The following is a 271998-nucleotide window of genomic DNA, read 5'->3' as shown; positions in this document are numbered from 1 at the left end:
ACATTGTACACACTTCAAATGTGCCTTACAGCATATGTCATGAATACGAATACATTACGGCTGGCATTATCCTTAAGCTTTGCTTATTCGTCTCTCGCCTAAAACGTTCCCTCTTTCCTCTTTTTGCATGTTTTTTCCCAGAGAATTGAAGCACGCTGCACGTGACTGGAACGGGGCATGTTAAAGGACGCCAACCAGGAGTTGATTAAACATCGCCAATCGACGAAGCTCTCCATGACCGACTTCGCTCGTCAGGCGGCGCCTGTACAGCTGCCTATGCCGCTCGAATTGCCGCTTCCCATGTCAGTGCCGCTGCCGCTTTTAGCCAAGACTCCGACCAGCGATCACGCCCCCATGCACTCTACGCCCCCGACGACCCCGCTTACGCCACCGCCCCTGCCCTTGAACATGAGTCAATCGGCATCAGCGGTGACAGAAGCGGCTACTCCATCAGATCACAGTCTGCCTACCACACCACCCACAGCAGGAGCACCAGCTGCAGCGTCGGATCACTACAGCCTGCGCTGGAACAACCACCAGAACCACATCCTGCGGGCATTCGATGCACTGCTGCAGACCAAAACGCTGGTGGACGTGACCCTGGTCTGCGCGGAGACTTCGATCCGTGCTCACAAAATGGTGCTCTCCGCCTGCTCGCCCTTTTTCCAGCGCGTCTTTGCGGAGACTCCCTGCAAGCACCCCGTAATCGTGCTCAAGGATTTCCGGGGCTGGGTAGTGCAGGCCATCGTAGACTTTATGTACCGCGGAGAGATCAGCGTGCCCCAGCAGCGACTCCAGACCCTCATCCAGGCCGGTGAGTCGCTTCAAGTCCGAGGCTTGGTGGAGAGCTCTGTCCCAGAACACACACCCACACCGGCCGCCTCTCCCGATGAATTCGGCATGTTGGACACATCTATGCTGTCCTCCAGCTTTGAGGACGAGTGTCCGACGATGGTCAGACCCACTGCGGGTGGAAAGCTTATGATGCCGTCCGCCCGACTCTTCGGCAACGCTTCAAACGCCATGGCTGCGCTAGGTCTGCGGCGGAAACGGGAGCAGGATTGCGACCGCGACATGGAGAGCGATCAGGAGCTGGGAGGCAGCTCACCTATGCCACGACGTAAGCAAGCACGACCGCGGCGCCGCTCCGGCGATGTGCCGCACGACTTCACCCTGAACAAGACCGATGCAGAATCCTTGCAAACTGTGATCAAGCACGAGCTTCTGGAGCGAGCGGAAAGAGATCAGGACGAGGCTCATGATCGAGATCACGCCCAAGGTGAAGCTGAAAAAAATAATTCGTCGCCAGCAGAAACGATGGCCGAACAGGCTAAGGAGCAGCAGTCCATGAAACAAGAAGGACCCGATCAGCCACGCGGCCACAACGAGAATCACCACCAGCTCGACCTTGACGATGATGACGACGACGATCAGGATCACGAAGAGGAAGAGGAGCAAGACATTGAAGAGCTTATTCACACGACCAACGAGCTGAGGCGTAAGGCTGCAGCAGCTGCTGCTAATGCGGCCGCCATGTCCCCCAACCCTTCTCCCAGCCTCAGTGACGGACCCGAAGACCTCTGCACCACAAAGAAAGCCAAGGAGGGAGTTTCTGGCGCCCCTAGCTCGTCAGACTGTGAGTCCAATAACAACAACAGCAGCAAGCTGCAGGACAACAACCAGCGCATAATGCTGTCTCTGAAGGACATCCGCCAACTAAACGCTAATCCGAACCCCACGGCCATCCACACGCCTACGAGCTGTTCGGGGGGCAACAACGGACTGCTTAGTTTTCCACCGCCGGGTCTTCGGCCACCTGGACTCCCAGACAGCCCGCCCTGCCACATGGAAGCGCTGGAGGCACAAATGCACGCAGCTGCGGCTGCTGCCGTGGCGGCTGCTGGATCTGGGGAGCACCCCTTCCATAATATGGAGCACCAGATGGAGATGTCCCTGGCGGCTGCAGCGGCCGCTGCTGCGATGCATCAGCGTGAGCCACGGGATCCCCGTGATGGGCGCGACCACAACGCATTTGCGAGCAATTTGCTGGGGCCAATGGGGATGCCCCCGTTCGGAGGACATAACGGAGGCCATCCGGGCAACAGTGGTCCAGGAAACGGATGTCCTGGACAGGCTGCGCACGAAAGACTCGAGGAGAGTATGAATCGACTGAGCAAGGAGCTTGGCAAGGAGTTTGGAAAGGACTTTGGGAAGGAGTTCGGAAAGGAGTTTGGCCCGGCATCGCCGATGAGTCTGCAAGGTCCCTTCAGTGCGCCGGATGGACCTCCGCATCCGCCATCACCACTGCCCTTTCCTGGCATGTCCTCTGCGATGACGCTGACTCCGCCACATAGTGAGTAATCCGTTTGAATCAAATTTTGTTTATCGTTAGCCAATTGGGTCCAGAGGTCACTGGGCTATCTGCCTGGATAAGAGAATATGCCCAGCGGAAGCTTTAATAACAGAAACCCACTTCAATGTGGTCACGTGCAAAAGGCTTCCCTCCCCAATAAACTCTAACGAAGATTCCCTTTGACTTGTCTGCCCTTTTTGCCACTCTGAAATGCAACATGTGGTCTTAGCGCGACATCAAAGTGTCGTCAAGTGACGAGTATCCTTGGAGAAGTGCTCTTGCATTGCCACGCAAGACTGTTCCAAAAGCCCCTAAGCACATTATGGCTCCTCAGGCTCCTTTTGCCGCTAATATGACCTGTTAAGAACTCCATACTGAGCATGACACTGTTGAAACGGTGCAATGCTTTAAGCGTTTCTGAATGAAGCATACCTATCACTCCGCTGTTTCATTTTTTTCGTAATTAAGTCATAAAAAGTTTCCGCTGTTGACAGCTCGAAAGAAATATGGAAAGGCAATCGTATAAGCTCCTAATAATTTGACAGTTTGGCGGCTCCCAGTCCGTTTTCTACTGACAACAACGTCTGGGGAGCTAGAGGGAAAGAGGGGAAATGGGAATGCCTTTGCGGTTAAGTCCCAGGAGGAACTGCAGCCGAAGTCAATTCAATTGCGTTTTATATGATTTTTACATTCATGTCACTCGGAGTCAGGCGAAGCAAACACAAGTTGAGGTGCAAAGGTTAAAAATAAGGGCGGGTTGGGTTAGCCTCCGCCGTTGCGTGCAGAAAGCGCAAGAAATTTATGTTGTGTTTCTCCAACATGTGATTCGGAGCGATTCGGAGCGGGTTGAGTTTAAACTGTCAGCAAACGTTTAGCCAAATGACTTTTAAGTTGCTTGGCTGCCGAGCAGAGGACAGCACTTCTGCACATCGGAATATTCGCTGTCTGCTTTATGCCCTTTCTGGTAATGTGTTGTGTTTAAAGTATGCCAAAGCGCGCACAACTTAAACCTTTTGGCAAACAACTTTGGCAGCGTCGCCGGCATAAATAAAAATACGTGGCGACGTCTCGTGGTTGGGCTTTCCTTACCTTGGTCTAGTCCTTCCACACGACTTTTGCATATAAGTCGCGCGATATTCATATTAATAATATCCGTTTGGGGAGGCCCATGCCAAGCCGGGCCAGAACCCAAGGACCAGGACCTTCGCCTGGGAAGAAAGGGGGCGACTGAATGCAGGCGAGACGCGAGCACACAGGATATAAAATAAATTAAGGCACAAAAATATGAAAAATTGTACGAAAACGCCAAGTGGAAGTCAGGCAGGAAGCGCAATACCTTTTAATGCGACAAAAATTTCAGCCAACATATCAGAAAAACGAATAAGAGAACGAGTACGAGTTCGGGTGAGTACAGCGCACCAAAGGCGCGTCGTATTCGAGCAAATCGCTAACTACTGCATAAACAGGCTGCAGGCAATGAGAAAACCGGCGAAGGATACGCTAAGCCACAGAACTCCAGTGTCTATCTACTAGACCAGTAGTCGCCTACATAACACCCTGTAGTATGAATAAGTTTTATTTGAGCTGCTATAATTTAAATCTCAACACAAGACAAACACATCGAATTGAGTGCCAAAGGGTATTAAATTTGTTTTTAATTTATAATTTGTTATCTGTTTTTGGTACTATTGCTATTTGTTTTGCGTATGTTTCCAAGTTTCCAACATGGCCAAAATGTATTTCCGAGTATATATATTAACATTCCATACATATATCTCGTCCGCCAGACAGTCGTGCAAGGGATTTACCACCGTTTGCCTTTCGTATGAAGAATGTGATTTATTTTTTTAAGCCTGAACATATTTGGCGTGAAAATCATTGAACTAATAGCTTGTGACATGTGGGATGGGCTGTGAAGTCTATCTGCTTGAGATCATTCTGGATTTCAAAAGGAAATCCACTAATTTTGCACGCCGTCAAAAAAGTTTGAAGTAAAAACCCATATTACGTATACGCCGCGTGTTGTAATGTCTACTTCAGAAAACAGAGTCAGACAATGTGCGCTCGTTATTTGTGTCATTATGCTGCAGATACAACACATCCTCAGAAACAGAAACAGAAACGGATACGTCCCCTTATTCATATGCTTTAGCATTGTTTTCGCTCCCTTCTGTCTGTATGTTGGCTCGTCTGTTATGTGGCGCTTGTTTGCATCCTGAAATCCGCGGCGCGACTTATAAAATCAGTCAGCACAATGTCAATATTATGCGTTACCTCCCAGCTAGGTGAAGAGTCTTTGCGGAATCATTTCTTAGTTCTTCTCATCCTCATCCTTCGTCTTGGCTCATCAGCTTACCAATTGTTTCACTCATGTGGAGAAGTGCACTCCAAGCGTAAAATATTAATAGAATAACGATGTGCCATTGTCTACTATCAGTAGGTACCGTTTGTCGGAGTGTGTTTGCGTCCATTGTCTTGGCGGCTAATCAGCTTCAGTGAGCTGGAAAATGTGTCGCTTATGCTTAAATTACCCAATGCAGTGACTGTTGTATAAGAGTGCAGTTTGCTATATATACAGTTATTATTTTTGTTACAGTGAAAAAATCAATATTTACTGATGATGTTTTTGCCCGCAGTGTTTGGCCTCGACTCCCCACTCGGACTCTTTCCGCCCGGAATCGATCCTGGCAAGCTGTATAACCCGCTAATGGAAATGAGCGATCCAAGGGACATGCCTGGCGGGCCGCCTCCGTTTCTTAAAAAGAAAAGTAAGTACACGTATCCCATAAAATGACTGAACAGAACAAACTTTCGCCAAGCCGAGCCGAGCAAACAACTAATTAACCCGAAAAACAACGCGAACCCCTTCGAACTTCAACGGCCAACACCTCCCTACCGATCGGAAAGTTTGAAATCATTTCGGCATGATTGGCGTCGATCACGTTGAGGCAGTCGAGCTTGTAGGCCGATCTGTTCCGTGTCTGGCTGCAATACTTCACACCTGACTGATTGATCTCGCGCTGGGGTAGCAGAGTTCATGCCCAGTCTTCTACCTTTGTACCTCTTGCATTTGATCTGCTGCACTTTTGATCACGTAGTTGCGCTGTAGGTACAAAGAAAACACTTCGGTTAGGTATCGATCGAGGGTAATTGAAGAGCAAATAGAAAGGGTCATAAGCAGTTTTGTGAACGGCAGAGCTAAAGCTTAGTTGATTATATCATCCCAGTTTTGCTACGAAGGCAAATAACTTTGGATTTTGTTTTGAACACTTGCGCACTTCCTTTCGAAAAACTACGCCTTGTAAGACTGCTACAAGTGCACATTAAGCCACATTCTATGCCTCCCATGCCTCGGACCGTTCCAGATGCGATCACTGATCACTCGTGCGATCATGTGAGGCGGCAAATTTGTTTCTGCGGTTTTCCTGTGCGCCGATGCAGTCGTTGAATCGTTCGAGAAATGGTTTGTTTGTTTCTTTTTCCTTTTCTTGAATGGGGCAATATGTGCACCTATGCAAAACGTGAAACGCAAGCGTCGCTTTTTCTGATTGACAAATGGAAGAGGTGAGGAAGAAAATTCGATATACAGCCCCATGTTTCTATCACTTTTTACTCAGCTCACCTGCGAATGGTGCTTCGAAACCTCAAACGATGTAATACGTTTTTTCGTTCGCTATAAATGTGTTTGTGAGCCAGGAAATCATAATTATTTTCATAAATGTAGTTCTGAAATCAATTATGGCCAAGCTGCCAGCTGATTGACAAATAAGACGTGAAGGAATAGATAAGTTAGGCATGTAGAAGAAATTTTTAAGCTGCATACATATATGTTTTTGCTTTGACAGTGACTTTGACAGCTAACCGCTGTGGATGGGTTAAGTGCATGGTTATGACAATATACATTTGTATCGTACGCTTGTACGAAGGTGGTTTTCTTCTCAGGCCCAAAAAGATAAGTAAAGTAACTATAAATCAGAAAAACGCCAAAATGTAATTGCTTAATTTTCTGCTCTTCAAGAACCTATTAATTGAACCCATCAAGTGAAGGAATAACAATGGCAGAGTCGTGATCATATGTTAGGCACGTCAGGTTGAAGAACATCCAGAGCAGATTTGTTAAGTGTTATCTAATCTGAATCTTGAGGCGTGCTGAATGACGTCGATTTACAAACTCAATTTCAACAATGTAAGCCGGCAAATAAAACGCAAATTTGGCGTATAGCACGATATTCTTTATTGCAAGTCTGCAAAACCTGTTTCTCGACTGATACCAATCGGGAGCCGCGCAGCTATACACTCACAACTTCGATGCGATCCACTCGTGGTCTTTGGCCCGCAATCGTGTGGGTGTGATTTAATGATTTGTTCACATTCATTTGTTCATTCGTCGATTGTTTTGAGCCAGTCTGTGAAACGTGATTTCCGATTTGTACCAAATTTAAATTTCGTTTATGTGAAATCCCGGCTAACTAACATTTCGGTCTAGTGGAACTTCATTAGGCCGGCTTCATAAACTTGCTAGTTGCAGTTCGCTTTTCGGTATTTTCGATTTCACCGGAATCAAAGGGTCATACCTGGCTTGAGGCCCATCGGCTGCAGACGAGCCAGGCAAATATTCATCCTCCGGATGGGAAATGTATATGATCAAGCCGAAGCCACCAGTGAATTAGGGTATTGAATGAATTACATATTTACTTGCCCACATGGTCGTCCCAGAAAGAAAGAAACCTGTGCATTTGTTGGACTTTTTGCCCGTGCGAGACGATATCTATGGATCTAAATTGAGTTTTAGCGGCGCATGTGACGCCACAGTCTCTGCTTACTTTTAATTTGCATACAGAGAGAGCCGACCAAAGCCGGCAGGTCAGAATGGGAACCTCCACAGCGTTCTTGTTTCTTTGGATGTGCCGAATGATAGCTCGCCTCAAGTATAGGTGCCACACAAAGACATGTATCAAGGTGTGTAGGCTCAACGCAAGCTGCATTGCTCTGTAGACCCCAGACAATGGGTAACTTTTCAGAAAACTTGTCTAGGCAGTATATGAGGGCAGAGATTGAAACATTAGCAGATATAAGCCAAGCGATAGGTTGGGCTTGTGGCGCCCGTGTGGTGCCTTTTCTTATCCCCGTCCTATGACGCCAGGCTGTGAAAAGCATTTACTTTATCCAAATGATCCTTCTTTGCAGTGCCACGACCAAAGGGACAGCACTCAGCCCCTCGCGGCGGACCTCCGCGCTCGTGGACTAACACAGAACTGACGGAGGCACTTCAGCACGTTTGGAACAAAAAGATGACCACGTCGCAGGCTTCGCGGATTTTCGGTATCCCCTACAATTCCCTACTCATGTACGTCCGGGGAAAGTACGGAAAGAGCTTAAAGCTGGAGCAGCTGCGTAAGGACTGCATCAGTGGGCCACCGATAGAAATGCTGCAAATGGGCATCGGCGGAGGCAGCGGTGGTTCCACTAAGAATGAGAAGAGCAAGGAGCGCAAGGAGAAGGACAAGGACAAGAACTCCATGAGCAACAACGGTTCGGGTGGTTCCTCCAATGCCCAAGGCGGAGGACCGACCTCCGGCAACGGGTCAATGCAGCATCCCGGTGAACTGGGACCTATGGGACAGTTAGACCTGGATCTGGGACTTCCCCTGGGTCCCCCGGGAGGGCCCCGTAGTAACAGTTCAGAGCCCGATCTACTGAGTGCCCCAAATGCCCTGTTCAACCCCTTCAACCCACAGGGTTTCTACCCGGATTTCTCGGGCGGCTTTCCCGGCCTCCCTCTGAGCATGTTAAACCTTTTGCCACCGGCAGAGCGCCACCATGCAGCTGCCGCTATGCACCATCTCGGCGTGAGCATGGATGAGGACTGCAAGTCTGTGGGGTCGAAGCAGTCCTCCTCCGTGGACGATGACTACCCAGGTCCTGGAATGCCGCTCTCGCTGGAGCACCGGCGGGAGATAAGCGCGACGGGCCCACCACTCACGCCATCTAACGGCGGGGCCGGGCAAGATTGAAACTTGTGGCGGGATTGGGCAGCCGGGGCTGCCAACGCCAATCCAATGTACTTCCCTGCTTTCGAGCTGGACCAGGAAAAAATCCCGACCCCGCCGTCCCTGCCTTCGCGACCCGCCCTTTACCAAATGGCCTGCCGTGAGCTCAGCTTTAAGCCAGACCGGTTCATGGCAAGAAGAAAGCTGAAACGCTTCCGGGCCAAGCGCCAACTCCAAGCGCAGATTGACACTCCAACAGCAGCCGTTCCTGCGCCTTGTCCAGTCAGCAACGCGCTGCCCCCGCTAAGGACTTGAAAGTGAACCCGAATGCAATACGTTACTATTAGCTGATGATTTCTTTTAGTTAAGTAGCCCCAAAGGAGTATGTTTAATGAGGATTACGTGTTTTTTTCTTTAAGCAAAGAAATTGTGTATAATTTGCTGGTGCTTTTAGTTCCTATTCCCAATCATTTATTTATACTTTGCAAATAATTTGAATTAAGTAATCAAATATGACAAAGCTTACAAAGCATTTGAGGCAATACGTGAAACAACATTTTTAACACCCTGTATTTATATATAATTTTAGTGTGGAAAGGATTATAATCAAAATGAAAGAAAACTGTAGGAGACGAACAAGTGTATATATGAGAAGATCCAAGCTAACAAAAACATTATCTCTGCCAGTTTGGAAGCAAATTGCGGGCAACCCCAATACAATTAGAAGTATCGACGGATACATAGCCGATGACTGTACCAAATTTTTGATGTTATTTAACAAAACAAATTGGAAAAATTTGTAGTATTATTAAGTGTTCTTGTAGGCAATTCGTATTTGTATAGAAAAGGACTAAGGATTCTACCAATATTCCTCATTCATAGTTGTGCACATTCCCCTTACCAAACATGCAAGTTCGTAGTTATTCGTAGAAGCCGCTTTGTAAATCTCAGCCAACCTAATGGAATCCTGCAGATTTATCCGTTTTGTAATCTCATTTGTATAGAAAGCGACAACCAACCTATAAAGAGGCATAAAAGAGACACGTTCCCGCATAGTGTTAATACTTTTTAAGCTCAAAATATTTTAATATTAAATATTTCAACAGAAACGTATATAAGTAAAATAATATTAAAACATATACATTACAATAAATAGTACAAGTTATTAAACAAAATGTTTTCCTCTTAAGAACTGTTTTAAATGGAACACTAACCCAATATTTAGCATTAGCCAAACAAGTGGTTACATATTCTTGTTTTGCTTACATTGGGGGTCTGTACGATAGCTCTGGAAATTGTGAGAAATCATTTTTGTTCGATTTATGCATTTACAGTTTCCAATTGGTCCGAGAGCCTTCTGCTTGACTCAATACAAGACATTTGATATTACAGAATACTTTCCGTGATTCCGTGATTCTGTGACTTTCATATTTAAAGAAAAAAACTATTGACATAGTAATTTACATGAGATATTTTACATGTGTGTAAAATACATATCATTCACCACCAGGTGGTGCAGTGCTCTTATTGAACGCAAACAAAAGATGGAGCTCTAAAGTTTATCTTGCGTCAATAGTTAATGCATTTAAAATTAATCAATAAATAGAGCTTACTATAGCTAGCCGGCGCGCCCACTGAGCATTGGCTGCCTAACGTCTATCCTATATTTTCGGAGCAGTGTGTGACCTAGATTTAATTTGTAAATGGTATTTATTTAGAATTCCTTACTAACCGTGAGGTGCTAAAACATATTTTTCTTTCACCCGCTGATCAATCCGACTGCTCGGTGCAAACTTTATCTTTATCGCGCTGATTCTTCGGCTAATGCATCACCAATCGCGGCATTGCCGTACTTTCGTTCGTTGAACTTGCGAGGCAGTCGAAACAGATTATTCCCCTTTGAACCCTGTCGCTAAAGCAAATGCTTATTAATAATATTAATAGTATATACCTTAAGATGCCTTTTGGGCGCAGCTTTAGTGTGTATTCTCAAGCCTAAATCACATATTTATTTTATGTAAGTGTCGCAAGGCGGCGTTTCGAAATCGCTTGACAGTCTGTGCACATTTTAAAGATACCACAAGCCTTATCGGCAATGAATACGATTACCTACACGTGCAGGGAACCGTTTGTTTTGATTTCCACATGAAGTCACCGAAATTTAATTTTTGATCATCCCAGTAATTAGTTACTAAAATCCTTTGTCGTCGAAATGGTCACATTGACGAATCAGGCAAGGCGCCATGTGACAAGCCGCTCATCGCCACAACACAACACAAGAAATAACATGCTAAGCCTTAGTGAAGAAGGTGTTCAAAAGGAAAAAAGCAGTCAAATGCCTGGTGATTTCGAAAAACCTGGGTATAAACAGGTATCACAGTTCCCGGGTGCATCCAATATTTCAAGGAACTGCTCTAGAAGTCCTACAGGTCTGTATAAATATTTCACAAAGGATGTAAAGAGTGTAAACTTTTCTTTATATACACTAGACTTTATATACAGCGTAGATAAATAAAAGCGTAATAGGATATAAAGAAATGTAGTTTATTTTTAGAAAAATATATTCGAATATTTGGTTTGAAGTCGGTGTGAATTACGATGTATCAAATAATATTAAAATTTAATTGTAGGGCTTTTGAGTAATGATTTGCAAAAACAAATTTATTGTGTTATTTTCATTTAGCTTCTTCTTTCTTGTTCCTCTCTGGTAATAGCAGAGCCACGAACCATAACAAGTTTGTATTTGTCAATTCGTTTCAGCTTCGAACTCGAATCAAATTTTAGTTTCAATTTCGAATGATTCAAAATTCTCTTTTTCTCTTTGTACATCTTAGAGAGCGGCACCAGCCAAACAGTTCCGTGTCCACTGTGTTCCACCGAGGTGAAGGTGAAACGGCCGAGATCTGAGTATGCCTGTCGAATCGAATTGGAATGGAATTGTCACTGTTTTTGTTTTAACAGCAGGCAGCGTTTCAATTTTTTCACAGCGCTGAATCAGTCTTTTTCCGTGCTTGCATCGAATCGGATATCCGACTGCTACATTGGCGCTCCAGGTGGCGCGTATCTGCGGATCTGTACTAATTGCATTTTTGACTCGTTAGTCAGTTGTTTAGTGAATAAATAATTGTGCCGGAACTAGCTCAGCTGCAGCCTGAGCAGAGATATCTAAAGAAAACTGCGCTTCAGCCAGTGTCTTGGAGATACAGGGGCAGTCTATTAAAAGAATACACATGCATACACATACCTGAATACATATGTATATTTCAATCGCGTCCGCGTAACAAAAACAAAATAGATAAAGTAGCTTCAACCAAAATTATTACGAAAATGCGCCAAGAAAATTAAAAAGTGCAGATATATTTCAACCGTGCTATAGAGAAGAAGGTATCTGCTGTTTATTTATGTTATTCGTGTGTGAGGGGGTAGAAACAGCTGTTGAGGCAACAAAAGCGTCAACCAGTTCGGATACTTCGAGTGTTGAATACTTTTCGTCAGCAGAGGCAAGAGACAACAATACTGAGCTCTTCTATAAAAAGTTTTTCGCTTCCACAATTTATATTCAGGTGAGTTTATTTACATATTAAACAGAATAGCTCAATTTTCGGCGATGACGGGAAAAGTTGTTTTTCTTTGTAAGAGTATACTGCTTGAAAAGAGTTGTGCAACACACGTTCAAAATTTTCGCAAAGGTCAATGCCTGCCAACTTGAACAAATGATAAATAAAACTTGTATTTATTTAAAAATGATCACAGAGGAACTGATAATTTATGCAACAGGTTACCTATCGTAAGATTTCCTACTTCCTTAAGTTTAATTTCGATTGGACTGCAGTTTAAACTTTTCTTATCGCAAAATCGCAGGTCTAGTTTTCGAACCTTTGTCCACACATAATACCCATCAAATGAATCGGATGCTGCATTTTTATACAGCATGGATACTGAGTGAACAAAGAACCTGGGAAAAATCAATAGGACGAACGCCCAGCGGTCTCAGAGCATGCTTTCCCTCTCCGCAGGAACCAACTCGAGCCACTCCTTTGCGTTCAGATGTTCAGATTGCTTCTAATTCAGAAGCGCGATTGGATCCAAAAACCGATTGCCTGCTCTGAAAGGATGCTGACATGTTGACTGGCTTGGGACTGAATTATAGCGGTTGACTACTCCTTCGTACTGCTTATATGCCGTCCTGCAGGAGTCATTGTCAGATGTTTCCAACCTTTAGGTGCGAACGAAAACAAGTCTACGCGCTTTCAGTTAGAAGAGCAGCGCATGCGCGTTCTTTTTCAATCCGCTGTTTCAACCAAAACTCAAGCTCCCATTTACCCGATAATTGTTGTTGTTACTCATATTGTTTTTTTTGTCTCCGGTCTATTGTTAATGCATTTCCAGCTACAAACTTTTTCGCTTGTGTGTATATCCGGAGGGATACCACTGGGAGGCAGTTGAAACGCGAGTGGAAAACGAGTTTCTCATCGCAAAGAACTGCGATTGCAATAAGTGCACAAGATGGTCGAAATGGCTGGGGCATGGACACTTTCGTTTGAAATGGCAATTCGGGTTACTGGTCTACAACCGCTGAATACATAAAGAGGATAGACCAGACCTGACGTCTCCAAAAGCCTCCTTAATTGGGTCACTTCGAAATAATGCCATTGACCAACATCTGGAGTGGATGTTTTCATCATAGAGGAAACGAGACATACTCAAGGGTGGAAGACTTTGTTGAGCAAGGGCTTGCATAGCGAAAGTAGATACGTACATATGTACATAAAGCGAGATAAAGCAAAAAGGCAGTGCTTCCGGCTTGCATGTCAGATACCACCTTATCAGTCGCCATCTCAGCAGCGCTGATATGGACCAATAGTAAAAACAATTGCGTTGTAATTATAGAAGTCGTTCTCCCAATTAGCCAACGCCAATACGCCGGACTCATTTCAGTGTCGTAGATATCGTTGTTTGCATACAAAGTTCTTCTTCCACCAACACCCTCTTCACAAGTGTTTGGTTTGCAAGGCGATGCACTCCCATGGAAATTATATGAATATCTAAAGATTTTCTTTATTCACTGAACGAACCCCTTCCACGCGACGTATACCTGCGATTTTTAACGCTTTGTTGTGAGTTGGCGACACATGCCCCGGTGCATGCTGATCCGCTTTCAACATTTCTTTCTCTTAACTCAATCCAGATATGTTGGAAAATTGGCTTGTCATTAGTATTTTATTTGATTCATCGAAAACTCATAAAAATACAGTTCACTTATTGTAGCGCACTGACACACATTTGTAGGTGTAAAGTTTGGATGCATAATATTTCAAGTAGCTTACGACAATTTCCTGGTGGGCTATCTTGTTGTCTTATTATTTTTGTTTCAACTACGCACTTCGAGACGTCATGGACATTGTCGTGGAAAGGCATTCAGGCACGCTCCAAACAGTGCAAAAATATATGTTTACTAAATATAAAACCGGCTGAGGACGGATGAGGCACTCGCTCTTTGGAACCAGTAGTAGCCGGTGGCGATTTTAACTGCTGCAGACAACAACATAGTCACGTTCTTGTTATTTATGATCAAAAATACAGCTTGCGATAAATAAGTTAAGCTGTGACCGGTGCATTCCAGTTAGTTTTAAACGAGCCCTAAGTGTTGATGGCATTAACTAATTGAGTTTTCCCACATTTCGTCCTTTGGTGGCGAGTATACTTTTCCATAATCATTGATGTATGTACATACATAAATATATTGTTTTATGGCCACTGTTAAATCGCGTTTATGAAAACACTTATATTGCTTAAGAATTATATCACGCCGATATTATTCCAAGCCAATATTAATCAAGGCTTGCACCACATAGTTTAAGATGACGTTTAAATAAATTGAAAGCACAAATCGGTACAATCGCGAAGACTCGTGGAGATCTACAAGAAAGATATAATCCGGATAAGAAGAGAAAGTTAAGCATTGGAAAATGTAGCTCACTTAGACATAATTAACTTGCCAACTACATACGTAAGTATGTATGCAAATATCAGATTGGTGATTTAATAATCTTTGCAGTTTTTAAGCTGTATTATAAGGTTGTCTCCCTCTTGAACTTAAACACTTTCTCTTTCATTAGAGCCATGCGGCTTTGTTTGTGTAAGCAAGTTAGCTCTGCTCTAGCAGCACATTGAGCATATACAAAAGCGTTAAAAATACTCATCTGCTTATATAATTTCTATGACAACTGCAGGAAAGTCAGATGGCTACTAGTTCAGATCCAGATGTACCAGATCTGTCAGGCTCCGGCCTGAAAACGGTCAATGTGAATGAATGTGGCAAGTGTATGAATGACCAGTTTTACGTCACCTTACTTATCAGACAAATTAGAAACGCGTGCTAGAAAGCTCTTGGCAGCGGGCAATTAATTAAATATCAAGTGCCGTTAGCCGGCGAGAGGCACTTCCTAACCGTGTGTCCAAAGACCTTTGTCTAACGAAGTCTGTCGTTGTTGAGGCCAGTGACTCGAACTGAAGTCAGTTATCCCCGCATTTACACAGCTGCGGCCAGTTTAGACTTGCTCAATTTACTGAAATCTAACGTGTGTGGAATATAATCGTTTTTTTGTCTCTTTGAGTTCTTATTACTTTCACGCTTTCGGAGATTCAGAACAATAACAAATTCAAGTGTCCAGTGATCATCAATTGGTTTCGCTGGTCAACAACGCTGTCTTTAAACTGTCTGCACTGAATACGTGAAAAACCCCAATTGGTCGTTTATGAAAATACTAGCAGGTGTTGATCTTTAAAATCTTTAAATTATTAAAATGCATGGCTGTGCTGTGACAACTCGAACAGAATCATATGTTTAATCACATTGCAGACATGGCCGAGATATATTTTTTTCTGCTTCGTAATAAGCTACATTTCTGAGCAGTTCAAAGTTGTATGTTTAATCTGATTGCACTTTAAATTTAATGATTTCATGGTTTTTAATTTTCCCATCACTACACCCAGTTCATAAAATCTCCCCACCGTTGACTCAAGCAACTCCAAGCATGACTCACTTACCCCAGTCCCCAACATAGACTCCAGGAGGGCGTTCTCTCGAAGCCCCCATTCCCAATCACGGCGCTGCAGGAGATGCATTTGCATGCAAAGACAAACTATAGTATTTTCTCGTGGGCCGCTGTCTTTGGCGCTGTCTGTCGGTGCGGATCCTGACTTCCCAGGGCGACGTTAATTAGGGCGACAAATGCCTGGGCGGACCGGTAATGCAGTCCCCGCCTTTGTATGCGTGCCTTGGTAGTCCGTGACAACTGCGTCCTTAAGTGGTGGGCAAAACATTTTCTCTGACCCTAGTTCAGCACGTTGTTTTCCCCCTGCAGAGTGCACCTATACACATTTGTTTTTTTTGTCGCACTTCTGATTAATACAACGACACATTTTTTAAGAAAGTCCTGAAATCATCTGTACTATTTATTTATATATTTTATTGATTTCAATAGACTGCCCACAATTTTTACTGAGAAGCAATGGCAGTCGAATGGCTAGAGGCAGAACCAGGAAGCTGAGTAGATCGATAGTTGGACCTACTCACCTTGCTTATTAATTGCGGGCAAGACTTCTATTTGCATCCGAGAACGGGCATAGCCAAGCTGAATAAAAATATTATTCCGCCTTGTCTGACATAATGAAATGTGAATTGATTAAAATGTTTGAGACAGAAATAGCGAAGCCAAGCACAGAATGGTGCGAGCCCAGAGGAAAAGGAATAACATTGCGAGGAGGAGACAGCGATAAGACGTGTGCGTGGAATTAGATATGGCTAAAAATGTCATCCAATAAAAACCAATTCTTCCCACTAATTGGATAAAACTGCGACTTGTTTGATACTAGACGAGATGGCACAGTGGACGAATAATGTCCAAATGTGGCTTCATACTGGCGATGAATAAATACCTCCCCGTCCTAAACAAATCAATATTGTTTAGCAATCTCGGCACGCAAATCGCAAATCGCAAGCCGCCAGCACGTTGCCATGGCCAAATTGGGTGCGGGTGGGGAGGGTTTGCCCTGAAGGGAACCGCTCACTAATTACCAAGTGCTAAATGCTAAATATTCTGACGCGTGTTCCTGTGGTCTTATGACGGTGATAGGGTGGGTGGATACCCAGTGGATTGTGGTGGAAATCACGTGTTTGCAACAAGTGCTGAGCCTTTTCCCGCACTTGACAATTTTAAAGATCAATGTTCGAAAATGAAGATATTCGTAGCACGTGACTCTCTCCATTCTAAATCAGGATTTGGTCTTCAAGACTACGCTTTTGCGATGTTTCGTGTCTTGATCTTGCTGGAAAGAAAACGGGTAGACACTTGCATACTCAAAGTTAAGCCTACTATTATGAAATGGGAAACGATTTAATATTTATTTTCGATCAGAGCGCCAAACAACCAAAGTTGGCTAAACAATTACGCTCAAACAGTGCCAGCAGAGAAATAGCGGAAATCACGTTTTTACACTGCTGACGTACGAGTGGCTAATGAATGGAATGAATGGATGGACGCATGGAAAAAGCCGATCCAAGCCTGCTTCCGACCGCCGACCGCCGACAGCGAAGGGGTTCATGGGGTGTGGCGGGCCGGTAGTGGCTTCCCCTTTTGTGGGTGGACAGCACGTGGAAGGTGTGCAAAGATTTACGACGCCGTTGCCGTTGCCGGCGCTGGCTTACACATGTTCCTTCACCCTCTCTGACTGGCGCACTTAGGGATACGACAAACACTAGAAGAATAACAACTCGGCAGTGCATCGCAGCGGTATTTGTACCCTCCGCCAGCGACCCGCTCCAAAAACGTGACTGGGGGAACACGGTTCCAAGTGCCGGGTGTTAATATTTTTATGACCGTGTCTTGTGGTCTACCTGCACTCTGACTCTCTGACTACCAGCGCTGCTAGCACTGCCAGAAGCATTTTACTAGAAGTTAATTTTCGAGAGATTTGATTTTTTTAGGCTCGGCAGTTAAGTTCTTGATGCGGCAGTCAAGTGCATTATAAATATATACAAGGCTGTACCTCATTATGGTGCCCGTTTCGCCGAGTCCTTTTTGGCCGCAACTCAAGGATACAAAACACCTGAGAACGCTGAGAACGTAAACAAACTGCATCAGTCAGCTGAAGTCCCCAACTAAAAATAGCGCTCATTCCCAAAGCATTTCATTAGTTAATCCAAGCTCATTTTCTTAGTGCCCTTGATCCAAATATCTGGCCCCAAAATGACTTTGCCGTTAAAACTCCTATGCCAATCGCTTGCCCCAAAACTAATACTATTTGGGATCATTTAGGATTGCTCTTCGTACAATCGCATTGACAACGACAATAATGATAACTAGAAATTGGCACAAAGGTATTAGAGCTCTGATGAATGGCTGCGAGATAATTTGCAGCGAGAGTGACATTAAAATGCACTGGCCAAATCAAAACGAGCATTGCAAAACTGGGCACTGGGCCAACAGTCCCAAAGCGGGGACTGCTCTTTACCAGGGCAGAACCAATGTGAACCAAAGTGAACATCTTACCTTTAAAACTGTATAAAAAATGATGTGAATATTCAGCTTTTGTGAGTCTGCAAGTATTACATTCATACTTGTACTGTACGCAATGGATTAATTAGTGACAAATCAGTGCATGGGTCATTTTTCATATTTTTGCAGTTTAATGCAGTCGAGGAAGCAAGGTTTCAAGCAAAAAAATGTAAATACATACCAACTAGATACTCTTGTGTATTTGTACACGAGAAACAAACAAGATAATATGCCTAAGTTATTATGTTTCGAGGCACGTTTTTGCCACTCACGTTTTGCTATGAACAGGTACCACAAATATTTAGTATTCATATCGGCAGTTCTTTTATTCGTTTATGAAAATAAACCTGTTTTACTATTTATATAAAATTAGTTTGTCGAAAGGCTGGTTGAATTATGTTTTACCAGTAGTCTTTAAAAAGCTAATGAAAATAAATGTCCAATCGAAGCCAAAACATTCTACCTAGCAAACAAACCACCTGTGAATCATTCTAAATAGAGGTAGTAGACAATAATTGTCTTGCAATTACAAGTTCCATTTTGCGTTGGCAAACTGCCAAAGTTTATAAAAAATAATCAAACGGAAGTGCAATAACCGCATCATGCACCACCAATTGTATTATTGTAAAAAGCCCAGATATATTTTTAGCCTTCAATAATAAAGTTTTTTCCTAAAAAGCTTCACGTTTTATGAACTACTAAGCATTTTGAGAGCACAAAAAAAACTTGCTGTTGTCCCTATGAACAAAATATTAAAAATAAAAAATCCTATTGTATATATATGTACATATATACAGACTGGTTGTGGAAAATACAATATCTTTATATTTTTGATATTCCTTTATTTAAGATTCGCCAAGAAAGAATACAACGACCAGCGTTTATATTCGTACGTTTCTTGCCCCCAAAACGACAACACGTAAACACAAATATAATATTTAATATTCTTTTTAAAATATAATGCCTGGTATTAACATGAGTATTGATTCAATACAACAAATTGCCTGCAATTTCATTCACTTTTCATTATTGGCAGCAACGCTTTTTGGACCCGTTTTTTTTTTGGGTATTCAGGGGTACATTAGTTTGGCTGACTATCTAAACGAACGAACCCTTTTTTTGAAAATCCAAGAAACTTTAAAGCCAATTTTCGGACTTGTCATTCGGATTTGTGAAAAGCGATTAAAAATATGGTCCAATCAATAAGGAAAATTTTGTTCTGAGCTTAACAAGTTATAACATTGAACATTTGGACCACTATTTGATTTCATTTGACAATAAAATCGTTTTTTTTTTGCAGAACATAAGTCAAATAGACTTGACTTGACTTTAATTAGACAAATAACTGAAATGACTGTGCATACCTCATTATGCGCGTAGCTGTTAAAGTATTAATAAAGGACCTCATAAATACGGTTAGTATAATATATAATATGTAATATATAAAATTTTATATATAATACAAATTTTGTTTAACTCAATTCGATTTCTCGTTTCAGTTGCCGTACCACAACGCTAAGAGGCAAATGCGACATTCTGATTAAAATAGAAAACAGCTGATACACTCCTGCGTCATGTATTTACGGAAAACGCTCCCACTCGCCTGCCTTGTTTTGCTGTTCGGAGGACTCCCGCCTTTCACTTCCCCTGCAACGACCACTACCTTAGTGGCGGCCATGTCCATCGCTAATCAGGACTTGGAGCGCTACTTTAGACCAGGCAACGGCACGCACAGCTTCTCCGGCATGGAAGATCGTATTGCTGTGGACGTCTATAACTATGCCTTCCTTAACTGGTCGTATGTAGAGCACGGCAACATGCTGTGCAACATGGAATTCGCCCAGGAACAGGCCCGTTACGGGGAGGGCAAGGTGTTGAACGTAACGGGGCGTTTGGTCCACATCAGCGCCACGGACAACTTTAGTGACGATTACGCGTGTACACCATACATACGTGGAACCCTGGGAGCACCCACACCAGATAAGGGGGAGACCTGGATCGCTTTGGTCCGACGGGGACGCTGCACCTTTGAGGAAAAAGTTAAACATGTATACCAGCAAAATGCTGCTGGTGTTATTATCTACAACGACAAGCAAGTAATGCAGCTGGAGAAGATGCAGATCAAGGGCAAAACAAGTGAGTTTCAGCCGTAGTATTCAATCTTTCAGCCTGCTTATCAAAGTAAACTTTTTTCCCAGGAAACATAGCCGCAGTGATAACTTATCAGAACATTGGCCAAGACCTGGCCATGACTCTTGATAAGGGCTATAACGTAACTATTTCGATCATCGAAGGACGTCGAGGAGTTCGCACCGTTAGCAGCTTAAATAGGTAAGTCCTATCCTATTACCTTCAAAGAAAAAAAGAATTCAAAACAAAATAATAATAATTCCTCCGGATCATGGAGACGCCGGGGTTTGAACCCGGGACTTCTCACATGCGAAGCGAGCGCTCTACCACTGAGCTACGTCCCCATAGAACCTCAACAATATCAGTTTAATCCTTCAAACAGGTTACTAATATAATTTTGATTTAAATGTCACAATCACTCGGTAATTTCGGTAGCCTAAATTGCAAAATAGTTGGCTTACAGAGGTCATGTTTTATGCAACCAACTTTTAAAACCAAGTTCCAAAAAAAATTAAATAGAGATTGACATATCTGCTGGAGACGCCGGGGTTTGAACCCGGGACTTCTCACATGCGAAGCGAGCGCTCTACCACTGAGCTACGTCCCCTTGCGGCTTTGTTCTGACCAATTGTCAACTGGAATCAGAACCACTTTCACTTCCGCGCGAAAACTGCTTAATATAAAGTCGGCAAAGCAGTACTTTCAAATTGATTGTCAAATCTTGCAAAATGTTCTAAAATTTAACATAATGTGAATGTCAAACTCTAGTGTAGCTCATACGTTAAACACTATTGATATTCAGATTCTGATTATATGTGATCTTTAAAATAATGAAACTCACATTAAAAATCATTTTTAGGTCTGCCTCTTAATAACATCACAGTTCCTAACTAAATTCACCTAAAATTTGACCGTGTTTCAACGACATTTTATTTAACATATTTAAAGCAGTCTGTAAGTCAAAGTAGAATACTTTATGACAAAATCCAAATAAAACACCAATAAAACATTGCGGTTCGGTCTTAGTCATGAATAATTTGTTAAAATTATCTATATCTAAATTTTGCATTGTGAAAAAAAAAAACATTAATCTTTATAACAGATGGAGACGCCGGGGTTTGAACCCGGGACTTCTCACATGCGAAGCGAGCGCTCTACCACTGAGCTACGTCCCCTTGTTCACGACCTCTGTCTAATGTACCAGTAGTGACAGACCAATGGAAAACTGCTTTACCACAATAACGTCGGTAATGCAGATCCTTTATTGTCAAATTTTAAATACTCTTTTGGATATTATTGGTAGCAATATGTTAATCGGAAAATTAATATAAAAACCAAATTCTGTTTAAAGGTCTTAATGTATGTAAAATAGTCAAAAATCGTCATTCGAAAAGTGAGTCCGTGAATCTTAATACATGTTTCGGAAATTCGTAAATATTTCTGTTTTAGGCTTCAGTCTTAGTTTGGGTATATTCTCGTCAACTTAAAGTTAGTGAACTTAAGCTAAATACTTGACTGTTTTTCCGTTTATATTTCAGAACATCAGTGCTGTTTGTGTCGATTTCATTTATTGTTTTGATGATTATATCTCTGGTTTGGCTCATCTTCTACTATATCCAGAGGTTCCGTTACATGCAGGCAAAGGACCAACAATCGGTAAGCATTGTCTTGATAAGCAAATACATAAATTAATCCATCCTTTGGCCGATGTAGCGCAATCTTTGCTCTGTTACCAAGAAGGCTATCATGAAGATTCCAACGAAAACCGGAAAAATCAGCGATGAAAAGGACTTGGATAGCGACTGCTGTGCTATATGCATCGAGGCCTATAAGCCCACGGACACCATACGGATATTGCCGTGCAAGTAAGAATCCGGTTCTTCAAGCTTCCAACAGAAATACCATTTTACTTCTTAATTTAAGGCACGAGTTCCATAAAAACTGCATAGATCCGTGGCTCATAGAGCATCGAACCTGTCCCATGTGCAAGCTCGACGTCCTGAAGTTCTATGGATATGTGGTGGGTGACCAAATCTATCAAACCCCCAGCCCGCAGCATACAGCGCAAATCGCCTCCATAGAGGAGGTGCCCGTCATAATGGTGGCCGTGCCGCAGGGGCCGCAGCCCCTGCAGCAGCTCCAGGCCAGCAACATGAGTAGTTTCGCTCCTAGTCACTATCTCCCGCGTAGTCGTAGTCCTAGCAGTAGTGTCCAGCAGCAGCTACCGCCACTTGCGTATCAACCCCACCCGCAGCAGGCGGCAGCGGAGCGCGGCAGACGCAACTCCGCTCCCGCCACAATGCCGCACGCAATCACTGCCAGTCATCAGGTGACCGACGTCTAAAATATCGCCAACCACCCACGAATAAGGCTTAGGTACAAAGTTCAGCTTACTCTGTACATACAAACGCGTGTATTCAATAGTCAGCTATAGTTAGCTATAGCCAGCTAAACCACCAGACCAATTTTCATATTCCTTTAGTGAGGTCCTTGCATCGGAATTTGTATAGTAAAATTGACGCAAACCCGCCCATGGAGTCCAGGGTTCTTTTCAGCCCTAATCGAATTTTTATTATTTTAACATGTAAGACTCTGTACGCAGTCAATATGAATTTCGGTACAGATTAGGTTCATAGATTTTGCAAATGTGTAGCCTATATTTTGTAATGCCCACTAATGGACGTAGTGTAACGGATCAAGCCATTGACTGGTTTTAACATGATTACTAAGATTAACGTATTCCTCGTTTTACTTAATTAAAAGTGCTGATACCGATTAAGGTAGCGAGAAAGCTTATGGATATATTCACTCATGTGTAAATAAACTCATTTAAGAGCAGTGTACTTAAAAAAGCTGATACGAAGACTTCCATTTTAGTTATTTACAAAAACCCCACGCACACTTACATGTATTTAAGCAACAATATAAAATACCGCTAGAAGTTCAACTTGAAAACGGAATCATGAATACACTTAAATCGCATACGGTTTAAGCATATGTTTAAGTTCTATTTAAGACTTACAATTGTCGATAAAAGTAGGCAATGGAAATTACTTGCGAGTATGTACTACAATAACTATGCCTACTTCAAATTCAATACCAATACAATTATAAACAATGACTATATCTGATAGCTGTAGAAAAAGTAATGGTAAATGCAATAAATATGGCAAAGTGAGCGACTGTGTTGCTAGTCACACATAGCAGGCTACACAAATCGCACTCAGCGCACATTATGAACTAATGACTACTGTAATATTAAAGGTGCCAAAGTATTTGCTTTTAGTTATTCAAATTAAATAAAGAAAGAAAAAACTTTATTTACTTTAATTATGATTGCTAACTGCGTTTGTTTGCATTTATTTATTTAATAGTTTTTATAGCTTAAAAATAAGTTATTAATAATGGTTTTAAAACCTTTTTTAGATGTGCTTTATAAATTTTGAGTTTAGAAGGATTCCCCGAGTAGTTTCAGTTATAGATTCATGTTTTTTTGAATTTGTTATTTGCTTTACCACCAACTTTGAAACAAGACCATGCTGATTGGCAAATGTATCCGAAAGGTAATCATACATTATCTGTGCTAGACACCTTCAACATATTATGGACTCAAACATTTTAAAGAACAACCCCAATAAACATATTGAATTTTGAGAATTTACCTAAATGAGCCGCTTTTTGAATATAGAACCGCTCTCTATTTCTCAGAGCCGAACCAAAACTAGATGGTTTTTGTCTTACAGTTTTTAGGCAGCGAGGAAAGTATTCTGGAATACCAGCCTGATCCCCCGCAGGGTCTGGCAGTGGTGGAGACACGGGACGAGTCTGCGGAGCCTGTGGCTGGATCAGCGCCAACTAGGCCTAGTGCTTTGGCGGACCTCATTCGAAGCCGCGACTTTGTTGTAGACTTTCCGCGAGTGTTTGTCCTCGACAGCGGAAGTGTTGTGGGAGCCCGCGAAATGCTGTTCCCGACTCGGTTACCCGAACGATCTCAGAGCTCCCTATCGCTTAGACAAGCCCGGGATTGGATGAGCCTGATGAGCAACAAGCTCGAGGAGCAGCAGGGACTGCGCCGCATGCGCAAGGATGAAATGCAGCAGGTAATCAAGTGAAATATGATTTAATTACCACCGAGATCCGTACTCAAATACTATTTCCTTAAAGCAACTTCTTACTGCGCGGGAGTCGGCACGCCACCGGCGATCGCGCTCAGCGGATGGGCGCTACTCAACTGGCTGCTTTGGGGGTCGCCAACGCCAGCCCTCTGTGCCTGTATCTAGCCAAGGTCAGCCGCAGCTCCATAGCGAGGTCGCCCAGCTGCAGCGCTCCAACTCCTCGCAGGCTTTGCAGCAGTTGACAGACGCCGCCCACGCCCAATCGCGGCAGCGACAGCGCGAAAGCTTCGACTTCGCCAGGACTCGGCGACGATTCATGAGGCGCGAGAGCGATGAAATATCCTTGCGCTCACTTCCTAGGCGAGGAGGAGCCCCTGCGTCCCGTCGGCAGTTGCATCGGGAGAGAGAGTCAGAGGACAGCGGACACACTGACCAAATAACCATTCAGGTAAATGGGGAAGGTGTGGACCTTAACGAGTGATTAAACTGCAAACGCTTATTTGATGAACAAATTGTATTAAATGTAATTTACCTATTTAGTAACTTTTAAAATATTATTAGAACATGTTTATTTGACGGTGCATATATGTATGGACTGTCATACCTCGTTGCACTTCTAATAAAATAGATAATTAAAAAGGATGCAAGCTTTGTTATTTTCGGTTGCATTCCATTTTGGAGAAAGTAGAACAAACTTTATCGGCTGCACATTTTACACTACGGTTGCCTAAACGCATGGGAAATAATATTTGGCACATTTTTGCATAAAAAAATATATATATATTATTATATTATATATTTAAAATAAAGCAGGTTCTCTGAAGTTCTTTTAATCATCGATTGGCGAACTCTGCGCAAATTCCATTGAGAATTTGCGCGTTTGCCTTAGGTGTAGTTTAGAAATGCAGAAAATGGTCTGATCCCAGCCAACTGATATGTTGTTGAAGCTCGGGTGACCAGGGCAGACAGCCAGGCAGCCAGGCAGCCAACTGAGAATGGATCCAAATTTTGATCCCACCGAAGGCGAGGAGCAAAAGCAAGAGAAATAGAGTACAAGTTATGAGGAAGCCGATCGGTTGAAGTTGCCGCGGCCAGAGACAGCTAATAAGAATTCATCATGTGCCGCACCAGTAAGCAGCAGGGGCAGCATTCTGCCAAGGGAGGCAGGGCCAGGCGTTGGCTGCACGCGCCGTAATTGCAACGCAACAGGAGGGCCGCTAAAGCCTGGACCAGGAGCAGATGCAGGGCGACCAGGCTTAGAGCCACTCGATGTTTATAAACCCAAAGTCTGTAATCACGTTTGGGCTTGCATCAGTGGCTTGCCTGGCTTTCCTGCCCCACTGTTGCAGCTTTATCACCTGACGGGGCTTCGCTTCTCGGACTTCGCTCATCTCCATAGTCATACTCGCCTGGTTTTAAGATCGCGATCGATGACAGCACGTACGGGCCTGGCTCACTCTTCCGAGATTGGAGGCACGGCCGCGTTGTGTTTTTTCTGAGCTTTGGGCAAGAGGGCGTGTTCGTGGTGGGCGTTACTAAGCATTCATGATAAAATTATTATATTGTTGTAGGGCGGCCGAATAACAGAGAGGGTAGGAGAAAAAGTATAACGGACAGCGATTTTTTTCCCAGTAAGTATTTACGCAGCGTACCCATACACGATGTCTAGGAGGGAGACTGAGAGTAATTCCAATTATGAAACCCGAGAAAACGTCACATCTAAATATTTAGTTAAAGAAAAAGAACTGTGGTCGCTAGTGAAAAATGCTGCCGATTATTAGTCGAATTTAAGGAAGCTTGTGGCTATCAGTTACCGAGAAAAAAACACTTATAGCCCAGTATAATTTTTATGGTCTGGCTGCAGGTCACTAATAATAGGCGCACGACAAAAACAATGCACCGTGCTAATGTGGCAAGTAGGTGGTGATGCCATTGAGGCGAAACCAATCGCCCAGGCGGCAGCTGTGGCTTCGTTATCCTCCTTCATCTCGTTTATGGCTTAAACTTAGGCCAGTCCACAATGCGATCACCAGGCCCGTCGCTGATCTGCTGTAAATGAGTAACACAATAAATCGAAATCATCATAGCAGCTACAGCTATTGACGATCCTCCGTATGGTCCGGGAATCCTGCCATATTTCGCTGTCCCAATCGGAACTAATTGGGGAAACAATAAAACCGTTCTCATGTACCCTCCTACGATGTGTGAAGTTAAATCCAATCACAGAACCAACGCCGTTTCAGGATTAAGTAAGTCCCCGGGCTGCGGAAAAAGAGAGTTCTTTTGCACAATGTTATTGCCAATACTTTATTTTTCGTAATGTTTTCCACCATTCATTGACCACCACGTGACAAAAAGATCACCTCTGCGATGTTTCGAGAAAATGGAGAGTTTTCCGGACTGCCTTCCATGCTTGCCCATCATCCCTGACTTTCCCTGTGGCGCACGACACCCGATTTAAAAATGGCAGAATGAGTGGATCATACTGCTATAAAGATTTGTTATTCCAAAATCAAACGTTACTAATCAATTACTAAAACCCCATTTAATAAATTTATACTTATTTGTCCGAGATGTATTCTATCGATTGCAGTCGGAATTTAGCTAAATAGCTTTTTTTCGTTGTATCATTAGAGAAGTTTTTTCATTGGAAAACCTAATCTCGTATCTGGTTTGCTATGGACTTAGCTTGAGGCCTCCTAGATTCCTACCGTTGCACAACTGCTTCCTTTTGCGGGGGATCAGCCAAGACCCACGGACCACTCTCCGGACTTGGACAGCTGCCTGTGCTAGCCTAAGGAAGGCTTCAAGCCGGTACTTGGCTCAGGAATATGTTATTTTGTAAGACTTGTTGGTGCGAGTGATTCATAGGACGGAGATCACTTGGGGCGGCCTTTCTCAGAGCCGTTTTGTGTGTGTTGAGATTGAGATGGCGATCATGTCGATTGGTTGCTGATATAAATACAAACTGGCAAGCATTGCGCTGATTTGTCGGCTTAACTACAAAGACGAGACTAACGGCAATTCAGCTAAGTCTTTTCGATTCTTCGCAGACTTGTAAACGATCATTGCGATCTTGATCGTGCACATCAGGTCGCTAAGCGATCAAACTTATGCGCTTTTTTGTGCTCTTGTATTCCCTTCAATATGTATAAGAGTCACAGTAAATGTTTCCCACATTCTGCGAATTTTCGACAGCTTACCAGTTCATTCACAACTCCACAAATGGTCCAAGCTGATCACAAAGTTAATCCATAAATTGTCGCAAAATCAAAATCCACCAAAATATTTTCAAGACCTTCCTAGGCCCTTCCTGCCGAGCACTCTAAAATTCCTCGAAGTCAGGGCAAGTATATCCGCATATCCGAATATCCGATTATATAGATCAGCGCGATCAACGGACAAAAACATGCTGGCGAGAAACGACCAGAAAACGGCATGTTGTCAAACGTTGAGTTGGCTCATCCGAGGCCAAGATTATGTTGGAACTTTTGCACCTGAATCCGATGAGACCGCAGAGATGAAGAGAAAAGAATGCGGAGCGAGTCAAGGAAACGAGACCTGTGCCGCAGGCAACGTGGGCGTGGCTGCATTTTGATTGAAATCAAACACAAAAGCAGATTACAATTTATTTATTTGGCCAAGCGTGTGAGAAAAGAAGAGGGTAAGGAGCGACGGAAAGCCTTAGGAAATGTTGAGTTCGTGAGTTGCGCGTGTGCAGCGGATTATCCTTGTACACTTGTTACACATCCTCGTAGGAGACCGCAGAATCGGCAAAGTCGGCGACAAAAGCAACAGAATTTAAAGGGGACCAAGTTCAAGAGCCGGAGGAGGGTGAGCAGATGAACTCATCAGACAAATTCAGACGGCCAAAAAGCCGACGGGACGGAGACCGACACTGATCCCGTTCGTCTGCCTTGAACCCGAATGAATGCGGATTAGTTGCCCGAGAGGGTGCTAAGACGAGTAAACGCCTACATGGCCAGAAGTCATGTTGGCCCAGAAAGGAAAGGATTTACCTTTGCACTGACACAATTTCTTGCGCCTGCGGAGTCAGAAAACCTGCCAAGATCAAGATCTCCCTTTTATCCTTGCACCCAAAAGGCACTTGGCACGGTTTGAAAATATTTATTAGTTTTTATTGGATTTTCAGCTTAGGCTTATTTCCATGCGCAATCTTGGATGCGAATCTGCCAAAGAAAAGGCAGAGAAAAGGATGGCCACCCCAACGACTTTTTCATGTCACCTACTTGGCGAAACAAATTCTACTTGGTCATGGGGAATTATTTTGCACTGTTTCATTACAAGTTTTCCTTTGGTCAAATGATCAATGACGAGCCACCCAATCCGGAAGGGATTGTGTAGGTATCCGCTTATGGTGAAATTGATTATTTAAAACATCCCACTCCTTTCTTTGCGTATTGCCCTTACTCAATGATCCACAGATAAACTGCAATGCAGTAGCTTTCCGCAGGGAAGAAGTAGTCCCACCTCCATGACTTTTTGCAGGGATAGTTGCAATTCATAATGGCTGCCGCGCAGGAAGAACTAAGTATGGAATGTTCAACCCTCAACATTCAGCTCAAGCGCGAGCTCGGACACACCAAGCGTTTATAACCGCCAAAAGCAAACATCCACCGAGCATTTCGAAATAAGCGTGAAAATAATCCATACTTTCGCTAAGCAAGCTGCAGCCCGCTCCCGTCACCTCGTCCTGTTCCGACACTTGGACGCACGGCCTGCATGGAACTTCCCTAGGCTGTGCCGCTTTTCATGGCCAGGATCAGCGCATGGCAGCTGCTAGGGGGAGAATGGCAGCAAAAAAAGTGTCAAAAAATGTTTCATTTTAGATTTGTTGAAAAATAATGCTCCCGTCTTTGTCCTTTTCCCGTGATTTCTGCACGCTTCACGCCAATTTGCGCGCCTATCAGCCAGCAGTTGGCAGCGATGGTGGTGCTGCTTGCCACACATCCTACATTCTACGCATCCCCTGCCCCGCTCGATAGCGTTTTCTACATCCTTTCACATACTGATTTCATTCGCCCTTCCTGCCCAGGGAATCACTTTCAATGGCGCGAAGTATAATTCATTTGAATGATTGGGTTGTTTGTATAGACTGCATATGCGGGGAGAAGAAGAGGTTGCGCTCTGCCATCCGTGGAAATTTCTTTTCCCACACATTCACAGAGTTTTCTATATTCCGCTGTTGCTGGCTTGCCTTGGGGTAATTTCCATATTCTATCCTAAATCAGTGAGTGAGTCGTCTCTTATTAACCAAATTTTGGCGAATAAATGGGCTGTTGCCAGACCTTAACCTTGGCTTAAGTTACGGATTGAGCTTTGCAGTTCCAGGCACCTTTACAAATAGTGGAAATTACCAACAATTGAAATAATAAGAAACGCTTGTCTCGCTTTTCTACCAATAGAAAAGCAGGCGAGGAAAACTGTAAGCGAATCAACTCGAAAGTGTTCGAGTCGGACTCGCCGAGGTCACAATACGGCTACAATTACAATTACAAATCCCAGTTGGCGCGTCGGCAAAAGATCAAAGCAAGCACAGAGCTCTGCAAGTCAGAAAATAACAGAAAATAACTTTGCCAGCGCTCACATTAACAATGGCAATAAAGATAAAAATAATAAAATATAAGCCAAGGAAAAACGGTGTACAGAAATGGCACTTACACACACCGGCCACAAGAGGTATCGCATAACATTTCCATCTTAGTCCCCAGCTCCCAAGCCAATCCGCGACCCCATCGCCAACTTTCCCAAGCTATGCCAGTATGCAAATATATCAGAGTCGGCTGGCTAGTTACCAGATGAATGCTGCAGCCGAAAGTTCCGTGAGTTCCGTGAGTCATCCGCCCTGGTGGCCCTGGTGGTTCTCGAGCAGGTACGACACCAAAGTTACGGTTTGATCACAAGTTGAGCGTAAAATATGCTAAAGATCATCGGGTGTCAGTGACTGTGTGTGCCGGCAAATCAGCGTAAAATGATCAAAGAATCTTCGCGCGCTATGCCAAGTCTGCCTTGTGGCCTCACTACCCTGCTTCACCCTGCTCCACAATGCTCCACAATGCTCCACACTGCTCCACCCGATCCCCCCATCTGCTGGGTCAGGACTTAGTCGTCTTCTGCAATTGAACACGGCACGTATACTAACTACGTGCGCGCATTTTGTAAAATAACATTCAATTTGTGCAACCTGATCAAGCCATTGCAGCAGGACCAGATTACTGATCGCCCTTCGACAACCATCCAAAAGCCTTCCCTAATAAATAATCAATATACCCCATTGTAATCACATTTCTGCGATCCACATTTTCACTGACGTTTGAGCATATTTTTACGCTTGCTTAAATCGGCCGACTGCCGACCTCAAAGAAGATAGCCGCCGGCTCCACCGTTCCCATCCCGCTGCGACCTTTGTTCAAACTGCCACCATCGGAGATGGAAATTACACGTTGCAAGCCCCTCTGATGATTTCTGCAATTGCTGTCCAACATCGGCGGCAATAACAACAATTTGCTCGCATAGCCGCTGCAGACAGCCTGGCTGCTGCTGCCGCTGCTGCTGCTGCTGCTTCATCGCTGGTGCAATTGGCCCGACTCGGTCGGTAAGGCATCGGTATCGAAATCAACTCGCAGCTGCGTTGCCATTACTCAGGCGATCTGCGAGGCTCCTCCCGGTCTGGGGGGTTCCTTATTGAATTATAATGTTATTTAGTTGCGGCTGCCGCTGCCGCTGCGGCTTCTCCATCGACGTCATCGATGGTCGATTGCAGACTTAATGGAAGCGACTGTCGCCCCGGGCTCACAAAGTGCGATGCGGTTGCTTTTAGAGGCATATGAAGACATTGAAAAGTCATATAATTAGAAAGCTAATACGAACTCTCAAAAAGGAGGTAACAAGGTCTTCAATCCTGACGCTGGCCATGATTAACCTGTCATCCATGGATGATTTTTCATATAGACAAAGTCGCACCTACTGCTGAGTCAAGAATGCTGCGGGTTGATTAAAAGCTCGCATGCGCAACTTAAACACGGCTTATCAAATTTTCAACGCGAATCGATCAAAAATTCATGCGTAATTGCCCGGCTGCATGAGGGACCAGGAAACCCTTCCAGGGTGGACTAACCGCATCCAAATGTGGTTTGAAGCCCTTTATGCCGCAGGGCGCGCAGAATCCACACAGACACGCTCTAAATTTGCGTTACGTAACGGAATTTAAAGCGTTTCTTATCAGATTGGTTTTAATGTTTTATCAACGCTTGCTGCTTACCGCTCCCATGAACATGGGCATGAATGGCTGGTGTTGCTCCTCACCTGGGCCATTTAATACGTTAATAATTTTTAATGAATGTACGATAAACAATTTTTGGCGTGTGGTTCGGATCGGATCACGCGAATGAGTGTGTGAAAAATTACCGAAAAATTTCCAAACGTCCACACTTGGGAAATGTATATTAAATCGTCAAGAGACGGTTGTTTTGCTGTATACTGAAGCATTTAACGGTTGCATTTTGGATTATTTATAGCTTTTTGGAAACCGCAGACTTGAGGTGTTCAATAATGATGTAGTAATGAGATATGGCACACAACTTGTATGATAACCGAGCCAAACTCAGTCCGTACAACAAGATTCGCGAAGCTGAAACGGGATCATCAATCATTGGAGCGGATTCAGCTACCGGAGGTACGCCTTCACTCAACTTGGCCACACAGGAAGTCTGAAAGCAAGAGCTCTTGTATATCGAGAACGCATAAATCATAGGCCTTTTTTGTGTCGGGAGCACCTTTCAACAGACTTGTCAATTGTGCCGCTGCGGAACTTGTATCTTAGCCCTCGGCGGCCACACAAATTAAATTTGTATAAAAATAGCCAAGTTGGTGGGCCAGAATCCAGGCCAGAATAGGAGACGGCAGGACAAACGACGACGCAGGCTACTGTATGGCTTGGGATCGACAAAGTGGAAACGGGGAGGAAAGACGTCCAGAGGATGCGATGTGCGATCAATTATGATTGTCACAGTTGACACACATTATCGCCCTTGTAAGGGCCCGAACCTGTTGTCGTCGCAGGACCCTCCAGCTCCTCGCACTGATGTCCGAGCCGATGTCCGACTATAGGAGCTAATTGATGTTTTCATTTGGGCACTCTGACCGCCAGGGAACGTTTTCATTCTAGGTGGTAAGTGCGACGCCCGCTGAGCACACATAATTGGGAGCAGCGGGAAGGTCCTGAAGAAAGACACCGACCGCCGAGGTCCGTCCTACCACCCAGGAACCCGATCGGCCGTAACTAGTGCATGGGGAGAAGCCTGATATAAGTATGAGTCCTGCCCTCCCTCGCTGTCATATTGTCAATGGCTTTGTTCACTTCTGTGTGCACTTGGCTGTCTTTTCGGGTCCTATCATCTTCGGGCAGGCCCACATTTGGCGGCATCTTAAAGTCCCGGGCTCGGTGACGTTGGTGGTCGCCCGATTCTAGTGCTCATACTTTGCGCATCTACCTTGTCAATTGCCCTATTTTGCTGCGATGTGTGTGGTTTTCCCAAGCCATTCACCGATCCATAATTATTTTTGTATTATCAAATCCGCAGTACGTGTTTGCCGTTTTTGTCTCTAATTGTTTAATTGTCAGATCATGAGTCTGTTTTTTGTCTGAATATGGCAGGAGACGCCCTTACCCAGATCCCGGCCTCCATCCAAGCAACAAGGGATTTAGGGCGATCGTCATGTTAGTACATTGTCACTTTGTCATTTTAGAGAAACGTTTCTGAACTATTTTGAAGGATTACTCGGATGGGCTTGTGAACCTGTTAGGTTGCCAAAGGAACACGACAAAAACTGGTCATGTGTGTGGTCCAGGAATGTCATTAGTTTAATGGATTGTGAGCGCCTTGAGTATATTGTGCGAATTTATATGATTTGAAATAACTTCAATGTCAACGAGTAATTCAGAATTTGTTTGCTCTGCCGTGCAGCTACATTTAAAGTAAAAGCTCCGTTTAAAAATTATAAAATGTATTGCATGCACTTCTAATAATAATATTAGAAACGGAAACACTCCAAACTAAAGTATTTCGGATCTAGAAAGCTATCGTGATATATAAAGCTTTCCTACTTGTATGCATTTATATTTTTTCTGGGTATACAGAAAAGCAATGCTCCCATGCTCTTCATTATTTTAATTATATAGGTTTATTTAAGTTCTCAGAAAAAAAACTAATTGTTGGATTTTATTTAAATGTTTGCTTTTATTATTTTGATCATCGCTCCTTAACCTAAAACTACCAGAAAAATATGTGTTAAAATACTAATTTAAATATTTTTAAACAGTCTTAGGGTGATTACATGTAGGCCTATAGCAACATTAAAGAACGCTTAAAGTTTTAAAACGATTACAAAGAAAACATATCTTCCTAAAATCCAAAGTATGGGTAGGCTGGTGCAGTGGTCATCATTGAGCTCTTCTGATCGACCTGATGATGGTAGCCGCTGATGTGGTTGCTTGCGGCAGCAGCGGGAGGGAAAAAGGAACCCGCAAAGTTGTAGCTGTCCCACGAGGAGGGGTGGTGGGAGCCCGAAGCGGCGGCCGATGCAAACTGGGATCTCAGCTGCTCCGCAGATGTTGTAGGAGTCGGCGGCATGGAATAGGCGGCCGATGGGTAGGTAGCATTGCTCGATCCTACGCCGTACGTGGGGGCCATGAACTCGCTTCCAGTTGCTGGCTGCTGCGCTTGCGTCTGCACGGGACTGTGGGCGGCGGAGCTGGTGCCCGAGGTGCTGCTGGCGGGGGACATGGATGCCACCGATCCACCATAGGCAGCATGGTTTTCATAGCCTCCTGATGATGGCCAGTTCTGTGAGCCGTACAGACTCATGCCCATGCTGGGAGCTGGGGCGGCACTGGTGGTGGGAGTGGCGCCGTAGGAAGTGGATGTGGGGGCAAAGCTAGGCACCTGCTGGGTGTTCAGCTGCTTGCGCAGACGAGCACGGCGATTGGAGAACCACACTTGGACACGGGCCTCGGTCAATCCTGTGCTCTGGGCCAACTCCTCTCGGGTGTAGACATCGGGGTACTGGGTACGGGCAAAGATGCGCTCCAGGGCGTCGATCTGGTCGTTGGAGAATGTGGTCCGGGAACGCCTTTGCTTCCTCTTCAACTGCACACTGGGCTCGGCATCGTCCTCGCTCTCATCCTCGCTTCCCGCAGAAACAGCGCCTCCGCCGAGGATGCCGTCGATGCTGTGGGAGGTCCCCGATCCCGAGGATCCTCGCAGAAGGCGCGAAATGGAGCTCACCGATGGAGCGTTTTGCTTGTCACAGACTCCAGCTTCGATCAATTTGGCGCGGATCTCCCAGCTAAAGATACCGGGCTGTGTCTGTTTAAGCTCCTCGATCCTGGACTCGATGTCGGGCGTGGCTACACGGGGCTTGCTGCCACCGATTACTCCGGGCCGAATAGAGCCAGTCTCCTGGAAGCGGTTCAGAATCTTTGAGACGCAGCCATGGGAGACGCGCAGCTGGCGGGAGATGACGCAGGGACGAACTCCAGCGGCGGCCATCTCCACGATTTGGCGACGGATGTGGTTGGGTAACGGACGGCCGTTGATGAAGACGCCGCCCAGTTGGTTGACGCGACCTTGTCCTGGAATAGATAAAGAAACGGGCAATGAGTACACTTGCAAGTCAGCATTTGTTCGTAAGTCCGTCCGTGGAGGTCTGATCCCATTACAATATCTTAAGTACGTTAGTTGTGTGGTCTTGTTTTCGGGACGATCTTTCAATTAACTTTTTTCCTTGCTCCATTGAGCGGAAGCAAGTAATCTAGTTAGACGGCATTGAACACTTCAGTGAAATGCTTACGAACTGAACAGCACTAAGCAGGATAAGCCGGAGGATCAATTCGCACGATCTTTTGTTGCAGGTTGGTACAAACGATTCGATAGCCATTTGTAGACATAACAAAACGCAAATTGGCCATTTGCGTAGGCCTTTTTGAGAGAATAGTAAGCCTCTTGCAGACGAATGGTAGGCGGGGTGGGTCGGGGAAAAAATACCAATCTCGCCAGGGGACGAGGCTGCGAACATAGCTGCATCCCAGGCCGGCTCTTGCAATCAAATCAAACTAATAATCCATAAGCGCAGCAGATGCCCAGCTGTGCCGGCTAATACACCAGTGTGTGTATATGAAAAGGCGGCCCCAAAACAGCCGCAAAGAGAAATGAAATCCCGGTCCGTGTGCAGGGTCTGTTGTTTGGGGCGCTGACGTTACTCAGCTACGTGATACACAAGACCCCGAGCTCCAACACAGACACTGAGTCGATTCAAGATCAAAGCCCAGCAACACGAAGCCGCCGTGGAATGGGTCGAGACATGAGCTGGCAAGACGGTCGCGCCAAAAAGTCTGCAAAGTCCGCACCTTAAGCTGGGGTTGGATGCGGCTGGCTTTGCTCTGGGTCTGATATGGGTATGGGTATGGGTCTGAGTCTGGGTCTGGGTCTGCGTATGGCCATTGGGTCTGGCCTGTCCGGGCTAGTTGCCGATCACAATCAATAAGTCAAAAAGCTGATCATGCTGCCGAACGGGTAATGATCCCTCGTTTGAAAACAGCGGGCGAAAGCGCTGCCCCAAATGATGAGCCAGCACTTTTCTGAGTCCGAATCTGGCGTTTTGTACCAGTAATTGTGGTAATTGGTAATGGTCGTTGTGATCTGCTATCTATCTGTCGGTGCTTACCTTGGAAGGGATATCCAGCAAAGTAGGGTGTCATGTTGAGAGCCGAAACAGCCATTTCCTTGCGGTAATCCGTTGCAGAGTTTTCCGGAGTTTTGTCAACACTTTTACTTCTACGTTTCAGATTAATCTTCACTAGGCCCGACAGTTAGGAATGCTCGGAGTTAGGTTGTTCTCGGAGTGTGTATCTGCTGCGAGTATCTGTTGCGAGTGCGCAGTGAATGATGATGCTGCTCGGTTGCTTGACAGCTCGAAACTGATTTTGGAACGGTCAGCCGCAAGACTAAAACGAATCCGTGAGATTCTCAGAGCCAAGAAAACGAGTTTTGGTCGGCGAGGAAACAGTGCGGGCGAGGGTGGAATTGCAGGCCGACAGCCGACAGCCGGCAGCCGGGAGAGGCAAGAGCCAAGAGGCAAGAGCGAGAGGCTGCGATCGGCACCGGAGGTTAGAGCGGGCCAGCTGCTCGGCCTGGCCGCGTGAGCAAGAGCAGTGCCGTCAAACCAGAAACGAGAGAGAGACTCTATAGCATGGCTGCAATTTCCTTAGCTCCGCCCCCAGAAAACAGAATTGAATTCGGTTTAGGTTTAGGTTTAGTATCCCTCCCTGACGGATCTGGGTTTTGGAAAATTCCGAGTGGGCTCAGTCGGTACTCCATTATGATTGTTTATTTTATATGCGCTTGATTTGGAGTTATGCCGCGGGACGGGAATCTAGGGCTTGAGGTGGGTGGTGTGCCCAGTTGGCAAGCTGATTGCGCATATCGTAATCAAATTGTAAACACGATTTCCGACGCCGCCGCAAATAAACTGTTTTTCTGAAACCGTATATTTGTGCGACGCAAAAATAGATTTCCATTATGATACCCGTAGAAAAGCCTTGAATGAATGTGCAAAAAAAAGATGCAAAAGGTTTCTAAGCCCTCTCTTTCTCGTTTCGCCGTCAAAACAGACGGTCTATGAAACGCATTTATGCATTTCCTTCTGGCTGAAAGACGCCCTCGCCAAACCAATGGCCTTGGCTAAATGGGGAAAGGCGTGGGGCTGAGGTACACGTGTCTGGCAGAGTCTGCTGCAGGACTTAACTATTCAAAGAAGTGAGAGCAACTGATTAAACAGTTGCCTTCCATTGGAATTCCAATTTAAAGGCAGGCATATTGAGACCATAATGGTTTAACTCGGAGACACGCTTCATTAAAAGCTCATTCCGAATTTCTATTAGTGATTCAATTACTGCCTCTACTTAACAGGCACTGTTTGCCAAAGCTAATTGGAAGAGCCCCATCTGCAAAACAACTCTCAAAATTAATTCGTGAGAAAAGAGAATGGGAACGGACTTTAATACATGTACATATGTGTGGCCTAGTGGGAATCTGGCTAAAACATTTTCGCACAGGTAAAAAGGAAGAGGAAATGTAAACTCCATTTCCGAGTGCATGACTTTCGGTTAATTTTTGAGGCTGCTTAGCTATGAGCTGGCGGCCGAAATCAAAGGCATTTTGGCCATGTTGCGTATACGCCGCGTGTGCGAGCATTGAAATTATGCGGCATCATATCCAAGGTAAGACTGTGGAACAATGCAGACGAAGTTGTGGCCACTGTTGTTGGGGCAGGCAACTGTCGAGATACTCGTCCAGCGGCCAATTACGTATCTGTATAGGTATCTGTGAGATACTTTCGGCGTGGGTGCGACGCTGGATATGTGCCATTTGGCAATAATTGTGGGTCCATTGTTTGGCTGGCCGCTACGCTCTGTGTGGCTTCGCCGCAAGGCAATCGCTCAAATCATTTGACAACTGAAACTGCTACTGTGCGATTGGCAAAGTCTTCGATGCCGACACTGCCTCAGATGCAGATTCCGATATGGATGGTGTGTCAGTGGGAATGATGAATCTGAATCTATTGAGCATTCAAATGGCAAGTGTTCGGCCTCTGTTTTATCTCCATCGACTGTGTGTCTGTACCTCAGCACCAGCTCTCCCTTATCCAATTTCGGATTGACCTGGACCAACTTTTTTCTATAAAAACACTATCTGTTAAACTCGAGCAGACCCGACGCCAAATAGCTAAATTCTTTCCGCTCCTCGACTGCGGCATTTTTGTGGGAATTTTTTAATATTTATTCTAAGCCAGCCGCAGACGGAAGGCTCGAAGGCCATGTATTTGCCTGGCTGTCGAAATGTACATTGTGGGTATTAGCACAAGTTGGAAAATTCATTTGCGAGTCGACAGCCGAACTGCTGACTGCAGGCGAAGGAATTGGCTTGACTGATGGCTTTAAAATGCTGAGGAATTCAATTTCATTTCTCAAAAGGAGGTCCGTGACAGGCAATTCCAAGGGGGCTTTCCCGTTTAGATAGAAGTAACTTAAAAGAAAGGTTTTTGGGAGGAACAATTTTTCATAAACCTCTTTTATTAGTGTATAATGAAGAGCTCTTCGAAATACTGGGCTAATGATTTTCCAAGCGCTCCCAATAAATACCGCTGAAAAATAACCACTAACGCCCATATGTCAGATTAACTGAAAGTCGCCTTAGGCAACAACAACAGCTGGGGCAGCAACAAAAAGCGCGAAGCGGTGGAACAAATAAACTAAATTAAAACCCAGCCGCATCTGTTTACACAGCAAATGTTACCGCAAAGGGGCGGCTTGGCGCACAAGGCCTCCAACTGACTCCAAGCTGAAATCCCGGAACGGCCTGAGCCGGGAGATGATTAATTAAGGGGGCTACTTGGAATGGGAGGATCGGACGAACGGCTCGGACAGTTGGCCGGCGAGGTGAGAAGAGTAATATGTACAAATATATCACTCCTTCGGAACGGTTAAAAACGAATTAATAATCTGTGATCGCAGACCTCCCCAAAAACACGAGGAGTGCCAGTTGGCGGACTCGAGAAGATAATCGACTAATTGCGGAGTTGGCCACAAGGATGCGGCAGCCAATCAGAAGTGTTGTGCGGGCGGGCACTCGCACCTCCGGGATGACGCGGCAAAGGATGTCTCGGACCCAGGATCCAAGGACCGCTTGACTTCGGTTGGCTGCACAAAGAATGCCATTATGTGCATGATCTGTGGTTTCCCTTTCAGTCCGCGCAGCTCCGTTTGCGGCGCTTTGTCGGCGAAAGTGTGAACAGTGAACTGAGTAGGGGAGTGGAGTGAGCTAAGTTAGGGGAGGACACCCAAAACGCTGGCCTGGACCACCACCATCAATGTGTGAATTCTAACAGCCCGCGTCGGCGTTTCATCGTAAATAATGCGTTTGAGACTCGGTCACAGTCGCTGAAATGTACGGATTCTTTGAAACCCAAGAGCGAATGCACACTTTACGTCGGAAATGATGATAGAGATGAAGATTGAATCCACCTTAATTGCCACGGCAAAGCGCCTGCGGCTATCGCATTCCTGTTAATTTCGGTCCGATCCTTGATTATCACTCCGTTCGTACTCTAATAAGGATTCTTTCACGCAACTTCTTTGCGTAGATTTGATCTTGTATGGCGTTAAGCCATAAAATTCGTTTAACACCTGTACAGCCGCGAGAGGTGTGTTGTCAATGATTACATATAACACCCCACTATACTACCCCGTAAGAGGGTTTCGACGAATCTGTGATACACCAAAAATCGGTCGTCATGATCTACCAATTCTTGCGGAGAGGGAGGGCGACTTTGACCTATTGGCTTTTCGGAACAAATGCGTTTTAGATTCACTTCAATTCCAGGTCTTCTCAGCCGTAGCTGCGAGTCCGCGTGGAAAATAATTCATTTTTTATCACTCCACGATTCTAACTAATTTGACATTGAAATATTAGCATGCCTCTAGCCAGATACCACACGAAAGAAACCCCCGAAGATTGTACACCAAATAATCACTAAACGCAATCAATCCTTTGACGATGACGCAGATGACGAGCTGAGCCATACTTATGAGCTGCATCCACAAAACATAAATAATCAAGAAAGGCAGGAATTTCTCTTTTCCATGCACACTGCTTTCCCGCCTTGATTTATATACCATAGAAAATATAAATGCATTCGAAATGCATTTTAGTTATGCACTGAGCCAGCCACCAATTTTCGATTTTAACGTCTTCAGTTCTATGTGAGAATTAAATATAGATAATTCTCCACAGGCTTGCAGAGCCACTGAAAACGACTATTCGTGCTTATTGTTCTACCTTTAATTAAAAACGCATTTTTCCGTTTGGATTTCGTTTGGAGTCTTCAGTTCCAGTTGCATCCCAAAATCAATTTGATACAATTTCAATTTTTGTTGATTTTCCCCAAAGTGACAATTGGCCTGCGTGATTTTCAATTATTTGCAGCTGAATCGATTCGACAGTCCGACAGTCGGCACATGTCAAAGGGGATAGCTGCTCCCAAGTCTCCGCGACCATAATTGTGGCATCAAGTTCGGTTCCCGTTAAGACGAGTGTAATGCCCCGTGCCGAGCTTTCCAGCTGGAATTGCAGCGGCTTGGTGCGGAAGTTTTCTATTCGGCGAGTGTGGAGAATCGAGCTGCATGTTATCTTCCGTTGATTTAATTAGATTTCGATTTGTTGCGCCATTTTCGCATTTAATTGATGTTAAGTTCCTGGAATCCAAGGTTTTTATTGGGCAGGTTTTGAAGATGCCGCCGAGCAGATAAGCCAACGGTTATATTGTTCGGAATAACTTTTTAAAATCGTGATAACTATTCTTTTTATCTAAGAAAAGCATTTCTGAGAGAGCCCCTTTTTATACCCGTTACTCGTAGAGTAAAAGGGTATACTAGATTCGTTGAAAAGTATGTAACAGGCAGAAGGAAGCGTTTCCGACCATATAAAGTATATATATTCTTGATCAGGATCAGTAGCCGAGTCGTGCTGGCCATGTCCGTCTGTCCGTCCGTCTGTCTGTCCGTCTGTCCGTCTGTCCGTCTGTCCGTCTGTCCGTCTGTCTGTCCGTCCGTATGAACGTCGAGATCTCAGGAACTACAAAAGCTAGAAAGTTGAGATTAAGCATACAGACTCCAGGGACTTAGACGCAGCGCAAGTTTGTTGATTCATGTTGCCACGCCCACTCTAACGCCCACAAACCGCCTAAAACTGCCACGCTCACACTTTTGAAAAAGGTTTTGATATTTTTTCATTTTTGTATTAGTCTTGTAAATTTCTATCGATTTGCCAAAAAACTTTTTGCCACGCCCACTATAACGCCCACAAACCGCCAAAAACTGCCACGCCCACACTTTTGAAAAATGTTTTGATATTTTTTCATTTTTGTATTAGTCTTGTAAATTTTTATCGATTTCCCAAAAAACTTTTTGCCACGCCCACTCTAACGCCCACAAGCCTTTTACTTATACTAAAACGTAATTGGCAAAAGACAAATGTATTTATTTTCGGTAAAGCTATACTACTATTTATTTATAAAATCTGGAAATAATTTACTGCCTTTAGTGGGCGCCCAAATCAATTTGCAATAAGCGTCATTGGGTCGATTAACACATTAGGTATCTTCATCTTCATCTTCATGATCATTATCATCGCTTATGGTAATTTTCCTGCTCATATACAACCCACAAATTCTTCGTGCCTCCATGTAACATTTAAAAGACTAATTTTATTAGCATAATTTGGCAACACCTTTTCTGGCTGTTACGGCTACGCCTAAACCCCTATGGACAGATGCGTATCTTCCGGATTGCCGGTAGACACTCGCATCGCTGTTTGTGCGTTTAGGCCAGAAAGCGCTGCTAAAGCGATTGGCGACGCCAGCGCAGGATATAGGCAGCCAGAAGTCGACTAAGTTGGCGTGTCAAATCGATCATTGGCACAGTTTGACAAGTCTATTTGGCTGGACAAGTCCGTGAGCCAGGAAACAAAACTACGACCGGACAAAGCCGTGTCGCAGCGACCACCGGCAGTTTCGGTCTGGCCAAGTCCAGACGCAGAGTCGCCCGGTGGACAGGGACGGAGCGTAACACTTACGATTTGTAATGGCCCCTAATCATGCGACAAAAAGTGGCAGATCGCCGTGTACGGCCAGGACCTACCGCCGTTAACAGGTAGTCGCGTTGGCTGGTGCAGCATCACTGCCAGTGGGCAGTGGACAGTTGGCAGTTGGCAGTTTGCGGTTCGGGTGTTAATGGTTTGTTAGTACGCGCAGGTGTCCTTGCTCGCAATCGTCCTTGAGTGGCATAGTCACAGGTTCGCCCACGCAGCTCCCCCTCAGACACACCGCAATTATAACGCCTGTGGTCGTTGCGTTTGCGGTAATTTAGTTATCTTCCAGGACTTCATGCGATTTTCGCCGGAAATTGACGGTCGGCGGTCGAAGCCACAGATCTTTGATTTAGCATGCACTGTTTAAAAACACATTCGGCAGCCTATAAGTCAGCTTTAGTGCCAATGCCAAGCGATAAACACCCAGACAATACTATACTCTCGGCCCATAAATCCACGAAAACCTGCCCAGTCCTGCTCCATCGATTGGCAGTTGCATGTTTAGCAAATTACTCAACAGCTGGTGCGGGGACTCCGTCGGGGTCAGCGAGCCATTAAATAAATTATAACGAACTGCTCGCCGAAGAACGCCCTCTGCCTTCGGACGCTAAGCGGAATGGACATTGCCGCAAACAAATTGCTCCCTGCCAAGAGCTCGCCCGCCATGTGGGAGACGACACGCAGTCTGCAGTTTCCGCGGCGCGGTGGGATTGGGGCAGTGCCAGAAGGTGCGAGTCAGGATCGCGGAGAGGAGGATTCATGTGTCAGCAGTTTGCTCAAAGCCAATGCCGCTGGTGGCTTTCTTTTCGGGCGCGATTTTAATTTATGTATTTGATGCAAAAGGGGGCAGAGTGCACCGGAAGAAATTGAGGCGGGGCAATCAAAAATACATTTGCCAATAGATTGGGTGCTCTTGCTATTCTAGCTTTAGTGTGGGAAAACATTTTCAAATGCAAATGCTATGAATCCGTGAGTGTTGCACTTTGAATTTTGCGTGAGCAGTTAACGAACATACACAAAAGAGGCGAAATGAGTTACGGATTTGCAATCGCTTAAGTTGAGTGCCAATCTGAGCCGGCCCCAAAGCTCAGTCATATAAACAAATGAACATATGTAAAATCCATGCTCGACAGCGACCACGACAACTTGGGCTGACGCTGATGCTGATGCTGATGTTTTTTACGACTTGACACAGAGTTTCCGAGGACAGACGAGGATGGGGATGAGCATGGGTCTGCCAAGTCTGCCAACTCCGCCAACTCTGCCAGGTCTCCAGTGACTGGACAAAGTGGCCGACAAAAGTCGGTCTGAGATCCGTGCGCTTCAAGCTTCGAGTTCGGCGGGCTGCTGACTAAAATGGCTTTGAAGCGCACATTTGCCAAAGTGATCGTAAAAATGCCAGGCCAAATACCTTGAGCACGTCAAGCGCGGCAATTAAAATTGAACTTTTATGTTACAATGACATATAGCCCAGTCGCAGGCCCGAGTTGGCCCACGTCGGAGCGCCCTAGCGCTCAAATGTGATGCTGATGGGCGGCGGCGAGGAGTGGAGCGCGGCTGGGGGATGGAGTGGAAAGGCCATGCGTGTGAACGGGGCAAGATCAAAGCTCATGCCGCTGCCACGCACTTGCAACTGGGAAAAGGACGCAGCTAGAGTGCGAGCGAGTGCGAGCGAGTGGAAGCGAGTGGAATATCTTTTTTGGCTTTCAGCTGTTGCTGGACAATGCAAATGCCAAGGCTGGGTCCCATGCAGTTTGGTTTCACAATTTAATTGCAAATAAATTGAGTTTTTGGTACTTCATTTAAGCGAAACACGCTAAACCTTCCTTGACCGTCGGATCCATCAAAGTCGGCTGGGGATGTCTTTCTTGCACTGCTTAAAGTTGGCTTTAAGAGGCTTCCTGCGACCGCAAGACTTTTGAAACGAATTGTTTGCATGAAATTAAAATGGATTCCTATCCCACTCGACGAAAGTGTCTTTTCAGGACTCCTCGCAATCCTCACCAATCGTTCCTGGAACTTTAGTGTTCGCACTCACCCATTTCGGCCCTGCCGTACAATGGGGTTCCGCTAACTGATCCATCAAAACTCCGTTAGAAAACTGTCAACAGATGCACAGGAACTCTGAAATTGGGCACACAGTTAAAAAAGGCAGCCAGTAGCCGGTGGCCAAACGGAAGGCACAACAAACAGACTGGCGATCCCACAAATATTGAACAATCGCATATGACGGATCGCCCATCCATCTGGACCAGGTCAAGGAGGAGGACAAGTGAAAATGAGGTACAAGCACGCATGCACAAACAAATTGAACTCCTGTATGCTAAGTTGGCAAGGCAAACAAACCTCGTCGTTGGTCCCGCCGGACTCTGCCCAGGACTCTGCCTAGGACTTTGCCTAGGACTAGGACTCGGCAGACACAGCGGCAGTTCAAGGACGACGAAGGTGTCACAACAACGGGGTGCCGCAGTGGACGGTAGCACAGCAAGTGGCGAGGAGTAGGCTGGGACATTTAGTACCCGATTGGGACTCGGTAGTCCTGGGCCCCAGCAATCGCCAGATGCTACTGGACCATTCTAGGAAGTCGCCACCTATTCATACGACAGCATAATAATGTGAAGAACTCGTAAGCGTCCCCCTGTTTTCTTACGAGATTCGAAAGAGGTTTACAATCTCGTGAGTTTGAATGAATTTGACTGTACTCACACTAGCCCTTTACAGCCTCCTATAATGGATCTGTAGGACAAGTTTTATGCATGCACTACTGGCGACAAAATTTACAGCCTCCAGTAAATCACGGCTGTGAAGTGTGGCCCACATGTGCTCTGCTCTGATTCAGGGAAAACGGACCTTAGAATTTCGCTCTCAGTTTACGGCATTCATAAAAGCCCGTCAGTAGTGTGGCATGCAGCAGACGTATTCAGGGATGTGATACAATTTTATAACTCGCTTATAGAACGTTAATTGAGGGCTTTGTTGACGAAATATTAACTGGAAAGTGTCCCAAAAAGTGTGAAATGTAGTTATTCTTCAGCACTTGAATTTTTTCCAAAAAAGTCGTTTTATGAGCACATCCCTTGGAAACTAGTTCATATATTATTTGAATTGTTGATTCATATATTGGATTTAGCACTTTTCAGTTTTTGATTCGGAATTTGATGCACGAAAATCCAATCTGTAAATTAGAAAACCCAAATGACTGAACCAGATGTTTACTGGTGATACTCTTACGAGTATCAAGAGTTTTAATGCAGTCGCTGCCACGCATGAGGAACTCCGATAATTGAAAACCCTCAATACGCATATTAGGTAATTTGTCATGTTTATCATGGCCAAGTACTTGTGGTTTCGCTCCGAGCACGGAAACGGGCGGAGACGCAATCAAATTATGCCTTGGCCGAGGACGTCCTGTTTGGCTCATTTGCATTGCCAGTTCTATTGCCGATGCTGATGAGGCATACCAGTGCACTCAAGTGGATGGCAATGCGGCTCCTTGCACAACGCTTCATTAGCATCGATTTTTATGCTCATTATCGCAGGGACTCCAGGTCGGCTTAGCAGATTGATCCTGCTTTGGAGAGCCCTTGCATATTTCTTCAGCCTGCCAGCTCATTCTGCTCAATTCGGCTTTGGGCCGCAGCTTCTTGTAATATTGTTCCAGATCAGAAATTTGCATGTGGCCGACTGGCACAATTGTACTCCAATACGAACCGAACACAGGACGAAGAGCGGCCATTTTATGGCTGGGTTCCTCCCCTGTCCCTTTCTCGCCCTGAAGCCAGATGCAGGCGGCATGTGCGTATCCTTAATATGCGTAAACTTCACGCTTAATTCTTTATATTATGATGATGTCCTTTCGCTGTTTTCGCTTTTGTTCGTTGGTTTTTCAATTTTTCAAAACTGCAGACCGTTCAGACTGTACCAGGTGTGACTTTCCCTGCTGTTAATGGCTGTTGATTGATTTTTGTGTTTGTATATTGGTAATTGACTTTCCTGATGCGGGGTAGAACAGTCAGGATGTGTTTACCAGGCAGCCTTCCTTCTAGGCAGTTGCTTGTTCACCGTATCTAAGCTTTGTTATCCTGCAATGATGAATGCATCATAACCAGCTAATGATGGTAAAGCTAATCCGCAAGAGGTCATCATTACATTACATTCCTTCCATTAATCAAAAGCAGAATCCTATGCCAGCCCTGGAGAAATAAGCTAAACCCCCTCAGACCTCGGCTCGCTTCACCACCGGCTGAATGTCACCAGGAGAGGATAAGCCAGGGAGCTACAGGAAACCCGGACCCCATAAACATGGCTGTCAGAGAACTAGCCTAACTAGCCAGAAGCTAAAGGAGGGCGCAGACTGCAAAATGGGATAAGCATACATATAGTGGAAGCACACGACATGCAACTGTGGGTGCTGGAAATGACAAAACCGGAACAATTGATACTGGGATGTGGTGCTGGACTGGAGTTTGTGCTTGGGCTTGGGTCTGGTCTTGGGTCTGGGCTTGGTCGTGGTCCTCGGCATGTGTCCTGTGCTGCCGGCAGCCTTCACGGTTTAATTGGCTGCCAGCGATGAAATAAAAGTCATACAATTCCCACAAAATGCCCGGGACAGCTGCATTCACACAGTGATCAGGCAGGCGAGTGTCGTCGGGGGGGTTGATGTGCGGATGGATTATGGATGCGTTGCAATATCAAACGTCGGGCGAGCTGAGCCCAGCCAGATCCGCCCTGAACCAGCTCAGCCAATCACGTCTTCCGAGGCGTGGCATTTGGCATTTCCTCGATTAAAGCGCGGTCCGCTCACTGCCGACTCTCTCTCCGCCCGGCAGCGAGGCTTTGATCGGTGCCATATTGTGCCTGGTCGTGGCGCTCGAGCAGCATCAACCACCGAAAGGGCGGGCGCGAAAGCTGCTCTCGCTCTCCCTCCTGCCAGCATCTCCATCTGCGTCTCCATCTGGCGCTGGCCGTCGTGGTGGTGGTGTTGGTGGTGGTTCGCCGCGAAAACCAGTTTGTGGAGCGATCTCATTGTGCGCCCGTCTGCGGAGTAGTCGTCGTCATCGCCCGGACCGGCCGGCCCTCGTTAATTTATGCTCGCGCTTCTCTTTAGTTGCTTTGCAAGTCTCGTGCCGTTTGATCGCTGAGGCGCGCGTAATTCCAAGAAAAATCCCGCTTCTCACCACCGCGCTGAGAGTTGCAAAGTACCGTCGGAATCGGGAGTCGGAAAGTCGGGAGTCGCCCGGCGTAGTGATGAAGTGGATCCTTTGGGCCAACTTCTAAGTGATTTCCCGCAAGGAACGACAGCCTACTGATTCTAGCCCTTTTCAATTATAAGTGTGCAATGGTATCGACTCCGATGCACTAACCTACCGAGAATACAAAGTTTTTAGCAGTTTTTCTGCGGTGCAGCGACGCTTAGATTCTAAGTTGCTATAAGTTCTGTGCACTCGGACCATGGATATGTCCAGCGCCAACTCGTTGCGGCCCCTTTTCGCGGGGTATCCCTTTCAAGGTAAGATCATATATACTGTGTATTTCGACGGACTTACCCCTTGAAATCGCGCAAGACCTAAAACTATTTCATTTAAAGAAATTAAAAATAAGCATTTGAAGGCTTGCATACCAAGTTCGTTTCACCAGTGCTCATGTCAATTGATCTAACTTGCCCACAGGACAAGGCCGGGTAAATCAGCTTGGGGGCGTCTTTATCAATGGACGTCCGCTGCCCAATCACATTCGACTGAAGATCGTGGAAATGGCGGCCAGTGGAGTGCGGCCCTGTGTAATATCGCGCCAGCTCCGCGTCTCTCACGGCTGCGTATCGAAGATCCTGAACCGATACCAGGAGACGGGCTCTATCAGACCCGGCGTCATAGGTGGATCTAAGCCCAAGGTGACCTCGCCCGAGATCGAAACGCGGATCGATGAGCTGCGAAAGGAAAACCCCAGCATATTCAGCTGGGAAATCCGCGAGAAGCTGATAAAGGTGAGTACCGAGCTGCACCTGCAAGGCTGCAGGAAGCAATAAAATGTGCCAAAACAAAGGATGCGAGGATTTGCTGGACCTACCGGTAGCCCTAACCGCATGCCATTATGCTAAGACAGAGGAGGGTCCAAATACGCACCGAATGCGAATCAGTTTACTTCCGTTTTCCGAAAAGTCACGTGGCAGATTCGTACCGCCCGCTGGCTTTGTTATGGCACGTTGCCAATGACACCTACTGGCCTTTTGCATATGCCGGCTGGCTAGCTGCACAGATGGCCCAAACTGCCCAAGGACCCAGTTTGAACTTGGCCGCTCATTGACAATTTTGTTGTACAACGGCGACGACAAATTTTCGCTTGCCACCCAAACCGTTAAGAAATCAATTTAACCATAAAGACACTGCTGCTGTCCTCTTCCTTGTCGGCATCGTTTGTCTTTTATCCTTGAGGCGAAAGGTGCTATTAAAGAACATACATATTTATATGTTTTTCGCCGTCGGGACTTTGCTTCCAACTTCCTGTTTTGTGGCGTGGAAGAATCGGTATACACCAAAACAACGAAATGGCTTTCATATAAGTTCGATCAATCCACTAGATTAACTTAATTCATGTTCATGCTTTTGGCAAACGACATCTTTCTCGCCATATATTCCCTGTTTTAATATGCCGCCTCACAAACCTTGTCACCTTTGCCAATACTGCGATATTATTAAGCTTCAGATTTGCGTTAAGGCTAAAAGATGAGCACACATACCCACACCTTTTACCTTTTGTATGGGAGCCAAAGCGAAGTCCAAAGGGGAAATTGTGTTTCAGCTCATTACTGAACCTACGCCAATACGGCTCATTCACCGAGACCAACAGTATGGCCAAAGCTTTCGGCACACTGCCTACCAGCGGACCAGCTCCTCCGATTCACGCCTGCATGGATGGATGGATAGTCCTCTGACGGCTGTCTTGAAGTTGATTTTCCCTTTCGGCAAAACTTTTCGACGCGGAGGGAGTGGATGGAGTGTGGGGAATGTGGGGGCTTAGGATTAATACAAGCGCTAGTGCATTCATGCGCCAGCCTCTTTTGGCGGCATCGTCCCGCTCTTTATTTGAAACCGCAATTAGCCACACTTTATGTGGCGATAGGACTCGGGCGAGTATCGATACGATCGGACTCTGGATCAGAGTCGGCATCACTTCATTCCAAGTCCATGAGATGCGCACTGTGTAATATGCACAGAAAACAATTTACGTCTATTTCGATTCGTAAAAATATATTGAAAGTACAACGTTTTTTAAGCTTAATACCTCCTTGTGTTTTTGATAGGAAGAGTGTTAATTAAATCATATTTAATGAAAACAGCATTAAACATATGCAATCCACTGCTGGCTTTGCACGATCTCAAGATAAGAACAACCGCTTGATCGCGATTGAGATTGTTTCCTGTGTTACAGACCTTTATAGTTTGTGCTCGCTTTGCGTGGCAGTAGGCGTGCAACTGCCTCCAGGTGAGCTTCACGCTTAATTAGAATACGCTTTGGGCATCTCTTGTGCCGTGATTTCATACCTGACCGCGATTGCCCCTCCCTTTGCCTACCAGATACGACGCGCTTAGTGGCGACTTATCCATCGACGATCGGGATGTCAGATTTCAATATTGTTATTGCACTTAGAACTTGGTTCTTAACTTCGCTCTTAACTCCAGGTCCTGTTTTTATTCCTTGTGGTTTCGTTTCTCGATGAAAAGTTTAGTCACCAAATTCCAAGATTCCTGATTCCAAGAAATTTAATTATTTAAAAACAGCGCGCACCAGTCATTCAAACTAATAACTATCAGGAACCCAAACAAAATATAGTCAACGAGCGCAACACAGATCGGTCAAGTATAAAGCGCAGTCAAGTGTCAATCCAACTGTCATCTAATTAATTAAATTTCAATTGAAATTGTAAGCCACAACCCAGGCGGATGCAAAATATGTGTCTCACAGTCGGGGGCTCGACCGAGATCGAGATCGGGATTGGGATTGGGATCCAGTTGTCAGTTGCGTCGAGATAAGCCGTCACACATTCCAGCCGAACAACTGGTAGACCCCAGCCAGAGTTTGAGACCCAACGCGAGCAACGCAACAAAGTCCAGTTGAAAATCAAAACACATTTCTGTTGTTGTTTCCGTGACACATTCAATAGAAATAGGAGCCAGTAGCCAGAAGACCAAGACCAGTTAGCCAGACGGACGGCGGCAGCACTCCCAGCACTCCACTCGTGCACTCCAGACTGGACAAAATGTCAGTTTCGGTCTCCGAGCCTGGCGTCATATCTTGTCTGGTCTTGTCTATGAGGTGCCAGTTATGCCACCTTTGTTAGCCGGGGAATTAACCGCAGCTTAGAGCTGAACCGACGGACATAGGCCTCCGCTCCGCGATAATTTCGTTACTGGAAAAATAATATTATTAATCATGAAAATGTTTGCGGCACATGCCACTCCACTTGAGCCACGGCTGACACTTGGACACCGGACAGACGAGCTCGAGTCCTCCGCCGGTGACGCTGGGTCACTGAACGTCCACCTATGGCTGAGTCTGGCCGCCCGACACGACGGTACCTCGCACTGGGGCGCTTCGTGTGCAGCGATGGGAGAGAACCTAGAGTTGATGTTATAAATGTTAATGAAAACTGACACTTTTAAGTTCATTACTAGGGGAAACAACTAGTTTTTGGATGTTTGTTTGCTTTCAAGGATGCTAGGATGTTACTGCCCTAAAAGTCAAAACCGAAAACTTAACTTTGCTTACATAGATTGGATAAACTCTAGCAAGATTCGATTCTTTACAATCCCTGCACTTGCCTCGTCTACTAAGAAAGCACGCGACGCAATCGTAGGGCGAGCAGACAGACAAAGATCAATTGATATGCATGGTCCAACTCCCGGTTGACATTCCCCTAATTGGATTACCATCCAAAGATCGTGGAGAGGGAGTGACAGCTACATGAAAATGGTCCAAACACAAGGCAGCCCGTCGACAGAGCTTTTGAAGTGTCTGGTTCCAAAATGAATCGCCCATGGGAGATGGGAAATTCTTTAGGTGGCCAACAGTAGCGGCCTACTTTTTTATCAGTCCTTATCCTAAGTGGAATTGGATAATTTATGATCCCCGAATCCGGTGTCCCATACTCATTAGACCTAACACTAGGAAACAACCGAATAATCGAATAACTTTCTATTTTCCGATAATGCAGGAGGGCTTTGCGGATCCACCGTCAACATCGTCGATCAGCCGCTTATTGCGGGGAAACGATCGCGGCAGCGAAGATGGTCGGAAGGACTATACCATAAATGGAATTCTTGGAGGTAAGAGAAGCCAGATTAGTACGATAGACGATTAAGGCGATAGACAATCCTACGAGTTGGGAACGGGGACAGGCATCTTGCTGTGAAAATCACCGATCATTTATTTGATAATTTCGGAAAATCATCATCAAATCATTTGTAGCTCAAATCAAGAAACTGGTGGCGGCACCTTGGCTTTGATCGTCTTAGAACTAGCGACTTAAACTTAAATAAAAGCCGCTCGGAGTGGGAAAGAAAAGACTACAATGGATCTGGCTGGCCATACGATAACGATCTCGATCACTTTTTGGCCATACACAACAGAAATAGGTGTAGATGATGACACCTTAGAATCAGAAGTACACAAGTTCCGAGATTCGATCGCCGCAACCCGGTCCCAGCTAATAACCCTGCTTTTCACTGCCTTCGGAGAGATCTCTCAGCTCCCCCTGCCTCCTTCCCGTGATCGGAGCCAATAATCAGGCTATAAATGCATAGTCATTCGATAAACGACCGGCTGGGTCAAAGAGGTGGTCGCTCAGCCAGGGAGCTTGGTAGCCGAGTTGCTTATGCGGTTGGGAAATTGGGCAAGAAAGATCTTTTAACCGAGTGCCGAACTACTACCAAAGTACTCCCCTTTTCTCATTTGTTGATCTGGAAGACATCCTTTTTCGTACCTCGAACTGTCACAACAGCAACAGGCGTGTCTTAGGCTCACAATAGCCTAGAGGGGAACCCCTAAGACCTTGTCCTTCTGAATGCCGGCGAGCTGACAATGACTCTGCTTTGCATTCGATCAAAAAATATGGTACAGGTGTTTAGGTAAGATGGCCTTGGAGAAAAGTCGTGTACCATGTAGTTTGTTTTCTATTTGCGAGAGAGTTTGTGAAAATTATCCACAGGAGAAATTTCGAAGAGAAATGAGAAAGAGATAAGATAAATGCTAAATTGTGCCCTCTAATTTGATACTTACCGAGCAGCACCTGTATGTCAGTGCTATTTAAATGTGGCCGGAATCATCCAATGTAAAAAATTACTAAGCACAATCTACACAACCCTGCCACAAGGGTTATCATTATGTTGTCGAAGCGTATAATAAGCACACGCCCTCCCATCATCATTGATTCCCCAACCCCAACCGATCCCCGGCCCCAAGTCCATCTCCGTCCCAGTGCCGCGTACCTTTATTATAGGCGCGCAGGGAGAAGTAGCCAGCTCACAATCACATCCCCAATCGAAAGGACTGGGCAGAGACACATCCAGAGTGCAACTGGCCAGATCTTTGGGATCTGGGATCTGGCATCTGGGACCTGGGATAACGAAGTCGGTGCCGTTGCCTGTAATCAACGCCTTCTTCACCGGCGACTGAATGTTTCCTGGCCCTCACCTGCAGACTCGAGAAATAAAATTATGCATTATTAAATATGTTTCTTCATCTTTTGTTTCGCGTATAATTTCCTTTGATTTGGTTTTTGAACAATTTATACAAGTGACTCTGGCCCACGTCCCTCCTCGCAGTCTCTTTCCCAGACCCCAGACCCCAGTCCCCATCCGGAGTCTCGAGCTTCCCCGGCCACAAAGCCGTAGTGTCGCTGACAGTGTTCACCGGCGCGGCGGCCCGCTTTGATCTCGCAAATACCGAAAAATCGATGGAAATATATAAAATACCCAATAATAGCTGAATTAAGCAAAATAAAAAAAGAGAAATTGTGTAGGCTGCTGAAATAAGTTAGGTGACAATGTGCTGCTATAATTTTTGATGAAAATGTGTGTGTACATTTGCGAGCAAAGTAAATGCGTCGACTACAATCGTTATTAAGGCCATTGATAGCAGTCGAGAGATGTCGGTGGAAATCCGCAGCTAAAAATCAATTTAAATCGTAATATTTCCAAAGAAAAAGTGATGAGACGGGGCACTCACACTCAGTTTAGGTAATTAAAATGCGGCTTTCCTGCAGAAGAAGCAACCAATGGAAGTTCCTCGGAATCCGTGCCTCTGCGCTTCTCAATATTCTCCAGCTTGATAAACACGCCCCGTTGAAAACACAACAAACACGCCGCCAAACGCTGGAACGCCTCCGCTTATCAGCCTGACAATAGCCAAGCTGATTCGGAGCCCAAAACCTGACTGATAAATACGCGTGCGATTTGTTTTATTTAGTGCGATCAGAGGCAAACCGACCCACTCAAAGAAAGAAAGTGAGGCAAAACAATGAGCCCAAATGGCAAAACACCGACAAGGAGTCAACGGCGAAAGAAGAAAAGCCGAGCAGAACACTTGTGGCAATTAGTGGCCGCACAATGGCATCAAGAGACACCGTCGTGGGAATGAACAGCGATATTTACCAAATACTCCCCCAACCCCAGGATCCGGACCAGACAATGAGGCTACCACGCAAGGGCTGATCCTGGCCGAGTCCAAACACAAACAGGTTCAATTATTTGCAAAAAAAGAAGGAATACAAAATGGCAACTGGCAACGGGCAAAGGACGAAGACAAACGGACGCCGCCGAAGGATCCTGTTATGGGAGTTCACACCTCCTCTAATGATTCGCAACGGGATGTCAGTGGGAGCAGCGCACAGAAGAGGAGCATCCTGCAGTGTCACATGACAAATGACTGCTCGGCGAGGGAGGCGACTCAGCCCAGTAACTCGGCAGTGATTGCGCAAAAATGCCCTATCCTTGCCCCGGCATGTACATGTGCATGGGCATGTGCATGTGCGGTCTCTAACCCGCAGCACCGACGTCGTGCTCGGAGCTGACCCTATCTCACACATATGGCCCGAAGATCCAGTGGTTGGCTCATTTGTTCGACTCGAAAACCCATTAAAATCGTTCATGCCCGAAAAAAGTGTCAACGTAACAAAAGCAGCGCTTTGACTTCAAATGCACCGATCTCGAGCGGCTTCTTTAATGCCCACCAGGGTGTCCTGGAGCGTTCTGTTTGATCTCATTGTGGCCCGGATCCTCTCGGTCCCACTCTCGTATGTTTTCCGCCGCCTCGATGCACTGCTGCGCCCCCGAGCCCCGAGCCCCGTCGTTCGTGTTGATGAGTTACAAAATATTTTATTAACGTATTATCACACTTTAACCGGCTTCTCCGTCCCGCTCCCTCTGCAGCTCCCTGCGTTCTTCGCTCCTTCTCTTTCGCTCTTGCCTGTGGGATTTTGTTTTGATCAACTGTTTGTATGCATTGTTATTTAAATTAGTTTCATTTAACTCTGGTCCGATGCTGAACTTCTTCGATTTCCATGATTGCGTTTCCCTTGCCATCGGATTATGCTCATAACGAAGTTCGGGATCAGTCCCATGTGGTAGTCCGACTTTGTAAATTAGTTTAAATGGCCCTCAGTGGGTAGTCATTTGAATTCAAACATAGTATTTAATAGATTGTAAAATCTATCGTTCCGTTGACTGTGAGGGCGTTACTTAAATAATTTTCTTTTTTGGTTAAAAGAAGTATTTAGCAGCGATGCCAGTGAAACGAGTGTAACTTGAATATGGAAGTTAAGTCGTTCACTTAGTTCTTAAAAACCTTTTGCTTGGTTTGAACGGTTGGACTGGCTTCATATGTTTATTTTTAATGAGATATTTCATAAAAAACCTATGTATATCTGGTCAATAAAGTTGGGTTGCGCCACATTCCATCCTTTGTGCGCGACTCAGCGCCTGTTAAACTCAGCGCACATAAGCTTCCTTACTTTTAAAGCTCCTGTAATCCTTTTGCTGACATGAGTCTTAAGACACAAATCTTAAGACTTAAGAAATAACATTCGCCGGAATCGGGCCCAACAGAAATGAGCTGAGTTGAGCCGGGTGGGTTACCCCTTCGGCCAAACCTTGGCCAACCCAAGTCAATGTCGCGTGGTCCGAGGCCTTTGAGTCCAGATTCCGTGGCTCGGCGACAGAGAACGCTCGTCTGACTCCAACTGACATCTGACAGCCGACGTGGGGCACCCCTCCTCCCTCAGCGGACTTTTCAATTGCAGGTCATATAGCATAACGCTTTGCCATGCATTAGATGCACCAATTTAAATCAGGGGTCAGTGTCAGGGTGCTTGATTGATGACAGTGCAGGGGTTTCACTCTCCTCCGCATGTCTATCCGAAAAAGAGAAAAGGAACTGAGCAGATTGATCTTTGCCTGAACTGCGGCAAAGGTGAGGTGATTGGGCTCCAAAAATAAATACGCACAGAAAAGAGTAGGGAAATGACCGCTAGCCAGTTGAACTATTCCACAGAAGGCCTGGTTCCTGAAGTGCGTGTACTACCTGCTGTTTGAAAACACAGCCTAAACGTCGTCAAAAATGATGGAATACCTGCTCGGATTACGAAACCACAGCAATTTATCAAAGCCCAGTGCCCCAAACGGTTTTCCGCGGCGACCAGTCACCGGTCACCAGTCCCCGAAAAGAAAGCCCAAAAGTCAAAGAGCTCCAGCTCCAGCTCCACAGTAGCCAAAGTGGTGTCCGGCCTTTGTCGGTGTTGGTGCCAAAATAAAAGGCTTTGTCTTCCACGGAGCTGGATTGTTTTCCCCCGGATCGCCGGTGCTGGCGGGTTTCTTTGCATACGGGCGCTTTTGATGGGCAAGTAGCAACAAATTAATAAAATGTTTAACATTTAAAAACTAATTGATTTTTCTGCCTTCCACCTTTCTCGGCGCTCTTTCCCTTAGCCGCTTTGCTTTGTCTTCATGCCCTGGTATCCACAAACGGCTTCTGCATCTCCAGAAGCCCGACCCCTTATTTCGTATAATTAAGTTTTATTGTTTCGTGCGTTGAAAGATTAATAGTCCGACTTCTGTATTTTATCATTCATATCCATTCGTTTAAATTTAATACGCATGTGAACTTTTCGATTTCTTTATTGGACCTCAGTCCGAACTAAACAGTGGGCGTTCCGCGCGCCAACATTTTCAGGGGTTTTGCCCAAGAGGATTTTGGGTGTGGCCAGTTCGTCGACAAAGCTTATAAGCGTGCCGAAAGATTATTTCACAGTTTGGGCTTCAACACGGAGTTTTCGCCAATCCGATTTTGACTATTGCCATACAAGACTCGGGCAGATAAGAGATACTCGATTGTTGCTGATAGATCTAGTGATCTGATATAAACATTAAAGAGAGGTGCAGAACAGGTGAATAGAACAGGAAGTGGTTTTATTGGTGGTTAATTTTTTAATTTCACTTGACAGGCCGGAAAAGATTAGCGCCCCATTGGTAGCAGCCACACAGGAACTCTTGAATGCATTCAGGACAATGAACGTTTCCGCTTCACCGCCGGGAAACAAAGTCAGGGTTTTGTGGTTTCGATTTTGAAAAACGAGCTTGTGATCTTGTTGAATAATTCCAGCAAAGGATGCCTCTTTTCCGCTTTGATCCTAGACCGATGGGGCTGCGACCGAGCCCCGCCTCGAAAACGCAGTTTATTGTGTAATGAGCTCTCAAAATAATATGGCACGGTTGTGAGACCGCTCTGCCACACGCCGCGCTTCAAGCCCGATTGCCGATGACGGCGGCTTTCCCCATTTGCCTTTCGTAAACAGATGCCGAACTTAATTGGCGCACTCCTCCATGGCCGCTGATAACTTGCCGATCATCTTCTTGTGTAATGTGATATATTGTGTCACTTGTCAATGCTGTGACTTTTACGAGCTGCCTGCGGCAACGCCCCCACCCTGCGCTCCCAACCCGCTGGATCTAAAGAGCCCGTCTTGCCGCATTGCCACATTGCCGCATTGCCGCGGTGCTGCCTTCTGTGGGATCGTCGGTGGCTTTGACAGATTTGTTGCGCTCCCTGACGTCTCAATTAATATGCAATGGCGCGCAGTGAACGTCGACTCCCATTCACATGGAGATGGACCACGGGACAATCTGGGGGTTACACGATCGCCAGCGATCCACGTCGGTGGCCCTATTCATTGAATCTGGAGATCAAACCGCCGAATATGATTTAGTTTCGAGGGAACCAATGGGCGTGGAGAATTGTATGGCTTCCTACGAGGCGTTAATAATTTTAGTTGCCTTTTAATAAATACCCGAACCCCTTTCCCATCGTTTCAGGCCGAGACTCCGACATAAGTGACACGGAATCGGAGCCTGGGATTCCGCTGAAACGCAAGCAGCGACGCTCCCGCACCACCTTCACCGCCGAGCAGCTGGAGGCTCTCGAGCGAGCCTTTTCCCGCACCCAATACCCGGACGTCTACACCCGGGAGGAGCTGGCCCAGACCACTGCCCTCACCGAGGCCCGCATCCAGGTGTGGTTCTCCAACCGCAGGGCACGCCTGCGCAAGCATTCTGGCGGCTCGAGTTCCGGGCTCTCGCCCATGAACAGTGGAAGCTCTAATGTGGGCGTGGGAGTTGGGCTCAGTGGGGCGACGGCGCCCCTTGGCTACGGCCCCCTGGGAGTTGGCTCGATGGCGGGCTACAGTCCGGCGCCAGGAACCACGGCAACTGGAGCTGGGATGAACGACGGAGTTCACCACGCCGCACACGCACCCAGCTCCCACCACAGCGCAGCAACGGCTGCTGCAGCGGCACACCATCACACACAGATGGGTGGCTACGACTTGGTGCAAAGTGCGGCGCAACACGGATTTCCCGGAGGCTTCGCTCAGCCGGGACACTTTGGCAGCCAGAACTATTACCATCAAGGTGGGTTGACTTAGGCACATACACCACATTCCACAGTTGCATATAGAAGATCTCTTTTGGGAGCCCACTAACCACTGCTCATCTCATGAACCTCCATTTCCTGTCCCCCTTTGCAGACTACTCCAAGCTGACCATTGACGACTTCTCCAAGCTCACCGCCGACAGCGTCTCAAAGATCTCGCCCTCACTGCACCTCAGCGACAACTACTCCAAGCTGGAGGCTCCCTCGAACTGGTCGCAGGCCGCCTACCACGCCGCCGCCAACTACAATGCCCACGTAGCCCAGCACCAGCTCAACGACTATGCCGCTGCAGCGGCTCACGGGAACCCGGCCACTGCCTACAGCCACCCCTTGCCGGCGCAGGGTCAGGCCAAGTACTGGTCGTGATCTGATGAATCTGCGACGTCGCGATCCGACGGAGAAGCATTCGATTTTCGCGTTAGTTTTATGCATTTCAATTATCAGCAGAGGCACATGTAGATGTTAGGCAACTATTTATACCCCAACGTGAGTACGGGAAACATCGGCTTGGCTACAACTTAGGATTACTTCGCTTACTGCATGTGCATTACTTTATAGGCTTTTATAGGCGCATTAAGGCTGGCAACGTTTCCATACGAGCACTATGAACATGCAACTAAGCTAACAATGTATATTTATTTACCTAAGTATTGAGATATTGTTAAATCTAGTACTTCGGTGCACCCGACAATTCAACCAATAAAGTGGTAATTTTAGGCGTTGCGGAGGCGTTGTAAATTTTAGTAATTAGTAAAATAAAAATATATTATTTCAACTCCTAAACTACGCTCAAAATATGTGTTTCTAATTTGCAATAACGCCGCCATTCAACAGTACTAACCTTTGGATCGAAACATTCATATGATTCCGTTTTAAAAACGCAACCATTTAATTCAAAAACCCCGACGTTTATACGCTCGAATGGAAAGATCCTCATCCAATTATATAATTATAGGTGAGAACTGAAAGAGGTTATTAAAACACAGGTACATATTGTATTATGGGAACAAACAGGTAATATTTGTGTATATATTTCCATTAATTTAATATGATATATTGAATTTGTATACAGACACTTTTCATCGCCAGTTAGTGGCCACAAGTTGTCAGCTCAATTTTATGCTTAGAGCTTCACCACAAGCCGGAGCTTGGATTGGTTTCGTTCGTACTCGTATATAATCGAAGTAAATACTTGGTAATAATTGAATTGATTAACCTTTCACTTTTTAGATACTTTGGTTTGAGAATTCATAATAGTTTAAATTAGTTATTGACAACATCAGACTTTTTATTACACACAGAGACTTAGATATCTTGCTTTATTCCTTTTTTCAAAGTATTTTACCAATGATTTGAAAAAGTTAAATTCAATCCAAATGACTCGTAAGGAAGTACTTAATACCCCGCAATATTTTATTGTCAATATTCTTTATTGTCTGGAATACATTTAAGTATAATATATTTATGTATATATAAATCGATATTTTCTTTAGTTCTCATCAAGTTTTATTGTCTTTGACGCAGTTTGTTAACGCTTTCATGTATCAGTGATCGTTGGTGGCAATTCTTAGTTTTTGACTAGTGGAAACAGTTATTGTCATTTACACATAAAAGACGTCAGGGAAAACAATCTGAACTGGTATCAGTATGTTAGCAATATAGGATAAAGTTACTTGAGCGAGCTCTAGTTCTTGCAAGGTACAACACTAGCACTAATTTAAAACTTCCTTCAAGAATTCCTTTTAAATTATAAAGACGATATGACTTGCTTTGATATTTATCGTGTTTTCGCTTTGCACTGATATCAGTTACTTCAGTTTCATAAAGATATTTATAAATTGAGAGTTATAGCAATAGCAATACAGATCCTACAATTTGGAGCACCCCCGACTACAGCTCTCGGTTTTACCCGCCAGCCTTAGTAGTCGCAGAGTTCGCAGGTGTTGTGTGTGACATTACCAATAGATTTGGTGATTTGGGGAGTTACACTAAATACATTCACTGTATAGTTAAATATTCCGACTACTGTATACGAGTATACTAGGAAATCTGTATCGCGTTATTTGCATAAAGAGTATATTGTCGATATTTAGTATTCGTAATTTTCCGAGTTGCGTCGAAATTCTCGTCGATGCAGTGCTGTGATACGCGGCGGAGTGCCCCAGGAGTGGAAGGGCGGATAGACTGGAGCCCCTGAGCGCAGGAGCGGACGCGGAGGACGTCCCGATGGCAGCGAGTTGCTGGACAGGCTGGGCAGGCGCGCTGAGGAGGGCTCGGGATCCACGTAGTACTTGGACAGACGACCGCGTACGCCGGCACTGCTCCAGTTGATCATCGGTTGGTTAGGAATGAAACACTGCTTACAAACGGCTGCGGTGGGTTGACGCAGTCGCTCGTGTTGGGGGAAGTACCCGGCCTGTTGGGGCAAGGAAACCGCTCGAATTACTACTTTTCCAAAGGCAGGCTTTCTAAAGGGGTCTACGATAATTAAGAATACAGAACAGTCTTGCACTCAATGCTCTAGGTCCACGATGCAGTCCACTTATCAAACTCCCGCGCAGCTACGCTACAGAATAAGTTGTAAATAAACGAACTTAGCAAAACAAACCAAAGATACAAAATCCATCATGCCAATGCGCTTAAACATGCCAATGCAAACTGATTGTTAGAACACCACTGAATCAATAAAAATGTAACAATTTATTTAATGGAATTGGTATAATAGTGTCTGCCATTTTACGTATGCTCGATGATTATAAATTTTTGGTTTTGTAGTATTTATCTACACAAATGTTTAAAACATCCGTAAGTGCGTAGAAAACTAGCCCAGCGTTCGTTGCATACTTTTCGACTGAAACGTAAACTCGACCACGATGTGAGTTTACGTGTGTCGTGTTAGGCGCTCTGGGATAGCGCACAAGTTAAAATCCTGTTTCAAGTGCTTGACCTTTAGTTTAATATCCTCAGACTACTTAAATGTTTGCAATATAGCCTGTGAAAAATCTGCCTGTTCGGGAAGCCAAACGAACGCAAACAAAGTGCCGGAAATTGGCCGCTTGTTGTAAAGTCCTGTGCAAAAGGAATTGCGAAATGTATTCGGAAATCGAATTTCCGAACCCCGTTCAAATGGGAAATACTACATTGAGTATGCCGACGGAAATACGCTTTATTGTTGTACGGGCATTTGGAGGTCTTGAAAAAAAGTGAAAAGTGCGAAGTGACTCAAGGGAATCGCAGAAGGTTTTCTGGCTGGAATAACACAAAGCATTCAAGAAATCACAACAGTAAGTTTAGCATCAACGACTGCTAACATGCTACTTGTGAAACGTGACAACCAAATCTCTACCGCTTTAAAGGGGCAGGCACAGCTAAGAATGGAGAAGGGTCTCCGGAGCCAAATATTACAACTCGAACCAAACAATAATCACAATTTCCACAACAGAAAAGGAAACAAGGAAACAAGGAGAACAAATCAAATAAAATTAAGCAGCACACATCGAACCATCGCCATTTACTCATACAAATTGCCTGGCGTCACGTCCCGAGCGACTGAAACGCCCCCCGGCCCCGCCAAAACCAGCTCCGCCCCCGGGGCTGCGCAGGTAGCGGTAGCTGGGCAGGAATCCGGAGCGGTAAACGGCGCCTATGTGACGCTTCTGCGGCGATGGCAACTCCTCCCCATTCGCATCCGCATCCGCATCGGACTCCATATCCGCCTCCGCCTCGTCTGCGGGTGCTGCAGCAGTGGCATCGTTGCCATGCTCGATGCCGAACAACTCGGGATCCTTGGATGTGTCTTTTTGGGATAATAATATAAACATATGTACAAAAAAGTGCCAGAAGACGGTGCCGCATGGCTGCTAGCTAATGTGCAGGTGCTGGTAAATGTTAGGTGTGCAAAAAGAGTCCGGTTCCGGAAGGATTACCTGCATACTTCACGCGCTCCTAGGAACCGGTTGAGTACTCACCTAGGAATCGCTTCTCGGCCCGGCGGTAGTCGTTCCAGTCGAGGTCGGCGTAACCGGCGTAGCTGGGGTACCACCAGTAGCTCTGCATGGGATCGGCGTAGTCGGGGGCGGCCGCGGGCAGCAGCATCTCCTCGTCCTCGCGCTTCTGCTGCACTCCGTGGACCGGCGAGGACTTCAGGGCTCCCAGGTTGCGTTTCTCGGCACCAGCGCGCTGGAGGTGTCCCTGCTGCGAGTTGTACCGTGCGACGGCGGCCACATTGCGTTTCGGATCTCGGTGGGTGGAGGGAGCACTCTGCAGACGGGCCATAGTGGCGATGTTTCGCTTGCCGTTGGGAATGGGCAGCTGGAAGTCGCGGGCCAGGGTGCCCACGTTGCGCTTGCCATAGGTCATCAATCCGCCGGCCCTGGCCAGTGAGCCGATGTAGCGCTTCTGCTCACTCGGCTCTCCGGAGTCCGCGTCGGCGTAATCCTCGCCAGGCTCCGCCGTGGGCAGTTGTCCGTTTTTAGCCAGGGTGGCCAAGCTTCTCTTCGGGGCGTTTAGGAGGCCTTGGGCAGCCAGAGCAGCCACCGAGCGCTTGTCCTCCTCCAGATAATCGGTGTAGTCACCCAAAGGCTGTTCCTCGCCCACGGCCAGCTGTCTTTCCCGAAGTAAGTTCTTCAGTTGATTGCGCAATGCAGAGGCCTGGTAAAAGGGAATTTACGGAATGGAATAGCGGAAACCAATTTAAATTCAAAGCCTGGGCAGATGTTGCCTCCGACGGCTCACATAAATCCTTTAACGTCAAGGATAAATACGCGATGCAGCAGGTGACTTACGTGAAGCTGGTACTCGGGACTGGGGTTCATCAGTTGATTTATAAGGGACTCCATTTCGCAGGGCGACACATTGGCGACATCATCAGTGGCACTCACAATAATGGAGTGTGGCTGAATGGCCTGGAAAAGTGGGGGAAATAATTTAAATTGGATATCGGTCTTGCATTCTGTTTGATCCCACGCATCTCAATTATCGAAGAAAGCGCCATTGCCTATTCCTTCGTTGCCGCAATTAATTAGACTAAACCGAAGGACACAAGTTTATTTTTTGGGAATTTGAGGTCATACATGGTCGAAAAGCTTGTCAAGAACGGCGCATGGCTTTGGACCACGTGGTCGACTAATTTCAATTATTGTTGCCTACTTATGAGAGTCCATTGCTAGAGGAAGGGCCACCCGAAAACAGTATCGTCGGCCTGTCGCATCGACTAATCGGCCTTTCACGTTAAATGAGTAAAACAGCAGAAGACAGCCTGTGCAGCCATCTAACAAGAGTATCTAAGCTGAGTTCATAATATTTTCCTGAACGTACACAAAGTCAAGTGAGGACAGGTCGGAGCAGTTTGTTCGCCAAATGGTTGCTCGACTGAAAGAATAATCCCGAGCTGGCTGCTTGTTCTTGTTATCTCGGAGGGATGAGGATGTGAGCTCCTTGCGAGCACCAACGTGTGTGGACGTCTTCCGTTCCGACCAAGTGGCGGGGGTGGGCCAATACACAGGGTTTCCGCTTTTAATAATGGGCCAGCTGGAGTATGTGTGGCGGAAGGAAGGACGCACAGGATGTGTTGCAGGACGTGCTGGCTGGCGGCGCCTCTGTCCGTTAATCTCATGCGGGAATTGACAGCCTCTGAAAGTGGCAGCACCCAAGTACATATGTGCCAGCGGCCTTCCTTTCTGTCTTATTAGCTCTTGAGATAATAACCTAAAGGTGTTTGTTAAGACAACTGGATTCGTTTGGAGTTTACTCTTACTAGCCATACTTGCTGGCAAATATTATTGTTAGTTCTTTTGCTGATATTAAATTCGGTGGGCCATAAATCTGCAATACTGTATTCATTTGGTATATATTTCGGTAAAAACAAACCAATTTGTTAAGCCGGTGGAGCGTAGAATCAAGTAAACAAAAGCCCATAAAACATAATGGAAACCACGTATTCATGTTTTACAATTTTTCTGAAATATTCGTTAAAAAACTAAGCAACACGAAACTGTGCAATGGCGACTCGAAGAATTCCTTCGCATGAAAGAGCTTTTGTCACCAGCATTTCCTAAACAAACAAGTAAAAACACTAATGTAGGGCGGTTGCGCTGCGTGAGCTGTTATATACGAGGAATCCATTTATGGCAGGCCTGTGTTGCGTAACAATTTAGGGGGTTATTTCCTTATCTCGCAAACTTTTGCAGGAAGAGATGTAAAGTATTCGTGCTTTATGAGCTATTAAATATGAGTACTGCCCAGTTTAAGCCTGTACATCAGTCCTCCTCTTAAGCAGGCGGATAAAAGTAATTCGCTTACCATTGTTTGCTTAAATTGAATTCGTACCTAATTTCTGAGTCTGACAACAATACATCCTTTCAATTGTAAAATGCTGTAATATTGCTGGAGCCGCAATTAATGGAAATCCAATTAAAGTTGAAGCTCAACTGGACGGAAAAAATCAATGAGCACTAAAAGCGAACCTAATTAAAACATTCGCATAGCCAATCAAGTGGACGGGCAACAGGACATGTCCAATAAAAGAGGACGATGCCAATCGATTGGCTCGGATTGCTTGCCTAATTGGGCGTGAGATTATGCACAACTGCAATGGCCAAGAGCGCCATAAGCAGTGCGTGCCAGCAATCCGGGCAATGTTTTTCCTGCCCTACTGCCCTCCAGCTCCACAACATTCTCTGATTCGCATTTTTCCTCCACAACGTCCACTGACTTAATTCCTTTTTCTGTGATGCCTGTTGAGGCGCTTATGTCGCCTAAGCCCAGCCGCAAGCAAATTTTATTATCGCAGACGCTCTCCATGGTTTTCCATCCATTTCGGGGGCGTAATTTGTTGCCGTTTTTTTTACCTAAATAAATACTGTGCGCAATATTAAAACTTAAGTGCTGTGACCTTGCCGGGAATCCAGAGTGTCGGAAGCCCTGGAACGAGGAGTCAGCCACGCGCGGGAGGAATTTGTGAAGGTATGTGAGTAGGGAAAGGTACTGCATTCCGCATTTTATGTGCTGAAATTGTTTTAAGCGTTTCGAGAAGCAAGAAAGGGTAATATTGAAAATATTGCGTTCTCCGGAAGGAAAATATTACGAACGATATTTACTATGCTCATCACAAATTGTATTCATCATATCTTTTCCCAGCTAGTAGCTTGTCCTTTTTTTCGTTACCACAAACAGAAATTTTATTGGCCATGTAGGCCAACTGACGTCCGTTCAGTTTCATTTGTTTCCATTGTGTTGAAATGCCTCAATTAACAATAATGGTCCTTGCAATGAAACCCACATGTAACCTTTTCCAAATCACTTTGTGGACGAGCTTAAGAGTACATATCATGGGGAGTGGTTGCGATGGCATGTGGTAATTACTGACCACGAACCAAATAGACAAAGGCAATAAATCAAGGTTTCGGTATCAACCCCAAAGTATTATTCTTCGAGTTAGATAGACAGCCAACGATGTATACAAGTCGTTTGCTTTTCTTAAAATTATATATAATATAATCATAGGATAACGCCACAAAAAAGGATACTTGTATGGTACTGGCTTAGATGGCAGGCCAAAAAAAAACCTTATTTTACCAGGATAGCAAAAAATACTTGGCAATCGCCCATCTTACCAGCTCCAGCTTCCAAGTGAGCCCAAGTCAATATTTTTGTAAGTACTCATCCGAAATAACGCAAAAGTACGAAAACGTTGCATATTTATTTGCTTGTTCGGTGCGTATACGCGATATCCTGCAGCCCGAAAGCCATGGAAAAGATGAATATTTATTTTATTGAATACACAACAGAGTCGTTATTGATTTTCTCGTTTGGTAATTCGCGGCCGCAAATGACAATGACGAGTCATATCATAAATCGCACATATCTAGTCTGATGCCAGATAAAGGCATCTCGCGTTTCTGTCATTTCAATATTGGCGTCATATATTTCACGTCAACAGTTTGCATCGTCATGCATTAAAGAGCCGATTCATTGTCTCTAATACAGCGATGCAGCTTCGAGATCATAAGCAAGTTTACAATGAACCATGTTGTACAATAGTTGTCATTGACGTTGCAGTTTCCTCTGACGTTGCTCGATTCGCTGACGTACCAGATATATCCTCACATACTTGTAGATGGCAGGGAAATTGTTAGTATCTGAGGAACATGTTACCTTCATCTTAAATTAAGAGTTCAGCTCCTGAGCGTCGAAGCCTTAATGGACATGTGGCTTAGTTCGTTATTATCGAAACAAACATTTTCAGTGCTGAGATTGTCGACAAGAAAGTTTTATTTATGTTTGATAAAAGCTAACAGAAAGAACGATGCTCAGCATGAAAGTTTCTTCTTTCCTATTTCTGGGAAAACAATTTGATTAACTAACTAAAGCTTGCTGTGCTGCAGTTAGTTATTATGAAAAGCTCTCATGGGAATGCCAAGTTCCGCGGAAATGAAAAATGAAGAAATGTCCCCATACACATGTCAGTGAGGGACAATAGGAATGCCAGCCATTTCGCAAGAGATGGTTGAGTGCACCAAACGGAAAAGTGGAAATGCAAAATGAATAACTGCACTGTGAACGTGTTGTACTGGTCCTGACCAGAAGGATGCACATGCAACCGCAGTGGCAACTGTTGCAGAAGTAAAACAGTCCGCGAAAAAGTAATGCCTAAATGGGGCGTGGCTGTACCAATATAAATTACTGCCAAGTGCCAAGTGGTCGGGGTCCTTGAAAAATGTAAATAATTTGCTCGGTTTTTAGACACTGGACCTGAGAAGCTGTAGACGCGTTTGCGTCTTCTGACAGCATAACTAATGGAAAGCGGATACTTTACTTTCTGCCATGGTTAATTGTAACCATATTACACTGTGGGTTGGAAATGCAGGAAGAAGAAGTATGTCAGCAATTTAATTAGGTTTTAGAAATATGGACGTTTTCTAAGGATTAAACCGCGTTTTCAATTTCCGTTCCTCGAGAAAATACGCAGGCCACAAACCAATTTCGCCAAAATTCGCGCCCCACTGCACACGTCAACATATAAAAGATAAATGTAGTCGAAGGCAGCAGCACGGTCCATGAAACAGACAGACCGAAAGATGTTGATAGCGCAACTTTTTTAAAATTGAAAATATAATCCCCAGGACTTACGGCATTGAGCAGCATGGAGAGCAACAGCATTAGCCGCCTGCTGCTGTGCGCAGATTGGAGCACCGCCTGCATCGTGGATGTCGTCCTGGGGGCGGCACAACTGCAAAGTCCCTGTTAAGTGAGTTTCGCTCGCTTGCAACGCGACAAAAGGATCGACCGCACTCGCACTGCCTCACAAATTGAACTGCCTCCTGCAGCACCCACTTTCAAACCGATTCAAACCGTAACGGAAACACGGACGCGAGGCTCTGCTGTGTTCGCCAGCTGCCGTTCCAGTACCAGTAACGTTAGCCACGAAGTCGTCTGCTCGACTGCTTTCTCTTGGCCAGGACCCTCGACTTTTTATACCCGAGCGGCACCCCGGATAAGCTCTCTCGCGGGAGCGAAACCGGAGCGCTGTCAACTGTTGCTCTTCCAAAGCCTCTCTGTTGCGTGTGCAGTGTCCTGTTTCGTGGGCCGCTTATGTAGGTAATGACGTCATGGCGGCTGCAGGACACGAGCTCTGTTACTTGTTGGCAAGCTCTGTGTATTCAGGCCAACCGGCAGCACAGTGGCTGCGATGAAGCTTTTCGATGTCAGCTGCATATGTCTTATAAACTATACCACTACTCGCAGGTAACATAATTAAATCATTTTATAATGAAATGGTTGCGAACTAAATATAAATGAAATTCAAGCTAAGTCCAAGAAAAAATGAAAAAATATGTTGAAAAACCCCAAGAACATTTAAGCATAACTACTATATTTCGGATTTTGCTTCAATATGAATTACTCGAGTGAACCTTCTAATCATTCTTCTTTCCACTCTGCCAGTTGATTCCACTGTGCCCTTGGCGCTTAGGGACCAATCTAAGAGTTTTTGGTTTCTCTTAATTTGAACTTGAGCCATTGGCCATATGTCGGCGCTCCCAGCGGAGCCATTGTCCATCGCAGAACTTAACACTTCAGTATAAAAACATTAAAACAAGCATATGCTTCAGTTATTCTTTATTGGAAATTGAAGTCAATGACAATAGTTAAAATACACTTAGGCTTCGTTGAAATATTTTTCTAACTTTTGTATTTGCAATTACTGAGTATGTATATATTTAATCTGATTATCGCATAGCAATGGGCTGGAAATACATTATCAATCACATTTACTGTTTGGTTATTCAGAATAATAATTTTAAATTATGTTCAACATTGATTATATTCGTTTCAATAATCTCCTTGTCACCTTGTCATCGTTTGGATAAAACAAATTAAAAATATTACAATTCAATGGAGTACAAAAGAACTCCCGAATAGAAGTGCGTCGCAGTGGTGACCTGTCTGTAAGAGTCCCGAAAATATAAAACAGCCAAATAGCTGGAAAGTAATGCCAACAGACAGATTGCTTCCCCTCGCCCGCTGAAGCTAAATTTATGCAATTTTCGAATAGAATCTTATGAAGCGTAAAACGCTGGAACATAACCACCACGCACACGGCACAGCCAGATCCGCGGTTATGCCCAGATCCCTCAGTGCAGCAGAAGCAATGCACAAAGTGCAGGGGCGGTCACATCCATTTGCCTACGTCAGTAGAGTCAAACGCTGTGGGGGTTTCCCCGCGTCACGCCCAAAAGCAGGATATACTCGCACAGCGGATGGTGGATGGTGAATGGTCGGTGGTGGATGGAGCGGCGGATGTAGCAGATTGCACGTCGATACAGACGGCTGGCAGAAAAACCTGTCAGCGCACTGCAACATAGGTTGGAGAGGTTGGAGCCTGCGGTACTGGCGGCGTTTGTTTCAACCAATCCATGCATATCAAATTTGGTCAGCAGACCAGAGCAACAGTCGAGGATGAGTTGGTTAACTTGCTGGCATCCCTAGTTCTGGGCTCAAGCGGACTGAGCTCCCCCACATTTCTGTTGGTATATCATTAAATAATCGCACAATGATTTTGGCTATATTGCAAAGAGCCCAAAGAGGTAGAAAGATAGCCTACTGAGTTGAACTACCCTTCAGTGGTACCGACGCCCCCTAAGCAATAATGATACAGTTCAATTGCCCTGCCATCCGGATCAAAACCCGTTTGATAGCCATCATGTGGTGGTCACGCTTTAAAAATATCACTCGCATAACAATACTTGGGATTCTAATGCGAAACCGCTTGTTGCCAGCTTGCTATCAAACTGCTTTTGGGAACTAGTCTCCAGCAGCGCAGAACGAGCGAAAGAAGCTGGGAATATATAACACCATCAGAGCAGCTAACACAACGTGCTTTGCATTGTACCTGAAAGCCAAGCAGACTGCATAGCAATTCAATATGCGAATAGGTTATTTAAACCTATTGGTTTGAGTAGAGTACTGTCTCATTTTAGTTAATTAATTCCCACTTGCGCACGCTTATTTTCCAGGTGGCAACTAATATTTCAATGTCAGTAAAATTACGCTGAAAAGGTAGGCGCAGGTGTGGCTCAAAGAGCGAATTCGGATGTATTGATGATGATAGAAGTATTGTGCGCTGAATATTTCATGAGCTTAATGAGACTTTAATAAAGTATTGTCTCGAAACCCGATTGAGCTACTCGTTTGATTGTAAAGATATATAAATTGGTCGTTAGAAAGTTTAGGACTAAAGTGTAACAAACTTATCCTTAACTGTATTGAGTTGACAGCATTCAATCAGCGTAGTAAAATTTTTGTTTGTGAATAATTGATTTTGAAAGCAAAAATTAAAATTTAATTTTGGTGTATAAGGAAACCAATTTTGTTTCGATTTTCATTTACAAGCCTTTTATTTATTTTATACGAAATTAGAGATTCACTGTTTCTTTTATGAAGTTTTAATTGAAATCAAATCGATTCTGATAGAGATTAGCCTTAAATAAACGCAAATCATATTTAAAATCAAGGTGTTCAAATAAAAAGTTTCTATTTTACATATTTGGAGTGGTTGACTTAAAAAATAGCATACATACTCGTTCTTATGTTATACATAGGTTTACATATTAGACATACATGTATACGTACATCATTTTAGAGAGCGCGATTTATAATATCATCCCTAAACAAATGTCAATTCTAGTTTAGCATTTTCTCTACTTGCTATTAATGCTGCTTACTAACTACAAAAATGAGAAGCGATTTAAATCATTGCAAATAATAAAACTTGTAAAATATTTCTACATAAAAATATGGATATATTTATTTTTATTCATACTTTTGATTTATTTCCGCTTGTAAGGGGTCTGTTTAGGAATGTATTACGTTTATTTTCGTGATCATTTAAATTCTTTTCGCTTGCATGCGTGTTATAGAAGAAGCCTTGGGACAAGTATAAAAAATATCGACTTTTGCTTTCCGTTTTCACACCAAATTTCACACCAATTCTCCCGCTTCTTGGGGTTTATATATGCCTACAATGTCTATCTGCTTATTTCATCTCTCTGACGCTCTCAAAGACGGGTACAACAGGTACAACAACAACAATTAAACGCTATACTAAGTCCAGAGCTCAATTCCATCTACAGACTCAAAAAAAGTGTTAAAAGTAGCGTCAATGAAGTCGACCCCGCAATAAATGTTGACCCCGCTGCGTTGACTCCGAATCCTGCCAGTGCCACATCCTTGCCCGGGTTGGAGGACATGTTCTCTGGAGCCTCGTGCGAATTTAATTCGTTGCTGGACGGTGAGTCGTGCAAGGTCTTCTCCAGCGTATCGGGACCTGAATGCTGCACACCATTGTCCTTCATATGGACCAGCGGGGGCTCGTTGATGGGCGTCGGCTCCTTGGTGCTAGTTGTGGTGGCATGTGTCGTGGTCGATGTGGACGTGGTCGTTGTGGTGGTCGTTGTGGGCACCAGAGTACCGTTCTCAATCCAGTAGACGGGGCTAAACTCCAGCTTTACCTCCTTCAAGTAGCTCTTACGCACCTGTAGTTTGAATTACATTAGAACTTGAGTTTGCCAAGAGCTCAAAGCACTTACCTCTGCGCTGATCTTCCGGGAAACGCTTTCTTCGCTTCCGTAATAGAAAGCAAAGAGCTTGCCACTGTACGGCGCCTCCAGGGTCACATAGTTACCACGTAGCGTAACATTAATTGCTGTGCCGGGCCAGAGTTTCGTGTGGACTGCCTTGTTTTCCGATCGCTTCTCGGTGTGCTTTAAGGCCCAATTGATTTCAGCCGGGATGGCTTCATCTTTTTCGAATATTTTTGTGGGCAGCCCTCGAGCAACACCCTCATGGGATCCCCAATACTGATTATAGTTGAAGGTATAGCTTAGAATGGTCTCCACAGTGCTATATTTATCTTCCAGATTTTCCAGCCTCCTAGTAACTACAAAAAGAGTTGATGTTTTTAAAATGCCAACCAATTATATTTGATTAGACTTACCCAGTTCAGTCATGTTCTCTTGAATATCAGTGCGCAAGCGATCCAGTTTGATGTCCCTGAGCTCGTACCGGAAAGGCTCTGTCTCGACTAAAACCTCGCCATCGTCGTAGTACTTCTCACGTTCGGCTTCAATGACCCTGATTTTTCCAAGACCCACCGGCTCCAAGTGGCCCAGATTGAAGTCTGCGCCCCAGTGGGTGACAACGCCGTCCTTATTCGGTTGACTTGGGGCCCGATGGCGCCCAATGTAAGAGTCATCTCCAATGCGTATGGCACCCACGGGAACACCAGCATCGAACTTACGCCAATGACGCCAGCCAACCTTCCCCAGGTGACCCTTGTTCATCAGGACATCGAAGTTGTCGTACTTTCCGTGCTTATAGTGGGCCGCAAGGCAGACGTGTCTCTGAAGGATTTTCTCGGTGTGGCCGGACACTTGGATGCCATCGATTGGCACACGGCATACGTACATGGGGTAATGCTCATCCTCAGTAACGTACTTTCCGCCCTCAACGGCGAACTGCAGCTGTGTGGCATCCTTGGGTTCATAGCTCTCCCATACTAGGGTGCTCGAGGTAACCAATTGACCCAAGACCGATGATGCGTTTTTGTGGGTGAACACTGAGTGCTCCGCAGCCTTTGCTGGAGCTAGAACTTGAATTAGGACCAGGAAGCAGCCTAGGCCGATAAAACAACTAGTTGATGCCATTCTGCCAATTGTACTTCGTTGTGATTGGACTCTGACTTTTGTCATTCCAGTTTGTGCCCAGAAGAGGTGGGATCTAGAAATAAAAGCAAGGAAATATAATTAAAAATTAATCTTTAATCCGCAAATAGTACTTTGTATTTTCTCTATCAAAACTACAAACTATGTAAATGGTTGTTGGCAGCCAGACATGACGGAAGTTCACATGGTCGCCTTGTCCGAAGAGCAAACATTTGATCAAAGTTTAAAGGGAAATATGCACTGATGTTATTTGTCTAGTGGAGGAATCTGCGCCAAACAACTCCACCGCTGCTCCCATTAGCGGCATCAATGTCGCCGAACCCAGCACCGAGCTGTCAATTTGGGGCAGAAGAAGGGGTAACATGCTACACGTCTGCATGGTGTCCCAATGGAGAGGATTCCCAATAAATTTGTCGCTTGTTGGCCCAACTTTCGTGCGGACACACGGCGTATACGTAACTTTATAATTGAATTTATGGGCGAAGAGCAGCGCAGGACGAGACGTTTGCTGCAGCGGAAGTGACTGGTCGCCATGTTTGTTCATTAGCAAGCATTGTGTTCAGGACACGGACACTCTACTGGTCATGTGGGTAGGAGTGCAATACACATTTACGGCAGCAAGAGTACAGTTTGTCTTCGTCTAGTGCCCCATTGTAATGTGCTGTCCTTGTTTTCAACCGAGGTGGCTCTTATAAACGAACTCAGAGCATTTGCCCCTAGGTGTCCGGCTTTCAGCTGCTCACCCATGCTGACCCTTCCCTGCCAAACCGTAACGTAAGCGTCTGCAGCGGATATGAGATGATAAGGTTACATGCAACATCATTTGTTGCCTTGACAAATGATGTGTTATTGTGATATGTTTCAGAAGCCAAACTCGACGAGGGGCTGACATTGCGCTCGCCGGGGCCAAGTAACTTTCGAGTGCCGGGAGTCTAAGTGGGCTGGGTCAAAATTTAAATAATACATGAGCAGCCACAGATGGGAATAGCTTGCTCTCGGCTTTGTGCTCAGCGGCGCGGCTTCATTGCTCAGACAACTTGTGAGTAGAGGCGCAAGAGCTTACATTGACAACACAGCACCATCCTGATAGGAGGAAATGCTCAGCTTCCGTTCCTTCCGGCTGCACCTATGCTCCCAGTGCTGCCAGTGCTCCCAGTGAGTAACCAGTTTAGGCAGTGAACGATTCTGCTGTGACGCACCACTTGCCACTTGGGGCACTTGCGGAACACTGGCATTCCTTCGGCCATCGCCGGAAGCAACTGTCATAAAAACGTCGCGGGTTGCGACCGGAGGCAGCAAGCAGCAACTTATGGATATTCACATTTCGAGGCATATTGACCTCTGGTCACCGACCGCATTGTTGGCCCGTTTTTGCGCATGCAATTAAAATGCTAAAAATAGCCGAGGCGAAGACCGGGCAAATTGGCGAAGGCATCGCAGAAAATTATTTATTAAGGTCCAGCATAGTTGCACAATGCCGAAGCCCCCCGCCAGCCGACACCCTGCATTAATTCAATTGAGCGCTCTGGCAGTGCGGAAATCGGGCGGCGGAATCTGATCTGCCCATGGCCCATGGAGGAGGAGTCGGGAGTCCGGAGTCCGGAACACACAAGCCAGGGAAAGTTCACGTGGCCGTATATTAAATCACATGGCTTGCAACATTCTCTTAGGCTTGCGAGTTGCCAGTTTCCTCTGCAGGTTAGCTTATTAAGATTTACGAGCAACAGGGTCCGGTGAAAGGTCTGCGGGTTCTGCAGCAGCGTAGGGAAAGGGGAAGGGGCAGCGGGTAGGGGCAGGGGCATGGGTAGCCTGCGGCAGTTTAATTGGATTTTATTGAACTTTGACTCTGACCCTCGCGTGGTTGAGAAAGTTGCAACAAGTTGGTGCGGTTGCTCGTGCCTGTGCAACACGACACTGGGTTGCACCCAATTGATGCAGCTAGTTGTTTTGAATTATAGTCGCTGTTCTTGCCGCAGCCGCACCAACCACTCCCATCCCCATCGCCATTCGCATTCTGATTCCCATTACTATATGAGGGCCCGACCCGCGCTTCAATCAACTCAATTGGGCATTGTGCATTATGACTTTGACATTACAATGATCCGGCGTCCGGGCGTTTCAACACTTGATTTCTCACTTCGTCGGTTAGTTGGCTAGCGCTTAAAGAGCAGGGGTTCAGTGCTCTTGGCATCGCCTTGAAATATTTGCAAACAAAAATAATTAGAAAACCATTAAAGCCAGTAATGGCCAACAAACTCTTCCCGACACCATCCGAACGTGATGTTGCCTCCAAACTAGCATGGGAATGTAGCTATAAATAAGTGGACTGAAAGCAAGCAGATTTTCAGATTTGGAAGTACTTGCCATGAAAGCTTGGGGTTTGGGGATGGGGCTGGAAAAATGAGTACGCAATAAATCACAGCTTTCAATGGGGTACCTTAATTAATAGAATTAGCGAGCAATTGTTTTCAGTTCATCGGTCAACTTCTTCGGGGATTGGGAAAAATGTGGAATGAAATGGCCTGACCGAACAGTAAGTCAGTCTAGTGGAATTTAGTTTCCAATTATGGTAATTGCTCACAAAATCAATTAAAAGCATTTCCTTCATATTGATTAAGCAATTACTTATAAGTCAGTGATAGTTAGCAATGCTTATAACACTCACAGCTTATACAGCTATCCATCCAATGCCCTCACTTTTTACTTTTCAATTAAACGCCGATTGAATAACTGCCTTGCTCCGGTTTGAAAGTACTCAACGATTGCATGAAATGCTTATCCGCAATCCTAGCCGAAGCTATTTCCCAATAACTGGTGTTCAATTTTTCAGGTGACTTAATTGACGGTTCAGTTCAGTTTGCGTGCCGCTTTCGAGTCTTTCCTCAAATGCATTGATGCGATTGCAACTTTTAAAAACCCATATGCAATCTGAACGATCTGAACGGGTCAGGTATCAGTTCAAGTACTATCTATATAATTGCCTGTTCGTTATAGTAATTTGCTGGCTATCTGGCAACAGGTGACACCATACCCTTAGCCTCCCACGCTTTCGAGAGTCCGTGCCTACGCCGCTTCCCCTCCCGCTGCTCCTGGCTTTCAAGCCATTTCAGCCATTTCCAGGCAGCCAAGCAAAGCAGTTAACCAGCGAAGCACGACCAAAACGCGGTAACAGACCCAGCGGCTGGTTTGGCCGGTCGGTCTTTTTCAAGTCCGAAAAGAAACCAACGCGAAAAACAGAGGGAAATTACAATTCTGCTGCTTCTAGCTGCAAGCGCAGCATTACAAAAACAGTTGTTAACTTAATTAAAGTGCCCAGCTCAAAAGCAATGAGGTAAACGGAAAAACACGTGCCTTAAAAGCCTGATCATAAGGCCTAGATTCTTACGAACAACGCATTTGCTGGTTGGCGACTACAATAGCGGCTTACGAGGATCTGATTTAAAATCGCTAATGTATTCATTTCAAATGCCCAAAGGCCATGGGTCCTGCACTTAGATCACAAGCTGAGCCCAAACGCTTCGTTACATGTCAAGTATATATATTTATATGAATACATACAAATAAATTTTAAAGCTCCGACATCCCGGATTCATTCCACTGACCCCATCCCGTGCCCATGCCGGGCACCTCCGGTGTTTGCCCAGCTGCGACCGAGCTCTCGAATGGCGCAGGTCTGGCCCAAAGTTTTCACACCCCGCTCCCAGCACTTGCAACCTGGCAGACCCATTTGCATGTTGCATCAATTAGGGCGTCTGGAGCAGTTCGCTCAGGTTGGCCGGCTACCGGCGGCCCATGATGAGTGGGCCCATGAAATTGAATGCAGTCTGCACGGGGCACGAGGCACGAGGCACGTGACAATGGACAACGTGTGTGCCCCATCTCATCGGGTTCCCTGCGTCGCTTAAAGTGTACATTGTTTGCCAAGCGATTCCACTACACTCAATTAATTTAATGGATCAATCGATCGCCGTGTTTGATGGGGCCCAAGCTAACAGTTAAGTTAACAGTTTAAAAGTCGAGGGGGAAAATCCACAAATTGCCACCTGGCTAGCCGCCGTTCGGGGAGACTGATTGTGGTGCGGACCACCCTGATTGCCTCACTATTTTCATTACCTTTGAAGTGATGGAAAACTCGATTTAACCCGAATTTGAGAGCTAGTTCGTTACTTCATATTAAACTAGTTTATGCTGCCTCGTTTCAAATTACCAAAGGTATTTAGTATTCAATGCAAATTTCGAGCTCATAAATTTCCATTTAAAATTAAACCCGTTCTCATACAAAAGTATATACAAACAGAAACGCATATTAAATAGATTTTATTAAATAAGCATTTCGGAATGTTAGAGTGAAGTGGAAAATCTTTAATTAAAGCCCTATTAAGCAAACAAACGAGCGGCTAATTAATTAATTTGTAATGCCTTATGAAATTCTCATTAATTTTACTTTCAGTGCCACTCAAGGAAATTAAGCGCACCAAATGTTGTGCATCAAAATATAATGGGAACCGAATAAAAACCAACCGTTTTGGTCACTTTGGATCATTGAAGGTTTTCTTTGCATGTGTTGCAGTGTTCCTCAAACATTTCCCAACGATACGTGGAAGACCGTGGCCGAACATCTGACAATACTTCGCTATAATTGCTTTTTAATTATGCACGAAAAGTAAGGGCACTAGACAAAAGCACTCAAAGCTCTTGAAGACACACTAATTGAATTCAATAATGTAATACGCCATTTTCCCTTGCAGGCTCTAGTTCCGACAGAAGACATTTCGCCACGCTGATGGTGTACTTTTGACTCCGTAGTTGGTTTTTGAACCATTTTTCCCCTCGATGGGAATCCCATTGACCTCTCGCAGATTGCGTTGCTCCGCAATCGGTCATGGGCCGTTGGAGAGGGAGCCATATGTGCTTCGAGCGCTCTTGGACTACGTCATCATCGGAGCACTGTACGGGCAAAAACAAAGCAAAACCGGCTCCAGTGTAGCGTTCTACAGCCAGCGAGCCACGTGCTGCTCCCAAACTGATGCCGCCAAAAACGTAAGAAAAACAAAAAGGTAAGCTTGAACTGGTTTTCGGACTGGACTTCGATTTTACGAAGCCAGAAGAGAGGAATCAATCTAAAGCTATGCCTATTCTTGAACCATTCGTTCTGAAGTAAGTAAAACTCTGGAATCCAACGTATACAAATTGGATTTAACGCCAAGGCCACATGGGGAGTTCTTCAACAAATCTGATCTAGCCATTGCGCAATATGTGCAGATACACATTTCTTGATTCAAGTCGAAAGCTATTTTAAATTCCCCCATACGAATTGCGTGAGCGAGGTTTATCTGTTGTTCAATTTCAGATGGCAAACACGTCATGGCAGCTTTGCTCAGACCTTGGGCACTGCGGCGCTTTTGTTGGGTTCATCTATTAACAGCTATATAAGAGCCATTTACTTGCAGATTAGATATGTAATTAAATATTGAAATGGGGCTATATAGGGAATAAATAATGCACGTGATGTAGATCTGACTCGGAACGATTAAATACAAATTTCACTGCACAGCTACCGAATGATGATTTTCTGATCCGATGAAATTCCCTGCCTCCCTTTGTCTTGAAACTGCGCTTGGATCTTTGAAAACGTTTTTCTCAAAAGCAACCACATAAGCTTCTCCAGATGCCTGGATACCAAAACAACAACACTCCGTGGTGGTCGAGGGAAGTGGTAAAGAAGCTCCAGGTGGGAGGCCCGCCGTCCCAGCTCTCTCATTAGACGTGGTAAGTCTTGTAAGTCATAACTGCGGTTGTGGCAAGCACACCATCTAACTGTACTTCCATGGGATCAGTGGAGCAGAGAAACGCAGCATGCCGCGTCGGCACGCCGCGACTCATTGCCAGGGCTCCATTAGCACCTCACTGACAGGCGGAGAGGCTCGGGTTACGCACATCGCAGAGGACAGGGAAACGCAGCTGCACTTGGATGCAATGCATAAGTGAATGCCTGATGCGGCCTAGATGCCACGTCGCGTGCTGCACTCATTACATTCATATACATTCATATCTCAGCGCTAGAACTTGGCCATCGATCCCGGGCCGGCCTTCGTGGCTTGTGAGCACCATCTTCGAGTGTTTATTGAGCGCTTGGCAGTAAGTTTTGACAGTCCATCAATTACAGTCGAACATTGCTCATACGCCCAGTGGTGACGTGACGCCTTCAATTTGATGGACACAAGGATTGACACATGGATTGACAAAACCCTAGTCTTCCCAATGTCCCTCGTCTTTTGAGCCGCGCTTTTCAGCCTTCAAAGAATTTGTAGTGAACTTAGTTGGTAGTTTCCATATTTGTCACTTGCAAGGGTCGCCGCAAACTCATTTTGACCCAAACGCTCATTTGTTATTTGATCCTTTTACCCAACCTCCAACAGGCTTCCCCGTTTCAGACGGTAATTAACTGGCAATTTGAACTTTGACCCTTCCGACCATCGTTATTGTTTACTCTGGAAATGAGTCCTTTCCTCCCTGCTTTAGTACCAGTATTCTTTTGTTTCAGTTCTGTGTGTGTCAACATCTTACCCGACCGCCTAATATATTCAATTTGTGCGCTACTCTGTTCGACTAATTTGAAGGGGGGCTCTGCCCCAAATACCCCGCAATTTGTTATGACAAAAGAATGTTTCCATTTGCAGCAAATTTAAGCTCGTGCGATACTCGGTGTCACTTTCAATTTCTAGCAATTTATAGCAGTTCGCGTTCGCAGTTAGTCTAATGTGTGTCTCTGTTTTCTGTTCTGTTCTGGTTTGGTTACTGCGCTTCCGTCGATGAGGTCAGCAGTTACTAATCCATGTTATGCATAAAGTTGGCCTGTGTAAGAACTCACTCCCAAACGGGTTTCTCTGAAATTACTATCAAATGGAATGCAGAGTATAAACAATTTGTAATACCATTTTGTTCAACAATGAAAGCACGACAATGTAGAGCACGCTTAGCACAAACATGAACGCAATGGAAGTCTGGAAAGCAGTGTCATGCCGACTTCGGCCATGAATGCACTGCAGGTGATGCTCCTGTTCAGGAGGCACTGCAGTGGAATCCTTCGACCGCACCCGTTCTAATTGGCGAATTCCAATTATCATTCCGCTCCCAGTTGCTTCCTGCAGCGGCGGAATTTCAGCGCGGGTAATTATATAATTCAGTTCGGGTGAAGTCACTGCATTTCTAATTAAGGTTTGCCAGCCATCAGCGCCGATGATCTGCGAGATGCGAGATACGAGATACGAGCCGGGGTAGCGGGAGCAAAAAATGTGTGTCAGACACTTGACATTAAACATTAAATGAAATGAAATTGCCGACGCTCCATGTTTGGCATCTATTGCTGATGACATCGTTTGACAACGTTCCATGGATGCGAGCGAGCACCTAATGACCTGTAACTGCTCCTCCACTGAAAAGCCGTGCTTCTGCACTGCGTGGGTGAAGTGGGTCGTTGTTGTTCTTGCGGTCGAAGTCGTGCGTCGGAGGGTGTACTGTACGGTGATACGGGGCGTTAAACGCGATAAGCGGTGTTCCCCATGCTCGCACTGACAACCTTCTCCACAAAGTGAAGAATCCACGCACTCTGGTTGCTTCCAGTAGGTCAGAGCCGAGGAAAATGGAAAGCACTTAACCCATTGTCTTTATTGAGACGTAGAGCCGCACTCACGTAATCAAATGCAAGGCGAACGACAGTGTTGGGATTCTCCTTTTTAGAGAACCAGCAAACACTGTATCCACTAATTCGAATTATTTTTGCACGAAAAATAAATAAGTGCAAATGGCAATAAATGAAAGCAATAAAGCTTGTAGCGACGGATGAGCTCAAACACGCGCACGAGTAAACAAACCCCGAGAGGCAGACGCACTAAAAATACAAATTTTACCCAACAATATACTACAAAAAAATAAACAAAAAACTGGAACTAAGTGGTGAGGAGAAAGAAGTGAGAGGCAGGCTCGCCAATTCTCAGACAAGGTAAATAAAGCAAACGACCCCCGGAGCCACGAAAACCCAGGCTGATCTCACAGCTCGGATAAGTGTCCCACAGAAAGAGGAAAGCGTTTGTCTACGGTGTAAGGCTTGAAGTCGTCATCCCACACCGAAAAAAATGTAATGATTCTAATATGTAACTTGTTTGGTAACCAGAAAAATGCAAATTATTTACACATATTTTAAGAGCACTGCTGCAGCTCCTCCGAACTGAAACTGCATTTTGAAAATATCGTTACCTTTTGGACATAATTTTTTCTCTGCCTGTTCTGGCAGTAGTAACCGTCGACGGAGACGTCGCCACTGCTTGTAGTTCAAGGTGCACTGGTGAGTTGTTGAGAGGCCGACGGGCATGCGGGTGCAGTGGAGACTCGCTGGCACAGACGACGCTCAGGGGCCAGCAGCAGGGTTTGTGCTCCCGAGGGCGCACTGCTTACCAATTTCCACTGCCCGCCAAGTACAGGCACCAAGTCATTCTGTATGTGCACTGTAAATTGACAATGATTGCCCACAATTTGCTCGACACAAAACGCCACAGAAACGAGCAAGAAAGGCTGGGAAAGCCAGTTGGACGGAGATGCAAATACATAACTACAGATACAGATATCCCGCTGCAGATAGAGATGCAAGTGCTGGAATCGCAGCTACTTTATGGGCATGTCTCCATCTGCGACTTGTTCCCAGCTTGCCGGGCAGCCGTCTCATAACTCTGGCCACTTAAGTTGTGGCGCAGCCTCGGCCGGTGGGGGATCGCAAATCATCTGGAGCGGCGGTAGGGCAGCTTCTCAGCGAATTTGTAAGCAGCTCCAATGCTTTCTAATTAAGATTGATGGTAATGAAGTCGTTTTAGGCCTGTCGTCGTCCTGTCTAATGGACCGCTCCTGTTATGTAAGCTGCAGACCGACAACGCACATTTCACTTGGACCCACCAATCCTATTTGGAGCCGCAGATATAGATCCCTAGATGGATTGAACAACGCACAAATAGTGCGAGTAATTGGCTTTACTGAAGCCCAGCTGAGTTTACACTTTTCATTGAAAATAACATTTCTAATTTTACGAGTTCTACTGATCTAATCTTACAATCCCTACCACTTTCCCGTCGACTTTGTGGAATACGTATTCTAACCAGTTTATGCACTGAGGAGGCCAAAGCTGCTTGCACATGGTAATCCATCACTTGAGCCGACACTATCGACGCTAAATCTCACGAGCCTGATGCGATTAAGTATCTGGGCACAACAAACTGATAGTTATGAACTCCAAGTGCCAGGGAGGGCGAGAGGGGGGAAATGGGGTACCGTTAGCCACGACTTGAGCCAGGCTAATTGCAAAGTCTGCCAGTGTGGCATATGTGTGGTAAAAGTAAACCAGTTTGCCGCGTTCAGCTGGCTACCCGCTTAAAGTCAACAAGCGTAATCTTCACTGCACGTGGGGCAGAGCGGCCACTGAGGAGGCCGATTCCGAAAATCCGCTAGAACAAAGAGGCCGCCAGAGGAAATGGAGGCTTATGTGCGGGAAGTACAATTGTGCGCAGTTAGGAGGATGTGGTCACGGAATAGAAGCCCTCAGCTTAAAGCGAACTCGGCTACATTTCACCTGGCCATATCTCTCCTTTCGCTAATCGATATAGGAACGTGCTGTTTTACACCAGCTGATTTGCGTCCCGTCTCATACACTAATGAATGAATATGGCCATCAGGCTGCAGGATCGTAAAATAAATTTGCTAATTAATTATGAAACCGCGGGCATTTTATGGCCAGGCCATTAAATTCCGTTGTTTTGCAGGCTAGCGTGGAAAGCCACGAGTCCGCTAGCCGTCAACTGTGTGCCATCAGGCAGGCCATTCCAGGTGTGAAAAATTCATAACTTTTGAGGTCAGCCCGTTCCCGCGTCCCACTGATCACTGTGTATCCCCACCACAGGCGGACGCACCTTAATGTCCACACAGACCCCTCAATAAGGTCTTTGAAGAAATGTTTTCCAATTAGGCGACCCAACCTCGAGTGCCGCTAATTTGTCTTAGACTGGCTGTAATTACAGATGTGAGATACGCCCGCGCAGATGCAGATTCTTATCTCGATTGTTTGGCGCCATACTTTTTGCTTGAACTGGTCGGGGGAGGCCAGAGGAAGTACAATATTACGGTGCACTCGACGTTCAGAGCGGACAAACAGACAAACGGCATTTTAATTGGGGCTGACATTTGTGTGTGTGAATATCCAGCTTCTGCTGAAATTTTGAACGACCCATGCAAATGTCAACAGCAGACGCTTAGAAATGTGGCACACCACACACAATACGAATTCCCCACTCTGAAGTGGTTGACCATTCAGGCTGAGCTGTGCGGAATTTCGGGGGCAAGGCACGATTTGGGGACGACGTAGAGGCCAGTTGAGGACTCGAGAATCCCATAGTGGGAGCTCGGAATTCCACATTCTGATTTCAACCACAGCCCAACCACGAACTCAATCAGCTCGTATAAAGTGCCTTCCATAAATCAATAACCCACAATTGCAGTGACCCAGTCCATTAGCCAGAATCAAACAGCCCACTACAATAGGGCTAACTGGCAGCCCGGACAACCAGCAGGAAAAAACTTGGCAGGACCCTTCTGAAGCTGGCTAGTTTTCGGTGGCCAGCCATATGGAAAATTCGAATGGTCAGCGCAACTCCATTCCAGGAAGGGAAGCCAGGAAAGCAGCGGACTTTTACGGTGGCAATTTTGCCGGAAGTATACAACCTGTCTTTAATTTGCAGCGAAAGCCTGGTCGGCAGCAAGTACACCATGTCAAGTGCCAGGACAGGAGCCCAAACATGAGACATTTGCTGACATGACATGGCGCCAACACAAGCCAGCCGGGACACTCCACTCAAACTGCGTAGTGCCAGGCATTGGAGCCCGTCTATTGATTTTCCATTGTTGGATGGACATTTTCGTCCTTGTTGTGCCGTCACTGGCATTTGTTGTCAAGCACTTATCGCTAATACCCAGCAAAGGTTTTTAGCAATGCGTGCACTTAGGATATTCTGGAGGAGCTTCACTTTGACCTCGTGTCAGCAGCTGCCGCAGCTGGAATCGAATCGTGTGGCTCACCTTGGTCGAGGCTCCAACTGAAAGTCTTCTGTAGTTGGGCGAAATTGCAATTCAGCAGGGATGGCGGGGAGGCTCACGATATCGTATGAAGGAGAAAGGGCCCGTCGAAATCTCTGCCTCAGGCGCACAATGTTGGATTTGACTGCAAACAGCTGTGCCCGCAGTTTTTCGGGCGTGATGGAGTCTGCTGCGCGCTTTTGTGTATCTTAAATTTAGCGTTAACTTGCAGGTTCCCGGCTGCTTTTTACTTTGCGCCTTCCTGGCAGGATTCACCCTCGAAGGAAAGGGAAAACTTCCGCATCCGAAATACGTCTTTTCACAGCGCCCCCACACAAAGCGGCTTCGTCGCCGATGCTGGAAGTAATAGCGACGGAGGGAGACAGGCTGAAGGGGCCATGAAGTGGTGGGCACAAGGACTTCACTCCTGTGGTCTGGGATTTCTAACAAAGGTTCGTCAAAGGTTGATTGGAAACTTAAGGAATAGGAATAGGGCATCACCCTGCGTTGCACCACAACCATCCGAAAGAGTTAGATTATACGAAAGCAAAGTTATTTGCGCTTTAAACCAACCCGTTAGCCCTCCAGAGTAACAACAAACAAACGGTTTCAAAGGCACGCAGTCCACTTTAGAGGAGGACTTGAGTCCAGAAGGTGTGAGGGTGTCGAGTACGCTAACGGCCAGAATGCAAGTCATGTGACTTTTCCCCGGTCCGATGCGAGTCTGAGGGGTGACAAGTATGTGGGCAGGAAGCCAAGGAGCGGGTCAGGAACCAAGCCGCCCTCGAAACGCGGCCAATAAGTCCAACGACAATGTGGGCAATTTTGAAATTTATCACAACAAAGAGCCAAAGGGTCCTGGCGAAGGGCTTGCACTGCGAACGAGTCCTTTACGGGGTGGTTTTCACATTATCAACGCCGCAGGATGCACGCAGGATAAGCGTGGAGAATGCCCCGGTTCGGTGTTGAGAAATACCGGCCCAAATAACCATTTGTGTGGGGAAATTAATTTTTACTTTATGTGTCTCGCTTTGTTTGCTTTGTTTGTTTACAGAAAGTGAAATAATTGGCGGTGGGCGCCGCTCGACGGCCGTTTTAAGACCATATCCAGGATCTGGAACGGAGCACGTGCGGTTTACGAATTTCGCAGAAAGTGGTGCTTGCGGCACTTTATTGTAACCGGAAAATGCATAGAACTCTAACGCCAATATTGGCACTCGTTTTCCAGCCGTTAATCACGCTATATAGCCCAGTGCCGGAAATGCAGATGAAATTCCCATGGAGCAGCCGAATCGGGGTGGCTACAACGCTAGCGCAAAAGAAAGAAGCCTCCAGTTTTGCATAGGGAAATAGCGTACTCAATATTTCAGCCACCACTGTGGCCCAAAGAACTCTGCTCAATCCGAGGGTCTATCTCACTCAAAGTTTGACTCACGAGCACCAAACAGAACAACAAATGCGGAATAGAGACAGAAATAGCGAAATAATAAAATAACAAAATAAGCGAATGCCACTTCCAACCCCCCGGCTGCCAGTCTGCAGCATGTACTGCCCGAAAAATAGAAGCCACGATTTGCGAGTGGCAACAAGGCAACAAGGGCAGGGGCTCTGGCTCTGGGAACGTGTAATGCTGTAAGCAGGGCCAGACGCCGCGCAGAACTGAGCCAAACCACCCCTCGGGGGTGCCGGTGCCAGCAAGGATGGGCTCGGCGGCAGAGGACAATGCCACAAGAAGAAGCAGCTGCTTCTGAGCTGTTAGTTGCTCGCAGGCTTCTATCGCCTTTCCATTTTTCCTTTTCCTTTTGCGTGAGTGTCTCTGCGCGTCATCGTCGTCCTCGTGCCCTTTCTTGGACTGAATCCTGAATCTCCTCCACAGCGCCGCGCTCACGCTCATCGTGTTTCCGTGCACTCGACAGGCCGTAGGAGAAGCTTGAGCCAGAATACGAAATCCCACAGAACGTGATTCATTCACGGAACTCTCCCATGGCGGCTCAGAAGTCAAGTCCTGCAGACTGCGACCCGCTCTAGTTTGTCTGGTAGCCTCAAACCCCGAGTGGCGTTCAGGTGATTCACCCAGACACCAAATCATCGTGATGAGTGAACCCAACAAATTAAACTCAGTTTTTGTTAATCTAGAAAAAAGGATGCTGCAGATGCAATGCCAAACGATTCGGATTCTATTTAGCAATAATGTGCTACCTTCAAGTAAATTCAATCATAATCCAGTACCCATCAATTTAATCCAATCAAGATCACGTTGGAGAATAAACGCCATACAAGGAGGCGACTCAACCACTTTACATACATAGCTAAAAATGAGCATAGAAAATCAATCAACGAGAAACTGAGTCATGACCGCGGGAGCCGATGGATGAGAGCAGAATTCGATTCAAGGTTCCCATATAAATCTTCGATATGATGACATCACACGCCGCCACGGAGTCAAGAATTTGTGTGCAAATATTTCAATTAAGTTTAATGTATTGTGGGCTCCGCGGTTCAAGACGAGCACTTAAATATTCCAGAAGTGTACAAAATAAATTGAAAATGTGTCAATCTTTTGCAGGAGTAAAAATTAAATAGGATCCAATGCGCTGAACCCTCACTTCATAGTAAGCCTTGCCAAGACAACCCCAACAAACTAGAAACTCATCAGCACCACTAACATTGCCTTCTGTGGACGGAGTGCATGACCTCTCATGTCTGACGTCCATCAAAGAGAATTGATTTTCATTTTTGGGAGTGCTTGGAGGTCTTCCCACCATCAGGCCTAAATGCACCATTCCGTCAAACAAACACAGAGAATCGAGAAGTCAACCTACCGCAATCCGAAACCCAACTGAGCAACGTCGGTCCTTTTGTCTTTATGCATATATCTATGCGAACTTGGAGGCCTATATGGGCCATCGCGTGCTCGACGCGAGTTAATTGGGCGGCGAATAAAATTTCATAATCAACAACTGCTGGCAATGGGAAATTTACGACGTTCCCCCGAGTTGCTGCTCTCCTTTTTGGGCCATTAACTGCTGAAGAACGAATGACTCATCGTGTCCCCACGAATCCTGCGACCTTCAACAGGATCCGAGAGAGACCTCAATGCGGCCAACGGCTTCGCAGCGAATTAACTGCCAACTTTTGTTCATATCCTGAATCCTGATATCAAGCCAAGGTTTCGTTATCCCTTCGCTGCTTTCGCTGCCTTCGCAGACAATTGCTGTCGCCCCGCGTCCTTCCCCCTTTGACTGCTCCTCGAGCATTTATTTGTTTTCGTGCCGGTGTCCTTTGCCTCCAGCTCAGCTGTGTGCGTGCGGCGTCAAATAAGTTTCCACCCAGGGGCAGGAGGTCGGAGAGGAGGCGTCAACCGAGCGAACGACAACTTGGCGCCATTTCAATGCCGCCAAGCTTCAATGGGGCCCCACTTGGGGCTATGGGGGCTATGAAATGTCAGATATTCAGGGGACGGACGCGGAGTATTTAATATCCAATCATGTTACCAGGCAACGTAAATATTTTCAGCTGTTGAAAGTGTTCCTGAACGAGCAGCACATGTCCCCAAATAGACATTAAATTCTGTCACTAAGATCGCAGTAACGAGGTGTGATTAAAGCAAGAAGTAAGTACACAAGAGCACCATATATTAGCACAAAAGTGTTGATTGGAGATGATATCACACGACATTAGCAGTCAGCAAGAACGGCAACAATTGAGTGCCATCAAAATCGTTTTAAAAATATGTAAATTTGCGAAAACAAGCAAATGCCGAGAATAAGAAATGCCAAGCAGAAACATCAAAATGTGTAAATAAAACAAGTTTTGATGGTTTGGTGGGCTGAGGAGTCGAGGGCTCTGCGAGTGGACCTCGCGACTGAGCAAATCGAATACGATTAAAGAACGCATATACTCGCTGGGAAGCTTATCAGAGATCTGCTTTTCGATCCTGGCCAGGCGAATTTGGAACTGACTTAAGGGCCTTCAAGTCTGGGACCAATGAAACTCCCTTTCGAACAGGACAAGCACAGTCGGCTTGCAGGGTTTTCAACTCGATTAACATCGAAAATCGATTCTGGCCCTCGGGGGGAGCCCGGAAGCACTTACAGCTCTGCCGGGTCGTAAATGCGATGTGCCACGGTCCCCATTTGCTCAACGACCCCTTACGTATGTATGCTTATTAGGTCGAACGTGCTCTGTCACGGGACTCCGGGCCGGGCCAGGAAAGCTGTCTGCGGCAGGGTTTCCGGACGGACCCCAACCGATTCCAGCCCAGCCATCAAGCCATCCGCCACTTGAGCAGTAAAGGCCTTTGATTATGTTGTATCGGGATCCTCTGGGAGCGGGCATACCTTGTTGTCTGCCGCTTGTCTGGTCTTTCATTATTTACAGCCTCCCAAAAATGCGGAATAGCAGAACCGGCAGAACCTTTGAAGATTTGGCCAGTTTAATTTATTTGGGCTTGTTTTTCTTGTTCACGACTCTCTCAGGGCGCACACATTAAAAATTCATTATCAGCACAAAGCTGGAAAGTCTCGGGTTTGCTAGCATAATTTAGGGAAGATAGGCTGGCTCACCTTACCACGAAAATTCAGTGGAAAACCAGAAAACCAAAACTGCACGTGCAATTATCATCGCTGTCTAACCCAGTTGCTTCAAGGAGAAACGATGGCTTACCTGAATCGATAGTTCCTGGCTGCACGTTAGTTTGCCATCCAATGAATCCTATTCGGAGGCACTCACTTAGGATCCTGGAAACGAGAAACCATAGACAAAGCGTGAGAGTCTAGCGAAACTAGCAACTACACTCGCACTCGCGACAACAACAATCGATTCTGTTCGCTTGCAGTTAATTCTTCGGTGAATGCAAATTGAATTCGCTATTGCGCTCTAATTTCGACACATACACACGCATACGCACGCTAGCACACTCGCCACACACACACGCACACGAACACAGGGAAACTGGTCAGCAGGCGAATGACGTCATTGCCAAGGATGCTGCGCGCATCTCAGGAACGCTGCCAGAAGTCGCACTTTATTTCAAGAACTTCGTTCTGCTTCGTACTTGCATTCACTGTATAGTCCGCTTCCCCAGAATTGAAAGTTCGCCAGGAGCCCGCCAGATATTTTATGAGAGTCAATTAAATTGCGACTGGCGCCAAGCACTCGCTTTTGCCTGGGATACTCGGAATTGAACTTACTGATTCAAGCGCGGACCTTCACCGTTCCTCGAAAAATTCGAAAATAACTGTAAGTCTCCGCACATCCGCGCATATGCCCAACGGTTTATCGAAGTTTGGTTTTACCAAGAACTGATTCGAAGAGAGGACAGCACGCCAGACCCGGCAAAACACCAAAAAGGAAAAGGCGCTACGGTATTTCGTTAATGCAGTGCGGTCCACTAAATGAAGAATGATGTCAGATGGCAACGCTTGCAAACGTCTACGTCTACTGACTTGTCAAAAGTAGAAAAAACATGGCTTGCAACCATTCTACGTGTATCAGATTTTGGAAAGTGAATTCTACCCTTTGCTACACCGAAAATGCAAATAACATACTTTGGATTTGAATTTACTAATGATTTGGAGCTACTATTCCGATTTCTGCACAATTTAGAAGTAGCCATCCTAGTTTTTATACCGGCTATACTCGATTACAATGCGATATCAAGCATGGTTTGAAACCGCGACGATTTCGATTTTAACAGACATCATTTCAGACAGAGGGTAAATCTGATTCGAAAACACAAATTATTGAATAAATGGGATGAAAATGTTTCAGATACAATACTTTAGACCATATCGGAATGCGCTTCATCTGTAGAACCTCTATCTTTGGATGTGTGACTTCACAACTCGATAAGCACAAAGCGCTGCTGCGGCCGCGTGATGAACTAAATGGAATCGATGCATCGATAGTGCGAAGGGAATCGGAAGGCATCGATTACCATCGAACTCGAAAAGTACTCGGTCGGCAAAACGGCAAGCGGCGAAAAACAGTGAAAAAAATAAGGGGAAAGCGAAAAGACGTGCTCAGGAACTGCGGTCGAAGTCTTTGTGAGTGTGAGTGGGTGCAGCTGTCGCCAAACAAATAAAAAGCGCCTGGCTTGCGCGGAATACGGTTCCCAAAAAAATCCGAAATGTGCAAAGGCATCCAGCGGATGCAACGGCCTCGTCACCGGCGTCGGGACGCCGCCTGCTGAAACTGCAGGGCCGAATTCGGCCGAATTTGCACAAACGCTGTGCTGACGCGGGGAAATGGGAGCATAAAAACCGAAACTTGTGTGCGAAATATGCGAATTCGCGAAAACTTGGCTCCCAGTGCGATCTCTGTGTGCGTGTGTGTGAGCCGTGCAGTGTGTCGGTGTTGCAGAACGGACAAAGTGGGAAGCAAGGCGAGAGAAGACGAAGAGGAAGAAAAAGAGCCGCTTGTACCTGCTCCGAAAACTGAAGCAACCGAAATTGGAGGAGCCTCCGGCGAAAAGGTGCTCCGAAAGTGTTTGGCTGCAGTTTTCGGAGATGCAAACTGGTTAATTGCTACGTAACGCTATTTTTCCGCTAAATCACCTTTACCACCCCTCCCTCTTCTACGTTCAGCGGCGACGTTGGCTTAAGAAAATGAAAATGTGTGGCCATATTTTTTCCTCTCCGTCTGCGTCCGTCTTTCTTTCGCCTTCGCGCTCTCCCTTTTGAAACTCTCGCCGCGCGCTGTTCTCGCCGCCTCCGTTTTGTGCCGCACTTCCGAGATAAAGAACGCAAACGCGAGATAAATGCGAAATATTGTATCTGAGGAGCGAGGCAACATACTCATTGTTCTCATCGATTTGTTTTGTCCGACAGAAAAGTGCGTTGCATCCGAAAAGCGAATATCCAGTATCCAGTATCTAGCAGCCAATATCCATTATCCGAAAGCCGCTGATTACCGACAGACAAGGAATTATTAAGTGACTTAAACAGGGAGACCGCCAGATCGCCGCCAAAATGTCGGAGGAAGTAGATCGCAACGATCCGGAGCTCAAGTACCTCTCGGTGGAGCGCAACCAGTACAACGATCCGGCCACGCAGGCCGAGTGGACACAGAAGCGTCTGGTGTGGGTGCCACACGAGAACCAGGTGAGTCTGCTAGCCTGTAGTGCCTACCTGTAGAGCCTGTTCCTGCGCTGGAACCTACCTCTGCCACGGGATTTCCACCCCGGCTGACTCAGTGAGGGAGCCACGCCCGAGTCGCCGAACTACCTGAGTAATCCCTATTGATAGCCTAAAAGCAACAGGAACTGCCACAGCTGAGATAAACATATAGTACTGTTTATTTCGTGAAGTCACACTTGAATTAGGTATAATCACCTTAAAAGTATTGAGTTCATTACCAATTATGTTGTTGTGTAATAATGACAACAGTTGTTAGAAAAATTACCTAAATATAAAACATGGCCAAAATGTCAAAAAATGAATGGTTGTAGCCGAACATACTCTGTTCGACACATCGTGATATTATTTTAGCCACAGCTGTACGTGCTCTAATCAATTTGCGCAGTGTTTGTCCCCGGCTTTGGGCTCCTTATCAACCAACACCTTTCCGAGCCATCCGGCTCACTCATTGATTGGTCATGAATCACGCTCCGCCGATCCGTTTATTTTTAATTTTTAACAGGGCCAACTTCTTTGAATTTTCATTACATTCGCACCGCGGTGATAAACTTGGGTAAACATCCGTCGGCGTCGACGCTGAATCACTCATTTCTCCTGCGCTGATGCTGAATTGATCTCACCGCAGTAGTGTGCCAGATTTAACGGTTTACTTGGCCAAATCCGCGACCATTTGCTACCAATTTGCATGCAGACGCTCTCCTCCGACTCAGTGACTCACCCTCGAGGGAGAGTGGAAGCAGGAATGGCCCCAGTTCGCAGTTCCCACTAAGAGCGGGCCAAAACAAGTTTTCAACGTGGCCAGGTATTCGTGGTGTCGATTTGCTTGTGTGGGGCTCCCGACCCTCAACCACACATTTGGCCAGGCCAGCGAAGAAACGAGCTGAGATTGTGCCAACGAATCGCTGCCCTCGGAGTTTGTGCGCCCACTCTTGGCCTATAAATTCGAGCCCAGAACTTTGTTCGTTTGCGATCCAGTCTTATGATAACAAGCTGATTGTTTTGCTAATTTCGGTGTGGCTTGTTCTTCCCTTCTTCTGTTTGAAGCAATTTCTTTCAGGTGTCATTCAACTGCATTCCAACGACTTAATTTCCAGACCATAAACAACGTAAACAGATAAAATTAGCAGCCGCTCTTGTCTCCCCCGGCGGCCCGTAACTGCTGTATTTGCCAGAGATAATTCCGGACATAGAATGGTAGCACTTTTGGGTGACTTCGTATAATAAAAGAGGCACCGAAAACAAAAGCCAACAACTTCACATTTTTGTGTAATTACGCGATCACTTAAACAGACATTTACTTTACAATGGAATCTCAAAGAAGACAACGGCAGAGATAAAACCCAGAAATAAAACGAAAATAACGAAACGCTCGATTGTCATGAGTGGTCCGTCGGACGGTGGGACGGACTGTCTAAAGGCTAAAAAGTCTTTGCGGCTGACGAACGGCACATGAGACGGGCGGGAATAGTTAAGAAATTTGCATATAGCGCAACTGTTGCTCCGCTGGAATGTCCACAGATACAGATACATTTGCAGATACAGCTACAGCTACGTCTTAACGGGAACGGACCCGGCCAAAAGGGTATTCGCCAATTGTGTCAACACTCCGTTCGTTTCGCTCAGCAAGTGTTCCAGCTTTGCGAAATGTAGGGGAATTCGCTGAATAATGGCGGCGTCAGTCCACGTACGTGATATCCAAATTCAGTAATTTACTGCTGGATCCGGACACACAAGGAGCCCTTTTGTTCGTGGTTGGATTTCGTTTCATGTTGTTTGCTGACCAGCGAAGTGGCTTGTGTTTCGTCACTATGATTCATCGTAGGAAGGGCACAGAGAGGAGGTTTATTGGTAGGGACTAGGTAAATAATATGTTTTTCGGGTATTGTAAAGAAAGTATTGCATTATTTGCGATCTTGAGACCATTGAGCTTTGTTATATTGCAATGCTGTTGGCTTCTTTGTTTTCAAACGATCCTGACAATTTGTAAATTTGTTTTCCATCCAACGATGAAATTGAAAAGTCAATAATTGGGAATCGAGTGAGCATTCGTAAACATGGTGGCCAAGTGTTTACACTTCCTCCCTCATTTCTCTCTTCTCCAGCGCTAATGCTCTTCTTATCCGCTGACGTTGTTCGGGCATTCCTGCTTGCCCCACTCCCGCGACCAATCTGGAAACTTTTTATATTGTTAGCCAAATTGAAGTCGGCTTAACCTTCGTCATGCCCAGAGAATCGATTCGATTGTAACGAACGGCGATCATTAGGGGGTCTCTGCTCACCCACACATGCTGCCTTTGATACTTCCAAGCGTGTCTGTGTCTGTGCGCTGTGTGCTGCTCGTATTTATAACCAACGAAACCACTTTGGACTTTGTTTGCGGCCACTCCCACTCCGCTTCCCCGCCCCCGCCCTGTGCCTCGGTTGAGGCCGCGATGGGTTCTGGCGGAGATGCCCGCGCCGCCGCGCGAGTGTGTGTGTTTTCTTTTCGGTTACGGCAATGACAAACGTAGCCAGCTTTCGACTCTCGACCGTCCGGTTTACGGTCAACGAACCTGCGCCTCGTATCTCGTATCACGTATGTGTAATATACGCTTCTTACCCCCTCCATCTCCACTTCTATCCCCACACATGCATATGCGTTGATCGATTAAGCGAAGGAATAAAATAAAAGAGTAACAAATTGTAAGGGGCCCATCCATCGGTCGTTCTGTTTGCTCGCATCTAGATCGTGCTGGAAAGGAGGGGGCACCGGGGACTCCTATTCATTTTCTGTTCATATTTACATATTCGGTATAGTGTAAACAAAAGAAGTTGGCGAAAATCATACGCTCCCAGAGAGTAAATAATGGCCACAGATATATCTTGCACAATCCCCAGTATTCTCGTGCGTGCTGTCCGGCGGATACCTTGGCAAGTTCAAGGTTGTGGTTGGGCACCCAAAATAGTCAAAACCGAATCGGGGGCTTCCCTCTAGACTGCCCTCCTGCGCAACTTCCTTTCTTCGATGACCGCCTTCCTGATCATCACCATCACCATCGCCATCGCCGGCGCTCGCTTTGTTTCTAGGTGTTGTTTATACATTTTCTTTGGTTTCGCTCCACCGATTGCCTGGAATGCCCGAGATGCCGTTGAGCGAGAATCCGAGACTGATGACCTCATATGGCCCAGCCTCTCGCTGCTGCCTCGCTGAGTAGCTTTGGCCAATTTCCCTGGCCCGATAACTCCAATTCACCTCTTGCAGGCCATTCCGATACCGTGAGTCACGCACCAACTGGCTCAGCGGCTACAGCATTTTCCGATTCAGCGAACTTTTGGCTTCTTCTGCCACTGTCGCAAGCCGTGTGTATGGTTTGTCCAAACTGTCAAACGTTTTATGCACAAATGTTTTGCAGGCTGACAGCGGCTGCCCACAAAGCAGACAGACGCCTGGGAAATTAATTTAGAGACAGCAAAAGTACTCGAAATGTGGGCCTATGTGCAGACGACTTTACCTAATGACTAATCTGTAAACTTTTCGCTGCGCGAAAATGATTCGCCTTAGGGCCCAGTTGAGTATTCGAACGAACTCGTTACATGCTCTGAATGGTTTCATATCCGCCGCATCCGCCCGGGAATAACGACTTTCTTATGGCTGTTTATCAACAGTACCGGAAAAGCGCAAAGATAACTCAGGGCGAGGCAAGAGCACCACGACTCGCTATCCGAAACTGATCGCTGGGGCGTGTGCGTATTTAACTTAATGGACCCGCACCGGGCTGGGATGCGTTGCAGATGCTCCTGCCGTTGTTGGTATTAATGCATTTCTGGTTTGCAGCGGCGGCACTCCACTCCACCCTTTAATGACTGAGTTACGGGCTGCCCCTGATTTGATTAATGCCACTGCGCCGCGTGCAACATGCTCCCCTTTGTTGTTGTTTCACTTGACTACTAATTGAAGCTGTTATTCTGTTGGTGCAGCAGTTGGTGCTACCAAGATGTTTTCGTTCGATTCAATTTCACATTCGTAGAAGCAGACGATTCGGAGAAGACTCGGAAGTAAACCCCATTTGGTACCCTGACTTAGTTATGGCCACTGCGCTCCGCTCCGTTCCGAACGGTTCAACATCAAAACTGTGAAGCGATCCCGAAATCCGAATCCGCGCCTTGAACTTGCTAAGCACCCGGGTCGGAGGGAAGGGGCCAGACAGGCGGACAGACAGTTGCATCTGCCTCCCGTTGTTCTGGGTCGGTTCTGGTTCCGTCTGCCTGGGCCACTTGATTGGGTGCAGCTCGTTCCTATGCATCTCACTTGGCAGCGAGAGAGCGGAGGCTGAGTGGTTTTTCTTCTGGCGCTTGACTCATGCGGCGTCATTGCACTTGTTGTGTTTATCGCCTTCCCGCTGAGATGAAGAACAGAAACATACGCGCGCCCTGTTTTCGCATAACACACCCATACCAACCACACCGTAGGAAACAGAGATTGCAACCGTGAATAACTCTTTCTATTTTCTTTTACAGGGCTTCGTGGCCGCCAGTATTAAGCGGGAGCATGGCGACGAGGTCGAAGTGGAGTTGGCCGAAACCGGCAAGCGGGTGATGATCCTACGCGACGACATACAGAAGATGAATCCGCCAAAGTTCGACAAAGTCGAGGACATGGCCGAGCTGACGTGCCTGAACGAAGCCTCCGTTTTGCACAACATCAAGGACAGATACTACTCTGGCCTGATCTATGTGAGTACCCCGAGTTATAGTTCAGATTCCCTATCTTATATGTTTGTGTTGGCTGCCCCAAGTTTCCGCCGCGCCAAGTGCCAGCTGCCGGCTGCCGGCAATGTGACGATGATGATGACACTAAGTAAACAGCCCTCCCTTTCATACAATTGAATTCGCTTAACTGGAAACTTTGAAAGGCAAAACTTTATAGAGGCGTCTTGCCTCATCGCGTTTCTATTTATTTAAAAGCATCACAAATATTTGACACTCCAAAGCCCAATCACTCAATCCTTTGCTGCACTCGTCACATGCCGAATGATTTATAAACATTAACTCACTCTTGTTCGTCCTCTGTTCACCCAATCCCCGCAAAGCATATCCGCTGTTAATTGGCATGCCAAAAGCGCTTCGGTCTGAGTAGAAAGCCAGCAAAAAGTTCATTTTCGATTCGATGAGAAACGAATTTCAAGTGGCGCATTCAAATTCGACTCCATAAATTCCAGCTGCTTTGCTTTGCGACTGTTCCTCTTATGTCTCCCCTAATAAAAATCATTTAATTAGCTTCTGCAACGGCGGGCAGCAATTGATATAGATTTATCTGTTCACAGACCTTAAATAAATAACATCCATAATTTGCTGGTTAAATATATAAGGCTGAAGTTGACTGAAGTTGGTTTTCCCTCCATGACAAATAAACGATTTGCGTATGCTATCAGTCGCGAAACTAAGTTAGCTTTCGTCACCAAGCAACGTTTAGCAACATGTTGCAAGGGAATGTTGCCCAACTACTTGGCTTCAGTTCTGGTTGTACGTTGGTCTATGTCTCTTAGCCTTGATTCGCCGCCATGAGGCAGGTTCGTTGCGACTTCTTTCATTGTTATAGCAAATTATGTGCCGCTGTTTAAATATTTTATGTACTGCGCCTGCTACTTATCGCAGTCTTTCTCCCTCTCGCCTTGCAAGTTTTCATTTAATGGCCAAATGGTTGTTGCTGCCGGTTTTTGATGTGGGCGCGAACTACTTTAAATTTGTTTATATTGTTGTTGGCCAGCCATGCTTCAGCGCACTTGCCATTGTCGTTTTTGTTGCTAAACTCGAGCGCCGCTTTACCGTTTACACAACCACGCCACGCACTCATCTTGCGTCCCTTTCCCGCTCTTTACCGCTCTTGCCACGGCCTGTCCCACTTAATTCGCTTGCCAATTGTTGCTAGCTTGTTGCACGAGCAATGGGGAAGTCAGAGGGCGAGGCGGTGGCAGTGGCAGCCGGGGCTGCACTTAACGGCATAATTATTATAATTTGTTGACATTTAATTCGATTTTTAAATTTCATTTAAATTAATTCGCCTGGCAGCTGCCGGCTGACGGTAGCTCGTAGTCTAATTAATATGCGTCGGCAAGAAGAATGTATCTCGCACGGCCACACACACGCACACCCATGGCGACTTGCTCGCATATGCTAATCAAATTGTCAACACCTCAGCAACACCTCAGAAAATCGAAATACGGCACAAGTATAGACATTTTGATATGGCCGGAAAGTGTAATCTATTGACTGACCGCAGGCAGTGCAGACTTGCATATTTTATTCTTCTTTGTAATAGAAATTAAAGTTTAAATATTGGTTTCCCAATAGAATATAAATGGACGCCACAAGTTATAAATTTGTTGATGCATAGTCCATTAGGAAAAGATCTTGTTTTTGAAAAATGTCTAGTCTTGCAATTTTGCCAAACATCTCTTTCTGCTGCGCCTGATTACACATGAAATTGGGTTTGAAATATTCCACAAAACATTTGCTGCTGTCGCTGTTGTTGTTGCAATTAATTGATTTACGTCCACCGGGTGACTGGGTGCAATTGCTCACAGGCACTTTTAATATTACCCAATGTATTCCGCTTGCTTTTTGCTCGGCCGCGTTGGCAGCCGAAAGAATCGCAGCAGCAATGACAACGCAGCAGCGTCAAGGAGATGATGACGTGGGCATCGGCGTCTTGGCTGTTATGGCCGTCTCAATTCCCAGTCGGTCCTGACTATCTGTGAGAGGCGCTAATTGAAATGGCCAGCAGAATTAAACAGAATGGCTTATTAATGTGTAGTAGGCTGCTCCTTCTACCCTCTTCCGTTACTCTTAGTCATACATACCTAATTATACATAGCCAATCTAGTCATAAGCTTATACACTCATACACCCATCCTTAACATACCAATATTATCGAGAAACTTATCGACTAATCGACTCGCCACTCTGCAGAGAGCACGGCAGTCAGTCGCTGTTGAACCAAGCTAAAGGACAGATCAAAATAAAAGAGTCACGTGAAATTGTATTAGAATATTAACTTCTGTAAACGGCGGCTAAAATCTCAGAAGTGGGATTAATAATCCAAAATGGACGATAAAATCATCCTGAACGACTTTTCGCTGACAACCCTAAAAGATTGGCTACGTATTCTGGGCCAAAATACGGAGGGCACAAAAACCGAATTAATCGCGAGGCTGCAAGACATCCCAACGGCAGTTCGGGGCGATTGTCCACCGGAGCACCCCCAGAAAAACGCTCCACCAGGAAACGACATTTTTTCTTCACTGGATTTCCAGAATTGTGAAATTAACACCGATCACGTAAGTGTGAATGCAATGAACAGAAAAGAATCAACCGAAACTGGCAGTGAGAGGGAGACAAACATGTTCGAGCTACAGCAACTACGCGCAGAGCTAGCAGAAGCGAAGGCAATGCTTAACGGAACACGATCGAGCTCGCAGTTCCAAGAACAACAACAACCAGAGCAAAGCAAGGCTACAGTTAGTTCCGTTATCCAGACGGCGCAGTTTACGCAGGCTGGCACCACAAAAGAGAACACAACATTTCACTCGCCGCAGCGATCCAACGAGAGAGCGGAGAGCCAGCGTTTTCCAGTTGATGCTCTCGCTCTCGCCAAAGAGACGATAACCGATTACGATGGGAAAACTTGCGCGCGTGCCTGGATAACAGTGGTCAAAAATATCGCACGCACTTTCAACATCGATGACAACCATTTACGCATCTTACTCATCACTAAACTTAAAGGAAACGCGCAAGTCTGGTTACATGCACACCCTGCTCGATTGATCGAACCAATTGACAATTTGCTTGATCAACTGTCATTGACTTTTGGCGAGCAATCATCCAAGGCTGAGATCCGGCGAAAATTCGAGAGTCGCAAGTGGAAAACCGAGGAGAATTTCTGCAGTTATTACGACGAGAAGATGGCTCTCTCAAACGGGATAAACATCGACGACGACGAACTACTGGATCAGATGATAGAGGGCATACCGCTGCAAAATTTCCGTACCCAAGCACGGATTCAATGCTTCTCTACTCCGTCGGAGATGCTACGCGCATTTTCGAACATCCGTTTGCCAGCTCGGAGGGAGCCACCTGTACAGCCAACCGACTACAAAGATGCCATACGATGCGCAAACTGTAATTCAAGAGGACACAAAGCTGACATCTGCAAGAAGCCCAAACGTGAACCAGGTTCGTGCTACTCCTGTGGACAACTTGGACACCTGGTGGCACAATGTCCCACAAGGAAGAGCGTTTCAACTAATAATTATGTAAGATGGTTTAAAATTAATTTTTTTGAAAATGCTTATAAGCCTATAATTTCAGAATGCCTCATAGACTCTGGCAGTCCTATATCTATCATTAAAAAGTCACTTATTAACGAGACAATGAAGTTAGCCCTAGTTAATACTTGCTATTTTGGTTTAAACAACTGTATTCTCAAAACACATGGACAAACCACATGTTATGTATTGAAAGGATCAATAAAAATATATTTTCGTTTAATCATTGTTTGCGACCAGTCTATGAGGTATAATGTTATTCTCGGCAGAGATTTTTTAACTGCATGCAATTTAAATTTAGACCCCTACACCTTGGGAATGATTGCGTTGAGAAAACCCATGGAAATAAACAAAAGATCAATGTTTACTGAAAATGAAATTGTTAGTTCACAATCGTTAGAAAATGAAATTGTTAGTTCACAATCGTTAGAAAATGAAATTGTTAGTCCAAAATCGTCTAAAAATGCAATTATTAGTCCGAAATCGTTAGAAAATAAAATCGTTAATCAACAGCATAAAGAAACTGGTCCAATATCGTTAAGAGATGAAATAGATAATCAACAAAAGAATGTCAGTAAATCAAAATTATCAGAAGATGAAATTGTTAACACTTCAAAAGAAATCGTTAGTTTTAAATTGCCAAAAGATAAAAACGTTTACGAACAATTAAATCACAACTTTGATAAGGAAGTACTAAGAATATGTCATGTAACTGAAAGTGAGTTAGAATACAAAATAGGAGAAAATGTTAGCAATAGGTTACAACTAGAATTCGATAGGTTGTTTAGAAATTTTTATATAAATGCAAAAAGGCCAAATGAACCGACAGTTAGAAGTGAAATACAATTGTGTTTGAAAAACCCGAAACCGTTTAGCTGTTCTCCTAGGAGGCTTTCATACACAGAAAAAGACAAGTTACAAAAACTATTAGACGAATATTTGGAAAACGGATTTATACGACCAAGCGACTCGGAATATGCATCGCCTATTGTTTTAGTGAAAAAGAAAACTGGAGACTTACGTATGTGCGTCGACTTTAGAAAACTTAATAAAATGACAATGAAAGACAACTATCCTCTACCTCTTATAGATGACTTGTTAGATAGAATGAATGAGAAAACTGTTTTCACCAAACTCGATCTTAAAAACGGTTTTTTCCACGTGCATGTTAAAAAAGAATCAATAAAATACACCTCTTTCGTTACACCATTAGGCCAATACGAGTGGCTGCGAATGCCATTTGGCCTCAAAAACGCCCCGTCTGTGTTCCAAAGATTTGTTAACAAAATTTTTGCTGATATGATTAGAGAAAACAAAGTAGTAATATATATGGACGACATTCTATTGGCAACCGAAAATATAAACGAACACTTAGAAACGTTGAAAGAAATTTTTAAAAGATTAGTTGAAAATAAACTTGAATTAAGAATAGACAAATGTGAGTTTATGCAATCGAGTATAAAATATCTTGGGTTCATAATAAATAAAGACGGCATAATGCCCAATGACAAAGGAATCGAGGCAATAAAAAATTTCCCAATACCTAACAATGTTCATACAGTACAAAGTTTTTTGGGATTATGCTCATATTTTCGACGGTTCATAAAAGATTTTTCTAGACTAGCTAAACCATTGCATGACATTCTAAAAAAAGATAAACCGTTCAAATTTGGTAGTGAAGAAATGTCTTGTTTTAATATGTTAAAAGATAAATTAATACAATCACCGGTCTTAGCTATATACAACCACAAACACGAAACAGAATTGCATTGTGATGCAAGTTCTTCTGGATTCGGTGCTGTACTTATGCAAAAGAAGGAGGACCAGAAATGGCACCCAGTTTCATTCTTTTCAAAACGGACAACAGATATTGAATCAAAATACCACAGTTTCGAGTTAGAAACTTTAGCCATTGTTTATTCGTTACGTAGATTTAGAGTTTATCTTCATTGGAGGACATTTAAAATAGTCACCGACTGCAACTCATTAATTTTGACCCTAAGCAAAAAAGAGCTAAACCCTAGGATAGCCAGGTGGGCTTTAGAATTCCAAGGTTATGATTTTGAAATTGTGCATAGGGCAGGTAGCCGCATGCAACATGTTGACGCACTGAGTAGGTGTACAAATATTATGGTAATACAAACAAACAGTTTCGAAGATAATCTAGTTATATGTCAAGGGAAAGATACAAAATTAAAAGAAATCAGGCAATTGTTAGAAAACACAGAAAATAAATTGTATGAGATGAGAAATGGTATAGTTTACAAAAAGACAAATGAAAATAGATTGCTGTTCTACGTTCCGATAGAAATGGAAGAACAAGTGTTATACAAATATCACAACGAACTTGGACACGTAGGAAGAGACAAAATGATAGAAGCTATAATGAAGAACTATTGGTTTCCAAATTTAAAACAGAAGTGTAGCACACATATCAGCAACTGTTTAAAATGTATTTCATTCAGTCCCAAAACAGGAAAAACAGAAGGATTTCTACACAACATACCTAAGGGAAACAAACCTTTTGAAATAATCCATATTGACCATTATGGTCCAGTAGACTTGGCTAGACCGAAGAAACATATTCTAGTGATAGTAGATGCATTCACAAAGTTTGTCAGACTATACGCAACAAAAACTACGAACACAAAAGAAGTCATACAATCGTTAAACGACTACTTCAGAGCATACAGTAGGCCTAAGTGTATCATATCAGATAGAGGAGCATGTTTCACGTCTGGCGATTTTGACTCATTTTTGAAAGAATGCAATGTTAAACACATAAAAATTGCAACAGGATCACCACAGGCCAACGGTCAAGTTGAACGTATAAACCGAAGTCTTGGTCCAATGATTAGCAAGTTAATTGAACCTGATCAAGGTCTACACTGGGACTTAGTCTTAGAAAAGGTCGAATATACCCTGAACAATACACAACACCGCAGCATTAAACAGTATCCTAGCATAATGTTATTTGGGTTACAACAAAAAGGACAAATTATGGATGAGTTAAAAGAAAAAATTGAGGAAATTGGAGAAACGATTGAAGAAAGAGATTTAGAAAGTATTAGAAATAAAGGCGAGGCAAGTCAGAAAATAGCACAAGCATACAATAAAGAATATGTTGACAAAAAACGAAAACGATCAGGAGTGTTCACAAAAGGCGACTACGTCATGGTTAAAAATTTTGACTCAACAACAGGCATAGCTAAGAAGTTAATTCCAAAGCATAAAGGACCCTATGTCATAAGCAAAGTTCTCAAAAATGATCGCTTCCTTCTGGAAGATGTTGATGGATTTCAAATTTCTCGCAATCCTTACCGGGGTGTATGGAGCATACAGAATATAAAACACTGGCAAAGAAAAATTAAGAGTCTACAAAATAGAAAGTATAATTTAAGAAACTCTGTACGAAATCGAATGTATAATTTAAGAAGCAATTGTAAAACAAAGAAAACAAACAAGAAGAAAAGAAAACCAAAAAAATGTTTAAGACCGTTCAAAAGTATCTCCACTGAGAAGAATAAAATAAGAAACAGGACCCTTAGCTTTAAGAAACGTTAATTGTTATAAAATCCTACGATCGGGAGATCTAGTTGTCAGGACGGCCGAGTTGTAGTAGGCTGCTCCTTCTACCCTCTTCCGTTACTCTTAGTCATACATACCTAATTATACATAGCCAATCTAGTCATAAGCTTATACACTCATACACCCATCCTTAACATACCAATATTATCGAGAAACTTATCGACTAATCGACTCGCCACTCTGCAGAGAGCACGGCAGTCAGTCGCTGTTGAACCAAGCTAAAGGACAGATCAAAATAAAAGAGTCACGTGAAATTGTATTAGAATATTAACTTCTGTAAACGGCGGCTAAAAATGTAGGGTTGCTGTGACACTTGGCTCCTTGCTCGGATTTAAATAGCGACTGCAAATGAGGCACCACATGAGGCGTGCTCTTTGTGGCAAATAAAATATGATTCCCGCATATCAGCCAAGCAATTAGTTCGCACATATTGGCACAAATTGCAGACCCCCAGGAGCGGGTGGACTGGCAAGCAGGGGGGCAGGCTGACACCTCTGACGGTCGAGCACATAATTAACAAAAAAGGCGCTGCCGCTCGTTGGCTCATGCCTCGGTTTGCTCTGCTCTGCTTGCAACACGTCTTTTGACCGCACGCGGCCTCAAAGCTGTTACCAAAAGTGGCTTCACTAAACGACTAACATATTTGGTGGCTAACTTGAGTGGGTTCCGATGCCCATTAATGCTTAACTTCTTTCAGCTGCTCTTCAGGCTCTCATTGTTCGAATTCTTCGTATTTAAAATCCTTTCACGTTAGTCCTCCTCCCAGCACTCCCATATGCAAATAAGTATCGCAGTATTTTGAATGCCTGGCCGCCGTTTGCTGAATGTTTCATGACCATATGAGGCGTTATATCAGGGCAGGTTAAGTGATTAATGACATTTAGGGGGACGGCAGAAATATGCACCAGGACAATGACTCAAGCCGACATAGCCGATGTGCTCCAAAGACGAGTGCAGCAAAAATCGTCACGAGTCACTGCCACTTCTAAACGGTTGCCAAAAACAGAAACAGAAACAACAGAAACTGAGAAAACAATTTCTTATGCCATTTTTGGATGCCTGACACACGCACACACACACACACACACACACGAGGAAGGTAGCTGATTGGCAAGACGTGATTTTGATTGTTAATTGCGGGCCCCAAAAGTGATTCAGTGTCCCACCGCCCTCCGCATCACCCTCACCTGGGCAAAGTGTTGAAGGCATTTTCTCTACTATGATTTTTGCCTGCGGTACTTTCCATTTCGATCTGTGTAGGCTGCCCCACACTTCTCCACCTCCTCCGATTCCCCCCTTGCGCGCTGCCGTGAAGCTCGCGGCACTCGCATCTAATGTTTGGCTAGATATGTATTTAAATGGTACAACAAATAGCAAAGCCGCATACTTAGTGCCCACGCCGCGGTCTCGGTCCCAATCACAGCCGCAGTTATGTAGGCTGCCGCTCGATAGATACCACCAACGGACTCGGATTCGGATACAGATAGAGCGGCAGATACAGATACATGCGTTTGCTGCTTATGGTGCTGGCCAACTTTAAAGCACATGTCTTGTTGTCTTGGACAGCCATGCGAGCGTGTTAGAGTTTGGGCTACAATAACTAGGCCACTGAAAATCAGTTGCCGGTTACCAAAGCTGCCGTTAGCCCAAGCATCACTTTAATTAACTACAATGGACAGCACTTGTAGCTGGATAATGATCAACCTTAAGAATGGAAACACATGGAAGTAAGATTTTATCTAACTAGGTTTCAAAAAGTGTCAAACATTCATCATCAAACACCCTTCATTGATTATAAGTCTAAACGATTAGTATACCTAAAGCCAACATGAACTAACACTAAAACATTTCCCAATTTCAGACATATTCCGGTCTTTTCTGCGTTGTGGTCAACCCGTACAAGAAACTACCGATCTACACCGAAAAGATAATGGAACGGTATAAGGGCATAAAACGACACGAAGTGCCTCCGCATGTGTTTGCAATCACGGATAGTGCCTATAGAAACATGTTGGGTGGTAAGTATCTCGACCCTGCACTCACTCACTTTCCCTTTTCGATCCAGCTGCCCATTCATATGGTAGGCGGAATGCCAGCATTATCAACAGCCCTTCTTTTCTTTCTCTGGTGCGCGATTCCTGGTCGCTATCGAAGTTCCATTCTCCGAATAAGCAAGCGAAAATGTTTTTCAGACTGATTAGATAAGACGTGGAAAAGTAAACAAGGGGGGGCATTTCCATGAATTACGTTGAAGAGGGGTCCATACATGACACACTTTGCAGAAATAACTCCGAAAAGGTGCATTAGCCTTCGAGTTCATACGAATATTGTGAATCATCTGCAAATGAGCTGCTCTTCCCCGAACGACTGACTGTCGTCTAATCTGAAACTGGTTTCCTTTTTCGGCTTGCATTTTCAAATGGGATTTTTTCAAGTTTCCTTTTCACTTCTGTGCCGTTTAGTTCGGGCTTCACTGAGTTTCGATGGTTTGCATGTCCGTTCCAAGCGTAACGTCGCGCCGGGAGATGACTCACAGCAGAGACTCCAGCTCGAGGCCATATCTATAGGTTCCTCTGCATGTGTGTGTGTTCCCCTGCTTGAGATTGGTTAACTAATATTGCGTATACGTGTCATTACCATATTTGGATCTAAAACTGAGCGGAGCGGAGCCGGGCCGCTTGGACAGCAGGCAACTTTGTTTGCCCCATCATCAGCTATGTTTTTGTTGCTGCCGTGAAAATGTTTAAACAAATCGACACCTCACTCTGGCTCACCATATTTCACGCTTATTAATTTTCGGCTTATGCACATTTGCCCGATTGTATATTCGCGGTATCCATTTTTTCGTGGAGTTCGCTCTTGCTGCCACTGGGGAGTGGCATTTGCTTTGATTTATTTCGCTGGCCTTTAATAAACTCAGCCCAACCCCATCGCCTCCGACCCCAACTCCATTGCCCTGAAACACGCACCGCATTGCTGCATTCAACTCGAAGCTGATCTGGGCACAGTGGAGCTGGACAATCGTCGCAAACCTTTATCTTTTTGCAATTCTTGGGCTGTTCCCCCGACTCGAGGCAATCGCAATTCTTGCAACTCCGAAAGCTTCAATTTTCATGGCATTCCATTTCATATTTCCGACGAGTCCCGTCATGATAAAATGAACACGCCTTGACTTTGACTACATAGCTGCATGTCTACATGCACATATATACGAGTATATAGTAGCTAAAACCAGAGGGAAAGGTCCGTTACTGGGCAGATGTTTTACCTGTCCGTATTTTTTCAGTTGTTTAAATGAGGAATTTATTTTGGGCGTGAAGTCGCCATACGATTCAAAATAAAATGTTTTTACAGCTTTCGGATAGGTGGAAAAAGCCAATGTATGATCGATCGTAGCTTCGAGCCATAAAATGCATTGCCTACCAATGACACATATTTCGCAATCCCCTAAATTGCTGCGTAGTAATCTTTAAGACGCTAAATTTGTCTTCTGGGTATTACATTTATTAATGACTCAAAAACTATTGAAAAAGTCCCATAAAATGAAGTGTGGAGATATAAAGTTGGGACCATTTATGGTCAGATATAGAATGTAGTATGTGTGTACGTATGAATATGCGACTGGCTCTACCCATAATAATAAATAAGTACGGGGTCGTGATATGGAAGCTGTTTGGTTGTTTGGTTGTTTGGAGCTCCATGCCTCCAATGCCTCAAAATCTATGGCACCAGCGTAGATACATCTGACTCGCAGTCTCTCCGCCTGAATTTGTGGTTAGCTCAATGCTGGATCGAATGACGAGGCTGCCATGTGCCATGTGGCGGGGTGATCCCGGGGTGCAGTGCGAATCTAGTTCGCTGTATTCTAGATGGGATCATTGGCGCCATATCAATAGCTACAAGCAACAGCCATTTACTGCTTATGTCTGTTGTCTTTTGTATCTTTCAGATATGCAGGCTGAAATCAACTGTTTTTGTTCTTCATTTCAATTTGATCATGCATATACGAGTATGAGTTGGGTTGAGCGTTGGTGCTTGAGCGAAAATCGTTTGATTTCATTTGATGTATGTCTCATTTTTCAGCCGTCAACCATTCTGTGTTTTACTTTCTGTGCCTTTGGCTTGTTTTTTGCCCGCCTGAATTTGGGTCAACAGAAAATTCAAGCTGAGCTGGGCTTTTAACATTTTAATTACATTTTTGGCTGGTCAGCCGCATTACTCCGCATATGAAGTGTGCCACTTGCTCACCTACTCACAATTTTCCCCCCATTTTTTCTGCAGATCGCGAAGACCAATCGATTTTGTGTACTGGCGAATCGGGTGCTGGCAAAACGGAGAACACCAAGAAGGTCATCCAATTTCTTGCCTATGTGGCAGCTTCCAAGCCCAAGGGCTCTGGTGCGGTAAGTACAGAAGAGCAGAAGCGAAATGAGTTCCGAGAACCGAAGCAAATGCAAAGTTGTATACACCAGTGGGGTGGTGATATCTGCCCGAGAAATACAGTCCCATATGGGTTTTTTGACTGGAAATGCTTATTAAACTCGCATTAATTGCACGCAAGCCCGACAATTGTTATTGTTTGGTATTGTAATTAATGAGACAAACAACGTTAGCGACACATACATATGTATATGTTTGTCGTCGGCAGAGTGACTTTAATCCGCCTTCGAAACTATGACTTAGTCGTGGGTGAATATCTTATTTAAATTACCATTATCAGTCAACTTTTAGATTTATTTAGCTTACAACAGTAATTAGATCCGCTGACATTCCTATTTATATATGGGATGTAAAATCGATCACCAAGCTATTCCTCAATAACAGCCCTCAAGAATTAGAATCAAACTTCAGTCGAATTCAGAGTTTCAACTGGGGCTCCTAAACTGATGCTCCCCATATGGTGGATGGCCGAGGGTAACGCTTTAATATGTGGATGGCTGATGACTTGGCAGCTGGCTTATGTGCTTTTTGTGGTCCCGGGGAGCCGGAGCACACTTTATTAATCAAGAGGCATAGTTGCTGACAAATTTGGTCGTTTACAGCAATAAAATAAACACCATAAAAAAGATGTGAGAATTGAAATGGAAAGGCAATTGATAAATAAATTAAAATTAAATCGCGAAAATTGCGGCATTCGATAAATTTCTGGGGCCGCAATTGCTGCTCTGTACAATTTTGCTACTCTTGGGATTGCCATATCCACGACTGTGGGGAAAAGCAAACAGTTTTTGTGTTTTTCGGACTTGCACAATCCTTTCGAGTGCAAACAAGCTGTTCTTGAGCTCCAAACACACTTTTTATTATGTTTTATGTGTTTGCTGCCATATATGAGCCTGATGCTAAGGCTGCGGCCGAATCGAGATTACTTTGCTGCTGTGGACGTGATAAGCTGCAAATATACTTAAAAAGCTTCATAATACATTAAACCAATCTAGAAGTATTTTTTTTACACCTTTTGTTTCATACCTTGTTTTGAGAAACATTTTTCTATCTGGCAGTATCTCTGATTCCAACTTCCATAAATAGAAGCTGACGATAAATAACACATCACTGACTGCAGTGAATCATCGCAAGTTACTGTAGAACTGAATTGAACCCAAGCAATTTTCGTTAGTTTGATTAGAAATTGTGTGTTTTAGTGGTGCTCTTTATCAGGCCAAGATAAGAGGAGCGATAAGAAGAACCGAAAACAAACATTGATATAACTTTGCATTTGTTTAAAAAATGATATCGTTTTTGTCTTTCATGAAGTTTAGTTTTATCGAATATTTTTGCTTGATGCTGAGGATAAGGCGAACTTTAAATTGATTTACTTCTGATATAATTATTATTTATAATTGATCTTATTTATTTTCATGTCCTACACACAAACACTCCACTATGCCACACAACACACCTATAAATACACGCACACTCACCCTGTACATTGGACTTTGGTTGTTGTCTTCACTCTCAACTCTGCTCAATATGCTATAAATATGTTTATAAATTTGTAAATACAATTTGTATAAAATGCTGCCAAATATCGCAATCAATCCAAATATCCAACAACCAAATCAAACCTCAACACCTCCAACCAATTGACACCAACTCCGACAGGTGCCGCATCCCGCCGTGCTCATTGTAAGTATTCGAGGACTGACAATCCTGAAACGTTATCCCACTTTGTGTTTCAAAATTAACTCGAATTATTTAACTCCATAACTGTTTAATTTAACTTATTCATCACCCTGTGTCTATTTCCGATCCCAACATCCTTGGTTTCCAAACGTTATTTTGCTTTCGTAATCCTTAAAATGTGGCCGAAATATTATTATTAACCCTCTCCGAATGAACTCTCCCAACTCTGTTTTGGTTCCCTTGTTGCCGTCCCATCCAAGCCAACACTCATCTACTCAATCTCATCTCTCTGCTCTGCTCTGATCTGATCTGCTCTGCTCTGCTCTGCTCCCTCATTGTACTACATTGCCAACGAAATTTTAGAGTAGTCATCAAGAGACATTTGCGGTAAAGTATGCTTGACGTCCAAAATTCCCTTTAATTATAATTTTGTAGTAGATTACGTGCCGTACGCTGTATATATCGATTTATTTGTACCTGTTTATTTCGGTATCTAAATATGATTTCAAGATCAAAGCGCGTAAACGACGCAAGTCGTCAGGAAATCCCTGAATATCCCCCATACCCCATAATCCCATTCCTACCTAATTGCAGAACTTCTCGGTCAACACAAACAAGTACATAAGGGTCAAGATTATGGCCCAAAGTCAGAATCAGTCGATCGAGGTAGTCAATGGAATGAAGATGGTGGAAGTTAATTCCGACTGTCCAGAGGTAAACCGGGTGATGCCATGGCGCCGGCATTGATCGTGAGAAGCTGTAGGAGATCGTCCAGTGTTTATTGTCCTTCGTTAAGCTTGGCTTTGCCTCCTTCCTGCATGTTGTAGTAGACTAACCATATCTAGTGTTGTAGATACTTTCTGTTGCTTGTGATGTTACTGTACTTGTGTTAAGACGGCTTTTGTACATATATGTGGCTAACCCCTAACCCTGAGTACCGTCAAACGTATAAACCTAATATAAATATCATCTTGTTTATCTCTAAACAGGGCGAGCTGGAGCAACAGCTGCTGCAGGCAAATCCCATTCTGGAGGCCTTTGGCAACGCCAAGACCGTCAAAAACGACAACTCTTCGCGTTTTGTAAGTTGTATCTTCCTTCGTTGTACGAACAGAATGACAATGTCCGTTTGCAGGGTAAATTCATTCGGATCAATTTCGATGCCTCGGGATTCATCTCGGGAGCCAACATCGAAACATATCTGCTGGAGAAGTCGCGTGCCATTCGTCAAGCAAAGGACGAACGAACATTCCATATATTCTACCAGTTGCTGGCGGGGGCCACGCCGGAGCAGCGCGAGAAGTTCATACTGGATGACGTCAAGTCGTATGCATTCCTTTCCAATGGCAGCCTGCCTGTGCCCGGCGTGGACGACTACGCCGAGTTTCAGGCAACGGTCAAGTCCATGAACATCATGGGCATGACATCAGAGGATTTCAACTCGATCTTCCGCATCGTGAGCGCCGTCCTACTGTTCGGCAGCATGAAATTCCGTCAGGAGCGCAACAACGACCAGGCCACTCTACCGGACAACACGGTTGCCCAGAAGATTGCCCATCTGCTCGGACTTAGTGTGACAGACATGACCCGGGCTTTCCTGACGCCGCGCATTAAAGTGGGTCGTGACTTTGTTACGAAGGCCCAGACAAAGGAGCAGGTGGAGTTTGCCGTGGAGGCGATCGCTAAGGCGTGTTACGAGCGCATGTTCAAGTGGCTTGTGAACCGCATTAACCGTTCTCTAGACCGCACCAAGCGCCAAGGAGCCTCCTTCATTGGCATTCTCGACATGGCGGGCTTCGAAATCTTTGAGCTCAACTCCTTTGAGCAGCTGTGTATTAACTACACCAACGAGAAACTGCAGCAGCTCTTTAACCACACCATGTTCATCCTGGAGCAGGAAGAGTACCAGCGTGAGGGTATTGAGTGGAAGTTCATCGACTTCGGGTTGGACCTGCAGCCTACCATCGACCTGATCGATAAGCCCGGCGGCATCATGGCACTGCTGGATGAAGAGTGCTGGTTCCCCAAAGCCACTGACAAGACGTTTGTCGATAAACTCGTGTCGGCCCATTCTATGCACCCGAAGTTCATGAAGACCGACTTCCGAGGAGTCGCAGACTTCGCAATCGTGCATTACGCCGGGCGCGTTGACTACTCGGCGGCCAAGTGGCTGATGAAGAACATGGACCCATTGAACGAGAACATCGTGTCGCTGCTGCAGGGCTCCCAGGATCCGTTTGTGGTGAACATCTGGAAGGATGCTGAGATCGTTGGCATGGCACAGCAGGCCCTGACTGATACTCAGTTCGGGGCCCGCACCCGCAAGGGCATGTTCCGCACCGTGTCCCATCTGTACAAGGAGCAGCTGGCTAAGTTGATGGACACTCTGCGCAACACGAACCCGAACTTTGTGCGCTGTATCATACCGAACCACGAGAAGCGCGCCGGCAAGATCGATGCTCCCTTGGTGCTAGACCAGTTGCGGTGCAACGGTGTGCTCGAGGGCATTCGTATCTGCCGTCAGGGCTTCCCAAATCGCATTCCCTTCCAGGAGTTCCGCCAACGCTACGAACTCCTTACGCCCAACGTGATTCCCAAAGGATTCATGGACGGCAAGAAGGCCTGCGAGAAGATGATTCAGGCGCTGGAGCTGGACTCGAACTTGTATCGAGTGGGCCAGTCGAAGATCTTCTTCCGCGCTGGTGTCCTCGCTCACCTGGAGGAGGAGCGTGATTTCAAGATCTCCGACCTAATCGTTAACTTCCAGGCCTTCTGTCGTGGCTTCCTTGCGCGTCGCAACTACCAGAAGCGCTTGCAGCAACTTAACGCTATTCGCATCATCCAGCGGAATTGTGCCGCCTACCTTAAGCTTCGGAACTGGCAGTGGTGGCGTCTGTATACAAAGGTCAAGCCCCTGTTGGAGGTTACCAAGCAGGAGGAGAAGCTTGTCCAGAAGGAGGATGAGCTGAAGCAGGTACGCGAAAAGCTTGACACACTGGCCAAGAACACGCAGGAGTACGAGCGCAAGTACCAGCAGGCTTTGGTTGAGAAGACCACTCTAGCTGAGCAGCTTCAAGCCGAGATCGAGCTTTGCGCCGAGGCCGAGGAGTCGCGTTCTCGACTAATGGCGCGCAAACAAGAACTGGAGGACATGATGCAAGAGCTTGAGACGCGCATCGAGGAAGAGGAGGAACGAGTCCTAGCGCTGGGAGGCGAAAAAAAGAAGCTTGAGCTTAATATTCAAGATCTGGAAGAGCAACTTGAAGAAGAAGAGGCCGCCCGCCAAAAACTGCAATTGGAGAAAGTACAGCTCGACGCTAAAATTAAAAAGCACGAGGAAGACCTTGCCTTGACTGACGACCAGAACCAGAAGCTTCTAAAGGAGAAGAAGCTATTGGAAGAGCGTGCTAACGATCTGTCCCAGACACTGGCTGAGGAGGAGGAAAAGGCTAAACACCTGGCCAAGCTGAAAGCCAAGCACGAAGCCACAATCACTGAGCTCGAGGAACGTTTGCACAAGGATCAGCAGCAGCGACAGGAGTCTGATCGGTCCAAGCGGAAGATCGAGACCGAAGTTGCTGATCTTAAGGAACAGCTCAACGAACGTCGCGTCCAAGTAGAGGAAATGCAGGCTCAACTGGCCAAGCGCGAGGAAGAGCTTACCCAGACTCTGTTGCGCATCGACGAGGAATCGGCCACGAAGGCCACCGCACAGAAGGCTCAGCGCGAGCTGGAGTCGCAGCTGGCCGAGATCCAAGAGGATCTAGAGGCCGAAAAGGCGGCCCGTGCAAAGGCGGAAAAGGTTAGACGCGACCTTAGCGAGGAACTAGAGGCGCTTAAGAATGAGTTGCTGGACTCTCTGGACACCACAGCCGGTAAGACTAAGCATTTTTATTTTAATAACGTTTTCTCATAAATCCGCATCTTTGGAACTAAATAACCTATTTATTTATTTTCCTGTTGAACAAACAGCTCAGCAAGAGTTGCGATCTAAACGCGAGCAGGAGTTGGCTACGCTGAAAAAGTCGCTCGAAGAAGAGACAGTAAACCACGAAGGGGTTTTGGCCGACATGCGACACAAACACTCGCAGGAGCTCAACGGCATCAACGACCAGCTTGAGAACCTGCGCAAAGCCAAAACAGTCCTTGAAAAGGCCAAGGGCACCTTGGAGGCGGAGAACGCTGACTTGGCCACTGAACTGCGCAGCGTAAACAGCTCCCGGCAAGAGAACGACCGCCGGCGCAAGCAGGCAGAGTCGCAGATTGCTGAGTTGCAGGTAAATGATCAAGAAAAAAATAGGCGGCTCATCGCACATGCTATTTCCATTACAAACAACTAATATGTTTTCCTATGTTTTGCACAGGTAAAACTGGCTGAGATTGAACGCGCCCGCTCGGAACTGCAGGAGAAGTGCACAAAACTGCAGCAGGAAGCTGAGAACATAACCAACCAGCTGGAGGAAGCCGAACTAAAGGCCTCGGCCGCCGTCAAGTCTGCAAGCAACATGGAATCACAGCTTACTGAAGCTCAGCAGCTGTTGGAGGAGGAAACGCGCCAAAAGCTGGGTCTCAGCTCCAAGCTGCGTCAGATCGAGTCGGAGAAGGAGGCTCTACAAGAACAGCTGGAGGAGGATGATGAAGCCAAGCGTAATTACGAACGTAAACTGGCTGAAGTCACCGCCCAAATGCAAGAAATTAAAAAGAAGGCCGAGGAAGATGCGGATCTGGCGAAGGAGCTGGAAGAGGGAAAGAAGCGACTCAATAAGGATATCGAAGCATTGGAACGGCAGGTTAAGGAACTAATTGCCCAGAACGATCGCCTCGACAAGAGCAAAAAAAAGATTCAGTCGGAGCTTGAAGATGCCACCATTGAGCTGGAAGCGCAACGTACGAAGGTGAGTTTGTGAATGACTTTAATAAAATAGTTGTAATACAACAAATACTTGTCCTTGGTCAGGTGCTCGAATTGGAGAAGAAGCAGAAGAACTTCGACAAGATTCTTGCCGAGGAGAAAGCCATATCAGAACAGATCGCCCAAGAGCGTGACACTGCAGAACGAGAAGCCCGCGAAAAAGAGACCAAGGTGCTGTCGGTTTCCCGCGAGCTAGACGAAGCTTTTGACAAAATTGAAGACCTTGAGAACAAGCGAAAGACCCTGCAAAATGAACTCGATGACTTGGCCAACACACAGGGCACTGCCGATAAAAACGTCCACGAACTGGAGAAGGCGAAGCGGGCGCTAGAGTCTCAGCTGGCTGAACTGAAAGCACAAAATGAGGAACTTGAGGACGACCTACAGCTGACCGAAGACGCAAAATTGCGTCTGGAGGTGAACATGCAGGCCCTACGTTCCCAGTTCGAACGCGACCTGCTGGCTAAGGAGGAGGGCGCCGAGGAGAAACGACGCGGACTTGTCAAGCAACTGCGGGATCTTGAGACCGAACTGGACGAGGAGCGTAAACAGCGCACGGCTGCTGTGGCGTCAAAGAAGAAACTGGAGGGCGACCTGAAAGAGATCGAAACCACCATGGAGATGCATAACAAGGTGAAGGAGGATGCGTTGAAGCACGCGAAGAAGCTGCAAGCACAAGTCAAGGACGCGCTGCGCGACGCCGAGGAGGCAAAGGCCGCCAAGGAGGAGCTACAGGCGCTGAGCAAGGAGGCCGAGCGCAAGGTCAAGGCCCTGGAGGCAGAAGTATTACAGCTGACTGAGGATCTGGCCAGCTCAGAGCGGGCGCGACGTGCTGCCGAAACGGAGCGCGACGAATTGGCCGAAGAAATTGCCAATAATGCCAACAAGGGCTCCTTAATGATCGACGAGAAGCGCCGATTGGAGGCCCGCATAGCCACTCTTGAGGAGGAGTTGGAGGAGGAACAGTCGAACTCAGAGGTGCTGCTGGATCGCAGTCGCAAGGCGCAGCTGCAAATTGAGCAGCTGACAACTGAGTTGGCGAACGAAAAGTCCAATTCTCAGAAGAACGAAAACGGGCGCGCTCTGCTCGAACGCCAGAACAAGGAGCTGAAGGCTAAGCTTGCCGAAATCGAGACAGCACAGCGGACTAAAGTAAAGGCGACAATCGCCACGCTTGAGGCCAAGATCGCCAACCTCGAAGAGCAGCTGGAGAACGAGGGCAAGGAGAGGCTGTTGCAGCAAAAGGCCAATCGCAAGATGGATAAGAAGATTAAGGAGCTTACGATGAACATCGAGGATGAGCGGAGACATGTCGACCAGCACAAGGAGCAAATGGATAAGGTGAGTAATAGAGTGGTTTATTTATACGAAGTCTTACTTAACGAGTACTTGATTTTACAGCTGAATAGCCGCATTAAACTGCTCAAGCGCAACTTGGACGAGACCGAAGAGGAATTGCAGAAGGAGAAGACGCAGAAGCGCAAGTACCAGCGTGAGTGCGAGGACATGATTGAATCGCAGGAAGCCATGAATCGTGAGATTAACTCACTCAAAACGAAACTACGGTAAGTCTTGCACTGTGCCGACTTATTTCTTCTATGATCAAGACTGGGGTTCCGTAGGTGTCTCTTGGAGATGCATTTTTGATTATTGTTTGAAATTTATCTTTGGTTCAAGCTCCATACAAGTGGCCGAGACTGAAAAGGCCAAGGCATATTCGCCGAAAAAGGATGCCGCACTCATTATGAATTGTGAGGGTCTGCATTAGGTTTCGTTTCGCTTCGATTCGCTTCGTTTCCTTCTCGTAGGCTGTAAGTGCTGCTGTTCGCCCTGATCCTTAGAACCAGTGAATGTCAACCGAACCCAGCAACCAAAACATCGTCTTCTCTTTGCATGTTAGGAACAGAACTCACGACAAGACCAAACATACAAATTTATGCAGTACTCCAAACTTCCTCAAAAAGAGTTCTTAGTCGTGAACCCTCCAACGTACCCCTGTTTTGACTTGTGTATCTGTTGCCCCTGCACTGCACGTTCACACAAAAGCGCACAAACCATCCTGATCAGAAATACTAATCATATATCATGCTCTATCCCTTCCTAGACGCACCGGCGGCATGGGTCTCAGCTCCAGCCGGCTCACGGGTACACCTTCATCAAAGCGCGCAGGAGGAGGCGGCGGCGGCGACGACTCATCGGTGCAGGATGAATCATTAGATGGAGAGGATTCTGGCAATTGACGCGTTAATTATTAGATGAAGAAAAAGTTGAAGCGCAGGAAGAAGGTGATGAGGAAGAGCAAAATAAACGATTATATTTAATGTTTCTTTTATATAATTTCTCTGTTATTTTTTATATAAACTATTATACATACTTAAATTAAAACGTAAACAAAGAAAACCAACATTTTTATAACGACAACACTTAAACAAAATGAAAATGTTGTAAAACACAAACACTCAAGAATTTTCGCATCCCTCGAATGGCTGCGTGTTTAAGCAGTCAATGAAATCAAATAAAATAATACAACACAAAACTCAACCAAGAAACGTATTAACTCTCAGCTCCAGAAACCCGCAAACACCAATAAAGAGAGACTAAATCAACAGAAAACTGATTTCTACATTTTTTCTACCGTAATATAAACCCATAGAATTACTCAATGCAATGTAATTTATGCATTTAACAACTAAAACGGTTTTCAAACAGAACAACAGACCATAACAGAAAATCAAATGTTGAACACGCAACTAATATACGAATTTCGTTTTTGTTTAGAACTTAACAATAAAATATTTGCTACATAAACATGTTCTTTCCTTGGGCAAATAATTGTATTGCAATGTGGTCAGCTTAATTTATTCTACGGTACGCATATAAATATAAAATGTTATAGGTAATGAACAGTTTATTGAACGATTCTACATATATATACATCAGATTCACTAATGACTAAAGGTAACTGGCGACTCTATGTTTACAAACTATTCTATAATTAGTGCAAGCAAATTCGAAAATCTCATTTAAGTTTAAAAACTTTCCCCACTCCCGCCCCTTAATAATGGCACTTTTACGTTCCTCGATGGTTAATGCCCTCTTGGACGGGCAGTGGAACAGGCATGTCCATGTGGTGCACAACGATGATGTTCTCACCGCCGTTAAGCGCCTCCAGCTCAGCGGATGTCTTGCTCTCCTGGAGCTGCTCCTCCCGCCTGCTGTTCAGGTAGTAGACGCCGGCCACGATCAGGCTGAACGATGTCACCGATATGAGCAGGGTGCCGTACTTAAGAGTTTGCTGAATGGCATTCAGACCAAAGGTGCTCAAGTACAGCGTGTGGAGCACCTCCTCGGAGAAGTCTCCCGACGTGATCTCGATCCAGATAAGAGGAAGGATGGTAGTGTTCTTCAGCCGAGCGCCCTGATCTAAAACAAACCGGTACATATAGTATTAGTCAGAAGAAGAGGTTGTCTGGTATTTGGCGCTTACTTCTTAGTATCGGCGTCTTGTCCAGCATAATGTTTATCTGCACACGGGACGCGCCGCTAATCGGGAAACCGAATCGAGGATGGATGTCGGCATAGGTTTGATGCAGTTCTGCGTCTGGTTCGATACCTTCAAAGTCTTTGTACAGCACCGGATCGCCAGTGAAGAAGTGCGGGAACGAGGGAAAAATGGGCGCATCCCCGTAGCACTTGGTGGCGTTGATTACTCCGCTGGGCAAGCACAGTTCTGTGTTCTGACAATAGCACTGGTTCGCTGGATTTTTGGAGGGATGACTAAATACGTCCATTGGCGTCTTGTAGCGCAGAACATCGATGTCGTTGTAGATGGTTACCTCTTTTTCGAAGTGAAGCGGCACCTTGCGGCACAGGACCTGGAGGAATACATTGACGGTGCTGCGATCCTGCAGCAAGTGCGGTGAGAACATGGAGGGCTCGGAGCCGTCGATGCGATTGCACTCCTCGCCCTCCCAATAGTCCAGCTGGGGCATGCCGTTAAACTGGGTAATGATGCTGAACTTGGTGATGTCGTCCTCGCCTGTGTTAAGCTGGACCGAATCCACGCTGGTCCCATTGCGCTAGTGGAAAACATATTTTGATACGCCGACCAATAACAAATTTCTCACTTTACTTACGCTCATCAGAAGACCAAATCGTCGCCGACCTCTGCCCAGGGACTTCAACTTTATGATTTTGTCCTCATAGCCCCAGAGGTATTCGGAGACTGTGAGTTCCTTGAATAGAGGCTCCTCGAATTGTTTGATCCATAAGGATGCACCTAATCGCTCAAAAGGGTTCATGCGCTTAACTGGCCCGGCGGCAGAGATAAGCGGCACGTTTGGCACCCTGACCACGTAGTCTTCCCTAATAGACGACTTTTCGGGGAGAAACTTATAAGACTTGCGGTCCTGAAAAGCATATTGGTTAACCATGTAGTTTGCATAGTTTCGAATAGTCCACTTAGCAGTTTACTTTATTTGGAGACTTACCCTGAAGCTAACAGTGAAGTTTTTGTTAAAGGACACTTCATCCTTAACAGTGTGCTCCTGGTAGGTGAGAGGTCCTACATCCACGACCTTTATTTTGTCGGCTCGCCCTGCTAAGTAGTCATCGATGTTGGGGTAGTCAAAAATGTGAGCCTTTAGCAAAGTGTCGTACTTAGGATCGGGTTTGAGCCAACTTTTAGCGGTATCCGAGTTCTCGGCGAGGATCAGATTCTGAAAATCAGTTCAAATTAGGAACACCACGATACAAAGGACGGAACAGGCTCACCTCCAGCATGGTGTTGTTGTAGTATTCGGTGAACCACATTACGAAGAATCCGGTCACGCTGATTACAAAGAGCAAAAACATTACGCCCAGCACTGAAAGAGTGAACCAGATTAATCAAGCGTGCCGGGCTTGTCGAGAGTGCTCTACTCACTTATCAGGGTTCCAATATCCTTGGATGTTGGCTCGCGGTTTTGAGCCTGATTGCGCAGACCCAAGGCTTCCATTATCATGTGTAGCACAGAAGGTTTCTCGGCCCCGTTCGTCATGCCGTAGCCCCCGAAGTTTCCCGTGCCGACCCCACTCCGCGTGGAGTTCAGAGTGAGGGATTTTGTAATGGATGGTGCCGCTGTGCGATCAGACTCCTGCCGAGAGGAGGGCATAGACGTCTCTGGTTCTTTGGCGTGCGACATTGCTCTGTGATATTTCCTCGGTGTAAGCTGAAATGGTGGTAATCGTAAATGTCGTTATGTGATAATATGTTGGTGTCCCCAGTTTAAAAAGCAAATAAAATAAAAAAACACTTCCCTAGGCTCTTGTAATAAAAATCCCAGTGACTTGTAACTTAGTTGCAGTTCAAAATCTTGTTCATTCATATTAAATGTATATAGAGTGTTATCTTCATAAATGCGGAACACGTGGCTCAACCAAGGGAGCTGTTTGGCAAAACTATTATCAAGCTGGGCTATGTACTTAGGAGCACGGGGTTCATTGAACACATAAGATCACTATCGACTCCTGAGCACCTCTTTTTTAATAGCCACAATTAACACCAAATAGAAAGTACCTAGTATAGCCTAATTGTTGTATATTTCCTTGTAAGTTGTGCAAATTTCAAACCATTATTGACGCGCCGGACAGATACTTAACCATGCGCTTACAGATGTTTCCACGAACTAATCGGGGTTTCGATTCCGAGAGCCTTGGTTGCTCCGGAGCTTGTGGAACTGCCCGTGCTGAATTCAAAGTTCAACCGTATGTGCTCTAGTCTTATCAGCAGCTCCTGCGTACATAAGCTGGGCACATACTTACTAGGCATTAATTCATTATTAAATGAAAGCAACACGTATCAGTATCAGTATGGGCACTATATGTATAGAATTGAGATTTAGTTCGATTCGCCAACTCTGAAATCGGGTCAACGGCATCCGATAAGGCGTTGAAATTTTCCAATAATTTGCTCGATCTTGAACTCGAATGTGAACGCGATTGAAATAATTGTTTGCCCACTCGGGTGTAAAACGAATTAATTGATAGGAAGTAACTGTTTTCAAGTAAGATAGGACCAATCTGAAGTATGATTTGTTTTCGATTTCTGGAGACTTCGAGATCAACAAAGAGCTATCGTAGTGCTGTGGCCAAAATAAATCTATCTATCCTGACAATTTAGAGTCCTAGGTGTTCTACTACGATATCTTAGGGTCTGATCTATGGATGGTAAGAACCTACTGAGCATTGCACTGCAACTTACTTGTCAACCTTTCGAAATCGCAACTGGTTCCTCCGCTCTCCTCAGTTGCGGAAAAGAGGCATTGGCTGATAACGTGATGCGTGGGCGTAGAAAGGGGGTGGGTGGGTGTCACTGAGCGGGAGAGCGCCTGCAGAGAGCGGGGTCTCGATCAGCGTGCACTTGAATGAGCTTTGGGGCACCAGCTGATTTTCGGTGGGCAGCACAAACGTGCGCGCTACGTTGGAAGCGGAACCGCTCTCCCGTAGACGAACTGCACCCACACGCTTATCTTTATTTGCCGCTCTTACCCTCTCTCTCTCTCGGACTTTCTCTCTCTATCTTTCTCGTTGTTTACTCGCTGCTCAGGGCTCTGCACTTTCGAAGTCTGCCAAACATTTGGCGTCTTAATTAACAATTTCGTCGTGTTTACGCTGGCTGAGCACAGTCGTGTTTATTGGGTTTTTTCGGGTCTCGTACCGCTCCCCTACTGATAGATGCTCCTGCTGGATGCACCACCTATGAGATGTATCTATGCGACAGACTTGTTTTGTATCTGGTATCCGTATCTGTATCTGTATTTGTATCTGTGCTGCTGTATCTGTGCCTCTCTGTTCCTTCGTTCTTTTGTTGCCGCGCGCGTTCTTTGTTCGCCCGCTTCTTTGTTTTGTCGCCGTCTCTTTTGTGGGCTCGATCGCACTGGCTGCCACTGACACTGTTGTTGTTGTCGCTACAGCTGCAGCTGGAGCTGGAGCTGAAGCCTAGAGTTGGAGCTAGAGCAATATCAGGTTTTCCGACCGAACTGCAGTTTTCCTGCCCAGCTGTATGTGCACGAATCTAGCGCGGATTAATTTCCGCCGCCACTTCCAGCCAAAAGCAGCAATTAAAGACGGACGGACTGCCTTGCGGAATTTGATTATCTGCGCACGGACGGAGTTCGAGTTTGGCCCACTGCCACCAGTTGATCCACTTGCCAATTGTTGCTCGGCTGCGATTAGCTACATACTCGGGCCGGCCCACGCACTATCTGGCCGAGAACCCTATGGAACCGATTAGATTTGGCCCGTTTCGCGGGATTAGAGAGCGATCTGCGCTGGGATTAGAGAGCGGGCCTGGAACTGGGACTGGTTCTCCGCTGGACTGGACTGTGCGTACTGCCGACCAAACAAGTTATTACTACGACGTCGGAATCGGGCGGAATCAGTTCGAGCTGGGCAACTGAACTGAGCAATGCCAGCAGCGCAGTCGCTCCTCTTTCCTCATTCTTTGCCGTCGCAGTTGCCGTCGCTGCCTAGGTCGACGCCGCTGCCGCTGCCGCCGCACTGATAAGCGCGCATGCGGTCAGCTATGATTGCAGATTACCGCTGGACGGAGCTGCCGCCGACTGCGCTGTCGAGAAATCAAGAAATCGGGATCCCTTGTTTACTACGTAGCAGCTTTGTGCGTACCCGCGAGACAAAGTGCAGAGCCAATCGTCAAAACAAAGCAGCCACTTGGGGCAATATAGAAGATGTAGCAACCATCCAGCTGCTCGTTCCGCTCCAGCTTCGTCTGCGCATCACTACTACGGAGTTAGACTCGGTCCGTGGGGGAGGGGGTTCGGAACAGGCTTCGTAGATTTGCCTTAAAATGTATATGTTTTGATTTGATATTGTTTTGAATTTTTCTGAAAGCATGCAGATGCAAATGTGTACAAAGTCCCATATCTACGTCTATTTTTAGGTGTGCGCTGTCGCCAAAACAACTTAATTATCACTCAAGTACTTTGGGTTCCCTTCACCCATGGCCCTGCATTCGGTTTACCCAAGTAATTAACGGCGGGGAATGCACTGTGAGAGCTCCGATAAATACACAGATGCTTAATAGGCTTTCATGTCTTGTTTTCGTTCGCAATTCTGAGCTGAAGACTTATTTAAACTGGCTTATCACGCCCCTTCTTGTAATACTGAGCAGGCAGAAAGGCCGGAAGATCGCAAATACCCCCGCCGGAGCCGTGTTATTGAACCCCAAGTGTGCGAGTATAATAGCTTAGCATTATCAGTTCGAGTAATCCGCCGTTTCAAAACGTCCCTTTCCCGAAATGCCTGCTTATGGCTCACATCATCGGGTTTCGCATCAGCACAGTTGATAGCCCCTCTGAACTTTTTGTTTTCCTCGGATCGGTTGACGCGCACGGGTCTTCAATCTCTCGATCTGCCGTGCTTGCTAGTGGCTAGCAATGGCAATTGGGCAGACCTGCCTGAAATATTTGCCTGCACACTCTACACAGAGCAGTTTATTGCGCGGTGGTCAAGTTCGGCTGATAGCTCAAGCTATGTGCTATGTGAGTGACTTAAACTTGTTTTAGGGCCTCGCTTGGGCCACCCTCAACAGATGTTTGCTCGTGCTGGCTATTATCGGCTAGTGCCCACTTCCTTGCGATCGCTTACAGGCATCTTATCACCCGGGGAGCTGGCTTATCAACCCGGTTGCCGGGCAGTAAAGTGCCAAACAGTTCCCGAACACAATCGAATATCAGTACATCAGCACACTGAATAGTGAATCCAAACAGTTGAGGAAGTGCTCCAAACCTTTCCAGTGCCCCTTAATGGAACTCTGATCGTTGGCCATGCAGTTGGCCGACATTCTGCATAGTAAGTTAGCCATGGAATCATTACAGATCACAGATGATCGACTTTGACACCACATTCGGGGCTGGGTGGGGGCAATTGATGACACGCCACCGAAGCTGAATTTACATATGTGTCCGTCGTCGTTGTTGTCGCGGTGTTTTTGTTATTATTTATTGCATCATTTCCAGCAACAAATGCGCCACTTTGTACGACAGTTCACATAAACAGAAAGGTCGCATGCAACCCGGTTAGCCTTATTGGCATGCAAAGTCACTGCGGAGTCAAGCTTCGGATACGGGTCTCCATTAAGGTGATTATGTGTGGTTGGACTTGGCGTGGAATGTCACAAGCATTGGGGCGATATCGTCTTGGCCTACCTTCTATGTACGTAGTACTGAGAAACGATTGCCCAAGAGGTTAGACTCATATTGGAACATGTTATATCATATAAAACACAAAAAGATTAGCTACCGCCAAGCAACTGAAAGTACACTACATTTTGAGCGCGGGTTTTAGAGTTTTCTATTTCTGCGTTGTATTTTCCGTATATTAATGACGAGGAAAACTTATTCTATTAGCATTTTATAATCTGCATGGGGAAACTGCCCACTTGCAAGTTTTATAAAGCAGATCCCAGTTAATGGGATTTGTTAAAAGTTAAAGAAACATTTCGCAAATAAATCGAAGTTTGCCCCTGATTCACCACCAGGTGGAATTTCTCCAGCTGTTTACCCAGAACTCCCCATCTGAAAAGAAAACTTGGGCAATTTAATGAATCGCACAAGCGTCATTGATTTCCCCTTGCTGATTGGTTATGTAAATGCAGCAAGTTTCTGCCGCCAGTTTTTTCCACAGCTGAATCGCGCTTATCCCAGACTTCGTTTTGCCGAGCACGGGTCTTTGGCGAGATTTTCTGATTCTGGGCAGGCAGCAAAGAAAGATTTCGCAATGCAGGCAAAAAGCTCCATCGGCAATAACAATAATTTGCGATCGCTAGAGCTGTCAACTTTGCATAGATTCTTTGAATGCAACCTGTCGTCGCTGGTGGTGGATGTGGTTGTTGTGCTGAGTTTGGCAACCGCCCGTTGCAAGTGACTCACTTGCCACAACAACCACAACTGCAACCGCGAGAGGAACACCGACGACAGATATCATAATTCCGCGAGTGGACGAGTGTTGGTGTGGCAATCAGTGATATTTTCGGAGCTAGCAGCATAAAACGAAACGCGCAACGCAACAAAACGAAAGACTTCAATGCAAGGCAAGGCAACAAACTCGTTTTATCAGCCTGGTCCAAACATTGGCAACCACCACATGGACCGCCTCGCCTCGCCTCGGCATCGGGCGATGTCGATGCCTATTCCGATGCCGATGCCGATCCGCTCAAGCTTTGATCGCATGCGTTGTTGCACTAGCAAAACCCAAAAGCTCCCGCTTGCTCACTCTCGCTTTTGATTTGCTACCTACCTGCCGGTGGGCTGGGGGTTTCGCCTACCTGTTTATCAGGTTTTCCAGTTGTGCTTTGTCGCAACGCGAAGCCGAGCTTTCGCCGCCTGAACATCTTACGATCTTACGTTGGGGGGCCACTTAAAGACGGCGACTTCAGTTACTCGACGGCACTGCGAGCGTTCGAGTCGTTTACGATTTTTACCGGCGGTTGGTGCTTTACGTTCCCTGCTCACCGATCAACGATTACCTTCCACGTTATAGCCCGGGCCCAAGAATCTTGGCTTGCACATCGGACCGCCGCAAGTCCGTGTTACCGTCAAAAACAGTGTGAGTGAGTGAGTTGGCATGGCCATTTGGAAATGCCTGTGGTTTCCAGCCCGTCCAGCACGTCCAGCCCGAAACAAACCTGCCGCACCAGATACGAGACACCAGTGGCAGTAGAAGAGTGTTGGGGCAGCAGTGCGAGTCGCATTCCTAGGAATTGCCTGACTGCACCCAGAGTTCGATTGTTGTTTCTGCCCCGATCGGTGGCAGACCCTTGGTCCCCATTCCCCGTTCCGTGGTCCGAGTCCGAATCCGCATCCCAGTCACCAGTTTGGACTCCAATCAGAGCGCTGGTTAAGCAAGACCTTGCCCAGTCAGCCAAAATGAAACCACTTCGACAGCGAGTTCGCTTAGCAGCGCTACAAAAGCGGAAAATCATTGAATTATGCTTGGGGGCTATGATTTTTTCAGCGTTTCTGTTTTTATTTCTGCTTCGGTTTCTGTGCTGCCTCCGCGGCTAAACGCTGTCTGCGGCCCTGCCAAAAGCGCATTTGATGTACGTGCATAGTTTTATGATTACTTGTGTGGAAAAAGTGAAATTTCGCTCTGCACTTCACTCGAGCTGCCACGAAGCAGCGACTCACAGCAACTCACAGCGACTCACAGCGAAATCAAATAAAAAGCAAAGCCAAACACACATTTACAAGACGCGAGATCCGAAATTAAGCATGCGCAGGCAAGAAAACCTAAGATAAATACTTGTAAATAAATAAACAGGGGCCAGCCAGCTTTTGACCACATAACGAAGACGATTATGTGAAGGTTGCAGCAGCAGCAGCAAAAAGCTTCGGGCCATCTCCATCTTCGTCATCAGGTCTGTTTGCCCTGCCACCCTGCCGCCCAGCCGCCCTGCCGCTCTGCCCCGTTGATCATTTAATTGAGGTGACAATTGGCTGGCTTTGTCTTAGCCTGCTGTTGACACATTTCACTGAGAAAGCCACCGCAAGCCTCGCTTTGCACCTCGAGGTCCCCTTCCTCTCCCACAGCGGAACTGACCTACTGAAAGTCCAAGACGAGCCACTTCAGTCCGCGTCCGCACATGTCTGTCACGCCATTGACGACGACATCAACATGGTTTAAGGCCCAATGTAAAACCCATTTCGTTGCGTATTATCAAATGCAGCACGGCACGACAAAACGGCAGGTGAATTGTCAGCCGCTGGCTTACTTTTTTGGCCGGTCAGTGTCACAGTGTCCATAATCAGCGGGATCGTGAAAAGAGGAGTCCGAAGTCTCAAATACTCTATAAAGCTGTGCTAGGTCATTTACTGGAGCTTTGACTGCAAAAGTCTAGATGGGTAGCAAAAACCATTTTAAATGATAGCCAAAATCTGAATAAATCTCCCTAAAGAGCCCTTATAGAGGCTGGAAATAGTACAGAGATTCAAAATCAGCTTCACTAACTTGAAGTAAGATGTAATCAAAGTAACTTTTTACATCGTGGTTGACAGTGACTGGTCTGAATGTAATACCCTCTGCAAGGGTAGCGTCTCGCAAATTGGGTCAGGGTAATTGCCTCCACTAAACAGCTACTACCGCTTGTATTTCTTTGTGCAACACTTAAACGCAGTGAAATTATGAGACGATTCAGCTCGATCTCTGCGCCACCAAGCTGATCAGAGCCGAGGAGCGGATGGCTTTGCCGCGATACCGCGGAAAGCGGTATTCCGCTGAGCTCATACAAAACGTGTGTTTAGAAAGTAAGTTTCTATTGAAGTTGGTGATTCTGGCCAGGCAGCCAGGCAGCCAGCAGCCAGCAGCTGCTAATTGAACAGCCACCGCAAGTGAAATCAAAAATAAAACAAGCTATTACATCAGAAATCGCAGTCGTTTGGAATGCCGACTGCCGAAAAGCGCTTTTGTTATGGCAAGGTGTTGTTGCGTCTATGGTTTCCCGTTCCACAGATTTGCATACTTCGCGGCGAGCTTGAGCTGATAAGAGTTGCTCAAGTTCTGGGTAAACACTTGGCTCCGCTGACTCACGCGGTCTGTGTAAACATTTGGCCCCAACTGGGCCTGATTCCGAGCAGTGGGTTGCAGTCACTTTTCGGATCAAAGCAGCCCAGTGGGGCGTGAACGCAGAACCCAATTAGCAGGCAAAGAGCCAAACAGCTGAAGGTACGGTACGGGTAGCCAAATCCCAAATCCGAAATCCGAAATTGAAATCACTGATTAATGGCCTGACTGGCCAGTGTCGCCGAAAATTCATTTGAGGTGAAATAATTATTGGTTAATTAGTATTCAATGGGCATCGGTATCGGCATCGGCATGGGCATCGGCATGGGCATCGGCATGGGCATCGGCATGGGCATCGTCAGCGGCGATGCCAACAATGGTGGATCCAATAGCCAGCTGAATACAACAGCTCACATATTTAAGCCCAGCTCGAGTTCGGCGGCGAGGGCAGAGCCAGAAGCGGGGAAGTGCGACCTTGTGGTGCTCGGAAAGCGCAGTAAACTCGGCAAATAATAAAACTTCGTGGCTGTGTGGCTGTGTGCGTTGATAGGCTAGAGCGAACTCAAAGTGCAAAGTTTAACGCTTTTAGCTAAAACAGCGGAGAAATCGTAAAATCACTAGCCGTTCTCGCGAGCATCCAAGAATCAGAGGCCCAGCTATCGGCGACTGGAGGAGTGTACGTGCCACATAGCTCCATCTGGACTTGGTGTATCCCATATTATCGCACCGATAAGCGGCCGTTTGTATGCACTCCGGAGGAACTGAGTCGGACGTCAGGGGACCACGCGATCAGGACGCCATTAAAGTGTTTCTACTGTCTATTGTTTCTATTGCCGTGCGAGGCCTGCAAATGGCCCGCTGGCTATTAGCCGAAATCCATTTGGCTTCATGTCGCTTCATTTGCATTGCTTTTTCGGCTTCGCGTATGAATATGAATAATGGCACACGGCGCTATGGCTGGAATTGTCGATAATAAAATGTCTCGGCTTACGAACGAAAGACACAAGTATCTCATAAGTTTCGCGCTTGCGCAGCCCTGGCCTCGGTCAAGGTAGCTCGCAGGTTAACCTCAGCGGAGGCCGAGCCTGTTGGCCCATTAAAAAGCGCTTAATGGCCAAGGTCCCCGTCCCTGTCAGGAAGGGCGCACTCGACTGCTGGAACAAAGTTCGCTGACTCGAAGGTTCTGGAGTCAGTGCGCCGTCGGGTTGGACTGGCAGATTGGTTTCTCAGCTTTTGTGCTGCGATACATACGATTTCGGGCCAAAGCCCGCATATTGACAAAGCGATGTCAAAACAGCACAAGGCTAGCACGCCCCAAAACGTGTCTGGGGTCTTTGGGCCTCGGGTTCTCTTTGACATACGGCAGGTGAAAATGGAAAGATTGGGCAAGACGACCAGAATGATTGGAATCTGAGAGTCAAGATCGCGAAGCGATGGCCTAGGCCCAATGTCATTCAGAACAGAGTGCAGTGTTCGAGATGCGGTATTGAATGATTACTTTCCTGTTTGTCCGGCTGCCACTGGCAATTATAGATTAACGAGCTGAGACTACAATTTAACCGGTATTACGGCTAGTGTGTCCGTGTATCTCTAGGTCTCCGTGAAACAACGCGATATGCTTTATATATAATTTTATTTTGCATTTTAGTTAACGACTGCAAGGCGGCTTGCTCTTTACCCTCCAGCACCCCAAGCCCCAAAACCGACCTGTCAACATGAACGGCCCGAAACACAAGTTTTGCACAAAACTCTCCAGCACCTATCTGCGAAAGTGGTGTAAGTATTCCATAGCGATGTTTAGATAAGACCGGAGGTTAGTTCCAAATCGCCCACATCATTACCGGCAGCATTCCCATGCAAGAAATTACCATATAAATTTCCAGATGGTTATCGCAATAAACCAATCAAACAACTTATCCACAGCGCATTGAGAGTGGATTCACAGGTACTCAGCTGGCGATGGAATCGGTGTTATAACTCCACGTGCCACATTCTTGTTTTGAACCAAAGTATAGTTCCCATTTGCTCGACTGGTTAGACTGGTATCTGAGCGGAAGTACTTCTATTTATTACAGTGTATATAGGTGGGAGATGAGCTGGATGCCAGACGAGTTCCTATTTACTCGAGCATTACCTTTTCCACAATTGAATTGTCTTATTTCCGAAGTTCTCCTGGCAGGCGTAATCGAAATCCGGTTATAGTTTTAACTAGACTTTCCAGTTCTGCTGTATACTTACTCAATCAATACTAATTGGCCGTATTTATAGATAATGGGAGATTGTAGGACTGGGAGTTAAGGTCGAAGGGTCAGTGATTCATTCGGCGATATATAAATATTAATGTCCCATCCCAAACACTGCAATCGAGAGTTTTCACTCGTGCGCCAACTCAAATATGAGTTCCGATCAAAGGCAATACACTTTTCACGTTTACCCACCCAATACCAAATGACTCACCCCACTTATCCAGTAATTTATGCAATCGGTGAACAATTGCTAAACAATTCGCATCGGTTTTTCAGGGATTACGATTGTCGTCGCTGCGGCGCTGATAATTGGCGGCATTGTGGTGGCCTGTGAATTCACCGTGCTGATCGATGCGGTCGTGGACCGAATGGTGGCCCTGCGTCCCGGCGCCAAGACCTTCGGTTGGTGGGCCAAGCCGCCAGTGGAGCCCAGAATCAGTCTGTACATCTACAACGTAACCAATGCGGACGACTTCCTCAGCAACGGCTCCAAGGCCATTGTCGATGAGGTGGGACCCTACGTTTACAGGTAAAAGATCATGATTTAATCATTAAAAGGCATCTGGCTCAATCCATTACCTCATCTGCAGCGAGACCTGGGAGAAGGTGAACATCGTAGAGAATGACAATGGCACGCTGAGCTACAATCTCCGCAAGATCTACTCGTTCCGCGAAGATCTGTCGGTGGGGCCCGAAGACGACGTGGTTATTGTGCCCAACATTCCCATGCTGAGTGCCACCTCGCAGAGCAAGCACGCGGCCCGGTAAGTACTCCGTACTGAGCTCCACTTAAAAGTGTTTCCCCATTTTTAACCGTGAACTTCTTGGTTCAGATTCCTGCGTCTGGCCATGGCCAGTATCATGGACATACTGAAGATCAAGCCATTCGTTCAGGTGTCCGTGGGCCAGTTGCTCTGGGGCTACGAGGACCCACTGCTCAAGCTGGCGAAGGATGTCGTGCCCAAGGAGCAAAAGCTGCCCTACGAGGAGTTCGGCCTGCTGTACGGCAAGAACGGCACCTCATCCGACCGGGTGACTGTGAACACAGGTGTCGACGACATTAGGAACTACGGCGTCATTGACAACTTCAACGGTCGCACCCATCTACCCCACTGGACCACGGACGCATGCAACACTTTGGCCGGAACCGACGGCTCCATCTTCCCGCCACACATTGAACAGGATCGCATCCTGCATGTTTATGACAAAGATCTGTGCCGCCTCCTGCCCTTGGTGTTTGAGAAGGAAGTGATGACGTCAAACGAGGTGCCCGGATACCGGTTCACCCCACCAGAGTGGGTCTTCGCCGACGTGGACAGCCACCCGGACAACATGTGCTTCTGCCCCGCAGGCAAGCCGTCATGCTCCCCCAACGGACTCTTCAACGTCTCGCTGTGTCAATACGGTGAGCATGAACCCGGTACACAATTCCCGGCCAAATTCAAAAGTAAAGCTCTCTGCAGATTCTCCCATCATGCTGAGTTTCCCGCATTTCTACTTGGCCGACGAAAGCCTGAGGACACAAGTGGAAGGTATTTCGCCACCTATGAAAGAGAAGCATCAGTTCTTCTTCGACGTTCAGCCTGTAAGACCCAACAAATACCATCTATCCCCCAGCCGTATACTTACAACTTTTTTTCACAGAAAATGGGAACTACGCTGAGAGTTCGCGCCCGTATCCAGATCAATTTGGCCGTAAGCCAGGTGTTCGATATCAAGCAGGTAGCCAACTTCCCGGACATCATCTTTCCCATCCTTTGGTTCGAGGAGGGCATCGACAATCTCCCCGACGAGGTCACCGACCTGATGCGCTTTGCGGAGCAGGTGCCCCCCAAGATCCGCGTGGCACTTATCATCGGTCTATGCGCGCTAGGTGTGATTCTACTACTGCTGTCGACCTTCTGCCTGATCCGCAACTCGCACCGGCAGAGCACCCTGCATCTGGAGGGGTCCAACTATCTGGCCACCGCCCAGGTGGACATGAACAAGAAGCAGAACAAGGATAACCAACCCGCCAGATACTAGGCGCTCTAGTCGGTGTCTGGTCGCAGTACGAGAGTCTTTGGGTGACTTCGTTTAGTATAAGCCGTAGCTAGTAACAGGGACCTGCCCGTCCCAATCCCACTTCCACTCCCCTTCCGACCTCCCTATGTCAACCCCAATCCCAATCCGAATCCCGTCCCCGCAGAGGAATGTGCGTCTATGTAGTTAAAAGAAATGGAGCTGGGAAGACTTGTATGTATTTGTATGTGTATCTGTATCTATTGTATTGTATGTAGGTTATCTTCGTAAGTAAGCGTTATGAAAATTTTGATGTGTAGTCTAACGAAACAGTCGTGATCGCTTAAGGGCTCAAAGCTTCGACTTAGACAATATTTGTTATACCAAAACAGAAACCGATCCCCACTTGCTTTCTTAAACCCTGTTGAAATGAAATTTAATGTCCAATCAAGTCACAGAACTCGAAACGTTTCTCAAATAAAACAAAGTTCCGTCCTCGAATACAAATGTGCTTTATTAGACCAAATGTTGGACCTGCACACGCTCCGCATATGAAATTTATATTCTATAAATACATAACATTGTCGATCTAATGTACGATTTATATTCATTAATGTGTACAATAAATAACGATATTATTTTAATTAGAGATCCTCTTCGATCCATGTATGTGTGAATGTTTCACAAGCTTTGCCTTTTATAATGAGCAGTTATACAGTGCTAATCGAAATTCACAATGAATGCAAAATTGAATTTCCAACTGTGGGAAACAAATTAAATAATATTCATAAGCACATTATTTAAAGGAATGTTTCTGCGTATTATAAATGGGTAATTAAATTATATTATATAAGGTAAGGAACCATTTCTTCATTAGCATTGTGTGCATATCGTTTGTTGGAGTCTGATCAAGAATTGATCTGACAAATGTAAGTAATATATATAGTTTTTTGAAAATTTATTTTTATTAATAGTTGAACTACAATTTAAGATGACTTAACGCTCGTCAAGTTATTTTAATCCCAAATTCAGCAATCTGGACGTTTCTGCTCTATCCCAAAAGTATGCAATCCCAAGAAATGTCCAGACCACGCACCCATTTTTTCACATTTTTGTTAGTTCGAGTAACGGGTATCAGATAGTCGGGGAACTCGACTATAGCGTTCTCTCTTGTTTTTCTAATATAGCCGTTTTCAAAATTGTATTTGTACGTTTCAGGGAATGTTAAAATCCAAAGAATATGTTTAAAAATCAACCCCATTAAAATGTTGGAGCAATGAAAATCTCCTTTTCTTTCCCTTCTTAATCAATCACATCTTCATTAGTTTAATTATTACCCCAAGGCTAATTTATACCTTTTATAACGCGTCACATCAAACGATTAATTTTTACGACATGAAATTAGGGAACCCATTGACCGGTATATTGAATGAAAAGTACTTTTACTTTTATTTTCACATCGAACCTCGTAGACGGACATACGGACCAGACCGGATTCTGAAGCATAGCCTCTGCGTTGTCTATGAATACGAGATTCCGAGCCCGGGGAAGATCAGACAGACCAGCCAGAGCCAGACGTTAATGGCGAGTCATTTGTTTCGTTGCACGTTTGGCTGCCCGCGGCACCGATAAGAGCAGATTGATCTGTCTGTGCCTGATAAGCTCGCCTTTGCCAAAACCCCGGGGCAGACTCGCCTGTTCAATGGCAGGTCATCCACACCTGGTCCCGATCAAGGTCAGTGCTATCCCGGTGGGGTCCACCCGGCGAGAGGGGGCATCTCTGGAGGCAGTGCAGCAGTTCCCAACCCTCGAGGACAATCTGCGTAATGGCCATTTTCTATGCTCGGATCAGAGGTCCGCCGTTATCACAGCTATTCCCAGTGTTGGCAGCATCTGCTGCCGCAGCTTTGGTGATAACCTTTCTGCTATTTGATTTTATAAACTTTGTTTTCATTCCATTTCGATTCAAATGAAACAAGAGGAGCCAATGGGAGGCGGAGGCTGGTGATAAGTGATTGCACGGCCGTTGCCGAAAGCATTTAGAATTCGACTCAAACGGATCGCGTGTTTTCCCCCGATCGGACGCGAATCACTCCCGTCTCTGGTTTCGGTCAAAGCCGTCCTTAGAAAACAATGAAGCCAGTTCAGTGGGTGAAAATAGTGCTGTGCCTGATCCTTGCGGGCCTCAATGTATTCCTCTTCGTGGTGTCTTGTGGAGTGGACTACCGCATCTTGGTGGCTAGGGAACATATACGCTTCCGCCAGGAGATGCCCACCATGGACAGTTGGATAAACTCGCCGTTCGGGAAGCTGAAGAGCTACGTCTTCAACGTGACCAACGCCGAGGAGTTCCGCAGCGGTCGTGATAATAAGCTTAAGGTGGAGGAGATTGGCCCCATCGTGTACAAGATCGTGGGGTTCAACGACATCTTAGATCGCAACGAGACAAACGTCAGGTATCGCAAGCACCGATACCGCGTAGTGGAATTCCTCCCGGAGGACAGTGTGGCACCCGACGTCCTCAACTGGACCATTACGTCCACGAACAACGTTATCCTGGGCGCAGCGACGAAGATCAAGCATACGGCGCCACTTGCAGCCTTTGGTTTTGATGCCGCTCTCATGATGGAGGATATATTTGTTACAGACAGCGTCTACTACTTCCTGTGGGAGTTCACGCGTCCCCTGCTGCAAACGCTGTCCAGAATCTCCAACATAAGATCCAACGTTGCTGTTCTCTACAACGTACGTTCCTTGCATATCCTTAAGACTCCGTGTAAGTTTTTCGCTAATATTTTCCCGCAGGCCCTCAAAGAGAAGGAAGAGGTTTACACGGTCAACATTGGCCCGAAGCGCGGCATTGAGAACTTCTTTCGCATCGAGACGCTCAACGACGAGGTTATCATCCGGGAACAGCTTCGGCACACCAGTCGGTACGACTCCAACTCTTGCCCCTTTAACGTGTCCGGAGCGCTGGACAACTCCCTCTTTCCGCCCTTTGTCCAGCCGGATACGCCGCTGGACATAGTGGCTATCGAGTCCTGCCGGGTCCTCCCGCTGACGTACCAGCGCCAGGAGCGCTACAACGGCCTTGACACCTTCCACTACACGCTGCTTAAACCTTACCAGAAGCCTCCCGGATGCCTGGACAGGAGCTACGGGATCAAGCTTCCTGACGGAATGTTTGACGTATCCCAGTGTGTGATAAGTACGCTTCTACGGCCATAACAGCACCGCAGGTTTTCTAAGCAAGTAAATCCAACACTGTCTTATCCCCAAAAGATGACGCCCCCTCTGCGTTTTCGATGCCACACTTTTACGGAAGCAGCTACAACTGGAGCCAGCACTACGAAGGATACACACCCAACGCCGAGGATCACGAGCCATACATTTTGCTGGAGCCGGTCACCGGTATTCCGGTTACGGAGAAATACCGCTTCCAGTCCAACATTCCTATTCCGGATCTCAGGAGCTTTAGCTCACGCCTAAAACGGTTTAGCAACATGATGATTCCCAGTTTTTGGTATGAGTTCGTAAGTAACTTTCCCGCTGCATGAGGTGTGCATATGATCACTCACTATGATCTAATCCCTCTCAGGAAATGGGAGAGCTGCCCGGCTTCGTGACCGCCCTCATGTGGATCAACGTCAACATTGTGCCACACATGCAGCCGTATTGCATGGCCCTTTTCCTGGTGCTGGCCTTGTGGAGTGTCCTAAAGGCAATTCGAGTGGCCTGCGGCGACCTAAGCTATGCGGGTCTCTTCCGGAAGTTATGTGGCGACATGGGTGCGGTCACCGCGCTAGAGACCAAATTCCAGGCCACTAACGATTCCCCCGACGTGGCTGTCAAATAGTGATCTACTTTCTAGACTGGACCCGTGTATATATGTATGCAAGACTTAGATTTAGGGTAGAGGTGTCGCTGCTGATGAACTATCAGTAGTCCGCCGTTACGTAATATACGATTTAGTGGAAAATTGAATGTGCCTCATTTCACCTTATCTGTCAGCCGGCCAGCCGGCCAGCCAACCAGACGGCCAGGTCCAAGCGCTCCTCTGCCGCCTCCGCCGCCGTCACCAACCAGGCAGTTTGAGGTCGCGGCTCTGTTTGATTCGCCCCGCCCCTTGTGCCGTGCGGCATGACACTGAAAACTTGGGCACGTACCGAAGATTTATTTTGCGTTTTATTCAATCTGTGCATTTACTTTTTATTGTTATTGTTAGTATTTCTTCAGCCTCTACGCCGCGTCTGAGCCGTTGTTGTGGATTTTGCGGTTTGTTTACTTTTGTTTGCCTTGCTTACTTCTCCTTCTCCTTCCTGAACCTGAACTTTTGCACATGTCTCATGATCTTCCCTGCCTTCGGTGCTGATGCCCTGTCCAATCTCAAGGTAAGATACCCTTGGCCCCCCTGCCCCTTTGCACCATGGACCTGTTGGACCCGTTAACCCCCGCCGGAGCACCGCGTCCGGGAGTTTTTTTCCTTTCGTTCGAGCACTCGCGATTTGCATAAATCGATGCGAAGCCCCAGCGCAGCGCTCGGGGCTAAGGATGCCCCACTTTAAATGTTAATCATTGAAGCCGCGAACAAGCAGAAAGTTGTTTGAATAATTGGCACGAGAGTTATGTCACAGGTGAAGAGTCAACGCTGGTGATTTATTGACCTCCATGCCTAGACGGAGCGGAGCTGATCCACCGAGCCAGCCAATCAGTAGAATCGTCTGCGTCAGAGTCGTAAAATGCTCATAATTATACGAGGGTATGAAGTGAATTTTGGCTTTATGGCCAATTATTGTTTGCCCCACCATGCTAGTAATTTCAAGTTGAGCCGCGCTCCATTAGCGAGATCAGTTCCAAGTGCGGACCACCGCCCGTAAACCCCCAGCAAGATGTCCGAATTGTCCACCTGGACAGGGGTAAATCCCGATTTCTGAGGCAGACCAGTTGGACTCGAACGGGCCAACAACATGCGCCAAAACAAAACCCAATAACACTCGCCCCGACCGATGAGCTTTCGAAATCTGGTTCAGTCTAGACTGGTGCGTGCGATTCATGACGCCAAAGATAATTAAAAGGGAAATGGAAATGGAAATGCATAAAAGTGATTACAACACAGCGACAACAACTCTAGCACTACCAAATGCGCTCGTTAAGTCGGGAAAGAGTTGGAAACCCAACTCCAAGCTGATCCGAGCCGATTAAACAGCTGCGAGTCTCGGAGCAACTAAAACCGACTGGCAAAATCAACATGTAAATTTCAATTTTCACGTACGTCGATGCTTTTCCTACGAATTTCGTACGTGAACGGGTAAACAAACGACCGGGGTGTGAGAGATGAATCTGTGATAAAACTCCCATTCCATTCCACCCTTTGAACCGCTGGCCAAAGCCTCGGACCACTTGCCGAAATTCGGCTGAAAAAACCTTAAGTCACTCATCGAAAATCCGGTTCAGTTTGCCAGCTTTGGGTCTACACTGTGCCGCGACTTTGGCCAAACCCGCCGCCTGCTCCCCGCCTGCTAAAGCTTCGACCGCCAGAGAGCCGACCATTGCGCTCAGTGTACGAGCCGTTAAAGCGCCTGGTATAAAAGCGAGGCCAGCAGGCTAACTGCTCGCAATCCAAGTCGCGCCTTCGAACGCACCACAACTGCACCTGGATCACCGAAAGCCACCGGAAGAGAAGTGAGTAAGCCATTGTTTAAGCCGTGCTTTGTTTGACCGGGTTAGGCCGAGCACCCGAGGAAATGAGGAAAACTGCGCCACCACCAAAACCACAAACACCACCACCACCGATTGCGTAAAAGCTGCTCAGGTGGCCACGGGTTAACAAGGACTGGATATGGGGCGCAAAGAAGTCGAAAGCAGCTAACACGACGTGGTGTTGGTGAAATTGTGAAATCTGTTTAACAAATATTATAACCAATCGACCGCCAATTAGTATGCATATGTGATATATATGCCAAGGGTCATAAATAATACATGAGCTGGTGGGCAGACCACTGATAGCTGCGGATGATTCTGTCGACATGCGTTGAAAACACATTAACGCCAAAACTGACTGACTGACGCCTTCTAATTATCTGCTTACCCGGCAAACAAACTGTCATTTTAGGAAGGGCTTTTCATAGTTTACCTTTGTTTATTTCAATTTCTCGTCCGCCTTTCCAGACAATCCTTCAAGATGAAAGCCTCGCTGGCACTCGTGTTTTGTGTGTTTGCCGGTCTTGCGGCCGCCGATTCTCAGCAGCAGTACACCAGCAGGTTTGACAACGTCAACGTGGACGATGTACTCGGCAACAACCGGGTGTTGAATAATTACCTCAAGTGCCTGATGGATAAGGGTCCTTGCACACCGGAAGGCCGTGAGCTAAAGCGCCTGCTACCCGACGCTCTGGTGTCCGACTGCTCGAAGTGCACCGATGTCCAGCGCAAAAACTCAGAGAAGGTAATCAACTTCCTTCGCGTCAACAGAGCCGGCGAGTGGAAGCTGCTCCTGAACAAGTACGATCCCAAAGGCATCTACAGAGCAAAGCACGGGGCACACTAAGCTCTTTGCTTGACCAGCATCTGCAGCTAAATGCACTCATTTCACATGAACCTTATTTAAATCAGAGATCCACAGTAAAGATTTTAGTTTTTTATACCTAAATGCGGCAAACAAAACTTTTATTCCAACGAAGGCGGTGGCTAATGCCAATATTGGCTATGAGTCGGTGAACAGTTTGGATGATGGTAGTCATGAGCATATGTTATTTGGTCTCGTTGATGAGGTCGATGGCCCTAAACTGGTTGGCCACATTTACGGTCCAGTCCGATTGCTGCCCGGCGGTGAATTCTTTCACAAAGCGGTAGTTGCAGATGAACACCTTGTCCTGGTACTCGGGAAGGGTTCTGCAAAAATTGAGAGTGAGAATGGGCCGAAAGCTAGGTCAGTGACAGTCCAAACTTACCCCATGTTCCAGGGTATTTCCTCGCCACGTTCCCGCATCTCGGATAGACCACGCATTACATGAAACACCATGGTGATCTCTACGAAACGCTTTTGCAGCTTGTCGTTGGCATCGTCGAACATAATACCGACTTGGTAGGGGAAGCTGAGATATATGTCGCTCTCCTTGATTTCCAGCTGCCTCCGCTGCGTCATTGACAGTTTCTGGATTACCGGCCTAAGCTCCGCGATCGCCTCGGGCGAGACAAGAGTGTCCAGCGAGTCTAGGTCGCCGCCCATCAGTTTTGAGGACACTACCTAACAGGGATGAGAAGTCAGTACGGATTATGCTACACGGACCATGACGCACCTGCAGGGCTTGCTTGGCGCCGTATATGAACTCCTTGAGTTGGAACTCGCTGTCGAAGTAGGGTCGAATTATGAACTGGATGGTGATCCAATTCTTTAACGTGTTCAGCGCAGAGGGCCACACGATCTCTGGGAAGTCCATTAGGCGAGGCAGGCGGTTGAGGCTCTCCCTGGCATTCTGCTCCTTCTTGTCTTGCTCCTGCGGCAGCGAGGCGAAAGACCGACTGGCCGGCTGAGTTGCCGTCGAGAGGGGAGTGGTGATGGAGCCAGCCTCCTGTCCCCTGGAGGCTGCCAATGTGGGTCTGGGCTGCAAACGCGTCAGGGATAGCCGGGCCATGCCCAGGCTGCGTCTAAGCGTGTGCTGCATTGCAAAAATTGCACTTTAAACAGGTGCAACTGGGCTTAAAAGTTGTTTTTGTTTTGTTTTCGCCAGTTTAGTGTGACCGCAGATGGATCATTGAAATATACCAAGCCTTGTTACTTAATTGCTCTTACTAACTTCGAATAATATAAATATGGTCTGATTTTGCACATACAAAGTACTGGAAACCGCTCAAAGTAGTTATTTGTTATTCAATAATTTGTTAAAGAAGCCTTGCCACCCCGTTGGAACTAGTTGATTTCCGAAGCGTTGCCAGACCCCCGATTCCGCTATCGATGTATCGATAGCACCCTCCAGAAAATGGTGCTGACTTCCGGCTGTCAAATTTTTCTTTCTTTCCCAGCCACGACGAGGTCGACAGCATGAGGTAGATTTGAGTTCGTAAATATGAGCGAAAAGTGGCGCTCGCGGTGCCAAATGTTTGCAAACTGTGCCGGGCGAACGCGTGCTGTCCACTGCGGCTGCCGGGCGGACAAGTGCAATTCTGTTTTCCGGCAGTTGTGAAATAACCAAACGTGCGCCGCTCACACACACAAGCAAGCAGACAGGCGCATCCCAGCACGCTACTTTCGAAATGATGGACTAACAAGTACCCCTCCTTTGCAGTTCTCTAAAGCTCCAGAAGAGGCTCGCAGCCTCCGTGCTGCGATGCGGCAAGAAGAAGGTCTGGTTGGATCCCAATGAAATCAACGAGATCGCCAACACAAACTCGCGTGAGTAGAAATGGTACAACATGGAGTGAGAGCCCAGCTAACTGTGTATTTATCCCATTCCAGGTCAGAACATCCGCAAGCTCATCAAGGATGGTCTGATCATCAAGAAGCCCGTCGTGGTCCACTCCCGCTACCGTGTGCGCAAGAACACCGAGGCCCGCCGCAAGGGTCGTCACTGCGGATTCGGAAAGCGCAAGGGTACTGCAAACGCCCGTATGCCCACCAAGCTGGTGTGGATGCAGCGCCAGCGCGTTCTGCGCCGCCTGTTGAAGAAGTACCGCGACAGCAAGAAGATTGACAGGCACCTGTACCACGACCTGTACATGAAGTGCAAGGGTAACGTGTTCAAGAACAAGCGCGTCCTGATGGAGTACATCCACAAGAAGAAGGCTGAGAAGCAGCGCAGCAAGATGCTGGCTGACCAGGCCGAGGCTCGCCGACAGAAGGTGCGCGAGGCCCGCAAGCGCCGCGAGGAGCGTATCGCCACCAAGAAGCAGGAGCTCATTGCTTTGCACGCCAAGGAGGACGAGATCGCTGCCAAGGCCGCCACCGCGGGTCACTAAGCAGTCCGGCCTCGCTAGTCGAGGTACCCCATATTGATAGTACTGTTTATCATCTGAATAAAACACCTTTGGTTTGGCCGAAATGATTTTGTACAAACGTGAAACGCTCATTCTTCTTAATGGCTGTCCTCTGTGGCCAGTCGTAAGGGAATTTGGTTAAGTGTGTCTTGTTAGTACTTATATTATCTCACTGCCTGCATGATTATAAATGCCCTGTTCAAAACCTTTGTTGCATTTTTTTGTGAGTTCAGATTAAAGACGGTGATAAATCAAATTAAAAATATCCATTTCTCTCGTTTTCATATCCGCAATACCCAGCCACTATCCACGCATGAATATTTCTTCAAATGATCGACCAACTTATGCGGTGTCAAGTCTGAAATCTTTCACCATAGCGGATAGAAAATAATTGGCTGTATTTAGTACAAGAATTTCGTCTCCTTTAAAATATAGATTTTTGGCTGTTAATGATGGTAATGTGTTCAGTTATCGAGATCAGTACTTCAAGCTTTAAGCTGGCACAGAATTGGCTGATATCGAATATTTAATAAGTTCGCCTACACCCTAAGTAAATAATGAAAATTGTTTTCAGTATCTAATCGATTATATAATCGATTCCGATCCAGCGGATCCGACTAGTGAGTCGTTGAAGCTTTCGCGATTACTCTGACTTAGTCTGCCGTTACGCTCTAAACGTATTAACCACTTCATCACAAAACTTCTTAAAATAAAATAATATATTTAAATAAAATATTTAAGGAAAACAAAATTGTTTAGGCGAACCATGGCAGGTAAAGGTAAAGACTTTTTGAGCAAAACCTTAAATGAATGCAAAAGTAAGTATATTGTCATCCCGGAGCACGAGAGACAAAGATATGGTAATCACTTCGAGTCACTGAAATCAAAAATCTTTGGAATATTGAGAGAGGAGAATGCACAACTGGACAGCCTCATCGTTGAGTACAGTTTGGAAGGTATGATTGGGTATGCTCCTGGTGGTCCTCGCCACCTCAGGTCCACGGGACCTTGGGTTACAGAAAATATTCCACACCACACATCCCCATCCCCTTTCCTACACAGTGAGTCAGTGCACGTTATCAGTGCAATTGAGACGTAAAGATAATATTTTCGCTCACTGTTTGCACCGCGCCGCGTATGCGTTTCCCTCGCGTTTCTCCCGCGTTTCCCTCGCGTTTTCGTCGCGTTCCCCGTTCCGCGCTCGTCGTGCCGCGTCGCGTTTTTCGGTCGTTACTCACCGCGAAGTTTTCATTCCACAGGGAGTACGGGAGATAAATTAAAGGTGGCGAAGCCTAACGAGTTCGATTTGGTATTTAAGTTGCAAGTTCCGTACTACGAAGACATCGTCGTGACGCGTGATCCGCAAATTCCGGGCAACGTATTTCTCGATATGACGCGCGTGCTGGAACTTCTTAGGAACGATCCCCGCGAGGATTTCCAGAGCATTGGGAAACTTCTTCAGGTTCAACTCGTGGATGCGCAAAACTTTCTCGTCGTGGACAAACTCCGTTCGTGGCTTCAGAGCTTGTTCAGCCAAGCACTCAACCGGTTAGCAGATCGCGTAGAGCTGGTTGACGGCGTCGTCTCCCAGCTGAAGTATAGGACCTGTGGGCCGGCCCACACTATCGTCGTGAATGGGGAGTATGAGTACTCGGTCGACTTCGTACCCGCCATCCGTTTGGCGGCCAAACAGAACGTGTTGCTCAGGGATCAGCTTGTGTACTTTGAACGCGCCAAAATATCCTACTGGGAAGCGATTCCCAAACCTCAGAAAATCCAAACTCAGACCAGCAGCATCTCCTTTCGCTCCTCCTTTTACGCCGCAGAGAAGGCAATGCTGCGGGGTAAGCACGAGAATTGCCTGGATGCAATCAGGTTTATGAAAAAATTTCGTGATGTGAAGACCAACTTAGGCAACTTTAAGAGCTACTACATTAAAACTTTGTTTCTTTGGAAGATTAGGCATGAACCAGAGTCGTACTGGAACGAGCCGATCTCAATCATTTTGCCCGATGTAAGCATGAAGTGCCTTCAGCATGTCGACGCATGTCTTCATAAACTCAATCTAATACCTACAGATGTTCGACGAGCTGGAGGACCTCTTGATGCGGGGAGTTCTTCCCTTTTTCTGGGACCCCGAGCTGAACATGCTCGACGTGTTGACCCCGCCCCAAATTTCGGAAATGCTCCGGGCCCTCCGAAGGATTCGAAGAGCGCTAAGAGGCGACGGCATCCGCCGGAAGCCCATTTCTAGGCTTATCGTTCTACGGGGATTTAGTGAGTTCTTCTAGTAGTTGTGGCTCCACCTGTCTTTATAGCCTGTTTGTTTCTTAGGTCACAAAGAGGAAAGAAACCTGAAGTGCAGCCATAAGCGGAAACAAAATGATGTCAAGCGGCTAAATAGGACAAAATCATGTCTTTATAGCCGGTTCGTTTCTTAGGTCACAAAGAGGAGAGAAATCGGAAGTGCAGCTCTAAGCGGAAACGAAAGCGGCTGAGTTAGGACAATTGCACGAAGGAAGACCACGTAAATTTCCCTTCGGGGGATTTCCCCCATAAATGTTCTTGAGGGAAGGAGATCTCGACAAAGCTACCTAGAGCTATCAGAGCAAGTTCGAAATTTGTCAGAGGATGCAGAAAAATCTATGTGTGTATATTTATAATTTGATTGATTTTCGTTGTTTCAATTTCGTTTTTTAACCAAAATCTTGAAATAAACTTATTTTTGTCATTTCTGTTAAATTTCTTAAAAAAACAGTTTTTTGGTTAAAGGAAAACCAATATTAATAAAAACGTACTATACAAAGTTCAATATTTCGCCGCTTATCATAACTCATTTTCGGACAAAACAATCAAAGTAATTTTAAACATTTTTGAATCACTTAACAGCGTTACCCCGTGCTGCCACACTTAACATGACAGCTGATGGCACATCGGCTGCCCCGAGCTGAGTAATCGATAGTTCTATCGAAGCGTCTGCAGCCCTGGCTCGGCCCGTACTATAAAAGCAACTGGCAACGCTCCCCTCTCCGTAATTTTTTTTCAAAATTCTGCTCGCTGGCTGCTCGTGTCGAAACTGAAACTGAAATTAAATTAAACTCGGTGCGCGTGCAGACTGCTTAGAATTCCCATATTTAATTGGTTCGGACGAGATCGACGGCCAAAGCCAAACCAAAGTCGGGGTATAATCGAGCTCGGTGCGTACATGCAAATTTTTGGCATAAAACAGCCGCGACTTCTTGAAGGCAGCGCACTAGACACAGCAGTTCCGCCGGGGCAGCAGCTACTCCTATTCCGAATCCAAGCCAACCCAACCCAATCCAATTCAATCCAATCCAGGCAACCGAGCTGAAGCCAGCCCAGTCACCTGTGCCGATTTCGTAATCCCAGTCAGGAATACTCCGATTCCAAACGCGAGTGAAAGTGCGCGAGTGTTGGTGCGGCCAAAGAAAATTTCTCGAACTACATATTTGCACCAGCAGTAGTACATAGTCATCAGGAACACACAGAAGTCATCATGAGTGGATACACAGACCTCACCAAGCTGGAGACAAGTCGGTAAGTCGGAATCCGAGTCCGCTAGTTAAAGCGTTTAAGTTCAATTTGCCCAAGTGATGCTAAATTGATCCCCCCATTCCCAACCGTTCGCGTTCCCGTTCCCGATCCGCCCAAGCCCGCACCGCCCTCTCCTCCGTTTCATCCGAGTCCGAACCCGAATCCGAATCGCTCTCTTCCGTCGATTTACTCGCCTCTCAAATTGAATCCAAACCGCACCCCGCGTGCGTTTTCTCTTTCGTTTGCACTGCCACCGCCACCGTCACTGCCACCGCCGAACGAAAAACGAGATACAAGAAATTTATCGTACGATTTCTCGTTGGGCAGAGGGGGACGGTCGGCCATTCAAACACGAAAGAAAAATACAACGAAAAAACCAAGCCAGCGCTAATATGACACAATCGGCTATATATTGTACACCTATACAGAAGTATGTTGGTGTTTTCAGCCGTTTGTTTGCCCAAATGCTTCGAGTGAGCCAGCAGCGGAGGGAAATCACAGCTCACAGCTTTCGGATAAGCGATAAGATGCCTTATCTGTAGTTCACCTCCGGCCCACTGACACCAGTCCGCCATAGGCAGCTATCTGCCTATGCCCATTACTCATCGCAGCTAGTGCAGCCAGTGCTGTCCGCCTCCTTGGGCCGCTTAAATCGCAGAAAATTCTCTGATTCACCTCGTTCCGCTGGCAGTGTGTCACTTTTTGAGGCAGGTGTCGCCTTGAGCGCCAACTTACGACCGCCAATGCGCGTTGCCCGATGGCCGAGTCAATCCGGCCAACCCAGCCAAACCCGGCCACCGAGTAGGTAGAATATCTAATTTGCGGGCGTATCAAAAATCGATTATGCTGGAGGTCGACGCGCAGCCAAAGCCAAAGTAAACCAAATATTGGTCAACTCGGTTCAAAGATGTTTATGTGCGTATATGTATGTTTATGTGCGTCTGTATGTGCCGTTGCCCAACATTGCAAATACGAGAAATACCACTGAACACAGTCGGTCGCTCGCATGAGGGGGGTGGGGAGGGCAGAGCATCGCTGGCGATTCGATTCATTCATCTTGCTCAGCTGATGGAGGCGACTCTGCTGGCCACTGTACAGTTTCTGGGCAACATCACGCCACTCGGCAGCAAAGAGAAAACAGCCCGCACCGAAGAGAGAGCGCGAAGAGCAGCGTTTGATTCGCTTGCCACATGAAGCCAGCTCGGCATCGGCATCGGTAACAGCCACCCACCAAACCGCCTAACCGCCACCCCTTCACCGCCCTCAGCTGCCGCTGAGCGAAAAGTCGCCTGATTTCGGCGTTGTATGCGGTACCCACTCTCTGCCGCCGCCTACCCCACCGCTTACCCCGCCCTTCTGGGCGCGCATGTCGCGTGACGCTGGTTGGGCTTAGCCAAATTCCCACACCGGGCAAGGAGTAGCGCACCCAGCAGGTGTGCCCCTGCCGATTGGCTGCCAGCATGTGGCGTGTTCCCAGACCGGCCTTGTGGGCTCTCGGGATCTGTTTGGAGGAGTCTCTAGGAAGGGAAAGGTCAATAGCGCCCTCCAAAAATGCAATGATAAGTTCAACTTAGAGCTGGTTCTGATTATGATAACTACCTATGCAAAGCGAGGGTCGTGGTCGGGCAGAGAAAATAACTATAATTGTAAGTAAATGGAGGCGATTACTCAGGTTGCACGAGATTGCAATCAATTATGGTCGAGTGTCCAAGCGAATGGCGTTGATAAGATGGTAATTGTTTTCGCATTCCTATGCGGATTCCATGATTGGAATCCGCTGCAATTAGCTTAATTAGTCACTGGACTGAGTGGCTGGGAATCTTCCGTCGGCGTCCACGACATTTGGCCGTGCCAGTGGAAAGAACCTTGACTCCCGCCGCCAGCCTCTTCTAGATCTAGATCTCATTCTGGTTCTAGACCACTGTGAAACAATGTCGGTCAGCAGAGCTCGGAGCACGCAGTACTCGCGTGGCCACCCCCACCCCCACCACCACCCCACCCCGGCCATCGATATCTAGATTTTCTAAGTTTCTTTGCCCTGGCAGCGGGCGGGCGCGGGCCGGGGGCAGAACTGTAGGGTAGAGGTCTTTAAATGGCGCAGTCACTGAAACTAAATTTATCAGTGCGCTCGGCGCTCGCTCTGTCAACTAGCTGCGATCACGCGGCCCCGCACTGGCTCCCACATGCCGTTCCGCCCCGGGCTATCTGGCCGCATTAAATGAGAGGTGCGGGAGATACGCAACTTCAGCTCCGTCTGGGAACCGTCTGGCGACGATAAGCCAAGCCGCCTATAGACTTTGGCCTCTCCAGCTTCAGCCGCTCCTCCAGATATCAGCAACTAACTTCCATTCCCATTCCCGGCGGGTTAATGAAGGGGGCTCTGGCGAGTTTATGAGGCTTGACCTGGCGATGTTACGCGATCTTGTCGTGAAATTAAAGTTAATGAGACCAGCTAGGATTGTATAACCATTATTTTGAAGCTAGTGAGCAAAGTCGGGCTTTGCCCTCCGCACCCGACACCCCATCTGGCCCTCGCCAGCACGTGGACGCGTTAAATTGGCTTGGGGAACCAAAATAGAAATCTTTCTGTCCGTCCGTCAGTCTGGGCTTTGTTTTAAGAGCCACACGAGCACTGTCAGGTATAGAGCAGCAACTGGTTTTATATTTTATACAAATTGAATTTGCGACAACGCCAGCGAATCGCTGATTTGCATAGAAACCAATTCAAATATATCATACGCCACGTTGGCCGGCGGGGAGGCGCACCCATCTCCAGCCGAAAGCATCAAAGAAAGATGGTTTCGAGTGGCGGAAGTGTGATCGCGGCAGACTTAACGACGCTGTAGAACGGCCACCGCTTGGTCCAGTCTGGCGTGATGTGGCATGGTCACCAATCACGCAGACTATTGTCCAATCCAAACTGGTTCCCCTGCACACGCTCTACTGGTTTACTGTGCGCTGGCCCAAGCTCATCTTTCGATTGTTCTGTTTTTTCAGAAACTGCCTGCGCCGCATCGCCCGCCACGATGAGCAGCAGTTCTCCAAAGACAGCATTGTCAATGTGATGGAGAAGTTTGTAAAGACTGTCAACATTATGGACGACACCATACTGGTGCCATGCAGGCTCATGGATCGACAGGTTGGTACCACATTACCCAAGAATCCCAGCCCCCCGTTTGACCAGCCATCTGGATCGTAACCATCAACTTATGGCTCCCACTTTACATGATTTATCCCCAGATCGGCGACAGCACTGACATCATCCCAGCCACCGGCAAGGACTCGACCGCCAACCAGCTGACACAGAGCTCCAGTGCCCACGGCAAGCGGGGAGCGGCGCAATCGAAAAATGTCCAAGACTTTCTCAGCGCCTCCGAGTTGTTCAATCTGTACAACATGCTGAACTCGCTGAAAAAAGATCTGCTCTGGACCGCCAACCAGGAGGACGACGAGCAGCAGCACCCCCAACAGCAGCAGCTCAACGCCAGTTCCAGTTCCACTTCGAGCTGCAATCCCAGCGAGAGCAAGACTGAGTCCAACAGCGGCAGTTCAAGCACAACCGCTTCCGGCAGTGTCAAGGGTCATGTGCGCCGTACCTCTACCGCCTCGATGATGTCCACCAACTCGGTGAGCAACATGAGCGACTCCGACTCGGACATATCGCAGGAAAACGACTCGGGGCTGGAGTCCGATGGCAACAAGAGCGACAACGCCCAAAGCAGCGACGGCAGCGACATCGTGGACGTCGCCAAATCGAAGCAGGGCTCGGGAGACAAGGCCACGGAGCTGGCCAAGCGCTGCCGGAGGCATCTAAACGGTCTGTACCAGTGCCTAGAACAAATGACAGAGGCGGCCAACTACCTGACCGCCAGATACCAAAGTGATATTGGTCCCGTCTAGGACCGCCAACTCAACGCCTTCTCGACCCTCCTTTACCTACGCCTCCTACACCTACACCTACACTATCACTTCCTTTCGAGCTGGTCGGGGTTAACTTCATACCATAGTCGCGGGCGGGTCTTTACACTCATTAGTATCAAGTGTGAGGTCTTTTTTAACTTTAACTATAACTGTATCAAAATATCTATATCTATGTATATGATTATGTATATGTATCTTGAGGGGGTGCTAAGCAAGACATATGAGAATCGTATGTGTGCATGAGGATTGTATAAATGTATAACTGAGGATGATAAATAACTGGTAGATATAGTAGTGGATAAAGCAGCGCCTAAAGCAACAAATCAACAAACGTTCTATTGTAAAAATTGTAACCTCTTCGTTGTATCTCTCTTATGGGTTTTAAGGGGAACCAAAGTCAAAATCACAGTACCCGTCGGGGCTCCCCTGCGCCCAAGTCAAAAAGTTCTCCATGGCGCAGCGGAGGCACCGACCCGAATGTCCCTCTTCTTTACAATTGATTTTCGTATATATATATTGGATAGATCGCTATGGGAACTGCAACACAACACTAAAGCAAACAATGTTCAACAAGTACAAGAAATCTAATTTCTAACTAAATTACGAATACGAACGTAAGTGAAGTGGGAGCTTTGCTAGTGGAGACTGGACTTCACTGCACTTCACTTTTAGCCTGTATGCAAATTTATATATTCCACAATTGTTATTGTAATTGTTTAAGCCAACTATTTGTGCCGTTATGTTTCGTTTGATTTCCTCCTCGCAGCCGACCAGTGACATCCAGTGGTCACAGTGCGAGTGCGTGGGGTCGTCCCAGATCCCATCGAAAGTCACCTGGAGATCCGACTGCATGTCCCTGGTTCGGCAACGAGGACCGCAGAGCAAACTGTAAATTACTAACGTTAATAGCGCTTGTGCGAGAGCTAAAAGAGAATTATTTATACACAATAAATAAATTTTACTTAGAAAATATATTCAGCTGGCTCTTTTACTGTGTTCGTCTGGTCAGCCCCCCCGTGTCCCGCTTTTTGGGGCTTGGCAACGATAAAGAAAGTGCCAACGGAGCTAAATTTCAGTTCTGGCTCGTGCGATGGGTACAAAGGCCGCTTGGATCGGTGGAGTCGGACGGTTGAAAGGTGGCATTGGCTGTTGTAAATGCGCTATTTAGATTACAGTGGATACCCCGTAAACGAGCCCCGTTTTGGTGCAAAGTGCATGCTAGAGCACTTTTATTGGCACTCTTCAAATCAAAATAACAATATTTTAACTCACTTTACTTAACGTCAGCTTCATTGCTTTTAAACGTTATCTTATAAGATGTTATTAAAATTTTTATCGAAATTTGTTCTAAAAGTAAATTTCTCTTAACGGAAATTCCCTTTTATCTTATCCTAACGAAGACAAAGAGTCGATATTACTTGTATTTATAGCCACAACAAAGCCAACGTGACCACTGGTCATCTAGATGTGCCTCTGCAAATATAAGCTTTTCAATCCGAATCGGAAACTTGCCAATCTAATCGCACTTCCAGGTTATTTAATGAAAGCAAACGCGTGCCACATCTCGAGAGTCACTGGTATTATTCCTCTGGTGACTTTGATTAGGCGTAACTCGGGGAAAGGGAAAACCTTTCCTCGAACCACTTTCAGGCGAAGCCTATGAGGCAACCTTATCGCCGCATAGATAAAGTGCTTAAGGCGAAGCATTCGTTCAATAACAAAGTCCCTCCCCGCCCGGCCGATGCGTAGCCTGTGGCCGTGAAAAACTAGCGATCATGCGACTGACTCATGGGTGTATCTGCTTCCCGCTCGAGTGCAGGGCGGGGAAGGACCGGGCAACTGGTGGCACTCGAGTTCTTGGATCGAGAGCTAAAACAGCAGTTCCAATGCGAAAAACATGCGGCGCAAGGTAATGATGGGCGGAATCCATCTCAATCTGAGTTCGGTCACTATTCTGATAAGTATGTATAGGTATGTATCTGGGCCAAGTTAATTGTGCTTTCTGCCGCGGCCACTTGTCGGCTAGTTAGTGTTTATTTCTGTTTCCATTTTGGCTGTGCTCTTGGACGTGGCCTTATCATGGTGGTGTCTAGAATTGCTACCAGTCTAACGGAGAAGCCATGAACTTGTTTCGTGCTTATCGGCAGACTCCACTTGAGCGGTTTCCAGGGTTTCTTCCTCCTGGCCCACTGAATTGGGTGGTGTCGAATCCGGCTGTGAGTCGGGGGATTTCTTCTTCTGCGAGGTTCTACGAGTACGTCTCCTCTCAGGCAATCAATTAGCGCCCTGCTAAGGCTTCCGCATCGCCGGACGGTGGCGTGGAGGGGGGTGGCCACTGGCCAAGCGTTTGCTAACTGCGCCAGTCTCAGCTCGGGTTTCTTTCGAAACTTTGTTTTGGCCTGGTTGATTGCCTTAGATTTCGGCTGCTGTGAGCCAAAACTTGTTTACGGTTCTAGTTGCCTTCGGCTTCCGCTTGTTGTTGGCCATTCGCTCGCCTTAACCCCGGACGACGGAGATAGACGGAAGTAGCCAAGATCGGCGAAGATCGATGCTGCGGCTATGCTGCCTTGTTGCCTCTCCGTTTATTGACCCCGTCCGGTGCGAAAGCATCTGAACCTTGAGCCGGGCAAGGGAACCGCCTTCAGCCCCTCGCTTCAAGGAATTAGCATAACTCGGCGGCGACAAAAGAAAGTCGGAGTCGGCGTGAGTCAGCAGTTTGGACCGTTGGTAATGGTTAAGCATTTTGGTACTGCCCAAGGTCGGAGTCCAAGTGTCCAAGGCTGGGGCTGGTGTTCTGCAGCATTGAGGTGCAGCCATCACCGCAGCTGAGAAGCCAAGTCGGAATCAAATTTTATCACGTGCCGCGGCTGAGATCCGAAAATAACTCGGCATGCAAATCGAAACGAGAAATTAATTAATAACGGCACTCCGACCAGCTCCATCGCGGATTAGCATGAAAGGTCCGAGCGCATCGAGAAACACTTCCGTTTGACCCCAGATCGACGTACGCAGGCGGAAGCTGAGAGATCTTGGCTCGCGCCTTAACAATTGTGTCCAACTTTGACTGGGTTAGCAGTGGATGGATAGCAAATCGCCGCTAGGGCCGCCTCCCCAGTGACCGGTTGCTTCCTGCTTCCATTCGCGGATGCTGGTCTCGTTATGGCCGCGGAGCGATGGATATGGTTGGGGTTCTGCCGCCGAATCGGGCCCGAGAACAGAATTCCGCATTATGCTGTCAGCAGTACGTCACATTGCTGAACAAGCGAGCCCCTCCTCTCCTCTCCGCACGCCCAACGCCCCTGCCCATCTGCTAGCCGCAACAGATGAATAGCCAAGCGCAAACAACGATTACGATCTTGCGGGGGCTGGAGGGGCCCGGGCCGCGTTGGCAGCCAGCACTGCGAAGTCGGTTCATGGCTGTAGTCTCTGGTACAAAGTCCAAAAACTCGAAATTCGACTCACAAACACACACACGTCCAGAGCCGAGCTGGTCGAGCTCACATCGCAGACATTACAGAGCGCGCTAAATCACGCTAAAGATATTCATTCACGAACATTCTGCGGATCTGTGGAGCAAGTTTCCCAATCCGCGTTACCCTATCCCCAACCACAACCCCAACCCGAACCCCAAAACCCGATTCCAGCCCCCAGGGGGGATGCACCGACCCTTTCAAAGTCCAGCGACAGCGTGATCTCCGGCGGGATGGGAAATGGGAGCGAGCGCTAATTGAGCACCCTCGAAATTAATTAGCTTGACCCACTCCACACATTAAAGGGGAACTCACATTCGCATAAAGGTGGGCCAAGTTCGGAAATCCAAAGAGCCGTCGTGACGTCAGTCAGAGTCGCGGGCACCTGAAGCCAAGAAGCCAGGAACAGGTTCAATTGGAATGGGGGCTCTGCACAGATGGATGTTAATAATTTCGCAATTCTCCTGAGATCTGAGACCAGCAATTGAATGATTTTCAAATGGGAAGGAATAAATTTAAGGCGGATCATGATGTTACCTATAGTTTAGCTGCCAGCGTTAACAAATGAGAAGAGTACTATGTGAGGATGACATACGAGGTAGACATACGATGCCGCTGAGGTGGGTGCCATTTTTGGCAGGTAACTGCGACCTGTTTGTGTAGACGCAATCAGTCAGAGATCAGATCGAGTTGGAAGCCCCCGTTTCCTTGATGTCAAGAATCAGAACCGGACTTTCCGCTACGCAGCGGGCTGAGCCGACTTTAGCATAGTGCCGCATGACTGGGCTGTTTTCCTTTGTCATCTGTGTTTTGGGTACCCCTCACATCCACTGCCTGGCCGAAAACCAACCCCCATCTCACATCGAGGTGCAATTGGCTTAGAATTGCGCACATTTGCCTCAGATTGCGAAACTTCGAAGATGTGGCTGACGCAACATTGAGAACTGGACAACAACACCATGGGGAAGATCACTCATACGCCCTGTGCAGCAGTGTGGGTAATTACACGCTTACAAGAGGAGGCACGGGCAAAAGCTCGGACTTGAGTCACACGCACACCAGCACGGGCGAGTCATTGGACTAGTTTCATAACTGCCAAAACAACAACGTGCCCCTCTACCCACCTACCCACCTGCCCGCCGGCCCGCCCCACCTTTTTGGAGCTGCAGTTCGGCTTGGACCGACTCGGATTCGGTTTCTGTTTCGGACTTAGTATCGGGCTCGGCCCGGGCTCAGGTGAATCTGAATGCCACACACCTGGGCATGACCTTCATGGCTAAAAACAGCGGTTGCGGCGACGCCACTTCGCTGTCCCCCGACTCAGCGACTGCGACTGCGATAGCGGCAGAGCCCGCGACTGCGCCGGCGCACCGGGCCGACGCTAAAGTAACATTTTACGGCCAAAACCCAAAGCGTCGACAACAACAAGAATCTCAATAATAATAACAATAATCGACAAAGACGTTAAAAAGCAGCAACAACGCACAACACTCAACACGACGGCAAACAGAAACCACAACAACATAGCCCCCTCCTTGGAGCCCAAAGCTTTCGGCGCGCTCGAGATCGAAAGCTACATTGCAGGCACAGATCTCATCTGGTTTGGAGTCGGCCATGGCAATACCCTAACCGGAAATCGTCGAGCTGCGGTACTTAATAAATGGGTATTCAGCTGTGAGACTTACATTGATTGTACTACTACTTATTTCACTTTTAAACTAATTAATTAAATACATCTAGGTATTTGCGAACAATTCATTTGTTGTCGACTTTGCACTATGTTCAGCACTCTTTGGTTAAGCACCTGACATACCCTCAGTAAAATTAGTGAATCCGCTCGTAGACCGGCCCCTGCCTTTCAGATTGCATTCCTCCCCCTGGTCAGCGCTCAGCTTGTGGAAGGCGAACCAGTTTGGCCATTTAGGGCGCATCTCCAACGGAGCCAGAGCCAGAGCAGGTCGCGCCTCCTCCTTCACTGGGCCACCACGCATTTAATGGCAACTCTTCCGAGCCATGTTTTTGCCCACTTAATGCTGATTTGATGTTTCAAGCGTGGCCTGCTCAATTGGTATTCCACCGGGCAGGCAGGCCAGTGTTCCTCGCCCAGCCCGCTCCCTGTCTCCGCCTCCATTTGCATAATTAGCAGCGGCCAGTCCATGATCTGTCTGCTAATTTTCCATTGCCGATGCTCTTCTGGGGATCTTTAGAACAGTGCGAGTTTATTTTTATCGCCAGACATAATAATGAACGAGATGACAAGAAACGGGGATCGGATCGACGTCTCTGGAAATTCCACGATGACTGGCATCTTGTTCACGTTCGAACGTGGAAGAGCAATTAAGATATGAGGCTGTTCAAAATATTGGTCCTTTATTGACGTTCAAAGTACATGGGTTCAATAATTACACGTGTCGCTTGATAGGATAATCGGTATTTAGCAGAAACGAATATCACTCATACCACACGTGGTACTGGGTCTCGACGGATGTAAGTCCCCGTCTTCGAGGTGAATCTGCTGCAGTCTTTCCTAAGTTGCGGTTTGTAAATCGTCTTATCAAAAGCTCGTTGGATTGTCTTAAGGTCGCTTTAATCGGAAAACCAATTGAATATTTGGAATCTAGGGTGCATAAATTACCATGACAGCTGCAGGTCCAAACCGTCACTGTGGGCTGGGTGGAACTACGCATTAGCTGCCCATTTAAAGTTCAAAACAGCGAGTTCGATGTCTTGATGTCGCTGGGTGCGTCTTTCGTTTTGCGGCCTAGCGTTCGATGTTCAAGTGTCGCGTCGCGGGTGAAACTAATTAAGTAAATTTAACACAGCATACCGAACCACTACCCCACCTGCCCAGAGGCACTCTAAATACTAGATGCAGGCACTAAAAAAAAATTGCAATTTTAATTTGGATGAGCATCAAGCTCGCAAAGCTACAAAGACGTACGTACTACTAGAAAGTACAAACAAAACAGCTAAGATTTACGTAATTAATTTATACTTACAATTCTGTGGATCCCCTTTGATTTGGATTGGGATCTGATTTAATTTTGGTCTGGGGGTTTTCATTAAGTTTATTATCACGTTACAGTATGACTTAGATTATGTACTCCTCGTGTGGGTTCTACAGCGTCTATATGCATATTAATTGGGTACACAACACCATACATAATTACATGAGTCGATTAATCCAAATTACAACCAAATTTTCCCAATTGGAATACATTATAATTGTTGCCAATACAAACAAATTTGAATTCATGGTAAAACCAACTGCGATTTCCGTTACTTTATGCAATGTCTGGCATAAAAACATAATCGTCTTTATCTACTTAACTAAGGAAACAAAACAGTAAAACATTGCCTTTTCTTTTCATTATTCTACAAACAATTTGGCTAAACAATTTTCATTTGGATGGATCGTAATGTGGGTTACTTAAAGGTCTACTTTCGAATACTTTAGTAATAAAGTTAATTAGGTGAAATGTTCTGTCAAGTCTAGCAATAAGATGAGCTCTATAAGTGTTTGCGGGATTGATGTGGGTCTTGCATTGCAAGGTAAGGATATTTTCCACATTAACACACACACACACTCGCTCTATAAAGAACTAAGGAATATTATCTGTTATTAACTTATGTAGTGTAGTATAGTTACTAATATCAACGTATTCAAGCTATGATTGGATAGTATGAGTTGGTAGGATAGTATAATTGGACATGCCATGGAAATAGTGTTCTGAACACACTTTCAGCTTGGGCACATAGATCGTTTAAAAAAGGAAATTTTAATCGGATATTAAAAAAACAAAATTTATGTAAATAAACAAACGATTAATGTCAACAGAATATCATTTAGTTTAAAAATCGTTTGATATGCTTTAACTAAAATCTATGGTGTCTAAAGAACACTTTAAAACTGAAAATATTACTTAGAAAACTTCTGGGTTATGATTACGGTTATAATGTAAAAACTCCATCAAAAACAATTTGCTACATGCTACATTTTTTGTAATACGATTCTGCACCAGTTCATATGTTCTATTACGGCCCTTGAGTATTATAGTATTTTTGTAAATATTCGTCTTCTCTTATAAGTAAAAGTTATTGCGCTCAGTTTCAGTGTCTAGTCTGATGGACTAGTTTGGACTGTTAGCCTATATCTTAGCCAACTAGTTACTGTCTATATGATGTGTTATGAATAAGTATGATGATGATATTAGTCCTATTAGTTAGTTGACTCAGTTCTATTCGCCATTAAGACCACTCAGTTGATGGCTTTGATGTTCCAAGCTGCGCTTTAAATCGACAATGGTATTCAGTATGAGCTGCTGCTTGGGATTACTACCGCCTATTGCATGGCCCTTGGCCTCGTCAACGGTCACGTCTTGCATAGAGCTCTTGGCCGACACGGAGGCCATCAGTTTAATTTGCGAACGCTCATTCGACTTGCACCGTCCGTTTGAATCTGTGTATCATTTGATTAAATATTTCACTAACAAACAAGCCGAGTTACTTACCCAATTCCAAGTCGAAGTTCTTCTTTATACGCTCGAACGATGAGCTTCCCTTGTATACCTTGCGCTTTAACGGCTCGCTGTGTGGGCAATAAAAGTTGTTATTAATATTTAATTCGGCATGCAATGGGTTTTCCATCTTCGTATTCGATTCATCTTTGTTATCCATAGTATTCAATTGGGGCTGAGGCAAGTAGTTGTGATTGCCAATATCCTCTACAGCTATGCACTCCATCTCAGAATCGCTGCCGTGGAAGCTGATCACCGTTGTCGTGGTCGTGGAAGTCACCATCATCGTACGTCGCTTGCTCTTTGGACTTTCCTGAAGACTCCTTCCATTAAGCTGAAGTTGTGGCGAAAGTGGAGCAGAGGGCGGGTTGCCTTTTATCTTGCGTGGCGGCAACTCTGGTGGAGCATTTTGATTCATAAAGTTGGTCAGATGCGTTTTGCGAGGACTGCAACGAGCAAGCTTGGGACTGTTTGGTGGCGAAGAAGCAGACGATGTTTCAAACTTGAGCATTTCTATGCGCTTATTAATGGCTGCTGCTAACTCATGCTCAAGCGGAGGAGAGTTCGGAACCGGAGCCTGTTTTTTGGAGTCCACTTCACTGTTTTTAAGCATCTCCACGCGCTTGTTGGCCAAGGGATTCAAACGCCTCGGACTGGCGACCGGTGTGTCTCTGGGAATGCTAATTGTGATACATAATTAATAATAAACAAAATACTTTAACTTTAACGTTATTTACCTCTGTAAGCTGTTCTTCATCGATTCCAGCAAGGATTCCGCTTCCATAATAAGTTGTTTATACTTCATATCAGCCTCCAAGTCTGCCTTAAGAAGTGCTTTTTCGCTTTCTGCAATAGTGAGTGTAGAATTTTTATTGATACTGCCAAAAATCAGCGAGTTGGAGCGGTTTGACAGGGGAGACGTCTTGTATATTCTGTGGAAAAAATTCTTGAAAACACTATATCATAATTAAAGTCTTGTCTTATACCTCTCTCTTGGACCCAGTAGATTGCGGCGCAAGCAGACGGGCGTGCCTCCCACACTTCGGGTCCCTCGTGGCTCGCGAAGAGGCGACGATGGGGTCTTCTCGCGATTTTCACAACTCTTCTTACGGGTTTTAAGGAACCGCTTGCGTCGTCGCTGTTGGGAGCTTTCCCCTGTCTCCTGACCGCTCTTGCGTCGGGAGCGGACTGATGCCTTGCGAGTCATCATCGGACTGATGGGGTTATTGGTATAGTAGTGACAGTTGCCCAGATTTCGTGACAGATCCTTGCGGTCCAGTTCCACCTCTTGCATGGATGAAGTGTCTATAAAGTCAATTTCCAACAACTCGTCAGTGTCACACTCATCCCCCGCATCTTGTCCAGTGTCTAGCTCCGAGGCACAGCAGTCAGTAAGATCTGAATCACTGCTAGAAGTCGAATTAAATATATAAAGGCAACTTAAGTTGACTTGGCGAGCAATGAACGACTGCAACTCACCTTAATATATCAGTTTCCTTTTCGTAAATGTAACTCTCGTCAAACTTCCCAATCATTTCGTTAAGGGTGGCCTCGTCATCACTAAGAACGAAGGATGTGGTCGTAGCTCCAGTTCCGCCACCAGCTACTACGGGTGCTGAAGTTGTTGTAGTCTCGGCGTGCTCCAAGTGACGCCGCTTTATGGTATGTGGGGCATGCATATTTTCCACTTCAGTCGAAGTCGAAGAGCCCTCGGACTCGTAAGCGACTCCGGCTCCAGGTGCAACACCGGCCCCACCCCCAACACTGTCCACACCAGCCTGTTTGGCTGCCTGGCTAGGAGTAGCTCTGCACTTGGGGGTTGCTGTGTAAGGGACTGGCTTTCCTGTTTTGTTTGGTATTGTTTTGGCCGCCGGAACTTCCAGTTCATTGCTTGACTTAATGCCCGACGAGGTCGTGGAGGTAGTACTGGTGGCATCCAGATCCAAACGTGTGGGGCCTGTGGAGGTGGGCAAGTGCTCTCCCGTGTTGTACCAGGGATTTGTTCTTATGCGACAGCGCTGTCTCGGAGAGGGAGCTGCAAAAAGTGGGAGAAAGAAGCAAATGAGAGATGGTACTTCAGGCAAGTAGGGACTTTAAATGGGTTAATTGCTCAGTTTGCCGGTAGGCGGACTAACAGCACTGACACTCACACTCAAAGAGCTTTGACTGCCGCCGTAGAGCTAGCGGACTGGGCGACGACTCCAGGCCATGATTGGCACTTGCGAAGTTGCTCTTGGGCAACGGATCCATAGGCGACATCTCCTCAATGCGGTTTAGGCCGAACTTGTAACGCTGGGCCTCGACGGCTAGCGAGTTGACGCTCTTGGGGAAGTAGTGGGTTCCAGAGCGCATGTTAATGTAGTACTCAGGTGGATTGTAGTTGCTGGCGGCGCATGGCGAAGTGCCATCTGTGGAGTAGCCCGTGGAATAAGCGCTTTCTGGCGACGGCAAGCTGTGGGGCCGGGGTCCCGGCATAAAATTACTGCGCTGAATTCCTCGTGGAGTTCGCATACGCGAGCCGCTAAGAGGAGCGGGTGGAATTGGCGGTGTAGCTGTCAAGGTGTCCAGTGAATCGCCAATCTGAGCCGGTGCTAGCTTGGAGGGAAGCAGGCGACCGTAACGAACATGGTTGTTGCTTTGCCTTGGCTCTTCCTCGTAGATTAGATGCATGGCGCTTAAGTTTTCTGACTGCGGGCGCTGTTGTTCCGCAATGGGGGGTGGTGGCCGAAGTAGCAAAGCGCCAACTTCCTCATACTCCACCTCCTCCTCAGGTGGAATGTGGTATTCCCCATTTAAGGACTGCTCTTTAAAAGTGGCTTGTTTGCCAGAAGAGGGCTCCTTGGATCCCGTTGACCAGGACAACGACGATATGGAGGATGAAGAGCAGTTTACCCTGGTAGGCGATTTCTCTGCACAGGAGGTGTCCTTGCTATTGGGCACGCTTAAATGGTGTGATGGCTGCTGGAGCGGTAGATGCGGCTGATAGCAGTGCGGAGCGTAAAGTAGGTTGTCCGACTTGGGAGAGGCTATGACGTAGGAGTCTTCGTCAGGGGATTGCCAGCCATATCGACGACTGGGCGGCTACGGTAATATGATCGACGTAAGCGTTTTGCATACTCCTAACAAGGAAGCTACTTACGTGACACTGGATGGGAGAGACCTCGCGCCTCCGCACCGGACTGGCGATGCTGTGGCTTCCGCTACTGGTCAGGACCGGGCTAGTTAGGTTGCTGCCCTGTGGGGGTAAGGTGCCCGCCTTCTTCCCCAAGCAGGAACTGCCTGCTTCCGCGGTCCCTTGCTTGTGTTTACTGCCCTTCTTTCGGGGACGCACAATATGCGTCTCCATCCAGGAGCGCAGCTTGGATCCAAACATAGTGGTATTCTAGTCTTAGCCGATGTGGACGGACGGTAATTCCTGAAAGGGAAGGTCATTAAGCTAGCTGGCTGCAATTCAGCTGCAACAATGAAGAGGAGTGGACTCCTGGGACCACTTTGCGCTGATAAGGAAATCCATTTACTACCGCACAAAAGCCGAACAGCTTTTCAGTAGGGACACATTTTCTATAGTTTAGGTGGGAGGCTGTGCTGGAATTTTATGCGAAATTACCTTACTTGCAAATGCGGCAGACAACGTTGGCCTCATATCCTTTGCGCCTCCTTTTATTGTGGCGCCCACACACACACTCGCACACAGAGATGAAAGGGCAACGGTAAATCTACACCAGCACACACACGGACTTCGTCGGCTTCCTGTACTTGTGTTTGTTTGTTTTTTGTTGACGGTTATTTTTTGCCGTTATCCGTTACGTCGGGCCGAGTACCGACGCACCCAATGTTGTTGGGGGTTGCTCGTAAGCCGAGAAGCTTCAAGGACTTCACTCCCGCACTCACCCGATTGCGTATGTGTGTATGTGTGGGCCTGTCTGTGTGTTACAGCTCTCGGTTGTAAATCCCACGTAACTGTAAATTTTATGTCAAGCTATTTTCCTTTTCGTCTGCAGACTCAAATGCTTAACGACATTTTGGCACTTTGCTTGTATTGTTATGGGTGATTGGCAATAGTCAATCTTCGATACCAGTCAGTTTTTGTATGTATTTCATGCAAATTATGTAAAAATGTATCGGAAACTAAGGCGAAAAAAGCACAGTTCCTTCCTGGAAAAAACTACAATTCCTGATGTGTTAAACTGCCGCTTTTCACAGGAACCTTTCGGACTTTAACTTTTTCCCGTGGCTGTGTATGGGTATGCGATGTGTGAGCTTCGGTGGTAGTGAGAAAAGCATGCGGCAGAATTTAGTGAACTAAGGATGCGCGGACACGAAAAGAAACATCCGTCGCCGTCGAAAGTAGAAAAGCTAATGTCGGAATGCGCAGTTACGTATGATTGCAAGGAGGTGCCACTTGCAGTAACGTCGCTTAGCTGGATAAATGTAATTACAAGACTTCCTTAGAATGGGCTTCTACTGTTTTCCTAACGTGTTTTCCAACTATTACAATAGATTCAACGCTTTCAGCCCAAAAGCAAGCTATTTTGCTAGAAATTTAAGTTTTGCCTTGGCGCTTTGCAGCACTGACAACGCATATGTGAGCACCAGCTGACTTCCGCCCATCTGGCAACTCTGTCAAAATTATTTGTTGTGCTGAGAAACATGCGTTGCTATTACGAGGAGCTCGAGCTCCAAAGAGACGCCAGCGATGGAGACATCAAGAGTGCGTACCGTAAGATGGCCCTGCGCTGGCACCCAGACAAGAACCCCGACCGTCTGGCGGAGGCGAAGGAGCGCTTTCAGCTGATCCAGCAAGCGTATGAAGTTCTCTCCGATCCTCAAGAGCGGTCTTGGTACGACAACCATCGCGAGCAGATCTTGCGCGGCAAGAACTCTGACTACGCGGAGAACTCCCTGGACGTGTTCCAGTTCTTCACCAGCTCCTGTTACAAGGGCTACGGCGACGATGAGAACGGTTTTTACCGCGTGTACACTGAGGTCTTCGTCCAAATCGCCTCCGAGGACTTGGAGTTCATGGACAAGGACGACCGGCTGGGAATGGCACCTGACTTTGGTCATTCGAACAGCAGTTACGAAGATGTAGTGGGTCCGTTCTACGCCTTTTGGCAGGCATACAGCACCCGGAAAACCTACGAGTGGCTGTGTCCATACGACGTTCGCGAAATAAAAGAGCGCTTCATTCTACGCAAGGTGGAGAAGGAGATGAAGAAGATCGTCCAGGCTGCCCGCAAGGAACGCAACGAAGAGGTGGGCAATTCATACCCCTTGTTCTGGTATCGATACAAATTTTTAACCTCATTAACTTAGGTTCGCAACTTAGTAAACTTCGTGCGGAAAAGGGATCGCAGAGTGCAGGCCTACAGACGCATGCTTGAGGAGCGCGCCGAGGCCAATCGACTGAAGCAGGAGGAGAAGCGCAAAGAGCAGTTAAGAAAGCGCCAGGAAGAACTGGCGGCCGTCAGAAAGAATAATGTCTTTAACGAGGGCTACGAGGAACAGTTAAAGCAGTTGGAGCAGCAGTACGGTAGCGAGTCGGACGATTACACGGATGAAGACGAAGATGATGAGGATGGCGAGGACTCTGACGGTGAAGGCGGCGTGGAAGCCGAGGAGTACGAGGTGGAGTATGTAGACGATCTTTACTGCGTGGCGTGCAACAAGACGTTTAAAAACGCCAAGGCGCGTGCTAATCACGAGGAGAGCAAGAAGCATAATGAAAATGTGGAACGGCTGTGCCAGGAAATGGAGGAAGAAGAGGACGCTTTCAACGACGCAACCCATGAAGACAAGTTAAAGGGCGTACAGGAATCGCTAGAAGAATTGCAAATCTCGGAGGATGAGCTATCTGTCGATGAGGCTCCAAGCGAAGAAGAATCTTCACTAGCCAAACGGACCAAAAAGAACAAAAAGGCAAGGAAGTCCGCTGTCAAGCAAGCGCAGGAGGAAGCCAGTGACGGACCAGATGAGCCAATAGAAAAGAAGGCAATCAACAGCGAGTCAGAGGATGAAGACTGGAGTAAAGGTAAAAAGGCGAGCAAAAAGAGTAAAAGCAAAAAGACGACGACAAGGAAGGTGAAGCCATTAGAGCAAACGGTTCCGGAACCAATTACAAAGGAGGTCAAAGCGGCTACAAAGAGCGCAGATGAGGACCTCGACCCGGACAAGCCGCAGCACACTTGCGTCACCTGTAGGCTCGTCTTTGATTCGAAAAACAAGCTGTTTGCCCACCTAAAGAAGACGAACCATGGCGTCTACATACCCAAGGCAAAGCCTGATGTTGAGGGCAAGCCTCCTGGCAAAGCTAAGGGCAAGCGCAACAAGTAGGTCGTATGGATATCCAACCACACCTTGTATCTATACTTTAGAATGTTAGAAGTTTATTTATGCTAATGATAAATTTAATTCGAGAATGAAGTTAAGTATGCTCGCTCTGTCAGATGTTGTTCTTATTGTATCCAAAGGCAGCTACGGAATGCACACCAGTTTGCTGCCCGCCTCCACGCGTCTGCGAACGCGGGACCGCATATTGGAAGACTCTGCCTTTAGGCTTACTCCGGCGGCAGTGAATGTAAGGAGTACCCCAATGATTCCGCAGTAAAAGGAAACTCCTGTAAGGGTTAAGTTTAGTTAGTTTGAACGAACAGTTTCACTGAGTTACCTATGCTACAGTCGGCGGGGTAAAAGGGTTCGGCATCCATGCCGCATAGACGTTGAATCCGGCTAGCTCGCCATCCCATCGGATGCAGAAATAGAGCCAGCATCATACATATTCCTGGAAACATGGCACACTTAACTGCTGCGAGGATATTGCATATAATGGGTGCTTACCTGCTACCACTTGGGCGCAGGCCGTCATGTTGTGTATGCTCTTGCCACAGGCCGACTGGCGGCAGCAGGTGATCAGGGTCAGGAGCACCGTTACGGACAGTAGACTAAATCCCAGCGTGACGAAGAACATTGCCGCTTTCCATTCGCCGGGGTAAACGCTACTGTCCGTGGCCAGTCCGTCCAAGTCGAAGCGGCCGCAATGGAATCCGCCCTCGTGCATCACCTTGCAGCGCGTGTAGATGCCCACCGAGGAGTGGCGGGGATGGCTGGCGCTGGAGTCCATTCCTTGGGCGGGGCCCACCAGCCACTTGGGCGTGACCAGGGCCACAGCGAAGAGCATGTCCGCCACCAGGGAGCAGAGGAACCACACCAGACTGGCGCTGGTGATAATAACGTAGCACATTTCGATGCACCAGATTTGCCACAGTACACAGATTCAGCGATCGACGACGGACGCCAGAAACGCGTCAGCACTTGCCGGATAGATAATAGACTCTAAGCGCTGTGGCTTTGTCTGGGCACGCACATCCTACACCCACTTTGCCGTCACCCACCACCACCGTCGCACCACTCGCCACCACCAGCAGCGCGGGGCCAGACCAGAACTTCCTCCCAGCTGACCAGCCCGAAATGGAATTGTTTATTTTATGCTTTCGCCGCTCGCTGTTATGCGCTGCCTTCTGCCTTCTGCTTTCTGCCGTCTGTTTTATGTTATTCACCCCACTCACACGCGCGCGGAGGGTGACTGGGGGATAGGCGGAGCACGAGGGCGAGGGCCGGTGCGGGTGCGGGTGCGGGTGCGAGGCGGTAGACCGCCCAGTCCGCGGCTCTGTCAAGAACTCAATTCGGAGCTGACGTCGTGCGCGGAAATAACTCTGCCTCGATGGCGTTTTCGCTAATCCCCCAAGCGGCTGCAGCTATTTGGCAACTTTATTCCACACTCTGGATCTGAGCTTCCGTTCGCGCAGGCGTGTCTGCTGCCGTTTCTCACCAGCGTCATCTCTCGCCGACTCCGACCGACCGAATGAATGGGGCCCATTAAAGCCAGCTGCAGTCCCAGACGGAGCCAGGCCCCAATCGCAGCACTGGGAGAAAAGGTTTGGTGCATCTTCGCATTTTAACAACACATCGTGATACTCGTGTTCTATTTTGGTTTTGCTTTTATCAGCAAGAAGTGTTTAAGCAACTTATCATTTTGGTACGAGTGTAAACTTTAAGGAATTTAAGCACTTTAACTTAATCGTTTTAGTAAGAATGTAATAATTTAAATAAATATATTTAAATTTAAATACCTACGTTTTCAGTGCCTCATGCAGATGTGGGCGCCGATTTCTCATTGAGAGCGTGGAAATCCAGACATTCCAAATTCAGAATCAGTCCCCGATTGGCTCTCCCTGGCTCTCTGCACACACGTTCGAGTTGGATCCGATCTGACAACTCCACCACCACCACAACCCCACCATTGCCTCCATCCCCCGATCGGGTGAGTAATGCACGCCGCCGCTTCGATTCGGGCTGATCATGTGCAATTCCGATCAAGACGATCTCCGGTCGAGCGGTTATCAGTTGGCCGAGTCTGTTGGGGGCCATTGCGTCATCCGCAATGTGTTTGTACACAGTGATCGTGACCGAGGCCGTAATGGGATCCGCACACAAATTGCGCTGCCTCCGGAAAGCACTTTCACTCTCCCTTTCATTGCCGGAACAAATCCGCGGCTCATCACTTATCATTAGCCAAGATGTCGAGCCGGATGATCTTCCTTCAGTTGCTGCTGTGGACAGTTGTAGAGGGCCACTACTACTACGACTACGGCTACTGGGAGATCAACGAGCCTCCGCCGCTCTGTTCCGACTACGAAATGCTAGTGGTCAACACCCACCAGTGCGTGAGGCGCTGCAACATCGTCTGCCGGAATGGAGTGTGCTTCGAGGACGGGCCCTGTCCCTGTGCCGACCAGTATCTGGCGGGCAATCCGGATGGGTTGGTGTGTGCTGCAGAGTGCCTGCCCGGGTGCAGGGCGGCAGGCGGCTACTGCGCCGCACCAGACCTCTGTGTGTGCCGTAAGGACAGGCACTACTACTTCGATCCCCTCTCCCAAAAGTGCCGCCACAGGGCGGCCCGACTGCTGGATCCCTGCCTGGGGTGAGTGTGATTCTTGCTCCTAACCTTATCGCTTCTGAAATAAATGTGCCCTTTGACTTTCGCAGGCGCTGCACCCATGGCACCTGCTCCTCCGACGGACGCTGCATCTGTGCCCAGGGATACGAGCTAAGGGACAGCCTGCTGCACGGACAGCAATGCATGCCAGTCTGCGATCAGTAAGCTTCATTGTCCCTTTATCTTTTGGCCATACTGACCGTAAAGTACTTACATATATCCCCAGCAACTGCGGACCACGTGCCTACTGCTTCGCTCCCAACTTGTGTGCCTGCCGGCACAGACAGCATCATTATGCCCACAATGGTGTCTGCTCCAGGGACTATTGACTTGGAGGGGCAGTTGGATACAATGGGGCTGTTTTAGGTCCCGCTGATGACGCCTGGAGTTTAATATATTTATTGAGTAGGTTTATGAATAACTATTTTACGCTTTTAAATAAATTATTAATCTTATGGAAAGGCGATACGTATATATGTATTAAATTCAAAAACGCATTGTATATTATGAGGGCTTATCTTATTAATAATCATTAACAAGATAGACCCGCTTGATACCTCATAGCATTTACTCCATATGGCACTCTCTTGTAGTTCCTATTGAGTCCAGAAACTGATGTGCCTCACCTATTGCAGGGCACAATTAAGAGAGCGCTGGCGCATTTACATTTTGAAAGAGAGCATGCCAACTGGTTTTGTTTTGGTGTTGCTGTTGTTGCTACCGCACCCACCCCCCGCCAAATTACAATGCGACTTTGTTATTGTTTATAACAGATCGGACACATGGAAGTGCAGAAAACGACAATACAACATACAATATACAATTTTCGATCGCCACCGATCGGCTGGGAAACCGGAGCATACATGCGTACGTGTTCTGCAGAGGCGTCGCCTGAGAATTAAAATGTTGCGAGGGGGTCTCGAAGGAGGAGCGTGGATTCAAAGAGGGGCTTCTGTACTCAGCATTTATTAGGCTTCTGATAAGGCCCGAATTTTAAACTGTTTGTGCTCGCGGGGCCCATCATATTTGGGGTATTTCAACTAAACACGCACCCCCACCCCCCAGAGTGTATTTCTTAGATAAAGCCCAGCGAAGAAAGGCAGCGCCGTCATTTTTAGCTTTGCGCGTGTGGCGTGTTATTGTTTTACTTGTTGTTGTTCCCGTAGAGGCGGGCCTCTTGGTCTCAACGACATGCACAGTGGGCAGAGTCACCGAACATAATAGATTTTTATTTCTTGTTGTTTTTCCATTCTGCTATCTGAGAAGTTGTATATGTTATGTAATTATTATTACGAGTTATTTTTCCGTTTTTCATATTAAAATAAACCAAGAACACGTTATGATGAGTTCCACTGTGCCAGCAGCAACAACAACACAAGCAGCGGCAGCACTCGTGTCCGCCGCCGATGTTCTCCATCGCGATTCAGTTGGAGTTTTGCTGGCCATCGGCGCGGTTGTATCTTTGCTGGAGCTCCTGCACACCATCCCATCCAATCCCGAAGAGCTCTCTCGCTTTTGCTTAGTGCAGCAATTTGCAATTTTAATTATCTGCAGGCGGTTCGACCAGAAACCGAAAGACACGGAAAAATGGGCCAAGCAAAGGTAAGCTGAGTGAGAGGGCAGTACACTGGAAAGCCCACGCACACATGCACACCATTCACTTATGTATGTACATAAGCGCATCCCTTATCCTTCGTCCTTGGCAAGTGGGCAGCCCCGAATGGAAAGCGTGAAAAAGGCTAAGAAGTTGAGCTCCTAATTGCAGAAATTTTAAAGTTATCCGATCCATCGGAGAGTTGAGAGATAGTTTATTGAAATTTTTGAGATATCTATGTGAGTGAGCCGTCGCCTGTTCTGTGTTATGTAAGCGGATTTGCCAAGATGCTTTGATGCAACCGCTTGCCTAGTAATGACATTGATTTAAGGCCGCTTGCGTGTGCTATCCATTTACAGCAATGATTAGACCGATTTAAGCAATTATTAATGCACCTAATGACATGTGTACAGATACCGCGGATATATGTACATATGTACCTGAGGAGGAGGCGTAGCTGCTGCGCAGTTAGTGATGCACGCACTCAGCCCCAAAAATACGAGAAAGCTACTTTTATTACCAACAATAACCGACTTTAAGAATAAACATGTGTGAATGCACGAAACCGGTTTAGCCATCCCATCCTCGCCCAAAAAGCGGTTCATCTGAGAATCTCGCTAAACACCGAGACGTATCGTAAACCACCTTATCAATAAATGTAGGGTGCTAGCCAGTGGAAAGTGTTCGGTTGCCTGATAAGCCACGGCGATCGATTGATACTAGTAGAGCAAACTCTCACAAGATACCACCTGTTTATCAGATCTCTAACCTAACCCCACTTCTCTGTCTCTTGGCCACACCCACCTCCCACGCACTCCACAGAAAGTCTCCTCCGCCCTGAGCAAGCTGTTCGTGTACGGCGCCCTCAAGTACGGGCAGCCCAGCAACTCAATCCTGGCCAGCTCCGGCAACGGCTTCGCCAAGTTCTGGTGCAAGGCCACCACCACCCAGAAGCTGCCGCTCGTGATCGCCACCCGCTACAACATTCCCTTCCTGCTGAACAAGCCCGGCGTGGGCTATTACGTAACCGGGGAGATCTACGAGGTGGACAACCGAATGCTCAACTCCCTGGACAACCTGGAGGATTGCGAGGAAATCTACACTCGCGAGATGCACGACATGAACATTGGCGTGGGAGAGGGGTAAGCACTAGTCGTGTCTGACGTCATTTCAGCAATTTGGTGTGATCATGTCACCCTTTCCTTTTCAGAACCGTTCCCTGCTGGGTGTACCTGCTGCAGAAGTACCCGGAGAACCTGCTCAGTCTGCGCTACTTGTCCAGCTACGAGAACTCAACCACCCATCCATACATCATGCGCCATCGCCGCACTCACAAGCATCCGGCCCAGGACGACCTCACCTATGAGGCCCAGAACTAATGACCTATTTATGTTGTGCTGTCACCCGTTTCATTGGATGTGCTCTGGATAGCCTGGCCACTAATCTTATGTTACCGTAGTTGCATTTTAAGACCGTACTTGCAGACGCAGATGTACTGATCGATATATACGCGTATATATTGGAAAATGATATACACTGATATACACATATGTACCATACGCATTATTTAGGTTTTAGCTAACGTAGTCTGTAATTTGATAGTTTTCGACAAACAAAGCAAATAAACTGAAGCAATTCAAAGTAAACCGTGATCTCTCTCCTCTCTTATGGGAGTAAGGTGCTGGGCAGCACCTACCAGTCTCTGGTAATTTTCCACCGAGGGCCGAGTGCTTCAGTTTCTCGCGGTGTAGGGGGCAAGATTCGGTGCGAATGGCAGCAAGAAGAAGAGCGGGCGGATTATGTCGACTGTGCAATCTACAGGTCGGATTTGATAGCACGATACGCCTGGAAACTGATAAGCCCGGCGGCGGGAAGCGCAATGGCTGAAAAGCTGAGAATGGCGGCAAGGGTTTTTGTGTATGGCACGCTGAAGCGCGGGGAGCCCAATCACCACTGGTTGACGAAAAAGGAGAACGGCCAGGCCCGCTTTCTTGGCAGGGGAAAAACGGAAACGAAGTTTCCCCTGGTTGTGGGCACCCGCTACAACATTCCTTTCCTGCTCGCCCGTCCAGGCGAGGGGAACCACATAGAAGGCGAAGTCTACGAGGTGGACCAGACCATGCTCTCCAAACTGGACATACTTGAAGACTACCCGGACTACTACGATCGCGAGCAGCAAACCATATTGATGGAGCAAAATGAGTATAAAGCTGTGGAGCGATTGCCAGATGTGAGAACTCACTTTTGCCCCTTTGTGTAGAAGCATTCAGTGCTGGCTGTACCTGATTCGCAACTTTCCAGAGAAGATGCTGGCCAAGGAGCTGCTGATCTCGTACCACAACACACCGGAGAGGCCGTACAACGAAAAGTCAGTGCGCACTGTTTCAGCCAGAGATGATCTTTCTTACTGATTTTGCAGCTACTTGGAGAGCTGTCCGGAAGACCTAGCCATGGATGAGTGAGAGACGGAAACGTATAAAAAAGTAACGTTTATAAACGGATTTCAACGCATGGCTATTATTCGTATTGTATTACATTAATCCATTCTTCAAAAATGCAAAACGAAATGAACAATAGTAGTTTGTGGTTTAGGGTAAGAGTAGCAGTGGTGGTTTATATGAATCAAAAAGCCTAGAAAATCTGCATGTGCTGGCGCAGAACCCTTGGATGACTTGAGCTCGGCAGCGGACACTGTGGTAGATAGCGGTTCCCGTGGCCAGCAGCAGCACCGTTGGCGTGGGCTGACCTAGCTTGCTTCGTCGTCGAGCGACTGGAATCGGTTGGAGGCCGCCACCGGGGCAGCCGTGGACTCCTGAACGCGCTGGAAACGGCTTCCGTGCCGGACTTCTTCGAAGGCGGGTTCGTTTTTCTTCTTGCGCTGTTCCTCCGGACGCGCCGCACTGAGTGTTGGGAAAAACTCGGTATTGGTGATGTCGGGGGCGGCGCGTCGTGGACGCAAAGCCCCCCCAACAGTGCCACCTCCCAGTCCGCTTCCGGCCTGCTGCTGTAGAGGGTTCGATTAAACTGGATCTGGATCGTCTAGCTCTTTCTACTTACGCTGTATCGTAGCGCGGGTGAAACGTAGGTCTTGGACGAGGGCTTTTCCACCTCGACGGGCACCGGGATCTGCATTACCTCCTCGGCTGGGACCACTTTCTTCCAGGGTCCGTGACCGACGCGCTCCTTGTTTACGTCCGCGTTGTCATACCCATTGCTGTCCTCATCGTCCTCGTCGTAGTTGCCGCCGTCCTGGGCAGTGGGCACGCGAGCAGCTCGCGACTCGGCACTTTCCTGGGCAGTTCTGGAACGGTCCGAAGAGCTATAGAGAGCGGGATTTCGCAATATGCGGGGTCATATGGAAAGTTAATCACTGAAAGTGGCCTTTTCTCGTGCTCATCGAATAGGCGGTCGGCGTAATGGTCGAAAACTCACATGGTGCTCAGCTGGCCGATCTTTAGACCGCTGTAGTCCTTGCGCTGCTCCTCCTCGAACTCCTTCCATTCCTCCTCGACGGGCTACGGAGCGGAAAACAATGAACCTATTAGTATGCCTTCGGTGGCCAACGAGAGCCGATTTCACCAGCCTCAGATTTGGACTCACCGGGGCGGACTCTGGCACCTTGGTGCCGCTATTCTCGTTTTCGCCTACTACTGCCACGCCGCCAGCGGCTGCCTCTGGTTTTTTAGGCTTGACCACCTCGCGCTTGGTGCCGTCCTCCAGGTTCTTCACCATCTCGTCGGCGGTCACGAACTTAGTCTTGTTCTTGGACTTCTTCTTGTCCTTTTTCGCGAAGAAATCGTCCAGTTCGGCCATGGCTTGCAATTAATTATAAATGAATAAAATTCGCGACAGGAAATTTGGAGAACAACTCTGCACGCCTTTTGTGCCAGATGTATCGATAGTCGAGCCAGGGCTGAAGATTCCTGGAAATTCGCAGCGAAATTACTAATTTTCGATTTACTTTCACAATTTAATTTACATAATAAATGTTTTTTTTATTAGCTTGATCTAATTTATGGGTAATTGTGACTAATCAGTTTAAGCATCACTGTCAGCACTTAGCTGACACCCCGAGCTTCGATATCCAATCAGAATGATATCGATATTTCCTATTTTGGCGGTCTTTTTGAAAGCCACTGTAGTGTGGTGACTGTTTGCACCGTCGAAACATATTGGCTTTTTTGCAACAAAATTGGTAACATGCATAATTTACCGTGTGCAAAAATCACAGGAAAGACTGCATTAATTACCTATATTTGCTACATTGGGCAACAATATATTTGCATAGGAGATTGATAACCACCTAATTAAGGCAAACAAAGTGGAAACCACCGCCGCGGTGGCTGCGAATGCAAAGCTGGACCATTGTGTAATGGAAACCAAGCCGATCCGTTGCTAATTTTGCATCCATAATGACGCCAATATATCAAATTCGCGACAAAGCAGCAAAGACAACACAACTCGTCCATTTAGCAAAGCTAATGTTTCCCAAAATATGCCAAAGAGTTCCTGGGCCTGGGACTCGCATCTTGATGGACCCAGCAGCCCCACCCAAGTACTTAAAAGTCAACTACTTGGCCCACCAGCCTCTTAGGCCAGACGGTCAGTTCCGCCTAGATTAGCCCAGCCAATAGATATTTATGTCTGTACCAACACCTGCCGAATACCGACCACTACGACCACAGTACGGCGTGCAGCCAGGCCAGTGGTTTTGCTTCGTTTCGGCTTGGTTTGCCACATCCCAGAGCACTGCTTGCCCACTCCACAGCGTATTCATATTGACAACCACCGGGCTGGTCGCGTTCAGTCTTCTTTCGAGCTTCGCAGCGTGCACACCGCTCCCTCCACTATTCGATTCGATCCGGACTAGTACGATCCGAACCGATATAGTCTCGCATTAATTCGCGTGCGCGAGAGTTCGATACAAATATTGCAAGTGTTTTAATTGAGGAGAATCCCAAGCACTCAAGGTAATTAAAACACTTAGTAGCGCCAAAAATGACTTAGACCTGCGAATCCATCTTATGATTGCCGCATTGTAAAGACAATGATGCTCATATTTCGGGGCTATTAGGCTGCAATTCGAGGCATTTGCCAGCCCAGCGAAGCATTTAATTGGGGACTTAAAAGGCAGACCCCTCTGGACTTGAACCGTACCGCGTCAAGTGGCTGCCCTACTGAGTTTGATTTCGAGATACGCTCGTGAACCCCCGTCTGTGTCAGGGTTGTGTCATGACCTGTCGCAGAGCCTGAGATTTCGATATTCCACATTTTCCGCTTCGAGTTCCGTGGTTTTGTCTGGCCCTTTGCATATATATGAACCTCGCTGCTGCTGCTAATTTTATGTGTCGGGGTTTCATCTCATTTGTATCAATGCTGATCCAATACAAAAGCCATTTACATACTAAGGGGGTTTTTTATTTAAATATTTCGTGAGACTGCCTGAGCAAAGGCCAAATGGGAAATGGAATGGAAGAATTGCCAAACATTTAAAATTTGTTCGATTTCATGGTTTAATGTCTCAGCCTCAAGTGGCTTTCCTAATGATCCTCCACACGGCCATCTTCTACGAGCTTACGTTGCCTTAGAAATAGGGTCATTGGTGCGCCGCAGTCGGTCAGTCCGTCAGTTAGTCAGTTAGTCAGTCAGTCTGACTGGCTGTCATTGCGCTGCATTGGGTTTATTAACTGCAGACAGATTGCAGGCTGCACTTTGCATTGGAAAATTTTAATGGCCCCATCATCGTTAGCCAGTTCTGAGGTCGCAATAGAGTTGCAACAACAAGATGTTACATTGGCTTAAAAGCAGCAATGAGTAAACAAGAGGAACACACCATCAATAAACACAGCCACATACAAGCTAATTAAAGATTCCAAAATGTTTCTACTTACAACTGATATACCGGTTTTGGCTCCAATAAAAATATGACAAACGAAGGAGGGAAACAAATATCATAAGCTAAAGAGTCTTGTCGTTTTGAATAGGGTCATTTTGCGTTTGCGTAATATCAAAAAGCAGAAAAACACTCTTGCCAATTGAGGGTAAGGTAAATAAAAAATAACACGAAAACATTTCGGATTAAAATTGTTCGAATACTACGTAATTTTGGCAAATCGACTACATATATTTACCTAAGAACTTATACAAATAGTAAAAGTTCACACAAACTTCTTAAATTATATTACCTTTTTGATGCTCGTATTAAATTCTATGTACGGCGGGTCCTTTTATTGAAAATCACAAATAGTTAATGCTATTTTATTCGTCGATCAGTATTTAGCATTGGTTACAGTTCTCTTCGCTCGTCTCTTTCTCGCTCGTCCGCCCTAATTGGGATCAAGTTTGTGGCCTAAGTCTTTCGTTTACAAAATGAAGCTCCGTTGTTTTAGGTTCAGTCTTAATGAATACGTTTGTGTGTAATGCTCATAGCTTCGTGTTTGACAACTTGGCCGACCCGACTCTCAAAATTTGGCTCAATGTGTGTATTTGGATGCTTGCATAAGTGCAAGCAGTCTAAAGGTTGTTTCTCGGGCTGTGGTGCTGCTCTCGCTGGTTTCACACATTCGGCGGACGCGTTTTAATTGGCAATAAAGCCGAAAACTGGGGCTCAGTAACAAGCCCCTAAAGGCAGGTGCCGCAGTGCTCCAAGTGAAGTGATCCCAGAAACTGCTCCCGCCACATAGACATAGATTAGAGCTTGTAGTTCAAGGGTGCAGTGGGGTTGCTGCGTCATGCTTCCTTGCAACTTCCATCTGCGCCAGCTCTGCTCTGCTGGAGGAGGTAAACACTCGTGGACGGAGATACAGTATTGGATATGCATACTCTTGGGCGGGGTGTGACCACAATCGAGCTGCAACAGTGCAATAGATAGATAGATAGTAAACAAGTACGTCCGCTCGGTCTTGCGTGAAATGTCATGACATGCCCAAAGTGCAAGGGACAGCCACAACCCACAATTAGAGATTGTCGAGCAGATGTGGCCAACTGTAACGCGGCTGCAATCCAACCCAGCCGCATGCAGATTGAGAAACATACACTTGCAAAAATCCCCGTCGGAGGGGGAGATATAAAGGTAGCCTGGCACGCTAGACGGGTTCGATGCCTGCTACCCCTGGCAATTGCATAAGCCAGCAAAGAAATGCGAATCCACAGGCGCAATCGAAAAGCCAAATAGAAACCGAAAGCCCGCTGGAAACCAGTTTGCGGCAGGTTCAGCTCACTGGTTGCTGCTGCCTGGTGGCTGCTTCCAAGTCGGACGCCAGATGTGGCAAGAGGGGCACGCGTGGCCAGAATTAGCCCCAGTTTTTCCAGCACCACTTGCGCCATTCGCTTGCCAATCACTAGTTTTTCCTTTGACTGGTTTTCGCTTTCCCGGAATGCTTCTTGCGTCACTCCATTCCCATTCCCATTCCCACTCCCAGAAAATGTGCTAATACAACTCCTCTCCTGCAGCAAGATGACGGTGGATCTATCGCCCGTGCAGGAATACTACAAGGACAAGACGATCTTCATCACTGGAGCGTCTGGGTTCATGGGCAAGGTGCTGCTGGAGAAGTTGCTCTACTCCTGCCACTCCCTCAAGGAGGTGATAATCATCTGCCGCCCGAAGCGCGGCAAGGCACCCGAGACGCGTCTGGAGGAGATGTTCAAGCTGCCCATCTTCCAGCGCATCAAGGACGAGCGTCCGGAGATGCTCAAGAAGGTCTCCATCTACCAGGGCGACGTTACCTTCGACCGTAAGTTTTGCCCCACCAATTTCACAGCAATTAAAACTGAAAGCTTTTGCTTCTCCTGCCCTTCATCTCCAGAGCTTGGACTCAGCGGGGAGAGCCTGAAGCACGTGACCGAGAACACTAACATTGTTTTCCACATGGCGGCCACTCTTAAGCTGGAGGGCAACCTTCGAGACGCCATCGACATGAACTTGCTGGGCACCCGGCGAGCGCTCAACGTGGCCAAGGATATGAAGCAGCTGGAGGCCTTTATCCACTTGTCCACGGCTTTCTGCAACTGCGACCAGGAGGTGATGTACGAGAAGGTGTACGAGTTTCCACACAAGCCGGAGGATCTCATGCGCCTCGCCGAGTGGATGGACGTGAAGACCCTGGACGCTATTACGCCGGACTTGCTGAAGCCGCACCCCAACACCTACACCTACTCAAAGCGCCTGGCGGAGCTCCTGGTGCGCGACCACTACGAGTCCATGCCCGTCATCATCGCCCGTCCCAGCATCGGTAAGTGACCTTTTAAGCCCGGATGCCATCCCGCTGTTGCCTATCCGCGTCGCTTGGCCTGCGCTAATCGATTTATTCGAGTCGTTAATGCCCCACGTCTCCGGACGGGGATTGCTTGCTTGCTTGGTAGCCAGCTGCGCTGGAAGCGAAATGGAGACTGCAATTGCCAGCCGCCAGTTTCCCTCTGCTAACTAATAATGCGCCTCCGCTTTGCTGCCTTATGTCTATGCCGTCTATGTCTGTGTCTGTGTCTATGTTGCCCTAGGCCACTGGCTTGCTTATTATTTATATATTTTTTGGCCACCTGGCGTCTTGGTTGGACGTCTCTGACTGAATGTACGATCTGTCTGCGCTGGCAGTCAATTAAACTTTTCTATTAGAGGTTTTTGGCCAACCTGAGAGGTCGTTTTTCATAGCAGTTAGAGAAACTATCGGGCAGAAACCAGTCCGAGCAGATTGATACAAATCTGCAAGACCAAACACTTTTTAATTTGATGCCGACTGGTAATTTGATACGAAGGTATACTGTTTTCGGTGATAGCATGCTGATTACCCAGCAGTAGTACTCTATCTGACCAAAAAGCTACATTTATTCAATCCAATCTTGGACTTCTAAATGACATATGTTCTGAAATGAAGGGGAAAAGAATGTATGTAAGTAGGAAACTGTAGGTTTGTGCATTGTATTTCCGATTACAGCTCCCCTCCAACTAATGATAGGCTAGCTGAATGCTGATTGATAGGAGCGAATGAATGTTTCACTTGTAACCGGGCGGGTTAAAGGTTCAAGGCAGGGCTGACCTGCTTAGCTGGGCAAATAGCCCATGGATACAGTCAATATGGACGTTCGCTAACTAGCGAGCAAAGTTCCGCAGAGTTCGTGGTTTTAGCAGATCTTCAGAGGTATTAGCAGATGGTATTGAGTGTACTCATTGGGGTGTTCGCTGCTTTGGTGCTAGTCTTAAGCCGCTTCTTGCCACCTACCGCTAATTCGTCAATGGTTTAAGCTTTCCGTGTGTTTTATGACATCGCCACCGGTTGATCTCGCGTCCTCCTCTCCGGCGCGGGCTCACCCGCTTGCCTCCTCCGCTGCCGCGCTTCTTAATACGAACACCGCACATGAACCAACCACAGCAGCAGCAACACAATCTGAGCCACCACAAACCGCCAACCACCACCACCGCCAACCACCACCGCCAACACCACCACCACCACAGCGCTTGAAAAGAAGAGCCCGATTACATGGCACGGTGTAAAACATTGCTTAAAACAACAAACTACCTCAGCCACTGCACACAAACGCCGTCGTCATTGACCAAAAAGTTCAATGAGCATGCAATGAAAACAAAGAAGACAGAAACGCCAACCAGTCCCCGCTTTACCCTTCCTCCGCCTCCGCCACCGCCCTCGCATCCGCATCCGCATCAGCCCGATCCCAGGAAAGTCTGGGGTAGGAGGCCCATTCTGAACTCATCTCCCGCACGCCCAGTGTCGCCGTCGGCGTACGAGCCCGTCCCGGGATGGGTGGACAACCTCAACGGACCCACCGGGCTGATGGTGGGCGCCGGCAAGGGCGTCATCCGCTCGATGCTGATCGACACGCGCCACCTGTCCGAGGTGATTCCGGTGGACTACGCCATCAACGGACTGTGCGTGATCCCCTACCAGTTCGCCAAGATGACGGAGCGGCCGACGGAGGTGCCGGTATACAACATCACGTGCGCTGACCACCGCAAGATGCAGTGGGGCGAGGTAATCGAAATGAGTAAGGAAATAGGGTACCGATACCCGATGGAGGCGGGTCTCTGGTATCCCGACGGATGCATCACCACCAACAAACTGCACCACAACATCAACGTGCTGCTCTTCCACTGGCTGCCCGCCTACTTGATCGACTTCATCCTGCTGCTGCTGGGCCAGAAGCGATTGTAAGTTGCGGATGCTGTGGATCGCGGACACAGATCTTGATCCTCTCTCCCTAGCATGATCCGCGTCCAGAACCGTATCTCTGTGGGCCTCGAGGTGCTGCAGTTCTTCACGATGCGCGCCTGGTTCTTTAAGTCGGACGCCTACTCCTCGCTGTGGGCCATGCTAAACGAGGCGGACAGGAAAAAGTACGTAGCGCGCGAGTAGAGTACTGAGGGGTACTGAGTTAACTTACCTGATCCCCCCCAAAAGCTTTAACATGGACATGGATCCCGAGGAGACCGTCCCCATGTACATAGAGTCGTGTGTCCAGGGAGGGCGACAGTACCTGATGAAGGAGTCGCCCGACAGTTTGCCCCGCGCCCGGCTCCAGCTGAAGCTGTAAGCCACAGATCCCCGAACCCTGAGCCCGATCTCTAAGCACGGTCTTCCTTTATTTATCATTTATAGCATGTACATCTTGGACCGCGTTTGCAAGACGCTCATCGTGGGCACCCTGTGCTACTGGACCTACGGTTTGGTGGCACGACTGCTGGGCGTCTAAGACGACGGCAGCCCGGAGTTATCACGAACTCCCAATTCATTTGCGCGCTTTTCTCAATCAATCTCTGCTTAGGTTCGCTTGGGGCATAACTTCGAGCCTCTCGACGAGAGGCCTCGGATCTGGTTTTCATTTCTACTTTAAGTGATTATCTATGTTTCGTGTCAAAATAAAGTCTGTGTACTGAGCTTATGTGTCTGTGCTTCAAGTGTACAAGTGTTGATCCAGAGGACTCGCGCGACAACACGAACAACACAAACAAAACACACACAGAACACACAGAACACACAGAACACACAGAACACACAGAACAGGAGAAAGAGCACAATGATATTTCCCCGATCGCACACTATTTCCCAATTTCTAAGTTCACACACTCATCCTGAAAACATAATCCCCACCATACAACTACACCACTTACACCCACACCACACCACACCACACACATTCACACTTAATACGGCTTCGGTGACCATCATCTTGGGCTCGTGGTATGTAGACTGGTTTCACGTGAAGTACCCATCAGACAGCTCCTAGTAAGCCCCTCTTCCTTCCGCCCTGCAGTGTCTCCGGCTGCCTTCGAGCCCTTGCCCGGATGGGTGGACAACCTGAACGGACCCACTGGCCTGATGATCGGATGCGGAAAGGGCGTGATCCGGTCCGTGCTGGTGAACCAGCAGAACAAGGCGGAGGTGATTCCCGTCGACTACGCGATCAACGGACTGATCGTCATTCCCTACGAGTTCAACAAGCAGGCCAAGCGGCCCACCAATGTGCCCGTGTACAATATAACCAATGCGGACCACAGGAAGATGACCATGGGCACCGTGGTGGAGATGAGCAAGCGCATCAACAAGCAGTTCCCATTTAACGCGGGTCTGTGGTACCCGGACCCCTGCGTGACCACCAACCAATTCTACCATAACTTCAACGTGGCCCTGTTCCATTGGCTGCCCGCTTACTTCCTCGACTTCCTCATGCTGATCTTGGGCCAGAAGAGATTGTAAGTTGCGCCGTGAGTGCACCTCACTCACACCTCAAATGGAGCCGTATATAAATGCCGTATTCCTCCCCAGCATGCTGCGAGTGCAGGAGAAGATATCCACAGGTCTGGGCGTGCTGCAGTTCTTCACCCTCAATGCCTGGATCTTCCGTTCTGAGAACTACGCTTCCCTGTGGAACAAACTCAACGAGGAAGACAAGGCGATGTAAGTGCTGTTGAACCCGTCGAGTAATAGTGGCCACATATCAACGTTTCACTTCCCCTGCTTTAGCTTTAACATGAACATGAACACCGAAAACACCGAGGAGGAGTACATGGTTGAGTGTGCCAAGGGCGCTCGAAAGTTTATCCTCAAGGAGAAGGACGAGGATCTGCCCAGGGCGCGCGTGCACATGAAGATGTAAGTTAGTCAAGAGGCTGTACCTTCAACTATGACTGACCTGTCTTTACTTCCAGCCAATGGGTCGTGGACGTTGTGTGCAAGACGGTGATTGTGGGACTGTTCTTCTACTACCTCCTCAAGTGGACGGGGGTGCTGGCTATATTCTGATTGTAGTTCTCCGTGGACTTGCATTGGTTTGGTGGTCACGGTCACAGGCATTTAATTAGTCACTTAGCTAGTTGTAGTTACGCATATTCGAGGTTTTGAATCCAAATAAATATGATTGTAGGTTGTTGAATATTCACATTTGGCCAACTGCGCCGTGTTTCTCTTTCCCGATTTCGTCACCAATAGCGGTCTTTGTGTCTCAGCATACTGACATGTACTTTGTTCTCCAGTAACTCCAGCTATCGCTGAGCCCCTGCCAGGTTGGGTGGACAACATGAACGGACCCACGGGTGTCCTTATTGGCGCCGGCAAAGGAGTTATCCGATCCATGATCTGCAACGGGGAGCTAAAATCAGAAGTAATCCCCGTGGACATCGCCATTAACGGCCTAATCTTGCTACCATACCACAACAGTCTTGCGGAAAAGAGGTAAATTGATCAGAAGCACCCATAAGAATGTTATGTATAGCTTTTGCCACAGACCACTTCAGATTCCAGTCTACAACTTGACCGTGGACGATGCCAAAAAGCGCACATGGAAGTGGATAATGGACGTGGGTCGCGACCTGGGCATAAAGTACCCCTTCGAGGTTGGACTCTGGTATCCCGACGGCAACATGACCTCCAGCAAGTTCTACCACACCATCTGCACCATTCTGTTTATGTGGCTGCCAGCCTACCTTATCGACTTCCTGCTGCTGATCTTTGGACAACGTCGCTTGTAAGGCCTTCAAAGGAATTTGGCAGTACCGAACCAGTTATCTAACCTGCAACTTTTCTGTTTGTCTAGCATGATTCGGGTTCAAACCAAAATCGCTGTGGGTCTGGAGGTGTTGCAGTTCTTCACCACGCGAAACTGGGACTTCAAATCCACGCACTTTGACCAGATCTACAAAGAATTAGGATCTACAGATCGGAGGATGTAAGCATTATACTAATGAACTTGTATGTACTGAAAAGGTTTGTTTATTTCTTATTTTTTGTTTTTTTTTCGACAGATTTAAGGTTAATACCGACGACGTCGACGATTATGAGTACATGAAAGTCAGTATTCTGGGTGGCCGTCAGTATGTGATGAAGGAACCTCTAACTTCGTTGCCGAAATCGCGCATCCAATTGAGATTGTAAGTAATATTTTACCTAAGTCAATAGTGTTTAACCAGTTCATTGTTTTTCAGCATGTATGTCCTGGACCGCATTTGCAAAACGCTCATTATTTCAGGACTTCTATACTGGGTTTTCCAAAAACTGAGAATCTTCGATTTGTTCAGAAACGAATTACCTTCTAGTAACTAAGCTACGTTGTTCTTCAGTTGCGTTCTTCAAATTGTGTACCTTTTATTTCATGTGCCTTTGAAAGGGTTTATAGTAAATCAGGTCAACCATATTCAGGTGTTTTGTATACGTATAACTTGTGATTGCAAGTCGTTGAAAATAAAAAATGTAAAAACAATTGACTGATTGATTGAATTACGAGTTACTGTTTTGGGCAGAGGCTAGGATATATACATGTATATTCCAGCAAGAGATTTAACGTCTTAACTAGGTCATAACGCTTTTCAGTTTTATACGGCTGGCAGTCTAAGCTAATAAACACCAAGATGTGAGAAGGAGATGTATATTTCTTATTAGAGAAGGACCTGTGTGTGAATCGCTTCAAACTCATGGGGATGTATTATTGCATGTAATTGGGAAACCCCCAAAGTTTGAAAATACATTTTTGAATGCGCCCGAAAAGTCTCCAAAAGTGTGCCCATATTGTAGGGTTCACAAAATCAAGCTCAAGAGATGAAAGACTTATCGATAGACAGGCTATGAGTGCCACCAGCGGCCCTGTTAGCTTTCTGTTAAATTTAAAATTCCTGTAAAGTGCCCGCCTCTTCGATCGCTTTCACGGATCAGATTAGTCGTTGTCTGGATATTAACGAGCAAGGTAATGATCGCGCAGCAGTGTGGTGCGTTTTTTGCTTAGGCGCTGAGTGTTTTGTGTTTTGAAAACAGTTTTTGAAAGCCCGAGGAAGATCTCCAATGGGCCAATGAGTCATCTCATCGATTATGCAAATCAGTCCGGTGTTGCGCCAAATCTTTACTTAAGAAAGATGACTCGCGGGGAAGTTAAGATGTTTTATTAGTTACTGCGAATGAATCATGTGTAATGCAGATCTGAAACCGCAGTTGCAAAGTGATCTGTGCTCGACTTCGACCCACACAACAAAAACATAAGCAGTGAAAACAAGTTTTAAAACATTTAACGAACCAAGGTTAAGAAACTGCAGAAAACGGCGCCCACGGCGCAATCGCAAAAATATTTAAAAAAAAGCTTTGTTTTAATGACGCCAGAACAGCTAATAAATTGATTGAATTGCATTTGATAAATGATTAATTTGGATTGTGTATATACGCGATCTGTGACATCATCGAAGTTTTAAAAAACGATTTTTAAATGCCTGGTGGGCAGCTAACGAAATGCCCTAAAAGGCAACGCCCGCGGTGTCCACTTTTCTGTGAAGTGCTCGGATTGTGATACCATTTCCCCATACGAAATACAAAATACGAAGTAAACAGATAGTGTTCTTGCTGACCAGGCGAGTCCACAAAGTGTCGTGTAAGACGAGCCGACAGAGCCCATGTCTACCCAACTCGGAACTGGGTTGGGGACACTTTCCTCTGGCATTTCCACTGGCATTTGCATAGAAATTAGGCGCACGGAGCTTCCGTTCCCCTCCAGAAGCGCTTAACATGCGTTTTTTATTGGCAATTACAATTAAGTAATCCATCGATTAGGCGTTATGCGGCTATGCGGCATGTTAGGACCCTCCTCCTCCTCCTCCTCCTCCTCTGGAGCCCGTGCTCCAGCCTACTCACGAATGCATAAACCGTGCGACTGGATCATTCGCTCGCCGATTTGGCTCCGCCCATCTAATTTTTGTATTCGTTTTCTGCTGTTCGTGGGGCACAAGGGCGTAGATCCAGAGGGGATCCAAAGTTGCTTAGATCGATTGGTAAATGGTTATTCCTCCAGTTCAGGAATCCATTCATGTAGCATGCGAATTGGTTTTCGTTTGGTTTTACTGAGTTGATCTCACACATGTACTATGTACGTCCGAGTGTGTTTAATTAAATTATTTGAAATTACTGAGTCGTGCGGAGCCGAGACTCTCTGCCTCCCCACTCCGCACACCCCTCCCAAATCTTTTGTTGTGCACACGATGTGGGCCAGTCAATTGTTTATGAAGTGCACAGTGGGTATATAGAGCACCGATCTCTGTGTGGCAGGGGTATCCACTTTCGTGGGGCTATTGCCCATGTGTCTGTGTGCTGTTCGCTTAAACATTTTTTCCGAATACAACTAAATTCTGGCGCTGTTGTTTTTTCGCGGATGCTTCACAAACTCACTTCACCATGAAGTCAGCCCCAGTCCCCTTGCCCCCGTTTCCCGTTCCCCGCCTCTATCCAAATCTTCAGACCCATCTCCGCACGCATCCATCTTAATTATGACTTTTTTACGATGACAATTTCGGGCTGAGCTTGGCGATTACACAAAAACTTCACTTGTGGACTGCTGTCCCCAATCACGATCGCTGTTTTTCAGCCACTCCTAAGCATTTAGTTCAAGGAATTTGAATTTCTGGCTATTTCCTCTGTTTTTCCAGCCGCCAATTCAAGTGTAAACACAGCGAAACGATCGTCTGTTGTTCATTAAGTGCAGAAAGAGCAGTAAATTAAGCAAACAAAATCTTCCGTTGCCAATAAACGGACTTTATGGACAAGTAAATTAGTTTATTGTATACCGAAATCGCCCACTCCACGAAAATCTATAAGGTCACGTATAGCCGAAATGCTGGCACTCCATTCGTTCTGCCACGTTCATATGTACATACTCGTATACAACATGATAAACAAGGGAAGGGTAACATTAATATTCCTTAGATATTTGCTTGGATCGAGCGACATGGCAACTATAATTATCTGCACTGCTTCAAATCCAGCTGTCGGTGTCGCGAATCTCCCTTCTTTCCGACATTTTCCAGACTATCCCTCCTTCCGCCCGTTCCCCTCTCTTGTTCCGGGATGTCCGGGATGGGGCGCTGTTGGGTCTGATTTGGATGTAGTGACGGGGCGGAGAGAAAGCGGGGAAGAATGTTATCAGCGAGCCGAAGTTTGTGTACCCTTTCATGGAATTAAGGAACATTTCCGCATGATATTTGACGGCATGGCAATTGTAGGCTGAAGCTCTGAAACTTCTCTATTACAACACACTATAATGGAAATGAGTAATGGTAGTTCCGATTTTCCACTTTTCTGCCAAGAGTTGTGCAATTCCTCCGTTTAAGTTAGTATTTGCTTGCTGGTTGCTTTTCTGTGCAAACCTGATAGACGGGTTTTCTTTTGGCAGCCTCTAAGTGCATTCCATATCCCAATCCCGAAGACTGCGAAGAATTCGCTTCCTCGGTTAACTCGACTCACTCCAAGTGGCGGTTCTGCTAAGTTTTATTACGCCATTCTGTGAACTGTCGCCTAAGACTTTGGGGCTGAGCTGGGCAAACAATAAAGTTGTTTGTCAATTGGTTTTACAAATAGCCGAGTGGCCAAATACACAGCACAAACAGAGGGGCCAAACAGAGGGCCAATTAGAGGAGATGATTGTGCGATTCTGTTTATCTTATCAGGCTGAACTTGCCACCTGGGGGGGTCATTTACAAAACCCAATTCGTTTGCCAGGCCGAAAGACTTCGACTGAGTAGCCGCTTCAACGGATGGTCGGGTTACGTTTCCTGATTACCCATTCTTCGGCTGTTGATAAATAATCAGAAGCGGCGTATTCAAATTAGCCAGGTTTCAAGTGTGATTAGCGGATTTCTCACACATTTCAAGTATCAAGACGGTCAGCGCAGCAAAAGTGGAGAAGTGGAAACGAGAATCCCCCAGAAGAAGCCGCCTTGAAATTTACGAACAAAGCCGCCTATAAATCTCGCGATTTCGCCGCTCCCATTGCCGAGCCGCCCCCAGGCTCCATTGGAGGCCCATCAGGGGTTATCAAAGCGTGGAGCGCAACAAATTGATTGCTAATTGATACTGATGTGTCGATTATTTTATGATTATTCTTTATGATCGTTAGCCGTTGAAACCCGCACCAAACCTGATTCAGATTTACTGGATCACTGCTGGCACTTTGGGAGCTCAAAAACCTCGTCTTGTCTTCGCATGGATTGTTATAATTTAATAACTACACGGGGGAGCAAATTAAGACCGAAGTCGGTACCACAGAAACCACTTAAGACGCTTTCTTTAAGTGCCCCCAAAACGGAGATTTGGCTGTGAAGAAACCTGTAGGGCAGCTTTTTGCTCCCGCTCCATTCCAGCCTCATGTCCACGTCCACGTCCACTCCATGTGAAAACCATCGTAGCATGAAGCGATGTCAAATGCCGTTTTTTGAGAGCGTCCAATTCAAAGCCATTGTTTTTGGCTTCCAAGGCCTTTAGGTCTAGTGGGGTCACAAAGTTGGCTGAGTGAGCAATGCGGGTTCTTGCTTCATTTTAAGCTAACGTTACTCATTCGACGCGTGGGGGTACTTACCTGAAGTCCAGCCCACACAGACATTGCTCATCCGCTCCGTGGCTGCTCTCTCTTGCAGACCACACCAATGGACTTTAACAACTGCGGCTTCATCGATCCGCAGGCCCAGTTGGCTGGAGCCTTGGCCAAGCAGGACATTCGGCAGTTCGTTGCTGCCCTGGACAGCGGTGCCCTGGCCGATCTGCAGGACGACCGCCATACCAGCATCTACGAGAAGGCACTCTCCAAACCAGGTTGTCGCGACTTCATAGAAGCCTGCATCGACCACGGCAGCCAGGTCAACCACGTGAGTAAAGCATCAAGGAGCAGAGGTCGGACCCTAGCTAACCCCAGTTCATCTCCACAGATCAACCAGAAGCTGGACAAGGCCGCAGTCAGCTATGCGGCCGACTCGAGGGATCCAGGAAACCTGGCGGCGCTCCTTAAGTACCGCCCCGGAAAACAGGTGCAGGTTGACAGAAAATACGGGCAACTTACTCCACTCAACTCACTGGCCAAGAATCTCACGGAGGAAAACGCCCCAGAGGTGCACTCCTGCATGCAACTCCTGCTGGACTACGGCGCCTCGCCGAACATCGTGGACCAGGGCGAGTTCACACCCTTGCACCATGTGCTGAGGAAGAGCAAGGTGAAGGCTGGGAAGCAGCAGATAATTCAGCTCTTCCTGGACCAGCCGGAGCTGGACATCGATAGTTACCGCAACGGAGAGGTACGTCGGCTGCTGCAGGCGCAATTCCCGGAGCTTAAGCTGCCGGAGGAGCGTCATACCGGGCCGGAGATCGACATTCAGACCCTCCAGAGGACTCTGCGGGACGGGGACGAAGCACTGTTTGAGCAGCAGTTCGCTGAGTACTTGCAGAACCTCAAGGGCGGGGCGGATAACCAACTGAACGCCCACCAGGAGGAGTACTTTGGTCTGCTGCAGGACAGCATCAAGAGGGGCAGGCAGCGGGCCTTCGAAGTCATTTTGTCCACTGGCATGGACATCAACTCGAGGCCGGGCAGAGCCAACGAGGCCAATCTCGTGGAGACGGCCGTGATATACGGTAACTGGCAGGCGTTGGAGCGACTGCTGCAGGAGCCAAGTCTGCGACTCACTCCAGACTCCAAGCTACTAAATTCAGTGATCGGCCGGCTGGATGAGCCGCCGTACGACGGCTTCAGCCACCAGCGCTGCTTCGAGTTGCTCATTGCCAGCGATCGCGTAGACGTGAACGAAGCTGATTCCGGGCGCCTGGTGCCCCTGTTCTATGCGGTGAAGTACCGCAACACGAGTGCAATGCAACAGCTCCTGAAGCACGGTGCCTACATTGGATCAAAGAGCGCGTTTGGGACACTGCCCATCAAGGACATGCCACCCGAGGTTCTCGAGGAGCACTTTGACTCCTGCATCACAACAAACGGAGAGAGGCCTGGTGAGCACAATTACGAGATCATCATCGACTACAAGAACCTAATGCGCCAGGAGCGGGACTCCGGAGTGGAGAAGACTTCCGTTAATCTCAGCCAGCTGCACGACGAAATGGCCCCGATCGCGTTCATCGCCGAGTCGAAGGAGATGCGCCACCTGCTCCAGCACCCGCTGATCTCGAGCTTCCTGTTCCTCAAGTGGCACCGACTTTCCGTGATCTTCTACTTGAACTTCCTGATATACTCGCTCTTTACCGCCTCCATAATCACATACACGCTCCTCAAGTTCCACGAGAGCGATCAAAGAGCTCTCACTGCATTATTCGGATTGCTCTCCTGGCTGGGAATCGGCTACCTCATAATACGGGAGAGCATCCAGTGGATAATGTCTCCAGTTCGTTACTTTTGGTCTATAACCAACATCATGGAGGTGGCTCTCATTACACTATCCATCTTCACCTGCATGGAGGCCAACTTTGACAAGGAGACGCAGCGCGTCTTGGCCGTATTCACCATCCTTCTGGTCTCCATGGAGTTCTGCCTACTAGTGGGCTCCCTGCCAGTGCTCTCGATTTCGACGCACATGCTGATGCTGCGGGAAGTCTCAAACAGCTTCGTAAAGAGCTTCACCCTCTACTCGATCTTCGTGCTCACCTTCAGTCTGTGCTTCTACATCCTCTTCGGTAAGACAGTGGAGAAGGACCAGCTCAACAGCACCACGCCGTCTCCAGGTAAGGATGACGACGATGGGGACTTCAACACATTCACCAAGCCTATCGAGGCCTTGATCAAGACCATTGTGATGCTGACCGGCGAGTTTGACGCATCGAGCATCAAGTTCACCAGTATCTACACCTACCTGATTTTCCTGCTCTTCGTCTTCTTTATGACGATAGTGCTGTTCAACCTTTTGAACGGCCTGGCCGTGAACGACACCCAAGTAAGTCCATCGCCATTCGCATTAGCTTCCTCCGCTAATCCCATTTTCGACTTCATCTAGGTCATTAAGGCTCAGGCGGAACTGAACGGAGCCATTTGCAGAACCAATGTCCTCAGTCGATATGAGCAGGTCCTCACTGGCCACGGACGCGCTGGGTTTCTGTTGGGCAACCACATCTTCCGCAGCATCTGCCAGCGTTTGATGAACATCTACCCGAACTACTTGAGTCTGCGTCAGATTTCCGTGATGCCGAACGACGGGAACAAGGTGCTTATTCCTATGAGCGATCCCTTCGAAATGAGGACCCTTAAGGGCAACAAGCAGGCCAGCTTTCAGCAGTTGCCCCTGAGTGCGGCACTGCCGCAGAAGAAGCTGCTGGATCCACCGGTCAGACTCCTGCCCTGCTGCTGTTCCATGCTCACCGGCAAGTGCTCCCAGATGAGCGGCCGGGTGGTCAAGCGGGCGCTCGAGGTGATCGACCAGAAGAACACAGCGGAGCAGAAGCGGAAACAGGAACAGATCAACGACAGTCGACTGAAGCTGATCGAGTACAAGCTGGAGCAACTGATACAGCTGGTCCAGGAGCGGAAGTGATGGAGCCTGTATTTTGTATTTTGTTAGCTTTAGTATTTATGAGACTATTCAACCGCTTAGATCGACTTGCATTTAACCTGTTTAAAGAGTTTGGAAAGTTTAAAGAGCCGTGTTAGTCGGAAATTGTTTTTATTAACATACGAGTAATGAAATTGAACAAAACCCTTAATAATTGTCAGTAAGTAAGTAGTATATAATGGTTATATAGACAGTAAATATTGTATAAACGAATATCATTACTGTACCATTTGTACCCGAGTAAATATTTAATTTCAAATGTTAGATGTACGCTTTTTAGAGTTTTCATTAGTTGTTATTCGCTTTACTTAATCTTCTTTTATTTTATTTTGATTTGATATGATTCGGTTCAAAATGTGTGTTAGTCACATATTATGGTTAATGGATTCTTAATCTTTATCTTTTTGTCTTCCTTGTCTATCATAATCTTTATCGTTTATTTAAGTCAGAGCTGAACTGAGCGTAGCGGACCAAATCGAATTACACGGGCGTAAAGAGCTAACGAGGCAATCAATGGCAATGGAAAACCGACTGGAAATTGATGCAAACTGTGCGGTCATAATTTGTTAACAATTTTCAGCCTAATTATTTTCTATTTATGATTTCCGACAGCAACGGATAAAAAGCTTGAGGCCGTTGTTTATGGAGTGAGTGAAGCGCAGGCGTTGATTAAGCTAAGCTAGAATACAAATTACTACTAGGGCTTAGTTTGGTTACTCGACTTGATTACGCTGTTGACTAGCTGCTGATCTGCTGCTGTTATTGTTAGAGGACTAGGACTAGGACTAGGACCTTTAAAGCGGCAAATCAAAATAATTGACTTAGTTCTCGGAGCGTTTGGACAATCGTACGACTTGTTATTCAGTTTAAGTGGTATTATTCGTCTTACTTTGCTGCTGGTAGCGTGGCCGATGAAACATTAACTGCTATCGTTCGTATATACTCGTACTTTGAGCTCAACAATATATATATATATATATATATAAATAAAATCGTGTATTCTGTAAGGCATGCCTAATTAAACCAGCCGTATTGCTAACTATAGGTATATATTTGTGTACTTCGTGTGACTTGCATCCTGCATCCACCTACCTCTCCCAGGTCCGGGAGTTCGTCCTTATGTCTTGTCTGTGTTGCGTGAGCTCTAAATGCATAGGATTCGGTTCTGTCTTCTTCTGTCTTCGCCTCCAATTCAGGTTCGCTGGCTTCGTATTGCTGTTGAGTGTCTTGAGTGGGACCAAAGCCTCGTCTACTGCGATTACGAGTACGATTCGCGATTCCATAATAATATCTAAGAGTTAAGTTTGTCCTTGTATTCCCAGATTGTGTGTGAGTTTGCCTGTCTGCCTGTTGTTATCTTGAGTATTGGTTTCGGTAACGATGACTCGAACTTGCGTCTCTCTAATTGAATATGCATCATTCTTTTTATTGTCGTTATACTCTATGACTAAATTAAACTTTCCACATCCCACTTCCCACATCATAGCATCGATCCGACTGGTCTCGCCTCGCTCTGTAATCTGGTTAATCGATTTTTGTTGAGGAAAACTAAAATAAAAGCATTTCTCTTCTTTTGTTTTGTTTTTTTTGAGTTTTTAGTTTTTTTCCTGGTTGGATGAGGTTCTATTGCTATTTCGTTACCATTATCATAATCGTTTTTCGTTTATGTACAATCGAATACGAGTACGTACCAATATTAAATATCACTTAATTGACGAGTGTTTGGTTTCTGTCTGTTTTTGGTTTTGGTTTTGGTTTGGTTTTGTTTCCTTGTTAACAATTCTAATTAAAATTATGACCTTATTTTTCGTATTTTCTGTGTAAAAATTGCAGTTAAAATCACAATTAAGTTGTTGTGTGTTCATTTGGTTGTTTGTTTCTGGAAAAAACGTTTTAGTTGGTACCATAGAATTTCAACTTACTATCAATCGCTGTCTGATTGTCTGTTGTTAAGTTATGAAAGTAGAGTAGAGTAAGAGTAGCAAAGTGCCCTGAATGGCGCGGGGGTGCATAAGTAATTCGGGATTTGTTATTTGTTAATATTTCCCACTCGGAGTGTACGTTATTCACTTCTTAACTCTTGTTCCTGTTCGATGTCTAAACTGTTTAAACTTAATGCGATCACAATGGAGACTTAAAAGAGAGAACAACACTTAAAAAGTAACAAAACAAGGCGAGTTTCTTGGAAACTTGGCCCGACCTAACCATTCTTAGTCGTACAATAAAGTGAGTGTAGATTGTAAATTATTTTGCTAAAATAGAGTTCTTGTGGAAGCTTGTTGGTTGTTCATTGTATAGGAGACCAAAATTGTTGCGTCCTGCTTTTGATTTGCTTCCTTCGACTGCACTTATCGAAAATAAACTAAAAAACGTCACCTTCGTAAACTTCTTCTGACCTGTCATGGTACTTATGTGGACTGCTGATTGATTTCGGTTCATTCGGGTCTCGATAAGAGTGCAGTGTAGTGGGGAAATCCCGACTGGGATTAGGATTGATTTATATGTATATGTGAGTGCGTTGAGTACAAAATCACTTGACATTGTTTTTGGCTTAGTGGTTACCAAGGACCAATATAATCTCTAATCGTCTTCATATACCAATGTCTTTGTCATTACCGCTGTACAAGAGATGTACAGGAGAAAGGGCGATGTGGATGGGGAAGGAGCCAAAAGATATGTACAATACAATATAATAATAATCAAATCTACTAATACTTCGCTTTTGTACTTCGAACAATCGGTAATGGATAATATTCGCTATCGTAATCGCATTTGTAATCGGCAATTTTGCGCTATCGTAACGAAAAACCTTTATAAATATTTCAATAAATTGTATCTAACTAACGTCATATGTCTGTAACTATAGTATTAGCTCTTTAATTTAAAATACTTCCTTTGGCATATGTACAAAATGTATTTAGATACTATTCACATATACCTTCCGTATATGCAGGTCGATAATTACGAAAACAAACACTACAGTTATGAGCCTAGATCTAACCGCGATAGTTGGTTACACATGTAATGTATGCATGTGATGCAAACCTCTACGTATTGTATAGTTCAAAAACAACCTTCGAAAATGTGGCAGAAAGTTGGCCCACGGCAGGAGAGTAGAAGGCCGTGCGCAACACCTTGCCTTCATTGTCTCACTTGTGGGTCAGGCATTCTGACTACAACTAAATCGGGCAGTAAACTACCGACGAATTTGCTCTTCCTCAATTCTGATTGTGACATTAACCATGATGATGGCGATTCCGACTTCCGACTTTCGAGTTTCGACTTCAGAGTTCGGACTTTTGATTAGTTACGAGTACTACAACGGTTTAATGCACGTTCTTGTTAACATAGTTAATATTGATTTCCTCCTTAAACTGATATTGCATGTATAAATCTGAATAGTTTCGTATCTGTATATGTGTATATATGTATGTATATCGTATAAAGCGATTAATATATAACTATATAGGTAATCGACTATGATAACAAAGGGGCGGGCCCCATGCCTAAGCCTAAGAAACTACGAGTTCTGACACAAATGCACACAGGAATCGGCAAAGAATACGCACTCAGACCGAAGGTTGTCAGCTTGTACGCCGTGCCGAGGGTGCGGCTGCCGATGCCGCCGACGACGACGAGGAGGAGGAGCAACTCCTGATGCTGCTGGTGGTGCTGCTACTACTGCGGCTGCCACGGCTGGAGCGTTTCTCCGAGTCCCGCAGGGGAGTGTTGACCGGAGGTCATCTCTGTCTGTCTGGAAGTGATTCGCACTGCGCTGTCTCCTCCTGTCCACTCACTTGGCCATCGGTGGCCCCCTCAGGATTGTAGTCGTAAAACACCTGCGAGGTATCGCCCTGGACATTCACATCGATTGGCGCACCCACATCATCAATGGGTGCTGAGCTGAAATCGCCGCGTGGCGGGTCCTTCGGACTGTCCACCATTATCTGCACTGTGGGCATCGCGCAAGTGTCCATTGAGCTCTCTACCGAACCCGTTGTGATGCGTATCTGCGGCGGCGGCTGCTTGCCAAGCATGTCCAGGCCAATGCCAAAACCATTTCCGTTGCCGGGCGAGGACGGGCTGCCCTCATCCTCCTCCTTGTACTCCTCGCTCTCGCGGTGTACCAGTACGTGGACCAGGGTTGCGTTGTCCGGACGCAGGCTCAGCGAGTGCGGATGCGTCTGCTGCTCCGGCGACGGCCTGGTGACGATCACCTCGGGGGCTGGCGCCTCAGCTGGAAAGGGCAAGAGGTGACTTTAGTGGGCTGCTCGGTAGGAAGATAGCAAGTACAATTCACACATACAGACAAAAGCGTTCTTGTTTACTCTTAAAGCGCTTTGTGCTGACAAACCTCTTTCTAGGGGCGGTTTCTTGCGAATGAAACTAGAGGCGCGCTTACGTGAAGGAGCCGACCCTCCCCCCACCGCCTGGTGTCGGTCGCTGTCGGAGGCGGAGGTGGCTGCTGGGCCACACCCAGTGGCTGGGGCGGTGGCGGTGGAGGAGGCCGTGCCGGAGGTGGAGGCGGAGGTTGAGGTGGTGTTGGTGGTGTTGTTCATTGCGGCTGTCGTGGGTGAGATGTACGCATTAGTGTCAGGCAATCGTGGTGGCACAACGCACAAGTACGAAGGTTGTGTGGACAGATAGGTAGGTCAGATAGACGAATAGATATAGGTATAGATAGAGCGATCGCAGAGATCGTTGATGACTCAAGAACATAAGCTTATAACTAGAAATGCAAAATACTGTTTTCGATGGAATGCATCTTAATGGAAGTAAGCCACAAAGGTGAGGTTGATACTAACTGAGATTCAGAGAGTGGTGCAGATGTGGTTCGAGGTGCAGGCCTTTCGGGCAGTGGCTTTGTACAGGGAGTACGAGTATATACAAATAGCGCAAGAGTCGTGAATGGTCTAATAAGTGATGGTTGTTGGTGGTGGGTTAGGTGGGTTATTAGGTCGAGTGGAAAGTGGGTGGGTGGGTGAATAGGCACTTGTCAATAATTACTTTTTCTATGTACTGAAGGTGAGGTTAAGCTGTCATCGACAGCATCCTGATGACGCAAAAAGAAATTATAAAAGCTTCGGCGACGACTTGCTCTAGGCGCTTCCACAAAAATGCTACCGCTAATAATAGTAATAGTTTAGTAGTTGGAATAACAGTAACAATCATAAGCATAAATTTCATTTATCTGGATGTAGAATGTTAGGTTTAGGTCAGTTCACATATAAAAGTCGAGGATTGTTTCGTTTCAACGATAGCTGCAATTTTTTGACGAAATAACAAAAGAAATAGGGAAAGCTTTCAACGCTAAAGAAGCTGTACATCATTAGCAATGGCGATGAGATCGATTTGGTATGAGATTTAGTCTTACAGTTCCAATTACCTGGTGACATGTTCGTTAAGCTACATTTAAACTAAATGAGAGTACTTATAGATAGCCAAACTATCTTAACGATCTATATAAGGGCAAGCAACCAATCAAAATGAAATCAAATGGCGCATTCACGTGTTCATCGCAAATTAACTTTGGCGAGACAAGTAAGGTCGGAATGGGTGGATTTACGGATTGGATTCAAAGGAAAAGCCGCTACTTACAAATGATCTTAATATTATTGGTATAGGAAGTTTTCAATTATTTTAAAACTGAAATTACGGTGGGTCTTGTTCTAATAATTGTTGAATAATTGTTGAATAATAGTTGAAAAGAGTTGCTGTAGAGAGCTGCTGACTGCAAATGAGTTTTTGACAGACTGCTGACGTTCGCAGAAATGAGCTGAATCGAGTTGAGGGTCGAGTTTGGATGGAGATACTATGTTAAATAGAGTAAGTATAAAGTCGAATGATTCGAGTATTGGATAGTTGGTACTGTAAATACATATACTTAATCTATCTGAATATACAAGGATTGTGGATGAGTTATAGTCGAGAACTTAAAACGAAGTTGGTAAGATTGCTTGTTGCTTTTGTTTTAATACTGCTATTGATGTTGTCTGTTGTAAGATTTAAGATTGTACGTAAGTAGTAGGTTATAGATTGCCAGCTAAGCTAAGCAGCTGATGAATGGGAGATTGCCTTTACCTAGGTAATTCAAGCCACTAGGCTGCGAGCCACTTCTGAGAACGGCAGTGACCATGTCTGCGAGCAGGGACTCATAGTTTAGGGAGATACAAGAGGATTTGCTAGAAATAGGGCTTAAGTTCATATACACTGTGGACACACAAAACGTTAATTTATCGATGCAGATCGACGGATATGTTCTTGTTGCATGTGGCATGAGCATGGAAAGCCTTTCGTTTTCGTCTAAAAATTGCATTTCAAATTCATCGCAGCCATGAAACATAAACATACATGGAATGGCTACGTGTCAGTATGTGTGTTTTTGTAGTGTGTGTCATGAGTCGGTGTGGCTGTTGTGAGTAAGTGGAAAGGGTGCTGCTGGATAACTACCGTTTGCCCAGCTCGTCGTTTTGCAGTTTGATATCCTTGACTACTTCGTCGGCACCTGAGACGAGCATCAGAGGCAGGTTCAACCAGGGTCCAGCTAGTTCGCTGAGATCGGATGCATCCGAGGCACGCGACGATTTCCGAGACGAGGCTCGACTGGAGCAGGCGGTGCCTCGACGACTCACCTGCGGAGAATCAAATTTAAGCACATTCATGGGGTATATCACAGTATATCTCTGCACTCACCTGAAGATGGAAGAAGTTTAGGGCAGAAAGTTTCGATTGCCATCCGCCAGGGCTGGAGGTTTGAGTGGCGCTGTCCCCAGAATTGGAGCGTTCCTTTTCCCGCTTGCGCCTGTGAAGAGACACCACACGATTAGAAACTGGCAAGAGTCAGATAGGGAGTTCGCCGGAGAATGCTAGGGTGAGGTAATGGGCTGGTGTGGTAAGTGTAGTACCGCAAATATTCCTTCCAGCCCGTTTGAATGGTCTTGGCCGCCTTTTCCTGGCGCTTCCAGATCCGCGTCGACGAAACAATTTCCAATTCTTTGCGCGTTGGAAACTGTTTCTTGAACTTGACATCCATTTGTTCCTGCAACTGTTTGAAGTTATCGGTCTCCTCGACATGACCTAGCACGTGCTTAACGAGCGCGTGCAAAATGTCGAGACAGTGTATTTTATTACCCTTAGAAATGGGCAGATTAAATGACACTAAAGCGACATTATTGGGCTTCGAGATGCCCAATGGTGGATCGAGAGAGGCAATAAAATCGGACAGTTGCGAGAAGTGTATAAATTGGGTGGCATGTGGATCGTATCTGCAAGTAAATCAGACGGAATAGTCAGCAGTGATCTTTAAATAGTTTGCCATGCAGCTTTCGGCGAGATCCTACAGCTTTTGGCTAGGCCTACCGTCAGCCAGAAAACACCTACTTTGACCAGCGAATGTAAAACATTTCCAGATCGTCCTCGACGATGCCGATCTCCTCTTCCTGGTGCGCCTGATTGAAGTTTTCCAGGATGATGGCAATGTACATGTTGATCACTATCATATAGCTGATGATGATGAAGCTCGTAAAGTAGGTAATGGCTAGTAGCGGGTGTCCGCAGTTGCCGTTCGTCTGTCCATGGATAAATGGGTCGCAGTCGGGCGGCTGTATCATCAGGGACTCAAGGACGTCGTTCCACCCGGCTGATGTCATCAGCCGGAACAGCAACTGCATGCTGCGGCCGAAAGTCTGGAAGTTTACCATGTCATCGAGGGCACCCTGGAGCTTGACATGTCCGAACAGCGACATGCCCAGAATGGCGTAGATAAAGGTGATAAGGCCTAGCAGAGCCCCGATGTTAAAGAGGGCGGGCAGGGACACTACGAGAGCGAATAGCAACTTCCTGATCCCCTTGGCGGCCTTGATTAACCTCAAGATACGCCCAATGCGGAAGACGCGGACCACCCGAAGTAACGTCGGGCTAATGGGCAGGTCTATCATGATGTCTTCCATCAGAATTCCGAAGATGGAGGCCAGCACCAGAAGGAAGTCGAACACGTTCCATGGCACTGTGAAGTAGTGGTAGCGCAGACCGACTATCTTCACAATGGCTTCTGCAGAAAGAAGAATACTTAAATACATTAATATTTATATTTAGGAAACAATTTCAGGCGCTTACCTAGACCAAATACCGTGGTAAAAAAGGCGTTGCTCACTTCCAGAATGAAGAAGACTGCATGCGGCTGATCGTAGTGCTCGATGCCCATTGTAAGCATATTTAGGAAAATCAGTACAAAGATCGCGATCTCGAACCTGCACATCACAAAAGTGGACTTTGATTAGAATTTTTGTTTGGCACTATGAAACATCGGACTAGCCGAACTCGCGGTGCTTGAAGTAATTCAGAAAGACGGGGATTATATACAGGCATTTCGAGGAGCACCATTGTAAGTAGTAGTAGGTATAGTAAACTAGTTCTAATGCTAACTATGTTGATCATGCTGGTTGTACACCAAAGGGGCGAGTTATAAAAGGGTCGGATCCAGAGGCCAAAGGACTGCTACTTATCCGATAGATAGAGCATGCCTAGAGTGCGGGGGGTCTGATATTTTGAATAATATCTAGTTCAGTCTTTAAGTATCATTGCAAAATGTGCTCTACAAAACTTCCAGGAGTATGCATTTGAATATAGGATACACAGATTAAAAACACAGAAGATAGAGGCATTTTTGACGGTGCTTGCTTGAGACAAGCACCGGTTTTGACCAAAAATGTCGGGAATTTCAAGTGTTTAAATGAATTTTATCACCAAATCAGAAACATTCTATAGATGTGTTGTGGGCCTAACCTAAGCAACTAAGCTTTAGCATACAAGTTGGTACAAAAGTACAAAGAGAGTTCATAGAGTTCATAGAGGACAGAGTCAGACTAATAGTAAGTACAAACTATAAGTAGATATACGTAATTTGCTGGTCTTAGATTGAGATTGGTGGGATCAATGGTTGATTGACGGGTTTGTTTACCTTCTCGAATTGGATAAATCATAAAACATAGCTAAAAAATGATTTATAGGTCGCTTAATAACTTTCTGTGGTTTCTTTCGTCCCAATTTTTTCATAGCCGTGTAATAGTGTTTTTGAGATTCGGTGAGAAACATTTCCAACACTCCTCCTTCATACTATAAAAGTGATGAGAATAAAATGAACATTTAATTATATATATACAATCCACAGTTATGTAACACACTAAGCGATATGCAGAAGGTATTCAATGAACAACTCGTCACAACATAGCAACACAATAACACGGATAAGTTTACACACAATGACGGCGATTCGAACGGAATACAGCAATTCAAATCAAAGATGGATCATAGATGGGATGGTTAGCGTTTGTACAGGTGACTTAAGTGTGGATGCAAAAAAGCTGACCGGCCAGGAGCATAGGCCAATGGGCTTACCTTCTTCTTGAGCATGTTAAAGTTATCAATAATAACTCCAATGAACAGATTCAGTGTAAAGAACGATCCGCACACAATAAATATAACAAAATAAATATACGCATATAGGTTGGCTTCCCGCTGCGGTTGCAGATCCACTCCACGAGCATCTACCGCGTCGGCCATTACCTCCATCCAGCCCTCGAAGGTCGCCACTTGCAGCAGGGCCAGATAGCCCATTCCCACGTGGTCGAAAGTAATCTTAGAGTTAATCCACGTGTAGTTCTGTTCGATGCAGTCCCACTTGTCGTTCACCTCCTGGAATATGCAATGATTAGTAATATCCCAAATGTTGACTGGTGTGAAGCTGCATCTGAACATTCACCGGAATACTTACAGTAATCGGCAGTAGCTCGCCCATCTCATTAACGCACTTAAAAAATTTACCACCAAAGAACTGAACACCCATTATTGAGAAGATCAACCAAAAAACCAAACAAACCAAAAGTACATTGAAAATTGATGGTATTGCATACATGAGAGCGTTTACTACAATCCGCATTCCTTGCCACCTGGAATAGAAATGATCGATGAAATGCCAGCAGCAATAAAATGATGGACGCAGCTCGTCTCAACTATGCCGGGACAGTGCTAAGTGGTCGTGGTCAAATGGATGCTTAAAAAAGTAGTGAATGGATTGTGGAGTGGAACTCATCTGCTTAGTCAACTATTTAGCTAGCTTAGGGCATACATATATACATAATATTCTTTTCTACTTCTACAATATACTAAAGCTACAGAGGCACAGGAAAGGTCTATACTTCAATACAGACTAAACAGATTTAAGGACGAGGACAAGGACGGAGGCGAGGACGATGCAATGCGTGTTCTACGAGTACGTATTTCTATTCGAAATTCATAAAGAAAACGAGATTGTATTAAACACTGCACACGGCTTGGATCGCATCGCTCGGTCTGACCAACTCCTCCTCGAAAAGATAAAATAGATCAGTAGTGATAGAGGAAGATCGAGAAGTAGTGACGGAAGTTCCTACGCAGAGAGCTTTCTTCATCGGATGCACGGATGTCTGAGTAGGTTGTGTGCAGCCTATCGGGAGACCAACAATTGGTCAACTTACCGAGAGATGGCTCTCAGCGGACGCAAAGCTCGTAAAGTGCGCAGCGATCTTAGGACCTTCAGATTCTCATTCTCTTCAATAAGCAGCGAGAAAACTGATACCTGGAGGAGAACAAGTCGGTAAGAAGTCACGGTTTAATAACTTTTTATGCATGTCACTTACAAACACTATGATGAAATCAAGTATGGTCCAGAAGCTGGTAAAGTACTTGGAAAATCCCAGGGCCAGCCACTTGAGAATCATTTCCACGACGAATATCAGACAGAAGGAGAAGTTAATCCAGTATAGCACTCTTTTTAGCGTTTTGTTCTTGTCCAGGTTAATGTCCTCGAAGCAGAGCGTGATACTTGACGCAAAGATCAGCACCAACACAAACCACTCAAAGGCCGGAGTATCGACAACCGTCAAGACAGCCGTCCTCACGCGCGTCCAGTGCTTGGCGCTCTGCGTGTCCATGCAGCTCATGAACCAGGGGCAGCGAAAGTAGAAACTGAAAAGGAGTCAGAATTAGAAAGCTCAGGTGGGAACGCTGAGGAATACTCACTGATCGTAACACTTCTGGGGGAAACAGTCGTCAGGCACCTTGGCTGGCTTTGTGGCCCCGTAGCTCGGAAAAGTCATGGGATCATTGTAAGCTCCCTGCGAGTTACGTCTCCCACCGACAGTGAGATCGTCTACGTAGGAAACCAAACAATGCCATGGTTTTTCGGTCAGTCGCGTAAATGCAGACGGCTTCTGGGTGGCCTCTGGCGCCGTCGACTGCGACTGCTCAGTCTTTTGGGCCATGGCCAGAGCCAGGGCTGAGCTCGTGTCTGCCGCTCCCGAGCTGTGCGACTCGGTGCGCGCGGACTGGAAGGATGCGGCTTTGTCTAGCGTCGATTGTGGATGCTCCTGGCGTCGCCGCTGCCCAGCCATTGAGTGAGCATGTGCCTGAGAGTGGGCATGGGCATGGGCGTGGGCGTGAGCATGAGTGGGTGCTGCTTGAATGCTTGTGGCATGAAAGTGCTGCTGATGCTCGGTAAGAGCAGCCAGCGGCGGGGTGGTTTTAAGCGATGAAATTTGCGCCAGTGTCGGTGGCTCGATGCTCGATTTCAAGGAGGTAGGCGGAGTAGCAGGAACGGCGGTAGGCGCGGTCATGCCCATCTTCTGTTTCTGGATCAGGAGGTTTTCGTACGAGTTCGTGCTCTTCAGAGAGAGGCTGTCTAGACGCAGCTGGTCGTGACCGTGCAGAAACTTGCGCGGCATCTTCTCCGACTCAATGCGTAGCGTCGAGATAGGCTTCTCCTCCTCGGGTACTTCCTCCACGCGCTCTATAAGGGAGAGGCGCTTGAAGCGGTCGAACTGCACTGTGAACGGATCGACCTTTCGCCTGAGAAAGGGTGATTGATTAGGTTGGGTCGCCTGGCTGGCGCTGGTGGCGGCGACTGCCATTGCTTCCATGGCCACGAAGGGGGCGTGGATTTGATCACAGATTTTGCGTATCTCATTTGAGATGCTAAAGTCCTCATCGATCTTGCGCTGTTTCTCTAGGCTGCGTCGCTTTAGTTTTACGGACTGGCGCTGAGCGGCTGCGCTGACGGATTGCGAACGTCGTGGTACGCTGGACAGATCATAACTGTCGTATGGGTTCAGGGGGAGCACTACCTCGTCGGCGGCCGAGCGCTCGGAGGCGCCTGTAATGATAGCAATGTGCTCCATAATGGCTTTAGTGGCTTCATCGGCTGCCGGAGAGGGCTCTGAGAGGTTGGAAAGTTTGCGCTCCAACGATGTGGTGGATCGCTTGATCTCTTCTAGTTCTTTCTCAAAACTCTGAATAATGTTGTCAAACTCAGAGTGCTCCACCAATGCTTCGCTATCTGGCTGTCCCATCTGACTAGAGGGTCGTCGGGATCTCATTACATTTGAGATGCGGTTCAGGTTGGTCCCCTTATGCAGTTCCTCTTCCTCCTGCAGGAACTGAAATAGTTCCTTTTGGTCGCAATTGAGCAGTTCCTCTCGCAAATTGCCCTGCTGAGACAGCAGTTCATCCTGTTCGATAGATATGGAGTTCAGGGACTGGCCGCTAGAATGCCGACGCATCTCAGCCTCTTCCGACTTGAGCAATGAGCGCTGAGACTGCCCACTAGATTGGGATAGGCGATCCAGTGACTTTCGGTAGCTTGGCGATCGCGTCAGCAGCGATTTCTGGTACTTGAGATAGGCCTCGTCGTGCTCTTCGCTTCCGTACCGCCGCGAGGAGTTGTCCTGCAGTGAGTCGCCTCGGTTGAAGGAACCGCAGCCGCTCCGTTGGTCGTTAGCGTACGGGTCCGTATCCGTTGAGTTGTACTGGCCCAGCAGACGCAGCTCGATTGATTCTGTGTAGGTAGCCTCCTCGCGTGAATCGTTCTGCTGGGTGCTCACTCCCGAAGAGATTTGGTGCTGCAGCCGGCGCTCGGCTTGTACGAATGGCGTAAGATTTTGACTGTTTCCGTTTCCATTGACAGAGGAAAATGAGCCTGCAGCGGCGGCCATCATTGCACTCTCATAGGTAGGAGGCATCGAGTCCGAAGTGGGTGGCAGTGGATGCGCTTGCAGCTGGATCTGCTCTGGCAAGTCTTCCGTGTCATCATACTCTAGGCCATCGACTATCGTATGCAACCCGTCGTGCAGGGGAATCTGGAAACCAAAATCGGAGCCAGAAACTGGGCGGTTCATAGATTCCTGAAAAAGGTATGGATTAATTGCATTGTTCAAACGTGAAATGTAAGACTTATTACCTGATAGCTTAATCTATGAAACTTGGTTTCCGCCAGCGCACCGGGCTTGTCGCCTCTCTCCAAACCGACTGTAGCCTGGTGGGAGTGAGTCTGAGCATGCGCCTGCTGGGCATCCAGTACGATCTGCTGAAACTTCTCCGCAAACTTTCGCTCCTTGCGATCCTTGCGCTCTTGCCGCTTCTTGCGAATCAGGTCGCGCACTCGTTCGATGCTCCTTGCCAACTTGGACTCCTCGCCCACTTCCTATTTGGGTCAGAGAATGGTAAGCATTAGAACACAGCGAAGCCCAATAGTGAAACTCAACAAAAGAGTTCGCTACATGTTTCTTTTTGAATAGACATCAATATTGATATTACACAATTGGGGATCCAATGCATACAGAACTGAACAGGACTTATGCTAAGGGCAGGCAACATAAAAAATACAACGTACATATATAGCCTGATCGACTTTTGACTACTCTATACATAAGTATTTACACATACAGTATGTCTGGATTTAGATATGGATTGGTTAACGCAAACGAGGCAAGCAAGTTTAAAGCAAGTAAGAAGTTTAGTTAAAAAAATTACCTTCTTCTTGAAAATCTGTTTAACGTTTTCAGTGTATTTAAATTGTTTAAGTTTCGTTTTGATTGTGTTTAAGATTGTGTTTAGTGTTAGGTGTTTTTTTGTGTCGCAAGTTAGGATTTAAAACGCATTGTGCAGAGTTGACGACAGAAATTCGGTTAATTGGAATACGCTTTAGTGCATTTTAGAGATTTGTTTTACATGTAGACCTACAATAAGACTTATGCGAGGTTTGTTCTGGGTCTGAGTTTATGCGATTTGAGTGGTTGCTAATTTCGCCAGAACAAACTTCGTAGGAACAGTTTTCGGACGGCGCCGAACTGACGAACCCAGCAAAGGGCGTAGGTATAAGTCTTCTTTGACTCCTGTGCTGAGTGGGATTATTATGGTTTTGGTTAAATAGGAGAGTATGAACATTTAGCACAGTTAGTAACACAATACAGACAGCGATTAAATTTAGAAGGATTTTGAGAAACATGAAAATGATAATCGGTTTTGCTTGTAGAAACAGAGGAGTGCCACAGATCGTATGGTGTATAATTCAACTGGAAATAGAATTGGGGGTGCCATCGCGCGATCATGATAAAGCTAAGATCTCACACTTAGAGACACACAAATACCGAAAACCACATAAAGTGCAAGACACATTCAAATCAAACATTTATAGGTCGACCAAACAAACGATCATCTTAACCATTTTAAGGGGTTGTTTTATGACACGGGAGAGATGATCCCTCCCCCATCGCTTTTCGAGATTTTCGGATTTAGTTATCGGGTTGTTTAAGTACCTTTTCTGGCACACACATAGACATAAAGACATATACATTCACGAACGCTAAGAAACTGGGATCAAAATATGAGCATCCGGAACATTTGACTTGCCTCTTTTTTCGACTTGAGCTCCTCGGAGTTAAAACTGTTGAGCAACAAGGCCAAGAACAAGTTAAGCACCATGAAGTTTCCCATCACGAGCGTCGGCAGAAATATGGCAAAGCATGTGGAGGCTCCTTGCTGGAAAATGTAACCAATTTTAGCAACCTTTAGTTATTAGCCGTAAGTTTCATACCTCCTCTTCGGCTCGCATGCAATCCCAGAGAGGCTCGATCCATTCGCCGCACAGAATGCGAAAGATCATCATAAACGAGTGAAAGAAGTCATTGAAATTCCATCTGTTCAAAGGTATAAATATAATTAACTAAAATATTTGAAAGATTTCCTTTCGGTCTTGCCTTGGCACAGGATCTGGATCGAATTTCTCGGGCGTATAGTCTTTGGAGAACAACTGCATGCCGATGACAGCGAATATGTAGATGACTATGACTAAAATGAGCGTGAGGTTGCCAAGGGCGCCGATCGTCGAGATTATAATGCTAAGCAGCACCTTCATTGTAGTCCACGATTGAGCCAATTTTAATACCCTTAGCTGAAGAAATTAACATTAAAATATGAAATACGAAAGCTAGATAAAGTCCTTTTACCAATCGCAAGCCACGCAAGACACTCAAGCCATCGACCAACTCGAATATTATATCCAGCAGGCTCGCAGTAACGATAAGGAGGTCGAAAATGTTCCATCCGCACAGAAAAAAATCTTTAGACAGAGCCATTAGCTTGACAATGCACTCAAACGTGAAAATGGACGTAAAGACCTATGAGGTGCAAGATAAATAATGATAATTGACTTATTCTGGTTGTTGGCAATATTAAACTCACTTTGTTTCCCACATCCAGTGCGTTGCGAAATGTTTCACTCATCCCGTGGTGTTCCATGGCCAAAAAGGCGGTGTTCAACACGATGCAAAGTGTGATGGCCAGCTCGAAAAGAGGATCCCTCACCACTTTGTATAGGCAGTTTTGAAACTGTAGCCAGCTTTCGTAATCGGTGCACCAATGAACGCAACGATCACAGTTTCGGTCGGGTAGGTCATCTTGAATAGTGATATTTATATATAAAGATTCCATTCAAAAAACTTATTTCTTACCGATCACCACGACCTCCGAAGAGAATTCCTGGTGCAGGGCGTACACATTGTGGTTCTTGATGCGTGCAATGTTTCCATTGCATTTAATAATGCGTACCTCGCGTGGGGAGAGGGCCAGCTCAACGGTGGACACGTGCCCCAAATCATTGTTCGTATCTTGTTCCTCGTGATCGTCCACTACCCCAGAGTCGTCCTGCGAAGACTCGCGATTTACGCCGCTTGAGTTGGAGCTCGGCTGACGACTGCTGGCGATGAGCTGCCCTTTGTAGTCCGAGGGGTAAAGCATATTAGGGTTCTTTACGCTCATTCCGGTGTCCTGGAAGCTGATGCGCCCCTTGGGCGTGGAGGCCATTGCACAGTTGCTGCCACCACTGCTTGATTTGGCCAGCTTGTGCTGCTCCATCTGCTGGTATTGTTTTTGAGCTTGCATAGTAAGTGCAGTCGGGCATTCGGTTGCGCTGTGGCGGGGACTTGGTCCAGGACTGGGGGTGGCCGAATGGGATTTATGGTCGTCCCCGTTGCTGCCGTTCCCATTGCCGTTGGTGCCACCTTCCTTCCCGCCTTTGGTTTTTTTTCGTCTCGTTTTTTTCTTGCTGTACGATGCCAAGAGCACTCCCTTCCGTGAGTCGATCTTCTTTTTGTTGTTCTTGTTTAGTTTTTTTACGTTAAGCACCGAGGGATCGAAGCTAAAAGTCGAGTCGTCCCGGTGGTCCAAGAGATCCTTCTTGCGTTCCTGCAGAGCCATTATAATGTTAGTAATGCACAAAATAGGGTTTTCAATAACTCACCTCGTTCGTGATCTCAGCTTCCTCCTCGTAACTTAACGCCACTACAGCCAGCATCAGATTGATTAGATAGAACGAGCCAAAGAAAACCACCACCGTAAAGAAGGAGACGCTCATAGGACCGCAGGTTGCCAGCACCTGGAAGTAATATCATTAGACCCTCATAACACAAAGAACCCGGAAACACGAACCATGTTGTACACATTTTCCCAGTAGTCAAGCGTGATCAGCTGGAAAGTCGTCAGCATGGACCACATAAAGTTGTCAAAGTTGGTGTAGCCGTGATTGGGATTCTCGCCTACGCAGAGGCACACGTACTCGAAGGGACAGTGGCGGGCTCCAGTTAAGTTACCACACAGCACGGGCAGCTCATCCTCGTCATACAGCCAGTTGTCGGTGTCGTTGACCCAGCTGAAACAAAATAAGTCATCGATTAGATCGCAATTCTGACCGGAAAGCGAGACTCTTTGCACAACTCACATCTGCCAGTCTGTGTGAGAGACGTTCGTCCAGTCGGTGGGAACCTGGCGCACGCACTTATTGCGCAGCTCGCCCATGTAGACCTGGAGGGCAAAGAGCGCGAAGACCATCAGACAGAAGATGGTCAGAGTCATGACCTCCGCCAGCTGGCGGAAGGAGTGCAGCAACGCGTTGATGATCGTCTTCAATCCGGGCATGATGGACACCGTCTTGAGGGCGCGCAGCACGCGGAAAGTGCGCAGCCCCGCCAGGTTGCCCACCTCCATGCCGATGGTGGCGTAGCCACTGGTAATGACCACGAAGTCCAGCCAGTTCCACGGGTTGCGCAGATACGTGTACTTGTTGAGCAGAAATCCCTTGGCAATAATCTTGATGACCATTTCAATGGAGTATATGGCCAGAAAGATGTACTCCGCCTCCTCCACGGTCTCCGTCATGGCCAGGAAGATGCAGTTGAACAGGATGGTGGCCATGACGCAGTAGTCGAAGAACTGGTTGGTGGCGATGTAGACGCAAACGCGCCTTGCTGGGCTCCATGGGTAGAAGAGGAAGAGGCTCTTGGTGCCCGTAAAGCGATGGATGTAGTTCTTCCGGAACCGCTTGGATACCACACAGAAGGTCTGGAATTTGAAAACAAGCGCGCTTAGTACAGGGTGCTGCTCGGTGGAGGATGACTGTTTTCCAGTTGGGGCACCGGCGATGTGGTGGTAAGCGTTGTGCAGTTCTTATTTATTTTCCACTTGTTGAGCGCTGCCGAACTATTTCCAATTAAGCAGAACTTTCTTGTTAAATCCTATTAAAATGGAATCGGATATGGCAGCACCAGCGCGGAAAGTAAATGGCAGCACCAGCGCGGAAAGTAAATGGCAGCACCACCCGGTGGCAATGCTATGTGGCAGCGCCACTATCGATAGGCAGCTATCGCACCAAAGCAACCCTTCAGCGGGCTGTCAAATGGCCACGCGAGCCTAGCAGGCCGACTTCCGTTTGATATTCGTTCTTTCGTTCTCAAACCGTCGTCCAGACCAGAAGGAAAATGAGAGCTAAGGTAATTAGTCGCGAAGAGAAAATTTTCCCATTGGAATATAGTGAAACGCACCCAAGTGAACAGCAACTAATAGTGATATTTCTCTCGTTTGCAGTGGCGTAAGAAGCGTATGCGTAGGTTGAAGCGTAAACGCAGGAAGATGCGTGCAAGGTCCAAGTAATCGCTGCGCCATTGCCCACTAAATGGTGAGTTCATCCGCTGGCCGCAGCCTCTGGTCTGGGAGCACCCTTTCCCAACCCATTCCGTTGCCCGCACGCGAGGTTCTAATCAAAGTTCCCTTCTGCTTGCAGGAACTCTTGATTGATGCTAACACACCGAAACGAAAAACGCCGACTGGGTCGCCCCAAAAAAGTGGCCCACATGTAATTTTGCAAACCAGTTTTCACACAAACGTATATGTGCATTTAAAATTCACGTAAAATTGATTCAAATAAATTACTGGATTTTCGCCAAGGTTCCACAACTAAATCATGCGTTGTTAATAAGAGTGGAAGAAGAGAGAGAGCGGTGAGCAAAGGGCCAGCGTGCTCTTTCGACATAACCACATTCGCGAATCATGTGTCTATATGTGCGTGAGCGCGAGAGCACGTTTTGCCAAAAGTGTTTTGCTTGCTGTTCAGATTACAGATTTCAGGCCACTTCCTGGCGATGGATGCTTATCGGCCAACCGGCGGATTGGATTCACTTGGTGCCCATCGCAAAGATCCTATTAAACATTGATCAGCTCGAGGCAGGCCAATAAATTGCCTCCAAATCGGCTAATACGGTTTGGTAATTCAAGGCGCAGTCGGTTGGAGGAACTGCCTCCTCCGACCCCAGGGAGCGCGTGTCCTGCGCTCGTCATGCTGTTCCGCTCCTGCCCCTTGGCCACGTTCGGAAAATCGATTTGTTTGCCTCCAAAGGGGAGCAACGAAAACCAAACCTTAAGGCAGCCACCCAGGCCGCACTGAGTTGTTCATTAGCGCCCTGATTTCTTCAATTATATATGCAGATGTGCCTGCCGAGGATGATGTTTCGGCTGGCCCAGTAGCGTCCGACCTCCCTCCAGACTCACGCTCGTCTGAAGGTCGTTCGTCACTGTAATACACACATAAACGTCGCCCAGCCAAGTAAGCAGAAATTTTAATGTAACAAGCAAAAATTTCGATTGGGTGGCATTTGCCATTTACCATTTGTGGGCCTGGCTGTAAATTTGCATGCCTTTCCAGTTCCCTTCCTACCCGGAAAGTAGTTGGTGGTTCCGGCAAGCAGCGGAGCGGAGAGCTTAAGGATAAGCGTGTGTATTTTTAAGTGCCCGAAATGAAAAGCTGTGTAGAAGCTTGTAGAGATTCCGGACAAACATGCGGCGTCTGTGTCTTATCGTGTCGCCGGAGACGAGCAGACGGGCGTTGTTTGCCAGCAGATGGCCATTAAAATGCAATTAAGCACTTTGATTCTGCACCTGCAGTGGCTGTTTGAAAGCCATGCAACCCATTTCCAACGGAGGCAACTAGCAAGGGATGCGGATGGGAGCCACTGGGTTGCCGATTTGCTTGCCTACTCTGTTTGGTTAGGAAAGTTATTCAACGACAGTTTAAGAATGTTTGGTTTGCCTGAATCCCAGGGCAATATCGGAGGTGAGCATAGTCACTGAGAACCTAGTATCACTGTCTTGGCTGTTATTAGAATGTAATAGTTGGAAGTTTCAATTACTTAATCCCCTGTCTATTCAGAGCCTTTGAATAGAAAATCAATAAGCTTAAGACAGCAATTATTTTGCTACAAAATAATCAAATCTAAAGCCACAGCTAGGAAAGCCAAGTGCAGAGGGAGGTACCTTGGGAGTTGCCTCGATTCTGCGGCATGGATTAAATAAAGCCGTGTGCTCAACAGATTAGGCAACCGGAGAAGTTCTGTTCTCATTTGTTTCCCCAAAAACCCAACCATTCAGGATTTAATTATAGAATGTGGGACAACATTGCAGCACCCATCGCAGGAGTGACCCAGAAAGAGCGTTGAGATTCGCAGTGGGATGTGGACTGGACCCGGACTGCAAGCATGTCGCCAATAAGATTTAATTATAGATTGCCGGACTCTGTTTGTCTTGGACTTAGTGGGATGTCCGGTAGATCGATAAACACATCACTCGGCGTCACAGGTACGCTCATCTTATCGCTCTCCGTAACTCCCATTATATTGTGCAGCCCCGTGGGCTGGCCACTTGCATGTTTATTCAGCCTGGACGGGCCAGTTCAGCCAGTTGGTCCGGGGGTCCGGCCGCGGCTGCGGCTGCTATCCGGAATTATTTCGCCACGACACGTGGCGCGAAAGCCGCCAAGTCTTGAGTACACTTGCATGTTCGCCTATAATTTGTCCTCTGCGGCTGCTGCGGCAGAGGCAGCGGCAGTGGCACCGGCCAGTTTGTTTGAGTCACGTAAATACGGCTGTCAACTTTGCTGCCCGGAGCCCTGTGCATGACATGACCCATATTTCCAGCACCGAGCTCATGCCTACACACTCACACTTGGGCACTTGGGCAGACGTGTTTGCAACTGTGTGTCCTTTGTTTGATGTTGCCGTAGTTGATGTAGTTCCAAAATTTATTCCCGGCTTTGAAATTTAACGAGCGAGCGGCATTTACGCTGATTTCCTTTTCGGCTTTCGAGGACCCACGAGGGCCGTTCTAGGCGTTTCCATTAACCGCAGTTTCCCTGCGCCAAAGTGCACTTCCACTTGTGCCCACAATGGGGCAAGTGCAGCGCGACGACGGTATCAAAACAAAAGCAGCAACAGCCGCGCCCGCCGTGTTCCATTTCCGCCGCCTGCACCTGCCACCGCGAGGATTGCCCTACTGCCCCACCACGAGAACACGGATCTGGGGTCTGGTGTGTGGGGTCTGGTGGTCGCCTGCCTGTGACTTTTTAATTAGAGCCAATGGGCGGCCAACTGAGGCGAGGCCGCGGATAATGAGGGAAGGCTTAATGCGGCAGTACTCACCTCCTCGTAAATGAAGGTGTCAATCTCCTCCAGCGGCTTTCCGTACATGTGCTCCGGAAAGGGCTCGAACTTGCGGGGCAGCACGTCGCCGTCCTCCACGGAGGCCTTGGTGCGCGGGTGGAAGCCGTACTCCCGCACCAGCTGGATGTGCCGGTTCTCGTGCTTGACCTGCGACCTCTGCGTGTACGCGACAACCTGGTGCTTGGCGACGGCTGAAAGAGATCGAAGGGATTAGCACTGGAAGGAGCAGGATATATGGGCATATGCAGACCTCAACAAATGTGGAGGTAAATACGTAGACACCTCACTTATTTTAAGCTTTTACATTATTGTCAGAGAAATTATTGTGTATTTTAAAAATTCGACTAAATAGTAAATTGAAAAAAAACAGTGTGTAATGGGCCGGAGCTTAGAAAGAGCCTAGCCGATTTCTTATACAGTATCAGAAAATTTAGCTTGCGGAATGACAACACACCGCCTCGTCCACATCTGTACAGTGAATAGCTCCTGCCGTGCTGGGGAGCTCGCCCCGGACCGAAAGCCAACCCGTCCATTCCTCGTCACCACATCCGATGCCCGAGAACTCGGTTCAAGTCCAGATAATGCAGGCCGTCGGCGGAGGAATCGCCGGAGCTGCGACGCGGGCCATAACCCAGCCGCTGGACGTGCTGAAGATACGCTTCCAGATGCAGGTGGAACCAGTCACCAACCATCACGGGTCCAAGTACCGAGGGGTCATCCACGCTTTCAAGTCGGTGTACGCCGAGGAGGGAATGCGCGGCATGTTCCGGGGTCACAACTCCGGTCAGGTTCTGAGCATCTCGTACGCTCTGGTGCAGTTCTGGTCCTACGAGCAGCTCCGCTCCATGGCCCACCAGTGGGACTTCTGGACGGAGCGCCCCTTCCTCATGTTTTTCATCTGCGGCGGCATAGCCGGATGTCTGGGCGCCGTGGCGGCCCAGCCGTTTGACGTGGTGAGAACCCAGATGGTGGCCGCAGACCCCTCCTCGCGCCGCAGTCAGATGAACACTTTTTCTGGACTTCGCAAGGTCTATAGAATGGAGGGGTGGACGGGTCTGTCCCGAGGATTGCCCTTCACGCTTGTGCAGGTGTTTCCGCTGGTGGGGGCAAACTTTCTCTTCTACAAGTACCTCAACGCCGCCGTCCTGATGGCCAAGCCTCCCGACCAGCGCCAGGAGATCCACGGAGGCTTCCTCTTCCTCAATGGGGCACTGTCCGGGGTGCTGGCCAAGATGATCGTCTACCCGGCGGACCTGCTCAAGAAGCGCATCCAGCTGATGGCCTTCAAGCAGGAGCGCAAGACCTTTGGCCGCAACCCCGAGTGCCCCACGATCCTGGGCTGCATCACCACCACGTTCCGGGAGGAAGGATTCGGGGGCTTCTATAAGGGGATGTCGCCCACCCTGCTCAAGGCGGGCCTGATGAGTGCCGTGTACTTCTCCATTTATGACATGTTTAAGCGCCACTATATAGCTCCAATGAAAGAGGCGGAGAAAAATCGGCACAAACGTGACAAGCCTTAGGTAAATCACACGCTGGGCAGTTGGCTTAAATTATTACACTAACATGGTTTATTTTGTACACCAGTATCTTGGGAGAATGTGTGGAATATGGATGAGCGAACATGTCAAATATAAGTTAAACGTGAACAGTAGACTAGACGACCAGATGGCCAAGGACGGACATTGCCGTCTACTTCCAGCTTGGGTTGGATCCTGCCCAGCCGCCGGAAGCCGGCGCCGAGTAGCTGTATCCGTCGCCACCGCCGCCGGAAGATCCGCCGTAGGAGCCACCGCTGCCGGAAGCAGCGGCTGCAGCCACCACCTGGGTATCGTAGCTGGATCCGCCGCCACTGCTGTAGCCGCCGCCATGTCCACCGCTGTATCCTCCGGAGCTGTAGGACGAACCAGCGCTGTAGGAGGAGGCGCCGCTGTAAGAGGATCCACCAGAGTATCCACCATCGTAGCCACCGGAGGAGCCACCGCTGTATCCACCAGAGGAGCCACCGCTGTATCCACCAGAGGAGCCACCGCCGTATCCGCCGGAAGAACCATGGGAATCACCAGCTGCAGCAGCAGCCACAATCACCTGGGTGTCATGACCTCCTCCGCTGTGACCGCCACCGCTGTAGCCGCCGTATCCTCCGCTGCCACCATGAGCAGAAGAGTCCGAGGTGGCGGCGATGGCTGCAATGTTGGCGATGGCATGGCCACCGTAACCTCCGCCGTGTCCGCCGCTGCCTCCATGTCCACCATGTCCGTGATCAGAGGACGAGCCAGCGGCAGCTGCGATAGCAGCAATCTTGGCATCATCATGACCGGAGCTATATCCTCCGGAACTGTATCCACCGTGGCCACCGCCACCGCCACCGCCTCCTCCGGCACTGTATCCGTGGTTCTCGGTGATAACAGCATAGGTGTTCACATGGCCACCGCCTCCTCCACCGCCGCTGTATCCGCCATCGTGGGAGTGAACCTCATAGCCGCCACCTCCGTGGCCGCCAAAATCACCGCCTCCGTGGCCGCCGTGATCCCCACCGCTCTCCGGCAGGTGAATGCGGATGTGGACATGCTCTCGTCCGAAGGTGGGCTTGCCCCATACAGCTGGGCTAGCCAGCAGAAGCGCACTGATCTGGGATTGGGAGGAGGGAATCTGTGTTAGGATCCACCTGAACTGACGTGGTGTCGTGCCAAACTCACTATGAAACGGGCTGCCATTTCTCTGGATTCGCTGCGAAGGACTCGAATGATTGCTCGCCTCTGGACCGACTGGAAATGATTCGGCAATCGTGGGCACACGCCGTTTTATAGCCCTCTTCTCCACTCGGGAGCCATGGGGTTATATAAGCGATCGCTCGCCGCGGAGCAAGTGCAGAGATAATCTCTTTCTCCGACGACGAGCTGAATGAAGTGGAGCCAGACCACTGGAGCTTCACGACCGCGACCCATTGAAGGCCACATGGCCGCCTCTTCGTCTTCGTTTTCGTTTTCTTCTCGGCCGTCTGTGGTTCACTCTCCCTTTCCGAAGATCGCGAGAGTGTTGACCTTTCACATCATCCCCAGCATGTGCCCTTTTGCAATCCCGCTCGGCTCACGAAAAAAAAGTGTCCCAAAATTATTTCAAATCCCATGTTGTGATGCCAACCTAAGTGTATCAGTCATCTTTGGTTTTCCATTTTCAATATTTTATATGATAAACAAAACCGGTTTCCTAGACCCATTTAAGATCGCCAAAAGATATCTTAAATTCCTTTTGATATATTTACGTAAGAAAAACATATTTTATATGTCTAGAAACTGTGTCTAGATTTATTAAAGCTGCATAATAAAAAATGTTTTTCTAGTTCTGATTACTATTAACTTTAGTTCTCTTGGAACTAACAAAGTTGGGCTTTAATACACGGCTTCTCCCAGTGTACTAAGTCACTCTCTCCCGAGGAGCATTCGCTTCTGTGCTCTACTTTCTTTCGAGAGAAAATCTGAGTGGCCCTAAGCTTCGTGGGCTGGTCGCCGAAAATAGCTAACACCGAAACTCAAACTGTTGTAATATGCAACTTGACCAGTTCCAGTTTTGGCCCAGAGCTAGCTGCTATTGCTACTTTATCACATCGCCGATGTTGGTTGTTAACCGTTAGGTATTTTGTTGACGTTCATGTTTATGGATTTTATGCAGATACGACGAACTTCCTATTGGCAATTCCTTATTGTTGGTCCAGACTTGCATAACCATTGGCCAAGGGTTGGCCGGATTGGCCAGGTTAGTCAGGTTGGCTGCTGCCCGCTGGCTGCTTGCCGTCGTTAGTCATTAACCCATTGATGGCCGGCCGTTCCCGTGCCGGAAATTAGCAAGATAGGTTTGTTGGCCCCCACGGAGGAGTAGGGAGGAGTGGGGCTATGGGGCTGTGGGGCAGGGAATGAGCCAGGCACTGTTCTTCGGATTGGGCCAGGTCAGGTCCCCTCTTAGAGAGCCAGTTCGGCGAGAGACTCTCGAGCGTTATTGGGTTAAGCCTCGCCTGCAGCAACATCAAAAATATCTTGTCATGCCCCGGCGCTGCAGCCATGGGTTTTGTTCGCGCTTACATCACCATCTCCAAGATGTCCGACTGCTGGCGGAGAGAGGTCATGGCCACTGGCCACCCAACATCCTCAACATCCCCAACACCGCCAACTCACCCACCACTCAGCACGCCCCCTCCGCCCACCGCCCATCGCCATGCTTTCGCTGTTGATTAGCCACTGTTTTCATTAGCAGTGAGTGACTTGGACTGAGCCGAGCCAGCGAATCGGGGCCATCCGGCCATTTCGATTACGTCGCTGATTATCATTTCTCATCTGGCAGCTACCAAGCTATGCAGCTAGGCAGCTGACTGCTCGCCAGATTCCATCACTGCCGAATAATAATTAATCCACATTTAAACTGTTTCGGATTGTAAACAAAGCGGGCTTACATAAGGAACTAGCTGGGAGCAGCGAGCGGGACACCGACGCAATAATCTGTTGCCAATCAAACCACATCGACGGTCATAATCACGATGCTGGGGCGAATGAAGTTCGAGCTGGAAGCCGCTGTGCTGGAGCCCATGGCTACATGGCCTGCACTCCGGTGCCATCGGAGCATCTTTCAATGGGGATTACATCTTCAGCTGGCGAGGGCCATGCTCACGATGATGAAGCTGCTTCTGCTGCCGCGGCGATGACGGCAATGACGATGGGCAACCGGTTGGCGGTCGCACATTAACATCAGATGCAACAAAGACGCACATCTTCCCCATATTGCATAATCGACCCGGGCTCGCGACTCGAAACTCCAGACCTGCTGCCGCATCTTCACGCGGAAGCAAAGTCATTCTCAAGGCGCCCAAAAACAAAAAAGGAAATTGCACACCGACACAGAAAACTTAAAAGCAGCTAGCAACGTGCAATGTCGTGGTTTTCCCAAAAAACCAGTTGCATCCACACACGGAGAGAAAAGTTGTTGAATCACTTGTCATGCAATGTTCTTAAAAACTGCAAATTGTGCGGAGAAAGTGTAGAAAGTCAAATCGATGTTCTTCTTTATTAATAGGTACTCTAGCAATTCGTAATGGACTGACTGCATTGTTTCTGATTTTCCGGTTTTATATTCAATGTTTTTTGTTTTTAGTGCAGCCATTGTTGCAGTTGCAACTGGCGCTGTTGCCTCTGTTGCAGTTGCAGCTGCGCAGACCTTTGAGCAAGTTCAATGGTGACGGGAATGGGAATGGAAATTGAAATGGGATTGCGATTGGGACTCGGAGCGGAGCGGAGGCTTAGGGGGTGGGGCAATTACGCCCCTCGCAGTTGGGGCACTTTCCATACAGTGCTCTCGACTGCTTCCTGGCCCTGGCCAAAATCCAAATCCAATTCGAGACTGGCAAGGCGGAAAGGAAGGTGGTCGGTCCAGGCCCCAGCCCAGCCCAAGCCGAGCCGAAGGAGAAACCGAAACACTGGCTGCAGTGATGCGGGACCAACAAAAGTGAAAAAGTGAAAAAGTGAATCGGTAGGATAAAGCGAGATGCAGCAGCAATTGCTCTACATATTTAATTAGTTTCCGTTTCCGTTCATATTCGTAATCCGCAGCTGGCAGCGCCCGCTGGCCTTTGTGCATTGTTCACCTCCCCAATGAATATCCTCCGCTGACAATGGCGCCCTGCTCCCTGCTCCCTGTGCCCACTTATCAACCCAAGGCCCACCCACCCGCTCCTGCCGAAAGGACAAATGGCGCTCTCTATCGGCGCCTGCGAAAACGATTGCGTAACTTATGGCCAGTCATCAGCCGAAACTTTTGCGTCCGGCAAAAGCGCTTCCCATTTTCGATTTGTTTATCATTTATTTAAACGGCCTTAGGGTCGCCCTGCCCGCCATTAAGCTGGTTCGATTCCATTTTCGTTTTATTGGCCAAGACCCAGGACACAGGACCCGGGACACAGGACACAGGAACCAAGTGCCCAAGACCCATGCCCATGCCATGCCCCACATCCGAGGCACAACCGGCACAGCAATCGCCCAGCACACAATGAGCAATGCTATTTAATTATGTTGATGAGCAGGACCGGACAGCGGACAGGAGTTCGGGAAGTGGCAGGAAAACGCTCAACACGCACAAAAAGCAAATGCCTTCGGTCCTGCCACCCCCAACTGCCTTTATGTGGCACTGTGGGTGGCTGCCACACTGAACTTTTGGTGTGTGTGCAATAACCTGATGAAGAATGTCCGACTTTGAGCTCATAACTCGGCCTACTAATATATTGTTTGCCATTTGTCAGCTTGAAGTCAGATAAGAAGTATGCGGCATGTAGAAGGAAACTTAAACAGACCCACAAATTAAGTAGAATTCAAAGTACAAGTGTAATGACTCTATAGAACGAAAATCCTGTAACTTCAGTCATGCGACAACTGGGCTTCCACAACCACTGTGCACGACTCTCTTTGGTTGGCGTGCAGGTGTCGTTGTCAGGATGTCGGAGGAGCTGATTGAGGAAGGAGGAGGAGCACAAGTCCTGCCCTGTGACACCTGCCCTCCTGACCTTGCACACTCCCGCATACAGATTTGATGGCCTCCCGCTTACTCCTCCAACTCCCCGCTGGACACCTCGGGAATAATATTTATGAGGCCGGGTGGCTTGGAAAACTATCAATAGCAGTATCAGGAGGGCTTAGCGGTTTAGGGGACTCACCTTTCTCATCGTTGGACGTCGCTTGATCATCACTCATCTTGACTGATTGTCGTCGTTTTGTTGGGTGCTGCTGTCTCTGGTTGCGGTTGCTTCTTGGTCCTTAGCCTCGTCGTCGTCGTCGTCCTGGGCGAGGTCCTTAGGGCAGCTGCATGCCGCGGTCGCGCTCTCTCTTGCCAGGCTTCTCACTCGACTTTCGAACACTAGTCATATGTCTATCTCACTTTTCAAGCGAGCGGATCGCTCAGTTTACCGATAATATTGTCACCGTTCCCTTTGTTAACCATGTTGTGCCTAGTATCTACTATTGCTGTTGCTTTTGTTGCTGTGCTTATCACGCTGGGGGCTTTCATGATGTCTTCTGCTATTGCTATACTATGCAAATCTTATGACTACGACCGTTTCCAATAATGGCATTTGGCATCGCCCCAGCTCAGTTCCTCCGCCTCGTCTACTTCTATTGTGAGCTTTGGCTTTGTTGTGCTGATTATTGCTTTACATTTTGCGATGCGATGCGTAGGTTTCCTAAACGAAAGAGAGATTTCGATGTAAGTGGAAAGATTTAAGCTTATGTAAGTAGGGGGAATGAGAGTAAATTAAATCGCCTCTGCCGGCAATTGCTCTGCGTCGTGTCATGTAACGGTAATTGGTAGCGCGCTAATCCCCGGCAGCTCAAAGCACCCGCACCAATGCGCGCGGCTTACACACAGAAAAAAAATAGAGATTGTTTCAAGGGTAACCAAAAAATGTGTTCTTTGAAAAACATACGATGAAATATATTTGTAAACTCTGTTTATTGTACTATCCCTACAGTCGGCCCGTTGGTTTCCGACCAGACAATCTAATTACTAGGGGGAAATGCTGGTAAATGAAAACAAGGAAATTAAAAAGAGAAACACATTTACGGATTTCGTTACATGAAACAAAAAGAGCAGTCAGCACCGAATGTATACTTCCTCAAGACTAAGAAACAGCTTTCTGCGAGTGCAGTACGTATACGCAACGTAACGACTCACTCGACTTACGTATGTGTAATGTGCGTAACGGAAGAGATAAACACCTGAAGGGGGAGGATGCGGATTGGGACGAGGGCCGGGAAATGAGTGCCGCTTTAAGTCTTAAAGCTTGAGCGAGATAAAGTTAATTAACATTATGGGCATACCCAACACACAATCTAGCATCGCCTGCACAGACACACACACAACACAAGTAAGATACAAGAATTGATAAATGGCGCCCAACGAAGAAGCAATGAGGTTGCGTGGGCAGTGGCGTGGGAAGTGGGGCGTGGGGCGGGGCGGGGGCTGCTTATTGCTCAGCGCTTTGTTGATGCTGCTCCCGGCATTGTTGTGCATATACTATATGTGTATGGTATGCATGTGTATGGGTGAGTATGGGTGTGTAGGTGCTTGTGTAGGCCGGTGCTTCCTGTTGTGTTCCTCGCAAACTTCTTGACACGTCTGCGAGCAACTGGCAACTCGCAACTGGCAGCAAAAATGGAAAAGCGGTAGATGAAGGCGCCCATAAAATATTCAATATCAAGTTTCCACCGCCCCGTTATGGCAGTTGATGTGATGTTTGCTGGCGGAAATTCGCTGGCAGTGGCAGGGATGTGCCATTACGCCTGGAGGCTGGGCGGTCGTGTGCCATTGGAGATCCACCTGCATTTGCTGGTCTGTCCGGACACACACACAAATCGGCAAAAACACTTTTATTACAACAATGAGAGCGGCGCTCGAGGCATTAAACAGTGTGTTGTTGGCTTTCAATTGTTTGGTGGGGTCTTCCCCTTAGGGGCGGGGATACTCGCTTCTGTTTCTGGTTTCTGCTTTCTGGGCGTGACCAGCGGTTGGTTTTAAAGTTGGCTCATAAAAGTGCTGCTTTGGCAGCTGGCAGAGCTTTGCCAGTTGGCCCCTAAAGTTGTGCTACGAATTTTGTTCTCGGTCCCCTTCCGCCATTTTTGCTCTCTCTTTCGTGCGAACAGAACAGAACAGAACGAAGCGATTCGAAACGAAACGAAGCGAAAGTGTGGCCACCTAGTTAAGTGCACATCAAGGGCTAATTTATGGCCAGGACATTGTTGTTGTGTTGGAACCCAAACTTCCCTCCAAGCACTAACACACGCACACGCGTATGAATTTTCGATTTTACCTTTAAGCTACGGCCATCAGTTTTTTTTTTGTATTCTCCGCTGGCTGCAGTTGTCGGATGTTCGGGATGATAGCTGGGCTTTATGTAATCGCTTGTGTGCTTGCACTCCGGCAATTTCTATTTCTATTTTCGTATTTCACTTTCTTGGGCCTGCAACACACGCACACAAGGCACACTTACACACGTGAACACGTACACCTTCACTCGCACTTTAACATCGACTTCCCAACACTGGCTCACTCACTATTCCCGATCCAGTTGTTTTTGCGCCTGCTGCTGTGTTTTATTTGATTTTATTTTACATTAATTACATTTTTATTTAGTCGCAACTGTGCAACAATGTGAATGTGAGTGGGTGGGGAAGTTGAAACGGAACCACCAACAAAAACAGAAACAGAACAAAGCAAAAAACTTCGGGCACGCACATTGTTTGACACACGCACACACACACACACACACACACACATAAAAGCGTACTGGCAGTCTAAGAAGTGTTATTACAATTTACTGTTGATTTCTTTCGCGGCCCAAAGGGTGAGTGCGAAAGAGATAGCACAGTGGCCTCCCTGCCAGCGCACGTGTGTCTGTGTGTGTGCCAGCAAAAGCGTGCGAAAGAGCGCGAAAATGTAGGTTAGTTTCCGTCGTGGCCCCTCCCCCACCGCCTCCCTTCACCCACTCAGTAGCAGCAACAACAATATGCAGCACACATTTCACTCTATTTTTGGGCGCTGAAGAATTTTCATCGCACCGAATGCACTTGCGATGGTAACGCGCTTGGCTGTGCGGCTGTGTGGGTGCGAGTTCTGCGTTATGTTCCATGCCCTTTCAGGCTTTTCACTGCCTTTCACTTTTCACTTTTTACCATATTCCTTGGTTTTTTCACTTCACACTAGGACACTATGACACTGGGCCACTGTAAGTACGTGCGCTCGCATGGCGACTGCTCGGTTCTAAGGTTCGTCGGAGACTGAGCTCGGCTAACGGGTTTCCTTTCCGTTTGACGTAATCTGCAGGGCGACCGCGATGCAGAGCGATGAAAAAATACACACGCGAACTTCCCACTATTCTCTCGAAAAGGACTCGCGCGGGAAATGCTCTCACGCTCGGCTTCGTGCTCGGACTCCCCCTGCGCCCTCGCGTTTGCTTGTAGGTCAGCCGGCATAAACAAATGCCGTGCCACATGCCACACGAGCGACGACGAAGTTCCCACTATTTCTCCGATTTAAATTCCGAAGCCTCCGCTGCTGCACCGCGGGGCAAAGGACTACCGCCGCTGTCCCTTCCTCGGAAGGAATATGTCAAAATGATTTAGCTTGAATATGGGCCACTGGCTAACAAAACCAGCAGCATGCGGACGCTGTTCATCAGTCCAAAATGGTGTAAGGATGGCCTCTCTTCTCCGCCTTACCCACTGCGATTTCCGCCTCGGGCTGGCACACTCAGCGTATACGTAATGTCGGAACACAAGCACGTAACGTATACGCAACGTTTGCTTGGGGAGATCGCTAGCTGGGCTTCTTTCGCAACTACAGATAAGCCCAACTAGCGCCGGACTTAGAATGATAAGCCTGCGGCTCGACTGGCAGTGTCGACTCAGTTCTGCTCGAGCTGCCACCAGAGTCGGAAGCAAATCCAAATCCCAAGTCGCATTCGAAAGCACTCAGATAACCTTATCAAGGCGAAACGGAAGCCAGCCAAGTAAAAATGCGCTTGCCATTTTTAGGAGTATCGCTGGTCCTTCTGCTCACCGTAACCTTCGGAATCTGCCAATCCAACTATGAACTGGCTACCAATCGCATACTTGACAGAGCCAAGGACCGCATGCGCCACGTGTGGAGTCTGAACCGCAGGATCTTCGTGCAGCTCACGGCCAAGGGAAAGTCGCCGCTGGGCGGACAGGTTCTCAACTCCAAGCAGGAGGTAGAGGCGGAGACCTATCGACTATATTACGACTTGGCGGGCAACCTCAGCGTTGTGTCAGTGGCTGAGTTGGATGACCCACTTCTTCGCAGGCGCGTGCAGCGAATGGCCAAGTTGCAGCTGCAGGGCCTGCGGCCAAAGGACTACGAGCAGGCCAAGGACCTTCTGCGCCAGATTCATAACTTTGTCAACGGACCACTGGTCTGTCCCTACGAGGACTGCTCCACCCGTGGTTCGCTGGCCATGTACCCGCAGATCATGAACAAGAACATGCACACCAAGCTATACGAGGATCTGGTCATCAACTGGAAGGCCTGGCGCAGGGCCATCAACGAGAAGGACGTGGCCAAGAACACGTTCATCGGCTACGTTCGGCTTCTGCGGATCGCTGCCACCTACAACGGACATGTGACTCCCTCCCGCACATGGTACCTCAACTACGACACGGAGAACTTCCAGGCTGAAATGGAGGCGGTCGTGTGGGAGATAATGCCGCTCTACCGGGAGCTGCACGCCTATTTGCGTCGAGAGGTGCAAACTACATACCCAAAGGCGGACACGAAGAGCGACGGCGCCATCTCCGCTCCCATTATGGACCAGATCCTGTCGCAGGACTGGTACCCCCACCAGTTCTTTCGCACACCGCACCAAGGCAGACAGCACCAGTTGCCCTCTGTTCATCGGCGGCTGGAGGAGGTCCTGGTGACGCCCGTCAAAATCAACCGCAAGGCCGCCGAGTTTTTTGAATCGTTGGGCTTAATGGTGATGCCGAAGTAAGTGGTATTGACTTTAAATTTAAATTCCAGAAAAATAGGATATATTTATATTATGTATTAAAAATAACGTAAATGCTTGGTTGAAGTTAATAGAACCCATTTTTGGGGGACAGCATTTTTTACGACCGCTTTTCCCGCCGGATGAACGACGAGGAAGGCGGAGCTGAGTGCAAGTCGCAGGTGTTTTACTTTCCGCCGGACGTGGCGCTGCGCTACTGCCCCAAACTGGACTACAAGAAGATGATGCAGATTCACGGAACGATGGCCGAACTGCAGTACCACCTCTACAAGATGCAACTGCCCTTTGGTCTGGACACGGAGCCATGTCCTGGATTTGGAGCTGCCATAGCGGAAACTGTCATCCTGGCATCAGGCACTCCACGCCACCTGCACCGTCTCCACATCCTGCTGAACGACAGCCTTACGGAGGAGCAGTCCCTGAACCGCCTCTTCCGCATGGGTGTGCACACCTTGATCGCCTTGCCGCAGTACTTCATCAATGACAAGTTCCTCGTGGACGTTATGGACGGACGGATCGGAGTAAAGGACTATAACTGCGCTTACTGGGGCCTACAGGACAAATACGCCGGAGTTCAGCCGCCATTACAACGCCTTAACAAGGACTTCGATCCGGATTTCAAGTTCTATCGCGGATTAAATCCGGAGACCTCCAACACCAAGTCAGTGTGCATCACTTGTATTTGATGGCTAAGAATTTTCTATTCCCCGACCCCCACAGAAAATTTCTGGCCGAGATCCTGGGCTTCCAGTTCTACCGTTCCTTTTGCCTGGCAAGTGGCCAGTACAAGCCCGGTGATCCCGCTTTTCCACTTCACAATTGCGATTTCTACGACAGCAAAGAGGCAGGCAAGAAGATTCGCGACATGATGCAGCTGGGAGCCACTCGGCACTGGCGGGATGTCATGGAGATAGCCACCGGGGAGCGAAAGTTGAGCGGACGTGGTATCCTAGAGTACTTTGCCCCACTTTTCACGTGGCTGAAGGAGCGCAACAAGCAGATGGACATCGAGCCGGGCTGGGATGCAGATGAATGTGAGTATTGGTGGAGATATCCATCACTTGTAGTGTCACAAGTTTTCTTACTTTTTTCAGTGTGTCGCAGGGACTGAGATCCCAAGTATCTACCGGTATATATAAACCAATTACCTAAGATGAAATATATATGAACATAAACAACTTAGTATTGAGTAAATGATCTGAATGAACAGTACACATTAATGGGTTTTCTTTTTTATCAATCTGTTCTGATATTTAAATAACCGAATCATTATTTTAAGTATTTATTTACAAAGGCACTTTGGTAAAACGACAGAAACTTACGTATAAATTAAGCACTACAGATATCGTTATATTACGGATCAAGTATAAGCTATCCATGTGGTTAAAGCACGAAGTGGTTGCCTTGGCTTGTTGCACAAGATAATATATGTTTTGGGCGTGGGGTGATGGCTTGATGAAGATTGTGTTTAATTCAAGATCCATGTGCGACGATGAAAACCAAGACCCAATGGCGGACTACATGGTCGTCTCAGAGTCGGGCGGCGTGTGGTAGTTAAGATTGTAGGCGGGCGGACCGTTGTTGAGAAAGGCCATTGAGCGGATGCTTTCCCGCGAGGCAGTCCTTTTGGAGAAGGACATGGTGCTGACGTAAGCAGGCGCCGGATCCATTGGCGGCGGTGGAGGATACTGCTGCTGCTGCTGTTGTTGTAGTTGCAGTTGCATGGGATGCTGTTGGTAGAGGGGCGGCGTACAAGGAGCCTGCGGTGGACTGGCGCTCGCTCCATTCAGTCCAGCGAATACGTTCTCGCCAGCGGCATTCCCGTAGGCTGTGGAGAGTGGCCGTGAGCCGTGAAAATTCGAGTAGCTGGAGCGCACTGAGGGCGGTCGATTGTTGTACGGTTCATCGGGTGCGTGACCAACGTCGTTTAGGTGCGTCGTGGAGTGTTGATAACTGGGGTTGTAGTGCCCTCCACCGCCCGCGTGCAGAGTTGATGATGCAGCAGCAGATGGCAGAGGTGGTGGCGGCGGAAGGCTCGGCGGCTCCTCCAGCGCTCCTAGACCGTTGGTATTGTAGTAGATGGGGTCCAGCGGAATGTTTTTGCGGTAGCTGTGGTAGTAGTGCTCGTTGGGTTTGCCCAGACTTCCCAGTTGGCTGCCGGAAGCATTGGTGTTGTTAACAAAGTCATTGTTGAGCGACTGCAGGTTGGAGGCAGTCAGCGAGAGTTTGTCCTGACGGTGGAAGGAACCCAGGTGAGGCTGCTGCTGCTGTAGCTGCTGGTCGATGATCTTAGTCACCGGGTTCTGATGATACTTCCGGCGGGAGCTCCGAGTGCTGCTCCTCACATAGCTTCCGCTACTGCTGTCTCCGCCCCCACGTCCACTGTGTCCGTGCTTGGATCGCAGGGTGCCGCTTGATCCGTGGTATGACCGCCTGCTAGAGCCTCCTCCATTTGACTGCCTTCCTTGGGTGCCGCGCGCCATGACCGATCGCCGCTTGACGCGTCGTGGTGTCATCGGCTTGGGACTCAGTTCGCCGCCATCTTGGTCGCCCCGGGGATCGCCCAGTCCCAAGGAGTGGCCGCCATGCCGGATGGTGTCGGTGCTGCTGCCGAATTCGATGGAGTACAGCGACTGGCGGTGTTTAGACTGCTTGCTAATATGCTTCACTGCGCCGGGGAGAACAATATAGGATCAGTGGGAGATTGTTAAGAGCGTTAAGCCGCGGATACAATGCTCAAAGTTACCTTGGCTTATTTTTGAGTGTGCTTTTGTGATTGGAGCTGTTAAACAAGTTGGATTAGCTACGTTCGGAGAGAGTCAATGGTTAGCGGTTGGTTAGAGCCACAAATGCTACAAAAAGCCAGCTACCAGTAAGAGAGCAACTTAGGAGGATAGAAGGATCGGCTACGAGAAAGGCTTCCGACACAGAGATAGATTACCCGTAGTATGGTGTAAATGAACATTTTTATTGGAAACGTTTTCAATCTCATCGAGAATTGGCACCAGTCAGCGCAACTCGCATGGCTAAAGATGGGGGATCTATCTAAAACAGTAGTGTCTACGCTAAATGGATTTAGATCTGCTCTGCTTATGCATTTTGTGGCCTCAAGCTTAATACTAGACTTAACATTTCTATACATAAATCTAAACGTTTTTACGTTTGCTTGCGCTTGTATAACGAATCTCACACTTAACGGAATAGGCAACTTCTTGTATGTGTTCGATAACTAAAGTTAGCATCGTAGTACATTTCGTAATCAAGGGCAAATACATTCATATGTATTACTAGTTAAACAACAAAAGGCAACTCTTGGGGAGGCTGCGCTCTCCCGCACATAACATCGGTATATATATGTTGTATATTCTAATCTCTATTCCGTCATTCATCCAAGGCATCTGGTTGCAATTGGCTCAAAATTTCATTTATCTTGCTCGTATTCTCAACAAATTGTCATATCCTTTTCTTGATAATGATTTTGTGACATTTTCGTTTTTTAAATAATCGTTTGTCGTTCATGTTTGTTTTCAGTTATCACAGATCAACATAAAAATTGTTAGGCTTGCATTTTGTCACGACTTTCCACGCCTTCTATCACAATTCGAGGAAAGTCTCTACTGTTCGCACGTATGTGAATTATTAATTAGATTTACACAATTAAAGTCAGCTCAGCAAGGCATCATTCAAATCGATAAACGCCTGCATGGGAAGCTATGGTTAGGACCTGTTCTTAGCCAGGTTAGCCGGCTGGTTAGGCACAACAAAGAAACAGCAACACCTATGTATATGAAGGGTTTTATGTGTTTAGGGATCGAGTGATCCTGGTAGAGTTAGTAACAGCCATCCTGCCTAGGCAGAAAGCATGAGTAAGAGAGAGGAGGAGCAAGTGCAGCGGGACGTACTTAAGTCTAACCCTGCACGCCCACTATCGAGTTGCAGAAAGAACGAGGACGGGACTTTTGACCGCTACCGCCGCGACCACTCCGACGATTCACGTGCGGAGCAGCCTCAGCCTCGACCTGTTCCATTAGGCGATCGTCGCTCTGAGCGCGTACCACGTAACCAGGAGGTGTAGCGCGAATCTGGTCGCAGAAGTTCACGGGATTTGATGGCCTTGGTCGACGGTTACTGCGACGTACCATGGGCGACCCATGGGGGACGGGGTGGGGCACTTGAATGGGAAGTCCGGGTCCAATCTTGCTGGGAATTGCATAGCGCTCGGCCACTTCCGGAGAGAGATCTAGGTAGGGCGCCTGACCCAAGCGCTGATGGATGTGAGGCCGCACTACCGGCGGAGGCGGGGGCGTCAGCATCTGATCGTGGTCTGGCTCGGACTCGCCATCGGCGTCCTCATCATTTTGCACCTCCTGGCAGTTGTGCATGGGCACCGTGGGCAGAGGAATGTGAGTCGGTCGTCGGGCATTGGAATTTGACCCCAGGCGGAGGGAAGAGGGCAGACCGTTCTGGTCGTAGGGATAGGCGTTGTTGTTGGGACTAGAGCGAGAGTTGGAGTGGAAGACGAGGTGAGGCTGGGCGTTGTTGTTCTCGCCCAGAAAAAGACTGTTTGGAGTGGGACTTTGAAAGGGGACGTAGGTGACACCGTGTTCTCCGGGAGCAAATTGTTGCAGCGAAAAGTTGTCTTCGTCGTCCTCGAGACTGCGCGACAGGCGATCAAGCGGACGGACGGGCGAGGATATACCCATGGCCGGATTGCATTCTCCAGAAATAGGATAATCAGATTTGGGCGGCCTGGGCTTGTGATGAATGCGGGCGAAATGAGAACTGCCCTGGAGCGAGTCGGGGCTCTGGAATATGCTGTAGTTGCTGTTGCTTAGGGAGTTCCCGGCTAGGTAGGGGCTCGAGTTTTGCAGGGAGGCGTACGAGAGCGACGGCGTGGTCTGGGGGGACATGGGACTGGGGCTGACGGGTGCCTTGGAGTGGTGCTGTCGATGGCGGCGTAGGCTACTGCAGTTGCTCCCCTCTCCGCCTGTGCGCTGGGTTACATGGTTGTTTGAAGGGTGACTTTGGGGTTGGAATGATGCGCTGCGGTTATTTGTTGTGTTTGGCGGCAGTAGCGCAGGCGCGCGCTGGTGGAGATTATTGTTCAGTGTATTATTGTTGCTGCCGCTCAACTGGTAGTTCTTATTGAAGTGGTGTAGTTTGGGTTGCTGCTGTTGCTGATGATGAAAGAGTTTCAGTGAGTTCTGCTGCGGCTGCTGGTGCTGCAGTTGCAGATGCTTATTTGATTGCATGGTGGCGCTTGCGGATGTTGTGGGTATACTTGTATAGCTCACGTACATTGGGTGCACCACGGTATGCTGTGGACTCTTCGCGTCGCCGTTCATGAAATCGACTGAAAACCAGAAATTGATTAAGATGCTTTAACAATTAACAGAGGAAAACATCGGAGGCAGCAGGACACTGTGCAGCACCCAGAAGCTTTTTACTAATTATTGGACTAGTCAAAAGTAATTAATTTAGCTTCTTATTTGTGAAAATGAATATGTTTTTATGTTGTTTCTGTAGCTATTTGTAAATTAAACGAGCTTTAACCTTCACATTTCATATCATGTAATTCAATTCATTTCGGAGCATCTATCTGAACTTTGCCTAGAGCTGCACAGTGTCGCTGTCCATATGCAGATACAACGTTTCTGATTTCTTGATTATGAGTAATGACAAATACATAACATGAATAACAATACGATTATATGGTATGTGAGTAAAATGTTTTAAAAGGCATATGTATAGATGCTCACAATTCAAATGGACACGTCATAATGGTTAATATAGGATACAATATATGTTTAAGTCGAAACCATAATTTTCTGGGGGTACAGTCGCATTCCAGGTTGCGGGTTTTTGGGTAGGGAGGCAAGAGCCTTCTTATCGACATCCTGATATAATCGAGAATAACAATAAGCAATTGACTGAATTCTCGATGACAACTTTACAAACATTGCTTACACATAGAGGAATATTGCAGGCTTTGGGAGAAAAGGAAACAAACACCACAGTGCACAGTGAGACCCGAAAGTGAAAGATCTTATGGGGATGAGAGGGGTTAGCAATGACCGTTCCCGGTTAGTGATGTTTATGACAGACGAGCATGTTTCCTATTCGCATTCAGAGAGCGCCACTTACATCTGTCGTCCTCGTCAAGAAATATGCAACTAATCAGAATCGCACCGAGTATGCCGAGCAACTGTGGGAGTGGGCGAGACAATTTACGCAATTCAGGCGACTTAATCCAGTGGAGCACTTACCGCCAGAGCGCACTGCACCCCCGAGTGGGTGATCTCCACCAGCGGGTAGTCCAGCAGGCAGCCTTCCACGCGCTCCGGCCGCTGGGGACGGAACGAATCGTCTGCGGCCATGTTGTAGGTGGGCTTGCAGCCGTACCCATTCGCCTCGAACCAGGATACGCTGCCAGTGCCCAGGTTGAGCAGGTCACTGTCCTGTGAAGAGAGATCCGCCTAGTTAAGTAAAGAAATGTCTCTCATGGAGCTATGTTAACTCACCCTGTTCAACTGCCCCACATTTAAGTAGAAGCAAATGAGGAAGGCGTTCCACCCGATCCACAGGAAGTTCCATATTAGATACTGCAGGCGGGCACACAAAATAAATTGGGGTTATCGCATAGATATGGTAATCAGGGCACTTACGGTGATGATGTATTTAACGCGAAAGTGGTAGGCGCCGTAAAACCCGAATATGATGAACAGAATGTGGAAAAAGTTCACTAGGATGGGCGCCCACATGTATCCGAGGAAGTCGAATACCTGACGCTCGATAATCGTTATCTAGGGGGAGCGGTTGGCTGTAGACTTTGAATTGTAATCATCCGGAGCGCTGACTACTCACCACTTGCAGGAAGCATATTGACAGCAAAAAGTGTCGCCGCGTACACGAGCACGAGCCCATCACATCGTCATTCCATTCAGAATTTGAATAATAAATAAATCCGCTCTCCCCGTCGCTATCTGTCTTTCCAGCTAGCTGTCTACTTCAGTCTATCGTGGCCTTATCGGGACTGGAACTGGTGGCTATCGGCGGCTGTAGCTGAGTCTCCTAGTGGCATTTCCGCGTCGCCTGCAGACCTGCTGCAAGTCAAGCGTGGCAAGTGCCGCTCTACCTCTGCCTCTTGGCCTCTCGCTCGCACCTCGAGAACGAACAGGTGCAGGGGTTTCCAGGGGCAGGGTGGGAGCGAGAAAGAATGCAGCTGCCCCGTCGAGCAGCGAACAAAACCTGATCTGTGTGAACCGAGAGTAAATAAAGAGAAATTAAGCCAAATGAACTGCGCTACCGAGAGAATCCCTGCTTAAACAGAGCTGGCGAGGGTACTAGTTCCTGGAACCTCGGGTACTCATGATTTCATGAATATAACTTGAGTCATGCCTCCTAAGTTTCCGGAAGATGAGAGGTTCCAGAAATATGTTATCTATAAATTCTAATTCAACATGAACCATCAAGTGAGCTGAATAAGTTATTTTGAAAACAACTCTAAATAAATCACCATATGAACGCAGTAATTTATAGAATGCTCTTGCCCTGGCAAAGTCATGGGTACCAAACTATTCCACCTAGGTACGAGCACAGAGGTACTGCCCATGCCCCACACCGCCGCTCACACACACTCGCGCACACGGAATGCTCCCTACCAACACACTCGAAGCGAGGGGCTCACGTAACTTGAACCAAGCACGCACTATTTTCGCCCATTTCATCTACGCGAGCACAAAAGTGTTATATACATATATGTATTATGGATTTCAACAGCGTCTGCTTAGTGTCCAGGTCAAGTATGAGCAATTAATTAATTAGCACACAGACACAGCCAGAGATGCTCCCGCATCTTCATTCCAGTGCGAGTACGCCATGTCTATATTTGAGGCCCCTCACAGATCGATCGGTGATTGGACGTAGCTTGGCGGCACCCGGTAATCAAATTAAACTGTAATTCAATGGACAACGCATGACGCGCTTTATTTGTCACTCGAATATGACTCAAACCGAGAACTCAATTTCATTTGTTTTCCACTTGCGACACGGAAGCCCCACTACAACCATGCACACAAACACACACACACACACACGGGCAGGAACGAAAGATACGCTGCATTTAGATTCCATATGCTTGGAACGGCCCTAACGCAGCGAAATCGACACAGCACCACTCCACTTTACATAATACGCAGCCACGGCGATTTATTATCTCGGAAATTAACGCTTTTCGGACTTACGCTGGGAACAAGTGCGCGAGCAAACGGGACAAACAATTGAAATAACTGAGCAGTGTGACCGTGCTACGAACGATAAGAATTCCTTTCGACCTGAAAAAAACGCCAAAAAAAAATACCATTTCAGTTTTCAGAAATACCAATCGTTAGAAATGGTATTTTCCGTTACTTTTCAAATGTGATCTACCATAATCAAAGTATAAAATATACAACTAAAATATTTCAGCAGATTTTTCCAAATCCAAACAGGTGTTGATTGAAAAAAGAAACGGCGTGATTTTGGTTAGTTTAGTTTATTCTGTATGCATATTGTATAATTTGTGTTTTACGGTTATCATACATGAATAAATATAAATTAAATTATGCTCTTCATTCACAAAGTGTTTTCTCTGCACCTCCGCTTGAAACTTAGCATTTCGAGTCCTCGTTTTGAGTTCGGATTATTTTCGTGTCTTTGGCCAATCACCATAAAATATATATTTCAAACTCAACATTACGCTCAACGTACATTCATATGCTATGCGCATTTTATTGTGGCTAAGTCAGTTTCGATTTGGAATTCAAATTCAATTTTCAATTTTCAATTATCAATTTTCAATGCTCCAAGATGCTTTGCATTCGCCTAGTTAATAGAAATATAATATTCGTGTTGTGTTTTCTTTAGCTAGTTTTTGAACTCGCAAGTTCTTCAATTCGGTTGTATTCAGTGTATTGTTTCGGCCGCAATGGTTCCTAACTCTGTCCTTTGCCCAATGTTTCATGATTATTTACAGCAATCGAGAATATAGTATAGTAAAATGTTCGCTACAGTTTCCTATAGTAGTTTTTGGGGGCTGGGAATCGTAATCGTTTCCGCTGATAGTTTCCATTAATAATCTCTCACTAATCAGTAAATAAATTGTTTCTTCGTATCGTTTTCTCTTTTTTGTTTTGTACAATAGACGCGTGTTATTTTTGTGTGTTATCAGTCGTTTTTCATTTACTTTACATGAATGTGCAGGGAAATTATTGTTAAGTTTTACTTGTAAATAATCCTCTCCTCCTCTAGTCGCGTCTCCTGCTATACGAAATATATTTGCTTGCGCATGCAAACAGGTTGGATGCCGGAATTGTATTTCTAAATTGACACAGATAATTTAGGATCGATCACAAAGCGTAGTAAAAATGAGAGAAGATAGTACACCACACAGACAGGTAAGTAAAAAGGTGTCCGCCTCCGTGTATCCGTGTATATAATACAATAATTACATGAATATATATCTATATATAAATATGTGTGTGTGTATACATATATTTATAATAATATAATATGTTAGTTTGCTTCGGTTGGTTGTCCCTCCCTACCTCCTTAGCTTCTCCAGACCTCAAATCCAACGATTCGCAGAGACAAAAAAAGTTCATATACAATAACCCACGCTGCCGTGCAGGACAGGATTACGCAGCCGGATCTTAACAGAATCCCCAGCGTTGTGCAACTGACAGCGGGTGGAAACTGGGTGGATGGGGTTGGGACTGGGATTCGGATTGGGATTCAGATTGGGTTTGGGTTGGGGGAACTCACGGTTCACTGGCTCAGGCGTGCTGGGAGCTATTCTTACTGCATAGCAATTACGTTACATTACCGGACTTATGCATATAGGGAAGAATAGTGACAGATAGCTGAGTTGTGTTGTGTGTGTGGTTTGCTCGGCTCCTGGAATTACATTCCCTGGAGTGTCTGTTAGGAATTCATATACATATATATGGCGCTACCACCTAGTCTGATCTGTTTCTGAATCTGTGTAAGAGGATGTGTCTGTTGGCTGACAATGGATCAGTCAAACTTTACCAATTGCCCCAAGAGGGAAAACAAAGTCCAGTCGCCTTACTTCTTGCTCTTGCGCTTCTGCTTGGGCTCCTCCCCTCCAGTCGTTGTGGTTGCTGATGCGGCTGAAGCGGCTGCTGCTGCTGCAGTGCCCGTGGCGTTCAGGAGATTAATGTTCGGCTTGACCGTTCCCTTTTTCTGGGTGGCCGGCTGCTGGGGGGTGGCCTGTGTGATGTTGTTGTTGGTCGCGGCTGCCGTATTGGCAGCTGCAGCGGCTTGGGAGGACAGGTTGTTCGACGGCGTGGCCGGCGTCTCGTCCAGGAAGAGCGGATTCTTCACCTCCATCTCACCAGTGGGCGCCAGGCCGGGGCACTCGTACACCGTGTAGTCGCCCTCCTCGTTGTCGTCGTCGCTCTCCACGTCCGACATGCCACAGCTACCGTCTGTGGCCTGGTTCTCCATGGCGATGATCTGCTGCTTCTGGTGCTGGTAGTGGTACATCTGGGCACTCTGGGCCAGCTTCCTGTCACCGGACGGCGAGACATCCTTGTTCGGCCCGGTTACGCCGTAGGCAGGGTATTCCACGTCCGCAGCTGCCTTGTGTCGATTATGGAACCTGTCACAACATAATTCGTTAGCTTCTGGAAAAGACATTTTGGGGAAGGTTCTCAGTGTTACTTACCAAGTTACTCCGAGGGCAAGCAGCCCAACGGTCACCGCTGCACTAACACCCGCGATTAGGGCCACTATGTACACTCCCATCTCGCTGTTCATGCCCATGTGCTGGCGCAGCACAATCTGCTCCTGACTGGAGTCGCCTCCGTTGACCAGCGTCAAATGGGAGGGCGCTTTGCTCTGCTTTTGCAGCTTGTTGATCAGTGCGTTAAGTTCATGGGGTGGTTGTTCTTTGGTCAAGGGAATATTCACTCCCGCCACGGCTGCGGCGGCCACGGACTGAGGATTGATGCGATGGAAGTTGGCGTTGGCCGCGTCAAGCAGCTTGGGTGGCTCAACGGGCACGGGAGCCGGCACAGGCGTATCGATCTTGGTCTTACTGGCGGTGGTGGCTACCTCGGGCGTGGGCTCAATGGGAGCATACTCCTCGTAGTCCTCCAGGGCTCGGGAATCCAGCTCCCCCGAAGGGTCGTTCGGGTTGTCAAAGAAGCGGGCATCATTGGGACCTACGGCGAAGGGAATCCGCTCGCGGAGCACGCTGTTCCGGCTCGGGGAGTTGCTCAAGCTGGGCCGATTTGGAAGGCTGGGCAGGGGTGGAAGGTTGGGCAGCCGAGGGAGGTACAGAGGAGGACTTTGGAGATCCGAGACCGCCTCCATCGGACTGCCGTAGCTGGCCTCTGCTTCCGCGTTGTCGTACTGGTCGTACTGCTGGTTCAGGTTGTTTCCGTTGGTCTCGTAGTCCTCCTCCGCCTCGCGCTGTACCTGGAGCTCCTGCTGGCGCTGACGGTAGCGCTCTTCCTCCAAGAGCTGCCGCTGACGATCCATCTTCATGTTGATTTCGTGCAGCTGCTGGTCGAACTGCTGCTGCAGTCGTCGGCGGGCGTATTGCTCCATCATCTGGGCCAGGAAAGCGTACTCCTGCTCACTCTGCGGATCCATCACGGGCGGCTGAATGGGTCGACGGCGCAGTCCTGCAAGGATTCGGATTCGGATCAATTTAATCGGGTTAGTAGGCGCGGGCAGGTGATTATGGTAATGGTAATGGTAATGAGCCTGGCCTGCGTGTCAGCGGTCGGAAAATAGAAAGTGAAATCGAAGTCGAAATGGAAATAGAAGGAATAGAAATAGAAGTGGTGGGGTTGGTCTGCCCCCGAAGGCCTTAAAGGATTCGAAATAGACAAACAAAAGTTCGTTTTATTGCCAGAGGCTAAAAATAGACCAATTACACACGCGCCCAGGTCAACCCGAGCATTTCCCGCAGAGTGAGGGAGACCAATATACAGTCGGAGGACTGGGAACTGAAGTCTGTGACGTGCGTGGCCACTCGGCCCTTCTATCGCACTTTGTTGTTGTCGTCGTGTGCGGCCTATTGTTGCGCTCGAGTCGAGGAAGTATTTCGTTTAGCTGCTGGGATTAACGAACAGCTTTAAGGCGCTTAAATGTATGCTACGAAAAATTTAGCTATTCCTTATTATATTTATACCCAATGCGTGGATATCAATGGTATGCATATGTACATGTGCATATGTGTATGTACATTTCGATTGAAGAACTTCCACCTGTGTGGGTGTTACGGCAGCACTTATACATATGTCGTTATGTATTTACGACGCTGCAGTTGACTTGACTTCTTACTTTTGCCGAAGCATAGAGCGTGGGTGTTTTGGTTTGATTCGGAGCACTTCGCAGGACACGCTATGCATGTATCTAGTGCAGGGGATACACAAATCGAGGTGGCAGCCCCCACTCCCGTCCTCCTGCGCCATTCAAGCCCGAGCACTAAGGCTGCGAGTGTATGGGTGTATGGGTGTATGTGGCATGGGTGTATGGGTGTATGGGTGAATGGGTGTGTAGTGCGCTATTTTTAGGCTTACCTGGGTAAACGGACATTTCGCAATGACCCAATATGCTGCAGAGTACCGTTGCAGCGAGCGCCAAGCTAACGGTGATTTCCAGGCGAGCCGCCATCTTGCACTTGCACTTGCACTTGCAGCTGCACTTGCGGATTTCTCGAGAACTCACAATTTGATTGCGAATGGAAACTATCTAGCACTGCACGACCACCGCCACCACTGCCATATGGCCGGTTAATGGGGCTTTGGCCAGAACGACGACGTCGACGAGGGTTATTGATTTTCAACACCCACACTCGCACACTCTCGCACACACTTGCGAATATACCCAATTGGCAGCTGCTGGTGGTTGCTCCCCGAACTTTTGCACTTTCGCGTGGGCGTGCAATATTTGTGGCAAATAAACTGAGTTACTTGCACTTTTCGAGGATTTTTAGGCCGTTGGTGCCCAAGTTAAGGTTTCGCTGCACTGTACCGGCTGCTAAAAATGTCAAATGGTGCACTTTTCTCACAGATTGCTGGCGGAGAAGTTCAGATGGACATATGGATGTTAGGATATATGCGGAGGGGACTCGACTTCTGGGCTGCGTTGCTCCGCTGTCGACGTATACCGTTATACTGAAGAAACTGAATGAGCCTGGCGGCGGCAAAAAGCCCGAGAAGAAGCAGAAGCTGTGACGCAAATGTTAGGTTCGCCCCCGCGCTGTTAAATGTTGCGGGCAGCTTTTGAGGGCAGGCCGCGCAGCAACAACAACCACGGGGGCACAGTGGTCAAAAGCAGCGCCTGCGCACAGTGGGGCAGAAAAGCTCGGCACGTCCGTGCCTTTATTCTTTCAGTAAACACGGGCATTCATAAAGAGCCGAGACGAGGCCAACGAGACTCTCGGCCAGCTAGCAGGTGGCTGCCACTCACGAATCCCGAAGCCCCGCCAACCTACTCCTTGCCCGCTTTGGGGAACCTTCCCTTTCCTCCAGCTTCCTGGCTTGGGATAGGGCGCGCTTAATTTTTATCAATGAATTGGCAGCCAAAGAGCTTTTCTCACCAGCGAATGACTGCGGGAGTTATGGTAGGCGGTAAATAATCAATCATGAGGATATGGGAGCGTTAGAACTGATGATAGGATTGTGGATCTCGGATTCTTGCGGGAAAAATAATATTGTAAAAAGAAAGAAATAAACGGGCGTTAAAGCTAAATAACTTTTTTTCAACAACAAATTTTTCTAAATATGACTTGAGAAAGCAAAGCTGAGCCCTAAACCAAGCAATAAATACTGTTCGATGAAAAGAATTCAATAAATTGAAAATACATTTTAAAAATATGTTATTAAAAATGTCAACAAAATACCAACTCTGAAAAAATTCAAAATCAAATTTAATAAAATACTTTTAACGGATTTTTACAGAATTCGTACGATAAGTTAAGTATTTTTGAATGGTCCAGGTTCGGCCACACTGATGAACTAGCTCGCCTGGAACTACACATCTGAGTCATTTTTAGGAGCGACAAAGGAAAAATTATAAACAAACACAATGGCCACCTTAAAGGGTAATTATGCACAACAAGCTAAAGCAAATCTAATGGTTTACGTTCTTTGCCTACATCAAATCCAACTGGAACCCGCGCCACCTCTCCTGAAACCATCACACAGCGTATGTCTACACTACCCACTCCTGCAGCCAATTGTCTGATAACGATTCTCCTCTTTGTGCAGCCTCTTCATCTGCGCCTTTCTCACATGCATTGGGCTTACCTTCCTGATCCTGGCCTGCGCCGTGCCCTCGCCGAAGATTTTCTATCCCTTCTTCGTTTTACTGTTCTACGTGCTGTCAGTTCTCCCGGTCTTCATTGCTAAGAGGACAACTCCTGGAAATGAGACCAATCCGAAATCAGAGTTTGCCCTCTTCCTTACCGCGGGGATGGTGCTGAGTGCCTTCGCCCTGCCCATCGTGCTAGCCCACGCTGCGGTGGTAAGTGAACAAACGGAGTTATTGAAATCGTTAGTGTTTCACACAGGTTTTTCTTTTCCACAGATCTCCTGGACAGCGGGTATTCTGACGATAATAAGTAACCTTATTAACTACGGCACCATCTTCGGGTACGCCATGCGCGATGACGAGCCATACGGCTCCATGTTCTAGAGGGGATTTGTATTCCAGAAGCCCTTTAGGTTAGTAACCGGCGCAGGAATATCACCGATGCACTGACTCCTGGGGTTACGGCCAATTATCCGTAAGCACGCATGCTGGTAGCTTATCCGCAGTCATCAACAAATCTCATATAATCAATTGTATCCAGATAAACGAAAACGAAATAAAACAGACGTAGTAAACATTAGCTCCCTGGTTCCGGTTCCTCTTGCTGGTTCGATATCCAAACCACTCTTCGATAGGCAGTAGTTCACTCCACTGGCGTATCAAAAAGGGATTAGCTGGCAGTTTTCACTCATTGTATTGAACTGAAATATTTGTTGTCGGTTAAACTGGCCTGAATGGTGTTCAATTAACTGGACAGTAACTGGGAATAAGCATTTAGTTTTTATATACATATTATTAAATATCCTACCAATTAGTAAATATCCTTGCTGGATAAATGCATTGACTACGCGTGTGGTGATACTTTTTTCATTGCCAAAAGTAAACGTCTTTTGACAAATGGAGTTGGTCCTAATTTGAGCCCATAACATGGACAGGATTATAAAATCAGAAATCAAGAAGGAAGAGATCACGGGTATGCCTTCTGTGACCCTCCATGGCATCGAAAACTCGCTGCAGGACGATGGGGATGGCCACACTGACGTGGAGGAGGACTTGACGGAGGAGGAGCTGGAGCTATTAACTCACCAGGATGCAGACACCGGGGATTCTGATGTGACGCTCACGCAGCCCGAGGAGGAAGCGCGCAGTGTGCCCTTGAGTGATGCTCCTATGCGCAAGTACCCTTTCAAGCTGAAGCAAAGCGAATCTGGGTGAGTGTGCGCTTTAAGCGAATCGCAGATTAGTCGCCAACGAAGTTTGAGAATTCCAGGAACGTCCTGACCGTCCACCACACGGTCAAGGAAGCGGGTCAGCCAGTGCGCATCCAGATTGCCGCCTGCTGCTTCAACGAACTTAGCAACAAACTGGTGGTAATAGACAAGCGGTAAGGTTCAGTGAGGACCAATGAGGAAATCCACTTTTAAGCACTCTTTTTTTCATCCCCAGTGGCAACGTGTTCGTCTTTGACTTTGTACGCAAACGCTACTGGCGCCTGGGATTCCGGATGCCCAAGGCCAAGCACATCCGCCCATCCCCTCTGCACGCTAGCGACTACATTGTGGGCAATAAAACGGGCCACATTTTCATCATAGACGTGGACAACTCTATTCTTGGCGTCCACGCAGAGGTGGGGAGCGCAGCGCTTGAGGAATTGAGTTGGAGCAATCGCCTGCAGAATGCACGCTCCTCTATCGCTCTGATGCGTTTCGGCAGCGATGCTCTTCTGGTGAATCTGCATACTCTGCAGGTATCCCACCAACTGGATTTTGATGAGTCGCGCTACACGCTGAAGTTCGCTGCCTTCTTGCCCCATTCGGACCAGTTCTTCATAGGGTTCTCCAACGATTCTCTCCATGTGTGGTCCTTCCATTCATTGGGCACTTTGCGGATGGCCCAGCCTATCAAGGCCAGGAATCGCAAGCTGAGACTGCTACCAGCCGGAGAATCCGTTCCGGAAATAGTTCTCCGAAGCCCTGATGACAGCGACTTGGAGGAGGACTTGACGTTTGACTGCCAGGACTACGACTTTGCCGATGGATTGCTACTCAGCTACTGCTTCACCCCCGACGGCAACAAGATGTGCCTTAGTACCTTGGATGGCTATCTTCTACTGCTGAGCGTGGCCACTTTTGATCTGGAAAAGATGTATCGCTTGACGGACTTTACCCTCCACCAAATGGCTTTCCTCTCGCAGCCAAAGGAGCGCATAGTGTTTGGAATCACAGCCAGAAACCAAGCGGTCATGCTGGATTTGGCCAATACAGATCACAAGCTAATTGTGCAGCGCTCCAATGCACGTAGCTTGAGTCTGAGTCGGGATGGCAAGCTGTTGAGTGTAACGTCCCGCTGCGGAGAAGTGAATGTGTGGTCCACCTGCCGCATTTTCAACGCCCTGCAAGCCCAGACCCGCTGCCTTAGCCAGGTGAAGTCCACGTTCAAACAACCGAAATCTCTGCCGGCTTGCATCGTCGGTGGAGGCGTTAGCAAAGAACTGCGGCACCTGCTGAATCCGCAGCGCCTAAAAACTATGCTTAAGGAGTACGGTTGCTATCCGGAAAAGTACAGGTACCTAATTTGGACATCGCTCCTAGACCTGCCTTGCAATGGGCCACAGTTCCAGGAACTGATCAAACTGGGAGCACCTCTCATGGTCAGAAATCGGGCCAAGAAGCTTAAGATTCGCAACGATCAGCAACGCCGCGTTGTGATTAAGATCTGGAGTTGCCTCGCTCAATGGTGCAAGGTCCTAGCTCACGCAGATTTTTTGCCGCACCTTATTTTTCCGTTTGTGAAGCAAATGCCCAAGAATAGTCTGGTTTGCTTTGAGTTAATCGCTACTCTTGTGCTGAACCATTTTCAGCTGTGGTTTGAATTCCACCCGCTGCCGCCCTCCAATTATCTGGCCATGTGCGAAAATATCCTGCAGCACTGTGACGAACAGCTTTGCAAGTTTTATCAATCCCATGAGATCTTGCCCAAAGATTTTGCTTGGCCCCTTCTGAGCACCGCCTTTTCCGAGGTTCTTGAAGAGCAGCAGTGGCTGTCGCTGTGGGACAACATCTTCTCGGAACAACCTTGGTTTCCAGTCTTTCTGGTGGTGGCCTACAATTTGATTCATCGAGAGATAATCGTGCGGCTGCCGGACAGGCGATCAGTGCTCTCCTTCTTCCACGATCAGAACCCAGTGGACCTCAGCAAACTTCTTTCCAAGGCGCGCAAATTAATGTCCAAATGTGCGCTTGCACTTCACCCGCAGCGTTTCATGCATCGCTTCAGCCCCATTCCGAAGGGTGTGTATCCAAAGTTCCTCAAATATCCCAGCGAGTGGATCGATGAGCAGGAGGATCAAGCAGTATCGCTGATCAAGCACAACCAGGAGATCGATGCCCGCATCCGACACCTAGAGTTGGAGGAGGTGAAAATCATGGAACGTCTCGAAAACGGCCTTAAGCAAGAGGAGCACGCCCGCCGCCTCAAAGAAATGGAGAAAGTTTATCAGGACACAATCCATCGCGAGGAGGAGCGCATCACCTGCCAACGGAAAATGCTGCTCACCTACCAAATGGAGGTGCGTCGGCGCAAGAGCGAGGTTATCACAAAGCTACAGGAGTCGGAGCAGCGACGCAAGATTCTGGAGATGGAGAAGGACATGGACCTGCTGATGCACAGCATCGAGCGCGAGCGTCGACGCCACAACCAGGAAATGCAGCTGGCCGAAGATGAAATACGTAACCAGGAGATGGAGCTCCTTGCCCAGCGCTACTACTCGGATACGGAGGGTGCTCCGCTGGCACAAAAGTATTACGACAAAATCCAGAAACTTTGTTCGCAGCGAGATCAGCTGCAGAAAAACTTGCGTGATGTATGTAATGAAATATAAGTATATTCTGTGATCTTCAACGTTTTCTTTCTTCCGAACAGATGACCATGGAACAGCTGCGAACTCCAGCGACTTCATCCGTGCAATTTAGTCCCCATTTGGTGGATATCGAGAATTCCATTTTCGAAATACAGAGAGAGTTTACGGAAATCATAACGACAGATACTACAACATTGGAATACAGAAGGAATTTATCTTAATTGTACAAATAAACGTCTAGGGTAGGATTATGTACATGGCACTAGAAAATAAATAAACGAACAAGGCATCTCGGCTATTTTTTATCCGCGCTCGCATTGCTGGCGGACGAAGGCACTAACACGTTGGGCACATTGATGAGCAAGTGTATACTGGATGGAGGAATCCGCAGCTGGTCGGCCACCACTATAAATTCAAAGTAATTAACTTATGGACTCAGCAGCAGCTCAGGAAAGCTTACCTCCAGCTAAGCTGTTGTGGCTCTTGTGCTGCTGCAGCTCCTTTTCTAATCTGGTAATTCTTTCGTGCAGTTCCTGATTCTCCTGCTGCAACTGGGCGTTCTGCTTGATGAGGTCCTTGTGCTCGTTTCGCATTTTGTTACGGTAGCGACAGGCTGCTGCCCTTCGCCGCTCCATACAATCCTCGTCCCGACTGCGATCCTTTGCTTTCGCAGCCTTGGGCGGTGTGGAGAAGTTGCGTCTGTTGTTATTGCTGTGGATAATCGCCTTTAATCGCTCCTTGATGGGCAGCTGCGAGGTGGGCGTCAGACTGGCGCTACTGGGCTCGTAATTAGGTGGGTTGCAACTGACCAGAATAGGCTCGGGCCTTTTACTGGCTATATGTAACTCCTTCGCAGTGGGTTTTGGCAGTATGAAAGGATGAATGGCACCAGTCGGCTTCACTCTGCCTCTGTTAGAATCTGCTGTGGCGAGGGAAATGGGAACTGACTGAGCAGGCAGCACCCATGTGATGACCTGGGGCTGGATCAACTGCAGTGGTGGCGGACCGTCTTGACTGGCTTTGGAAGGCGGGTTCACTGTCGTGGCCAGAAGCTGATCCACCACGCCATCCATATCACCGCAGCTGACATTTTGTGGGACCTGATTCTCTGATGTAACTGATACCGTGGTGGAAGCCTCAACGGGATACACCTGAGGCGTGTGCAGGGACTCGCCGTCATTGGGTGGAGCCTCTGGACGACTGGGAGTGCCGCTGACATTTCGCTCTGCTGCTTGCTGGAATCCAATGTCAAAGGGATTCACGTGCTGCAGGTCCTCGAAGAGACCCACCTCGTCGCAGTTCTTGATCAGTCGCGTGGGCGTGGGCGTCTGGTCGGCGGCGAATAGAGTATCTGACTTCTGCCCGAGCGAAATGTCCAGCGAGACGTGATCCGCCTGTGCCCGAAAGTTCTGATAGCAGGATACGTTGCCCTCAGTGGATTTCGGCTCAAAGTCGCCGAAGGACACACTGGCCAGGTCCTCCATGTCTCCGGCGGTGCTGCAGTTACATCAAAACCATGTTATTTACAAATAAAACACCATAAACCGCCGACGATCCGCAATAAAAACAACTATTTTGTAAATCACATTAGCAAAACAAAAAGGAAACTGTTATCGATATATTCAATCTATCGATTCCATCCAGAACCCAACTCGATTGATTTCAACGGAATCAGCAGTGTTGGGAATTGAATTCGGTTTTTATACCGAGGAATATGCGATGTAAAATGTAATTTACTACCGGTAGAATACCATAACATGGAACTTAAAATAAATTAAACAAAAAATGAATAATTAAGTGCTAAGTGCTTTCTTAAACTTTGAAATAATGCATTTTTTTTTTGGTTTGGTTTGCCGTATCCAGGAGGCTGACACAGTAGTGATGTGAGCAAAGCGATAATTCGATACCGCAAGTGGATGCACAAGAGCGCGCCAAGGTTTTGAATTTGAATCTGGTTACCAATTAATACTTTGGGACCCTCTTTGTTCCTAGCCCCAATTGTCTTGGATGCTGTTATGCAACCGCTGGCTAAGTAAGCCACTCTTGACATTCGGCATTTCCGCCACGAAATTGCGTATCTGCCATCGCTTCCCAAAAGGCCCAAATGCGAGTCTTCGGCACGTAGAAGCAATCATATGTGAAGAGGAAGATAAAGCGAAGAAAACAAAAACGACGAAACATTTTTGGCAGCCAAGAAAACCCCATAATTTAAAATTTGTATCTTTTAAATTAGATTTCTCATTGGAGGAACAAGCAGAAAACAGACAGCGGACAAAACAACACGCAAAATGCTTTCAAGTCGCTCACATTTTGGGAAACATGCACGCAACGAAACGAGCAATTTTCTAAAACTCTGCCGCACAAAAAGCCGCAGACTCGTCTTGTGGGTCAAGTTCAGTGCTCAAATTGTTCCCAGCGACAAGATGGAGGACCCCTTCTCGTCCTCGTGCTCGTCGTCCTCATCCTCCTCGTTCACCTCCACTGCAATCCGCTCCGTTTGCGAGGAGGAAGGGCCGCAAGATGCACAGCATGAAAATTAAGAAAAAGTGATGCGTAATTACAGTCATTCTCTTTCACTGCAGCCAAGCGGGCTATTCCGCATAGCCATACCCTTGGCCATGTCCCGATCTCGATCCCATCCCATCCCATCGCATCGCATCGCATCCCATCCCTGCCACGTTGCATGCAACGGACGCGCGTTTTTCGGACAGCGTGGTCCATGGTCCATGGAGCTATGGGATGTGGAGATGGAGATGGAGATGGGTTCCGATCCTCGGCTCTGGGTTCTCGTTTCTCGCACTGCGCTGCTGCCGGTAGAAACAATCAGTTTGAAGTTCGTTCGCATAATTATGGGCAATTTTCAAAGAACATGCGTTCCGATGAACATCTCTCTCTTGCTCGCATTCAAAGTATCTTCCATACCCCATCCCCTCAGCTCCTTTCTCCCCCTTTTTCCTCCTGCCCACCGCCTCCTCCTTGCCGTCATCGCACTGCAACCTCGCCATTTTTCTTACTGTCCGTCGGTCTTTTGTGGTTAAAGTGCCCAAAATGGTTCCCAAACTGGGAATGGCTTTGAAATGTTTTGTTTGTGTGAATAAAATCTGTAATTTAACTATCTTAAGAACACCTGAACTTATTGTTTGAAAGCTTTGCCTTGCATAAGTTATAATACGTTAATCGAATTCTTAAGTTTTCTGTTTCTTGCACTTGTTTTGACGTGACCAAATGAGCATTCCATTCCTTTTAAGCCAAGCAATGATGTGGCAGGACCCTAGCGTTGGTTTTCATTTGACCAACTTGGCGATCAGGTTTCAGGCCCTAGGACATCGGCAACGAGTCAAGGACCGCGGTTGCCCATAACGGGAAGTGCGGACCGCAGGATCCGGCTGGTCTCCAGCTCAGAGGATCGGAGGAACTCAGTCCTTTCATAAATATTCAAAACGGAGTTCCTAGAACGCCCAACATTTGTTTTCCCCTGCTGGAAGTTGGCTTTCCCGCTGCCTTTTGGACACTTTGTTGGTTTGCCATTTCGCCAGCGGCAGTTTTGCATATAATTTATTAAGTTTGGCTGCCTCATTTGGGGTTCCTCCAGCAGAGCACTGCAGCCGAGAGGTTGTCGACCAAACGGTCTTGTTTATTTTCCGCTGGTATCTCAATTTCTTCATCGAGTGTAGAAGTCGAAACGAAAGGTGGACACCGAACGTTTTTGAAGGCCTATAGAAGTGGCGGCTATTTCGGCAGATTGCGCATATATTTTTTAACAAACAACAACTTCCACGGCCCGGGGCACCGAAAAACTTCCTGTGCCGCCGCGACTCGAAATGATTTCTGCTTTTCCGACGGCATACACAGAATCGCCTTGCCTCCGAGATACAGATACGTTTCGCTGCCGTCGCAGCTTGGCGCTCCAGTAATAATTTCATAATTATGGGTTATCTGGCAAGTGGCATTCGTAAATAATAAAAACTAAGAGCAAGAAACTACGATTCGCGGCAAAACATAAAACCGAAATATAAAAGAGCGCAGATCCGCAGCTCGGTTGCGTTGCAGCGCGGCCGAGATTGATTGTCGCTAATGGGCGTGCGGCTGGGTTCCAGCGAAAAGCGAAGAGGCCTCTCCTGGTTCCTGGCCAGCCCACTTGGCCCAGACACCCCAGACCAGCGAGACACCCGAAACACCCGAGACAGACTCGGACTCAGATGCGGACCCTAAGTCCCTGTAATTGTTTTAATTGCCCTGCAGCAGGTCGCGCTGGAGCTGCAAAAGTAGACCAGGCGGCATTAGAAAGAAGCGGGTCTCCATCTCGAACTGGGTCCACTTAAGTGTGACCTTGGAGCCGCGCTCCACTCATAGGCAACGCTCCACATGAACTGCGCCACATTTTGGGATTACAAAAGCCCAGAAAACGTGGATAGGTAGATATTAGTGGTTCTTGAAAGCATATTCAGAGTGCAGATACATTTGCAGAGCTGCCCTGAGTGTCTAACGGTGGAGCTGAAGCCTTTTAGCTCGTGCTGCGAGCGCGCCAATCTGCGGTCATCATCATGAGCCGCAAGGATGGGGATCGGGAGTTGGGCCTTGTCGGCGCTGCTCTCATCACGCCGTGATTCGCCAGATGATGGATTGCGTTCACTTTTGATGGATCTGCCACTTTCGGTTGGAAATTTAATGCTCACGTCCGAGAGGCGCTGCCTAATTGCCCAGCCCGTCGTAGGATCCCGATGCCGAGATCACTGGGGCCAGATCCCCCCAGGACCCCAGGACCCCGCGACCATTTCCATTTCCGTTAAGGCCGCTGGCCAAAATCTTGGCGCAACTTTCGTTTTCGCTCTTTCTGCAGTCTCCTTAGTCTCCTTAGACTGCGGCTGCCGTCGGCTTCTAACATCCTGTCCAGTTTGTGTCCAGGGGCGAGTCCTTTGACTGGACTGCATAATTGGCGTCTGGAGGCGGGTCTGCGGGTCCAGGGCTTGTGTCCAACATGTGCCAAGCACATTCTGGCCCAAAGAAAGCGAGGTTAGACCTCAAAGGCGTGTTTGCCCTAAGAAGCCGCAAAGAACCGATTAAACCCCCTTTGAAGAGGGACCACAACCTAAACCCAAACTCAAACCCAAACCACCGCTGGGCATTTGGAACCCTTTGGAGACCTCGGCTAACGGTATCCCTTCTTAGGCATTTGTTTAATTGCAGGTTTCACTCGAGTTTCAGGGGAATTTCAACTTCGGAAATCCTAAGCCACATGCAACATGCCTCGCCAAGTACGATTAGTCCACTGCTAAACAGCCAAACAAATAAAACACGAACTAACAATCCGGGGCATAGGTGTAAATATCTCTTAATGCCACAAACACCCGCGTGCTCTCAACCTCATTCATTAATTGTGGGCATTCACAATCATTATGAGTCCCAACTGAGGCAGATCCATTAAGCTGAGCCAAAATTCATCAATGAATCTTAATTCGCGCTATCTTCCCTCGAAACTCGACTGTTTAGCGAATATCCACTACATTGATGGAAAATATGTTACATGGTGGATACTACTGCAATATAGTGCTTAACTTTATGATCAGCTTACAGGTAAGTAACTGCCATGTGGACAATGAAGCGCAGCTATAACTACCATATTTCGTTTGATTGCACTCGAGTTGCTTGCCAGTTTTGCTTTGCTCTGGCAAACTGACTTAGTGTACTGATTGAACTCATGTTATTGGGACAGCTCCACCACACTTGCCCCATTCACTGTTTCCCCCAAAACGGATTTTACGCATTCGTAAGCCGCAGTTTCAATTCGCGACCTGCGGCCATTTTCGCGTTCTCGACTCTCCGCGACGGCGGGCTTTGTGGCTTTGGGTTTTGAGCCAAAAGTGAAGCCATTGACAAATGATTGGTGGCAGGGAGGAAGGGGGGAGGAGTGCGGCTCGGAACGGAACGGCAGCAGAAACTCATCAATTAAAAGTGCTAATGGCTATCATAATGATATGTTAATATCACTCGCAGCTATGGCCATTCTGCCTTTGTTTTTGCGCTCTGGCTAACTGCGGTTTAGTTCAGTTAGCCGGGCCGAAAGAACCGGGTTGAAAAAAGGTTACACAGCGGTCTCTAAGCCAAAGAATGTTGTTGCATGATTAATTATGCCTTGGCGACTTTTTGGCGGTCTCTTGGTCTCTTGGCAAACGCAGTCAAAACACATTTCCCAGCTTGCCGCGGCTTCATTAGCGCATTTCTTCCTTGGTGGCAAAAAGCAAAAGGCAAAAAGCAAAAAGCAAAAGGCAGAGGGTCCACAGCTCGTGATATATGTCAAATTAATTAAGTTTTCTGGCACAACCGTTCCGAGGGGTCAACGGAGCAGGTGAACGCGGCTGCTCATCTGCCGGCTCATCTGCCGGAGAGCATGTAGTCCACTTCCCGACTATTATGCACATAGCTCCCATGGCCCATGGTCCCAGATCTGATTTATAAGTTCAATCAAACTCATGAATATGCACATCAAGCGCCCGCGGCCCTAGGATCGCTGATTTATGGCCCGAATCGGACCTGGAATCGGGATCGGGATCGAGATGGAGATCGACATCGACATCGACATCGAGTTCGAGATCAGGATCAGGACTTTTGCGCCTGTCCAGCTCCAGAATCATTGCCAGATTCGAGACTCGAGTATGCAAAGGTTGCAGATCGACGGGCGCATTTTTCACCATTCCCAGATTGATACGTGCTGGAATGCTCTGTGCCCGGTCAGGTCATAATTCTCCTCGCAGCCCGTCACAGGTGATATATGCGTCTGCCCGGATCATGGGATCAGGGGAACAGGGGGAACTGGGGGGCTGGGGGAGCTGGGAGTCTGCGGATCAGGGGTCGTCTTCGTGCGTAGGCCTAATGATTGGGTTGCCGCGCGATCGGGGTTAAGAATTATGGTTGAACTCCGCGGCGGATGTAGTGCATCATTCGCAAGCGGCCATAATGATAGGTCAGCTGGGCAGTGGAAAGCGTCAGCTTAGATTTAGCATTTTAATTGTTGCGCTTATTTTGGGAGTCGAAATTTATGCATCCGTCGGATGGCTCCGTTCCCAGCGCACTGTGTGCACTAGATACCTGGCAGGACGCCCAGGACTGGGTGGGTTTTTCGGCAGGACGCAGGGCACAGGCCACGTGCTAGTCCGGGCATTGCGTGCCAGGAGCCCATCACTGAAGCCGCCAGCCAATTGTATCGCAAAGTTCTCCATTCCGACTTGCAACGCCAACGCAGCTCGCCCCGCGGCCAATTCTAATTTAACTTCTTTCTGCGGCTTGATATTTGGCCAAAAGTCGGGCCGCCATGGCGGGCTGGCTAACAAGTTTGGAAAATTTGCGTTTCCGGCATTTGCAAATTTACAATTCGCGCCTTGCATTTTGACAAAGATGCATGCCCCTTGCGATCGAGGAGTCGAGGTTAAAGTTGCCCCGCCAGTGGTGCGCACCAACTTCTGGCTCTAGTTTCTTCTGAAAATGTGTTTTTATAGTATAGGGAAATTCTGTTAAGTAGATCTTAGTAGTAGTTCTCTTAGAGTTCTCTATAACTGATTTGAACAGTATAGCCCTCTGATAGATATGTATGTACAAACAATACTTTTGATCCTTGAATACTTTCGATCCTTCTCGAACTTCTGGGATATGAAAACTGACACTTTTTGGCAGCCACATTTGCTCATCTCTGGTGGTGTCGTGGTCGTAGGCGGTGTTTGCTGTTTGGTGTTTGGTGTTTTTGGTGTTTCGGGACCTGTCTGCGGTTGACTGACTGTGTGCTCCGCTGGACGGACGGATGGCCGACTGCTTTTCGGGGGGTTTTTGGGGGGTTGACGGCTTGGCTGGGGTGCCCAGCTAACCCGTTATGTAAACGTCTTTGCGCGCCTTCATTTTGCGGTTTCAGCAGCTTGGAATTTTTCCGTTTTTGTTTTGCCCGAGCAAATGTTTATGGGCTGTGGGCTAACTTCCTTTTAACATGCAACAATTTACGCCGCTTTGCCTGAAATTGCATGCGTCTGTGACCCCAAACCAGGCGCAACTTCCCCATCCGCGCACTCCGACTCCCAAATCCACCAGTGCCCCCAATCCCCACTCCCCATCCCCACTCTCCACTCCCCAGTCGCCAGTGGAAAATGTTAGATGGCGGGCGCCATTTCGCCCCGAATTCACGAGTTTTGGATTTCGCACTCCGAGGACGGGCGGAAATGCTGACAGCTCATGGCATTGCAGCTGCCCCGTGGAATAGAAGTGATTTTCTTGCTGCCGTCCAGATACAGATACAGATACAGATACAGATTGACCGGACTGGTCAGATACAGATATCGACAAGATCAACCGCTTTTTGCTCCAGTCCCGCTCCCATATAAATCACAAGCCGCGCCGAGCCAAACAAAACGAAACGTCAAATTAAAATGCAAATTTAATTAATGTATCGGCCCGGCCAACTAGTTTCCAGACTGTGTGCATTAGAGACACCGATCCGAGAGACCAGACCGATCATTAGATGCAAAAAGCTGAAACCTAAGCTAAAGTGCACCACACACTAGACCGCAGCGGAAATTATACCAGCGAATGCAATCTGGTCGCCGCGCTGCCGCGTAGCCGCGTTGCACTTTGCAATTTGAAATGCTTCGTCTAATTACACGCATTTCGCATGTGGCCAAAAGGAGCGGCCCATGGCCAGAAGCCCCTGCCCATCCCTGCCCATCCCTGACTCCAGGATACGTGCTCCTCGCCCATTAAGTAATAGGTGCGGACCCTGCTAATAGTTGCACTTCCAGTTTCAGTTGCAGTAGCTGTTTCAGTTGCAGTTGCAGTTGCACTTGCAGCAAGCAACTCAAGCTTCAAAGGCATCAAAGGCCTCAAAGGCTCAAAGGCAGCAGGACAGCAGCTGCGAACGCCTCGGATGACATTACCATTAGGCAGCTTGTGATTGCCAGTTGCTACGCATCCCCGAGATACTTTGGCTAACAGCGAGCGGTGTGATTGCAGTGATTGCGACTCACGGATTGAATTGTAGCACGTGTGCTTCATAAAGTCATAATGGAGGTAATTACTTCCTAGGACAGGTTTGCTGCTGACCCAAAGCTGCAGTTTTCCAAATTTACCTTAAGAAAAACAAATATCAAACTGAATATAGGAAAATCAAATCAAGAGATGGCTTTAAGATGGCTTACAAATCAGGAACTGATTTTACATTCAGTTTGTATTGCGAGGAGCCACTACGACCCCTCTTGGAACTGACACTCGAGCAGTCAAAGGTCAAGCTGAGAAGTCGAAAGGTGTTGGTGTCCCTCAATGTTAAGAGAGGAGGGGGCGGAGCAGGAGGAGTCGCCAGCGACTTCAAGACAAACATTGACAGGAATGCAGATGCGGCACAGCCATCTGACAGATACTAAGATACTATGTCTGCCTGTCTGTCTTGGTCCATCTGTCTTCTGTCTTTTGTCTTTTGTCTTCTGTCTATCTGTCTGTGTGTTCTTGAAAACTCCAAATTGGCCGGGCTGCTGTTGCTTTGCATGCGAGGGACTCTGCAGTCGCTGCAGCTGCACAAAGCCAAAGATTCAGATACTTTGCTTGGTTGAGGGCCACAGTCGAAAACAAAAAATGAAGAACCGAAAGAAGCGGATGAGTAAAATGGCCGCCAAAGCCATGGACCCATGCCAAAATCCAGGCCCAAGCTGCAGCGGAGGCAGCCATGGATGCGATCTGGTCCTGTCCTTATTTTTCATCTCATTTTCTACTTTCTGGCAGTGCCTGCCCCTCGTTGTGCTTTATCGTCTGCTGGAAATCTGCGCACGTTTTGGCCGGGTTATTATGCGCGCCTTGGTTGGCTTGGCTCTTTGCGGGGGCAGCCCTCGAACGTCGAAGAAGGCGAGGAGCAGTGGGACTCTCCTCCATCTTGGCTCGTCTCCGCTGCAGTTGGTCTTTTCACAAGAAACCTGGTGCTGTGCTGTGGTGCTCCCCCAAACCTGGCATCGCATCGTATCTGGGTATCTGGCAGCACCCCGCTCCCCCCGGCGAGCTGTCAGCCACTTGGCAGCGTGTTTGTTAACATATAGTATTTTGAAGGCGTGGGAGCCGCATTGCAGGCCGGGTTCAGGCCAAGACCGAGACGCTCTGGGCCAAGAGTTGGAGGTGCCTGATGAGGAGGAGGAGTACGAAGAGAAGGAGGTGGAGGTGGAGAAGGGGAGCCCGCGGAGAAAAACGTTTTTAAGTTTCTGCCTTTGTCTGCGGCAAACGCCATTTTTCCCCTTGACTTCGTTTGGTCTTGGGCAGAGAACATCCGACTTCGACTCTGACTCCAACTCCATCTCCGACTTCGACTTTGACTGCGGCTCTAGTTTTCTAAGCCCGGCTGGCTGGCTGGCTGGATGGCTGGCCATGTTATTTGTCAATGCATGACAATTTTATTGGCTTATTTCTGCGGCCCTGTTGCCGCTCTTTTGGCTCTTTCGGCTCTTTCCGCCCTTCCTGCGGCTTTGATGGACGTTTTGCGGTCTGCAGACACTTTAATTTGGGCATGGCCCGGCCCGCCAATCCGCCATCCTGCGTGCGCAGTCCTAGGAGGCCGTCCATAGGAGTCTTGCATTGGATTTGGGCTCCGGCTCCGGCACGAAGTAAATCACATCACGACACAGCTCCACCGATCCAATCCAATCCGATCAGATGCAGTGCGATGCGATCTGCGATCTGCGGCAGTTCCATTTCCATTTCCATGTTCATTTCCATTTGCATTTCCATTGGAGGCAATCGAAGTTGCATGCTTGGCATGGACGGCTAATTACGGGGATCGATTTGTGTTGCTGATATTTTCGGCGACTTGGCGTTAAGCGGCGAATCATGATCCACGGGGTGTTGGAAATTCAGCGAACGCCGCCGGAGAGAAACCTTAACCCACTGAGTACATAGTTGTATTGTGTCTCAGTTAACAAACGTAATACATGAGTAGTGTTCCGCATGAACGTGGTATGCGAATATTGCGAATGTTTGCGTTTTCTAAGGAAGGGTTCTAACAACATTAGTGAATGCATTCCTAAGACGGCCTAGTGAATCTTACTTGTTATGGCGTTGGTTTTCAGAGGGTTAAGAGCCGCTGCGATGACGTTGCCATATTCGATGGCCGCAATCGCTCAAGGAAAGAAATCACACGGAATCGTGCCGCATTTTCCGCTCTCCCCAGTCAGTCGTTCCACCCGCTTTTCCGAGGAACTCCCCCTACTTTATTTTTCACTTTCGGTTAGCTCTGCCTGTACCTCCCACCCATAGCTGAGGCCAGAATTCTTTGGCTTGGCGGTCTCGTTTCCTCCCATCCAGCGTACTAGCCACGTCCACATCCACAACCACAGGCATAGCTGCACCTATAGTACAGGCACATCTACAGCCACTGCCCTGGGGTTGCAATTCAATTTGGCTTTGTGGAAGTTGCCGTCGCCATTCGCCGTTGATTCTCGTGGCATGTATTTTGCATATTGACGCGCGGCATTTTGTAAGGCAACATTTCACATTGCAATTGGCATTCGACAGCCCAGAGTCGCAGCCACGTTTCGTGCCAAGATAACCAACTGCCACATAGCACACCACACACCACACACAGCACACACAACCACACACCACACACCGCACACCACACGAGCTCCTTTGGCGCACAAATGCAAAGCAAAATAAAAGCAGCTCAGCTCACGACATCTCGACAGCCGCAGCCCATGACTCATGTGAATGCAAGTCCCGCCACGAACACGATCAAGTCAGTCCGCAAATCAACGCCGACACTCGGCCGATAAAAGCCATCGCATATCTGGATGCATGAGCGGCCATATAGTAGCCTATAGTTGCCTATAGTTGCCTATAGTTGCCTATAGTCGCATATAGTTGCATATAGTTGCACAGCCAATAGATAATAACAATAACAATAACCGCTTCTGACATTTTTATTGAGTGTCTGTTTGATGAGTTGTTCGCCACGACAGGTTTCGGTTTCGGTTTCGGTTTCAGTTCGCAGTTAGCAGTTCTCAGTTTCGATTCTAGATTTAATTCCCCGTAGAGCTTATTGGCGTAATCATAGGCCAGTGCCGCTTCCACTCATGAAATGACAGAACCCGGGGCGTCTTTGGTTCATTACACATGTCATAATCAGGGATACTCACTTACTATTCAATTACTACTCATACCTATTACTGCAGCATGAGCATTGCTGAACCTATGTCGCAATTACTTGGCACCTTTACGAGTTTCATGTTCCGGAGGAGATATCACTGAGGTTTCTACGGATTCTTCAACTGCACCAACAGAGGTGCTATTAAAATCTTCAGAATGCTGGACACTGGCCCACCTACAATTTGCCTACAAACTGTCCAACTGCTGGCGACGATGGACTGAGGACCCGAAAGAGGGCGGTCGCGATTCCCTCGAATCAATAACCATTCATCATTCTGGACTAACCGGGACCGGGATGTGGAGCCACATGGCTGGCCGAAATTTCTTCATTGGTCCGGGACAAACCTCCTCCTCCGCAGCCCTTTTGGGTGCCCCGATCGCCTCGTGATGTTCCGCGGATACGCTTTTGATAGGACTTTTGATTTATTACAAATTGAAGTTGATTTTAATCGAGTGTTTGCCAAAGTCCGCACGCTCCACGTACTCCAGTTGGGTTTGGATCGGATCGAATCGGATCTGGAGTGGACGAGGAGCTCGATCTGGAGCTGGAGCTGGACCTCAAGTTGGACTGGGGCTGATTGATGAGTCGAGCAGCTGTCGAGCGCGTTTGAAATTTATGACAAAATATATGAGCCGCACTTTATCAGCTCGCGGTGATCGCGGCACGCCGCGAATATTAATTGGAGCTGGTCCTGGACTTGGTCCTGGGCCGTAGGAAAGTGTTTTCCATTTAAATTGAATCTGGAATCTGGGATAAGGGATATGGCCATATCAGCCCCTTCGAGGGCATTGCATTATTTTATTATAATGTGATTATTTATGCTCCGGCCGAGACGAGCCGAGCCGAGATGAGATGAGACGAGACGAGACTTTGGTTTGACACCCGACGATCGACGTGGTCGCTGTGGTCGCATGCATCGAATTGATTTCAAAATTACAGTAATTTTCACAATTTTCTAATTATTTAATCGATTATTGATTTTTGATGTGCGCTAAGTGGCTCACTTAGTGCGTGAGAAATTGATGTGCAGAATCATTTGGCTGCGCCGCCCGATCTCCACGAGGTGTTGATTTGCGAGGCTGCAGGTGGGGATGGGATAAATGGCATGGCATGGATGTGGAGTGGAGTGGAGTGCCCGGCTGGCGACTGGTGGGGGCGTAGCAAATGGAGTGCGCGTAGGTCACCCCAAGCTAATGACTCAATTAGGTCCGCTCGCTCCGAAAGTAACAGTGAGAGTACGACCAAGAGTAAGAGTAAGAGTATCCCAGCCCACGCAGACTCCGAGGTGATCTCTCCCAGCTCTGCAGACGCCCCTGACTCACCCATCGTTGGATCCCCTTCGAAATAAGCCTACGAAATCGACGGCAATTGGGAGGAAAGTGAAATCCGAATCAAATTTGGCGCCAAGTGCCAATTGAGGTGGTCCGCCGAGCGGCCAAGAGCAATTTAGGTGTCTTTCCCCTTTCGCCGCCACGCTCTATTGGTGCAACAAATTTCGGCTGAGGCCGAAATTGAGGACTCGTTCCTGTCGTGTGTCCAGTTGGATCTCCCTCCCTCCCCCCTCCTCCTCCTCCTCCTGGGCAACCGCTTAAGATCGAATAAGATATAATGATAATGCTCTGAGGACGATGACGATCGTAATGAGCTGCAATTGCTGCGCTTGGAGTGTGCCACACTCCTCCTCCTCCTCGCGACTCCAACTCCGACTTCCATTTCCACTCGAGTTCGACTCGGCTTCGACCTGCGACTGTGATTACACTTAAGTGGAGTGGCCAATGTGATTTGGATTCTGGCCGGGCTTGTGCTTTGCCCACAAAGTGGGCTGTGGTCGTGGTTGTGATCTGGAAGATCGCTTTACGCTCTTCAGCTTTCTGGTTTGCGTCGATTTGGCGCAATCATTTCATGGTTGGCCTTAGCATACGCATCCCGGAGCCAAAGTCGGGCCTCGAAATTGCTGAAATTATTGCGGTACAAACTGTCACAGCGCAGCCATCAGCGAATCGAATCCAATCGGTTCTTTGGCTCATTAGAATGTCAACAAAATTTCGCTGACAACGATTTAGTAAATTGCCTTGACTTGGTTCGGATTGCCGGCGACTATATGCATATGCATATGGATATGGATATGGATTCGGGCAGTCGTGGCTATAATTACTCCGGCCATACTTGGACGAACGCTGGACAGGTGTCCCCTGTCCCCTGTCCGCTGTCCGCTGTCCGCTCTGCGGGATTCTGAATAATTCAGGTGACTTGACATAACATCGGCGGGGATCTGCGACCTGGTGCTGCATTTCCCGTGACGCGACAGTGCGTAGTCCATTCGGACTCGGACTGGGATTCGAATTCAATTTGCTTGAATTATTAACGCAATTGTGTGTGCCTGCCATCTCCCCACCATCCCCGTTTCCTTTTCAGCCCCTTGAAGGATTTCATAATGCGGGGAAGTCATAAACTTGTTCAAATATTGACGCCCAATTATGGCAATTTGCATTGTCCAGTCCGCATTGCTTATGGATAATTTTCATAATAAAAGTCACGTGCAACGTGCTGCGATTCCCCCACCGTTTCTGGGAAATACCCGGTACTGTCTTTGCATTTTATTCTAGGAAGTGCCGTCGTTTGATATTCAATTCCGTTTCGAAGCATCGCCGATATCATTAGCCTGAAAGGTTTTGGCCCTTAAATTTAATGGCCGAAATCGGTGAAAAAATAATGAAGCCATATGGCATGATACCAAAGATACCAAAGTAAAGTGTACTATTTTCATTTATGAATTTTCCACAAAAATGTAAGTTGTAAAATGGAATATATGCGTTGAAAAATAAGGAAACGTGTGTGTTAACTGTGACACCATGGGATGGCCTTAAATTTAAAGTTGGCGCCAATGCAGTGTGCAAGCAGTGCCAAAGCAGTGCGCAAGCAGGCGAAGCAGTGAACCGGTTGCAAACGGGTAACACGCACTCAAGCAGGACTTCAATTCGTGGAGTCCCCTTTTTATTGGCTATAAACTAACCACGTTAAAAGCATAGAAAGCCTCTGAAGGCAAAGCCATACCCATCACATACGACACCATGTGACTCCAGCTACGAGCTACCTTAAAATGCCCTCGAGCACCTCAATTGGCTGTCGATTGGCCAACTAGCGACACTTTCAGTGCCTAATAAATTAATTACGATTTACGCTTTAATTGATGCCCGTCGTCGCTTTTGTTGGTTTTGGCGTGCGAACAAGTTGGCCAGTTACCCAGTTTGCCAGTTAGCCGGCCAGTCGCAGTCAGGAGCAGAAGTCACTTGGGCTTGGTCAGGTGTCGGCGCAACAACAGAGTCATTAGCCGCTGCGCTGGGCGGGATGGGGCTCCTCCTGCTCCCGCTCCTGCTCCCGCTCCTGCTCCCGCTCCTGCTCCACTGGCATCCACCTCTTTCAGTCGCCGAACTATGTGACATTTTTCAAATGTTCCCGCCGGCGGAACAAAGGAGGAGTACGGTTACAGCTGGTCTCGTGCGTTCCCTGGACGCCCCGTTGCCACCTCCTCCTCCTCCTCCTCCTCTTCAAGGAACGTGCTGCAATGCCTACGCGTCAGCGTTGGAGTCAATTGCAACGCCAATCGAAGCAAGTACACTCGCAAGAAACGAATCTGGAAGTTTGGAAATTGTGCATGGGATTCCCCCGAAAGTCTTGAAGTCTTGCCTTGTCTAACATCTTTGATGCGTTTTAAACACTTGAAGCTAAGATGTTCTATTCCATAATAATTAATATAGAGAAACCCATTTGACATATTATTATTATACTCAGTATTTATTTACTGTGAGTTTCGTAGTGAAGTACTCAGTTTCGGTGAGTGCCTGCAACCAAGAGCGGCAGTTCGGCACTGAGCCGTCAATGGTGTCACAACGCCGGCTGAAAGCCAATCCGCGTCCCAGCAATAAGATGAGATGAGATGAGCTGGGATGGAATGGGATGGGATGGCATGGGATGGGATGAGATGATCGGTCGTGTTCTGGCGGCTCCACCGCATGTACTCACGCCTGTCGAAAGCTATTTAGCCAGCATTCATTCAGAGCTCTTCCTCCGGGCTGATCCTCCAGCCAGCCAGCCAGCCAGCCATTCACGAGACTGCCAGGGCAGTGGCAACCAGTTCTCGTCTTCTTCTCCAGCTGCCGCTCAACTTCAAGTTCAGCTGCAGCTTCAACTTCAAATCCCAATCAAACGTCGCTGCCGAGGGGAATGGTGAGAATTTCCTTTGTGGCCGCGGACGGCGTTTTGTTAACAACAAACAAGTGGAATGCAAACTTTCAGTTGCAGCGAGGGAAAACAGAAAACAGAGAGCAGCAGGCAGAAGGCAGGGGAAAATAAAATAATTTCGGGCCACTCGGCTGGCTGGATGGCTGACTGGCTGGCTGGCCACTGACCACGTTGACATCTCATCTCTGGACCGGCGGCAGCACTTCAAAGCCGCGAATGCGAATGCGAACGCGGAGGATTCCCGCTGGCGTTTCTCAGTGCCGCGGCACGAAAAGAATTTCTCGTGCCTCCGCGGTTTGTTAGCGGTTCCTCGGTGCCTTGGTTCCTTGGCTAAGTTCCTTGGCTAAGTTCCCAGTTCCCAGTTCCTGGCCAGTTATTCGGCCTGACGAACTGCTGAGCAAGCGGTCGAGAGGTTTTCCTCGTGGTTTATTAACCTTTTTGGCGACAAGCACTGCATCGATAGGCCTTCGGATTCCGGTCTCCAGGGTCCACTGCCTATCGGCCAACTGCATCTGCGTTCTGACCGAGTTCCACTCGCCCGATCCGTTTTATCTTTTTCGGCCCTGCAATTAGACACAATGGCTGCGCTTAGCCAGTAAGCCCGCTCGCTATCGCAGCGGATATGTTTAGGAGCTATTTGAATATTATTAGCGGCGGATAATTACAGACACGCACTCCCACGCACACACACACACACACACACACAGCACTTCCCAAGTGCCAAGTGCACGCAGGCAGCCGACAATAGGAGGATGATTAGAGGGAGAGGACGAGGGAGAGGCAGGAGGAGGACGGGCAGGACGAGCAGGACCCGAGACAATGACACTGAAGCGGGTCCTTGGTGCTGGACCTTTGTTACTTGCCGCCAGGTACAGTGGTCAGAAGCCAGATAAAATCTACTCGGATAGGGCAAAGATGCCTACTTAAGATTGCATTGACTTGCATTTGCCAAGCTATTCGAGTGCATAATCGCTTCATTGGACAACAAGGGGAGGATGCCGTAACGCAAGAAAGTAGTTCCATCATCGAGATGAAAGGCCCACTATTTGGGAAAAGACAATAAGGTGTCAAAGAATAATATTATTACGAAGTGAAGTACTCCAAATGCAGACTGTTAGGTTGTTGCTTCACCTATAAGATACGATTTGGTTATCAAACTGCAAGACGTTGCACATTGATAAGTGAGATTACCTCTTCTATATAACAGAAGCTGAAAGTAATATTATAGCAATCCCTAAATTTAGGATAAATTCCTTTAATTTCAACGATCGAGTGCCACTGTGGCCTGCTGCTGCGGGATTTTCTGTTTTAAAATATTGTGTTTTCCCTTTTTGGTCTATGGAAACCTACACTCACGCAGGTAATTATAATAATTACCCGGACGGATGCATGAATGAGCAGGGAAGGGAGAGGAAGTGGCGGGGGCGGGGGCAGGTCCTGCGGCACGTCGTCCATCTTGGGCAGCAGCGTCCAGTCGGCCTTCGGGGGCGTGGCCGAGTGCAGCACCGCCAGTGGTCCGCAACAACAACTTCAACTACAACTACAAAGGGCGGCCAAATGTGACTTCGCAACTGACACTAATTACACGGAGGCGGCGACCACGTCGGTGGCAGCCGAATTCCTGCTCATCCGCTCATCCTGGCGCGCATCCTCGTCCTTGTCCGCTTGTTGTCCGCTCATCCGGTAGGAGGCAACCTGTGCCGCCAACTAATTGCACCTTCGCCCCCGCAGGATGCGAGTTGCGGGATGCCGTGAGTTAGTCGGGCATCCTTTAAAGTCGCGCCGAGACAGTCGGACCGACTTGAAAATCAGCCAGGACTCGTCCTGCCGCGCTGCGCACGTGCTGCAGATTACACGTTTCAATGACTTTTGGCGGCAGCGGAATAAAAGGAATTACAAATGTCTTGCCGTGCCACCAACCCCCCAGCCCCTCAACCCCGCAGCCCTTCGGCGGACGAGGAACTGAACTTCAAATGCCCGACTGCTGTTTCAATTTGCTGGCCATTGTTGGTAGTTGGTCGCTTAATTAAGTTGACGCCGCAATCAAATCAAATAAAAATCAAAATCGCACGCATATGCCATTCGCCGCGGGAGCGAGCAGCGCAGCGATAGGCGGGCCACCCCAGGAGCAGGGCGGCGGCCACGGGAGCGAGCGGGATGGCAGCAACTCCGCCCAAGGACCTTCGGCACATGCTCCTGCTGATTCCGCTCTTTGCCCGATGACGCTGCTCCTGTGACCCTGCAATCAACAATTGCTCGTCAGTGTGGATGCGACTTGGGCGGTGGAAATGGACGAGGTGGGTGGAAAGGGCGCTATGGATGGGATGGATGGGATGGGTGGGGTGGGTGGGCGTACGCGTGCGGTCTACTAATTCGCTTTAAAGCCTTTCAGCTTTCAGCTTTTCAGGGTCGCTGGCTGGATGTCGCCGCGATAACGCGTCTTCTTGACACACACAGCGTCGTCAATGGGATCGTTAGGCAATCCATTCAATTGATTCGCTCACTTCACTTTACAGGAGCTGTGTTTCCACGATGATGATTGCACTGTTCGAGGCAGATGGATTTCAGATGTACATATTGTGGTTTCATCACAGAAAGATTATTGTTATTACTAGAGGATAATCCCACAATCAGTATTGTTGTTATTAGAGAGGTAATCTCAATAAAAATCATATGGCACTGGTTACGCTAACCTAGGCCGCTTTTCTTCGACTTCCGATTGTGTCCAATTTTATGTGTTGATCAGCTCTGATTTGAGCCAACTAAATGCTTCATTTCAAGTGTTCACAGATGACACTTAGTACCTATATTTATTAAATTACTACCCATAGTAGTGCTTCCATTCCATTTGGAAGCTCAGCTTGATTCATCGATTTGCTCGAGCCAGAAGTACATTTAGTACAATTTAAGGAACTTTTGTTTCAACATAACTAAACACAGAAATGTATATAAGCGATGTTAGACATATACATGAAATGGAATCCTTTCAGTGCAGCTAATAAACCCATTACCTGGGCAGATTCCCCGCTGCCTGCTTATCCAACCAACGGCGAGCACCTCTCGAAACTGGAGAGCTAATCATCGCATTTGGCCCGGCCCAATAACCAAATTTACAAATTAGAGAGTCCAGTGGGCAGCGCACTACAAATCAGGCATGGAAATGGTTGGAATGGTAAAAATATTGGACACATGGGCCCAGAGTGTCCATGTGCACACACACATGTGTACAAGATACGGGCTCCACCTCCGAGCCAAATGCTAATTTGAGTGCTCCACATTTGCGAGGGAGGGCGGCGGGGTCGGAATTTGGATTTGTAATTGGAATCAACGGACGGGTGATTGGATGATTGACTCCACAGGAGGAGCGGCTGGCATCGGGTGGCTGTGGACCGGGCCTATAAGTAGGCTAGCATTGCCATTGATTTTAAAGGATCTCGCTTCACCCGACCCGAATCCATGCAAATTGGAGGGATGCCCGGGTGGCTGGGGGATGGTGGACGGTGGACGGGTCAAGGGTTGAGCAAGGTGGTCTGGTGGGAGGAGCTGATGCCCATGGAATCGGACAAACGGATGCGTAATGTCGCCTCGGTGAATGAATGAGTCGAACGTCGAACTCTACTCCGTGAGTGTGTGTGTGTGTGTGGTGTGTGGTGAGTGGTGTGCGTGCATTGAATGTGGCTTGTTTTACACTCGAACGCATTTGAATACGTTGCTAATGGGATTTTGATGATGACAATGTTGCCGTCTGTCCCACTCCCATTCCCACTCCCACTTCCACTCCGAACCCAAGTGGGTCTGTGGAAACGTCGCTCCAAAAAAGCAGAGTTTCCATCCTTCGGGAGTCTGGAAGAAACTTTAACCGCAATGCAGCTGAGGCTGGAGTCCCAACTTGGAGCCCCGACTTGGTCTCTTGGTCTTACACAGTTTGGATGGCCGGCCGGCCAGAGGAGGGCAGCATTATGTCGCTCTAATGCGTACAAGTACATAATGGCAAGCACACACAGAGCCGGAGAACGTCCTCCCGGGTCTGCCCATCCAATTACCACCCCGCAGCAGGGCTTTCGACCCCGGCCGGATGACGACAGCAGTCCAACAACACGACCACATCAAGCAGCGGCAACATAATGTGCCATTCACTTCCGTTCCGGCGGAGGTCCCCGAAGAACGGCAAAAGATTCAGCACCCACTCCTCCCTCCCTGCGCTGCGAAGGTCCCTTTTGTGAGGACACCTACACACACACACTCACACACAAACAGACACACACAGAGACAGCCGGACTACATGAACAAACGCCTGTTCCTGTCACCGCTCCTGTTCCCGCTCCCGCTCCCGGAAAACCGCTCCCGCTTCCACCGCCGCCACATTTGCGGTTACGTTTTCAAGCCATTGCGCGCCATTGCCGCACCGACACTCACACGCACACCGGCGCAGGAATTACAACAGCCACCCCGTACCTTTGTGACCCCTGACCCCCACCACCACCACTCCCCCTCCACATCCACCTCCACCCTCCCGTGCTGTTTACTTTTTACAGGTTGCGGCTGCGGTCGCTCGCTGCGCGGTGGTTGGTTTTCCCTCCGAGGGTTAGCCCGTACAGTGAGCCCCCTCCCGCGGCGCCTTTTCGGTTTTCCATGTTTTAGTTGGCCCTTTGCCAATGCAGGTTGGACAACTTGGGCGTGTCGTTCAAATACCGCAGGCCGTGGGTGGCCCAACTCCGGAGCCACTTCCATTTCGAATCCCGGTTCCACGCCGACTACTCACGCAAGCCCAAAAGAGGCCAAAATCCAGGAGCTACGACGCCAGTGCTGACTGAACTGAACTGTATCGACCCTTAGTTGCAAAGACCTCATTTTCCATCGCTGTAACTCAAGTAGAAAGTCTGGGGCACAAGATGAAGCATTTAAGCATAATGTAGCTCTCTTTCCAATTTTTGAGGAATAAGTCTGTATAACTACAATTTCAATAAAAAGAGTGATACATTTATAGCTTGTGAAGTTCTATTAGCCCACAAATTCTAACCATTTCCTGTCTGGGTAAAGCCAAGTTGTCACCACCGATCAAACTCCAGGCCTTGGCAGGGTCCTTTGCCGAGTTGCTGGAGTGTCCTTTGGCCGGGACAACTTTATTGGGCGGCCGGTTCCGCCCCTACAGAGCCATAAGCCATAAGCCCCCGCCGACGACAACCACCCCTTGGGTGGCGGCGGTGGCTCAAACTTGGCCATATCGAAGCCCTCGGATCGGGGAACTACCCCTGGGCATACGGTGTGGCTTGTTATTGGCTTTCAGTGTTGGCACGTTCGATTATTTGTGTCTTAATTAGCGTTTGTTGAGATTTGCTGTTGATGTAATAAACTAATAAGCGACCGCAGCGCGGTGACTGCCCCACCTGCCCCAACTGGCTGCAGCTTAATTGCACTTCAATTGTCGATGTGCCACGGCAAAAGTTTTGTTCAATCTTTTATTGGTTCTGGCTTTGAATACGACGCTGGCCAGCAGTCGAACAGTAGAAGCCGTCAGAATGCTAATTGGCCGGCATGAGCGAACGAGTTTAATAATAATAATTTGGCTAGCTGATTAGCCGTGGAACTTGGCTCGTTTCCACCTATTCTGGCCCATTCACAGCCATTCACAGCCATTCTCAGCCATTCAGGCCTTGGCTAATTCGTGTATTTGTGGCTGTCAATCTGTCGATGGATTTCAATGTTGACGTGGGCTCGGATGAGAAAGCTTCTCGCCGCAATTACAACTTATTTTCGGTGGACTACTTAGCACAAATTGAATCGAATCACACTTGGCTTTTGACCCTCCTGCGAAAGGTGACCCGCTGGCAGGTGATAGGTGATGTCCACCATGGGGCAGCATTAATAGCGAGCCCATTAAGTGCTCAATCAAACGGGAGCTCATTAAACCGAAGAAATGCACTTGAATTGCGGCAATTGATGATAGTGGCGATTGATTAGCCCGCTTGCGGTGCACCACCGTTATGGAAATCGCAGTTGTCGGCCACATTAGAGCGATTAATTGTGGCTTCATCTAAACGCACTCATTGCGGCGAGCGGGTCACCGCCACCTCGCAATTACACAAATGAGCTCGATCCGCTGGATCCGTTGGATCTGCTGTTGTCACCAGATCGCTCCATCGGCATCGGAGAAGGCGCTCCAGCGGCACAGCACGTGTTAAGTGGCGCTTTAACTGCACTTAATTTAGGTGGAATTGCTGGCAATCAGCGGCGGACGGGATATGAAAGCTGGCTGACTTGGACTGACCCGTGCTCCGATGGTGGTCAGCACTTGCCCACTCAGTGCTTCCTTCCGCTGCGGTGCAGGAACCTTCCATCCTCCTGACCAGCGCCCAACCAATGCAAATCAAGCCAGGCAATCGCTATAAATTAGCGCGCGACAACAAAGTCAACACTCGGAAGTGGCCACTCATCATCGATCGGGATGAGGCCCTTGGCCCTCGTCCAGCGCACCTTGGACAAAGGTTCCATTTCTTGCTGGAATACTTCGGATTCGTAAAGGCTTCCTCCTACAACTAATCTATATTTCAACTTATTGTTAAGACATTGAAGACAGTTTATCTTAGATAGTATAGATTCTAAAACTGAGTAACATACTTGTTTCAGCATGTTGGCATAGTTTTTAAGCACTGTGCATTGCCCACCAATTTACATGCGGCAGGGCCACAAAGCAGATGGGTGATATCTTCATTGGCCCATCGCCAATCTGCAGTCGCCCATCCGGCCGAGGACTTCCCGACTTCCTGACGACAGGCGAGGAGCACAAGCACAAGCACTTGCAATAACGATTTTTAATTAATATTTTAACTAACTATTAATAGCCGTGGCTTCCGGCGAGCCCACTCCCTTGACTCCCTGACTGCCCACCTCTCACTTCTTGATGGAGCTGAGGATGAAGCTGCGCACCCGATGGACGCTGGTGTAGACGCCGGGATACTGGGCGTTGGCGCAGCCCAGTCCCCAGGAGACGATGCCGCAGAGCTGGTTCTGGAAGATCGCCCCGCCGCCCGAGTCGCCGGAGCAGCTGTCCTTGCCGTTGCTGCGGGCGCAGAAGGTGGAGGCGGTGAGGGTGTCCTTGCCCTGGTAGGCCTTCTGGCACACCTTCTTGCGGATCAGCTGGATGCTCACGGTGCGCAGCTGGTTGGAGGGGCTGGAGTTGCCGTAGCGCGTGGTGCCCCAGCCGGAGACGCGCATGTAGTCGCCCGGGTTCCACTGCACCTGGCAGAGCGGAATGGTGGAGATGCCACTGCCAGTCAGGGCGCTCTGCAGCCGGACGACGCCCACGTCCCAGTTGAGGCTGGAGCTGCTGTAGCTGTTCGGGATGAAGTACTTGGCCGCGCGTCTCACGACGCCCGTCTGGCTCAGCTTGCTCACTCCGCCCTGGACGGTGATGCGACCCGCCTTCTTGTCTTTGAGGCAGTGGGCCGCCGTGACCACGTGCCTGCTGTTCACGAGGGAGCCGCCGCAGTAGAAGGTTCCGTCGTAGCGCAGGTTCACCACGAAGCCTCCGACGGCGGAGAGCGTGGTGGTGGTGCCGCCCACGATTCTGGGCTGGACCTGTCCGTCGGCCAGGCCCAGGAGCAGCTGGGTGAGCTGGAGGAGAAGCAGAGGGCGCCACATGATGGAGGCGACTGAGTAGGCCAGGGATTGAGAAATGTGCTTTTATGAGCGCAGGAGTTTCAGCTGTGCAAACAAGCTGTGCGGATCGCCTTTCACGGTCACCTCACATGACGCAGAGCACCTAGACTGGGACTGGGTCAACATCGCTGAGATCTTCAGGGTTGACCTTGTGGGGATCACAGCAAAGCACATATTTAGAGTTCAGCTTATGTAGTTTAGTTTTGAGAAGGCAATAAATAAGTATAAATGAGAGCTGTTTGCGAAAGTATCTTAAAACGGCAATAGAAAGTGGTAAGTAGTGGTAGAAGCTGGTTGAATAATTCTTACTCATGATTGTTTGCTGATACTAAAGTATTCATCCAGCAGCTTAGCCAAATTAAACACGAGGATTGAGCTGTCAGTAAGTTGAATGTAGAAAGTTATATATAGAATTCGTGTAACTTGAACGCCTAACCATAAAAATAAACAAATAAGAGGTGAGCCTCTCTCAGCTTTCCAGCCTCCATCTGCAGGTAACTAAGCTAAGTTCAGCCTGGTTGTGAGTCATAAATCGGGGCGGGATTGGCTGGAGATCTCACTCGGTGGATAAGAACTTCGTGCCCAGAGTCAAAGTCAATGGGCACAGAAGAGGAGAAGGAATTGGCAGCGCGGAATGGCAGTGCCTTTGGGTTCGTTTTGGCCAAGGCAGCTCATTCCAGCTCATTCCACGGCGCGGAAGGGAACCCAACGTGGCATGCGGGATCGATGTGCGATGGCTACCATATTGGGTTGGTGGATGGCTGGGTCCGAAGCCTCCTGGCGTCTGGACTTCGCTTTGGACTTGGGTAAGGGTATGGGTAAGGGTATAGGTATGGCTATGGGTTTGGGTTTGGGGCTTGGGGTCTTGGAAGTTGGCCTGGCCTGGGCTACACCTACTGGCGGACGGCGACCTTATCGCACCCATTAATCTGGAGGCCGGGAATGAAATGAGCAATAACGAACCAAATGAGCCCAGGCAAGATGGTGGATGTCCCGCTCCCTGCGCCTTGCACCCTGCTCCCTGCTCCCTGCTCCTTGCTCCTTGCTCCTGCCACTGGACACAGCCAACATGGCGGAGGACGCAGAACGGAGCAAGACCTAATGAAAAGCAAACGCAAAAGCAAAAGCAACCCTCGGGAGGGAGCGGTGAGTTAAATATTATGACCAGCTCTGAAAACGCCCGCAAAAGCTGGGTTCCTGCAGCACGGCCTGCCCTATACGCAGCCGTCGAAAAAAAAACAGAAAAAAACACGAAAGTAAAAAATAAAAACGAGAGAAAAAATATGAATTTTTTACGATCTCAAGTCATGCAAAAAGCGAGGCGAATCAGAACGCGCTGCGCATTGGACGTGAGTCGCGAATGCTTCGTGCGGGGCTATGATGGCGGCCATGGTGGGTTAACGTCATCCGGACTTGGGAGCCCTTCCCCTTCCCCTTCCCCCATCCCCACTCCACACCCCCCTCTTCAAACCCCACGTTTTGGGCTTTGCACTCCTTTTTCTTGTGCGCACACACCGCCCGAGATAAGAATGTTTTTTACTCTTTGTACGTTTTTGTACTTTTTGTACTTCTGCGCTTTTTGTAGTGTGTATTTGGCTGGTATTCCGTGATGGCGAACATCATGGAGCATGGAACCTCTGGCGGAAATGTTTGACAGACACGTAATGCCCTCGCCACAGTCATAAATTTTTCTATTCTTTGCATACGCTCTGTGTTCTCCCCCCCTCCCCGCGGAGCTGCCCATCTCCCCATCTCCGGTATCGAACGATTTTCCCCAGCTGTTTTTCGGAATCGGAAAAGCCAAGCTGAAGAAACTGCCGATGGAATTTCATAATGAACACTCAGTGGGCCTGACATTTGCGCTGCTAAAGTGCAGTTAGGGAATAATTGTTACTCTAAAAAACAGCAGCGAAACCCGTAACTAAGCCCTGGGAGCAGCAGTAGTGGAAATGAAGAGCCCAGTTCACAATGGGCCTAAACACACGGCGAGAAAAAGTGCTCAGAAGGGGGCACTTTGCAACAAAGTGACGAGAAAGGTCGCAACATCAGAAAGGAGCAATCATGGCACATTGCTGCGGGGAGTGGGAGGGGGCATTCAACAAGGGATCAGGTTGCAAAGTGCCACGCACGCTACTCGAAAGTATACAATGTTGCATATGTGCCTGGCTATTTGCTGTTTCGTCCAAGGTATTCATAATTTCTGTAGTCGCACTGATGACAAACGCCCAAAATTCATTCCTACAGAATGTTGGAGTGGAAGTAGTTTGAATTTGAATTTTTAAATGGAACAGTAAAGGGAACTCCAAGAGGCTTTCTGGAAGAACTAATCAAAACCTCAGCCCACATTAATTGCCTCCAAGCGGAGTGCTAATGCATGGCTCATCACCAGAAGCCTTCACAACTTGTGCCCCAGTGGAGTCCGGTGCCCAGACCCAACTGAAGCGAACCAAGCCCAAAAAACCTCAGGGAGAGAGCTGTGGCGGGTAAGATGGCTGACGACACTCATACGCCCCGTTTTCGCTGCAGCCACCAAGCCACCAAGGCACCAAGCCACCGAGGCACCACAATGGCAGCCAAACGAGTGCGGCAGCCTCGAAAACCGCTTCAGCTGCGTCGGGCCAAAAAAGAGGCACAACAAGCAGCTCAACAGTGCAAGCCCGGGCAGCGACCAACAACCATGACACCGAGCCAGGAGTTGGGGGAGTTGGAGCTGCAGTTGGAGCTGGAGATGGAGCTGGAGTTGGAGCTGGAGCTGGAGCTGCAGTTGGAGCTGCAGTTGGAGTTGGCCGAGAGAGGGAACAGCGGCGGAGGGTCTGGCATATTCGTGCGCAATTTCGCGTTTGACGAAACATATAATCTTCGCACATTTCTATGGAAATGAATGGATTGGTGAATGCCTTGCTGGATGCATTGATAGATGCAGGCCCGGATTGATGGATATATGGCTGGTTGGATAAATTGGGCTGGTATTGGTTTTCCAGCTGCTCCCCAACAAGACCCGATGGTCGTCAAAGCGATGGGTAGAACTGCAAAAAGTGAACAAATGGGAAAAAGCGCAGAAATAGGTGGCACATTTCTTTGCCAGCTGCAGCCACGTTGCAGTTTCTCCCGCTGTCGCTGCATGCAAATGGGTATCCCCTGCTCCACCTCCGTGGGGGCCACACCCTCCTCGAGATCTCATTCTCCCATTCTGCAAGAGGCAGGCGCCCCAGCGTCGCTGTTTTTGATTTTTCCACTCGTGTTCTACTTACGGTGTGTGTGCACTCGATTGTGTGTGTGTGTGTGTGTGGTTGTGTGTGCATTTCGTGTGTTTTTCTGCTCTGCGCCTATGCAAATATGCAATTAAGTCGGCCTGGCCCGACTCTTGCCATCGAACGGCATGTTTGCTGCCATCTAACATGGCATTCCGTCAGCAAACAGACGAGCCATCGACATCGACATCGACATAGGCATCGGCATCGGAATCAAAATCAGCAACAGAATCTGAGTCTGAACCCCACTGCCTGGAGCCGAGACTGAATCCGAATCCTAATCCCCAGCTTCATCCATACGCTCATCGTCGCCAACTTGCCACAGTTGGCACTGCGAGTGGGGCTTGGAAAGGCACTGGAGTCGGATGTGGAAGTGGGAGGGACTTGTGGACGAGTGGACGCCAGATGGCCATCATGCGATTGGGCTAATAGTTGGGTCATGTGTGAGTCAAGTGCGGACTGTGGCGTCGCAAATGGCAGGGGCGGATAGATAAGAGCTCGGCTTGATTATACGGCCAGATCAATAGATAGAAATGCCTATAATCGACAGCTGACTATAAGAGAGATGACTGTAGGCCTCATTGGCATTAACAAAAATTTGTTTTGAAAAATAAATCAGTTGCTTACAGAATAAGCCTCTTTATTCCGAGGTGCATTTTGGGAACATAACCCTTTTCACTACCTTTACAGTATCATTCTTTAAGGTAAATTAGTAATCCATCTGTATGCAAGTTTTTGCTTTCGAGAGTAAAGCATCATCATATTGTAATAGCATTTATTATGGCCACCCTCAAATTTGCATTTTTCATTGAATGGGGCGTATACTTGATGCGCTTCCGCGGGCTTTGCGTATACTTAATATTCTGGGAGCCCCTAACGATTTCTGGCTAATAGGAAATTTGCATCAGGTATGCAGGCAGCTAAATGCCGCAAGGCAAAGAAATCGCAAAACGAAAACAATGCTGAGTGCTTACAAAACGCTAAGCCGCAGAGGAGGAAGAGAAGAAAGGGAAGAGGAGGAGGAGGAGGAAGGTAGCGAGATGCCGCAACGAAAACAGAAACAGAAACAAAAACAAAAATGCAGCAACGAAATTCCGATGAAAGCGCTGCTGCATCTTCCGTCCCTGTTCCGCGCACGCCCTCTCTCGCTCGCTCCCTTCGGGCTGCGCCTGTGTGTGTGTGTGTGTGCAACGGCGACGCCATGTTGCGTGTAGTACGCGTGCAGAGGAACATGAACATATGTAAGTGCGAGTGTGTGTGTGTGTGAATTCGCATGCACACGACACGGAGTTACACACGTATGATTGCATGTATGTATGTGCGTGTACGTGTGTGGCACGTAACGCATTCGGATTTCGCATTATGGCCGACGCGAATGCTTGTGGCCACATGGCTATATACACACACGCACACCATGTGGCTATTTGGCCATTTGGGTCTCGGCTCTTAACGTGGCCTAACTTCCACTTCCAGCCACCCAAAGCCATACACTCGCAGAAAAGAGGAGAGACATTGCCATTGGATTATGAGGGATGACTTGACTCTTTGAGCTTAGGACCTAGTTCAAAGTATTTCTAAAGTATCTTATTGCTGGCGACATTGCAGCTACATGGAAGTGGAGCACACCATGCCCACTTTCTTGCTCTGCAGAAGAGTGAGCGACAGAACGACCAAACAACTCACTTGGCTGGCTGCGCGGTGAAAATGCATCCGGATCGAAAGGCGGCGGAGTCTTCGGCTGGGAGGGAAGCACCTCACCTCGGGGGGGCGGAGTTCTGGGTGCAACATAGTGCCACAAATTACACTGTGGATAAGCTGCAGCGAGGTGCTGAGTTTATGAGTTGCCGGGCCTACGCAAAAGGCCCAGAAAGATGGTGATTAATAAAGCTAATTTCGTGGCTCTCAGGCTTTGAACTATTCCAAATTAGCTGGCATGAAATTTTCAATTAATTTTGAAATTTCAATTTACAAATTGAACCGCCAGCTGTCGAGTGGAGCCGCGAGTAACGGCCGCCACTGAAAGTGTGATGAGAAATTTCGTAATGACTTCTTAGCCCCGTGAGTCCATAATAAGTGCAATTAGGCCATTGATGGTCTCGCCAGCTCCACAGCTACTCTACAGCCACTCCGGAGCAGGCCGCTCTCCACTCGGATGTGGATGTGGATGTGGAGGTGCCTCCGAGGTGGGAATGGGTGCAGTGGAGTGGAGTGGCGTGGCGTGGAGTGCCTGGACCCCAACGCTCCTGCAACTGTCGCCTCGCCTCGTTAGCCGGCCAGCAAATTTGCAGCATCTAACATGGCCGGTCGCCATGTTTAATCAAATACGTGACTTGATTTCGATTCGGGCGCCAGTTCGCCACAGATGCAAACCGCCTTTCCTCGTTTAAGGCTTAAAGAGTTTCCGCCAGATGGCTCACTGGTGCGTGGCAGGTGGGGCTCGGCGACAGGAGTCCTGGGGCACACATATCTCGAAAGTGGCAATGGAAATGAATATGGCATCTATAATCTAAATGGTTACGAATCCAAAAGTAAAATGACAGTGATTATGTGATAAGCGAAGATGACAACACGTTTGGTTTCATGTTTCAATGAGCGGCACTAAACACTGGTTAATAACTGACTAGAATTAAGTTCAAAGCATTACCCAATAAACTCTTTTCATTAGCTCTGAAAAACTATACACATAACCAGTTTAAAAGATGCCCGAAAGTGCGGGTTAATCGCAATAGAAATTGGCCGCCAAGTGTTGGGCTAATTACGAGGTTAAGGTCTTCGGGTTTCGGTTTCGGTTCTCGACAAGTGCGTGGATCTTTCAGCCAGGGATGCCAGGGACAAATGGCTCGGGTTAACCTGTTCCGCATTTCAACAAGTCAATCACTTGGCCGGCTCCTCGGTGATCCCAGTCTGAGGTTCGATCTCTGCGCAGTCGATACGATAATATGCCGGGTTCCGACAACAAGCCAGTCGCCGTCTCCACTCGCTGCTGAAAGTAATAATAATAATATGTGCTGTTCAACAACAACATAATTGCAAATTGGCCCCAAAATAAAAACAACAACGCGGCAAATAAAAACGTAAAAAATCAAAAACGAGCCACAGAAACACGATAATTTAATGTTTGCCAAATGGGTGAACGGGACACACACACACATAGATGCGAGGCACTCACACACTCGCACACTCGCAACGGCGAGCCGAAAAAGTAAATTATAGACTGTCGGGTGACCTTGAAAGTGAAATGCTCTTCGATTGGAGCGGGTCTGGAGGGGTGGAGGGCGTGGAGCGGGGGTAGATCGCTGGCTGGAGTCATCCATCGGGAGTCACTGTATCGGAAAGGTGCCAGGAGCTGGTGCCCAGAAATTAGTTGCTCTGCACCAGAGTGCCCGCTCTAATTGCGTAATTGACTGATCCGACACAACGGCGAGCGAAATGCAAACAATTGACAGGCACTCAGCTACATATTGGGAAGCAAAAACCGGGGAGCAGCACCGCTCCACTGAGAGAAACGACGATGTGGTGGCTGTGACTTAGCACATTTGTGTGTGATGCATAGAAGTGGCGCTTGAGCTGCGAAACATTTTCCGAAAGTAAGTTCTCCCTTCTAATTGCTTATGGCAAACACTTAACTCTGCTCATTTTTCTTAACTAAAAACAAAATCCAAATAGTTGTCGACCTTTTTTCCCGTGTTATTCCAGCTATTCCACCTATTCCAGCTTAGGGCTGCGACAATCGGAGCCAGCAGATTGAAGCCCAGCAGGGAGGCGGGGGACAGGGAGGGGAAGGGAAGGCGACGGGACAGGACGGGACAAAAGGTCCTTCTAGGGTTACGCAGTTGCTGCGCATGTATCTTGCAGATACGCGGATACACATTCTGCTCTCATGAGCCGCACCGCTGCACCTTCGCCACTCACTGGTTTTTTACTTTTATGCAATTGTTCGTGCGGCTCCTCTCTCGCTTTTTCCCGCCCTGCTTTTTGTTTAAAACATTCGAATGGGCGTGAACCGAAAATACTGCCGCTGCTTTCTTCTCGAGTTTTATACTTTTTTGTTTTGCTGCCGCGCTGATTTCCGGCGCGTTTTGGATTACACAATGCAAGCGGCAGCAGCGGCAGCCAGCGAAAGGTGAGCGGATTTTACTTGTTTCTGGGCCCCGGCCTGCAGAGGAGTTCCCTGGACTTGCCTGGAGATGGAGTAGATGCCAGGCAACCAGGCAGGCAGGCAGGCGGGCGAGTGGCGAGTTCCGCCCAGCGAATTCCGTGGTGCGCGATTCCTGTGCCGCCGCCGCCGTCTTGAGAATCCAATTTGAATTGTCAATGCCCGGCCCGCGAGTCCGGAAGCCGCTGGAAACAAAGCCTTGAACTTGTGGCACTGCCACATTTGTTGCGCCCTCTCGAGAGCTGCCTTCAAGGGTGCTTGCCACTGGTTACCCCTTGCCGGGGCACAGCTCTCCTCCTCCTCCTCCTCCTCCTCCTCGTCGAGTCCTCCCTCGGCTGCTGCCCGCCCCAACTCGATCGACTGCTCGGATTGTCAACTCACTCCCTGGGTGCTCCTTGCCATTACAATTGGTTTGCAGTTCGTTTACAGTTGGAACTCGCATCTGGCGGAGGACCTAACGGAGCGGAGCAGCTGCAGGATGGCAGGATACAAGCTGTTAGGTCTCGAGAGCACTTCTCGAAATGGTTACATAAAGAGGTAACCTTCGGCATTGAATGGTTTCGCCTGGTTTTAATATCTTTAACTTTCCAATCCTATTTCGATCTGACCTTGCCAAACCAAAGTAGTACTGCAAAGCCAACGTATCTCTAGTCACTCAGAATAGCCGCTTGATAGAACCACATCTGCTTTCTTGCCCCATAAAAGCTCAAGTGAAATCGAAAAACCTATTAATGTTTCCAGGAAGCCGGGTGGGCGTGGAGAATTCGATTAGAGCGACTCTGTCACAGAAGCACCAGAAAGCAATCCACGTCCGCGGAAGGTGAGAGATGAGCGGCTCACAGCGGGACAGTTCAGCTAGTTCAGGCAGCTCAGGTAGTTCAGGTGAAATTAATCAAATCTAAGCCGGACCGACCGGGCCAAAGCTCGAACCCATTCACACATCGGCCGTGGGCACCAGCGGGTTAATCTGCGCCGAATCAATGAAATGCCGGCTGTGTGTGGCTCCAGCGGCTCCAGCGTCCGCCAAACAATGAAAGTGGCAATTAACCAGAAGCCGAGCATTAAATTACAAAATGCGATCGCAGCAACAGGTTGCCGATCACTCGATCACCCGATCGCCCGATCGCCATCAATAGATAGTTGTAATAATAATAAAACAACGGCAGCGGCGCAACAACCAACAACTGAATGGGCTTGACCACGGGGACCTGGATGTCCAGCGGATGGGAATGTGGAGCTGCCACTGGACTGGCACTGGACTGGCACTGGAACTGGACTGGTTCTGGCCTTCTCCCTCTCTCTCCTCGGTCTTTTAATCGATTTCTGAGCCCCCGGCCGCAGCCTCTTGCACTCTGCCATTGCTGCAACTGCAATTAGATGGGCTTGCTTAGATGGGCTTGCAGCTTGCGGTTCGGGACCTTCCCTTTAACCCTCGAGTGGCCGAGATCCGCAGATCCCCATCCCCATCCACAGATCCAGATCCAGATTATCATCCAGATTCCTCGGCAGAGCACTCGACTGCCCGCTGCGCCAATGCATATTGATTGAAAATTGATCCATTACGAGTCCCAAACCAAAGTGCGACATCGATAATCCGCTGCAAAAGTGCACATGGCCGTGGCACAAAGGACGCAAGTAAGCCAGATCCGCTAGTGGGCGTGGCCGCTGCACCCCAGCCCAGATGCACTCGCAGTATCCGATCTGAGTGTTTAGAGTGCGCCCGGCAGGGGGCGCCTCACACCTCCGTAATCCCTCGCTCCGGTTGATTGACAGGCGGCGACACCTCTTATTTACGGCCGCTTATTTGTTGTTTGTTGTTTGCTGCTGTTGTTTGTTACTGCATTTTTAATGATATCACGTAGTTTAATTTACTCGCGCTGCTCAGTTTTTCTTCTGGCTGCGCAATGCGTACTGTAAATTGCGAAAAGCGAAAAGTTTTCATTTCAAACACATCACATGGCAAACGCTACTTCCTTCCTGTCCGTTGAAGAGCAGATGAGAGGGGGGATCGGAGTCGCATGATGAGCCAGCATTCAATGGATTTGCTCATTATTGTTTGCACAAACTTTTGCGGTCAGCCCATTTGCCATTTGCCAGGGGTCGGAGGTCATTGCGGGCGACCATATCCATGGAAGTGGACATGGATACGAAGTGTCATTGATAGCGAGTGCGGTTGGGCAATGCCATTTAATGGGGATATCAAATCGAATGGCCAACCAGTTTTAGCTTTAATGCGGATTAGTTGTTTAATGGGCAAGCAGCATTTGATGCCCGTGGCTCTATTAGTTATGTGACTATCAACCAGTTATTTATTAATTAAAACTTACTCATAACCTACAGAAATATTCAAATGGGAAGCATATTCTCCAAGCCAACCCCTTGACATTCGTTATTAATCAAAAGGTTAGTACCCATTGATTGACGGAGATGTCAACCCCTACGTGCCGAGATATCCAAGCACTTTGATTTGTCAACTGCTCCGAATGCCGAGTGGCTGGCTGAGTGACCTGGGGTTCAAGTTGTTTGCATGAGCCACATCTTGATTAGCCCAAACACTCTCGGAACAAGTCCATTCGCATACATACACTGTACGCTGTACACTGTACCGCTCCAGTGGTTGTTGGCTACCGCCTGTGGTAATCGAATTGTTTCAGCGCCGCTCGGCAGTTGTCCACAAATCGAGTCAATTTAATTGACCTCCAGAGGTCAAGCTGTTCCCTTTTGTTGCTGCGGTCAGGCCGCCGGAGGAAGGGGGGAGGAGGGGAGGTGCCCCCATGGGACGCTTACGCTTTCTTTCTTCCGTCGGATTCCCAGTCTTTGTGGGCAGTGTGGGATCCGCCGCAGCACCCGACTGTGGTGTGCAAAGCGAGCTCCTTGCCCGTTAATGGATTTAATTGAATTTGGCTTGTTGCTGCGTTTTATTTGTCTTAATTGTCTGCGAAATAATCATAAATCAGTTTTGTGAGCCTCAACGGAGACGGGACAACCCAAGCCCATGCCCAGTTCCAGTTCCCCAGCACTTGGGTCAATCAATTTATGACATATCCCCAGCTCAGCTCGTTCCAGACCATAACTCGACCGATCTCAAGCCGGGCGGATGATGCGGCACTTTCGAGCTGGGAACCTGGGAACCGCTGCTTCATCCGTCTCCGCCGTCCAGTATCTCCACCGAGTGGCATTGTTTCGCGGGCAGCTCCTTTGTCTCCCGCTTGGTGCTGGGTGCTCCGCGGGCAGGGGTCACCCACAATTGGAGAGCATTTCAAACATTTCCATGCGGGCTGAGCCCGAGATTTAGTTAATTTAACATAGCAGATCCGCAGATCCGCAGACCTCCGGATCCGATGAGTTCGGCTTGGCGGCTGCTCTGCTCCGCTGGCCAGCGGTTCGAATCAAAGCCAGCCGAGGCCAGCTTCCTGACCATGTTGACAACTAAATAACACGTTAATGTGTTTATTGCGTATGCTACAATGTCCCCAGAGTCTGGCCCAAGCCGCAGCTGGGACCGAGATGGAGATGGAGCTGGTGATGGAGATGGAGCTGCACTCGGGATGGAGCATCCAGAGCTGGTCGACTTGGACTTGTGTTAGGTGTCGCGGCCAACACATTCGATCTGGCCTGCTCTTGATCCGCACAGCTCATGGCTCTCGCATTAAACATGAGGCTGGCCAGTGGCCAAGTGAATCGCAGCCGGGGACACAAAACGCGTTTCACGCCTGGCCAGAAGCTTGGGAAAGCTGGTTGCACTTGGGCAGCTCCTTAACATTTATTTATGTATTTATGAAAACGTCATGC

General features: G+C 47.5%; 34 protein-coding genes, 1 long non-coding RNA gene and 3 other non-coding genes across 59 annotated transcripts in view; 21 read left to right on the top strand and 17 right to left on the bottom strand.

The window, feature by feature from the left end:
* The window catches only part of LOC122614236 (protein jim lovell), an 11295-nt gene extending 2565 nt beyond the window's left edge, over positions 1-8730 (top strand). Inside the window, exons 2-4 of the mRNA XM_043788768.1 lie at positions 142-2353; positions 4990-5121; positions 7541-8730. Of these exons, the coding sequence (XP_043644703.1) occupies positions 178-2353; positions 4990-5121; positions 7541-8367 (3135 nt within the window). The 5' untranslated portion in view covers positions 142-177 and the 3' untranslated portion in view covers positions 8368-8730. The remainder of the gene's footprint in view (positions 1-141; positions 2354-4989; positions 5122-7540) is intronic.
* Positions 8731-11307: 2577 nt separating this feature from the next.
* On the top strand, positions 11308-24636 carry LOC122612833 (protein goliath). 2 transcript variants are annotated; one of them, XM_043786683.1, is made up of 9 exons: positions 11308-11906; positions 19204-19318; positions 19403-20039; positions 20102-20234; positions 21572-21689; positions 21747-21898; positions 21957-22053; positions 23777-24133; positions 24198-24636. In XM_043786683.1, the coding sequence occupies exons 3-9, from the start codon at positions 19478-19480 to the stop codon at positions 24627-24629; spliced, it is 1851 nt and encodes a 616-aa protein (XP_043642618.1). In that variant the 5' UTR covers positions 11308-11906; positions 19204-19318; positions 19403-19477; the 3' UTR covers positions 24630-24636. The 2 variants fall into 2 exon arrangements, with proteins under 2 accessions (XP_043642618.1, XP_043642620.1); XM_043786685.1 differs by lacking the exons at positions 23777-24133; positions 24198-24636 and having other exon boundaries at positions 11313-11906; positions 21957-23679.
* On the bottom strand, positions 20306-20377 carry Trnaa-cgc. The gene has a single exon. It is a non-coding gene; the product is annotated as a tRNA-Ala (tRNA).
* On the bottom strand, positions 20569-20640 carry Trnaa-cgc. The gene has a single exon. It is a non-coding gene; the product is annotated as a tRNA-Ala (tRNA).
* On the bottom strand, positions 21137-21208 carry Trnaa-cgc. Its single transcript has one exon. It is a non-coding gene; the product is annotated as a tRNA-Ala (tRNA).
* An 8796-nt stretch (positions 24637-33432) lies between the features above and the next one.
* LOC122613613 (protein gooseberry) lies at positions 33433-36125 on the bottom strand. The gene is made up of 2 exons (XM_043787857.1): positions 35894-36125; positions 33433-34802 (listed from the first exon to the last, which is right to left on the bottom strand). Exons 1-2 carry the CDS (start codon positions 35946-35948, stop codon positions 33574-33576), a joined length of 1284 nt encoding a protein of 427 aa, XP_043643792.1. The 5' UTR covers positions 35949-36125; the 3' UTR covers positions 33433-33573.
* Positions 36126-46812: 10687 nt separating this feature from the next.
* LOC122613027 (protein gooseberry-neuro) lies at positions 46813-58575 on the top strand. Its single transcript, XM_043786986.1, has 5 exons — positions 46813-47383; positions 47544-47857; positions 51086-51197; positions 57237-57830; positions 57947-58575. The coding sequence occupies exons 1-5, from the start codon at positions 47326-47328 to the stop codon at positions 58216-58218; spliced, it is 1350 nt and encodes a 449-aa protein (XP_043642921.1). The 5' UTR covers positions 46813-47325; the 3' UTR covers positions 58219-58575.
* A 306-nt stretch (positions 58576-58881) lies between these two features.
* Positions 58882-67282, bottom strand: LOC122613155 (neuropeptide-like 1). 3 transcript variants are annotated; one of them, XM_043787192.1, is made up of 5 exons: positions 66982-67282; positions 62637-62756; positions 61821-62502; positions 61374-61648; positions 58882-60268 (listed from the first exon to the last, which is right to left on the bottom strand). In XM_043787192.1, the coding sequence occupies exons 1-5, from the start codon at positions 67051-67053 to the stop codon at positions 59942-59944; spliced, it is 1476 nt and encodes a 491-aa protein (XP_043643127.1). In that variant the 5' UTR covers positions 67054-67282; the 3' UTR covers positions 58882-59941. The 3 variants fall into 3 exon arrangements, with proteins under 3 accessions (XP_043643127.1, XP_043643126.1, XP_043643125.1); XM_043787190.1 differs by having other exon boundaries at positions 60158-60268; positions 61368-61648; XM_043787191.1 differs by lacking the exon at positions 61374-61648 and having other exon boundaries at positions 60076-60268.
* A 2529-nt stretch (positions 67283-69811) lies between these two features.
* On the bottom strand, positions 69812-88512 carry LOC122612464 (protein unzipped). Its single transcript, XM_043786108.1, has 5 exons — positions 88376-88512; positions 87849-87922; positions 71345-72126; positions 70938-71287; positions 69812-70883 (listed from the first exon to the last, which is right to left on the bottom strand). Exons 3-5 carry the CDS (start codon positions 72096-72098, stop codon positions 70476-70478), a joined length of 1512 nt encoding a protein of 503 aa, XP_043642043.1. The 5' UTR covers positions 72099-72126; positions 87849-87922; positions 88376-88512; the 3' UTR covers positions 69812-70475.
* Positions 88513-89122: 610 nt separating this feature from the next.
* On the top strand, positions 89123-115645 carry LOC122613549 (myosin heavy chain, non-muscle). 2 transcript variants are annotated; one of them, XM_043787765.1, is made up of 13 exons: positions 89123-89230; positions 90014-90286; positions 94820-95035; positions 104075-104231; positions 106495-106616; positions 108313-108336; positions 109323-109415; positions 109469-112208; positions 112306-112610; positions 112698-113228; positions 113291-114586; positions 114647-114810; positions 115350-115645. In XM_043787765.1, exons 2-13 carry the CDS (start codon positions 90155-90157, stop codon positions 115483-115485), a joined length of 5916 nt encoding a protein of 1971 aa, XP_043643700.1. In that variant the 5' UTR covers positions 89123-89230; positions 90014-90154; the 3' UTR covers positions 115486-115645. The 2 variants fall into 2 exon arrangements, with proteins under 2 accessions (XP_043643700.1, XP_043643701.1); XM_043787766.1 differs by lacking the exons at positions 89123-89230; positions 90014-90286; positions 94820-95035; ... (1 more) ...; positions 106495-106616; positions 108313-108336 and adding an exon at positions 108955-109047.
* Positions 115646-116135: 490 nt separating this feature from the next.
* LOC122613550 (lysosome membrane protein 2) lies at positions 116136-120677 on the bottom strand. 2 transcript variants are annotated; one of them, XM_043787769.1, is made up of 7 exons: positions 119487-120677; positions 118170-118455; positions 118019-118110; positions 117736-117963; positions 117382-117654; positions 116733-117324; positions 116136-116668 (listed from the first exon to the last, which is right to left on the bottom strand). In XM_043787769.1, the coding sequence occupies exons 2-7, from the start codon at positions 118426-118428 to the stop codon at positions 116316-116318; spliced, it is 1797 nt and encodes a 598-aa protein (XP_043643704.1). In that variant the 5' UTR covers positions 118429-118455; positions 119487-120677; the 3' UTR covers positions 116136-116315. The 2 variants fall into 2 exon arrangements, with proteins under 2 accessions (XP_043643704.1, XP_043643703.1); XM_043787768.1 differs by lacking the exon at positions 119487-120677 and adding an exon at positions 118803-118954.
* Positions 120678-122055: 1378 nt separating this feature from the next.
* Positions 122056-130694, top strand: LOC122613551 (lysosome membrane protein 2). Its single transcript, XM_043787770.1, is given in 8 exon segments — positions 122056-122095; positions 127452-127508; positions 127511-127579; positions 128326-128578; positions 128640-128813; positions 128883-129454; positions 129513-129634; positions 129694-130694. Coding segments are annotated over 8 exon segments (1653 nt in total). The 5' UTR covers positions 122056-122070; the 3' UTR covers positions 130075-130694.
* Positions 130695-132088: 1394 nt separating this feature from the next.
* LOC122613552 (scavenger receptor class B member 1) lies at positions 132089-134029 on the top strand. Its single transcript, XM_043787771.1, has 4 exons — positions 132089-132795; positions 132856-133258; positions 133333-133583; positions 133649-134029. Exons 1-4 carry the CDS (start codon positions 132184-132186, stop codon positions 133904-133906), a joined length of 1524 nt encoding a protein of 507 aa, XP_043643706.1. The 5' UTR covers positions 132089-132183; the 3' UTR covers positions 133907-134029.
* Positions 134030-135587: 1558 nt separating this feature from the next.
* LOC122613555 (ejaculatory bulb-specific protein 3) lies at positions 135588-136699 on the top strand. Its single transcript, XM_043787774.1, has 2 exons — positions 135588-135732; positions 136219-136699. Exon 2 carries the CDS (start codon positions 136232-136234, stop codon positions 136595-136597), a length of 366 nt encoding a protein of 121 aa, XP_043643709.1. The 5' UTR covers positions 135588-135732; positions 136219-136231; the 3' UTR covers positions 136598-136699.
* LOC122613554 (m-AAA protease-interacting protein 1, mitochondrial) lies at positions 136679-137914 on the bottom strand. Its single transcript, XM_043787773.1, has 3 exons — positions 137349-137914; positions 137001-137296; positions 136679-136941 (listed from the first exon to the last, which is right to left on the bottom strand). Exons 1-3 carry the CDS (start codon positions 137712-137714, stop codon positions 136800-136802), a joined length of 804 nt encoding a protein of 267 aa, XP_043643708.1. The 5' UTR covers positions 137715-137914; the 3' UTR covers positions 136679-136799.
* Positions 137915-138028: 114 nt separating this feature from the next.
* LOC122614546 (60S ribosomal protein L19) lies at positions 138029-139109 on the top strand (the record flags this gene model as incomplete). The annotated part of the gene is made up of 3 exons (XM_043789108.1): positions 138029-138096; positions 138336-138442; positions 138506-139109. Coding segments are annotated over 3 exons (675 nt in total), but the record flags the coding sequence as incomplete, so codon positions are not given.
* A 1028-nt stretch (positions 139110-140137) lies between these two features.
* Positions 140138-141670, top strand: LOC122614544 (cyclic GMP-AMP synthase; the record flags this gene model as incomplete). The annotated part of the gene is made up of 3 exons (XM_043789107.1): positions 140138-141037; positions 141102-141300; positions 141358-141670. Coding segments are annotated over 3 exons (1206 nt in total), but the record flags the coding sequence as incomplete, so codon positions are not given.
* A 385-nt stretch (positions 141671-142055) lies between these two features.
* On the top strand, positions 142056-147473 carry LOC122613553 (dentin sialophosphoprotein). Its single transcript, XM_043787772.1, has 3 exons — positions 142056-142581; positions 145576-145717; positions 145819-147473. Exons 1-3 carry the CDS (start codon positions 142541-142543, stop codon positions 146476-146478), a joined length of 843 nt encoding a protein of 280 aa, XP_043643707.1. The 5' UTR covers positions 142056-142540; the 3' UTR covers positions 146479-147473.
* A 6391-nt stretch (positions 147474-153864) lies between these two features.
* On the bottom strand, positions 153865-158844 carry LOC122613131. Of its 3 annotated transcripts, XM_043787157.1 has the most exons (9): positions 158094-158844; positions 157626-157901; positions 156970-157567; positions 156637-156894; positions 155966-156521; positions 155473-155895; positions 155224-155418; positions 154481-155166; positions 153865-154428 (listed from the first exon to the last, which is right to left on the bottom strand). In XM_043787157.1, the coding sequence occupies exons 2-9, from the start codon at positions 157857-157859 to the stop codon at positions 154208-154210; spliced, it is 3171 nt and encodes a 1056-aa protein (XP_043643092.1). In that variant the 5' UTR covers positions 157860-157901; positions 158094-158844; the 3' UTR covers positions 153865-154207. The 3 variants fall into 3 exon arrangements, with proteins under 3 accessions (XP_043643092.1, XP_043643090.1, XP_043643091.1); XM_043787155.1 differs by having other exon boundaries at positions 156637-157567; XM_043787156.1 differs by having other exon boundaries at positions 155473-155892; positions 156637-157567.
* A 219-nt stretch (positions 158845-159063) lies between these two features.
* On the top strand, positions 159064-160931 carry LOC122614897 (dnaJ homolog subfamily C member 21). The gene is made up of 2 exons (XM_043789620.1): positions 159064-159742; positions 159803-160931. Exons 1-2 carry the CDS (start codon positions 159137-159139, stop codon positions 160817-160819), a joined length of 1623 nt encoding a protein of 540 aa, XP_043645555.1. The 5' UTR covers positions 159064-159136; the 3' UTR covers positions 160820-160931.
* Positions 160851-162524, bottom strand: LOC122614901 (LHFPL tetraspan subfamily member 2 protein). Its single transcript, XM_043789629.1, has 3 exons — positions 161324-162524; positions 161154-161267; positions 160851-161103 (listed from the first exon to the last, which is right to left on the bottom strand). Exons 1-3 carry the CDS (start codon positions 161724-161726, stop codon positions 160961-160963), a joined length of 660 nt encoding a protein of 219 aa, XP_043645564.1. The 5' UTR covers positions 161727-162524; the 3' UTR covers positions 160851-160960.
* On the top strand, positions 162349-163874 carry LOC122614902 (wnt inhibitory factor 1). Of its 3 annotated transcripts, XM_043789632.1 has the most exons (5): positions 162349-162420; positions 162628-162806; positions 163058-163466; positions 163532-163642; positions 163708-163874. In XM_043789632.1, the coding sequence occupies exons 3-5, from the start codon at positions 163063-163065 to the stop codon at positions 163808-163810; spliced, it is 618 nt and encodes a 205-aa protein (XP_043645567.1). In that variant the 5' UTR covers positions 162349-162420; positions 162628-162806; positions 163058-163062; the 3' UTR covers positions 163811-163874. The 3 variants fall into 3 exon arrangements, with proteins under 3 accessions (XP_043645567.1, XP_043645565.1, XP_043645566.1); XM_043789630.1 differs by having other exon boundaries at positions 162628-163466; XM_043789631.1 differs by lacking the exon at positions 162349-162420 and having other exon boundaries at positions 162790-162806; positions 162864-163466.
* A 1038-nt stretch (positions 163875-164912) lies between these two features.
* Positions 164913-166721, top strand: LOC122614903 (troponin C-akin-1 protein). The gene is made up of 3 exons (XM_043789633.1): positions 164913-165083; positions 165898-166217; positions 166286-166721. Exons 1-3 carry the CDS (start codon positions 165069-165071, stop codon positions 166452-166454), a joined length of 504 nt encoding a protein of 167 aa, XP_043645568.1. The 5' UTR covers positions 164913-165068; the 3' UTR covers positions 166455-166721.
* A 135-nt stretch (positions 166722-166856) lies between these two features.
* LOC122614904 (putative gamma-glutamylcyclotransferase CG2811) lies at positions 166857-167651 on the top strand. The gene is made up of 3 exons (XM_043789634.1): positions 166857-167277; positions 167336-167443; positions 167495-167651. Exons 1-3 carry the CDS (start codon positions 166955-166957, stop codon positions 167535-167537), a joined length of 474 nt encoding a protein of 157 aa, XP_043645569.1. The 5' UTR covers positions 166857-166954; the 3' UTR covers positions 167538-167651.
* Positions 167652-167677: 26 nt separating this feature from the next.
* Positions 167678-169049, bottom strand: LOC122614900 (protein CDV3 homolog). 4 transcript variants are annotated; one of them, XM_043789625.1, is made up of 4 exons: positions 168676-169049; positions 168508-168590; positions 168133-168394; positions 167678-168076 (listed from the first exon to the last, which is right to left on the bottom strand). In XM_043789625.1, exons 1-4 carry the CDS (start codon positions 168886-168888, stop codon positions 167822-167824), a joined length of 813 nt encoding a protein of 270 aa, XP_043645560.1. In that variant the 5' UTR covers positions 168889-169049; the 3' UTR covers positions 167678-167821. The 4 variants fall into 4 exon arrangements, with proteins under 4 accessions (XP_043645560.1, XP_043645563.1, XP_043645559.1 ...); XM_043789628.1 differs by having other exon boundaries at positions 168133-168376; positions 168676-169045; XM_043789624.1 differs by having other exon boundaries at positions 167678-168079; positions 168676-169036.
* Positions 169050-169885: 836 nt separating this feature from the next.
* On the top strand, positions 169886-178782 carry LOC122614898 (putative fatty acyl-CoA reductase CG5065). 3 transcript variants are annotated; one of them, XM_043789621.1, is made up of 8 exons: positions 169886-170045; positions 172528-172811; positions 172884-173309; positions 177560-177758; positions 177811-178050; positions 178120-178251; positions 178328-178453; positions 178508-178782. In XM_043789621.1, the coding sequence occupies exons 2-8, from the start codon at positions 172532-172534 to the stop codon at positions 178623-178625; spliced, it is 1521 nt and encodes a 506-aa protein (XP_043645556.1). In that variant the 5' UTR covers positions 169886-170045; positions 172528-172531; the 3' UTR covers positions 178626-178782. The 3 variants fall into 3 exon arrangements, with proteins under 3 accessions (XP_043645556.1, XP_043645557.1, XP_043645558.1); XM_043789622.1 differs by lacking the exons at positions 177560-177758; positions 177811-178050; positions 178120-178251; positions 178328-178453; positions 178508-178782 and adding exons at positions 176341-176779; positions 176853-176984; positions 177051-177179; positions 177236-177465; XM_043789623.1 differs by lacking the exons at positions 177560-177758; positions 177811-178050; positions 178120-178251; positions 178328-178453; positions 178508-178782 and adding exons at positions 174799-175237; positions 175292-175423; positions 175488-175616; positions 175686-176308.
* A 467-nt stretch (positions 178783-179249) lies between these two features.
* LOC122613172 (transient receptor potential cation channel protein painless) lies at positions 179250-186133 on the top strand. The gene is made up of 4 exons (XM_043787221.1): positions 179250-179262; positions 182966-183193; positions 183254-185257; positions 185318-186133. Exons 2-4 carry the CDS (start codon positions 182975-182977, stop codon positions 185849-185851), a joined length of 2757 nt encoding a protein of 918 aa, XP_043643156.1. The 5' UTR covers positions 179250-179262; positions 182966-182974; the 3' UTR covers positions 185852-186133.
* A 136-nt stretch (positions 186134-186269) lies between these two features.
* On the bottom strand, positions 186270-216796 carry LOC122613171 (sodium channel protein 60E). 6 transcript variants are annotated; one of them, XM_043787216.1, is made up of 28 exons: positions 216705-216796; positions 215843-215992; positions 213695-214216; positions 206980-207191; positions 202956-203575; positions 202667-202886; positions 202479-202613; positions 201691-202423; positions 201422-201636; positions 201187-201357; positions 200938-201131; positions 200775-200877; positions 200591-200719; positions 199140-199382; positions 196928-199083; positions 196546-196873; positions 196384-196484; positions 195642-195816; positions 195266-195562; positions 194829-194983; positions 193985-194118; positions 193250-193919; positions 192775-193134; positions 192563-192671; positions 192320-192501; positions 191951-192051; positions 190176-190433; positions 186270-190106 (listed from the first exon to the last, which is right to left on the bottom strand). In XM_043787216.1, the coding sequence occupies exons 3-28, from the start codon at positions 213729-213731 to the stop codon at positions 189610-189612; spliced, it is 8535 nt and encodes a 2844-aa protein (XP_043643151.1). In that variant the 5' UTR covers positions 213732-214216; positions 215843-215992; positions 216705-216796; the 3' UTR covers positions 186270-189609. The 6 variants fall into 6 exon arrangements, 5 of the variants coding, with proteins under 5 accessions (XP_043643151.1, XP_043643150.1, XP_043643153.1 ...); XM_043787215.1 differs by lacking the exon at positions 191951-192051 and adding an exon at positions 190877-190995; XM_043787218.1 differs by lacking the exon at positions 191951-192051 and adding an exon at positions 190877-190995 and having other exon boundaries at positions 190224-190433.
* Positions 203933-204471, top strand: LOC122613174. The gene is made up of 3 exons (XR_006325671.1): positions 203933-204003; positions 204098-204188; positions 204294-204471. It is a non-coding gene; the product is annotated as an uncharacterized LOC122613174 (long non-coding RNA).
* On the top strand, positions 207293-208729 carry LOC122613173 (mitochondrial thiamine pyrophosphate carrier). The gene is made up of 2 exons (XM_043787222.1): positions 207293-208523; positions 208588-208729. The coding sequence occupies exon 1, from the start codon at positions 207552-207554 to the stop codon at positions 208521-208523; it is 972 nt and encodes a 323-aa protein (XP_043643157.1). The 5' UTR covers positions 207293-207551; the 3' UTR covers positions 208588-208729.
* LOC122612440 (glycine-rich cell wall structural protein 1.0) lies at positions 208592-209835 on the bottom strand (the record flags this gene model as incomplete). Its single annotated transcript, XM_043786062.1, has 1 exon — positions 208592-209835. A coding segment is annotated over one exon (1143 nt), but the record flags the coding sequence as incomplete, so codon positions are not given.
* A 660-nt stretch (positions 216797-217456) lies between the features above and the next one.
* On the top strand, positions 217457-219769 carry LOC122613916 (angiotensin-converting enzyme). Its single transcript, XM_043788337.1, has 4 exons — positions 217457-218535; positions 218652-219218; positions 219278-219591; positions 219652-219769. Exons 1-4 carry the CDS (start codon positions 217547-217549, stop codon positions 219666-219668), a joined length of 1887 nt encoding a protein of 628 aa, XP_043644272.1. The 5' UTR covers positions 217457-217546; the 3' UTR covers positions 219669-219769.
* A 57-nt stretch (positions 219770-219826) lies between these two features.
* LOC122613087 (sodium/potassium-transporting ATPase subunit beta-1-interacting protein) lies at positions 219827-226883 on the bottom strand. Of its 3 annotated transcripts, XM_043787086.1 has the most exons (8): positions 226801-226883; positions 225422-225810; positions 225223-225360; positions 225079-225159; positions 224824-225015; positions 224702-224762; positions 223856-223910; positions 221084-221225 (listed from the first exon to the last, which is right to left on the bottom strand). In XM_043787086.1, the coding sequence occupies exons 2-8, from the start codon at positions 225479-225481 to the stop codon at positions 221213-221215; spliced, it is 600 nt and encodes a 199-aa protein (XP_043643021.1). In that variant the 5' UTR covers positions 225482-225810; positions 226801-226883; the 3' UTR covers positions 221084-221212. The 3 variants fall into 3 exon arrangements, with proteins under 3 accessions (XP_043643020.1, XP_043643021.1, XP_043643019.1); XM_043787085.1 differs by lacking the exon at positions 223856-223910 and having other exon boundaries at positions 219827-221225; XM_043787084.1 differs by lacking the exon at positions 221084-221225 and having other exon boundaries at positions 221505-223910.
* Positions 226884-227106: 223 nt separating this feature from the next.
* On the bottom strand, positions 227107-232013 carry LOC122612652. The gene is made up of 3 exons (XM_043786401.1): positions 231151-232013; positions 229284-230247; positions 227107-229217 (listed from the first exon to the last, which is right to left on the bottom strand). Exons 1-3 carry the CDS (start codon positions 231242-231244, stop codon positions 228662-228664), a joined length of 1614 nt encoding a protein of 537 aa, XP_043642336.1. The 5' UTR covers positions 231245-232013; the 3' UTR covers positions 227107-228661.
* Positions 231673-233465, top strand: LOC122614543 (leptin receptor gene-related protein). Its single transcript, XM_043789106.1, has 3 exons — positions 231673-231803; positions 232843-233098; positions 233162-233465. Exons 1-3 carry the CDS (start codon positions 231673-231675, stop codon positions 233267-233269), a joined length of 495 nt encoding a protein of 164 aa, XP_043645041.1. The 3' UTR covers positions 233270-233465.
* Positions 233466-233548: 83 nt separating this feature from the next.
* LOC122612651 (TBC1 domain family member 31) lies at positions 233549-236979 on the top strand. Its single transcript, XM_043786400.1, has 4 exons — positions 233549-234096; positions 234156-234269; positions 234332-236747; positions 236807-236979. The coding sequence occupies exons 1-4, from the start codon at positions 233813-233815 to the stop codon at positions 236963-236965; spliced, it is 2973 nt and encodes a 990-aa protein (XP_043642335.1). The 5' UTR covers positions 233549-233812; the 3' UTR covers positions 236966-236979.
* Positions 236957-238355, bottom strand: LOC122612653 (cyclic AMP-dependent transcription factor ATF-2). Its single transcript, XM_043786403.1, has 2 exons — positions 237205-238355; positions 236957-237149 (listed from the first exon to the last, which is right to left on the bottom strand). The coding sequence occupies exons 1-2, from the start codon at positions 238226-238228 to the stop codon at positions 237040-237042; spliced, it is 1134 nt and encodes a 377-aa protein (XP_043642338.1). The 5' UTR covers positions 238229-238355; the 3' UTR covers positions 236957-237039.
* Positions 238356-260031: 21676 nt separating this feature from the next.
* Positions 260032-260781, bottom strand: LOC122614729 (seminase). Its single transcript, XM_043789373.1, has one exon. The coding sequence runs from the start codon at positions 260779-260781 to the stop codon at positions 260032-260034; it is 750 nt and encodes a 249-aa protein (XP_043645308.1).
* Between the last annotated feature and the right edge of the window lie 11217 nt (positions 260782-271998).

This window comes from Drosophila teissieri, chromosome 2R (assembly GCF_016746235.2).
Source record: "Drosophila teissieri strain GT53w chromosome 2R, Prin_Dtei_1.1, whole genome shotgun sequence".
NCBI classification, from domain to species: Eukaryota; Metazoa; Arthropoda; class Insecta; order Diptera; family Drosophilidae; genus Drosophila; species Drosophila teissieri.
The sequence above is the reverse complement of the archived record's forward strand: the minus strand, read 5'-3'. Positions and strand labels throughout refer to the sequence as shown.

What these genes read in the sequence shown, in the direction of transcription:
- LOC122612833 (XM_043786683.1), top strand. Translation starts at nt 19,478, where the DNA reads ATGTATTTACGGAAAACGCTCCCACTCGCCTGCCTTGTTTTGCTGTTC. An exon ending in GCAGATCAAGGGCAAAACAA is followed by an intron (nt 20,040 to 20,101) that starts GTGAGTTTCAGC and finishes CTTTTTTCCCAG; the next exon opens with GAAACATAGCCGCAGTGATA. An exon ending in ACCGTTAGCAGCTTAAATAG is followed by an intron (nt 20,235 to 21,571) that starts GTAAGTCCTATC and finishes TTTATATTTCAG; the next exon opens with AACATCAGTGCTGTTTGTGT.
- LOC122613613 (XM_043787857.1), bottom strand. Translation starts at nt 35,948, where the DNA reads ATGGCTGTTTCGGCTCTCAACATGACACCCTACTTTGCTGGATATCCC. An exon ending in TGCTGGATATCCCTTCCAAG is followed by an intron (nt 34,803 to 35,893) that starts GTAAGCACCGAC and finishes TATCTATTCCAG; the next exon opens with GACAAGGTCGCGTCAACCAA.
- LOC122613027 (XM_043786986.1), top strand. Translation starts at nt 47,326, where the DNA reads ATGGATATGTCCAGCGCCAACTCGTTGCGGCCCCTTTTCGCGGGGTAT. An exon ending in TCCGCGAGAAGCTGATAAAG is followed by an intron (nt 47,858 to 51,085) that starts GTGAGTACCGAG and finishes CCGATAATGCAG; the next exon opens with GAGGGCTTTGCGGATCCACC. An exon ending in CCAGAACTATTACCATCAAG is followed by an intron (nt 57,831 to 57,946) that starts GTGGGTTGACTT and finishes CCCCCTTTGCAG; the next exon opens with ACTACTCCAAGCTGACCATT.
- LOC122613155 (XM_043787192.1), bottom strand. Translation starts at nt 67,053, where the DNA reads ATGCAGGCGGTGCTCCAATCTGCGCACAGCAGCAGGCGGCTAATGCTG. An exon ending in TCTCCATGCTGCTCAATGCC is followed by an intron (nt 62,757 to 66,981) that starts GTAAGTCCTGGG and finishes CCACTTTTCCAG; the next exon opens with GCCATTCAGCCACACTCCAT. An exon ending in GTCCCGAGTACCAGCTTCAC is followed by an intron (nt 62,503 to 62,636) that starts GTAAGTCACCTG and finishes CCCTTTTACCAG; the next exon opens with GCCTCTGCATTGCGCAATCA.
- LOC122612464 (XM_043786108.1), bottom strand. Translation starts at nt 72,098, where the DNA reads ATGACAAAAGTCAGAGTCCAATCACAACGAAGTACAATTGGCAGAATG. An exon ending in AGAGAACATGACTGAACTGG is followed by an intron (nt 71,288 to 71,344) that starts GTAAGTCTAATC and finishes CTCTTTTTGTAG; the next exon opens with TTACTAGGAGGCTGGAAAAT. An exon ending in CCCGGAAGATCAGCGCAGAG is followed by an intron (nt 70,884 to 70,937) that starts GTAAGTGCTTTG and finishes TTCAAACTACAG; the next exon opens with GTGCGTAAGAGCTACTTGAA.
- LOC122613549 (XM_043787765.1), top strand. Translation starts at nt 90,155, where the DNA reads ATGTCGGAGGAAGTAGATCGCAACGATCCGGAGCTCAAGTACCTCTCG. An exon ending in CTCTCTGGACACCACAGCCG is followed by an intron (nt 112,209 to 112,305) that starts GTAAGACTAAGC and finishes TTGAACAAACAG; the next exon opens with CTCAGCAAGAGTTGCGATCT. An exon ending in ACAAGGAGCAAATGGATAAG is followed by an intron (nt 114,587 to 114,646) that starts GTGAGTAATAGA and finishes TTGATTTTACAG; the next exon opens with CTGAATAGCCGCATTAAACT.
- LOC122613550 (XM_043787769.1), bottom strand. Translation starts at nt 118,428, where the DNA reads ATGTCGCACGCCAAAGAACCAGAGACGTCTATGCCCTCCTCTCGGCAG. An exon ending in ACTTCACTGTTAGCTTCAGG is followed by an intron (nt 117,655 to 117,735) that starts GTAAGTCTCCAA and finishes TATGCTTTTCAG; the next exon opens with GACCGCAAGTCTTATAAGTT. An exon ending in GATTTGGTCTTCTGATGAGC is followed by an intron (nt 117,325 to 117,381) that starts GTAAGTAAAGTG and finishes GTTTTCCACTAG; the next exon opens with CGCAATGGGACCAGCGTGGA.
- LOC122613552 (XM_043787771.1), top strand. Translation starts at nt 132,184, where the DNA reads ATGAAGCCAGTTCAGTGGGTGAAAATAGTGCTGTGCCTGATCCTTGCG. An exon ending in ACGTTGCTGTTCTCTACAAC is followed by an intron (nt 132,796 to 132,855) that starts GTACGTTCCTTG and finishes ATTTTCCCGCAG; the next exon opens with GCCCTCAAAGAGAAGGAAGA. An exon ending in CGTATCCCAGTGTGTGATAA is followed by an intron (nt 133,259 to 133,332) that starts GTACGCTTCTAC and finishes TATCCCCAAAAG; the next exon opens with ATGACGCCCCCTCTGCGTTT.
- LOC122613555 (XM_043787774.1), top strand. Translation starts at nt 136,232, where the DNA reads ATGAAAGCCTCGCTGGCACTCGTGTTTTGTGTGTTTGCCGGTCTTGCG.
- LOC122613554 (XM_043787773.1), bottom strand. Translation starts at nt 137,714, where the DNA reads ATGCAGCACACGCTTAGACGCAGCCTGGGCATGGCCCGGCTATCCCTG. An exon ending in GCGCCAAGCAAGCCCTGCAG is followed by an intron (nt 137,297 to 137,348) that starts GTGCGTCATGGT and finishes CATCCCTGTTAG; the next exon opens with GTAGTGTCCTCAAAACTGAT. An exon ending in GAAATACCCTGGAACATGGG is followed by an intron (nt 136,942 to 137,000) that starts GTAAGTTTGGAC and finishes CAATTTTTGCAG; the next exon opens with AACCCTTCCCGAGTACCAGG.
- LOC122613553 (XM_043787772.1), top strand. Translation starts at nt 142,541, where the DNA reads ATGAGTGGATACACAGACCTCACCAAGCTGGAGACAAGTCG. An exon ending in ACCAAGCTGGAGACAAGTCG is followed by an intron (nt 142,582 to 145,575) that starts GTAAGTCGGAAT and finishes CTGTTTTTTCAG; the next exon opens with AAACTGCCTGCGCCGCATCG. An exon ending in GCAGGCTCATGGATCGACAG is followed by an intron (nt 145,718 to 145,818) that starts GTTGGTACCACA and finishes ATTTATCCCCAG; the next exon opens with ATCGGCGACAGCACTGACAT.
- LOC122613131 (XM_043787155.1), bottom strand. Translation starts at nt 157,859, where the DNA reads ATGTTTGGATCCAAGCTGCGCTCCTGGATGGAGACGCATATTGTGCGT. An exon ending in GCAGTCAAAGCTCTTTGAGT is followed by an intron (nt 156,522 to 156,636) that starts GTGAGTGTCAGT and finishes CACTTTTTGCAG; the next exon opens with CTCCCTCTCCGAGACAGCGC. An exon ending in GAACTTCGACTTGGAATTGG is followed by an intron (nt 154,429 to 154,480) that starts GTAAGTAACTCG and finishes AATGATACACAG; the next exon opens with ATTCAAACGGACGGTGCAAG.
- LOC122614897 (XM_043789620.1), top strand. Translation starts at nt 159,137, where the DNA reads ATGCGTTGCTATTACGAGGAGCTCGAGCTCCAAAGAGACGCCAGCGAT. An exon ending in GCAAGGAACGCAACGAAGAG is followed by an intron (nt 159,743 to 159,802) that starts GTGGGCAATTCA and finishes TCATTAACTTAG; the next exon opens with GTTCGCAACTTAGTAAACTT.
- LOC122614901 (XM_043789629.1), bottom strand. Translation starts at nt 161,726, where the DNA reads ATGTGCTACGTTATTATCACCAGCGCCAGTCTGGTGTGGTTCCTCTGC. An exon ending in CTGCGCCCAAGTGGTAGCAG is followed by an intron (nt 161,268 to 161,323) that starts GTAAGCACCCAT and finishes CCATGTTTCCAG; the next exon opens with GAATATGTATGATGCTGGCT. An exon ending in CCCCGCCGACTGTAGCATAG is followed by an intron (nt 161,104 to 161,153) that starts GTAACTCAGTGA and finishes TAACCCTTACAG; the next exon opens with GAGTTTCCTTTTACTGCGGA.
- LOC122614902 (XM_043789632.1), top strand. Translation starts at nt 163,063, where the DNA reads ATGTCGAGCCGGATGATCTTCCTTCAGTTGCTGCTGTGGACAGTTGTA. An exon ending in CTGCTGGATCCCTGCCTGGG is followed by an intron (nt 163,467 to 163,531) that starts GTGAGTGTGATT and finishes TGACTTTCGCAG; the next exon opens with GCGCTGCACCCATGGCACCT. An exon ending in TGCATGCCAGTCTGCGATCA is followed by an intron (nt 163,643 to 163,707) that starts GTAAGCTTCATT and finishes ATATATCCCCAG; the next exon opens with CAACTGCGGACCACGTGCCT.
- LOC122614903 (XM_043789633.1), top strand. An exon ending in AACATTGGCGTGGGAGAGGG is followed by an intron (nt 166,218 to 166,285) that starts GTAAGCACTAGT and finishes TTTCCTTTTCAG; the next exon opens with AACCGTTCCCTGCTGGGTGT.
- LOC122614904 (XM_043789634.1), top strand. Translation starts at nt 166,955, where the DNA reads ATGGCTGAAAAGCTGAGAATGGCGGCAAGGGTTTTTGTGTATGGCACG. An exon ending in ATATTGATGGAGCAAAATGA is followed by an intron (nt 167,278 to 167,335) that starts GTATAAAGCTGT and finishes CCCTTTGTGTAG; the next exon opens with AAGCATTCAGTGCTGGCTGT. An exon ending in GAGAGGCCGTACAACGAAAA is followed by an intron (nt 167,444 to 167,494) that starts GTCAGTGCGCAC and finishes CTGATTTTGCAG; the next exon opens with CTACTTGGAGAGCTGTCCGG.
- LOC122614900 (XM_043789624.1), bottom strand. Translation starts at nt 168,888, where the DNA reads ATGGCCGAACTGGACGATTTCTTCGCGAAAAAGGACAAGAAGAAGTCC. An exon ending in AGGTGCCAGAGTCCGCCCCG is followed by an intron (nt 168,591 to 168,675) that starts GTGAGTCCAAAT and finishes TCCGCTCCGTAG; the next exon opens with CCCGTCGAGGAGGAATGGAA. An exon ending in ATCGGCCAGCTGAGCACCAT is followed by an intron (nt 168,395 to 168,507) that starts GTGAGTTTTCGA and finishes CGCTCTCTATAG; the next exon opens with CTCTTCGGACCGTTCCAGAA.
- LOC122614898 (XM_043789621.1), top strand. Translation starts at nt 172,532, where the DNA reads ATGACGGTGGATCTATCGCCCGTGCAGGAATACTACAAGGACAAGACG. An exon ending in CATCGCCCGTCCCAGCATCG is followed by an intron (nt 173,310 to 177,559) that starts GTAAGTGACCTT and finishes TTTGTTCTCCAG; the next exon opens with TAACTCCAGCTATCGCTGAG. An exon ending in AACAGTCTTGCGGAAAAGAG is followed by an intron (nt 177,759 to 177,810) that starts GTAAATTGATCA and finishes CTTTTGCCACAG; the next exon opens with ACCACTTCAGATTCCAGTCT.
- LOC122613172 (XM_043787221.1), top strand. Translation starts at nt 182,975, where the DNA reads ATGGACTTTAACAACTGCGGCTTCATCGATCCGCAGGCCCAGTTGGCT. An exon ending in ACGGCAGCCAGGTCAACCAC is followed by an intron (nt 183,194 to 183,253) that starts GTGAGTAAAGCA and finishes TCATCTCCACAG; the next exon opens with ATCAACCAGAAGCTGGACAA. An exon ending in TGGCCGTGAACGACACCCAA is followed by an intron (nt 185,258 to 185,317) that starts GTAAGTCCATCG and finishes GACTTCATCTAG; the next exon opens with GTCATTAAGGCTCAGGCGGA.
- LOC122613173 (XM_043787222.1), top strand. Translation starts at nt 207,552, where the DNA reads ATGCCCGAGAACTCGGTTCAAGTCCAGATAATGCAGGCCGTCGGCGGA.
- LOC122613171 (XM_043787215.1), bottom strand. Translation starts at nt 213,731, where the DNA reads ATGAGTGATGATCAAGCGACGTCCAACGATGAGAAAG. An exon ending in TCTTGCGTGGCTTGCGATTG is followed by an intron (nt 201,132 to 201,186) that starts GTAAAAGGACTT and finishes TAATTTCTTCAG; the next exon opens with CTAAGGGTATTAAAATTGGC. An exon ending in TACCACGGTATTTGGTCTAG is followed by an intron (nt 193,920 to 193,984) that starts GTAAGCGCCTGA and finishes TTCTTTCTGCAG; the next exon opens with AAGCCATTGTGAAGATAGTC.
- LOC122613916 (XM_043788337.1), top strand. Translation starts at nt 217,547, where the DNA reads ATGCGCTTGCCATTTTTAGGAGTATCGCTGGTCCTTCTGCTCACCGTA. An exon ending in GGCTTAATGGTGATGCCGAA is followed by an intron (nt 218,536 to 218,651) that starts GTAAGTGGTATT and finishes TTTGGGGGACAG; the next exon opens with CATTTTTTACGACCGCTTTT. An exon ending in CCGGAGACCTCCAACACCAA is followed by an intron (nt 219,219 to 219,277) that starts GTCAGTGTGCAT and finishes CGACCCCCACAG; the next exon opens with AAAATTTCTGGCCGAGATCC.
- LOC122613087 (XM_043787084.1), bottom strand. Translation starts at nt 225,481, where the DNA reads ATGGGCTCGTGCTCGTGTACGCGGCGACACTTTTTGCTGTCAATATGC. An exon ending in ATGTGGGGCAGTTGAACAGG is followed by an intron (nt 225,016 to 225,078) that starts GTGAGTTAACAT and finishes CTCTCTTCACAG; the next exon opens with GACAGTGACCTGCTCAACCT. An exon ending in TCTTGACGAGGACGACAGAT is followed by an intron (nt 223,911 to 224,701) that starts GTAAGTGGCGCT and finishes TCTGGTTTTCAG; the next exon opens with TCGATTTCATGAACGGCGAC.
- LOC122612652 (XM_043786401.1), bottom strand. Translation starts at nt 231,244, where the DNA reads ATGGCGGCTCGCCTGGAAATCACCGTTAGCTTGGCGCTCGCTGCAACG. An exon ending in CGAAATGTCCGTTTACCCAG is followed by an intron (nt 230,248 to 231,150) that starts GTAAGCCTAAAA and finishes GAATCCTTGCAG; the next exon opens with GACTGCGCCGTCGACCCATT. An exon ending in CTTGCCCTCGGAGTAACTTG is followed by an intron (nt 229,218 to 229,283) that starts GTAAGTAACACT and finishes ATGTTGTGACAG; the next exon opens with GTTCCATAATCGACACAAGG.
- LOC122614543 (XM_043789106.1), top strand. Translation starts at nt 231,673, where the DNA reads ATGGATGTTAGGATATATGCGGAGGGGACTCGACTTCTGGGCTGCGTT. An exon ending in CCCGAGAAGAAGCAGAAGCT is followed by an intron (nt 231,804 to 232,842) that starts GTGACGCAAATG and finishes CTCTTTGTGCAG; the next exon opens with CCTCTTCATCTGCGCCTTTC. An exon ending in TGCTAGCCCACGCTGCGGTG is followed by an intron (nt 233,099 to 233,161) that starts GTAAGTGAACAA and finishes TCTTTTCCACAG; the next exon opens with ATCTCCTGGACAGCGGGTAT.
- LOC122612651 (XM_043786400.1), top strand. Translation starts at nt 233,813, where the DNA reads ATGGACAGGATTATAAAATCAGAAATCAAGAAGGAAGAGATCACGGGT. An exon ending in CTGGTGGTAATAGACAAGCG is followed by an intron (nt 234,270 to 234,331) that starts GTAAGGTTCAGT and finishes TTTCATCCCCAG; the next exon opens with TGGCAACGTGTTCGTCTTTG. An exon ending in TGCAGAAAAACTTGCGTGAT is followed by an intron (nt 236,748 to 236,806) that starts GTATGTAATGAA and finishes TCTTCCGAACAG; the next exon opens with ATGACCATGGAACAGCTGCG.
- LOC122612653 (XM_043786403.1), bottom strand. Translation starts at nt 238,228, where the DNA reads ATGGAGGACCTGGCCAGTGTGTCCTTCGGCGACTTTGAGCCGAAATCC. An exon ending in CCACAACAGCTTAGCTGGAG is followed by an intron (nt 237,150 to 237,204) that starts GTAAGCTTTCCT and finishes TTGAATTTATAG; the next exon opens with TGGTGGCCGACCAGCTGCGG.
- LOC122614729 (XM_043789373.1), bottom strand. Translation starts at nt 260,781, where the DNA reads ATGTGGCGCCCTCTGCTTCTCCTCCAGCTCACCCAGCTGCTCCTGGGC.